Source organism: Abramis brama (genome assembly GCF_963993115.1).
Source record: "Abramis brama genome assembly, chromosome: 8".
NCBI lineage: Eukaryota > Metazoa > Chordata > Actinopteri > Cypriniformes > Leuciscidae > Abramis > Abramis brama.
In genome coordinates, this window is record NC_139970.1 from 24,351,654 (window position 1) to 24,637,984 (window position 286,331).

The 286,331-nt window shown below is 38.6% G+C and overlaps 7 protein-coding genes and 2 long non-coding RNA genes across 24 annotated transcripts; 5 read left to right on the top strand and 4 right to left on the bottom strand.

Moving 5' to 3' along the window:
• Positions 1 to 7,276: 7,276 nt before the first annotated feature.
• On the top strand, positions 7,277 to 10,503 carry LOC311088637 (gap junction beta-2 protein-like). The gene is made up of 2 exons (XM_084122884.1): positions 7,277 to 7,390; positions 8,334 to 10,503. The coding sequence occupies exon 2, from the start codon at positions 8,358 to 8,360 to the stop codon at positions 9,147 to 9,149; it is 792 nt and encodes a 263-aa protein (XP_083979010.1). The 5' UTR covers positions 7,277 to 7,390; positions 8,334 to 8,357; the 3' UTR covers positions 9,150 to 10,503.
• Positions 10,504 to 14,053: 3,550 nt separating this feature from the next.
• gja3 (gap junction protein, alpha 3) lies at positions 14,054 to 19,763 on the top strand. 4 transcript variants are annotated; one of them, XM_084121947.1, is made up of 3 exons: positions 14,054 to 14,244; positions 15,063 to 15,126; positions 16,214 to 19,763. In XM_084121947.1, the coding sequence occupies exon 3, from the start codon at positions 16,249 to 16,251 to the stop codon at positions 17,560 to 17,562; it is 1,314 nt and encodes a 437-aa protein (XP_083978073.1). In that variant the 5' UTR covers positions 14,054 to 14,244; positions 15,063 to 15,126; positions 16,214 to 16,248; the 3' UTR covers positions 17,563 to 19,763. The 4 variants fall into 4 exon arrangements, with proteins under 4 accessions (XP_083978073.1, XP_083978074.1, XP_083978075.1 ...); XM_084121948.1 differs by having other exon boundaries at positions 14,054 to 14,116; XM_084121946.1 differs by having other exon boundaries at positions 14,064 to 14,398.
• Positions 19,764 to 40,409: 20,646 nt separating this feature from the next.
• Positions 40,410 to 63,186, bottom strand: zmym2 (zinc finger, MYM-type 2). Of its 4 annotated transcripts, none has more exons than XM_084123436.1 (23): positions 63,028 to 63,186; positions 59,909 to 60,749; positions 58,836 to 59,124; positions 58,502 to 58,667; positions 56,606 to 56,818; positions 55,139 to 55,286; positions 53,011 to 53,126; positions 52,724 to 52,846; positions 51,092 to 51,242; positions 50,700 to 50,872; positions 50,217 to 50,382; positions 50,099 to 50,130; positions 49,843 to 49,972; positions 49,625 to 49,752; positions 47,867 to 48,032; positions 45,922 to 46,062; positions 45,601 to 45,710; positions 45,236 to 45,416; positions 44,765 to 44,907; positions 43,560 to 43,674; positions 43,043 to 43,285; positions 42,681 to 42,816; positions 40,410 to 41,613 (listed from the first exon to the last, which is right to left on the bottom strand). In XM_084123436.1, the coding sequence occupies exons 2-23, from the start codon at positions 60,732 to 60,734 to the stop codon at positions 41,427 to 41,429; spliced, it is 4,083 nt and encodes a 1,360-aa protein (XP_083979562.1). In that variant the 5' UTR covers positions 60,735 to 60,749; positions 63,028 to 63,186; the 3' UTR covers positions 40,410 to 41,426. The 4 variants fall into 4 exon arrangements, with proteins under 4 accessions (XP_083979562.1, XP_083979559.1, XP_083979560.1 ...); XM_084123433.1 differs by having other exon boundaries at positions 49,843 to 49,984; XM_084123434.1 differs by having other exon boundaries at positions 49,843 to 49,984; positions 62,905 to 63,033.
• Positions 63,187 to 65,675: 2,489 nt separating this feature from the next.
• mphosph8 (M-phase phosphoprotein 8) lies at positions 65,676 to 80,328 on the bottom strand. 2 transcript variants are annotated; one of them, XM_084122790.1, is made up of 14 exons: positions 79,937 to 80,328; positions 75,158 to 75,307; positions 74,008 to 75,042; positions 73,629 to 73,719; positions 73,065 to 73,535; positions 72,588 to 72,710; positions 72,378 to 72,466; positions 71,891 to 72,031; positions 71,649 to 71,735; positions 69,614 to 69,768; positions 69,369 to 69,526; positions 69,155 to 69,279; positions 67,959 to 68,042; positions 65,676 to 66,892 (listed from the first exon to the last, which is right to left on the bottom strand). In XM_084122790.1, the coding sequence occupies exons 1-14, from the start codon at positions 80,033 to 80,035 to the stop codon at positions 66,851 to 66,853; spliced, it is 2,850 nt and encodes a 949-aa protein (XP_083978916.1). In that variant the 5' UTR covers positions 80,036 to 80,328; the 3' UTR covers positions 65,676 to 66,850. The 2 variants fall into 2 exon arrangements, with proteins under 2 accessions (XP_083978916.1, XP_083978917.1); XM_084122791.1 differs by having other exon boundaries at positions 74,008 to 75,039; positions 79,937 to 80,199.
• Positions 80,329 to 82,949: 2,621 nt separating this feature from the next.
• On the bottom strand, positions 82,950 to 103,087 carry aff3 (AF4/FMR2 family, member 3). 2 transcript variants are annotated; one of them, XM_084123093.1, is made up of 19 exons: positions 103,042 to 103,087; positions 102,385 to 102,682; positions 95,231 to 95,308; positions 94,704 to 94,737; positions 93,557 to 93,614; positions 92,937 to 92,988; positions 91,502 to 91,539; positions 90,947 to 91,139; positions 87,007 to 89,037; positions 86,764 to 86,879; positions 86,237 to 86,393; positions 85,815 to 85,948; positions 85,640 to 85,703; positions 85,124 to 85,260; positions 84,728 to 84,799; positions 84,533 to 84,626; positions 84,386 to 84,432; positions 84,084 to 84,277; positions 82,950 to 83,931 (listed from the first exon to the last, which is right to left on the bottom strand). In XM_084123093.1, the coding sequence occupies exons 2-19, from the start codon at positions 102,451 to 102,453 to the stop codon at positions 83,810 to 83,812; spliced, it is 3,690 nt and encodes a 1,229-aa protein (XP_083979219.1). In that variant the 5' UTR covers positions 102,454 to 102,682; positions 103,042 to 103,087; the 3' UTR covers positions 82,950 to 83,809. The 2 variants fall into 2 exon arrangements, with proteins under 2 accessions (XP_083979219.1, XP_083979220.1); XM_084123094.1 differs by lacking the exons at positions 102,385 to 102,682; positions 103,042 to 103,087 and adding an exon at positions 101,365 to 101,608.
• Positions 103,088 to 106,677: 3,590 nt separating this feature from the next.
• On the top strand, positions 106,678 to 145,597 carry arhgef7a (Rho guanine nucleotide exchange factor (GEF) 7a). 6 transcript variants are annotated; one of them, XM_084123411.1, is made up of 22 exons: positions 106,748 to 107,155; positions 114,651 to 114,734; positions 120,998 to 121,082; positions 121,568 to 121,701; positions 123,519 to 123,720; positions 123,821 to 123,909; positions 124,090 to 124,184; positions 124,859 to 124,954; positions 137,032 to 137,154; positions 137,250 to 137,388; positions 137,471 to 137,530; positions 137,633 to 137,779; positions 139,039 to 139,125; positions 139,286 to 139,364; positions 139,471 to 139,610; positions 140,950 to 141,171; positions 141,371 to 141,464; positions 141,548 to 141,637; positions 142,086 to 142,256; positions 143,907 to 144,006; positions 144,162 to 144,216; positions 144,333 to 145,597. In XM_084123411.1, exons 1-22 carry the CDS (start codon positions 106,991 to 106,993, stop codon positions 144,453 to 144,455), a joined length of 2,580 nt encoding a protein of 859 aa, XP_083979537.1. In that variant the 5' UTR covers positions 106,748 to 106,990; the 3' UTR covers positions 144,456 to 145,597. The 6 variants fall into 6 exon arrangements, with proteins under 6 accessions (XP_083979534.1, XP_083979537.1, XP_083979533.1 ...); XM_084123410.1 differs by having other exon boundaries at positions 106,865 to 107,155; positions 121,568 to 121,716; XM_084123407.1 differs by lacking the exon at positions 142,086 to 142,256.
• Positions 145,598 to 182,796: 37,199 nt separating this feature from the next.
• Positions 182,797 to 185,735, top strand: LOC311087949. 3 transcript variants are annotated; one of them, XR_014607394.1, is made up of 6 exons: positions 182,797 to 182,850; positions 182,941 to 183,066; positions 183,397 to 183,429; positions 183,773 to 183,846; positions 184,187 to 184,285; positions 185,308 to 185,735. It is a non-coding gene; the product is annotated as an uncharacterized lncRNA (long non-coding RNA). The 3 variants fall into 3 exon arrangements; XR_014607396.1 differs by having other exon boundaries at positions 182,799 to 183,066; XR_014607395.1 differs by having other exon boundaries at positions 182,799 to 184,285.
• Positions 185,736 to 227,558: 41,823 nt separating this feature from the next.
• Positions 227,559 to 236,974, top strand: sox1a (SRY-box transcription factor 1a). The gene is given in 3 exon segments (XM_084122676.1): positions 227,559 to 228,953; positions 232,863 to 232,940; positions 232,943 to 236,974. Coding segments are annotated over 3 exon segments (1,092 nt in total). The 5' UTR covers positions 227,559 to 228,101; the 3' UTR covers positions 233,105 to 236,974.
• Positions 236,975 to 256,355: 19,381 nt separating this feature from the next.
• On the bottom strand, positions 256,356 to 267,386 carry LOC311088638. The gene is made up of 5 exons (XR_014607541.1): positions 267,285 to 267,386; positions 267,123 to 267,193; positions 264,238 to 264,338; positions 264,074 to 264,156; positions 256,356 to 258,085 (listed from the first exon to the last, which is right to left on the bottom strand). It is a non-coding gene; the product is annotated as an uncharacterized lncRNA (long non-coding RNA).
• Between the last annotated feature and the right edge of the window lie 18,945 nt (positions 267,387 to 286,331).

Consider the following 286,331-nt stretch of genomic DNA (forward strand, 5'->3'; position numbering starts at 1 on the left):
GGGTGTCCCTATTTTTGTTGCAGGCAGGGGGGGTTCGGGTGGTTCGAACGAACCCCCCCCCCCCCCCCCCCCCCCCCCCCCCCTCACTGCCAAAGGTCCAGAATTTAAGTCGGGTTTTTTTTTTTTTTTTTTTTTTTTTTATGTGATTATTTTCATCATTGTTTTAATCAATGCTTGTGACAAATATTCTGGGTTGCTATTTCAAATTAATATGATTATTGTAGCTGGACGTGTGTGTGTGCCGCGTGTGCAGTTCAGAGAGAGTTCTCGCAATGCACTTTTCAAACGGTGAAGAAGCATCGCCTCTGAATGAGGGGGGGTAATTCTCGCTAATTGGGCTTAAGCCCCGAATGTTTTGTCAAAAGCCCCGAATATTTTGTTTCATTGTAACTTTGTTTCATTTCCTCTCAGTCTTTCTGACTGGAGCGGCAAAAAATTAAACACAAGCTCCATTACCGTGCGTGGTGGCGGACGGTAATGCATCGCGCATCACTCAGCTTGTTTGCCAACTGCCATTCCTAAACTAACGAACGTCGTTGTCATCAGGGGCTGGCGGGCTGTTGTATGTTTCACCGGTGTCGTAGCGAGCTTACTGGCTAACCGGCTTAAGTTAATATGGACATATCAAAGTTTTTTATACGGAACACTAACAGTAAACCTCACCGGCCGGAGATTCAGAAGCAGCGTCAGACGAACCGCGGACAATGTAATGATATGATGTAATGATGTTTACATTAAATTCCAATTTTACCTATTTAGGCTAACTTAAAAATAGTCAGATAATGGTTGCCTCTTTTTAGTTGCCAGGGGTGAAAATGAGTCATCCTTAACATTTTTGGTGTTTTGGATTCACTACAGCTGGAGAACAATTAAATACAAAATAGGTTGTAGGCTCTACTGGGTGATTTTTTTTTTTTTTTTTTTTTTTTTTACTGAGTAACTGTCATCATTTTCCCAGATAGTGTATAGATTTTTAGGCATTCTATTATCTAAAACAGCCTGAAAAATAGTGCATTTAGCTGACGTAAATGGGAAAAAAAATGTTTACATCGTCTGGCTCCGCCCCTGGGGTTATATATATATATATATATATATATATATATATATATATATATATATATATATATATATTTATTTTTTTAATTAAAAGGATTTCTATATTTTATCCACTCAATAGTATACAATATAATAGCCATATAAATGTAGCCTAATTATAATAATAAAACATAGTGGGATATTCAGTGATATTGGCTGTGCAATATGATTGGAACTGACCAGTGTACTAAATCCATAAGTGTCAAGACAAATACAGCAACAAGCAAAGAGGCATTGACAGAGAGTCAAGAAATGATGATGAGAAGAATTATTATTAATATTTCAGTAAAGTTCATTAAATCTATTCTGTTGTTAGTGTGGTCTTTAAACTTATGAACTGTGTATGGACTGACAAAGGTGTTACATGAGGAAGCAATTTGACAACAATGCAGTAAATATTTTAGATGCATCAAAAAGCGTGCTCGTTAAGATACCAGCAGACAAGCTAATCCAGCACAAATTAGTGCATAAAAGGTCACCAAAATGAAGTATTTGAACCTCATAATTAAATACAAAAGGAGGAGAAAAACTGCAAAAAGGTCCACTTTTTGAAAAAAAGAACCCCCCCTTTCAATAGGCTGGCTACGGACCTGTGTTGTGTCTCTTTTGAGCCAAATGCCCAGACTTCCCTCTCCCTAGACACTTCCTCCAGCTCTTCCGGGGGGACACCGAGGCGTTCCCAGGCCAGCCGGGAGATATAGTCTCTCCAGCGTGTCCTAGGTCTTCCCCGGGGTCTCCTCCCGGTGGGACATGCCCGGAACACCTTCCCGGGAAGGCGTCCAGAAGGCATCCGGAAAAGATGCCCGAGCCACCTCAACTGACCCCTCTCGATGTGGAGGAGCAGCGGCTCTACTCTGAGCTCCTCCCGAGTGACCGAGCTTCTCACCCTATCTCTAAGGGATCGCCCAGCCACCCTGCGGAGAAAGCTCATTTCGGCCGCTTGTATCAGGGATCTTGTCCTTTCGGTCATGACCCACAGCTCATGACCATAGGTGAGAGTAGGAACGTAGATTGACTGGTAAATCGAGAGCTTCGCCTTGCGGCTCAGCTCCTTCTTCACCACGACAGACCGGTACAGGGACCGCATTACTGCAGAAGCTGCACCGATCCGCCTGTCAATCTCCCGTTCCATCCTTCCCTCACTCGTGAACAAGACCCCAAGATACTTGAACTCCTCCACTTGAGGCAGGAGCTCTCCACCAACCTGAAGCGGGCAAACCACCCTTTTCCGACTGAGAACCATGGCCTCGGATTTGGAGGTGCTGATTTTCATCCCAGCCGCTTCACACTCAGCTGCAAACCGTCCCAGTGCATGCTGGAGGTCCTGGTTTGATGAGGCCAACACGACAACATCATCCGCAAAGAGCAGAGATGAAATCGTGTGGTCCCCAAACCTGACCCCCTCCGGCCCCTGGCTGCGCCTAGAAATTCTGTCCATAAAAATTATGAACAGAACCGGCGACAAAGGGCAGCCCTGCCGGAGTCCAACACGCACCGGGAACAAGTCTGACTTACTGCTGGCAATACGAACCAAGCTCCTGCTCCGGTCGTACAGGGACCGGATAGCCCTTAGCAAAGGGCCCCGGACCCCATACTCCCGGAGCACCTCCACAGGCCGCCGCGAGGGACACAGTCGAATGCCTTCTCCAAATCCACAAAGCACATGTGGATTGGTTGGGCAAACTCCCATGAGCCCTCCAGCACCCTGTAGAGGGTATAGAGCTGGTCCAGTGTTCCACGACCGGGACGAAAACCACACTGTTCCTCCTGAATCCGAGGTTCTACTATCGGCCGGATTCTCCTCTCCTATACCCTGGCATAGACTTTCCCAGGGAGGCTGAGAAGTGTGATCCCCCTATAGTTGGAGCACACCCTCCGATCCCCCTTCTTGAAAAGAGGGACCACCACCCCGGTCTGCCAGTCCAAAGGTACTGTCCCCGACCGCCACGCGATGTTGCAGAGACGTGTCAGCCAAGACAGCCCCACAACATCCAGAGACTTGAGGTACTCAGGGCGGATCTCATCCACCCCCGGTGCCTTGCCACTTTTAACTTCCGTCCATATTAATTTGACTTTTGGTTCGATTTTTTTTACCGTTTTCAGTGGTTATGAGGAGCAATATGAGAGAGAAATTTGGTAATCATTGTCTGACCCAACAAAAAAACATTATAATATTCATTTTATTTTATTTTTCGTGTTCGCATTTATGAGGGAAAAAACAACGTGTCAGTTCTCCTTTACGGACGTGAGCGCTCTGAAAGCGGCACTAAAAGACTGCTTTAAAACTTTCACAGAGACCTCAAACAGAACAGCTGCCTTTCTTTAAATTGAATTTCGTTTTGTATTAATTATATCTTAATTGTAATCAATGTTTCATGCACCAATTGCCTGGTTTAAATAAATAAGAAGTAAATATAGCAGAATCATGACATGGAGGCGCTGGCGAGTGAACTGGAGTTCGTCTCATAAATGAACCGAAACTCAGCGTATAGGCCTAATGCACATTCACATTCACAGCGTATTTAGACACATTTAGACGCATTCATAATCATTACTTTTACCGGTTCTTTGTGGCAAGCTTTATGTGTGCGGTCATGCCTTGAGTGCGGCTATGCTATTACATAAACGCTCATTATACTGTAGGGTAGGCTATATAAGTAATTCAATTAATATAAAGGGGCGATTTGTCCACGAATGACTTTAATGAACAACTAGCCTACTAGTCGACTAGAAAAAAACTTAGTCGGAAGCAGCCCTTATTCCACATATTTTCGAACCAGGCAACAGGACATCTGGGTTGAGCGAGCGACCCTGCGGAATGAACGAGCGGAGCGGAATATTCAGAAATGCGCTCTCCACTCACGAGCTCTGATCGGAACAAACCCGAACCTCACTGTCTGCTGAACTTGCGCAGAAACATCAAAATATAACCAGCTTTTTAAAATGTTTTTTTAAAACTAAACACTATTTTAGCACAAATTATGAGCTTATTGGCGATTTTTTATAAGTATTGACAAAATTAGAATATAGTAAAAGTTTGTTTGTTTTTTGAAAGTTTTGGGTGGGCCTGTTGAAAAGTGGGGCCGTGCCTGAGCTACAGGACATCGTCTTTCAAAACATAACCTGCGCGAAAGAGAGAGAAAAAAAATGAATGAATGCGTCATTGTACCCAGCACTTCTGAAAATGCACTTCCGAATGCGTCTCTGTCCCCAGCACATTTCAAACCAAACTGACGCCCATGGTACTTTTGGCGTAGAATATTTATTTCACCATGTGTAGCCTAGGCTACTCCATTAACTGGAACAGATTTTCACTGGAACTGAATATTACATCCAAATATTGTTATGTAATCAATCAGCATGTGTAACTTCACCTATTGGAACAGTATTTCACAATTTTTCACAGGAACTGAATGTTACAAACAACTAGGCTATTGCGAAAGAACGATTTACAAAACAACGATTGCGAAAGCGTGCACGGATTATGAATTTGTTCACATTACGTGAACAGTAGTTTTTTTTTTCTGTATAGTTCTATTTTGTTCATACATTTTGCATTCTATTTTGGCTTTCTCGGGTGTCCCTATTTTTGTTGTGTCTCTTTAGAGCCACGGGGCGAAACGGGTACGGATTGAAAAACCAAAGCAACTGTAGGCTACGGTTTACAAATCTGAGCACAGCTGAGACTTTTTCTCTGGTACTTTTGGCGTAGGGTATTTATTTCCGTCAAGGTCAGGCTGCGATCTCAAATGTATTCCCAGGAATAAGTGATGCGCTTTCCGCTTTTAAAGTTTTATAAAATAAGTAAGATATGGCATGAATGGTTTAAAAGCATTAGCAAGAATAAAAGCGCATCATATAATGTAACGCCATACGGCCAAATGATGACAGAAAAAAAACGGATGCTGCGTTAATTGCGTTAAATATTTACTTACCACTGAGTCTTTTCCCATTTCTACCAGTAACGCTTATTCAACTTCCCGCGTCTACTACCTGCGCATACAGTGAGGAAAATAAGTATTTGAACACCCTGCTATTTTGCAAGTTCTCCCACTTAGAAATCATGGAGGGGTCTGAAATTGTCATCGTAGGTGCATGTCCACTGTGAGAGACATAATCTAAAAAAAAAATCCAGAAATCACAATGTATGATTTTTTAACTATTTATTTGTATGATACAGCTGTAAATAAGTATTTGAACACCTGAGAAAATCAATGTTAATATTTCGTACAGTAGCCTTTGTTTGCAATTACAGAGGTCAAACGTTTCCTGTAGTTTTTCACCAGGTTTGCACACACTGCAGGAGGGATTTTGGCCCACTCCTCCACACAGATCTTCTCTAGATCAGTCAGGTTTCTGGGCTGTCGCTGAGAAACACAGAGTTTGAGCTCCCTCCAAAGATTCTCTATTGGGTTTAGGTCTGGAGACTGGCTAGGCCACGCCAGAACCTTGATATGCTTCTTACAGAGCCACTCCCCACATAGCAATTTTTTTCTGGCCCAGCTCCGGGCCACACTATCACATTTCCCTCGGCCCAAGTACCGCAAAGAATGACGGCCCTGAAGTGGCCCAGAACTGGATTAAAGACAAGGGTCACACATGGGCCATAACTGGCCCGAATCTCAGCCAGTTAGTCACCCTTAACTGGCCCTGAACTGGGCCAAAACAGGTTTTATTATTGGTACCAATTCTCAGCCATAAGTTAACCATATCAACGCCACCCTTTAACCAGAAACCCCAAAACTGAGCCATAACACAGCCTAATCTTACCCAAACCATGTGAACAAATAAGGCACAAGAAAATTCAACTCTCAAAAATAGTTTATTTAACAATAGGCACAAGCCAATAATAATAAATTAAGGCGGGTCTTGACATGTGCTGGTTTAAGCAGGGGAACCTTCCGTGCCATGCATGATTTCAAACCATGACGTCTTAGTGTATTACCAACAGTAACCTTGGAAATGGTGGTCCCAGCTCTTTTCAGGTCATTGACCAGCTCCTCCCGTGTAGTTCTGGGCTGATTTCTCACCTTTCTTAGGATCATTGAGACCCCACGAGGTGAGATCTTGCATGGAGCCCCAGTCTGAGGGAGATTGACAGTCATGTTTAGCTTCTTCCATTTTCTAATGATTGCTCCAACAGTGGACCTTTTTTCACCAAGCTGCTTGGCAATTTCCCCGTAGCCCTTTCCAGCCTTGTGGAGGTGTACAATTTTGTCTCTAGTGTCTTTGGACAGCTCTTTGGTCTTGGCCATGTTAGTAGTTGGATTCTTACTGATTGTATGGGGTGGACAGGTGTCTTTATGCAGCTAACGACCTCAAACAGGTACATCTAATTTAGGATAATAAATGGAGTGGAGGTGGACATTTTAAAGGCAGACTAACAGGTCTTTGAGGGTCAGAATTCTAGCTGATAGACAGGTGTTCAAATACTTATTTGCAGCTGTATCATACAAATAAATAGTTAAAAAATCATACATTGTGATTTCTGGATTTTTTTTTTAGATTATGTCTCTCACAGTGGACATGCACCTACGATGACAATTTCAGACCCCTCCATGATTTCTAAGTGGGAGAACTTGCAAAATAGCAGGGTGTTCAAATACTTATTTTCCTCACTGTATATCGACGGTACAACTGGGTTGTAGGTTGCCAGGTTGAGCTCACAAATGGGTTGAAATTGATTGCGCGAGTAGGATGGGTTTCATACAAGATCTGGCAACTGGACAACCTTGGAATAATATATTGATGTGATTATTCATATAACGACGTTTGGGCCATACAAATAACGGGAGTTTCACGGGAGAAATAACAAAACGGGAGGAGGGCGGGAGATGGGTGTGAAATACGGGAGACTTCCGGGAAAAACGGGAGTGTTGACAGGTATGTTTCTATACGATTATAGGTTGTTTACACATGGCCTGAAAAATGTATAAACATTTACCGTGTGAAAGTTTCTAAACTGGCCGCAGAAGATAATCGCACATCTGCACGCTCTTGAGCTGTGCAAGCGCGCGACGCATTCCGTAGAGATGGAGAATTCTAGTTTTGTCTCTTGCGAGCTCAAGAAGCATCCAATGAATGCGGTGGCTCCGCCCGACGTCAGGTGTACTAAAGAGAGAGAGAGAGAGTAAATATGCGCTCACTGTCCTCAGTCAATCACTTCATCTCACTCTCAAGACTACAAAGACACTCCGCAAGTGAATTTACTCCGCAAGTGAATTGACTCATTTTTACTCACCTGGACGGATATATATCATATGGATTTGGTCTGAATCATCTTGTATGCTAACAGGTAAACTTTTGAGAAACTGCCATAATCCTCACTGATATATTTAGGTGATCATTTTATGTGATAATTTTGACGTGTCAAAGGGATAGTTCACCCAAAAATGAAAATCCTGTCATCATTTACTCACCCTCAAGTTGGTCCAAATATGTATGAGTTTTTTTTTCTTTTCTTTTTTTTCTTCTTCTACTGAACACAAAAGAAGATATTTTGAAGAAAATAGGTAACTCAACAGTTGATGGGCCCCATTGACTTCCGACATATGGAGGGGAAAATGCTATGGAAGTCAATGGTGCCCTACAAGTTGCACAACTGTTTGGTTACCAACATTCTTCAAAATATCTTCTGTTGTGACCAGCAGAACAAAGGCATTTATATGGGTTTGGAACAACTTGAGGGTGAGTAAATGATGATAGAATTTTCATTTTTGTGTGAACTATCCCTTTAAGCTCGACCAAATATAACCAAAGTTATATGCCAAATGTGTGAAAACTTTGATTTTGAACGGAATGTAGTATGTGTTAGGCTAATTAATAAAGTATTGTATTAATGTTATTAAATAAATAAGCATATGTTAATAAAAATAGGCGAGTCTGAGTCTTTTTGAAGACGTGGAATTATAGTTAATATACAGCATAAAAAAAAAAAAAAAGTGGTTAACAAATTATTACAAAACAGTGTGTCCTAGATTCTCAGTGTATTTTATTTGTCTGTGAGTATTATCATCCAAAATGTAATTTTGAACTCAAAAGTTAACAGAAAAGTTGTCAATAAAACTGTGTAAACAATATGTAAAGTTAATACACCTCCAAATATTTAAAAGTGTGTTTTTTATTATTTATTTTAAAGCTAAAACAGCTCCAGTTTGCGTGCCTAAACAAATGGTGAAAGGATTTAAAGTTGGTCTTTTTATAGTTGTTAATTCAAATTCCTCTTTCTTTTTATTTAGGATCTGAGAGCAACAGTAGACAGGATGAGTTGGGAAACACTTTATGCCCAGCTGGGAGGGGTGAATAAACACTCCACCAGCTTGGGAAAGATCTGGCTGTCTGTCCTCTTCATCTTCCGCATTAGCATCCTTGTAATAGCCGCCGAGACGGTCTGGGGAGATGAGCAGTCCGACTTCACCTGTAACACAGAGCAGCCCGGCTGCAAAAACGTCTGCTACGACCACTTCTTTCCAGTCTCACATATCCGTTTCTGGTGCCTGCAGCTCATCTTTGTGTCTACACCGGCTTTGCTGGTGGCTATGCATGTGGCGTACCGCAAACGCAACGTAAAGAAAGGCCTTTTGGCCAACAGTGCCAAAGGGGATGACCTGGAGAGCCTGAAGAAGAGGCGCCTTCCCATCACTGGGCCGCTGTGGTGGACCTACACCTCCAGCCTGTTCTTCCGGCTCCTTTTCGAGGCCGGATTCATGTACGCATTGTATTATGTCTACGATGGGTTTCAGATGGCACGTCTTGTGAAGTGTGAGCAGTGGCCCTGTCCCAATAAAGTTGACTGCTTTATCTCACGGCCAACAGAGAAGACAGTCTTCACCATTTTCATGGTGGGATCTTCTGCCATCTGCATTGTGCTCAATGTGGCTGAACTGAGCTACTTGATCGTCAAGGCATTGCTGAGGTGCTCGGCCAGAACCAAGAGGCGGCGCGCCTTTGTACACCAAGATAAAATGTCCACAGAAAAGGCGCTCTTACAGAACGAAAAGAACACAAGGTTGCCGTCATCCGCTTCGGACTCCTCGACCAATAAGACTCTTTAAGATTATCCCTACATCCAGTGACTCAATTCTACCATCATGGATGATAATAGGCACGTAGATTACAGTGTTTTATCAGTATGTGATTTGTAGCTGGTTTTTGACAAGTTGCCCTGAGAACAGAACATCCCAGCAAGCAACTTTGCTAATTTTGGGCTGTCAGTGAAAATCTAATAGACGTCTAAACATAGCCCAAGAATAGACAGCTATTGAATGACTACACATATACGTCTAATAGACGTCTAACCATAGCCCAAGAATAGACAATTAGACAGCTATTGAATGACTATATTTATACGTCTAATAGACGTCTAACCATAGCCCAAAAATAGACCAGTCATCAATTAAACAGCTATTAAACGACTACATATATACGTCTAATAGACAGGCAATATGGGTCTAGGCTAAAACAAGGCTGATTTTGGGCTGTCAGTGAAAATTTAATAGACGTCTAACCATAGCCCAAGAATAGACATCAATTACACTACATATACATGTAATAGACAACAAAATGAGGCATAAGGATTATTTTCACTCAAATATAACAGGTTCTCATAAATGAAAATCCATCCAAACTAATTGATTATAAAGGGATTTATTTAGAACAATTATATTAACAACTTAGACAACATTCAAACATAAAAATTAACAAATAAAATATTGGAAAATATACAAAAAAAATTAAGAATTAATTGTTAGCTTTATGGTGCTCTCCCTGGTGCTTGTTTAAAATGACCAGAAATTGCATTTTTTATTTCCCATTCAGTCGCCGAAGGAAAGTTGGTCATCACTGCGTCTGCCAAATGAGAAAAAGAAAAAAATTATTGCTCAAGAAAAGCATTGTTGACAATCATTGTGCAAGCACACAATTTTTTGCCTGCATAATGGTATTCTGTACGAGGCTTTCGGTTCGATTTCAGTACGGATTTTTAAACAGAACTGTTCGTTAGACAATTTTTCCTGCTGACCAAACTTTTTTAATTACAAATGTAGGCATGTCAAAAAGGGCGCTCATAATGTAAGAGAAATCATAACAAATCATGCTCTTTCAGGTAGTGACCATATAGACCTGCATTATATGACTGACTGACAAGAACAGTTTGACCTAAAAATATCAAAATTGAAACTACTTCAGAAACAAAGACGCCTACATCTTGGATGCCCTTGAGGTAAGCTAAAACATACCAAAATTTTATTTCAAAGTGAACTATCCCTATAAATCATTCTTTATCACTTACTCTAAAAACTCTAATGAACATAAAAATATATTATACTTAATAGGGGTAGTTCACTTAAAAAATGTAAGCATTTACTCACTTTCACTTGGTTCAAAAACTGTATGGCTTTCTTCTGTTGAACAAACACAAAAATATATATATTTTGAAGAATGTTGGTAACAAGACATTTAATGGTAGTCATTGACAAGTGTCCTGTATATTCAATTGCTGTACTTTGTTGACTGATTGCTGGATAATTTGCAATAAACAGTGTCTTTAAATCAAATAAAGTGGATTACATCACTCCATTTCTGAGGTTTTTACACTGGCTATCTGTCTGTCAAAGAATTCATATCAAAATACTACAGCTGGTTATTAAATTAATTAACATTTTAAGGCCAAAGTAAATTTCTAATCTTCTGATGCATTATGAACCATCCAGAGCAGACCTCTCAGGTCATCTGGGACAGTAGCCAGCTACTTTTATATCCCCAAAGTCAAAACAAAGCATGGAGAAGCAGCATTCAGTTTTTATGCACCATATCTGAAACAAATTCACTGAAAACTGAATGTATGCTGCATATTTTAATTCTTTTAAATCAAATTTAAAGACTTTACTGTTTGCCATTACCTTTTATTAATTTGAAAGGAATTTTTTTTTTTTTTTTTTTATAATTTGTTGCTGTTAAGTTTTATGTAAAGTACTTTGAAAATTTGCATTAAATCAAAAACTATTATTTCTTACTCTAATGTAATAACAAAAATATATTGGTATCTTTAATAATATTAAAAAAATAGTAATGATAAGTTTCATAGTTTCATGCTTACCACCTTGTACCACCTTGAATTTAGATACATTTTAGATTAAGGGCACACAGTTGAAATAACACGTGCAGGTAACGTTAACTTGTTGGAGAAAAAAATAGTACTCTGCAAATGGTAATGTTAAAATGTCACGGTTTCTACACGTTATAACAACTAACTAATTTAAACAATGAACATAACTAAAATAACACGCATACTTACAAGATCGAAGTAGAAATTTTAAGGTTTTCAGAGTGTCGCTCGCCCGTTGCTCTCCGACAGCTGCCTCGTGCAAAATAAAACTGAAAATGGCAGAAATGTTTATCGCGAGATCTGGCTAAAGTGATCTAGTCGCACAATGCCCTGTCTATGACAATGCCAGTAGTCCCAGTAGTCATGTCTCAGTAGTGTTTCGATTGTGCCATCTAGCGGTTGAGAAATGCAATTGCCATTTGATTTAATTTGAAATGATAAGACAGTCATATCGTAGATTGTGTATGAATGTTATGTTTATGTGTGACAGCAAACATTAAGCTGTGTGAGCGAAAACATTTAAGACTAATATTCTTATACTATCGCTGGTCTGAATCAGGGCTATAGCCAAGCCGTCCGTAGACCAGATTGCTTTGATTTCGCCATGGTGGGCTAAAGCAGACCGCATATAGCCCGTCCAATTCGAAGCTAAATCGTGACTACAGATCGACCATGTCGTGAAATGACACATTGAACCTTGTAGATATCATTACCAATGCGAACATGATGGAATATCAACCATTTCATGCACTGCCTGGCAAAAAACTACAATTAATCAGTTTTGACTACAAGTGGGCTACAATAGCCGGGTCTGAATACGAGCTAAATCGTGGCTACGCACAGCCTACACATATAACATGTAAAATAAAGCAAACCAAACAACTTGTAATCACAGTTGACTTTGCTTACATGATGGAATATCATACATCTCACAAGTTATTTTGGAAAAAAATACATTTATCCAGATTAAATGTTATTTGGGCTAAAAGTGGGTTACACATAGCCGGACTATATCGGGTCTATATTTAACCCAGACGTTGAAATGACGGCTATTGCTTGCTGGGATAGCTGCAAACCTGAGAGAGGTTTTCAAGCATGCTTCATTTAAAATCCGACATTCCTCCCCAAAAGACGATTAGGGAGTATTACACTGCATTGAATTTTATTTTCCACGTTGCTCGGTAGCCTCACCTACTCTCTAATGGCATTAGAAAAGCCCAAGAGGGACTCCTAGTGGTCAAACAACATAAATGAAGTTCAGAGACCTTTGCACAAAATTGAGTGTCCTTTTTTTTGAGGGATCATTTACTTTGTATTGCACATGCTTCTCTTTAGTTGGACTTTTACATGATTGAATTTTGCTTTGTTTAATTATTTTTAATTATTTTTTAATAAAACCTACCCATCAGCAGTTTTAGACTAGCGCTATAATGTAGAGAGCTGAGGGGGGCTTATGGTTTTATTTGTGATTGTTTTGGTAGGCTTGATTTAAATGTCTTCACAACAATGACACGTCTGTTTAGTTTTAAGGCGTTTCACAATATCGTTGCATTTAAATCTCCGGTAGGAGTCATAACAGCTTACAGCAGTGACTTATTATTTAAGTTGAGACCAAATAAACTGTAGTCGCATGCATGAGAATGTTTACTGGTGGCGCGCCGCGTAGCCTACTCTATGACACCATGTCAGTCAGTCTACCCGTTGACAGGTGACAGCGCGCACGTGGATTCGCGCTTCGTCAACTGTCATGTTATCTTCCATTTAGTTTTTCTCCTCTGAGTAGGACTGAGTAAGTCAGCGGTGAACAGTTTTGTTTTTAATGCTGTAATTTATCCGATGGAATAGTTTCCACATGGTAGCTAGGCCTATTGATGGAATCTTCTGCTGTTTACGCAAGCTGAGACGATCATTTTTTATCGTAAACTGGTTATCAAATAAATACGTTTCTTTGTCATTTTGGCTAACAACTTAACTTTTATATGAATATCTTAATAAAACACTTCTTTTTAAATGTTTGATGTGTTTGTCAGTTTTGTGATTTTCACTGGTGGATTCTCTCAGGAAAACCAATGGAGGGCGGTGCATTTCCATTCTATTTTAGGCTAAGCCTGCTGCATGACTGGATCTTTCCCATAGCCTACAAGAATTCCGGAATGTTTGACTGGAGACAAATTTTTATTATGTTTTTATGAATTTTTACTTCCACAAACCAGCTTTTAGTGATTGCTTTCATTACTAATGTAATAGCCTAATTAAGTTTCAAAATTCCACACTCTACTATCACCCGGCGGCTATCACATCTTCAGTGGAGAATAATCAAGCACTAGCCTAGGCTATTACACGAGCAAGAATACAGTTGTAGGCTACTGAGCATTAGCACTGCTTTGATTCGGCCGCAGGTGATTTTATTGGATATTATTTTTTTCTTAAGTGGGCTACTTAATTGTACATTTAAGATAATTGATAATTTTTCTCCGCCAACGAAAATAGTTCCACAGAATCAACGTTCGAATATTACCAATCAACGCATTGAATGCGGAGTGATACAAAAATTAAAACGTCCCATTTTTGTTCTCAACACTCTTGCTCAATGATATTATTATTATTAAGTGTAGGTTATTAATAATCTTTTTATAATAATTAGTATTATATTTCGATTCATCATTTTTATTATCATTATTTTATGACAATATTCTGTGGTAGCCTATAAAGTAAAATAAAGCATCTGTCTTCATCGTATAGACCTGAATAAAATCGTGTGTTCGAGTATAGTTAAGTTGGGGCGATGAGTTTACCCCAGTTGACAGGGGCGTGGCGTGCGCGCTGACTGGCCGATGACTTTCTGAACGCAGCACTCTTGCATGACCACTCAAAGTGACAGTAGCGATGGCTGGGAACGGGAGACAGCTGCGCTTGGTGAGACCCCGTCTCCACACTCGATTTGCCATGAAAAACTAGGTGTTCTACGAGAGTTTGGCCGCGGGTCTATGTGTGAAGAACTTTTGTGAATGAATAAGTTGGCCGGCCACTATCAAAAGAGTTTGGTAAGCTGGCAGTGCTGCCAGGATTTGGGAACGGGGGGAGCGGGGAGGGCTCCTGCTGCCTTTGGGAGGTCTGTATGCTTTCAACGCACTCAAACTGTGGCACCAGTGGCCGCTGGATATTTCTTTCTTTAGATAAGTTTGCCTACTTGTCAAGGTATGCTTTAAGTTAGATGTACGGAATATTTTATCCTTTTACACCCCATATTAATGTGACTTTTCGCTAGCTGGTAGGCCATCAACTTTGACTCCAATCTAACAGCTAAAATCATTTAGACACATTTCAAGAAACCATCTGTTGAATGAGATGACCGGTATGAGCGCATAATCAGTGCAAAGAATAGAAAATCTGCCTCTCTAACTGACAGTTTGACCTGAATGTACAGTGAGAACAGTGGATAATTACTATCATCCGTTAATTATATAACAGCAGCAGTTTGGAATTAAATGCTTAGCAGATAGATCAAAGACGATAAATATTAGAGATCATTATAAAATAACCACTTTAATATCTGTAATGAAAATGATAGCTCCCTTAGGAACCAAAAGATTTTTGGGGTGTATTTGATCAAAATTATTAGCCATATCATACCATCAATTTCTGGACTTAAAAAGGCCTAAAATTATTATTATCTATGGAACTAATATAAGGATTTAAAAAGATTTTTAAATAATCTTGTATGTATTTTCTTCTTCATTTTTTAACAAAAATTATATTTGCAGTTATATAAAGTTATCTACAAAGATAGATGTCAAATAAATTAATAAACAAATGTTTATTATTATTATTATTATTATGTAACTTGCACCTTCTCTTTCAGGGTCATAGAATTGGTTTAGAACCTTAGTCGATGGATTTGCCGCCCTCAATACAACATAATTTTAGTAAGTAAAATTATTTTTTTTCTGCCTGTTGTATGTCTTTTGCTATTTCGGGGGTCTTTGTTTACAAGTGGCAATACTATCTCACCCTGGTTCTGTTCAATCTTGCTGTTTATTTGTGCTTATTATGATAAAGATAAATCTGTGTTGATCAAAATCCTGAAGTTATATCACGACACTCATTTCTGGATTCATCCATTTTTCAAAGCAGTTACAGCAACTACAGGGTGAAATCATGAATTGTACTGTTTAAGCTGACAATTATAATCATGTAAACATGATGAGTGTAGATTCACACTTAAAAAAGTGGCCTGGTATTGTCTCCATATTTCACTGCATTTTCCCCCTTGATGTCCTGAAATTGGCTCTATCAGGGCTCTTCACACATCACTGTCCAGTCAACGCTTTCAACTGTTTTTGAACATTATAATGTCGATCTCAGCACATGCCTGCTGGGCAGTGAAGCGAACAGGTGAGAGAGAAAGAGACTGTGTGTTTGAGTGTGTTCAAAAAGTGTGTATGAGTGTATGTGTGTGTGTCAGTGGCTGGAGAGAAAGCGAGCCATAGAGAGTTTGCTTACACTGTGCATGCCAGGTTCATAGCAGCCAGTTAGAGAGTTAAATAGCGAGGGGTCACGAAATCCATAAGTTTATGTCAAACTTTTTTGTCGATGTGATATTTGACAAGGCTGATTTGCTCGATTTTCCCAAACATCATTTCGTCAATTCGTGCGAGGGACTGGCGAGTGCTTCATCAGGGCTTACAGTTCGGATCTTATGCAGAACCGTGAAATGCTGTGTGAGTTCATGAGAGCTGAGCATGTTTTTTTATAGGTTTATGTACTTTTAGCTGTGACTGTGTGAACATACCTTCACAGCACAGGCCTAGACAGAACCATATCCAAACCATATCATGTAAAGTGTAACATGTTATTTTGTTAACAGTTTAACTAGTTCTGATGAATCCTTTCTGTTCCCCTCTGTTTCCTTTTGCTCACCTGACTCCACTCTCTCTCTCTCTCTCTCTCTCTCTCTCTCTCTCTCTCTTCTCTCTCTCTCTCTCTGTCTCTCGCTCTCGCTCTCGGCTGCAGACTGTACTTTCTCTCTAGGCTAGAAATCGTAAAGCATGGGTGACTGGAGCTTTCTTGGGCGGCTCTTGGAGAATGCACAGGAACACTCGACCGTGATCGGCAAAGTCTGGCTGACGGTACTCTTCATTTTTAGGATTCTAGTGTTGGGAGCGGCAGCCGAGGAGGTCTGGGGCGATGAGCAGTCGGACTTCACCTGCAACACGCAGCAGCCCGGCTGCGAGAACGTCTGCTACGACGAGGCCTTCCCCATCTCCCACATCCGCTTCTGGGTTCTCCAAATCATCTTCGTGTCCACGCCGACGCTCATCTACCTGGGCCATGTCCTGCACATTGTTCGTATGGAGGAGAAGCGGAAAGAGCGTGAGGAGGAGCTGCGAAAGGCCAGCCGGCTCCAGGAGGAGAAAGAACTCCTGTATAGAAACGGAGGGGGAGGGGAGGCTGGTGGACGGGGTGGGGGCGGCGGCGGCGGCAAAAAGGAGAAGCCGCCAATCAGAGACGAGCACGGCAAAATCCGCATTAGAGGTGCCTTGTTGCGCACCTATGTGTTCAACATAATTTTCAAGACCCTGTTTGAAGTGGGGTTTATTTTAGGTCAGTATTTCCTCTATGGTTTCCAGTTGCGGCCCCTGTATAAGTGTGCGCGGTGGCCCTGCCCCAACACGGTGGACTGCTTCATTTCCCGGCCCACGGAAAAGACCATCTTCATCATATTTATGCTTGTGGTGGCTTGCGTGTCCCTTTTGCTGAATCTGTTAGAAATATATCACCTCGGATGGAAGAAGGTCAAACAGGGCATGACCAACGAGTTCGCGCCCGAGCGCGAGTCGCTGCCCGACGCGAACGAAGCGGAGCCCGAGTCTCCCAGAACTTCGCCTCCAACCCTCAGGTACCCGCCAGACTACACGGAGATGGCCGTGTGTGGCGGCGTGTTCCTCCAGCCCGTGTCGGCACCCTCCACGGCTGAGTTCAAGATGGACCCTCTGCGCGAGGAGCTCGAGGAGTCCTCACCTTTTTACATCAGCAACAACAACAACCACAGGCTGGCTGCCGAGCAGAACTGGGCCAACCTGGCCACCGAGCAGCAGACTCGGGAGATGAACGCCGCCTCCCCCTCCCCTTCCTCCTCGTCTCGCTCTTCCGATAACGGGCGGCAAGCCAAAGACGCCGCTCAGCTTGCTGACACCCCCACCTCCGCCGGCGGCGGTTTGAGCGCTGGGCCGGAGGAGGGGCACGTCACCACCACGGTGGAGATGCACGAGCCGCCCGTCATTTTCACTGACGCTCGACGACTGAGCAGGGCTAGTAAAGCCAGCAGCGCAAGAGCGAGGCCCGATGATCTGGCGGTGTAGTGGCTCTCCACCCCAAAGCGCAGGGTTTTGTGGACAAAACACAAAGAAATACACCAAAAAAACAAGAGGAAGTGAGAGGCAGATTGCTGGAATGGAAAAGTTAATTCCATTCATTAAGTGAGCGATGTAAAATCAAATCGCAAAGAGTTCAATCATCTCTTATGGGATTATGAAAGATGGCTGCTGAATGCTGGTTAGTGTAATGCAGCAGTTGAATGGAACAGCCAACCTGATGCAGGTTATGTTATACCAGAATCTGGAGCGATTCACTGAAAAATGCCACTTAAATTAGTCTGACAAGGCCTTAAAGTAAGAATTAAAAGATTGCCATTTAATCAGTTCAATTTAGTAAGTACATTGTATCCAAGTCTCATGATAAAAACAAAGGCACCAAACATAAAATGTTTGCAGTGCAATAAATACCATCTATGGTTTAAATGAGTAGACAATTATCATGTACTATATTTTATTTATTTTTGAAGCCTGGAATAGAACATGCTAGAAATTAGAAAAAAAATCAGTTGATGTTGTCAAATTCATAAACACTCATCTTGAAACATTTTAAAAATGTTCTCTTTGTTTTTCCAGCATCTGTCTCTACATTTCCTCACTCTAAAGAGAAATCAAAGTGTTGGGGAAGAAAAAAAGCACATTGCCTGATGAAAGTGGCATACTTTAATGCATAACAGAAAAAAAGGTCATCCATACATGAAAAAATGAACATAATACTGAGGCAAGTGACATATATAGATAACTGTTGTACTACTGAATGGTGCAGTTTTAATTCATATAGCTTGTTTATTCTCTGGACCACGTTTCTTTTTTCTTTTTTTCAATCCCATGATCTGAAGTTCACATCCTGCTCCTCTTTTGGATTTGAGAGTTTTGATATATGACCATCTTGCCATCAGGAATACATGATCACTTTTGAAGTAGTTAATCTGAGGAGGGGAGTACTAACTCTCATTACATGTGACATTTAAAATCCTATATATCGAAAAGTTTGAGCATTTTTATTTCTAAAAATGTAAGCAATTGGTTGAGAATGAGTACAAAAATCGTCATCAAAAGCATTGCTTTTCTGTAGTCAGTTCGTGGTTGCCAAAAAGTAGTTACTTCAAAATGGACATAAAAAGATTCTGCAAGTGTCTTATGCTGATATGAAGTTCACCACCACCCCCTTTTTTTTTTTCCTCCTCTTTGTTGGTCCAGTTTCAGGTTACTGTGAGGCCCTCATGTTCACTGACTACTACTGCTGTTGCATATAGAACATGCCTTCGGTACACATACTGTAACAACATGACAGCGCAACATGATTTATTTTTTTCTTGAGACCCATTTAAAAACAATGTACAATGCTTTTATTATCAGGTATATACTTCGGCAATCCATTTAAAGAGACAGACAGCCCTGAAATAGAAAGAGGTGCATTGCTTCATCACACAGAGACTGTGCAGGTTTGTCCTTAGGACAGAATTACCTTTTGCTTTTATCAGATCACAGTATTTACAGATGTATGTTATTTATTTTCTGCTGTTTTAATGTATCCAAAAACCAAAGTGTGTTATTTTGTCATTTTTTGGTTCTTAAAGTTTACATTTTAGTAAATAGTTGAAGATTTGCACATTTAGGCAAAAAACACTGTTCAATAATTCTTACATTGATAGAAAGGAGGAAATATTTTTTTGATCCTTAAAGGAAAATGTCTTAATGGTAAAAGTCGTTGTGTTGATGGCAGTATTATTCCACTTAAATAACATCAAATGTAATTTATAAAACAGCACTTGTAGAGTTTAAGAAATATGCACGTTTCCCATGTTTTATTTTAGGACTGTTGTGGTGGCCTGAAAGGACCGCAGGAAATTTGAACATTGTGAATTATAGCATTTCATCGATTCTGAATTTGAATTGGCCAGCCAGCCAGCTCTTTCCTATCTCGATCCGTTTGTAGTGTACTTAGTTGCAGCCCATTATTCTCAGATAATGCTCATTTCTTGAACTGATTTTCTCAAGCAGAGCTGATTATTCTGACCAATCAGGGAAATGAACCACCTACATATGCTCAGAACAGCAGCCTGTTTCGATGCTGTCTTAAGAGAAGTGCCTTGTGTATTCAATTTTATAAGAACAAGTTGATGTAAATGTTCATTTACCTCAAATGTTTACAAAGCTGTTACTAAATAAACTTTTTGTACCATAAATGTAGGCTACTCTGACCTTTTCATTTGTAAACGGCAGGCTTCAAATGTTACTGATGTTGAGTGCTCTCAAGTGCAGGCCTGCTCACTAAAAAGGCTTTGTCAGTGCAGCTGACAAATCCTCATCACTGCATTTATGCAATTTAATGCAGTTCAGGCCAAAATCATAAAGAGCAACACCATACTGAGAAACTAATCTGCAGCAAGTCTGAGCACATCTCAACCAAAAAACTTGCACTTGTTGACCTCTGACCTTTATGCTTATCAGTCCTCCACTCCAGATTCCTAGAGGGGAAGTGAGAATGAGACTGAATGATGAGGGACACTAATGACACATCACCCCCATGATCCACACAGTCCAAAACCATGCAGGCCATATTTGATTATTACTCAGAGTGGTTCCCACATGCAATTTTCATGTTGCAAAATAAATGTTTACTCAAATTGACCCTTTGCAAAGACCCGCGGGGGGCTAAGGGGGTTAGTTACTGTAGCTACGTCCGACAAGTCACGGCGCTCTTATGCAGTGAAAAATACATCGGGAGGAAAGCAAAGAAGACACTGACAATGTGCCGACAGACAAGATAGAGCAGATTACTTTTGATGTGATGCAACAAATCAGCTTTCAAATTTTGTAATTTTTTTAAGAAATTCAAACAATAAATAGTTATAGCAAGAAATAAACATAAGTGAACATCAGAAGGTATGTTGTTTTAACTGCAGAAAGACATCAATACACACCATTTTTTTCAAGTTCAAGTCCACTGACGTTAATCTACTAACTCACCTGTCTTATGTTTGCCGTTATGATTGGTTAGACTGCCCGTCAATCAAACTCCCAGTGAAGGGTGAATTGTATTTGTGTTCCCATTTGATCCTGTCGCCCCACTTGAGATCCTTGTTCTGTGTGTGTCAGATAAATGCTGCTCTGTTTTGTTCTCAATCTGAAAGTAAAAAAGTACAAATGTTGCCCCTTTAAGTAGCTTTAATATATTCAGCTGTTTGTTGGCAATGTAGCTATAAGGTAATACCTAGATTGAACTGTCCGTTAGCATTCCCATTCATCTCAGTTGTTTGGAGCTTACACATATCCAACCTGGATGGCGCCATCTTCATAACTTTTTAGTATTATTTAGCTGGTCATGTGATCTCAAAAACTCAATGAAGGGACCCCCTTTTAAATAATTCCCAACACTACACATAAACAACAATAACATGCAGAAAATACGAATCCTAATTGAGACACTAAAATAATTATTTGCCTGTTTGGCGTTTTACTTTAGTCGGAATTGAAATAATTATGAGCTATAAGCTCTAACTTTGACAGGCTGCTGCATCATTACACATTACAGCCTATAAAAAAATGACAGGAATGCTCAAAAAGAGGGGTTTGGCTTGGAATGAAGGGAATACTGGATCAGAGGAACCTTGTCCATGAGAAGAAGCCGGAAGACTGAGGAAAATGTATAAAGAACAAGGAAACCAGACTTGATCCATCCTCTTTAAAAAAAAAAAAAAAAAATCTATGGCCAGTCAAACTTGACAACAATTAATTGACATTAATTTATAAACTACGAATATCAAATTAAATATTTAAAAAAAAAAATCTTTTAAAATATAATAGTTTTCACTCTGTCAGCCATAAATCAGCACTGTAAAAAATATTAAAGCATGAAACGGAAGTTGTGATGTCTTTTATTCCTTATTGTAATGGAAATCCAAGTGAAACTTGATCAGGAATTGATTGGATGGTTGTGTTTTGCTATTGCTGTGATGTCATTTGAGTGACAGGTTGATCCCGCCCTCACGCCAGTAAACCCGTAATCAGAGAAGAGAAGAGAATACTGCAATATTCCATATAAAAAAGAATTGTCAATTTTGATTTCATGGTGATTTTAAATGGAGCCCTGAATCCATTTCATGGTAGGCTACAATGAAAGCCTAAGAGATAAGCCTAAGGCGGATCTCAACACTGCCAGCTTAAAAACGTCAGCTCTGACATTGGAGTTCAAGTTCAGAGAACTTTAATTCTCACCGCACTGGTCCATTTGAACTGACACTTATTGCATTTAGTCAGCACATGCTGTGTGTTGTGGGAACGGCCTCTCTCTCTCTCTCTCACACACACACACACACACACAGCAGTCGAAGCTCGACTGGCTGTTTCATGTGCTCTGTGTCTAGATATCTATGAGAGGACAAGTGTGTTGGGTTATTTTAGGGCCAAAGGATTAGAGAGACAATGCAAATTTGAAACTGGCAAACTTCCTAAGGTTACAGCACAGAATACAACATTGAACTAACTTGGAGCATCAGTGTTATGATAAGAATAAGGACGGTGATCAATGACAATGAAGTAGAGCACAACAATGACATCAAAGGGATAGTTTTGGTACAGGCTTGTGGGAAGAAGAGCATGGAGCCAGGCATTGAAGAGGAGGTGATAGGCAGTAGGTGTTAAGTCCAGTGTTTGAGGGGTGTCATTCGATTGGTTGTCTGCGGGTTGAAGGTTGCAGTGCTATCTATGAAGGGCAGGGTCTATGTGTAGCACTTGGCTTCACCATCCCAGAACTAAAAACACACAGGCAGTTATTTATAGCCTTTAATCACCTTGGAAATTCATGCAGCCTCTCTGCCTGAATACCATCGTGCCGTGTTGTTTATATCAGGAAAGACACTCAATATGTTTGGGGCCCAGTCAGGACAAAGGTGTGCATGTGCAGTTAATGATGGTCAGTGTTTTGATGTTAGATTTGAACATTACAACAGATTCTTTCAACAGTAAAAATCATATTCCTGTCAATCAAATTGCTGTCTTTTGAAGGGCATTTCCATCTGACAGATGACCAGTCCGTCCTACATTAAAGGGGTGGTTGTTTATGATTTCACTTTTCTAACTTTAGTTAGTGTGTAATGTTGCTGTCTGAGCATAAACAACATCTGCAAAGTTACAACGCTAAAGTTCAAAGCAAAGGGAGACAACAGTACATTCCTCCCGGGTTAGTGACATCACAAACCCTAAAATTTACATAAACCCAACCCCTGGAACATGATCATTATCATGAAAGAATATGCTAATCAATGACTAGAAGATAACTACACATAAGCTACATAAATTCATCAACTAAACATTCAGAAATGTCCTGTTGCATTCTACATGTTGTCACTTCTTCTTGAGTCTCTCCATCATTGTCTGACTCTGGTTTAAACATAAAAGGCTAAAAGTATTTTGAAATGTTCAGTGCATGTCTGTGTGAGGTAAAAGGACACAAGCTCTTGAAGCTCCGCCCTCTGTGCCGGGAGCAGCAGCTCGTTTGCATTTAAAGGAACAGACACAAAAACGGTGCGTTTTGCTCACACTCAAAAAGTGACAATTTTGACATGATATATAAACATATCTGTGGGGTATTTTGAGCTAAAGCTTCATATACACACTATGGGGACATCAGAGACTTATTTAACATCTTGTGAAAAAGGTATTATACCACCCCTTTAAACAATGGCCTTATTTTCATCATCTTCATTTTATTTAAGGTCACACTAAATAATTGTAACTAAAAATAATATATAATTTCAAAATAATTTTCATTGGCTGCCATGCTGTTTTGTCCTTTGCTATTTTGTTGTTACTTCTAATTAACTGTAATCAGAAGCAGTAACACCACCGACAAATCTCATGGTTAAAGAGAAAATGAAAATTATGTCATCACTCACCCTCACGTCGTTCCAAACCTGTATGACATACTTTCTTCTGTGAAACAAACATAAATGTACAGTATATGGGGCAAAAGTATAGGCTTTATGCCGAATGTCATGTACATTTTTATTTCTCAAAAAATATTTGAGAACTTAAGAATATTTCAAGAATTGCCCTTGGGAACATTCTTTTGGAATTTCCTTATCTTCTTTCTTAAGAAAATGTTTGTGAATCTGGCCCCTCTGTGCGGGCCAGTCAAGTTCTTCCACACCAAAATTATCCAACCATGTTTTTATGGACCTTGCTTTGTGCTCTGGGGCACAGTCATGCTGGAATAGAAAAGGGCCTTTCCCAAACTGTTCCCACAAAGTTAGAAGCATAGCATTGTCCAAAATGTCTTGCCGAAGCATGAAGATTTCCCTTCACTGTAAGTAAGAGCCTGGCCCAGCCTATCCCCTGAAAAACAGCCCCACCCTTACAAAATGCTATTAGTACTTTTAAACTAAAAATAAGAAAGTATACTTTCAGACTACTTTTTATGTACTTCTCAGAAATAAACTTAAAAGTACAATTAAGAATAGTACTTAAATACTGATTTTGGTCTATACTTGTATTCAATCTTTTGATTGAGTAGCCTATTAAATACTTTTTTCCCCATAGTTTTACATACTGTCTAATAAACTTATAAACCCGTTTTGGCATCCAATACAATAGATTTGTTTGAAAATATTGATTATAAGAAAACTATAATTATTAAAACTATAAGTATGACATTATACGTTCACTTAAAGAAAGTCATGCGATAAGTAGTACTCAAAGTTTACTACTGTTTACTACTGTGTGTAAGTATACTTTTATACACTAAAAAGTGGGCCCATTTAGTCCCTAGAACTGATATAGTACACTTATATGTAACACTACTAGTACATTGTTATTAGTATGCTTACTACATACAGTGAGGAAAATAAGTATTTGAACACCCTGCTATTTTGCAAGTTCTCCCACTTGGAAATCATGGAGGGGTCTGAAATTGTCATCGTAGGTGCATGTCCACTGTGAGAGACATAATCTAAAAAAAAAATCCAGAAATCACAATATATGATTTTTTAACTATTTATTTGTATGATACAGCTGCAAATAAGTATTTGAACACCTGTCTATCAGCTAGAATTCTGACCCTCAAAGACCTGTTAGTCTGCCTTTAAAATGTCCACCTCCACTCCAATTATTATCCTAAATTAGATGCACCTGTTTGAGGTTGTTAGCTGCATAAAGACACCTGTCCACCCCATACAATCAGTAAGAATCCAACTACTAACATGGCCAAGACCAAAGAGCTGTCCAAAGACCTCCACAAGGCTGGAAAGGGCTACGGGGAAATTGCCAAGCAGCTTGGTGAAAAAAGGTCCACTGTTGGAGCAATCATTAGAAAATGGAAGAAGCTAAACATGACTGTCAATCTCCCTCGGACTGGGGCTCCATGCAAGATCTCACCTCGTGGGGTCTCAATGATCCTAAGAAAGGTGAGAAATCAGCCCAGAACTACACGGGAGGAGCTGGTCAATGACCTGAAAAGAGCTGGGACCACCGTTTCCAAGGTTACTGTTGGTAATACACTAAGACGTCATGGTTTGAAATCATGCATGGCACGGAAGGTTCCCCTGCTTAAACCAGCACATGTCAAGGCCCGTCTTAAGTTTGCCAATGACCATTTGGATGATCCAGAGGAGTCATGGGAGAAAGTCATGTGGTCAGATGAGACCAAAATAGAACTTTTTGGTCATAATTCCACTAACCGTGTTTGGAGGAAGAAGAATGATGAGTACCATCCCAAGAACACCATCCCTACTGTGAAGCATGGGGGTGGTAGCATCATGCTTTGGGGGTGTTTTTCTGCACATGGGACAGGGCGACTGCACTGTATTAAGGAGAGGATGACCGGGGCCATGTATTGCGAGATTTTGGGGAACAACCTCCTTCCCTCAGTTAGAGCATTGAAGATGGGTCGAGGCTGGGTCTTCCAACATGACAATGACCCGAAGCACACAGCCAGGATAACCAAGGAGTGGCTCTGTAAGAAGCAAATCAAGGTTCTGGCGTGGCCTAGCCAGTCTCCAGACCTAAACCCAATAGAGAATCTTTGGAGGGAGCTCAAACTCCGTGTTTCTCAGCGACAGCCCAGAAATCTGACTGATCTAGAGAAGATCTGTGTGGAGGAGTGGGCCAAAATCCCTCCTGCAGTGTGTGCAAACCTGGTGAAAAACTACAGGAAACGTTTGACCTCTGTAATTGCAAACAAAGGCTACTGTACCAAATATTAACATTGATTTTCTCAGGTGTTCAAATACTTATTTGCAGCTGTATCATACAAATAAATAGTTAAAAAATCATACATTGTGATTTCTGGATTTTTTTTTTTAGATTATGTCTCTCACAGTGGACATGCACCTACGATGACAATTTCAGACCCCTCCATGATTTCTAAGTGGGAGAACTTGCAAAATAGCAGGGTGTTCAAATACTTATTTTCCTCACTGTAAAGTATACTTAAAATATACTTGAACTTCACTTAAGTATACTTAATAGAATGAACTTGAAGTTTTCTTGTTTTTTTTGGAAGGGCATACCATTATCCCTCTTCTACCAAACTTTACAGTTGGCACAATGTAGTTAGGCAGGTAATGTTCTCCTGGAATCCACCAAATCCAGACTCACACATCAGATTGCCAAACAGAGAAGCATGATATGTCATTTTACAGAACATGTTTCCACTGCTCCAGCGGAGGTGTGCTTTACACCACTCCATCTGACGTATGGCATTGTACGTGGTGATGTGAGGCTTACATGCAGCTGCTTGGCCATGGAAACCCATTCCATGAAGCTCCCGCCGCACAGTTTTTGTGCTGATATTAATGCCATGGAAGTTTGGAACTCTTCATATGTGGAATCAGCTTACCCCACTCAGTTACCCCACTCTGTGACTTTACCTATAGTCTTCCGCTTCGTAGCTTCAAATTGCTGTTGTTCTTAAATGCTTCCACTTCCCAATAATACCACTTACATGCAGTTAACATAGAATATCTAGCAATGATGAAATTTTACGAACTGACTTATTGCAAATATGGCATCCTATTCCACAAATGTTGTAAATGCAGACTGCATGGCTAGGTGCTTGATTTTATAAACCTATGGCAATGGGTCTTGAAACACCAAAATTCAGTAATTAAGGGATGTGTCCCAATACCTTTGTCCATATAGACTGTGACCGAAATCTTAAAAATGCTGTCTTCGGAGGACGCATTCCAGGGTCGGAAGGCATCAAGGCATGTCCGAATCCAATGTTAGCTTCAATTCCTGTCTCCTGAGATACTTTCGTCTGATCGATTTTTGAAGGCAGCATATGTATCCTTTGCTGCCTTTGATATCCCACAATCCTGTGCTTTCCATTCCATGACAGTTAAGCTAAAAAAGAAAGATGCCATCTGAAAGTTGCGGTTGGTGGTCAGTTTGTGAGTAAATGTACGATTTTGACGAGCAGTCTCCCCTTTTGATGTCATTTCTAGCGAGAAATTACTATTGTAGTAATTAAACATTCACTTAGTTTTCACCAAAACTCTCTCTATTTTGCTCAAACACTGCCTGCAGTCATTGCCTGATAGGGCAGCAAGGCAACAAGTCAGCTGCTTAAGTTTTCAGATGCGACCATAGTGTATGTATCCCCTTAAGTTGATTTTCTTTTGAAAAAAAGTAATCATTATGAATTATTAACAATGTAATAGAGCGGGTTAACACAAAACTGACTTCTAAATTGTCATAAAAGTCCCTTTGGTGTTTTTATATTGTAGTAATACTAGTAACAATTGTTTTAAAAAATCCTTTAAACATTAAATACAATTTTTTTTTTAATTAATTAAATATGAAAAATAAACGTTTCAATTTATATCAAAAACATATATACTATAGTTCACCAATGCGATTACTTTTTTCATTAAAAGTTTTCAGTTTTTCTGTTTTTTTTTTTTCAGTCAACTGTTGGCTGAGCTACAGTATATGATCACGCTATCATTCATTCAAGTGCTATTAACAAATTCAAGCGCGATAAGAACTCAAATCTGTACTGGTGTGCTTGTCTGTGAAGCAACTCTCTGTGGACAAACACCTGAGTCGCGCACACAGAATGCCGCTTCAGACAGCATGGCAGCTATGCATTTAGTTCTGTTTCGTGGACAAAAACTATGAATTATGTCAAAACAAAAGAATTATGCCAAAATTCTCGTTTTGTTGAGTAACTTTGTAAGCACAGTCCTAAATGAATTAAAAAGTGTTAAATGAACGCAAAAAGTTGTAAGAATTGTTTTTTTTTATTTTATAATTAATTATTCTGTAAGAATTTTTTTATTAATTACAGAAAAATGTGCGATTAATTTATCGATTGACAGCACTAATATATATATATATATATATATATATATATATATAGTATCTCACAAAAGTGAGTACACCCCTCACATTTTTGTATGTATATATGTACATACATATATATATATATACATACATATTATCATGCCCTACGAAAAGACTTAAAAAAATAAAACAATTGTAAATATTGATTATAAGAATGTAAATAAATATACTGTAAGTTAAAGTTCAAACATACATGGTATTGTATAGGATTGGTGTGCATTGCAGTTTGACCTTTTGCCAGCTGAAAGTGAGTAACAGCATCTGTCACAGCAATTGTAGAATGAACCAGAAGACAATGGCAGGGCACACAGATCTCTCTGTGAACACACTCTCGCACCATTCTAGTTCAGTACAGAGAATGTCTGGACTCGTGCTTATATACTAAACAAGGGTCTGTATCTAAAAGCAAAATGGCAGTGACAGTGACTCCGAATGAACTTACACAGGTCATGTTCATTCACAATGTGTGTCTGTTGTTCTGTTTAAAATGAGCTGTATCACTTCTTTCTAAACCCATATAGACCATCCTAAATGTAATGACATTACAAATAAGTCCTTCAAAATGAGCTGTTTGGGATAACAACTGTCCAAGAGTGTAATTCTGGCCGACATCTTACATGAGCAGAGAAGTTTTAACAATTTTAAAAAATGTTAGAACTGTGGTGGTCATCCATGCTGGTGCTTCTCACTTTAGTACAGCTGGTCGCTGTGTTCCCAAACCAACATAAACTCCTCCTCCCTCAGCTCACTCTCTGTTGTTTTATAATTAAATGGTGACATTAGTTCATATCATGTGATTGTAAAAGGATTCATCACACATTAGAGGGCCTAATCGCCACCTATAGTCTGCCTCTCGCCTCTGCCGGGGCTCTATCCCACATGACCCTGCTGAGGGCAGCACTTTCTTTATGTCCCCTGAAAGGACTGGGGATTGAGCCCAAACAAAAAAACCCACGAGGGTGAAAAAATGTTTTTACATCCGCCTGCCCTCTCGCCCGGCAGGCTGTGTGTGCGCTCAGGGTCGTTTTCGCTTTAGATCAATGGGACAAGTTATTGGAGTCTGGCCAACTCTAACTGATGGAAAAGAAAGAAAAAAGCTGCCTCTTCAAAAAAAGAGGGTTTGTCATACCTGCACGTGCCTTCACAAAACAGCCTGTTCTTCTTGTTCTAGCCGCTGATTTATCTCTCTTGTACATAATTTGGATTTTTGAACTGAAATGTTAAGCAGGTTTGTGCCCTGTGCAGTACAAAGAAAACATCCACACACATAACACTCACAAACGCAGGGAGGTGCCAAAGTTCACAAGCACACTCAAATAGGTGGGGTAACCTCAGCGTGCTTTGCGTCACTCAAACAGAAAGAAAAAAAGAGAGAGACCACATTCCAGTGTTCCTGAAGCAGGGATCAGAGTCATGTCTGCATGGAGAGCGATGGCCAGTTATCTGGAAACAAAACTCACGCCCAAATGTGAAAGAATTTAATGTCTCCATTCTGCCCTGGCCCGTCCTGGTTTAATTTTGGCTCCAACACGCCCAATGTAGGACGCCCCCAACTGGATGCACTGGATCACTGATAAAACATTATTACGCTATGAATTCACACTATGACATTTCTCCACCCTGTTGATCCCCAAATGAACACTAGCTGTGGTTTCAAAAGGGCTCAAACATTTTTACCCAACATTTCCAAAAAAAAAGTCTCAAACTCTAAATTAAACCTGAAAACAACACTGTTAAAAAAGTTGCTGCCTTGAAATTTTAAGTACACTCAACTTGTTTATCTCTTTTCAACTTAAATGACATTAAACTGACTAAAAAAAGTTGAAAATTGCATAACTTATTTTGATGAGTTAAAGCAATGTAAAAACATGTAGGCCTAGTCATAAATTATTGATCATATAATTTTTTACAGTGAAACTAGAATTTTGGAAACTTTAAATCAATGAAATGTTATGAAGTAAAAGGAATAAGCAGTATTTCTGGGTCAAACATCAAATATTGTGACATTAATCATTTGAACTTATTTACAAAAGGGCAGAGTTTCTTCCACTGAATCAAATTGTGTAGGAGAGTTTCAAAATAACTCATTATTATTTATTAATTATTTTTCCCCTCAAATTATTATGCTGATAATTTGAAACGAAACTTCTGTAATGATGTCTATTTAATCACTGATAAAACATTATTACGCTATGAATTCACACTATGACATTTCTCCACCCTGTTCATCCCCAAATGAATCAAATGCTGCAAATAAACTGTGAATCAACAGTACAGTACTTCTCAACTGATTTGCTTCCTCATTGATCAAACTGTGTCTGTTTAAAATCATTCCATAGTGTTATCAGACAACCACGCTGAACATTCATCGTTTATGAAAAATAATCCCTGATGGAAGAGTGCTGTCAGCTCAAGATGAACAAACAAATGTCAAGAGTTGGTGGCTAACCTAAAATATCTAGAACTTTTGCCCAAAATAACAGCTTATTTAAGATTTCAGCTACAGGTTAGGAAATGATTTCCCGCAGAAAAGGGTGTTTCTGATGAGTTGTGAGTAGCAGCATGTTACCACACAGTTGTTAGGATGTTCTAACTGTTTTTTTTTTTTATCACATTGTTATGTGGTTGCTAAATTGCTCAAATTTTTTGTTTTTTTGCATGTTACTATGCAGTTGCTAAGGTGTTCTGATTGGTTGATTACTGGTCCATTTCAAAAGAGCCCACTGCGAAATAAATATTCTGGTCTTTAAATCAGGCCTTCCTAGTTTAGGTCTGATATAGATATGATTTTTTTTCACCCATTTTATTATTTACCAGATGAAAAGTAATAGTATCTCAACAAACCGCACGATTTCATGGCATTCATGTCTACATTGCAGCATGAGTTAAGTGTAATTTAATATTGATTTGTTTACATTCCTGAACCTAATTATGAGTAACGTTTTCCATTGTTCTGCAAATTTTTGCAGGTGAATTCAATTCAAAACGAATCCACAGGATTGGGCAAAATATTTCCCATTTAAATTTCACAACAGGTTCAAGCTGATCACACATACTGTCCGTGTTTAGAAACAGAAAGCTGATTGTTTTGAAAGTTACTAGTGGAACTCTTGGTGCAGCACAATGGATCTGTATCGTCGCCAGCCACCATGCTCTCGTTTCATTGCAAGCGACGACCCGCGCTGATTCTCTTGTGGAATTACACCACAATTATTTATGCCCCAGTCTAGAGGCATGCGATGCCGTTTCCTTTGGAATGGAAGATGTTTTATTCACCTTTGGGCATTCTGCCGACACTCTCCCGCCTAGCGGCCAGGAAGCACTGCCTTCTACGGCCTACACTGAGTTTGTGGACGTGCTAAAAGGTTTACTGAGAAGCTCAACATTGAGTGGCCCGACGAACCTTGCGATTCTCAGTCCTCCAAGCTTGACGAGCGGCCAATCTAATTCGCGCCCCATTAAAAGGAAGCTACCATTTTTCAGCCACCTTCATTGTGAGATCTTAAGACCCCGGAAGCAGCCTTTTTCCGCTAGTTTGACTAATGGGGTGGCTTTTGGCTCTGACTTCACCAACCTGGTTGGTTCTGTGGATTAGGGCTATATGTATAAATAAGTATACATTTTCTCAGAAAACAGAAAACTGTTTGTGATCTTGTGATCAGTGACTTTTAAAGTGTGAAGTTGTCACCGGGAACAAGTCTGACTTACTGCCGGCAATGCGAAACAAGCTCCTGCTCCGGTCGTACAGGGACCGGACAGCCCTCAGCAAAGGGCCCTGGACCCCATACTCCCAGAGCGCCCTCCACAGGAGGCCACGAGGGACACAGTCGAATGCCTTCTCCAAATCCACAAAGCACATGTGGACTAGTTGGGCAAACTCCCATGAACCCTCCAGCACCCTGGACAGGGTATAGAGCTGGCCAGTGTTCCACGACTGGGACGAAAACCACATTGTTCCTCCTGAATCCGAGGTTCTACTATCGGACGAATTCTCCTCTCCAGTACCCTGGCATAGACTTTCCCAGGGAGGCTGAGAAGTGTGATCCCCCTGTAGTTGGAACACTCCCTCCGGTCCCCCTTCTTAAAAAGAGGGACCACTATCCCGGTCTGCCAGCCCAAAGGTACTGTCCCTGACCGCCACGCGATGTTGCAGAGGTGTGTCAGCCAAGACAGCCCCACAACATCCAGAGACTTGAGGTACTCAGGGCGGATCTCATCCATCCTGGTGCCTTGCCACCGAGGAACTTCTTGACTACCTCGGTGACTTCATCTTGGGTGATGGACGAGTCCACCTCCGAGCCCTCGGTCTCAGCTTCCTCAATGTGTCAGTGGGATTGAGAAGATCCTCGAAGTATTCCTTCCACCGTCCGACGATATCCCCAGTTGAGGTCAACAGCTGCCCACCTCCACTGTAAACAGTGTTGGTAGGGCACTGCTTCCCTCTCTTGAGGCGCCGGACGGTTTGCCAGAATCTCTTCGAGGCCAACCGGTAGTCCTTCTCCATGGCCTCACCGAACTCCTCTCAGGCCTGATTTTTTGCCTCCACAACCACCCGGGCTGCAGTCCGCTTGGCCTGCCAGTACCCGTCAGCTGCCTCAGGAGTCCCACAAGCCAGCCAAGCCTGATAGGACTCCTTCTTCAGCTTGACGGCATCTCTTTCTCCACAATGGAGGTGGAGAACATGGTCCACTCGGACTCAATATCTCCAGACTCCCTTGGGATCCGTTCTGTAAGAATTGATAAATTAGGAAATTCCAGACAGTCTGTTTTGGGGGTGGCCAGGCCCTGAGAGGACAAAAGGACCTCTCTGGAGATTATCATTTGAACTGGCCCTCATACACCATTGAGACGAAAGTCTCACCAGTCCGAGTCATCCTAATCTACATCTCTTTCCCTCTCCCCTCACCCCCTCTCTCTCATGCTCACATGATCACCTGGTTTCTCCTAAGAAAATGTATAGTTTAATGTAAATGATTATCACAGAGTATTTTCATGTTTGGTATCATTTAAAATGTCACAGTGCGACTGGTACAAATGTCCTATTTCCAGAATAAGTGAAACACAAGGTAATAAGGTTTTTGAAGGTTTATGGATAACTAGCATACAAGGAGGGGTTGGTCTCTCAAGCAAATGGTCACGCACTCCCAAGAGGTGCTACAGTGTTTCTCTGAATGCAAATTTCTATTGTTAGCACATGGTTCCAGGTGAAAAGGTTTGTCTATTTAAGGAAGTGCAGCAGGGAGATCGGGGCCTTTTCTGTATTTCAGATTGGTCCGTGAGGTTGAGAGTGAAAGCTCTCAGCCTTATGTATTGCTTAATGTTGGGTATGCATCTCTTTTCTTTATTCCAGAGAATTTGATGTTTTGTATCCATTATCTTTGAATTGATTATGAAATTGGCATGATACATTTACCTGACATAATAAATTGTTACATGTGATTATTCTAACTGATCTTGACATTGTTCATTTAATGGTTAAAAAGAATAGTCGAACATTCACTCACTTTTAGTGAGGCACAGATATTATTAAACCTTTCATTTATGGAGTCAGATGAATTAACGAGAGAATACATAACTAAATGTATTGTAAATTTAACCAACCAATACTTTGCACGAGTAAGGACAGAACACGTGATAACCTTCCCTGTGTATTGGCGGACCGGCATATTGGGCCAATTTCACGGGCCTTACAGTTCAAAGCTCCGCCGGAGGTGGGAGTTGAAGATCTCTCTGACAGGGGACTCGGCCAAACGTTCCCAACAGACCCTCACAGTACTTATGCTTGAACATGGTGTTCGTTATGGACAAGCTGTAACTAACACAGAAGTCTAATAACAGAACACCACTCGGGTTCAGATCAGGGGGGCCGTTCCTCCCAATCATGCCCCTCCAGGTTTCACTGTCACTGCCCACGTGGGCGTTGAAGTCCCCCAGTAGACGGAGTCCACAGTCAGAGCACTTTCCTGCACCCCTCCCAGAGACTCCAAGAGGGCCGGGTACTCTGCACTGCCGTTTGGCCCATAGGCACACACGACAGTGAGAGACCTATCCCCGACCCGAAGGCGCAGGGAAGCGACCCTCTCGTTCACCGGGGTGAACTCCAACACATGGTGGCTGAGCTGGGGGGCTATAAGCAAACCCACTCCAGCCCGCCGCCTCTCACTATCGGCAACTCCAGAGTGGTAGAGAGTCCATCCTCTCTCAAGGAGTGTGGTTCCAGAGCCCAAACCGTGCGTGGAGGTGATCCCGACTATCTCTAGTCGGTACCTTTTGCATCACAGAGTTAGCAAAATGTAATGCAAATTAACAAATGGGGAAAAACGATTGGAGTTCATAAAAACTCCATGATACACATGTGATTTTGGTTAACCATAATATGCAAGTCTGAAACATTAATCCAAAAGAGTTTAACAGAGAGAATTAACACATAGGCCATTGGATTGGATATGTTTATACATTTCTCAAGTGGTTATATATAGAATATATAGGATTAAAAGGGTTTATTTGTCCTTCTCAAAAAAAAAAAAAAATTAAGTCACAAATCGCAAATTCCTTCTGGTCATAAACCTTATCAGTCTTCATGTGTCCTGTAACCAGAGACCTGGTTCTGCCTACGTGTTAGCTTCATTTGGGATGATAGTTTCAGTTTTCGGGGGATGGGCCACAGACCTTTGTTGGGAGAGTGAGTTTGCTGGATTATTCGTTAAATATAATTAATCATTTGTGTGTCTGGCTGGTCCAGACGCTACATGGCATATGACACAGTGCTGCACACAAGGCTATTGATCCTACATAACAGTTTATTTTTATCTGTTCTTTTGTCTTTGGGTCCTAATATTTCTCAAAGATTTCAGCTCGTTCTAAATCAGATACAGATAAAGTAGCATCGTAAAGATGACATTTTTATGAATGCATTAGTGAGAGAGCGATTGCGTGTGAATTAGTTCTTCCTGGCAGCTCCTCTCTACTAATAGTGAAGCTTTAGGTTTTAGTATTAGTATTTCTAAATAGAAATAGGTTTTAGAAATATATGCTAGAACTTTTCAGTTTCTAAGCTATTTTACTGATAAATCACAGAACAGTGTTGACAATACATTTATGCGCTACTGAATGATTCTGTGTGCGTGCGAACTGTGCGTGATGTGCAAGCTATGTGTGTGCATTACAATGCAGCACGCATTAGTTTAGAACGCTGATTAACTTGTGTTCAATAAGCTGTTTATAATGTGCATTCAACCAATTTTGAGCATCCAGATGGTATAATTAAACTTGTCATGTGGAGCGCTCTCGGAGTATGCATTTATTTGTCACTTTAACTGTTTGGAAACGGAATGTAAAAGATTTCTTATCCTGTTGCGCCCTCTATAGGCCATGACCAGCGACTAGCCGATGTCAAGCTTAAAGCGCCGTGGCAGAGCATTAAAGCTGACTAGTCTGTGCAAGAAAGTCTCCCTACTGGACGCCCCTACCTCCCAGTCAGGTTTATTTGGAGAAGCGGTCAGCTCAGTGGTCGATAAATTCCGCACTGCTGAGACGCAATCTGCTGCCCTTAAGCAGTTCATGCCTAGGAGGGCTTGTGAACCTCCCACTCCTGCCTTCACGTCCAGGGACTGCCTCGGACTCAGGAAGGAGATCTCTTGGAGGAGTGATGAGCTGCTTCACCCGCGACGGGAGACACATCTGGCTTTCTCCCCGCGTCGGATGCTCTAGCCTCTACACCAGACCCCAAAATGAGAAAAACCTCATTAGTCTTCATGGGCCAGTCTTTCCTTTCCAAAGACGCCTCAGGCCCTCCTCTAGTAACTTTAGCTTTTATGCCCACCACCTCTTGCTGGCAGCCACACAGAAAGTCCTGCGGCTGAGCTCCTACCAGAGCCCATTCCTATGCAACCCTTGGCTTACAACCTGGCAGCGTGGAGGCTTCTGCCAGGTGTTTTATGCAGGGTTCTCCAATCCAGTTCAGAAACACCCTCCATTTCCATCGCAATCCTCCTTGCTTCAACAGGGTTCATCCCACTGTTACGAACAGCACCCTAGAGGCTTCTGTTCTACAGCAGGAAGTGACGTCGATCCTCCTACTTCCTCGTTCTGAAGAAGGATGGGGGTCTGCGCCCCATATCGGACCTACGTCATCTGAATTCTTCCCTCTACAAAGGAAAATTCAAGATGCTGACATTAAAAACTCTCCTGGTGCAGATTCAAACAGGGAACTGTTTTGTTACAGTGGACCTGAAGGTGTACCAACTTCGGGTCCTTCCATTTGATCTGGCTTTGGCTCCGCGGACATCCGTGTACTAAATTACCTAGACGACTGCCTCATTCGGCTCAATCCAGAGAGTTATTATGTTGTCACAGGGACGTCCCTCACCACTTCCGGTCTCTTGGTCTCAGGCTGAATGTTCAGAAGAGCACCTTACCACCTTCTGAGTGGAACATATTCTTGGGTGTCCAGCTTGATTTTCTCTCGATGCAGGCCCGCTTGGCCCCTGCTTGAGTTTCCAGTCTCCGTGCGTGCTTGGCCCACTTCAGGCTCAGCTATGTGCAGCATCCTGTGGTGGATGAAAGCTTTCCGTCTGCTGAGTGTATCGCGCAGTTGCCTTCATGCTCTCTTTTTGCTTAAAGGAGTCAAGATGGGCGTCATCTTTACTCTGTCATGTTATTGTCAGGATGGACAACAAGGCAGTGATGTCCCACATAAATTGCCAGGGAGGATTGCGGTCACGTACCCTGAACAGGCATGTGTGCTGCCTCATCCTATGGGCTCAAAACAGGTTCCTTTCGCTGAGAGCAGTTCATGTTCTAGGGGCCTTGAACTTCGCAGCGGACTTCCTGTCGTGACAGAAACTCAGGTCAGGGGAATGGATGCTGTTCCGCCAAATGTTGTCTCAGAATAAAAAGCCTTTTTGGCGAGGCGGAGGTGGACCTCTTTCCATCACAAGACTTGACTCAGTGGCCCCTTGACTCTCATTAGCAGCCTCTGGGGATAGATGCCTTTGCTCATCCATGGCCGGATTTGAGGCTTTATGCATTCCCTCCAGTCAAGTTAATCCCTGCAGTCCTTTGTAGAGTGAGGAAATTCGCGTCCTTTTGGTAGCCCTGTTCTGGCTATCCCAGATGTGGTTTTCGGAGCTGAGCTCCTTGGTGGAAGGGTCCCCGTAGGGAGTTCCAATCAGGAGAGATCTGTTGTCTCAGCTCCAGGGTAGGATCTGGCATCCTCAGAGTAGGATCTGACTTCTGGTCTTCCAGCTAATGTTCGTGAGACCATTGATAACGATTGTGCGCCTTCTACTAGATGGCTGTATTTTTCTAAGTGGAAGGTCATTGAGTCTTGGTGTACAGTGGATTCATTCAGCTGCATGGTTGGTTCAGTGCTGGAATTCCTGCAGGATAAGTATGCCGATGCGACTGCGAATACTTTGAGGGTTTACTCCTGTCGGGAGTCAGTCCCTTAGGTAGACACTGTCTGGTCTCTTCGTTTATGCATGGAGTTAGACGCTTGAGACCTGCATGTCCTGTTAGTGTCCCCACCTGGGATTTATCAGTTGTTTTAGATGGATTATTAGAACCTCCTTTTGAACCTTTGGAGTCAGCTTCTGACCTGGTTCTGACTCTCACGGTGACGCTTTTGTTAGCATTAGCCTCTCTCAAGCGTGTGGGGGATCTACAGGCTCTTTCTGTGAGTGGGCCTTGCATGGAGTTTGCCCCTGGGTCTTGTGAAGGTGTTTCTGCAACCCAGGCCTGGTTATGTCCCCAAAGTTTTGTCCACTTAATTTCACTATCAAGTGGTCGTGCTTCCTTCTTTCTGTCCTCCTTTTCCTCCACGGGGGAGGAGAGGCTTCATTTGCTTTGCCCTGTTTGGGCTTTAAAGGTGTATGTGGACCGCTCTGGCCCAAGTCATCTCAGTTCTTTGTATGCTTTGGGCCAGCCGCAGAGGGCTTGCTGCCTTCTAAGCAAAGGATCTCTTATTGGGTGAGAGATGCAATATCTTTGGCTTATGAGGTGTGGAAGCTCCCTTCACCTCTTTTGTGTTGATATTTGTGTTGTGGCAAGTTTGTCCACCCTGCACACTTTTATCAAGTTTTATAACCTGGATTTGGATGCGGCCCCTGGTTCCCAGATTCCTCCGCATGAAGTGGTCGCCTTGGTCCTGGTTAACTTTGTTCTGGTTCCGAAAAAAAAAAAAATTCTTATGGCCAGATCTGGCAGCGCTTAGCTTGGCATGTGTGGTATATCGTTCCCATTGCGTCATTGCTATGCAGCACTGAGTGAACCTATGAAAGAGAATGTCTAGGGTTACTTACGTAACCCATGTTCTCTGAATAGGGAACAAGACGCTGCATTCGCTGCCAAGGTACTCTTGCTGCCGAGGAGGGCTTCCTCGGTAGAAAATCTGAGGAGCAGATGGCGCGTTCACTGCATTAAGATTGAATGACGTAGCGCCACTGAGGAGGCGCCCGCACTATCAGCCACGATCTATATGGGTTCAGACAATCGGCACTGCCCCAAGGGCATTCCCATCCATTGCGTCATCGCTACACAGCGTCTCGTTCCCTATTCAGAGAACATAGTAACCCAAGACATTTTCCTTGAATATTTTACAGGTAAGGTGTTTATTATTTTATTAAATTAACTTTGAAAAGTTAATTGAACACATCATGTCACAAAAGCTCTCATTCCTGCAGATCTCCTCCTTCCACTTGCACCTCAATAGCTCCACTGCCCTATAAATAGATCAGCATGCAGAATAAATCCTATTTATACTGAAGAGGTTAGTGCATACTGCCTATGATAACAGAACTGCCTGTCAATCATAACTCAGGCAACCTTGGCCTGGCAGCCATTTCCTGTCACCTGAGCATCCACTGCAATGACCTTGTGCATCCAAGTGTAGTTGTTGACATAGGACACCTGCTGGAATAAAGTCCACCAAGGGGCTTGGTCTGGGATCCATGTGTTTGTTTGGGAGGAGATGATACCAACCATTGGTGCCAAGTGAGCTCATGTCACTTGTCTGACAAAAAGATCTTATGCAGCACAACCCAGATAAATATAGCCCAAATACATCATATATTTACATCAAAACAGCAGGCCAGGCTCAACTCTGGAAAAATATGGTATTAAAACACATGTTGGCCATGTGACTTCATTAGAGAGGACTACGATCAGCACTACAATAGGTGCACCCACATTTGCAGTCTTGAACACGAGTTTGCTCAGTATATATTTTCCCATTCATGAATAGGTGAAGTCAAAATAAATAATGAATAATAATAATAATAAATAAATAAATATATATAGAGAGAGAGAGAGAGAGAGAGAGAGAGAGTGAGAGAGAGAGTGAGAGTGTGTTAAGACCCTTTCACAGGCCAAAAAGTTAATCATTCTAATTCCTTGAGAATCAGGAAGTCCACAGCTTAACTATAACGATAAAGAACAATATCATTGGAATCATGGTGCGTTCCAAGTCCTCCTGGGAAGTTTGTATTTATGAGTTGGGAAATGGTGTTTACGACGTGAGGAGCGTTCAAGTCACTTATGCCAATTAAAATTTTCTTAATTACCGACAAGAAAATGAAGAACAAAGAATGTGCATCAGGTGTGTTTTGCTTTGTTTTTAATCAATGAAGTTACTATAAACTTTATCCTTACGTAATATTTTGTTATATTACAATGCTATTATATTTTGCGCAGGCAATTATAATTTTGTTGCAAATAAAAAAGCCTGACAATGTCAAGCTGTTAAATACCTATTCTATACTGTGGTATTCCACCATGTTTCTCACTGACACGGCCCCAACTCGTAAAGATAGGGAGTTTCCCACTCATATTTACAACTTTGTGGTAGCATTCATGTACCTACAATTCATAAATATGATATTTCCAATCCAACATGACTTGGCACTATCACTTTCAGAATTATGTAATTTAAAGTGGCTCTTTTGAAAATAAATAAATAAAAAGAATAACTTCTAGTTTAGATTTTAAGTATATTCCTATAGAAAGAGAGCGTAATTTACCTCATTTTCTTTTGGCCACTACTGACTTACTATTATATTACCATTATATTAAAAGTGAAAAAAAAATAATAGTAATAAAGACTAAGCAAGCATGTACAAACTTGAATGATAGTGCAAAGGTTCTATGTATTAATCAAGCAGATTATTTCACATCTCCAATCACTTCAAGTAGAACACATTTCCTCAAGCTGAATGATTTGAGGTATCATTCATGTCCACTGCAAAAACGGTGCAGGATGAGAGTTAAGTGTCAAAGTTTAATATTTTCCAAAACCCTATAACCCAAAACCCCTTGGCTTAGCAAGCACAAAACAAACACCTTTACTCCATCACAGAGGGCTACTCACTTCTACCCCTTCCAAGCCAACAGAAGAAAAAGGCTGAAAACAAAACGACAAAACTGAAAATTCACATTTCACAGTCTTAACAGTCTTAAGGGTCTAAAAGGTAAACCATTATGAGACCAAGAAATGAGCTTGTAATTTATTGGTAGAAAAGGTCAAGGAAAATAATCGTAAAAGCCATGAAAACAAACTCCACTGACTTTCACCGTATAAATAAATCACTTTTAATCTTGCATAAGCTAAGTGTTTTGTACGTAACTTTTAATTACTTTTGTGCACACGCACATCCTTCAAATTACTCAAGACTCCAGGAAGGGTACAGAGCAAACAACATGTCTCTGCTTATCTGTGTAATCAGCATATGCAGCAGATGAAATTCAAAGTCAAATTTCATACACTTGATTGTTCAGAGGAATAGTTTCACACTTAAAGGTTCAATGCCAGTAACGTATTGGCTGTGCAGAACCAACTCCTATCCAATCCACTCCAAAACAACACGAGAAAGGGGAGGGAAAGAGGCACATTCACAAACACACTCATTCCACTCGCACAAAGAAGAGGTCCAGGGCTGCAGCAGGTTTTAATGCTATTATGGAAGGCCAGAGAATTTGCACACATGGCACAGCGTCCAACACACACACCCTGCCCTGCTATTACAAAATCTTGGACTCTCTTTGACAGATGTCAATCAACAGTAATAAATAAATTTAATCTTTAGAAGGCTTTGTTGGGCAGCAAGAAAAAAAAAAAAAAAAAAAACTCCATTACTTTCCTTAGAGGACCAAAGTTCTTGAGTCTGTTGTCTGCTAACAGACTACATTTAGAAATATTTTTAGACCACAGTGGCCACACAAGTAATGCTACATGAACACAAGTTTCCAACAAATTGAAAAGAAGGGGGAAAAAATAAAGAAGAAAGCAGCATCCTGTAAGTCTCGTTTCTGGAGAAAACTCCTCAGGGTCTTTGGGAAGACTGATGTGAATCAGCATTATCCCACCAAAATCCATCCTGACATCATCTCTTAGCTGTATCGGGATCAGTGTGTTTAAAGGGAGAGTGAGAGGGTGTGACATGGTAAGCAGCTCGTTGGTGATGCACAGGGTGTCACGACAGCATAGTAAGAAATCTTCAGTGCATCGGCCTCTAGACTCCCTCCTCCTCGTGCTGGTTGTCTCTATAGATATCTCTGACCAGCAGCACTCGAGTCAGGAGCCTAGCCAGCACGCTATTCTCTAGAGGTGTCGAGCTGAACCACAGCGGACTGTCCGAGGAAGCAGAGACCTCTGGCTTCATGTAAAAAAAATCTGTCCTCTGTCTCACAGACTCTGGGCTGAGGGGAAAGAGAGGAGACCAGTTAAACAACAACAACAACAACAACAACAAAAACAGCAGTCAGATCCCACACAGAACTAGAGATACAGCGATATTACAAATCTGGCTGATATAAAAATACTAAATATTTTCATGTTATGGGAGATAAACTGATATACATTTAAATAAAACCCTAATATCAATAGTTTTAAATGCTACAAGTATTTGTTAGGAATCACAGTAAGAACAAAGAATAATCATTTTGAGATTTGCTTAAGATAACAGTGTAAAATTGAACAAAAATTATTAAATATAATCTCTTCTGCATATTTATATCTACACTACGGATCAAAGTTTTGGGGTTGGTAAGATTTATTTAAATGTTTTTGAAAAAAAGTCTCTTATTCACACCAAAGTTGTATTTATTTTATCACAAATATAGAATTTTGAAATATTACAATTTAAAATATTTTTTTTTATTATTCCTGTGATGGCAAAGCTGAATTTTCAGCATCATTATACAAGTTTCAATGTCACATGATCCTTCAGAAATCACTCTAATATGCTGATTTGCAGCTCAAGAAACATTTCTTTTAAGTGTTGAAAACAGTTTTGCTGCTTAATTTATTTTTAAAACGTTTTTTTTTTTTTCAAGATTCTTAAACAAATACAACGAAGTTCAAAGCAACAACATTTATTTGAAATAGAAAATGGTCACTTTTGATCCTTGCTGAATAAAAGTCTTAATTCAGTTTTTGTTTTGTCTGGCCTATACATTTTTTCAAACAGTTTTACATTAATACCACACCAACACAGGAATTCTGACTGCACAGCTGAATCACCGCAGGGTCTCTTTACAGACTATGATGTGTCCTCATATTACAAGTGTCAACACCGTATTTCAGAATGTGAACAGCAAATGTTATAATCACTGGACACTGCTTAGTTCAAGTTGTTTAGCTAATCATGGTATTGGGTTGCCCTTTCCCACCGAAATAGAGCTGGTGCTCGGCCAAAGGATCTGCACACCTCTTTTAGATGAAGTTCTTCAATTGTATAACAAATAAACAGTTATGTGAGACTCACCACTTCGAAAGGTAAAGCTCATAGAGTCGGCACTCATGTTTCTTAACAGGACAGTGAGCAGATCCTCCTGAACCACTGTCCGCCTCAAAGTTTGAGTCACAGTCATCTTTACGCCTCCTCTTACTTCCTGATTGCTCTATGGAAAAAAATACATGTTTCATCATCAGTTACAAAACTTCTAAAAACTAAATTTTGAAACAAAATTTCTGCAAACAGCTCAAACCAAAAAGAGTGAAAATAAAAATCTGTTGCAGAATAACAGCAATAGTAATGATGAAGTGTAATATATATATATATATATATATATTTTTTTTTTAAATGCATTTAATTTCGCTATGGTATAGTGCTTCAGAGGAACACACCGTGCTGCTCCTGTGAGATGGAGGGGATGCGTATACAGACGGTGGTCTCATGGCTGTGTGGTTTGGAACTGCTAGGGCCGTAGACGTTTCCAAACGAGAGGCGTAAGTGCTGTTCAGTGGTGCGAAGACCAAAGTATTTGGTATTGAGATAGAGGAGGGATCTCAGTAGGACGGAGGGTGTCTGCTCCCCGAGCTGACCGCTGCTCCACAGATACTGCTCTTCCACACGACCCCACCGAGAACCTCAATACAAAACCACTCACACTTAACACTGGAACAACACTGATCATAACAGCTAATGCAAACTATGTTATTGTATTTCTAATCAGCAATAATATTACACAACATTTAAAATCAGGTTAAAGGAAAGACTCCATTTACTGAGCGCTTCTTGTGTGCGAAATGTCCTCATAGTTGGATTGAGTCAACAGCATTTTTCAGAATGTGAACAGCAATAGTTATAATCATTGGACATTTCAAAATGACAGCCATATTAGAATGATATCTTCACACTTACCATCAGGAAGGACACTGGGTTGCCAGTCTTTGAGGAGCTTGTTTAGTTCTTCCCCAAACATGTGGTACTGTGGGTCACTAAAAAGGTCATCTGTCCTTCCCTTGTCCTGCAAATACTACAAAACACCCACAAAATGTGATAACAGAAACATGACAGCACATTGCAAGACAAATGCCTTTAATAAAAAGTGATTAGGTCAGTTTCCAATGAGCAGTGTCATGTGTCCTCATAGCAAAAGCATCAACATCATGTTTCTGGATGTGAACAGCAAATGATTATAATCACTGGACACCACTTAACCCAGGAGTGCTCAAGCCTAGACCTAGTTTCCTGCAGAGTTTAAATTCAAACTTAACATAACTTAACTACTAACTTGATCACGGTCTCTTTATTTCTCCTTTTCAATTGATGGGAACTTTTGATTTTGAACTAGGAGTAGGACTTGTAATTTTATACAGGATTGTCTCATCACAAGATGGCTTTGAAGTTTGGGGGTCTCCACAGAAATTAACTTTAAAAAAATGTCCACTTTTGTGTGTGTTTGTGACATAACCATGGATGCGTTATGTCACCCCTTCATTTTTGTTTGCTTTATGCATAGTAAATGACCTTTTATTGACAAATGATTTCACAAAGCAATTTTGATAGTCTTCCACTGATTTCTATGGGTGATTTTTGGAGAGCTTATCAATATCAGACAATTTTAATATCGGGGAATCCTTCTTTGATCTAAAGACAAGAAGGTGTGAAACAAAAATTCATAAAAGTATAACCAAATTCAAGCATAATGACACTTGTATATCTGCAAATAAAAATGGCAAAGGCTACAGTTGGAATTTTTATTTATTTAATTTATTGATTATTTATTTAATCTATTTATTTAATTGTACACCCCTACTCTGGAGAAAAACCTGCATCTATATATTTTTATTTATGTATATTATTTATTTCCATAAGCACATTGTAACGTTCATTTATAACAAATGTACAGGTTTACTGACAATTTGATCCACTGCCCTTTTTAACAAGAGGCTCTGTGGTCTAATGCATCTAACACCACACCTGATTCAACTCACTCATACTCAACTCATTAGTAGAGACTGCGAGACTTGAATTGGGTGTTTGAGAAGCACTGGTCTAATGATCCTCTTTTACAGCTTTAATGCAACTAGCATGTGCAAGACTCAGGATGTGAACAGTCTCACCTTCTGGATGCTGAGACAGAGGTAAAGGAGGCTGTCTGGAGTATAGCGCTCCCCGTTGGGACGACACACCTCTTTGACGAAGCAAGATAAAGACTGATTCAGCTCTGCTGGGCTCAGGGACAGGAGACTGCCTTTTAAACTAACTGCCCATGAGAAACAAAAAAAAAAAAAAAAATTACCTTGAGAAACATCAGTACAGCATAAAGAGACATTTTAAGATCATCTTGAGGACTTTGTAAGACACTTGTTTACACAAACATGGCAAGAGTGTGATTCTACAATTAATTCATATATATCGAAAAAAGTGCCCTCATAACTCAAAGTGATCAACAAAATGGTTTCAGAATGTGAACAGCAGTGAAGTTATAATCATTGAGCACATTTAAACCAAACAAAAGTTTATGAAAATTTCCCTGGGACCAACTTGCATCAAACTGAATTAACGAAGTACAGATCAATTATGACGAATACCTTCTTTCTGGCTCTCCTTTCCTTTGGATTGACTGGACGGTGAGGCTTCAGATGTTGCCCATCTCCTCCATGCGTTTAAGCCGTATCTGGAGCTCAAGGGGAAAGAGGTTTCTGCTGCTGAGGACTCTACTGTTGGTGACGAGGATAAAGACTCTTCCTCTACTGCCCGCCTCTTCTGACCCTGTAGCAAAAGTAGGTCAGAAACATTAGCATACACACAGTTATTGTTCACAATCGGCCCCTGTGACTATGAGCCTCATATAAAACTTCAGCAATCACGACACATCAGCATGTGAACAGCAAATGGTTTTCTAATCACAGGACAGCACTGGATGTGATGTTATTGGGCTGGGTGCGTTCATTACCCTCCTCCTGGTTCTGGGCCGAGGCGTCTTCTCTTTCTCCTCAGCCAGGACTGGAGGCAACGAGAAGAGCATGTCTGTATCTAGACGCTCAACCAGGACGGGTTCTGTCGCTGGAACAGACCAGAGCAACAAGTCTTTACTACATACAATTTTGCCATTTGGAAACAGTGAAAACATATTCAGAGAGATTAACAGAAGAAAATACTTCAAGGTAGACATCACGATGGGTAATGTAAAGGGAAATGTTGACCCTCCAAACATTAAAAATATAATATGCAAATCTTTTGCAATAACAATCGTGTTCATTTGGTGGTACAGTACCAAGGGGCAGGTCCTTCTCCAGGTCCAAATCTGGTTCATACTTGTCATCTTCCTCCTCCTCTTCTGAGCTACCACTGCCATTTTCATGTTTTACACTTTCCATCTTCACTTCACTTCTACTGCTCTTTTCACATTTGATGCCTACAAAAAAAAGAGTTTTTTTTTGGCTGATTCTACACAATTGGTTCAAGAAGACACAATAGACATGCAGTGTCATTTTAACAAAAAACACAGGTGCAGTGTGAATGGAGAGAAAGAGAGAGAGGTTTATAAAGAAGTAGGGATGCACCGAAATTTCAGCCAGCGAAAACTATTGGGCGAAAATGACATTTTCGTTTTTTAGCCAGAAGGCAGAAAACATGAGCCAAAAATATATGCCGCCCCGCCAATCAGTGTTCATTGTTCAGGTTTCACTCTCGCACAGCATTTTTTGTAACTTTGCGAGTGGCACCACTTCCAAAGATGCACAACTTCGAAGCGACTCTGTCAAGCAGGCAAGTCTGTAATGGCACCCAGTTTGCTCCGCTCTGTGTGCGCTCACATGCTCTGATAATAATAGCTTTGTAGGACTATACTTTATTTTGATAATTGGTCAAAAAATAAATCTGTTAAATCTGATTCTGTTCCATAGAACTAAATGAAGAATATATTGTTATTTAATATTGTTTTAATTAGGGATGTCAATTTTCACAAATTCCCATGTTCGATTGTCATTTAAATTAACGATCAATTAATTGATTAATCGTTAGTCTTAATACTGCAATGTGTGTTTACTGCAGTGGCATATGTCAAACAGCACGACAGGGTCTGCAAATGCTGCTCAAAACGCCATGTTCCTCACCAAACGAATGAGAAGGGTTTTTAATCTAAATAAAGGGCATGCGTGCTTGTCAGAATGTGTATGCTCTTCCTGGAACAACGAGCTGAAAACGGCAACTAAACCCAATGAATTATAATAAAATAGTGTTCACATGTTATTTAATATGACAGTCCCAATCATAGTTATTAGTCGTGCATTGCTGTTTGAGCTGCGCGCGCTGAATGAACACCAGTAAACTGGGGCGTTATTTAACTCAAAGAAATGCATCCTAAATGAGATAAATCAGATATATACTAAATAAACATAATATTACAAATTATATCTGCACAAAATGACGCGAATGCACAAGTGAACTTGAACTAAGTTACGTGCCATTTAGATTTCAGAATGACTCATGTTGTGGACGCGCTCTTCCTGGAGCATCGCGATGAAACATGGCAACTAAACTCAAATAATTCACAGTTTTTTTTTTTACAATAATGTTCTCTTTATAATGTTATGTAATATGACAGTAATACCAGTATTACAATCATAGTCAGTATTAGTTGTGCATGGCCGTTTGAGCTGCGCGCACTGAAGCTGATCACCACACGCTACAGCATTAATTCGTAACCAAATGCATCATAAAGGCCTACACAAAATAAACAATAGTACAACTTACATTTGCAAAAAACAAAAGGCTGCGAATACAAATGCAAACTTATAGTAATGATGAAGGTGTAAAACGGTCCCAAACATAACTCCAGCGTGCTCGCTTTACATGTTTCACGGTTGAGCAGCACGTATGAACCTGCTTAATCAACGATCGATACGTTTTATCGATTAAATGTATTATCGACAATTAATCGAACATTGATTAATCGTTAACATCCCTAGTTTTAATATATTTTTTGTCCAATTTTGGTGTGTTACTTGTATTGGTGTATTGACTAAATGTATTTATTCGGCCCAGAATTATGATTTCGGTACATCCCTATAAAGAAGGGATTGTGGGATTGCTACTGGAGCAGAAGAGGTGAGGGTGTCAAAAAGCTGAGAAATGAGAATCTGTGTGAGGTAAAAGCAGTGACTTGCAGAATCTTGCTTCCATCTGTCAAAGGTGGATGGCTCCTAACAGGTACATACTTGAGCATTTTGGTTTCTCATCTTCTTCATGTGCAATCACTTCAGCCATCGCTATTAGATCAGCTTCAAGGGGGTCAGAGGGAACTTTGGCTTTGAGCTCATTGATGGTCTTCACAATCTGCTCAGCGTTCTGCAGTGTGGTTGGTAGAAACACTGGCACAGGCACCTGAAAGCACCAGAACGAGCCAGAGATCAATAAGGGTCATCTCCATGTAGTAAGGAATGTTGATAAGATATCTTTTAGACCATTCTTACGTTTTAATAAAATAGATAAAAAAAAAAAAATAAAAAATATATATATACAATTTTATATACTATAATAAATCATTTCTGTTTTATTAATTTAAATAAAATGAATAAATAAAAGAATATAAGCAGAACAAAGCATTTTCACAAATGGACTTTGTCATCACACCTCAATTGACATTGTTCAGATGTTTTATTTCAAGACATCTGCCAGGTTTTTGTCCTTAAAATGCTCTTGTGTGTAGAACTAATTTCTAACACATCTCATTGGTATGCAGACTAATGTAGTTATTAGAGATAGAGATTCATTGATTAAGGCAGAAGCGTCTCTACCAATAGCAAAGCTGTAAGTTTAACTGCTTCAAGAACAGCAACATTACCACCTTGCTACCGAGAAACGTGTGTGCGAGTATTTGTCTACTGTATGTGTATGTATGGGAGAGAGAGCATTTCCCATAGGTAATATGTAATTTCATGGAAATGGTTGTCATTTCTATTAGAGATGCACCGATCGACTGGCCAGGGACAGATCGACTGGCCAGGAACAGGCCGATTTTCCACATGCTTGGCCCGTACCGGTCTCACGTCTTTCCGATTTAGATCCGGCCCATTTTGTTACCAACGGCGCAGGCAATAACGTCACAGCCACATATAAACACGTCATTGGCTTGGAAGTTCTTCACTGTGAGTGAAGACGACACCAAGTTCGCAATTTGTAATACTTTTAAGACCAAAATAAGCCATGCTGCTGCTGTCATGTTATTCAAAAAACAAAAAGAAAATCACTCTTTGCTCTTGACTGAATAACTTTTGTAACTTTACTTGTAAGCATTAATCTGTTTTTAATTTTTATAATGAAGACTATCCAGTGTTATTTTACATTTGATTACTTCAATTTCTGTCGTTTTTCTTACCTGAATATAGGCTACTGCTCGACACACCTGAAAAACTTAAAGCCGTGTTTATTTCACATCTGTCTTTATTCTATTGCATTTATTTGTGCCGTCTATTTGCAATTTGTTTATTACTGACTTTTTGTGTGTTTTTTTTAATGAAAACATTTTTTATTGAAGAAAAGTAGATTTTTGTTTGTATATGCTGGCAATTATTGTTCTCAGAAAGAAATCTGCAAAAATCAGTATTGGCAGGTTACACACACAAACAAAATAATAATAATAACCTGATATATAGATAATATATATATATATATATATATATGATAATAGTTTTAGATTTATTGTAAATAGACTTATTTTGATCAATGTCTTCGTGGGTTTTGGTTCTTTTGCTGTTGTAATTGAAATAATTTGGCAAAGGATAGGGATCTGTAATGCGAACAAAAACTGCCGGAAACGTTTTACTTTAGCTGTACTTTACTGGAAAATAATTGCTTAAAATGTTAATCAACCGATCAAAGAATTAAGCATTTAACAGCCCATAGTATAAATATTATTATATACGTACTGCAATTGAAAACAATATGCTGCTTTCATTCTGTGAGGAAACACTTACCGGTACAGGTATTGCAATAGGAGTGGGCGTGGCCTGAGCATAGAGGTTCATGGGTATTGGGATGTAAACGGGAACAGGGATTGGAACAGGAACATACTCCTTTCCTGAGCCCTCCAGGCCTGCCTCATCTGAGGGGAAGCAGAGACAGAAGCTCATAACCCTCGTTCTTTTCCAAAAAGTTTATGCATTTGTACCATCACAGAACAGAAGTTGCTCACCTGTCTGCAGCGGTTTGCTCTGCATGTGGGGTTTGCAGTAGGTGGCCTTGGTCATGGTGAGGGGCTTACAGAGCACAGCTTTATTCTTCACATCCTTCAGGACCCCTCCCCCCGCATACGATACAGGCCCCTGAGTAAACGACTGCAAGAGTCACAATCAGAATGGACTACAGTGAATCGAAACGACTACTCTATGTGCCAATCTGTAGTTTCTTGTGTTTAAGAATGATTCAGTCAAAACTGACAGCACCCTCACCATCTTAGACGCTTGGGTTGGTCCTCCAAACCCTGTAAATGGACCAAAGGATTTCTTTTTTAACACGACAGCATGATTTAAATGTGCATATTTCCAGATGTGGGGTTTTATATTGTACCTAAAGCTGTGTTTTCCGGGCCTTTCTGTGTGGCCATGTCGGGCTCGTTCTGCTGGCAGTAGAAGCGCAGGAGACACTGCTGGTCACAGAAATGCTTCATCTCTGCACGCCACTGCACAGACTCCGTCAGGTTCCCCTGTACCTTACAGCAGTCGCAGCGCGCCGCCTAGTGGACACAACACAGAAATACATATTTCAAATTACTACAGCACAGATTTGGGTCAAAGATTCTAACCTGTAATTTCCAACAGAAATTATTTAAAGTATGAAAGATCTCTGATATCAACAGTTTCCATAAATATGTAATACCTCATAATAGTCCTACATTTACTGAGTGCATTTTAATCTGGAAGCCTTTTTTTTTTTTTTACATCAGTTCAATGCAATATGTCAGTCCTGTACAAACCCGTGTTCAGTGAACAAGCAGAATTATCAGGGCTTGGTCACATGATCTTAAAGCCAGGAATGATCAAACCAGTGTACCTTGTAGTACCAGTCGTCAAAATTTTTAGCACACGTCTCGCTGCAGAAGTCCCTGCTGACTCCATCTATCTGTTTGGTGACAGATTTCTTACACATCTGGGTGCAATGGTTGCAAGTGACACACTTCAGACCCAGACGCCTGGTGAAATCCTGCTTAAACAGTAACTTACAGCCTGCAGAAGGAATAAAAATACAGCCTGATATATCACACCTGTCATTATGAATACATTTAGTAAATAGTTTAAAATAATACATCAAATGCATTAGAACACTGTCCTCATATCCTAAAGATAAAATCACAGCATGTCATGATGTGAACAGCAGTAGATTTAATCACAGGACAATGTGCTGTTAAACGCGCCCAGATGTTTGACTGTAAACAGAATAATGACCTTCACTACAGAAGGGCCTCTTCACCCCCGAGAACTTCACAGTCTCATGCAGAGTCTTCTCTTCCTGACAGTACTCGCAGAACGTCACTATGCAGTGGAGCTTCTTGTAGTCATCACAACAGGCCTTACTGCAAAACTGATGGACTTTATCCTGCAAAGATCAGATATTCAGGCAAATAGTTTGGCCAAAAATCTAAATTATGCCATTATTTTCTTGCCCTCATGTCATTCCAAACTTGTATGTTCAACAACAAAATAAAAATTGTATGTTATTGGTTTTGATTTGGTGCATTTACTGTGTGCTTTTTTGTCATTTCAGATATCATTCACAACCCTCTACAGACACTGAGCTCGAGTCGCCATTGGATAGTACATTTTTTCAAATGGAATGCAAGAACAATGCAAATGACAAAATTCAACAAATATATAAAAATATAAATTTCAAACACTATTAAAAGTCAAGTAAACAGTCTAATAAAATAACAAAACAAAATAAATCAAACTACAAGCAATAGCACAAATAAACAACAGAACAAAGATGCAAATTAAATAAGCAGTGCTATTCAGATTTTACAGGTAGATCTAACAGTAGTTAAATACATATTAGTTAGATTAGTTACAGAAATGTAATAAAGTAGCCTAATCAAATGTAAAATAACACCACATAGTCATTAAATAAAGGTGAATCCTTATTAAAGTTATTCAGTCGAGAGCATCGAGTGATTTTTTGCAGTGAGTGAGTTTGATTAACATTAAAAACAGACAGCAGGAATATTAGGCTGCTGTCACTTTAAGACCAATGCACAGATCCAATAAATTGATACTGTACACATGCTTTTTCTCTCAACTGTTTACGTTCACTGAAGACATAACCAACAATGTTTACTAGGATACTCGACAAAATGGACATTCTGACATAATTTTGTGTGAAATTGTCAGTTCAAGAGCAAGAATACGTGAAAGAGAGCTTAATTCAGCATTCACATACTGTCAGACGTGGCTTTCTCTCTTACATCTTCTTGCGCTTGCATTTTTAAGCCTTGCCAATTTAAACATTCATGCAAATAATAAACATTCATGACAACGCTGCACTGGTCCAATTGGGACAGTGACAGTTCTGTCAACGAGCTCGCTCTTTCTCTTATGTTATGTGCACGTGTGAGAGAAAGTGACAGAGGGCACTCTCAGCCAAGCGACGGTGCATATAGCTCAGTGATATTATATCTGCACTAAACTTATTATTATTTTTTTTTCATTCACTCAATTCCAGGTGACTGTAATTGTACCATTTTCTAGCCATAGGCTAAAGATATTTTTAGTTGCCTTGAGTGAAATTTGGTCGCATGTGCAAGTGATTTACTCGCATTGTAGAGGGTTGCATCACTAGACTGTGGTTTGTAACTTAGAAATAAAATAAACAAAATAAAATATAAATATCAACAATAATAAAATAAATAATAAAAACAGAAAGTAAATAACAGCAGTAAGAAAAAGAACTCTGCTCCATAAAAAAATACCTGCATATGGGTTTGGAACAATGTGAATAATGGCAGAATATTAATTTTGAGGAGAAGAATTCCTTTAAAAGATTTAAATCTAACAAAATAATAGGCTAATTGAAAATGTTCTCACCTCCCACTCCAGAATCTCTGGCTTCAGGTTGAAGGAACCACGACAGTAATTGCATTTCAGCTGAATGTTCTCTGAAGCTGAAGCAGGAAGTTGCCCATTGGCTGATGTTTGGATGGTGGCATTCTGCAGGGGCATTTGGATAACAAAGTCACCAGTAGAACATCACTATTGTGTACTTAGAAATTGACATTCATAACATTTAATGAGGCATGTTCTAGCTTGAGTTCTTCTACTCAGTGTTCTACAGAAATGCTAGATATAAAAAGCTAAAATGGCATCTGAAGTACCTGGAACTTGGTGACACATTGTGAACTGCAGAAGCTCAAAACCTTCCCTTCAGGCAGAGTTGCCTGATAGTGAGGTAATGCATTTCTCTTACAGAAGTGGCATGAGGGCTCAGAATCTACAAATACAAACAAGATCAAACATGAGCTGACATTTATAACAGATACTCAGGGCTCGACATTAATGCTTGTCCGCTTGTCCGGGACAAGTGGATTTTTTGAAGGGACAAATAAAAGAGAATTTTACTTGCCCGACCGGACAAGTAGCCTGATTAAACGTCAATAACAAAAAAATAACTAGGGAATCACTAAAATGAGAGAACGATTCTGATTGTATTATATTTATTGTAAGTTGCGATCGATAGTGGATAATAAATGTATTACTGACGGTAACAAGGTCGCGCTGTTGAGGCTCACGCAGCCTCTCGAGGAGAAATCCAAACAAATGTAAACTCAGTTTAAACTCAGTTAACAACATACTGCCAGTGCCAAAATTCAAAATGTGTTTTAATATTTTTAACATATGATACAGCTTAGCAACCTCACACGACGAGTGCTGTTTTCTTGAGTACCATCACGACTGAAAATGTGACACTTACATTTTAGACACAATATTGACTGTTTTCGTTCTGTTTCAGCAGCAAAAATAGTTCTAAAAGATCACAGCAGAACCATAACGCATCTCACAGCAACACTTAACCGTGTTTTCATTACTGATTCAGCGTTGTGTACGAATTGGCTGAGTCAAAGATTCAATGACCCATTCATAAACATCTGTCTCGTTCTTGAATGAATCAGTTGTTTGAACGAATCGTTTGAATGAATGACTCAATGACTCGCTCATTAAGATGGTCGCCTGCCGCCTCCTACTGGCGGTTTACTTTCATGTTTAAAGGTATCATTCTTTCCAACGTTTCTTATTTGTATATTCAAAAATATTTAAAACGATCTCATATGCATAACATTATTTAATGCAGTTGTAAATTTTCAGTGTAAATGATTTAATTTGATCAGCCCTTCCTAGGGTAACAACAGCCCTATATTATCTTATTAGGCTATTCCAATTTAATCTATTGATAAAATTTAAAACTAAAGATGAAGCATACACTTAAGATTTGGGGGAGGATATATTTAAATCTGACAATATGCAGATTTAAATATATCAGAGCTGACTGAACACAGATGAGGATATTTCTTCAGAATAAATTATATTTACAGCACACACACACCAAAAACATTCCGGACAAGCAACTTTTTTACTCGGACAAGTGAATGACAGATTTGGGGGCCGATCACACCTGACGCGTTTTTTGCAGTGAGAGGCGCCTATTTTCAATTGGTTTCCTATGGCAGCGAGCGTTCTGCACGCTGTTTATGCGCCTGCTGCGCCTCGCGTTTTACCACCCGCTGCGCCTCGCGTTTTTGAAGTTGAAAAAAAAAGCAACTCCGAGCGGAAAAAGCGCTTGACGTCATCGCGTTTTTTTCCACTGTCCAATCGAATGAAGTGAGAGGCGGGCCTTCCGTTTAAGTAATGAAAGCGACAGTTGCTTGAACGCCAGTAGAGTGCGATGATAGAGGATAAACTTGTGGTGCTCTCGCGGGTTACCAGGAGCTTAACGACTTCACGAACCGTAACTACCACAATGTTAACAGAAAGTAAATAAAGGTAATAAAAGGCTGATTTTGACGTTTACTTGACTGACAGGACAGCTGTATCATTAGTTGCCTAGCAACATAAAAAACGTAGCGCACTGCTCGTTCTGTGTAATGTAAAGTGCTGTGCACCTCGCGTTTTCGAACCAGAAAAACGCGTCAGGTGTGATCGGCCCCTTACTTGTCCAAAGGACAAGCACATGAAAAGGCTTAATGTCGAGCCCTGTGAGTTCTTCCGACCTCAAATCTCTGACTCCGAATTTGTAGAAATCAAATTGCCTGGTGAGCATAAATGTGGTAAAAAAAATATGGCCATTATATGTACTTCAGAACAAAAAATGAGGACAACATTTCGCAAATTCGGCACATGCTATGAAATCCACATCAAACTTAGGCATTAGGGGAACACAAATGTAGGCCGTTGAACACTCATTGAGTGAGTTGCAATATCAGCTCTAGGTTTTGATTATCTACTCACTCTGTGCAGCAGCTGTGAATTTACTCTTGGTCATACAGGCTGTGGTGCAGTAAGACTCCATGGCTCCATTTGACCCGATACACTGAGTGGCATCAAATGATCTGCACATCACCTTACAGCCACTACACTGCACTATCTTCCCATGAGTCTGTGGAAAGAGAATAATTGAGAGTAATCACTAAAAACATCAGACGTAGGGCTGCACAATTAATCAAAACAAAGCCTAAATAGCAAAATGGCTTGGTGTGAATATCAAATTACAAAGGCTCAGATTTATTTAAATATTAGGGCTGGGAGAAAAATCGATTCACCTAGCTATCGCAATTTTTTTTTTTACGATCCTAAAATATTTTTTTTATTCCAGAATCGATATTAATTCAAATTCAATTGCTTTATTTTTGTCCTTGCTTGTAGATGAGGTTGACAGAAGTTAGCCACTTTCATTCCAACAGAGGATGAAATGTGTCGTTATCTATGAGTATTGAGTGACGTAATATCCCAAGTGGACGCGTTGAAGAGACGTGAGACAAAGCACTGAAAAGCCCTCGCGCTACTCATATGCTGAGAGAGAGATAAGACAATAGATCTGCACGATTCATCTTTAAAAGACTGATCTCGATTCAAACACCCACGCGATCTTTCAATTCGTCTGTCTATTAAACTTTGACAAAATCATATCGCAACATTCAAAGCTGTGTTGGCGCTGCCGATATCGAATTGCAATACTTGTAGAATCACAATTCAAAAAATAAATAAATAAACGCAATACATATTGTAGTGCAGGGATAGGCAACTCCGGTCCTGGAGGGCCACTGTCCTGCAGAGTTTAGCTCCAACCCTAATTAAACACACCTGAACAAGGCAATCAGTGTTTTCAGGATTACTAGATAGATACAGGCAGGTGAGTTTTTATCAGGGCTGAAGCTAAACTCTGCAGGACAGTGGCCCTCCAGGACCGGAGTTGCCTATCCCTGTTGTAGTGTGTTAGAGTGGCTCGGTTCACAGCACATGCTGCTCCACACAAATTCATCTCTGCATCTGCTGAGTTTGAGTCACTTATATCATGCATTTGAGAATAAATTAGATAATGAAGACTTCTGGACAGCCATAAATGTTAGTATTGTAATTTTACAGTTGCACTGTAAAATAAATTATAGTTATATTGTTATTTTTCTTAAATAATTGATTTTATTTTACAGTGAAATATTATAATAGTAATATTTCGTATTTTTATATTTTTGTTTAGTAATACTAATACTAATTATCTAATGCTAATAAAAGCATAGCAAAGCTTTTTTTTTTTAAATCACAATTTTAAATCAGAAACAAGATTTTCACAGAACTGTGGGATGTGGACCTTACAGTTTGACTTTGTAGTGTTTCTTGATTTGAATGTCAATCAAAGACTGAGCTGAAAGGAATGAGTGAATTTTTCAGGACTTTAAAACATCAAACTAAAACACTGACCTGTTTATAGTCCCTGATGCAATTTTGACAGCAAAAGCGTTTCTGCTGACCATCGATGAGTAAAAAGTGGTTAGCTGTGGTACGACTTGGCAGGTAGTTCCCACACTGTTCGCAGCAGTTCATAATGAGCCCGTTAGCCATTCGGTAGCGATTAAAGCACGCGTCACTGCAGATCTTGTGGGTCACGTTCTTGAAGCTCACCTCATGTCGAATCTGGAGAAGATACAAAAACATACATCAAAATGATGCATTGTATTTAATGATCATTCAACAGTTAGATTAATGTTATAAATCAACCAATAGACTACTGAATTGGTGTAATGGTCTTTTCTTGTCCCCAAGGTGATCGCTATGGATACACCACAAAATACAGTCAAGGATAGCAGTAACCATGGCTACAAGGCTGGAGGGCTTGATAGTGCTCTAAAATTATATTCTACAATGCACAACAGTAAAAGGTGGGTGAAAATTACAGTACTTGGGTTTTCCATCCAGTTGCAATGAACCTGTATTATACACACAATGAAAACATGAGATGATTCTGACCATCCTTCCAAATTGGCAGCACTTTCAAAGGCAGTATTCCAGCGCTCTATTGCGAATGAAAATTATTTGGCCGCACAAGTTTAAATAGTCAAAATTCAAAAATTTCTGTACATAATACCATCAGAATAAAAACTCCCTAAAGCACATTGCATCACTTGCAGTGTATACAACCTTGCTGAATGTAATGGGAATAATCTAGCTCTAATGCGTCACACTATTCATCATTAATTAATAAATCTATGCCGATATCTATTATCTAAGCCGTTACCATAATATGATTCATTAATTCACCATCATCACCCAGTTCACGATGGCTGCCTTTCAGCCATCATCACTGCTGCTTTTATTGAAGGCCTACTGAGTGAACATCATGTAACAAAAACTTATTAACGAACAAAGCTTTTTTAACTAGGATAAGGATTTGTAAATGACAGAATAGAGACATATTTATGACAAACTCTTTACGATTGTGGCTATGAAATGGAAGTAGCGTCAGACCTTTTCATCTGCTTTGTGACGTACATCCGAGAGTAAAAAATGCAGGGCAGGATTCTAGTCAGTTGTTGATTGGATTTAGAGATGTGGGCATTGCACTCGAAAAAGAGGCAGATGAACGGTTAAAGCAAGACTCAATGATTGGAGTCATGTGAAGTCATATGTCACCGGAAGGCCCAGTTATGACATTTTAATTAAACACGGTCAAAACAATTATAAAAACTGAAACATATGTACGGACGAATTGTTCACAATAAAATCTATAACATGCGTTTAGAAAATCGTTAGAATGAATTTATTTCATGCAACTTTCATGACCATTATTTCAGAAGACTTAACATACATTCAAACAGTTTGATTCATACATTTCGCTTGAAAAATTTGGGGGTCAGTACCATTTTATGTTTTTGAAAGAAGACTGAAGATTTTAAATTCATAAAATGAATTTATTTGATTATCAATGCTGAAAATGGTCATGCTGCTTAACATTTTTGTGAAAGCATTTTTTTTCAGGATTCTTGAATGATTCAAGGACAGCATTTATTTACATTGAAAAGGTCAAATGCCCTTTGTTATGCATCAAGTATAATAACTGATCTTCGCCCTGTGCATCGTAAACAGAAACGCAAGCACAGAGCCCCGATCCCAGAATTCACATTCTGAGTAACACCATATCATAACCAGGCACAACAAAATTCTTGATAGAAGCAATTTGTCCGTACACACTGAACATGAAACAAACGGTCACAGACAATAATATGCAGACATAGTCATGGCTGCAGCTGGTTATGGGTATGACAAGGTGTGAGAGATTCAATCCAAATCAAATGTATAGCAGAATGTAAATGGTCTGACCTCAGTGAGCTTTCCACAAACGGTGCACTTCGTTTTGAGCTGGTTCTTCTGAGGATTCTGTTTGTTTTCATAAGCTGCCAGGCAGCCTGTGCTACAGAACTCCTGAAATGATTCACTGGAGTCCACCTGGGCCACTATGGTGCCTCCTTTCATATTGGTAATGTCTCTGATTTGGAGAAAAAGAAGCACAAAAGAGAGAATGACACGCTAAACAAAAAACAATCAAACCAATGTACTTCTATAAAAAGCAAGAGTGGTTAAGTGTCGTTTTAATCTACGGTTAACACTTTCAGAAATAAGTTCACTCTCTGAAACTCATTTTAAAAAGTCGTACTTCTTGCACATGGTGCAGCTCTTCTTGGGAGTGGGCTTATGGGAGAAGGCAGACAGGCAGGTTGTCGAGCAGAACAGGTGGGACGATCCTTTGCGCTGGTACGCAGTCTGGCCTTTCTTCAAAGGCTTCTTACAGTTGGCGCATGTGACTTTCATGGTGCGCTGCGGCTGCTGGGATCCTGAGGAGGACTGGCAGGGAGGTTTGGGCAGAGGAGCTGCAGGAGACGGCGAGTCCACTCCAGGCTGCTTCTGGTTACGGGGAAAAGAGGCCGACTGGGAGATCCATGAATCTGAAGGAGAACAAAAAAAGATTCAGCCTCATATACATCATGACAGTCCCTATTAAGAAATCTGCAAACCTTCTGGTTTTTGAATACTGGTAACAAACAAAACAAAAAATACTACCTTAAACTACTGTAAAATATGCACATGAATGGATCAAGTGATCATCAAAGTTTATTAAGATCAATAGAGCATCTCTTAAAGTCCTTATTCACCTTATATTTTCTAAATTCATGTTACAAATTATCTGTGCAAGCATTTAAATTTTTTTTTTTACATGTTCTGACCTCGTAATATTTAATCAAATCATTACTCGACCATCTGGTGAAAACAACAGACTTCTTTCTGGTGACATATGCCAGACTTCTACAATCATATAGTCCTCTTAAACTCCACCCCTGCAAGCTCAGGTTCATCTACATAAACTTTTGAGATCAACGCTCACATCTCAAAATCCAATCAATAATCAATGCATTGAACCACCCAACATTTTTTGTTTTTTGACAATTCAATTCCTCAAATAAAGAAGAAATGATCTGTCGCTACTTCCATTTCATTGCAACAAATATTAGCCTATATATAAATATCTGTCAGTGTGCCATCTTTCCTAATGGTATAAACATCTTTGCACAACATGCATTACGGATAATGGCGCATTGCCTTTGGAAATTAAAACCTCTAATACAGATATGGTATTGTTTTGTTAGTACTAGAGAAACAAGTCAATGCAAGCCTAATGTACATCATGTTCTGTGTAAAGGATGACACAGCAGTTACATGTGGATGATTTACCAGATCTCTGGTGTGTCCCCGTTTCTCCATTCTGCACAGGTTGGCTTGCAGCGCTAATGCGTCCTGGGTTGAATGTGGGTGACGGTCTGCCGGCTGTACCCTGGTTCTGCTGGGCCTCTGGGTTCAAGCTGAATGCACTGCTGATCTGCAGCCCATTCTCGGCCCCCTCCAAATCCCCCAACCGGCCTGCCACTGGACCGCCCTCGCCTTTCAGCGACGTCACATTCGTGATCATGAGGTTTATATCCTCTATGTCCGTTGCTGTTGACGTTGCCATTGCAACCGCAGAAGAGTCCATTCCCAGTGTGGTAACGCTAGCGATTTTGATTTCAGAGTCAGGCTCTGTGCTGCTCAGGGCATCCTTAGCCTCAGAGGGTGGCGAGGAGGAAGAGGCGGCACCCTTGAGCTCAGAATCCTCCTCATCGTCGATAACGATTGGCTCACTCTGGCTTTTGGCCGTGGTTGATGCGGTTGTGCCGGCGGTAGCTGCAGAGGAGGGAGGATTGGGCGCCTTGGATGAAGCTGTTGCCGTGGTAGCCGACTCTGCACAGTCATTGGCAGCAGCAAGGGTCTCTACAGGTGTGGGGCTGGGGGGCTGTACTCTCCCCTGAGACTGAGCAGGAGGCCCCTCTACCAATACTACATCATCATCATTGTCTTCTGAGGCCTTGGGCAGGTCTGGTGCTGTCTGTGACTCTACTGCAGATGGAGTCTGCTCTGTTCTGGGAGTTTTCACATGACCCTCCTCTTCCTCCTCCTCCTCCTCCTCCCCTGTGACTGTACATGCCTCCTCAACATCTGCCCTGGCTTCCAAATCTCCATCCATTGCTTAGGCAACCACCTGTAGACACAAACACAATGAGCTGAACAATTACCTGAGGAAGCAAAAAAGCCACGTGAATATTATGAGTATAAAATCAGCTTGTTGATCAATAATCCTTGAATTGCCGAAAGATAAATTGACTAACAAAATGAGACCAATCTGACTACAACCTGTCAAAATTGAACAAATTAGATCAGTATAAATGTTAATAATAACAGATGTCAATGTGATTAAGAATTTACCAAGGGATTTAAAAAAAATCTAATTACAACAAGGGGGTTTTTGGAAGAAAAACAAAACTGTGTTACAAACTTAAATTATGAAATGCAAGAAATTTAAAATGATTTGTATCCATGATATCATTATCAAGAAACAGTCATCACTAAGCAACCACATTTATTCACTCAAGCAAAAGGCTAATAAATGTGGAGAAACTCTTGCATCATCAACATGTGACCCATTTAGACTTATTACAGGGGCTCAACACACGCCATTTACCTATAATGTGTTTTCTGTGTTATGTGTTAAAGTACAGTTAAAAAAATAAAAACAACAATGACATCAAATCTTTTTGCTCTCTCTGTAAAATCTGTTAATAATTTTTTTTGACTGCAACAGTTTAGCCTCAAAACCATGTGCAACAAAAAGCAGTGTAATACAACTTTACAATGGATGGATTGTCATAGCAGACACAGATTTCCAAAAGGCAAAGACTTTGGTTGAACTTCAATACATCTGGACTGCAATGCAGAGCTTGGAGACAGTCTGTCTTGGTCCATTCCTAGGCTTTGACACCGAATGCCCCATTTCAGCTGAGATCTTATGTTGATGCAATACCGGCACAGACTCCGTGTGAAGGCAACGCCAAACAGCAAATACAAAAACACTGCTCAAATAGATGTGACACAAACATGTTAACATTTTGAATCTGTGGGCTTTCCTTGCAGGGTGATGATGCCATGATCAGGATGCTGGAGAGAGGAAAGTACACGCAGCGTTACTGATCCACCTCTCAGACATGATATAATCACATGCATATGCGCCACGCGCGTGCCAAGTCTGCATTCTGAGCAACAACGCAAATGTTTTCCGAAGGTCCCCACTAAAATGCATCGCAGTTTCATGGCCCCATAAAGCTGCACTTCTCGAGCACCACTAGTGTCAATTAGCAACATAATGAAGTCATTTGGGGGCAATTCCTACCATTCACCCCTGGGCCGTGCCCTTGACTCCGGACCCTTCGTATCCACACACGCACACACCCGACCGCGATCCGCGCGCTGTCAAGGCAACCGGATGACGACGTCAACACGCGGTGCTTCAAAGGCTTACATTATTTTCTGGAAACTCAAGGGCCAACTGGTCTGCAAACTTGCTACGCGAGACCCCCAAGGCGGGAGGAGCCTCCCAATCTACCCCAACTGCCCCTCTTCACACAAAATCCCCGGCCCATGTGTCGACTCCCACCCCTGGCCTCTCTGGCGCAGGCAGCCATTGGATTAGCGGCGAACTGGAGGGAGGAGAGCCTCCGAGACTGCGCCATTGTTATTGTAGCGAAACAAATTACTCAGAAGTAGTTATCGGAGAATAATACCCGCGACAAAATTGGAGGGAAACTGAATGCAAACATCATGTGTCCGAATATAAGCATAACGGCACTCTAAAAGGTTTAATGCTATGACTCTTGCTATGAACACACTTCCAACACATCAATTTAGAAAATACGTCTGCTTTTGGCTATACTTATAATCCCCTTTGGGAGTTCTACGAGGATTAATATTTCTTGCCGATATTAGACTTGAGTGAAGGTTTAATTGAAGTTACCCGTTTACCCCTGGCAATCAAAAGGCAATATATGTGGTGCCGTGTGGGGGCGCTGCAAGTTAAGAAACATCAACTATAACGCCAATAGGTGACAAGCCACAAATATATTACTCAATATTCCAAGATTGCAATTTAACTAGGGTCTAAAAGCACATCTACCAATTAGCTACTAAAACAAGAGCTATTTACAAATTGGCGAATCATCTTGCCCCCTTCAGTCCGCGGGTAGCACTGCTTCATGTCCGCCATTAGAGAGCGAGCGAAACAATGCGCGAGAGCATAGGCAATAGCACCCTGCCACGGCGGAGGGGGGAAATCTCAGGCGGGGTAAAATTGCACGTTAAATTACCCTCGCGTACAAACACAGGTGACCCCGATAGTTTCCTTGGCTCGAGCTCCGCGGCGGACATAGTTGTAAAAACTTTGGCCAATTACGCACAGTTCAGCATCAAAACGCCAGAGAAATTCTTACCGGAGTAGAGCTGGAGATGATAGAGCGCCACTTTTGTGCCTTGACATAAATCCTGGCGCGCATGCGTGAAAACGTAGCGACGTTCCAGGCGCGTGGGAGGAGAATACTGCCAGCGCGAGCTCTTCGCGCTACTCTCACTGGATCGTGCGCGCGCTGGTTATGGGAAGTCCGATTTTTTATGGGAATCGGTTCTTTTGAACAGCTCCTTTCTAAAAACACAATTCCGTGATTCTTTTACGCCATGACGTAATAACGCCACCACGTGGTCCTTGACGTCCTAGCGACAGCGTAGCACATTAAATGTTCCTAAAGGTTCCATTTGTATGCACCTTATGCTATTGCTAATCTCTCGAAATGCTATAATCATCTCACTCAATTTTTCTTGGCTCAGTATGAATCAGACATTTTCAGAAGAGACGGTTCTCGGTTCAATGAGTCAGTGAGTTGTTGACTCGAAAACATCTCTGACCGAATCATGAACGAACCTTTCAGAGCTCTTGTGTACAATGGTTCAACTGATTCATTGAGCAGAATCGACTCAAAAGGATTATTCGTTTACGAACCAGACACGTGTGGTCGTTTGAGATTAGCAGGAACACACAATGACAACTCTTTACATATAGTTCGTCATGTTGAAGTTTTAAATTGGATAATCCAGTGAAGTCATGCAAGATTTGTAAATCATTGTTTCGGTCGATTTCATTAGAATGGGATTTAAATGAACGCTTTAACTTATATGTATAGTCTAATATCTATTGTGTAATTGAAAAAAAAAATATGCAGCAACAGTTAAGGAAAATGCCACTTAATTTCTTCAGTTTATTAAGTGTTAGTTTCTTGCAACACTTCTCAAAGCAGAACAATAAAAAGTCAATAGCTGTAATTATAAACACTGGAGCGTTAACTGGGTAAGCAAGTACACTTGGGTGAAAATATGGCGACGGAACTGCATTACGCAAGAGTCAAAGTTACATGTTAGGAATCCTTTCTGTAATAAACACATCCTTTCACGAAACATATGACAATATATGAAGCATATGACAACTTTTCTGACTTAAATTACTTAATAAAACAAGTGACCACTTTAAAGACCTCCTTGCCCAACACATGTGGACACTAATGGCATCGAAAGAGGAAGCGAATCGAGTGACCCAGTTTTTCGTTGTGAACTTGTGAAACAATTGACTGTGTGACTCAGTACTATTTGTCAAAATGCAAAACATATAGAAATACCTATGTGCTTTGCTGCCGACACTATACTAGGGCTAGGGTGCAGACATTTATTTTGACAAAACAGTAGCCTACAGAGAGACCTAATATTTTACAGTAATGTCTGTAAGGGATGATAGGCAGTTAAACATTAACACACATTTGTATGACAGACAAATGTTTTTGCTGCAAACATTTTGTTTACCAATTCTGTTGATTTGGTCACAGCAGTCGCCAATGTTACGTTTTGGCTTTTTAAAGACTCACTTTTAAGTCTCTTCTAGGCCAATGAAAATATACCCAGGTTGCTACAACAAAAATAGTGTTAAAGGCTTTCATATGATTCTGCATGTGACAAAGATAGATAGTACACCAATGCATGTATACAAAATTATACGTTTAAACCAGTGGTTCTCAATTCCAGTCCTCGGGACCGCTGCTCTGCACATTTTGTATGTCTCCCTTATTTAACACACCTGAACCAGATCATCAGCTCATTAGGAGAGACTCCATGAACTGAACTGAGTGTGTCAGATAAGAGAGACATACAAAATGTGCAGAGCAAGGGGTCCCGAGGACTGGAATTGAGAACCACTGGTTTAAACAGAATAACCCTGCTTGTCTTAGTGTTATAAGAGATGTTTGTTATATTTTCCATAATATTGTCATACATGGACCTTTTTACCTGTTGACTGTTAATCCAATGTTTGATGTCATTAGATATCTAATGAACCAAGGGACTGTACCATAAAGTAGTGGTCAAGAGAGAAGTGTATCATGTTGATTCTCTCGCAGAGTGAATTGCAGTTTCTATAGGTGTGTTCGACTAGAAGTGGCATCAGTCTGATCAGTGTATGACATCAAAGTACCGTGAGAGACATTCGAAAGCATATGGAGCCATCAGCTCTCTAATCGCTCTCGTTGTACTTACTACTCAATGTCATACACGGATCGGTCTGCACAGCGCCGCTTCAAGTCGAACACACCTAATATGTTTCAAGGCATATGATTGGCTGTTAGCAAGTGATGTCACACTTTCATGTGCACACATTCCATAGTTAGCTGACAGGTAAAGTTTAAGGTACCAACAAAGCCTGATTGGATTTGTTTGGTATTGTCAACTCAAAACTAATCCTGTGACCCTGAGTTTGTCTACCAGCATGGCACAGACCTCTGGACTTATTCCCATGTGTCTTTTTCTTGCTGCTCTTATAGACTATAGTAAAGACATTTCTGTCACAACCATCTCTAGTGTGTATGTTGGCAAAGGGCCACCTTTTCCATCTGAACACGTTCTAACTCATTTGTTCTGAAATAGTCTTCCTTGTTAAAATTAAAATTATATTAAAATAAACTACAGGGATGAAAATCTAATGCTGTACCAGTTAAGAGAACTGTTAAGGTTGCTATATTGAAGAGGAGTGAAGACAAAATATTGATTGTTATGGAAATATTATGTACAGTTTATTTATTGTAGTCAAAAGAGGAAGTGAATCAATGAGCAGTCTTTCACTTACTAATAGTACAATGACAGGACAAAGAGAGGTAGGCCATTAACAACAGAATTAAAGAACTCTTCACTGCACATCTAAAACTCTTCAGGATGAGCCCAGCTGTAAATTCCCAATCTGACTCTTAGTTCAGTCATAAACGATTTGATGAAAACTACACTCACATGACTTTTATGATCAGTATGAAAAGATGACCTGAGCTCCTGTGCTGCCATTTTAACAGTTATATAACTAAAGTCAAATGCAAAATCTAATAAGAAATTAAACTGAGCTGATGAGCAACTGGCCTGACAACACATAGGTGCACACATAAAAAGGGTCACGTTCCCTACTAATCAGCATTAAAAGAACCTTTTCCACTAATTACTCCTACTTGGATGATTACAACCTGTGTGGATCCTCCTCTCAATACAAACACAAATTAGCCCTTAAAATACCTCACAAACCAAACGTATACATTCATACATTTCTTCAACTATAATGGCTTCATTTTTGTCCAATTTAGGATGCACACCATTAGTTCATGCTTTTTAAAAACTGTCACATTCTCAGGAAACAAAAAGCACCCACTCTGATGTTCAAAGTCACACTTGGGTCCAGTCTTTTCTCAGTCCCATGAGCACAAAGAAACGAGAAACTTGTTCATTCCTTCATACACTCAGCAAAAGCAATGCAGACAGGAACACATCAGACGAGTGCGTGGTCGGGTTAAACACACAGAACGTAAAACAGTGGGTGGATCTGGAGTGATAAATTATTCTATTTAAAATAAAAAATAATAAAAGGAACACTTTACAAACAAGATTTACAAATGACAAGATACAGGCCCAATGTGTCACACTTCATGCTGACCTCAGTTGCTATTCAAAAAACAGATCTCCGGAAACTCGTTAAAACACTTAATCAAGCGTGAATTTAAGGTCACACTGAGATTTGTGGCTGTTGTTATTGACCTGTTAGTACTTCAGTCTTTCCCCAAAATAAAACAAAACCATTTCTAAACTGTGTCCTGCTCAGCATGTGTCAAGTGTAGGAAAAGTCTCAGTTATTGGAGAGGCCGAGCTCCTGAAGTGACATTTGACCTGGAAGGGAGGACTGTGGCATCACTGTAGCTGGACTCTGTATGCACAAATGAGGAGTTTAACCTGTGGAAAGAGAGAAACACATTCCCTGATTAATACATTTAAATAAATTATCATATAATCAAATTATCGCTCAGAATTCCCACTTTTCCATGATAAGGATTTTTAAAAATCAAGTGAACAAATCATTCAGAGTGATTTGTGCATTGATTCGAATGAATTAGAAACAATACAAAATAATTACATAGAATTATTCTATGAAATCCAGAAACTATTATTATTAATATATCACCAACACAACATTAAAAGTTGCAATGTTGCAGAAGTAGAGAAAGACCTTTTCTTCCATGTTGTGATTGTGGAGAAAATTTGATGAAGAATGAAAGGTTCTTTAAAAGAGTGGTAATGGAAGTGTTTTAGTAGTTTTGCTTAATTGTTATTTTATGGTCTCAAAATAATATGCTTCTCACACGCTCACATATAAATGCTACACACATTATTTAAAAAGCCTAGACTTAAGAAATGAATATGAAAATACTGTCAGCAGCAAGTCAGGCCAGTATGAGTGTAATCAATAAGAATGTAGAATGCTGTTGAGCACATGCATGTCTCAACTTGAGTATTTTGAACATAATCTGCAAGGTATGATTGCATGTGTATTTTTCTGGTCGTTGAGTTGCTCTGCTGTGTCTGAAGTGACTCTCGGCCGGCCGCTAATGAACCTTTTTACTGCAAAGAGTAACTTGGGAGTGGTGTCTTAATGCTGAGCAGATAAGGAAGCACTAATGTATCTAGCACACACTTTGGAAGTGGTAATGCAGTGATAGTGGCTTCTTGGACGGGGCACCGTCCTCCAGGTGGTTATGGTCCACCATAGGCAAGAATTACAAGGCAAAAGTGTGCACAGAGGAATCGTTTGCAATAATATTATTACTATGCATTTAAAAAAAAAACAGATAGGATCGACTTAAACATTCCCTGATATTTCCAAAGAACCATGGAAACCAAGTTAGCTACAAGTTTGATTATTTTACAGATGCCATATCCCAAATATTCACTTGCTTTCGGGCAATAATATAGCAGTATCTAAACTCTCATATAAATACTAATGTGTAACAGTCGCAATTACCTTAGCTGTTGGGGACTCTGCCAGACGAATGAACAGTTTGTTGGCTCCTTGAACAGGACTGAAAGAGTATATGAAATGGCTGTCCTGCAGGGGGATCAGCACGCAGATTGTGAGAGACAGCAGACATTCAACAGAACAAAGACATGATACTAGTGATGCACCGAAATGAAAATTCTGGGCCGAAACCGAAACCGAAAATTTAGGATGCTCTTGGCCGAAAACCGAAACCGAAAATGGCTTTAAATCTTTAAAGACGTATATATACTGCTTGAATTTAATGGATCTGAAATGAAAAATCACAATATAATAATCAAATTTTATTAACAGTTACATAACAAAACATAATATTTTTAACAAATATAAATAATAATACCAAATAATATTATTCTTCAAGTTTTATGTTCCATCAAATAAAATAGTTTTTTAAAAGTTGTGCAAAAAAAATCCACAATTTTGGAGATTTTTGCAGAACAAATGTTACATATTGCAACTTTGGTGTCCTCTCGTATAGGGCTGTCACGTTTGTGAAAAATAAATCCTGTTCGATTTTTGAGACATAGGCTAAGTGTTCATTGAATCGTTAGTAAATTGCCTATATTTGGCGTTGATCCGTTTTCAACGCCAAATATAGGCAAATCCACGGACAACTAAACAGGCATTAGGACGACCGTAAAGAGGGCGCACAAGTCAGCAATGTGGACTGCCATAACATCAATGAAAAGCATTACTGAAGGCTACATATTATGCACTATATTATGCAGAAATAGGCTATGTGTGTGTGTGTGTGTCAGAACCTGCAGTTGCTGTGTGACGCGCGTTCGCTGCGAGCGTATACTGTAGTGACGAGCTGGACGCGCTCCGAGAGAAGGCCGTTAAAATCGATTCCCTATTTTCGTTTTCGAAACTTGTGTTGGTCCGATCGATTGTGCAATAAGTGACAGCCCTTTGACATGCTTAATCTTCGATAGGCAGATGCGTGATAACAGCTCGACCATGAGTGAAACCTAAGCGCTTGCGCACGGATGGGAAGGGCGGGTGACATTCATTTTCGGTTAAACGTTTTCGGCTGTTTTTTTTTTTATTTCGGCCCTAAACCGATAATGCCATTTCGGCCGAAAATTTTCAGCGGCCGAAATTTCGGTGCACCCCTACATGATACATTTGCACAAGGATCATTCGCGACATCAGTGTCTTACCAAGAAGATGGGTAGCTGAAACTTGTCATTCAGGACGACAGCATGGACACTACAAGGCCCGCAAAGTCTAGCTGTGATCTCATTAAGGAAGTTTGCGTGAAAGATGAAAAGCAGTATGCCAGATCCTGAGACAGAAAACACAATAACAACACACTTATTTGGTAAATAAAATGGCAATTACTGAGACCAGAAGAATTTGAAGCAAGCATCTCACCTTCTCCGGGTGTGTGTTGAAGGGGTTTGTAGTTGAACTCCAGTGAAAAGTCTGGTCCCTCACACAATCTGTGGCAAGCCAGAGGAAATACAGGTTCCAGCAGGGCCAGCCGCGTTTCAAAATAAGCTCTGATTGTCTCCTCCGCCACTGTTGATAACCTGTGAGATACATTTCACACATGCGTCTTTAAATTCAAATATACACACACGGCAGTGTTTGAAATAATGCAGATATAAAACACTCACGTTTGCATGTGGTCTTTGATGAGATCATGTACCATCTCATTTTTGCTAACTTTGGCACAGTACAAGGCAGTGGTCTTATGTTTAGACAGGATGTTGCAGTCAGCCCCATATTCCAGCAGGAGGCGAACCACATCTGCATTGCCCCTCTTACAAGCCTTAGAAGGAAAAAGACAACAATCAGGACTTAATACATAACAAAAGTTATTACTTAAGTGCAAAATATCTAATAGTTAAAGCAAAACTTAAATAGTAAACTTAAAATAAAAAAAAAACAGTACAAGTGTATGATTTTTTATTTATTTAAGAAATTAATACTTATATTATGGATAGGATACATTAAATTGATCAAAATGGTCAGTAATTGCATTTACATTGTTAAAAAAAACACAAAAAAAAAACAGTTCTGTTGAACTTTCTATTCATTATAAAAAAGGGCAGTTATGGGTGCCTAACCTTACACAATGATTATAAAATTTGTCTAATTTTAAAAACATTTTTATTTCTGGGATTAAAGAGTAGATAAAAAAAAAATCTAAATAGGCATTATTTATTAAATAAATGACTGTAGTATGACTCTCACACACAGACACAATCACTGTGTGTGAAACTACCTAATGATACCTTCGGAGGGGACTGAAGGGTTAATCAATCAACAGATTTTTAAAAAATGAAATGAGTTCCAAATGACAATTATTTTTGAGCTACACACTTGAGGGCTTCAAAGCTCTAACAGTGGATGGTAAATGAATGAATGAATGAATGAATGAGGCATTTATATAGCATTTTTATATGTACTACTGCACACCCAAAGCGCTTTACAATCATATCAGGGGATCTCTCCTCAACCACCACCAGTGTGCAACATCCACTTGGATGATGCGACGACAGCCACAGTACAACGGTGCCAGTGCGCTGAGCTGCACTCAGATATAGGCGGAGAGGAGAGAGAGTGATAGAGCCAATTCAGTGGATGGGGATTATTAGGAGGCCATGATTGGTAAGGGCCAATGGGTGGAGTTTGGCCAGGACACCGGGGTTACACCCCTACTGTTTACGAGAAGTGCCATGGGATTTTTAATGACCACAGAGAGTCAGGACCTCGGGTTTCCGTCTTATCCGAAGGACGGTGCTTGTTACAGTATAGTGTCCCCGTCACTATACTGGGGCGTTAGGACCCACACAGACCACAGGGTGAGCACCCCCTGCTGGCCTCACTAACACCTCTTCCAGCAGCAACCTAGTTTTCCCAGGAGGTCTCCCATCCAGGTACTAACCAGGCTCAACCCCGCTTAGCTTCAGTGAGCAACCAGTCTTAGGCTACAGGGTGATATGGCTGCTGGCTAAAGGGTAAAGATGAAAAGAATAGGATGATCATTTCTAAAAGGAACTCTCTGTCCTCCTCCTATGTTTCTGAACATTTCCCTCTCTCTCTTTTCTCAGAATTGTCTCTCATCCCTAACAGTCACACGTACAAAGCACACATCCTTTCTATTCGAAATAACTTAACGTCTTTGTTAGCTGTGGCTTGAATGGTTTCTGTGCAGATTTAAACAGTGTCATTGGATGTTTTTAAAAAAAATACATAAACACGCACATTTAGCCAACATAATGAATGAGTGAATTATCACCTCAGTGATTACATGCACTTTCAATAATTCAATGCAAATTTGTCAACGATCCCTTACTGAATCAACACACATTAACTGTTCATTATTTTTTCAAATGTTATGTCAGGGTTTTGTTATGTCATACCCTTAAACACTAAAGACCAATATCATACCTTCCAATTACTTCTTTATAAAGAACGTCCAAAGATACGCTTGAACCGTTCTCCTGGCCATTTTGAACAAGGGGCGAAAAATGACGAAAACTTGCTTCACTGCACAGCATGTTACAATATTGAGTTCTGATTAGTCAATCGCTGTTTTATTTGCATAAGTTTTACACAATACACTAATTTAATGGGAATGGAAATGGTGAGGGGGGAGGGGGAGGGGGAGGGATATCACAACCCTGAATATCACAACCTTCTCACCTTCATGAGAGCCGTTTCTCCACCTAGAGTTTGGGCATTTACAGATGCTCCTGCCTCCAGAAGAATGGCCACTGTCGTCAAGAAGTTCTGCACCAAACAGGATGAGTTATAAAAGAGACAGTTGAGGGCTTCTAATCTAATGCTTAAATATACTAAAACAAATATAACAATACAATTCAAAATATGCTAATACTCTTGTATTTAGTGGTTGAAGTGAAACAGCCATTGTGAGTGATCTTCACCTTTTCAGCAGCATGCATCAGGGCAGTGGTGCCATTCTTCTGTCTGGCGTTGACCTTCACTCCTTTCTTAATAAGCAGCCTGAGGACATCATCCTGACCACCTGCAGCAGCCAGCAGTGTTAAGGACATGCCGCTAGAATCCTGCAGGTGGCAGCACATAAAAAAACAAAAAAAACAAAACAAAAAAATGTTCACATGATATCATCTCAAATACTTTTCTGGACCCAAAAAGCATCTTTCTTCACTCATTCAATTTCAATTACATTACGTTCTAACAGATGAACGTGAATGTTAACAAAACTCCCTGCAGGTATTATAGACAAGTATGTTAATTTGAGTGAAAACGCCTGTTCCTGCTCAGTGATGTCAACCCAGGGATTGAATGATGAACTGTTACATGACCCAGTTTCTCTGACGAGTCATTATAACAGATTTCAAGACAGACAGAGTCAGAGATGGAAGAGAGAAAGAGAAACAAGTAGCATACCTCCTGATCCAGATTGTAGTCCTCTTTGGAACTAAGTGCACGTTTTACTGCCAGGTAATTCCCATTTTTCACTGCTTCTCGCAGCTCAGCTGAGAGTTAGACAGTAAATAAAGAGCAAAAAAGAAAAATAGAGGAAAAACTTGTGACTCAAAACTGAATGTTACAATAAATGAAAGATAGTGCTATTGTTTTTTTGTGTACATCACTCACCGGGAGTTAAGGCTAGCGGAGAGAGATTCTCATCCTCTCCATTCAAGTGTTTCTGAAAGTCCTCCAGTGTCATCCAGTCCAGCTTGAGCTCCAGCCCAAGATTAAGAGATGGCAGTCCCCTGTCTGTTACACAGAGACACATGGTTACTAGTGTCCACTAGGGTGATCTGGGACTCAAAAACAGCTTGGGATCCCCACTATCTTAGCAATCACATGCATAGCCTATAATACATACATAATCGGCAAGTGGGTATGGATCACACAATGTGTTGTTCTGCTCAAAAATAGCTAAATGAAGTCCAAATTAGGGCTGCACGATTTGGGGAATTGTTCCCCAAACTTCGAAACACAGGATTTGATAATCGCACATATTGCGATTTTGATTTTAATCATGCAGCCCTAGTGCAAATGAACAGAATCTCAAGACATGTTTTTAAAAGTTGAACCTCTTTTAACTTTACATTGACAAGTACAAACCAGGAGTTTTGTCCGAGCGCTCCATGGTCTCCTGAGAGTCCTGATTGTCATCGCAGGCGGTGAAGACCCGTGATTCACTTCTCCTCCTCTTGTCCTTCCATCTGGCGTCTTCTGTAGAGTCAGGAGATGCTATCGACTCTGTCATGGACTTCCTTTCCAGCCGCTCTTGCCGGGCTTCTTCTGCCAGTCTCTGTGCCTCCTCCATGCGTGCTTTTCTCTCCCGTTGGGCTTCCTCGATTCTTTCTTTCTTCTTTCTCTCCTCTTCTTCAATCCTTTCTTTCCTCCTTCTCTCCTCTTCTTCCATCTTTTCTTTCCTCTTCCTTTGCTCTTCCTCTCTCTGCTCTCTTTGTAATTCCTCCTTAGACTTTGGAGCCGGCTCATCTGATTTATCACTTTTCTCCATCTCGGATGCTCCCTTCTCCTGTTTCTCGTCTACTTCCATGGAGACGGGACTCTGACCTGGTCGTGGCGCTGATAGGACAATAATGCATTCGTTAATATCAGGTGATCAAATAAAAAGCACAAGACCATTTAAAATTAAAGTCAGCTACAATTGTATTTTACCATCTTTTGCCTTCTCTGTCTTATCTGAGTCAGGTTTCCGTGCAGGAGACTGCTTTGACAATTTTGTTTTCTTTTCATTTTTCCCTGTACCCTGTAGAACAAGTAAAAAAACACAAAAAAAAAACAGTCAAATCACAAACATAACACCAGATTCTTAACATTTTCTGAAAACTTTTCCAAGCATTCTTGGAGGTTTCCAGTAAGTAAAAGAAAAAATAATTAATAATTACACTACCGCTGAAAAGTTGAGAGTCAGGAAGATTTTTTAACAAGTAATTAATATTTCTTGTTTTCTAGAAAATGTTTGCCTTATGACAAAACTGCCAAATTAAGGAAAAAGGAAGAAAATGGGCTCCAGTAGAGCTTTATAGACATGTACCTTTGGAGTTGCATTCTTGTTCTGGTCCGCTTGTCTCCTTGGTACACGATCTTTTGCCTCACAGTTCAGCAGGAACTTCTCAAACAGGTTAGAGGCACCACCCTTCTCACCACCTTCTTCTTTCGGCTCTTCCTCTTTGGGTTTGACTGGGGCTGTTGATGCTGTGGAGGATGAGGAGGAGGAAGATGCAGATGAGAGCCGCTGAGAAGGAAGGGCTGCTTCCTGCCCTTTGCTTTTGACCTTTGACTTGGGTGCAGACGTGGCTGCCCCCGTGTCACTGGAATCGTGCTCCTCCTCACTGCGAGAAGACTTGCTGGTGCTTTTGCTACTAGTAAGGTTCTTGAGTTTGTTTAGACCACTTTCTTTGAGCACAGCCGTTGAAACCTCTGGTTTTCTAGGCTTCTTCTCTTGAATCAGGTCTTTGAAACCTTGCAGTTTCGGGCCATACTTGGTCTTCTTCTGCTTAGCCTGTTTGAGGTCGCCTCCACTCTCACTTCGCACAGATTTGTCTGTGGATTTTGCTGTCGTGGTTTTGGAGGAATCATTTGTTTCTGTGTTTGTCGTATCATCCGTGTGGGACTCAGAGGGCACGTCGCTCTTATCATCCTCTTCGTCAGAGGAATCAATCTCTTTTTTTGACTTGATTTTCTTTTTCTTGTGGTCGTCTCCGCTTTCTTTCTTTTGTTTTCCTTCATCTCTAGGTTTATTAAGCTTCTTTTGTTTCTTAGGAGTAATTGGGGCATCATCATCATCTGATTCAATGAGCCTCTTCTTTGTCTCTTTTTTAGGAAGTGCAGGGGAAGGATCCCTGCTCTCTTCCTCCTCCTCATCAGACTCAGGCGCAGGCAGAGGCTTGTCCTCCCGCCATTTATCCTTCTTTTTCTTCTTCTTTTCCTTCACAGGCATCTCATCGTCTGATACTTCCACTTTCTTCTTTTTCTTCTTCTTCTTCTTTATAGGTGATTCTTTAGGTTTTTCTTTATCGCTTTCACTCTCTGAGTCGGCATCGAACAGATCACTCTTTGTGGGCAGCTTCTAGGTACAAAAAAACACAAATCAGTATTCACAAAGCAAGGAAAGCAGATATTGCATTGTCCATACAAGTTCTTAGAAAAACTACAATAATGTGAACACATCTTAAGAGTCTCACCATGCCAGTTTCTATCTTTGGCTTAATCTCGGCCAGGGCCTTCTTGTAGGCCAGCAGCACCTCCCTGCAGTCGTCCAAATGCGCCTCAGGCTCCCAGGTGTCATCGTCCGATGAATAGTTCTTCCATCGCACCCGATACAGCACCACTCCCTACAAAAATGTTAGAGGTCAAAGATCATGGCCTGTCATTACGTTATCTACAAACTCCAAACAACAATATCAGTAATATTAATAAAAACATACAGGTTTATACACTCATTTAAGGGTAATGAAACCCGCTATTTCAGCACCGGTTAGTTCAGAAAGCTCTCGGATTTCATCAAAAATATCTTCATTTGTGTTCCGAAGATGAACGAAGGTCTTACGGGTTTGGAACGACAAGTGGGTGAGGAACTAACCCTTTAAGGCAGTAATTAATGTTCAGCAGACACATCACAAGTGCCACAGGTTAGTTTCAAAGGGAAGTTCATTATCTGCCATGTTGCTAAGTAACAAACACAGCTGATTCCCTGCTCCTCTTATTTCCTGTGACTCTAGCTGGAGGATTAATAATAGCTGAAGATCAAAGCCAAATAATATGTTTTAATCCCAATCAACTGGTGGCCCAAAGTGGATGGGCTCTCTCTCTCTCTCTCTCCATCAACTGGTTTCACAACACTGACAAAGCAACTCAACATACTTTTGTGGCTGTTGTATGTAAACCCACATCTATTTGTGTCTTAAAGCAAGTAGTAGGTTCACACATATTTAAGAGCCTTGGCTTAGATTAGAGTCCTAATTTCCTGCACAACTGCCTTTGTGCAGGAACAAGCAGCAATGAGAAACGGTTAATAACTGTATTTATGTAAACAAGCAAGTTAAAGCCATGATTGTCTGTGTGTCTGCCAAAGCGCAGTGGTCTGCGAAGCACAGGCTGTCAGTTGAGAGTGGTTATTATTGGCTGACGGCCATTACTGACTGACTCGTGTTGCAGGCAGTATGAATGGACACCACTTGAATAAAAGACCAACACACAGAGAAACAGAAATACTTACTCAAAAAGCCTCATTATTATTACATAGCTTTAAGGGCTCTACGCTAACTTTTTTCCCAAGGAGTACATGTGCTCCTAAATGAAAAAATTTAGGAGCACACAAAGAAATATAGGAGCACAGTGAAAAAAGTTGATTAAACTGCTCAATTCATATGGATTAGTTTTATGATCTTTTTATGAACGTTTTTCAAAGCATCAAAGTGGTAGTTGTGTAGGCTGTCAATGGAGGGAAAGAAATCTCTCAATTTCATCAAAAAGTTCTTCATTTGTGTTCCGAAGATGAGTGAAAGTCTTACGGGTTTGGAACGACATGATGGAGAGTAATAAATGACAGAATTTTCTATTTTGGGTGAACTAACGTTACCTGTTTAATAATTATGCAATTATTATTTTAACCTACTTCAAAATATATAAAAAGAATGAACACCTCAATAAAGTATAAAGTGCTAAAAACAAAACAAATGCCTGCTTGCTCTTTTCCTTTGCAGTAGCCTATATTAAGTTACATCAAAAATGAGTTTTTGTCGTCTTCCTGTCCTCAGTGTGGACTGTTTTGGTCGTAACTTCAGTTTATGCACTTGGTCTTTTGGTGGGACATAATTAAAATAAAATTTGGTGGGTTGCTAATAAAATTTTGATACTCATTTGCAAGTAGGCCTATTGATAGTGTGTGGGAGTTCATTATTTTGTTTTTTTTGCACTTGGTCTTTTGAGATAATGACTATAGGCTTCATACTGTGTTGCGTATCTAGCTCACTAAGTGTTTACTTTACTTTTTTTTATGGTGTAACGTAGCGGCCTGTTTACACCTGGTCACTGCATACGTTTTTACTGATCAAAACGATTTCATGCGTTTTTACTGATCAAAACGATTTCATGCGTTTTTACTGATCAAAACGATTCCATTTACACCTAGTCACATTGTGTGTTTTCGCAAAACTAAATCGGATCTTCTATTCCCGCGTTATATGCAGATTTAATGTAGGCCTAGTTCACGTCACCAAAAGCAACAGATATGACCAGCATTTTATTGATCATCATAAGCTCATTTCAAAATCAGCGATAGGAGAGAGCGACAGCAGCACTGGTAACCGTTAGCCTAATATCATTTCGTTTCTTTACTATTAATGAATATGATTGTGTGATGAGCGTCTACGATTTACTTTCACTTTAATTCGCGGCAGTTTGCGCGTTAGCTTGATGAATGGATCGCTCATCTGTCGTGATGCGTGTTGCAGTAGCGTCATCATATCTGGCTATAACATGACATATAGCGAATAACACGCTCTCACACGTTTATTTTTTAGCACTGTTGGGAGGACTCTCTCACTTAAAATCCAGCAGTTCCCGCACATTCCCACACTATTTCAGTGATTGGCTCAATGGTTGCGAATCGTCGCTCCCATTTGAATAAAGTTAAGCGCGTCATCAAATGTTCACATCACGCAGTTGCGACCCCGTCCTCTTGCTTGCTTTCCATGTGAAATCAATGGTATGCTTCGCTTCATCGGGCTGTTGTCTTCAGTGTATTGAGAACAGCCCGTCACTCGTGCACCGTGCTCGTAAATTATTTTTCAAGTTCGCACATAACTATTTTTAGGCGCAAATGCGAGTGAATTACTCGCACTGTAGAGCCCGCAGAGTAAGAAATGAACAAGGTCTCAAAACAAAAATGCCACAGGAAGTGACTAAACTTTGTTCTATGTAATGGGATATTTGATATCAATCTATCTGTGCCCTATCTAGTTATGGGTTTAATTTTCTTCAGTGTCACATGATCCTTCAGAAATCATTCTAATATGCTGACTAGGGTTGGGAATCGAAAATCGATTCCATTTCTGGAATCGGATAATTAAGATCAGAAATAGGATACGATTCTTCTTATAAATTCCTTTATGTGCATTTTAATATGGCTTTAAACCATTCAAGTGAGGATAGTCAATGATAGCCTTTGAGTTATGACATCTTACGCATTATTTACAGATAGTTTTGAATTTAAATGTTGATTAGATTTGATATGCAAGTCAGTGCACAAGGAAAAAAACGACCAAAGAAGTCAAAGCGGTACAGACAGAAAACCTGTTATAATTTTACGTCATCTTACCTGAGCATTCAAATGCACGAATATGATCATCATAACATGAGCCTCTCACATACACTCACTTCACACATCAGTAGAAGTGACTCCAGGTCAAAGGGCACTGAGCGGTACAAAATTGGATTTTACATGCTGTGTTATCTGTCCTCTAATCACTGACGTCCTGAAACTTTACCAAGGCTTTATTGATCTTAACCAACAGGGTTTCATCTGCAACAGTGTTTTTCTGTCACTATCCCTTTTCAAGTACACTTTTTTTCTGCTCACTCCACTCCATTATCTGTCTTTTTCTCTTCAAGTTATTTAAAACAAACCCCCTTAACCCTTGTCCTTTTAATACTAATGATATACAGTTCCACACACACACTTGTGATATATCTAGATTAGGCACTGTTGAATGTAGCCTCATCAATAATAAACAAAACATAAACCAACCCCCCCCCAATCATTCAGTCAGCATTTCACACATGATGAGGCAACCTAGCATCTTCAGACATGAAGGTGATGAAAGTATGTAATGTGATATTTCTAATTCTCTCTCTCTCTATGAGAACCCAAGGGAACGGGGAAATACAGACTCCAACAGATCCCAACCACACCTTACATCTCCAAAACACCTTCGGGGCAAATCGATGTCTAAAACGGCTTCCCACAGTACAGTAACACTATTCAGTGTCTGTTGCTACATCTTAAAATAATCTAAACAACCGAATAAATACTACATTCTAATAAAATACACGACTTCTAAAGAAAATGCTTAATCATTGTTATGCATTCCCGTAAGCTCATGCATCAAGGTCTACCAGGACACACGCGATTAATCTTTCACGCATTAAGAGTTTATAAGAGATTTATTTGTTATTTATGCGTTTACACAGTGAATGTGGACATGCATCATTTATTTTGTCTGATCTTGAGGATGTACACAAAACTTAGTCCCTCTCTTTTCTATGCATTCCTACAAAGAACAAAACGACTTCTAATGTGCCGTTTCAGATATAATAGGATTCTGTAGACAACCGGTGCATAATAAACCCTTGGGTGATTGTCACTGCTGTCAGCATTGTTTTCCTCCGCATGAAACACCACTGGTCGTGTTCGGCATTTATTTTGGGCGTAGGTAGGTTCAGTCTGAGGTTTAAAGTAGTAATTTAGCTAGATTTTAAGCGGTTGTGATGTAAACAACAGCACAACGCCGTTGGAAGTCAATTTGTCTCGCGCCTCTGCTTATGGCTCAAAGCGGGCGGCGAGCTGAACTAACCGTTAGAAAGTTACAACGAGTGTATAACAGCCTCTCTGCGCTGCGGGAAGTTTGTGTTTTAAGGCGAACAGGCCGTAAAATGTCCCACTTGACTATTTATTTGGCGTTGTCCTACTAATTATACACATATCTGCAGTATTTAAGGACAGTAATAGCTACATGCTAAGTTGCTAGCAACATGTCATCCGACGCGCTGCTGCACACTTTCTCTCTGCGCTGCGGGAAGTTTGTGTTTTAAGGCGACCAGGCCATAAATTGTCCTTTTTGATTATTTCTTTGACATTATCCTACTTATTATACACGTATCTGTACTATTAAGGACAGTAAAGGCTACATGCTAAGTCGCTAGCAAGATGGCATCAGAAGCGCTGCCACACACTCTCTCACCTCCTCCACTCGCGTGTCAATAATCCTCTCCACTTCGTATACATCTTCTTCATCCTGTTCGCTGTCTCCAGGCTCCGCTCTCTCGGCTCCGGAGGCCATTTATGCTTTAATCAAGCAAAATATTGACGCTACGTGTCGTATATAACGTTAGATGTGCTAAATGCATAAACGCCGCACGGCCGCCGAACTAGTGCATATACAGAGCAGCGGAGTAGCGCTAGCGCACCGTCGCTGATTGTAATCGTTGTTGCCAGATCGCGCGCAAAAAAAAACACGCAATCTATCATGAAAAAAACGCGTATATTACGCGGACATGGCAACACGGGCAGTACTACAACAGAAGGAGGATCCGTGTGTGTATGTGTTTAAACGGTGACAGATGATTTATGACTGAGGTTATCTTTTCCCATTGCTAAATATATCACAGGCGACAAAAGACAAATAGAAAAATTAGGTGAAGGGACTGTCGCTAAAATAGCTGATTTTTTGTTTCACTCAACAAGATTGAAATAAGATTTTACAAATTTAAAATAAATATTTCATTTATATTATAAATAATTTTATAATTATATTTCAATAATATGAAATTACATATTTATAAATAAAATAGCTATTTTAGTATCACTTTCAGTAGCATTAAATTGTTAAATGTTAAAATGTGTCAGCACAATAATAGTTAGATAACTTGAACTAACAATGAACAGTAGGCTACTTTTACAACATTAACACATTTGACTTTTAATATTAAAAATGCATTTTAAAATGTTTTTTTTTTTTTTTTTTTTTGAAGGTGGGAAGGTTAAATATGTAAGGTTACTAATAGGGCTGCTCGATTATGGCAAAAACCATAATCACGATTATTTTGGTCAATATTGAAATCACAATTATTTAACACGATTATTGGTGGGTGATATGATCAAAGTCTTATTTCATGATATGAGTAATTTTAAATGCCAGTGAAATTTCACAATTATTATACTTCAGCAAAAACTAATACTAGGTTAATGTAAGGGGGGAAAAAACTCATCAAAACAGTTACAAAAGACAATTAAACAGTCAGCAATAAAATAAGAACAAAGAAACTAATTACAAACAAAACCGACAAAAAAATACAACAGAAAAAAAAAAAAATACAAATTAAACAAACAGTGCTTTAGGTTTTTCAGGAAGATAGTGGTATTCAGATAAGTAGCCTACAGCAGAAATTGAATAATGTAATCAAATGTAAAATAACACTGCTGTATACATTAAATATAGACTAATCCTTATTAAAAACAACAAAAGTTACTCATTCAAGAGCAGTGAGGGCTTTTATCTTTGTGTTTTAATGTTGGCTGCTGTCACTTTAAGCACGGATTCAATTTACTGTTATGCACGCATTTCAAACACGCTTTCTTGAATGTTCACATTCATTTAAGAAATAACCGACTGTGTTTACGAGGATACATACCAAAACGGCATTTCGACATATTTGTGTGTAGGCTATTTGACCGTTTAGGCGCGTATCTGAAGCCCACAGTGTACTTCGCTTATGTATACTTGAGGCCACCGGAACCGCGTCTCTTTCGCGCCTTAATGCGCTTTTAATAACACTTTTTAATATCAAGCACGTCCCGCAGTTTAGCAACAGTAGGCTGTATTTTACATCACTCACTTATTCGGCTGATTTGGATGTTAAGTTTGGCTTAGGGAGGAGCGAAAGCACACCGCTGTGAAGGTATGAAAGTGCGCTGGGTGGAATGCGGCAGCTGCACATAATCGTTTTATCTCGATTATCTTGTTTTCATAATCGTTGTAAGACGAAATCGAAATTGAAATCGAAATACGATTAATCGCACAGCCCTAGTTACTAAGGAAAGTCATGCATTTATTTCCTTGGGTTTTCATAAAATAATATATCTTAATGTGAAGGGGGGGGGGGGGTATTTTGTATTTTGTAAAATACACCATGTATTTTACAAAAAAAATATTTGTTTTTTTTGTAAAAACAAATATTGCATCACAATAAGTGTAATTGTGATTGTCAAAACATTTGGTAACTAAATAGAATTTTATGAAGTTTAGTGACAACGTTACAATGTTTATTGTACAATGACTGGTATAGGATACAGTTTTTATTATTGCTTGACAAAAATTTCAAGATTTCAATTCCATTCTTGTGATTTGATTCCGATTTTGATTCAATATTGACTAATTTGGATACATGTTTATTTAAAATTTTATTTAAAAAAATAATCTCACCTAATGCTGTAAAAATAGAGGGCCCAATCTGCTGGTATTATTAAAGGTTAAAAATAACATTAAATTAAATATAATGCAGTTTTTGTTATAATAACAATTATTTAATGACATAAGTAAAAATATAATAAATATGTAATATAGTGCTCAGAAAAATCTCCTCTCTAGCTATTTTTTCTATTCAATTAACATGCTATGGTCGTTAAATGGCTTTCCTGAGGTAAATGTAACGTTATGTGACATAATTGTTCTCCTGCTGTTATATTGACCTCTTTCCGTGGTTGAAAAACACCAATTGGTCGATATTATGTATACTTTCGGTAAGTTGTACTGCATCTTTAAATAAAAAAGTAACAGATGATCGGTTCACGTGCACTTGAACTGAGGCGCTCAGCGATCTGTCACGTCACATTTACAAGCGCCAAACGTATTTTTGTCTGAATTTCGTAATAAAATTGACGGAATCAAAGAGCTGAGAATTAGTTTAATATTAAAAGTACCTCTTTGCTCCACAATTTTTCTGTGCGTGAGAAAATGGATGTGTGGCGTGAGAAAAGTGTCAATTGTGTGAGTCGCACGCTCAATGCGTGAGAGTTGGCAGCCCTGTGTGCGAAGTCTCTGTTCATTTGTGGGCATGTTCTTTCAAAATAGAATCTTGATTTTCATTAGAGATCTTATGCTAAGGTCTGCTAAATTACACAATATCACTAATGGATTGCTGTGGTGTGCAATTCATCATCATCATCATTTACATATGACCAACACTACTACAATCTACAGTAAAAAAACACTTTAATTACAAAAGTCCTGATTATGTTTTTCATTCTTACAGTTTAAACTTTACAAGAATTTCACATTGCCATGAATAGTCTGGCATAGACCGACATGACTTTATGCTGGCTATTGAAAAACAGCACCAAAAGTTTACATGACACATGTAAAAAATTCTGACTTATTGCACAAAGAACTTCATAAAAAAACAAGAATCACATCCACAGATCTTAAAGACTTTGTGCATGCACTGATTTTGACATAAGAAGTTATGGAAGGCTCATGTAAAAACAAAAAAACAAACAAACAGGGTTTAATGAACATTGGATGGATGTAATTTTAATCCAGTAAAGAGTTTTCGTCATAATTGCATAATATAGAAAATAAAAAAGATTTTTAATTATTTCTGATATAAAAATGTGGCACATTTTGGAAAAGCAGCATTTGATGAATTAGCCGACAATGGTTCCTTCTCAAAACTTTCAGTAAGATTAGCATTTTTAAAGAAGTGCTAAGAATTGAATGACCAAGGTTATTTCAATTGGACCTTCAAGTCTTGATTGCATAAAATAAAACATTATTACATAACATGACATGACACTGTCTCCTTGTATATTATGACATTTAATGCTCAGTAGAATGAAGTAACATAGGTATGTTTGCTTCTAAATACCATTATGATAACATGATGCCACATGACAACCTATGGCAGACAATTTTTGGTCTGGGCCTAACAATAGTCCTGGCCCAAAATAAAAAAAACCTCGGTCACAGAGTGCAGGAACTGTAAAATCGTTTGCTAATTTGGCTTCATAACATTGTTTCCACATGTGATTTGTGGAGCTTGAGAATGTCTACATGATATTATGATAGATTAGCACTGATCCGGATCCACTGCAGCCCTTGCCTGGTGTACTGGACGATATGAGCCATACTGCTATGCAGAGTCAAGGGTCCAGTCAGTGTGTTCAGATAGTTGAAAAATTCTGGTGTGTGCATGAGAAAGAATAATTGAATTGCCAGTAGTTAAATTCTCATTTATCAACAATAAATCAAATAAATGTTTTGTTCTAAGCAATTAAAATGGGCCCCTATGAGAAGCGCACAGTTTTTCTAAAAAAACTGCACCAAAACTCACCCTTATTTTCCTTGGCCAGGGTGTCAGCCACCTCCCAGTACTCATAACTGTACAGGACACAGTTGGTGATGTTGAGGTGATTTGCTGCCATCTGGTGGATACGATGGGGAATGCTGATGACACTGCTGGGTGAGCTGCCTGTGTGAGATCCCATTATATTGACAGAACAAATAGAGGCAGGAGGTACAGTTCCCCTGTAGAAGCACAAATACAGATGTACTGACACTCAAACACAACAAAAAGGTTTCTCACAGTGGCTGAGTATATGAATTACAGGCCCAGCTATAATTATTAACCCTTACTTTCCAGCATCGTTCCAAGGGGGTTTGTGAGGTCCTTTTGGAGAACTCTAATAAAAGCATAAACAGTAACAAGTATTGTTAAATCTTTCAACAGGACAACTTAGTTGTTTTAACAAACTAGATGCATGATAATTGATAACGGCCTACCTTGAAGTAGTCCAGCAGGACTTTAGAGTATTTCAGAGCGTGGTCCTTTTTAAGTCTGAACATTTGCCAATAAAGAAGAGCAAGACAGCGGAAACTACAACCCAGACACAAAATGTGTGATTTGTCAACAGACTTAAGCGTGATCAAGATTCAGTCAATACAGATAGTTGCAGATCTTTGTAGTGTTGTATTTACCACAGTACAGCTAGCTGTTTGTCTTCCTGGCTGGCTCCAGGGCCTGCATGACTCTTAAGTCTCATAGCGTATCTAATCAACACAGAGAACATGTCAAATCAATACAGAGCTTCTGACATACATAGGGCCTTTTCTTGCCCTTTCTATTTTGGCATCAATCTTATTAATGTCCATTGACATTAACAAATATGTTTGCATTTTTTGTGGCTTGTTGATCTGTCACAGCACCCACATCTGATGTAGGTTAAATACAGTCCAGTCACAAGGAGCTACTCCAGTTTTCCATTTATAGATAAAGTCATGTGATATTTGGCCTAGTCAAAATGCTTTCCATGCTTAATTAATGCAGAAGACAAAAATAACAATAGAGAGGGTGAAAGAGAAACACTTAAATACCTTATGAGCTCCACAGTTTCAGCATACATGGTGTAGGGGGACTTGGACTCCAGCGGCCCCTCTTCCATGGCTTTACCACACTCCATGAAAGACAAAGCAGCATCCACATAATTCACAGCTTTTCCTAACTTATCCACCTGCAAACAAGGATAGAGAGCCAGGGATTCTCAACCTTGTTGTGGTCTGTGACTGATTTTTATGTTTGAGACCCCTGCTATTTAGAAAAACACTTCCTAGACCCTGGGTTAACATCCTTATTTGCATATTTGCGATATCAGTGTCATCGAGAACATTTCACACTGTACACGTTTGGCACCGAAATGCAGGGTTAACACCGCAAAAGAAGAGCAAAAGAGTTTCGTAACCCCACTTCTAAATTAGAAATGTGTGAAATGTTTCTTTACTGAGGGTCAAAAGAGGGGTTTAAAACAACGATAACCAGGGGTTATGTGCAGTGTGAAACGCCCATAAGAGTATTGTTTAGTGGCAATATGCATGTTCACAATGCTGTCATACCATTGCATCTGCTCGATGTTTCAACCTCTTGGCCTCATGCATGTAGTACTCAGCATGATGAGAGCTAACATGAGGGGAAGAAAAGAAAGATTAGGGGAGAACTATGGGAAGCTTTTCACCTCATACGCTGCAGAATTGTTAAATGAAACAGAAGCATAAACAGACATGAACTCACACATCACTGATAGGTACGGTTCCTCTGTAGTGAAGAGGAAGGTTTGGGGGAGGAACCCGAGATCCAGAGAGAGGCTGTAGGCGTCCTGACACCCCTACGCACTCCACCTCTACCTTGGGCTGCGTCTTCTGGACCTGTTGAGACAAAGGTCCTGTTTCATTAGTGTATAATACATTTTCAGATTAGAGTCCTTGATTCTAGGTTCTTTAAAACAATAGTTCTTCTAAAGAACTAAATAATGAAAAGTTAATTTGAAATCAAGCTGTGAGATTCTTTGTGGAAAGAATAAAAGAAAGAAAGAAAAATTATGAAAGAAAGAAAGAAATTATGAAAGAAAGAAAGAAATTATGAAAGAAAGAAAGAAAGAAAGAAAGAGAAAGAAAGAAAGCTTTTGTCTTTTGTGTGAGTGTTATTTTAAGAACCTGTGTTTTCTGTGCTGTTGAATCATTTTTTTCTGGAGGTGTGTGGTACTTCTCTGCATGCTGAGCTTTCACAGAGGGCTTTGAGAGCTCTGGTATGTCAGATGGAGGAGACAATGGGGACACTGGCCTCTTGGAGTAAAAGTAATCGTCCTGACATCTGCATACACAGTAATAAAAAGGACGTCATCAAAAAAGCATGAGCCATACAGTAAAGATCAGATTACACAAACATGTCCCAGTTGGCAAGAATAACAGCAATGAATTGAACTTTTCCATATGTTTGTATTTTGTTACAGGGGCTTTCCATGATGTCCTTCAATGTGTAATTGTTTGCTGATATCCCAGTATACTATTAATATGCAATAGCATATACAGGTATGTTCTAAATTTCTGAATCAACAAAACAACACTGGAAAAAAATAACACTTTCAGCTCATTAAATTTTTACCTAAACTGTATCTGCAAGGACAAAGCACTGATGTATAAAAGGAAAAAAGTTCAAATAAAATTATTAGGTCTAAATATACCCGTTTTGTTTGTTGTCAGCGCAGGTTTCCTCAGTCTCATTATGGACTGACGTTGGAAGTCTATCTGCACGAGAGTGATTTCTCTTATTTTCTCTTTGAGCATCTCCATTCTCAGCCTAAGGCATACGGCAAAACATGCACAATCTTACATGTATGCGAGAAGACACCTCCCATATTCAACAGAACATGAATTTAAAAATTGTTTGAATTATTAAAATGTAAATATGTTTTTTTCTTCCTCACTTTTCTTTTGCTTCTGCCATCTCCAGGCAGTTGGTCGGAGTGGTGCAGTTGCTTCATCGATGTCTTTTCTTTTGCCTTTCCCGATGACAAAGATACAGATGAGGACTGTCTCTCAGTAATCTCATCTGCACTAGGGACTCTACCCAGAAGCGAGAGGTCTATCCTCACAACAAGTTTTCTCAGGCCTCGATGTGGGACGGTGGGGGACTTCTCCGATCGCCCGAAAGGAACCAGTGTGTAGAGTTTGTGCCTGCCCCGGACTTGTGTATCTGTCTCAGGGGTGCTTAAGCTCGAGCCGTGGGGGTGAGCACCAGTGCCTGAACCCTGTTTGTCATGCCGCCTCTTTGAAACTGTTTTTTGGTTTGATGTTGAATCTGCAGGGACTTTGGTAACGTTCCGGGGTGGACTGGACTCAGAGTCTGATTCAGAGGAAGATGATGAGGACGATGAGGAGGATGAGGACGAGGAAGATGATGGACGAGTGGGCTTGACGACAGGAGTAGGCGAAGGTGGAGAGAGTGGAGGAGAAGGGCTAGAGTCTATCACATGAGGATGTGAGGAAATGTCCTCGTTGCTCCACCTTCTCTTCTTCCTCCTCTGCTCCTCAAGGTTGAGTCCGTTGCATCCCTGTTGAGCGTGATGCTGGCTGTTGGTGTGAGGTCTTTGCTTGGGCTGCACCGCCTTCCATTCAGCTTCCTGCTCCCTCCTCTTTCTCCGTTTCCTTTCTCTTTCCCCTTCCTCAGTTCTCCTATCTTCCTCGTCTTCCTCTTCCTCAGAACTCCGAACCCAGCGACGCCTTATTACCTGCTCTTCCGCCAGTATTCTTTGTCTCTGCTCCTTGCCAGTCGGCACCAGGGTCACTCCATGGGCCTTACCTCGGCTGTCCACTTCCCTCTCTCTCTCTCTAGGCTTTGGCTCTTTTTGGGAGTGCCCGGTTCTGGGCACCGGGGTGTCTCCTAGTTTGACCCTGGGCTTTGGGCTGGAACGCGGTTGGGTAGTCTGTTTAGATCTGGATTGCTTGGTATCTGGGAAAGATTTAGTCTTAGAGCTGTGACTAGATTGATTGTTGACTTCGATTTGGGCCGAGTCCCTGGACTTTGAAGGACCACGGTCTGAGTTCTTTAAAGTATTGAAATAAGATGAATGGCCCGATTTGGAGGTTGAACTGTGGTTTGACGCTCCTGTAGGTTCATTGTTTCTGTGATTATGTTCAATACTATGGTCAGTTGTAGATGAGTGCCTGGCTTGTGGTTTTGGGCTAACACGTAGTCTTTGCTTCAATGAATGCTTTGTAATTGGGTTTGAAGGTGAGTTAAACCTTTGCTTGCTTGTGGATTCAGAGTTTTTGGATTCAGGCTTGTGTGTGAGATCTTTGTGTGACTTTTCTGTTAAGCTGTGTTTGGAATGATGGGGTTGTTGGAGAGGACCAGGTCTAGAGTCTTTGGATCGAGAGTCTTTGGATCTAAATTCCTTTCTCTGGTTGGAGCTATGGTCCGGTGGCACCCATGGCCTGACTTTGGGACGATGTGCTGGATTGGAGGCTGTTGGATGTGCAATATACCTGGGACTTTCCTGTTGAGGTGACTGTACCTGAGGATATGTACCTTGGATAGGTACTGCGGTGGATGAGAAATTTGGACTGGGGCTTCTGGGAGGGTGCGGAAATAAAGGGCTTGGACTTCGACTCCCTCGGAAGCTGTCTCCTGGACTTGGGCACACACTTGGCACTGGGCTTGGCACAAGGCTAATTCCTGGACTGGGACATGGACTGTATTCTGGGCTGGGACGAGGACTGTTTCTGGGGCTGTAGTCAAATTTTGGACTTGGGACCGGACTTTCACAAGGACTATAATCCCGTCTTGACTCAGAGTCTCTACCCCAGTATCTTCCAGGTGATGGTCCTCGGCCACTGTCAGATTTTGCACTCCGTCGCTGTCCTCCTCCTGGGTCGTGGTCAGTTGACTGATGCTTTTTAGGAACTTTCTCAAGCCACCTGTCCAGTTGCCACTGTGTGGATGGTGGACTCTCCGTCTGGACAGAGAAAGGACATGAGTTCAAGAAATAAATATCACGACATGCTAAAAAATATTTTGTATTGTAAATATTACTCTAAATATGAATTTGATCAAATAATGTGACAATATAAGTAGAGTGACCTAGATTACAAAACATGCTTGACAAGATTATGATTATTAGTGAATCCACTCTTTACCATAAACTCTTGACCACTGAGGTTGACAACAGTATAAACGGAAATATATTCCAGAACCTCTTTAACAATGAGAAATTGATATATGTGGCTGACAATTATAACAGTGAACATTTCATTCATATTAATAGTGGTGATGCATAGTCAATTTTAGCAATTATAGACTAATCTAAAGGATATTACAAAACTTCTAGCTAATGAACATCTCCACTGCTGACTATACTGGTGTAAAGTAAACACGATATGTGTGCAGAAGATTGCATAAACCCATATCTGAAACCCATTCCTATTTAATCAACAATGTGATTGTGAGAGCATGTTGGAGAGAAAATAAAAAATGGCAATCGGAAATGATTAGCCTAAATGAATAAGAAACATGAGTATTTATGTAAACAAGCCAGTGTGTCAGTGGGAGAGAGAGAAAAAGAAAAACAGGGGGTGAGAGGGTGAGTGAGAGAGAGAAAGAGGGCGAGCGAGCGAGAGAGAGAGAGAGAAAGAGGGCAGAAACACTGTGGAGATCCCTAAAACACTAACAAACCCTTTCTTTCAATTTCACACCATATTCACACCATAACAATGCCTGTTCAGTTCACTGCATTAAATTATTACAATCCAGAAGGCTGAAGAAAAAAGCTGCTTTAAAATATAAATACTGTATGACAACAGAATCACACTATAGAGTAATAAAGTGAGTTAACTATTGACTTTACAAAACATTTGAACTAATGCCACAAAACTAAGCAAATACTCACTTGATAGCACACTTAAGCTCCAGGGCAGACTGTGCTTTCCCTGCTTGCCTCCAGTAGCTGACCAGAGTTAATTTAAACTTTTACTCCTCCACTCAAACATTCCCCCTTCCCCTCTCTCTCTCTTTCCAGCAAAGACACTGCATCTCTTGTGCCCTTTTCCCACTGCCCCTCCCCTCAACCCCCCTCTACCTGGAACCGTGTGGCGTTTCCAAGCCGTCCTCCTCAGAGACACTACATGACTACACGTAGATGAAAAACACATGGTGTTCCCTCCTCCCTTCTCCACAGGTTCCAAATAGATGGCATGTTCAGTAATAGAGCCAGCTGTGTCACACAGACACCTTCATTCATATGGTGGTGTAGCCCTATGCTACTGGAGTTTTTAATCCCTCTTTCTGACGGACAAAATTAAGACCACAGAATAAAAATTTTCAAATGTAGCTGTTATAAGCTTAGGATTTTTCCCCGTGCTGTTTTAAAGGGAAAGTTCACCCAAAAATAAATATTCTGACATTAATTACTCACCCTCATGTTGTTGCAAACTTTATTTCTTCTGTGGAACAGAAAAGAAGATTTTTTTTGTTTTTTTGTTTGTTTTCCCACACAATGAAAGTCAGTGGGGTCCATTGTTGTTTTGTACAGTCATACAGGTTTGGAATGCCATGAGGGTGTGTAAATCATGACAGAATATTCTTTTCTTTTTTGGGGTAAACTATCCCTTTAAGTTCTGCTTTATGTGATTAAATCAAGGGTGACATGTAAAACTTCATATCTAGTTAGTCATCTGGGGCGCCACATGTTGACATGACACCCAGATTCTAAAGTCTCAGTGGCCGCCCCTCTACATTCCTCTCTCCAACCCCCACCCTCCCTTTCTACCTCATCTGCTAAAAACAACTACTGGAAAACTGAGAGAGTGAGGCAATGAAAAATAGTAGATTGTATGGCAAAAAATTTGTTCCTAATAAAAAATGTGTACCTCTGTGCTGCAGTTTAGGGTCCGCTGTTGGGTCGGTGTCCCGCACCGGGCGTGCGTTCCTGGGCTCGGGCTACGTGATCGCTGGCTGCTGCTTTCCCACTCGCTGGAGGGGTTTGATCCTGAAGACCCTGAGCTAGAATGTCTCACCCTTCCAACATGTGTGTGTGTGTGGTGCTGCTGCTGGCCTGACAAGCTGTCAGTCAAATACATGCACACAATGGATGGGGATTGAGAAGTGCACACACACTCATTTACATGTACAACAAGCTTGAAAATCAAGTTCAGCGAAATTCCAAAATCCCAACAAGTATGCAGACTAAACCCTGACAAAATGCTTGGCCTACAAGTGGTGTGTGTATTTGGGGGTTGAACATATTGAAAGGCCAAAAGAAACAGAGGCTGGTCTATCATCCAGCTGTCACATTCCACATATTCTGACCTCTTCAATATGTAATACACACATACTGACACATACAGAGACAAACACTGGCACATAATGAGACTTGGTACAGCTACAAACATAAAGCAGACAAAACATCACAAGCACACACTTACCGGTCATTATCGGCCCAGGAAGTTGTTTGCTCACTTCCCTGTTTAACAGTTAAGAATAAATGAGAGAGCTTTTTAGCTTGGAATCTTCAAATTCATGGTCACTACTAGCATCTTGACCAAAGCAAAAGCCACAGTCCTGCAGTAATGCCAGAAAGGTCAAGAGTCTGGTGTATTTTATGACTCAGACTGTTATGACTCATAAACCTGTAGTCCTGGGTAGAGATGGAGCTGGTGTTGTAGGGTAAATGACTGAGTCAACTAATGAACTCGCTACATGTTCAGTTCCGGCGAACCATGTCAAGTTCAGTAGCACAGATATGGAGGCAAGAAGGCATTGCTTCCTAACAATTTGTGTAGCATGAGGTCATAATTTGTTTAAAATAACTCCTATGGGGGTTATGCGCAACAAACAAATTCCGTATTCTGTAAGCATTGCTTCCGGTTCAAGTGCTTTGTATGTGCTCAGTTAAATATAAAGCTGTTTTACTGAAGATGCCTTCAAAGGAGCTACCAAAGATGAGCATAACCAATGTCAATTGCATATGCAGACAGACATCTAAAAGCTTTTTATTTTTCTTCTTCTCACTAGCATTCGGATATTAAAATTGAATAAAGTGCCAACAATTAAAATAACTAGCGAGGTTAGCTGATTTCCTTAAAAGTCCATATATATATAGCTGTTCGTTCATACTGCTGTTAACACTTTCTCCAACAAGCGGATGTGATGATCCCTGTTTTCCTGTTGTTCATGTGACATTCGACATAAAGCCTATTGGAGTGAATGTGAGGGAGGAGCAGCTGTATAGTGTAGCACTGCATTCAACATTGATAATAAGAAATGTTTCTTGAGCAGCAAATCAGCATATTAGAATGACTTCTGAAGGATCATGTGACACTGAAGACTGGAGTAATGATGCAGACAATTCAGCATGGCCATCACAGGAATATTTTACATTTTAAAATGTATTAAAATAGAAAAGAGTTTTAAATTGTAATAATATTTCACAATATTACTGTTTTCTATTGTTTTCGTTTTTTTGATCAAACAAATGTAGCTTTACTGAGAAAACATGAGAGTTCTTTCAAAATCATTAAGAAAATCAATAAGAAATCTTTTATAATAAATAGTAGTATGTTAATATAAACATAAAAACATATTATAGAATTAGTCATATACGTTTAACTTGGAGACATAAAAGAGGACTTTGCCTCAATGAGCACTCCACAGACGGAGTGAATGGCAATGTTAGTATTAATGAGAGAGCAGTGCAAACACAGGTGACTGTGTGTGAATGCATTTCATAATGAATGAACAAATGAGCTAGACTGTGTTCAAAGCTAACAGTTACCACAAGCAGTGTAAGAATTATTGCTAATAATAGATGCTATCTGCTTTTTAAGCCGATTCCTTGAACAATCTTAATAGGCGCCCTACCTCGTCCTTGTCATCTTCGTCACTGCTGAGCTTCAGGTCATCAGCGAGCATGCTGGGACGGCAAAGGGAGAGTCGAACATGAGAGAATGTCACACTCACTTGACAGAGAGACTTATTCATTCTGCCAATCTGTAGAGCATCTGTGTGTGCACTAAATGTGTGAGTTTGCCTTGAACAGTTTAACCATATGAGATTGTATCACATTACAAGTTTTAAAGAAAGTAGTCATAAAAACTGCACTCTAATGTTGAACAGTGATATTATTTGATGGAAGTTTGCTTCAGGGCTCTCTCCGACTGTGTTAACCTGCTCTGTAATTAGATACTAACTCAGTAAAGTTTATGAGGTCAGTGAAGTTGGTATGGTGGTTAAAGACAGCAGAGATATAACACTGGCCTAACACTCCACATGAGGCTGGTTTTAAACAGCAGTTGGTCCAAAGTAGTTAAATTCCAGGAAGCCCAAAACATTTCTTACACGCTAATATGTACAGACATTCAACACTGAATTTGGTAAAGTCAATGGTTTATTATGTAATAAAGTTCAAAGGCAGAAGCAGTTCAGGCACAACCTGGTGCTTGGTTACCTAGGACAAATCGGGTGCTGTGCGCTGCACTTACGATTTATGAGGGGCCACGAGTGGACGTGAGGGCATCCTCATAGAGACACCATCCCTCACTGAGAGAGCCACAGGGAGAGAAATACATCAGCGTTACGGAGCAGAACGTAAAAACACTACTATATTAGTACATGTACAGCTCTGAACCATGTATATATGAAGCATGTATGAACATGAAGCAAACGTCTTATTGCACACATTCACATTAGGAATGCACAATATATTGGTACCATATCGGTTTGGTATTAATCGATATTGAATAAATATTTGTCAATATTGGACATTTAACTTTGAATGTACATTATTATTTAAAATTTTGGGTAAGTAAGATTTTAAAAAAATATGAAGTTAATGCTTTTATTCAGCAAGGACACATTAAATTGATCAAAAGTGACATTTATAAAGTTACAAATGATTTGTATTTCAAATAAATGCTGTTCTCTTCGAACTTTATACTTATCAAACAATCCTGACATTTTTTTATCATGGTTTTATCATGCACAACTGTTTTCAACATTGATAATAATAAGAAATGTTTCTTGAGCAGCAAATCAGCATAATAGAATGATTTCTGTAGGATCATGTAAAACACTGAAGACTGGAGTAATGATGCTGAAAATTCAGCTTTGCCATCACAGGAATCAATTACATTTTAAAATGTATTAAAATAGAAAAGAGTCGTTTTAAATTGTAATAATATTTTCCAATATTACTGTTTTTTTCTTCATCAAACAAATGTAGCCTTGGTGAGCATAAGAGACTTCTTTCAAAATTATTTTAAAAACATAAAAAATCCTACCGACCCCAAATATATAAATATAAAATTTCCCCTATATTTACATCGTCTAATGCTCAGAAAAAGTTAATCTTCAAAACACTAATAATTTACCATTGTTAAATGTAATCTTTAGTAAATCTCAAAATAAACATCAATTTTTCATATTGTACTTTAGTTTTTAGGATTTTTTTCTTTTTTCTACACAAAATAGTAAATAACATTTAACAGTTATCGGTTAGCTGTTAACATGAAAACAGCTTATCTGTATAAATCCAAATTTTAATATTAATATTTAAGTGCATCCCTAATACCAATAAAAAAGACACATATCTAAGACAGAGCATTTTGCACATCAGTGTAGCATGTTTACCATGTCTGTGTCGTGAATTGGGCAGTTTTCCCTCCTGAGACAGATAAACAGAAAAAATAAATCAGTCAAATCAACACATACAAACAGCATCTTGTCAAAAAACAGAGGGGTGAATTCACTAAACAGTTCCTAAACTCAAACAAACATTCGCCAAACCCTGTACCTTATTCAATATTCGAATTCCAGTTTAACCAGGTGTTGTTATGTTCAGGTGCACTTTTGGCATTTTAAACAAGTCGACTCTGGGTTGTAGTGGTGAAGAGAAGCTGTACAGTCCCTAGAACTGGCATGCATTGTGTTTGGAGCATTGTTAGCTGATTTGCATAATTTCTTTAGTGACTCTGGTGCTAAAACAACACGGATTTATGAGTTTATGAGTGTGTGCAAATAAACAATGGAAGTGTAATACCCTGCAGGGAGAGAAAGGAGGAGAGAAAAAGAGATAAACCTACAGAGACAGAGCAGAGGTTGTGCCTTTGGTGAATTGATCACACTTGCCTGCAGTCTGTAATAAACCCTGTGCGTACCTTTGAGTGCGAGTACAGAAAATGCTGGTTGCTCCCTTCCCCTGCGGGCTGCTGGTAAGGCCAGGACTGGGTCATGTCCTACGGAGAGATGAGAGGACAGAGGCTAAAAGTCAAAATGACTTAAAAGTTTGGAAAATTAGCATTTAAAGTGAGGTTCAGGATTATTATATATAACTGCCTGAAATGTCCTCAGATATAAGGTGCATCCTTTATTGGCCTCCCGAAATGTGTCTATATCTACTGACTAAGAAGTTTTTGGCCAATAAAGGCCATTACCGGTATATCAAAGGAGATTTCCAGTGGCTGTGATGGTGTTGATGCATTTTGCATCTTTAGGAACTCTTAAAAATTCAGCCACTTACTTCCAAATCGATATGACTTTCTCTCTTCTGTGGAACACAAAAGAAGATATTGTCCATACAATGAAAGTCAATGATCACCAAAACTGATTGGTTACCAACATTCTTCAAAATATCTTCTTTTCTGTTCCACAGATGAAAGAAAGTCATACAGGGTTGGAACAAAATTAGGGAGAGTAAATGATGACAGAATTTCCATAGATATAATGTTATCATAAAATACCTTCTATTTTTTCCCCAGAATGCATGAAATAATAAAAAAATAAAATAGATACATTAAAAAAATAAAATATATTAAAATACATAAATAAAAAAAAACAAATCAAAAAGTGAAACTAATCGAACATCACTCATTAAGATTTCTGCTGAAGCTCTTCACTTTTTCCAGAAACAGGCCTAAGGTTTCATTTCGATCCTTTCTTACTAAAGAGTCATTGTTAATTCAGTGAATGACTTAACACTGGAGAGAGTTGATGACCTTCTGATGAAGAACCTGTGGGTTTCTGGAAATTTCTGGCAATTCTCATAATGTGTGTGTTTAAATCAATTACTCAGTAAAAAGTTTATTGTGTAATCTGTGCCTGTGGTTGTTTTGGTTAGAGTGGGTGGGGGTGTGTGTGTGGGTGTGTGTGTGTGGGGGGGGGTACAGAACAGGAAGCAGTCTGTGAAAAAGGCCACGAGTTTTCTACTCTGTACAGCATCTGATTGGTTACAAGCTCAAATGTAATGCTCATGGACTGATGTTCATTTATCTGAGTGTAAAACATTCAGTCAGAACTGTGTCATTAAAGTTGCACAATCTTTTTATTTTTTCTGGTTTTGAATAAATTATACATGGCTGACTGCTAATAGAAAATTAATAAATTATTGTTTTTTGCAAGGTTCTGCATAGATCCAACATGACTGCCATTTTAGCCAGTGCAACATACACACAAATAATACGCGCATAAATAATAATAAGAAAACAAAATACTGTATACACACTCCCTATTTAGTCATACATATGGTCATTGGATGAACCAATGTTACTGTTTCAAGATTGTGAGGATGCTCAAATAGCAATATTTTGATAAGTGTCTCAGAGACAGCGTTTACACTTTTTGGGGAAAATCAACCTAATAATGGCATACTTAAAGCTAGGGTGTGCAGTTTTGTAGTGGCATAAGATTCCAAATCCAAATCCACACCTCCTTCAAAACACATGAACGCACACAACCAGAGTCTGCAAAGCGAGAGACGACGTTAAATTACCTCATGTCTCAAAGCACAGAATATTACAATAATAATGAACATAAACAACTTATTTACGGTCACTGATAGAACTCAAAGCGGTTTTGTAAAAGTGTATTCACGCCATGTTAAAATTAACTTAATTACGAGACTCTGACTTGTAAAAAGTGTTCACGTCCATGTGGAATTCGTAATTACCTTATTGCCGCAGATTCATTTCGGCATTAATTATGTTGCCATAGAAATGCATTAATCAGAGTTTGAGGACGTGACCAGCTCTGGGTAGAAAAGCAGACGGGCCCCACTGACTTCCATATGGTCCATCAACTGTTTGGTTACCAACATTTTTCAAAATATCTTCTTTTGTATTCAGCAGAAGAAAGAAACTCATACAGGTTTGGAACTTGAGGGTGAGTAAATGATTTATGGGTGATGTGTCCATTTAAGAATTAATAAATGGGTCAAGTGCAGCACATTTCAAGTCACAACAAACAACAGTGGCCTTTCACTTTCAAACTATTAGGATAAACTCCACCAGGTCTTCAACACAGACTGCTAAACTACTTTTAGTAGAACTGTAGAATATCATCATATGTGACCCTGGATCACAAAACCAGTCACAAGTCGCACGGGTATATTTGTGGCAATTACCAACAATACATTGTATGGGTCAAAATTATCGATTTTTCTTTCCTGCCAAAAATCATTAGGATATTAAAGATTATGTTCCATGAAGATATTTTGTAAATTTCCTACCGTAAATATATAAAACATTTATTTTTGTGAGTGGATGCAGCACAATTGCGAACATAAATGGACAACTTTAAAGGTGATGTTCTCAATGTTTCCATTTTTTTTGCACCCTCAGATTCAAATAGTTGTATCTCGGCCAAATATTGTCCTATCCTAACAAACCATACATCAACGGAAAGCTTATTTATTCAAAAAATCTCAAAAAAAAAAAAAAAAAAGACCCATGTGACTGTTTTTTTGGTCCAGGGTCACATATTGAAAATCTTCTACTGAACAAGAGGATATTTTTAGAAAACATACATTATACACATCAATAGTTCTTCCTAGCCTGTAGCAATATTTCAAAACACACTCCTCCCTCCAGAGCATAACTCTTCCACCTTTCCACTCTTTCACCTGCTTCATTATCTCTCTCGCCACCATCAGTCACTAAGGACTAATCTCTCTCCTCCAACAACAAGGCTTCCCAGGTGAACCTAAAACTGCTTCTCTCTCTCTCTCCGCATGTCTATTTAGATGCTTTAAAACAACCAGAACCAGTATAGGCTACAACACATTGTAATAAAACAACTTACTTTTCACATTGATTTTTTCCTTCATTAAAAATATTACGCATAAATGAATAGCCTAGCCCTTTTTAGAGATATTTAAAAGAATAAAATTAATTGGATTAAAGTTTGATTAGAAATCAGTAGCTTAATAAAAGTTGTTTTTACATGGAGCTGGGATGCCTCATGGGTGCAACCACATTAAGACCATGTATTATTTACATTATTTCAGGAACTCCCATGTTATTGGCCATTTTCTGTTGTGGAATATTTAATCACAGCAGACTGTGAATTTGACATTTTTACAGCAGAAACAGTAAGATAAAACCGGCAACAGGCTTAGGCACATACACACTCATGCTTGCAAAGACAACTGTTGTGCTGTTTCTAAAAATACCCATGACCACAACACCAGCCCTGGGAAGACTTGCACATCTATACATGTGCTCGTTCACCTACACATAATTCAGACTAATGGTAACAGAACGACATGAGAAATGCAGCACTGCACTGCACTGTACTGACTACTGAGATAATTCCACACATAAAGTTCAGCACAATGCACATACACGGCTACTGCTTATCAAAACATTGATACTAAATGCCCTCATTTACATTTACTAAAATTTCAACCCATGCAAAACTGAGGGAAAGGGTGAAGTGGACACACAAACAGCATAGACTTAATAAATGATCATGAGACATCAATAAGAAAACATGCATGTAGTACATATGCCCTTAGATTTCAAAGTGCGTTCTCTTTCTCTCAATGGAAACGTGGTAAACAAACAAATATAAATACATGATATATAAGGAACATAAGATTACTTTAATATAATTTGATCTTATTGTGATTTATTGATCTTAATATACAGAACTGTATTTTTTTCATCACAATCAGAACCACTGACTTGAACCACAGATTTTAATCTGTACGATCTGATTCTGCACAAGTATTTTCCCTCCAAAAAACAAAACAAATAACAACTGCTACATTTCATAGCTGTCATTTTAAGGTAAGTTGTCTGTTCTCAGCAGATGCATGAATTATTGTTCAGTTGGATAGCACCTAAATTACTTGTACCTAGAAATATTATAGTAATTCAGTACTCTTACTAATTCAGTAAATGATCAAGCAGTGTCATTTAGTATGCCAACCAAGAGCTAAATTGCAAAAAAAAACTGTAGACGGACAATTCAACTGAATTACACTCAACTTAATGCTTACCAAGAGAAATACTAAATGCCACCACCAATCCTTTTTTGTAGATCTCTCACCATATGATCTTCCCATGCTAATGTACAGTTTAAGTGTCAGGGTGAGTGTGTCTCTTGTAGTATTTTTGCAGAGAAGAGACACTATGGTGCTTTTAACCAAATACTTAAGTGCAGTTATGCATAAGAATATTGTGATTCCAAGGACAATTTGTCCCCAGTCTGGATTAGAGCTGCTGGGATTATTTTATTTGTATTTTGAATGGAAGTCACACTGGGATTTGCAGTAGAACCGATGTGTTGGAAGAAAAACCAGTAGCTCAAATAAAATAAAAACAAGTTAGGCATAATGTGAAAGCTGATGTATGTATCTGAAGGGTTTTACCCTGGAGGGGTTTATTTTGTGTAAATGACTATCGAAATGACTATGGAAATGTTATCATAGGCTACTTATTACATGAAATATTAATTTGAAATTATGCGTTACAGATTTTACCGGCTGTTATATAGGCTACAAAACATTTTAATAAGGATTTTTGTGATTGACCAATCAGAATCAAGCGTTCCAGAGAGATTTGTAATAAGTAGGCTAATGAATTATTGACAACGGGCCGTTGAAATATTAGAAAAATAATGCACACCCGAGGTGGTAATGCCGTTACACCTTATATTTCAATAATTCAACAGCCCAGAGTCAATTATTCCGCTTATACTACGATTACCACACCTAAAAAAATTGTTCAGATGTTGTATTTTAAGACATTTGTCAGGTTTTTGTCCTTAAAATGCTCTTGGGTGTAGGATTTAAGCATATAATCCCAAGCCTCCGCTAATTCCAAAACGTCATTTTAGAGGAGACTTGAGCCACTGATAGCAGTCTAATGCAGTTATTAAAGCAGTTACTGAGAGAGAGAGAGAGAGAGAGAGAGAGAGAAAGAGAGAGAGAGAGAGAGAGAGAGAGAGAGAGAGAGAGTATCAAGCGTGTATGAATTACCTGAGTCTGTGTCTCTCAACAGTGTTCAGCAGCAGCGTCTCTACTAATAGTGAAACTGTAAGTTTGTCTGCTCCAAGAACAGAGCCGTTATAACATCGCTAGTGAGAAATGTCATGTCTTTTAAGTTGTTAAACTACTGATAAAATCATCAGAGCAGCGCTGACAACACGTTTCTGTGCGAGTTTGTATCCGTACTGTATGTGCGTGTGTTTAAGTGCGAGAGAGCGGGATAGAGTATGTGCTGTCCATACATAATAAAATGTAATTTTCTGACTCAAAACATAGAAATAATTTCTATCCTATTGTTTACTATATTTATTTGCTTGGTAAGTGTCATTGTGGGTTTTGGCTATTTTGCTGTTATAGGCTGTAAAGACCTTTGAAATAACTGAAATCATTTGAGGAAGTGATATGGAACTGCCTGGAACTACTTTAGCGTGTGTTTCCCTGAAAATAATTGCACACCTTAGAACGTTCATCAACCAATCAGATTCAAGCATTCAACAGCCCTGTAATATGAATTATTTTGAATGGTGTACACTTTATGACATTCCAATATAGTTCATGTGCAAGAATTCAATTAAAAGCATTTTATACTGTTGCTTATATTTATAGAAAGATGTCCCAGATATCTATAAGAAAACAATGCTCCATATCTGTGATTAATATAATTAATATAATATAATTAATCTGAATAAATGCTGCACAGTTGACATCTGCATATATATCTGCAGGCGACCTGCACACATGCACTTGTCTGAACTGAAGTGTCCTCAAAAGCTCTCAGTGTGCTGACTCACACACAGCTGTAGGAAAGTATTATGTATATTTTGATGATCCCTTACTTTTTTGCTTTATTTTACAAGCCTCCTCCACAGCACCTGTTTCATTACTCTCAGAATGACTGAGAATGAGTCATCTGTGAAGCCTGTGTGTTTGCATGAGTGCAGCAGTGAATGAGTGTCGGCTACGTGTGTGTGAGAGAGAAATTCCCAAAGTTTAGCAGCTTAACTGAGTGTATTTAACCTTACTCACTTAGGCTACTGGTCTTCGTTGCGCCCTCGGCTGCTCAGACTGATCTTCGACTCTCTTCTCCCAGGCTGTTTGTTTTTTAATTACTATTATTCTCACATTTGCGTCAATAAATATTAGTACAAGCGAGTTCTAGTCAGAGAGAAGACAAAATCCCCTTGATGCCACCGGGTCTCTGTGGAGAAGTCCAAACTGAGATGCTAAGGCGAAGAGATAAACATGATGTAACAACAGGAGAGGCAGGTGATGATTGCCTTGATAGAGTGAAGAAGCTCTTCAGAGTAACAGAAGAGGAAGTAGTTTTTTAAAATTTTGAATTTGAATGTTTCGTACCACATAATCAACGCTGAGCTCGCCACACAGCAAAACCGAAAACACCAAGATGCGCTCAAAGGTATTCACACCGGAAAACAGTTCAACTGACAAAACCATAGAGCATCACATCTCAGAAGTTCTGTCTGTAGTGTAGGCTGCTAGACTATACACAGAGACATGACAGCGCATGATTCTTCTAACTAAGTTACGGATTTTTCAAATGTTTATTGTCCCTTATTGAGCACTACACCTACATATATTAAAACATTTCGACGACCATAAAAGTTCGTCAGGTCGCCTATTTTACAAAAAGCAGCTCGCGATGAGAAATCGTGTCCACCTGAGGAGGTAACCATAGTAACAGTACGCGGCTCGTGTACATACTTTTCGCAAGGAGCATCGGGCGAAACATTGACAAACATAAACACAGCCATTATTCACCACTTACCTAGGCTATATATTCACATATCACAGATACAATACAACAAGCTGCGCTTTGTTTAAAAAGTTAGTTAAGATTTTTGACATTTGGCGAAGAAAAAAAAGGTTGCGCGAGACTGCATCATATGTTCTACATATTAATAATAATAATAAACCACATTAAATATATAGCCTAAGATAACACCACCAAAAAGTCTTGGCTAGTCATGTTTTTGTTTCTACCTGAAAAACAAAAGAACTAAAAGCATAGTTTAATTTGACACTAACCTGGGATGCGTGCTGAAGCATGAAACAAACACTTGCAAGTTTTCCCTTACTTCCATAAATGGTAGGCATGTTGAGGTCGATTGTTTAATTGTCCATTTTGGCAGCTCCAGAAGCGCAGCACTGCGCACCGCACGAGCGTCAACAGGTCACGCATCAGAGGCACGGTCGGTTGTGTGGAAGCACGCGATGGGCGGAGGCTGATGTAGGCTACAGACGTTGAACTCGGCGTTCTCACCTAAACATCGCGTCAGAGCGCTATGACGGCGATCCACGAAGGAAGATGCTCGTTCAGACACTCCTGCGTAAGCAAGAAGGGAGGAGGGAAACAGTCACCGAGAAGCTGAAGCATAAAATTCCTCTGGGAAAAAAAAAAAAAAAAAAAATCTATCTATCTATCTATCTATCTATCTATCTATCTATCTATCTATCTATCTATCTATGACAACAAAAGCTATCTAATGCTGCATGTAATTGTAAGGGAGTAGGGAGACTGATGATTTTCACAATGCAAACACTTAAAATTAGCTTATATCTCTTAAGATGATGGAGGTTGGATCGTGATACATACCCACATAACAGGATTAGGCATGAAATGATTTCCCCTGAAACTCAGATGTGTGTGTGCTGATATAGATATAATAACCTTGTGTTACTCACCATACTCTGCACACTCCCCAGTTGTACATCTCAACCCCCCACATTGCTTCATACCTTTCACTAAAATAAAAGAATAATAATAAATTTAAAAAATGCAAACACACCCGAACAGAATATGAATGCATTAAGCATATAAATGCATCAGGAGACAATTTATGGTGATGCTTAGGTAGACACACTTTCCCTGTATTATGTGAAACAGGAGACTAAGAATCCCCAAATTACCCTTACACCTTTTGTAAGATTTGTTGTATTCCAAAAAAAATTATGTATTCATTTTTTTATTTTTGTCAGACATCTTATATAATTATTTTTTTTTTTTAATTGGCTGCTATAATTAAACCTATAATAAATGAAAACAAATTATAAGAAAATATGAGTGGTGCTTGTCTGTGCAAAAATCACCGGCACCGCCACAATGCCATGGCTGCCTTACTGCAATATATTGTTTATGTATGAGATAAAGATAGCTTCATTGTACGTTTATGGAATAAATTCCATTCATCCATGTTATCATCCATTAGATAAATAGGTAGATTGCTAAAAGTATAACTTGCCAATCAAGCTGCATGATTTGAGTTGGTTTGCAACTTTTCTTGCATAAAACAGTGTTTGTCTTTGGCATGGTTGTGACAGGAATGCCCCAGATGTGCTGCGGATCCTTCTTTCTCACAGTCGTGGTTTCATTACTCAAACAGAGTGCTCTTCTTATGACCTCTCAGTCATTAGACCAAATCACCCTCATGAAGAGAGAGAGAGCCACACCTGGAGGAAGAAAATAATCAAAAATAGATTGAAACTGAGAAAAAGCAAGCAGTGTGTGAGAGAGAGGCAGTCTAGAGAAATAAACCAATAAATCTGAGTATTATATTAAAAACACAAATCACACATAGCATGCAAAATTGAACTAAAATGAATCAAAGCACTTCAGAAACATATGACAAAAGCTTGTGTTTGAGAGTTTAAAGAATCAATGTGTGTTTTTTGAATTAGTTATTACAAAAGTAATAACACAAAAGAGAGCAGTTGAGCGAGACATGTTATGTTAAATTGTAGCAATACACAATCACAGCCTTCTCTTTGTGTCTTTTATACACTGAACTGTATTAAATGTACCATTGAGATGGGTAATAACATATAGACTGCTCTCATTAGCTTATTACTTTACAAGGCTATTAGCGCAGATGGTGTAAGATGGTGACATTAAGGTATTTTACAAACACACACACTGATTTTTATTTTTACTTTAAATAGGCAAAGGAAAATAAAAAGGACAAGAAAACCAGAGTGAGTAACTACTTCAATGTAAAATTGAATCAAAATGTTTAAAGAAATTAGAAAGTGGAGAGGGTCCACCTAGAGCGTGCTCTGGGAGGAAATCATAGCTGGGGCATCCTTGGTTACTGCTACTTGAGATGGTGGGTCTGGGGGATTGTGGGTAGTCCCATGGCAGGCCTGTTAAGACATGATGTTTTGCCCTTCCAGCCACAGAGGGGTTTCTTCTCTTCTCCTCCGACTCTCGAGATGAGCACTAAACCTCTACCGGTATCCATGGTGACCCACTGGGAACTCAGATTCCTCAAGGTAGCTCGCCAGATGATTCAGGAGGGAGCAGGAGTGAGTGGTAAACTGGAAAGGAAAAGTGATGGTTTATGCTGTCAATCCAATATAACTAGTGAACTTTTTGCAGAGATGTGATGTTTCGGTTCCACCCAAATGCTGATAGATTATACTTTGTTACTCTGACTGCACCAGTTTACTGTTACGCATTACTCAGAGCTTGTTCATTAATAATTTGGAACTAAAGGTCGCATCCAGCAGACGCACTGAGCCTCTCAAGCTCTTTATTGTCATTCGCGCAGGGTTACACTGAACAATGAAATTCCCTTGACGCTTAGTACGAATTGCATAGAGAAGAGAGAAATAAATACTGAGAGTTAGAAAATAAAAATGAATTTATAGCAGGAATTATTCATAACTAAATATTTGTACTCGAGATTTTTTTGTTTTATAAAATAAGTATGCAGTGTGTGGCAGTGCAAATATTTTTCTGAACGTTCCAATATTATGAGATGTATGTGTAATATATTTCAGTACTTGTAGTGCTGTACAGTTGTTGTAGTTGTGCAAGGTCTATGTTGTCCAACAGGAGGATGGCCTTTGGATGGGAAGCTATCACAGTGTTTAGTAGAGGAGAAAGTCACACATGGAAATATATAAGCTACACTACTGTTTCAAAGTTTGTGGTCAGAAATTTATTTTTTAAGGAAATAATATTTTAATTCATGCATTAACATGAATGCTTTTATGCATTGATTAAAGTTTGTAAATTGATTAAAATTAAGGTACAAAGCCATCATTGCAGTGCCCCAAGGTAAAAGGCGAAGAAGTAGGCCTATACATCTTTGTACCTTATTTACCCCTAAATGATACATAATAGTATTAGTACTTCAAAACTACAAATTAGTACCTTACGTGTACATATAGTACTTTAGGTGTCTTTTAGCTTTTGTACCTTAGGGTACTGCCCCAGTGACAGCTTTGTAACTTTTTCTGAGACACTTATAAATGATGTCAAATGCTGTTCTGATAAACTTTATATTCATTTGAGAATCATGAAAGCAATGTATCATGATTTGTACAAAAGTATTAGTCAGCACAACTGTTTCAACATTGATAATATTAGGAAATGTTTCATGAGCAGCAAATATTAAAATGATTTCATAAAAATCATGTGACACTGAAAACTGGAGAAATGGTGCTGAAAATTCAGCCTTGCCATTAAAGGATTTATATATATATATATATATATATATATATATATATATATATATATATATATACATATATATATACATATATATATATATATAGGCTATATATAATTTTTATTTTTTTTTAAATGGCAATACTATTTCACACTATTACTGTTTTAACTGTAGCCTATTTTTAATCAAATAAATGCAGCCTCTAAACATAAGACTTTTTTCAAAAACAATAAAAAAAATCTTAACAAACCCAAACATTATTCTGAAAGTGATAAAGAGATAACTAATAATAAACAACACATTTCTAACTTCCTGCCTACCCTGCTTTAAAAAAAAAAAAAGACTGGTCTCCCAGTCTGATCAGGCTAGTCTGTTGCTGTTTAAATAGTTTTGGGCACTTTTCAGCTGGTTAGGCTGGGAGAACAGCTAGGTCTAAACCAGCTGAGATCGTAAAACCATTTTAGGCTGGTTTATGATGTTTTTCAGCGGGCCATAGAAACCAGTGTTTCAAATGTTCAAAGGACGCCACCCTGCGGATCACGTAAGAAATGCACTAGTCTGATAAAACATTAACAACAGCAGCAGTAACCTGTCTAATAATGGGAGGGCAGCAGATTGCATATTTAACATATCATATATTTATAATATATATATATATATATATATATATATATATATATATATATATGCTGGGCTACATGGTCATGCTTTTACCCTCCCACAGTGTTAGAACTATTTTACAATATGTTTAAACGCTCATTTAAACGCTCCCTCTTTCTAATCTCTCATAATAGGTCTCCTAACAAATGCCCACAAGATCTCTCTGTTATGACACATTTGTCATGCAAAGAGCAGGTGAATGCAGTCCACATGCAAAGCAGGATGCGAAGCAGACTGGTCACAAACGGCTGTCTGTGCTGTGATGTCATCTGCCGGAAGATGCAGGTTTTGTGCGCTGACTGTATTCCAGTGAAAGGCGTTTGACAGCTTGTCGTAATAAAGGAAATGGGAGCGAAGCGATAGCATTACTCATCTCCATGGAGCGCCATAATGCGCCATCCCACAAATAAAACGTTTTAGAGAAAATGGTTCCCAGTTCAACGACTGGTTGATAATAGACAGCCTATTTTTTCCCCCATTACAATCATAATACTAAGAGCATCGACCTTGCTGGCGTGGCCATGAATCCGGCGGAACAAACGGTTACTTGGCTCATTACGCTCGGGGTTTTGGAATCACCAAAAAAGACAATTTCGGACCCCGATGGATTTCTGCAGTCTTCGCTAAAGGATGGGGTTGTCCTGTGCAGGCTGCTGGAGCGGCTGCGTCCAGGCACTACTGATAAAGTAAGCGCGCATCCTCCCTTTGGCGCACCGTGTTTCAGTGTTCATTTTACCCGTAATCTTCACTCTACACACGCGTGGATATGTGTTATCGCACAAGTGGCCAATATAGTGTATATTTTGTTGGTCAAAACAGATGTTTAATCCTCAATATGAATGTAAACGCATACAGCAGGTCGGTTGTGGCGTTCAGCGCACGCTAGTGCTGCTGTTGCTCCAGGCAACAACATTGGCAGTCGTCGATTTTATTGTGAGATATAATAAACTAAACGTTTGCTTTTGACTGTCATATTTCACAGGAAACCAGTAAAACATACATTTTAACCGACTGTGTGTAAGAGCACAGTTTGTATAGGCTACGTTATGGAAACCTGAGGATAAGCGCGTGCAAATCGCATTACATGGCTGTGTATGAACAGCATTAATCTATTAGGTATTATTATCAAGGTTAGCTATGAATCCCTGTTTATATTGCTTACATGGGAAATTGGCCTCCATAGACATTGACAAAAAGCAGTACATTTAAAGAAACAGTGTTTTTTTTTTTTTTTTTATTCCCATAAGCATCTGCTTCTTTCCAATGCAATTCGGAAAATCACACCAAATGGCCTTCATTCAACTATAGTTCAACACACGTTTTTTTTCTTATCTCAACTAATTTGCACAAAAGTAAAAATAATGCAATAACATTAAATCACACAATAAATTAAAAACAATTCATAGTATCAGAGTGAAAACAAAATATTCCACTGAATAAACTGCCTGAGGGCAAATGCAAATCTATAGTGATTTAATATGCCAGTAGGGCCTCTCAGCAGGTACAGAATTCAAATGTATTCTTTTTTTATAATTAAAGTCAGGTAGTCAGCACATAAGCACTCAAGTATAATGATATCCAGCGTGTTTTGTAAAGCAGTTCATCATAAATAATGCATGGAGTCTGTCCTTCTTGGTTTGGTATACAGAGGGGGGTGCGTTTTAAGAATTCAGTCATATTCAGGGTCAGCTCTGACAATGACTAACAGTCTGTGACAGCAATAACCTCTTTTGAAGCTCCATCTGGTTTGCTTACCAAATTTCACATTCTGACTGTGAGCATAACAATAGGATGTTTATAGCAGGTGTATTTCCCGGCAAGAGGGCTATGTGGAAATGAAAAAAAAAAAAAAAATCTAAAGTTTGCATATTTAAAGTGGAAAAAGAAATATTAGTGCACTTGACCCTTTTCTAGATGGTGTGGGCAGCAGCTTCATGTTTGTGTCGGGACTGTCCATGTGACCAGTCAGAGTGCAACAGAACTAACCTGTTAAATGCAACATGCAAAAAATAAATAATATATATATATATATATATATATATATATATATATATTTAAATATTACTTGTGTTATTCATGTCACTGCCTTAATTATCATCAGTACATAATGATCCAAATATCTATCGCAGTATTTGTGACAATCAAAATATGAAACTGATCAATAATTAAAATTATCCTAGACACTCGGTTCTTCTGGTCAATTCTCTGTGCAATAATGAGAACAAGACAAAACTCTTTCAGGGCAGATTTGTCTCAAAATCAGACTCGGACTGCAATGATCAGTTACTGCCATTTCTAGATTTGTTACCCCATTTTGTAGCTCTAAAAGAACAGAAACCATTTTAAAGAACACTTGAAGGTATTCAAACATAAGGCATCCCGACAATTCACTATAAACTGTAAATATATCCTAGCTTCAGCTGTTAGGCTCCCTGACTGAAGGAAGTATCCATTTCTTATAGTACCGTCTTAGGTATCCTTTGCAGCTCTTAATAGGATGACACTGCAAAGAAGGAAAGATTTATTGACATTGCAATTTGATTTGCTGATACGAACATTTGTGAACATCTTTCAGCAAATCAACTTGTAATCTTGACAGTTTCCTTAACAATAACTTAAAGCTCTTACTGTTGCTCCTTGCTGTCTAAGGCCCTGTGAACACCTGGTATTAAGATGCGTTTTGGTCGATCGGTTTACAAGTAGATGAGGGACACATACCCGTTTACACCTAGTGTTGTATCTTTTGTCCACTTTCAACCACTTCTGTCCTGATTTCTTCGATGGGAGGGTCTATGGGCTGGTAAATGTATGGGTTTTTTCACTATAACTTATGATGTGCCGAAGGATTGCATCATGTTCTACTGACAATGTTGCGGAACATGTCGCCATATGTTGTGGCACCTCCAGTAGTGACTGACAGATGAGTTGAGCAGTTATACTGTCGTAATTGTGGCACAAAATCTTAAATAAATAGCCTAATTAAGCATTTAAAAAAATAAAAATAAACTAAACATATTTAGAAATCGGTAATATTTTTCAAACATGCAGTCTGTTTGTGGCACACCTGTATTTGAGTACAAGATAAACCAAAACTTACGACAGTTGAGGAAGATCCACAGGTGGCGTATTTAGTAGGCTATCTGTTTGTGATTTATACTGTAGCAAAAATCTGACACTGATCTAAATAAATATAGATAGGCCTATAATTTAATATGTGCTTAGTGGTTATATGATCTATGGCTTTAAAATTCCACAATGAATTTTATGGAATTATGTAATAAGAAATAATGTTGAATGTTTGCTGTAGGCACATTATAATAGACATCCAGTTTAATATAGTATCTGCAGACCTACATTACTCTGCATTGTGAATGTGAAGAGCCAGTGTCAAGGTCCAGCAAACTTCTGAATGGTTGATGCCAGTTTTCATAATACATTTTGGAATGGTGTCACTTTATAATGGTTTGAGGCATTTTCTCTAAAGCTAGTTTACAATTACATGAAATAGGCCTAACTGATTGGTAAGTGTCAGGTTGTGGTGGCACATACCCCTGCTGGTTTGGTACCACTTTAATTAGAACTAAATTTAATTTTAACATTTTTTTTTAAATATAGTTTATAAATCCAAATGACACAACTTAACTGTCAATCATATGCAAATAGAACAATTATTGTTATTTTGTGTTATTATGTGAGTTATCAAAACAACTGTGTATTTACAGTGCAATATGTATTTAAATACATTGTACATATTATAAAAAAAAGAAGAAATGTCAGTGGCTATCCACTGGCACATGCCAATGATAACTGAATATGCCATCGGATGTGCCAATGGCTTCTGTGCGTAAGATGCCATGCCATGCCAATGTTAATACCGCCTCTATTGGCCTGAACAAAAGTAGTACAGGCTTAGAACGACATGAGGGTGAGTAAAGGATCATTTTTATTTTTGGGAGAGCTAACTATTTTCAAATTATTTGATGAAATGTGTTTAACTGTAAGTCTTAACTGTAAATTCACATGTAATTGTTAAAAAACTACAATTTGTTATAAAGAAATACATTTGTTATTTGCATTCTAATCGATTTAGGGAAACTAAATAAAACAGAAAGAAAGGGCCCTAAAAGAGGGTTGAGAGACACTACAGGCTTAAACTAAAGATATTGCACAGCATTCTTTTGTAAATACTGTTATTCATATCATTATTATTTCACTTAAGGATGGGTGGGTTGGCAGACGCTTCCCATGAAAACAATGAACAAGGATTGCTTCCACTCCCTGTGTCCCAATCTGATCATTTTGCACTGTAAAAATGAAAAGAAACAGATTGCCACACTGGTGAAACCCTCTGGAGAACCTCTGGGCATAAGGTCTCCAGGGAACTTACAAAATGGAGCCTACTGTAGAAAGAACTCGAAAAACAGCTACTCTATTAGGGAGAAATGTTTTGAGGTACACAATAGCCTATATTCAAGCTATTTTCAAAAGGGTCCCTAACTGTTCTCAAGGAGGTTTCAACAACATAGTGTCAATCAGTGCAAAAATGGTACTTCTAGTATTTTATTTATTTAAACATTTTTACATTTACAGAACATATTGACTTCATTCCTCCTGGTTCCAGCCCAGACATATTTCAGTGGCAACCCACCACGTGTTTTCCCTTTTGCAGCTACAACACTTTGACAACATGTGCTTTCTTGCTGCAGTATACAACAAATCCCATGACTGACATTAATTCTGGGGTTTCGTCGATTTTGAATTTGACTAAGAGCCCTTTTCCCTCAAAGAAAACACTTAGCAGCGAATACTACGCCAGAACCAACCATTTGATGTTTTAAATGTTGTAATAATGTTTTGATTTACATTATTCTCCTTTACCTCTCAAAATACCTGATCTGAATGACGGATCGGTTTTGATTTCCCCCGCCAGATCAGGGGCCTGTACCATGAAGCCGGATTAGGTGGCTAGCCAGCTATGTTTCAGCTTAGTTTCCGCCAACCCTGGGTTTTAGGTACTATGAAAGTAGCTCGGCTTTAATCGGTGTTCGTTGCCATGGTATCTTACGCTGCACGGCTAACCTGCTCCGGGGCAGGTTATGTTCTGGATTCAAGATCTCAGACCGAAGTTTGACCAATCAGCTGAGAGCAAAGAAACATAGGTGACGTAACTTATTCCCAGTGTCTGCTGTTGCAATGACTTCACCTTTTCTTCCAAATCCGGTGGACATCTCAGCGCAAATTGTTTGACGAGCACTTCGTAGAGAAAGAGTTTTTAGCCAGACAAAATCCCCTTGCCTTAACTGATAGTTACTTGTTTGAAAGATACAGATTTTCCGCGGAAGGAATGTCTTATCTTTGCGAACTTCTTGAGCCGCACATAAAGAATTTAACACGTCGAATTCATGCACTTACTGTACCGCAAATATTGCGTTGCGGGTTTTTTGTTTGTTTGTTTTTTGTTTTTTTTTGCAAGTGGTACATTCTTGCACGGTGGGTGACGCACAGAAGCTAGGGGAAAACACGGTTAGTCAAACCAAGGTGGTCCTCGCTCTGCAGGAGTACATGAAAAGTTTCATTAGTGTTCCCCGGACATTTATCGACCATGTCCATAAAAGAGGGCTTTTATAAAATTGCCAGTAAGATATATTGATAGGGTGACATCACATGAACACTTTTTTTTTAAAGCAAATTTCACAAGTGTACTATACAATATATAATAGCCTACATGTTAAGAATTATTTTGAATCTTCTTTTTATTATTCTTCTGTTAATCTTATGATAGGATTCCCTAGAGTCATTGCAACATGTATGCAGTCTATTGCTCCAATCTCCACTGCTCTAGGGAACATGAGGCAGATTATGTTAATAGGAAGTCCTATCACAGCCATAATGTTCAGGTAGAGATGATGTGAATATGTGAGATGATTATTTTCTGTGAGATGAATCTTTAAATTAATAGTAACATTAACAGATATAACAATGATTTACTAAACATTTCATCTGCAGACGACTTGTGGTCATGAACATATATGATCAAGTTTGGATGCCAAATGGCCTGGCTCCAGTGCTTGTCTCACGAATTTTCTGTGAGTCGGTGTTGTGTCAGCGCTTTGAGGAAAGCAAGTTAAATTTGGTACAGTACAAAACACTGTTCATTTAAACTGAGATAGAAAAACCTACACAATAACCCCCTATCATGACCCTCAGACAGGGCCACAGCACCACTTCAGTGTGGCCCTCAGTAAAACCAGAGTGAAGATAGAGATGACCTTTGGCATCCTAAAGGCACATTTCAACTGTGTTCGGCCCTTAAGAGTCACCAGAGCGGGCATCACAGATAGTGGCTGCATGTGCCATTCTGCACAATATAGCCACCAGTAGAAAGAGCGAGAAACAACACAAAACCAGCTTCTCCCCGATGAAACTGACCCGATCACACTTGACCACCCAGCTGGTGCAGATATATATTACATATATATATTACAATTACAATATTACAATATTACACTTAATAAAAGCACATTGACTGCAGATATGTCTCAAACTGTTTTATTGGTTTTGTGGGATGGGAGGGAGAAAGAGAGCAAGAGAAAGTTGCATTAATAAATATTCATACTAAAGTGTTACTTGGTTAAATAAGTTATACTAATATATATATATATATATATATATATATATATATATACTATATAACTATATACATACTGAGATCAGTTTTATCCCATTGAGATACTTTAATAAGCACTGAAGCCCATTGAGGTAGAGGCCTCAGTTTCTGGGGCAGGTTGTGAAAAAATCCTACAATAAAAGAGATGTGTAAGGGCCAGTCCCTTTTTTATGCCACACATTCAAATGTTTGCCATAATAAAAAGCCCAGTGCATTCACATCAGCAACTGTCTGAGAACACACAGAGTGTCTTCATTTCCTCCACCCTAATAAATAAAAATATGCCAATGTAAAGCATAACTGTTGTAAAGCAGGTTATGTTTGGTGTTCTGTTTGCTGCATACTGACCTCTGTGTGGGAGACTGTGTGTGTATGTGTGCTGGCTTCAACAGGGACACTGTATTTCCCTCTACTGCAGAACATAGTCAGCCATATTTAAAACTTAAAAGTAGTAATGTATTGCACACGTACCCAGTGTTACTTGCTTAGAGGAGCCAGCACCAGGGTCAGATTGTACAGCACCTGTAATCCCATCCATAATCGGCCGTCCCTTATTGCCTACTCAGAGCCAACTCCTCCACCAGTGTATTCTGGTTTTCTGAATTTAATTCTTTATTTCTGTTTTCTGCAAACAAGTGTTTGTGATAAAATGTTCACAAAAGTAATAAAAGGTTGTGGTAAATACTCACCACTTTGAATTATATTTTTATATTTTGTCTTTATCTGCTGCCAAGAACATTTGGAGTTGGGGTTGCATCTAAAAATCAATGAATATTAATTTTTCTTAGTACCGGTACATGCACATTTTTATATATTATAAAAATAGACTATAGGCTAATAGGCTATATTACACGTAAAGGCTACACATACATACATAATTTTACATAAATATAGAACGTATTTGTTTAACTTACACATTAACAATCAGCAATCTTTCTCCAACAGTCTTCTCTTGCTTTGGCCGCAGAGACCGTATTGTTTCGAGCTTGAAATACATATTTAAATTCATCGTAATTATGAATGATTATCTCTTGCTCCTCCGCGGAAAAATCGCGACCCGCGATTGGTTGTTCAGTGTCGACGTCACTCTTTTATGTGCACGCGCGCGTGGAGTAATCATAGCTTGAGGATCAAAGCCTGAGTTGACAGAGAAAGTTGATGAGCTGCATCATGGTACCAATAAAGCCTGATTGCATCGGTTTGGTTTTGTCAACTCAAAACTTATCCTGTAACCCCGAGTTTGTTCAGCTACCTTCATGGTACAGGCCCCAGGGGACAGGGGTGTGTGTTGTTCACGTCCCGTTGGTCCCATTGTGTTCGTTCGGCGTCCATCTGAAAACGTCACTTCCTCCTCCTGCTGTCCACTTCCACGGTGCTGTTTAACTCGCGGTGTATATGTAATTGTAGTCAGTCAGTCAGTCAGTTAGCCCGTGGACTCTCGTGCAGGATACCTGAGCCAGACCTTCACTCCCAAAGCGTTCACACTTTGCAACCGCTCTTCCCGTTTTCCTTAGATCTTTCAAGATCCCAAGAACGACAGCGAGTGCTTGAGCAACATCACGGAGTTTCTGAAGGGCTGCGCGGTGTTTCGCGTCGAGGTAAGTTGGTGTATTTATGGTATTTTGAGTCTTGACTGTACTGTATGTTGCTGCATTGGCGCCACAATGAAAACAATCAACAAAAGAGACGTGCAGTATACAGAGGAGACGCAACTCTGGACCGGTGTGAATGAGATCATGCCCCCCTGCACATCGATTCATTGCCGTAGTCTGATGGGACAAAAGCTTTGTAATGTTCTGAAAATGTCTCTAGGGTTTATTTGGGGGTTATTGTACGCATTGTCAACAAAATATCTAGATTTTGCGGGTGATGTTGTGCACTACAGCATCGATATTGTGCGCTGTGTCAGATATGAATGGCGTTGCTTTGTCCATTCATGTACAGTTTGTCTGTTTCAATTGAGTCTGCATGGATTTTAGTTATTGGTATAGATTCTTTGATTGAAGCTTTGTTTTCTGCTTGGTTAAGTTTAACAGAAGTGCCTTTCACAATGTGTTTAATAAACTTTAACGCCAAGTACCCCCAATATGACAAAAATGAATGTATACAGACATTTTTTGGATATTCAATTAATTTAAATTATTTGGTTTTATTTGTTAATGCTATTGTAGTCTAAAACTAACTATAATATTTAGTATTGATTGTATTATAATGTAAATTAAAATATATTATCTGAAATAGTCTTTTTTTCTACAAAAGTTTTTTCTTCTGTCCACTATTAGACCTAGACCAGCTTGATTAGTTAAAAATAGTTATTAACATGCCAGTTTTGGCACAAATATGCACAGAAAGACATACAAAGGGCTAGTAGGACTAGGATTTTGATCTATGCGCATTTATTAAGGAACAGATGGTTCAGGGCAACGCTAATGTATTGTCAAGTGTATCTAGATGTGGTGAGGTTGAGGCCCACGTCACATATGGAGCTCTTGGTAGACGCATAATGTCAAAAGCATTATCTAAACATGTACTGACAATATCTTATAACCCTTTCTCAAGTTCAGTGGGTATCATTGCTCCATCTTTGTGATTAATGTTGTTTCTGGTGTGGTACTGTGATTGTAAATCTAAGATTGCTTCTGCACCATGATCTAGGTATGAAAATGTTCTGCCAGTGATTGTGTTAATGAATTCATCTCAAGGTTTGTTTGCATACATAGGCTATACTTTCAGTTCTGGCTTTGCTATACACTCTTAAAAATAACGGTTCTTTATTGGCATCCATTGTTTTATGAAGAACCTTTAACATCCATGGAATCTTTCCATTTCACAAAAGGTTCTTTATAGTGGAAAAGGGTTCTTTAGATTCATAAAATGTTCTTCATACAATAACATGGTTCTTTTAAGAACTTTTAAGTTTAGCTCCAAATGTAAAAACTCACCTGCTTGTAGCTTTCTAATCCTGAAGACACTGAATGTACATTATGTGGCTTTAGGTCAATCTTTATTTTTAATCACCTTGTGCCTTTATTTTTCTCATATTGAGTGTTCTTGCTTTTGTGTTTGCTGTTACACCTCTGTCAAAGTAATTTGCTCCTCTCTGACCTGTTAAAAGGTGTCCGGTTGACCTTGCAATGCCCAAGGCTCTATTGGGGATCAACCCTGTCATCACAGCAAGCACATTTTGGAACAGAAATAAGCTGTTATAGTAAACACTTATTTTTAGGATTTTGTGTGAAACATTACAGCTGTGAGCACTTGTCACAGAAATTGCAAGGACATGTTATTGTCATTATGCCTCAGGAGTGTCTGCCACTCCAGCCCATGATTTGTATGCACATTCCCGGATGACGACCCTCATCCCATGATTTACATCACATACGTTATATGATACAACTATAGGGCTGACTGAAAGAAGGCTTTTTTAATCTTCTGAGAGTTTGATTTGCGCTTTTTTGTATTAATTTAGGACTATTTTGACCTCACGGGATGAAAGCTTATACCCTTGCTCTAAATGTGTTGTTTAGGGGATTTTCACTAATCTACTCAGTGTCCAGTTTACTCTGAACAGCCTCTTCTGAAGCTGCTTCACCATGAAGCATTGCATGAGCCCATTCAGCTGTGATGATGTGATCTCAAGCTTAACTACATGATGACATTTTCAGATCTGCGGTCTGGCTATAATTTATTTTCTTAGGACTCCACCACGCAATTCCCATTGTTTTTTTAATATTTGATTTCACTCTATATGGAATCACACCACATTAGGGCCAAATCGTATTGTTTTCGCTGGAATTATATTTACTAGTGCAAAATGCCCGTGCAAAATCAGTTTTTTTGGTTTGTAATTTGTAGTAATTGTTGGTTTGGTGTGTTTGAGTGCACATTGTTACACAGCAAAAGTTCAGTGACATTTTTATTTGTGCATGGTAGAAAGCACACAGTGAACTCAGAGAAAACGCTATGCTTAAGCAAACATTTTGTGAATAGGCTACTACAAATGATGCCCGTGAAAGAGATATAATATTCAGAAGTAAACAGCATAGCTGATTTATAGATTCAGTTTACATCCACAAATGAATAAGCGCGTCGATTCAGGGAGCAGTGCAAAGTGGCCGTGCAAAATCAGTTTTTGTGAGCTGATCGCTGAACAAAAAAGTTCAGGAGATATTTCTTAGCGATGGCTGATTTCAACAGTTTCAATATGATAAAAAATAACTTTTATATTGATTCAATGGATTAATTGCATTTTGGAAAAAAAAGTGTCATGAATTTATTGCATTTTTGGGGGGAAATAATCCGTTTTTATAATAAGTCTTTGAAAATCAAAATCTGGATTTGAATTTTTTATGTTATTATAACCTAAAGATGCTGTGAAAGTTTGAAACAGAAAATAGTGGTTTTCATCTTGCCACTTTCTTGGTAAAGAAAACACATTTTTACTCAAATTAATCAAAATAGATTTATCACATTCTGGAACCAAACTATAATATTCAGAAGTAAACAGTGTAGCTGACAGAGTGTTTATGTCAGAATGTTTATTTTTAAACCACAACCTTCTTGGGGCTTCTTTGACCGATACAACCCTCTAATGTCAGAATGTTTATTTTTAAACCACAACCTTCTAAAAATGATATATTTAACGATATCTTTAGCATTTCTCATCCAAACAACGTCAAACTTGGCACTGCACTTACTCGTGCCCGTAGCGAGACACCTGTCGAATTTGAAATCCATCGGACTAACGGTTCGAGAGATATGCGGTTAACAGACACACACACACACACACACACACACAGACACACAGACAGACACACAGACAGACAGACGTTTCTGTAATTTATAGATAGATGTATAGCCAAAACCAAATACATCATTCTAATCTAGTTACTTAAGTACTTTAAATATGAAAGATTTTAATTAATTTGATTTATTAATTTGTATTTGTTTGTTTTGCAATATGATCGAAGCAAACCAAAAGATATGATAAAGTATGACAAAGTCAGGCATCACCTTATGAAACTCTTGAAACACTTATATTTTCAATATGACAGAGTAAGTCATGTTTTAAAGTGTTGAGTAATGTCTTATTGTGGTACTACTTTTCAAAAGTTTGGGGTCTGTAAGTTTTTTTTTAATGTTTTTGAAAGTCTTTTAAGCTCACCAAGGCTGTAGATGTATTCAAAATATGTTCTATTTGAATAGGCTATATTTTAAAATGTATTTTATTTCTGAGATGGCAAAGCTGAATTTTCAGCATCATTACTCCAGTCTTCAGTGTCACATGATCCTTCAGAAATCATTCTAATATGCTGATTTGCTGCTAAAGAAAGCGTTTTTTGGAAACCGTGCTACATTTATTTCAGGATTTCAAAAGAACAGCGTTTATTTGAAATATAAATCTTTTGTAACATTATAAATGTCACTTTTGATCAATTTATTGCATCCTTGTTCAATAAAATTATTAGTTTCTCTTTTCTTTTTTCTTTTTTTCTTTTTCTTTTTCATTTTACTGTCCCCAAACTTGCATCGTAAACTTGTTTCTGAAACTGCTTTTTAAGTGTGGTTCAGGTGTGATTTGCTTTTTGATGTAATTCTGAAATTACATTTTCCATGGAATTATAGGAGAACATAAAATAATTTCCATAAAACCGATTGTGGATATTCTTATATGTTAGCTAGAAGCTCAAGATGATGCATTGTACACACACACACACACACACACACACACACACACACACACACACACACACACACACACACACACACACACACACACACACACACTTGTTTTTTCTTCTCTCAGTTAACTGTATTAGAGCGGAAAGTAAAGCGGAAGCTGATATTTTGCTCCCACTGAAGTTCACATGCACACAGCCACTGTCCATTCACAGAAGTACACATAACTGTCAATCAAACAGTTCTAATACTGCAAAAGAGCAACACAGGACAGACCATCTAGAGCTGAACAAATCAGATTTCTCACTTCATAAGCAAAGAGACATCAGTGACCCCTAGCTAACCACACCGCCTGCTCAGAGGAATGAATGCCACACATAACAAATGACTGATGAATGTCTGCATAGATGCTGAATGTGGACTATTTGATTGTACGTCTATCTGATACTATATTTGATTGTACACACAAAAGCCCTTTATGCTAAAAATGAAGAAATTCATAAAAATAAAAATATTTAAGTTAGGCTACATCTAATGGGAATCTGTATATTCAGGAAACGAATACATTTTTAAAAAAAATAAAATAAAAGCAATTATTTTAAATGCATGATCTATACTTCGTAGCAAAAAAGTAGCTAAATCTTAAATTAATTTTTTCCATTAAAAAATGCCTATCAAAGTTGTGTCTTCTTCACTTTGCATCAACTCTGAATAAATCAGGCAATGTCAGCAGCATCTTTAACTCTGAGCAACCCTTTCCTATTTCCTACTCATAGTGGATCCCTCAGTAGGACACATAGTCCTGGAAGTTTTATATATTTTTTTTGTTGATATTTCATAAAAAAAACAATGTTGAAGTCTCTGTGGTCTCCGTCTGACGTAGTTAACTTGTAAGCTGGAGTTGACAAGAGCTCACAAAACTCTTTAGTGATATGATATATTTTTTTGCATATTATTCAAAATTATTCTAATGTTGTTTCATGATTTTATTTACATATAGCCTATATTTGACCTGATTCAGCCTTTATATACATAACATGTTTACATCTACTGTCACCATGAAGTTAAGATTCTTACTTTTTTAATGGAATATTGCAGTTTTTATTATGAATAGTTTATTCATGCACAATATATATATATATTTTTATTTTTACAACCTGTCACTCCCATAAGATCACAGCAAAAGCAAACCCTGATGTAATGGACTATAGCGAACATGCCACTGTTGCAGGTCGGCACAAATAAAATGTATGTAATTGATGTGATTTAAAGACAGGCTACAGATCCTTTGGATTCAAATTGGGAACCTTTCTGTTGCTGCTACAGTGTAGCACATAATAATGCTTACCATTACACTGACTCAACCTAACATACGCATTGTGAGCTACTGGAGATCAAGAATGAGACACAAGGGAAGGTTCACCTAAAAATGAAAATTGTCATCATTTACTCACTCTCTCATGTTGTTCCAAACCCATAAGACTTTCGTTCATCTTTCAAAAACAAATGAAGATATTTAAATGAATCTGAGAGATTCCTGTCTCTTCATTGACAGTTCATGCAACTACTTTTTTTATGATCAATCGCTTCAAATGTAAAGAGATCATAAAGAGATCGTAAATCTAATCTATGTGAATTGAGCCGTTTAGTCCAAACATTCATCAACGCACACATCAGTTGTGGTAAACAGAAGCTCAAGCATGCATGCTTGACATGCGACAACCAATGAGGTTCATTCTCGTGTGTTATGAAGCATGTTTGAGTTTCCGTAAGAACCAATGAGGTTTGTAAAAGCCTAAATTCAATCTGTTCATCATATAAAGCAATCCAGTCTCTTCAGAAAATTTGGACTAAACCACTCTAATCATACGGATTAGTTTTGAAATCTCTTTATGAACTTTTTAAAACAACAAAAGTGGTAGTTGCGTGACTGTCAATGGAGGGACAAAAATCTCTCAGATTTAATTTAAAATATCTTCATTTGTGTTTTGAAGATGAACGAATGTCTTACGGGTTTGGAATGACATGAGGGTGAGTAAATGATGACAGAATTTACATTTTTAGGTGAACTATCCCTTTAATGTGCTTGAAATAGGCTAGAGTCCTATATGGTTCTTTCACTGTTTTAACTGATTTGTAGGTGGTGTAGATTAATGGTGTTATATAATGTTTTTCTCTATAGCCATTTGAGGCTGGTGACCTGCTTCAGGGCCACAACTTCAGCAGAGTCCTCACTACACTGGTTGCCCTCAATAAAGTGACTGCAGGTAAGTCTAGTATCTAGAACTGTCCCATTTAGATTTTCACAATATGAATTCATTAATTTTTTAAAACATTATTCTTTTAAAGGAACACTATTTAACTTTAGGCCCACTAGTGGTTAAAAAATAAAACCGCATGCATTTTGCAGAAGAACATTGTTTGGTTGTGCTTTGGCTCTGCATGACTGTGCGGATGAATATGGTTATCCTACTGCTCATAAAACATTCACTACTAGGCTTAAGAGATATAACCAGTTTAGATGGAAAGGATCTCAAGCTGACTAGCTGAAGACGTTACTGTGGCTATACACGGTACTTCCTGGAAAATAAATTCCAGCACAGTGCTACAACAACAAATCCCAAAAGTACAGAGTTATTAACAGTTTAAAATGTGTTCAAAGTTCCAAATGTGCTCCTCTAATAATGTGTGACACTGTTACAGATGTTCCCAGTGGTTGTTATTCTCTTCTGTGTTCTCTGTGTTGGTGTAGATATTGGCATTGGCAGCGACTCTGTATGTACGCGTCACTCTTCCGCCCACCGGATCAAATCCTTCGAATCGCTGGCCTCCCAGTCTTCACTGGGACGATCTTCTAAATTGCTCCATAACCAGTTCCGCAGCCTTGTGAGTAACTTTGGGGTGAGACCTCTCAACCAACCTCACCAGATCACAATGGAAATATGTGCAAAACATCTGCACAACTGTTCCAAAGTTTGGGGTCAGTGATTTTTTTTTTAATGCTTTTTTAAAGAAGTCTCTTAAGGCCCATTCACACTGAGCACGATGCGATAAAGCTATGCTAATCACAGACAAACGGAGCTTTCATACTGAACGCGAAACATTTTTCCTCATGTATGTATTTTGTAGGTTTTCCCATTTGGCTTTAACCTCATCTGCTGCACAACATACAACAGTAAATTAAGATAAATAAAGTTTGGTACTACACAGAAACCATCATCGAGTGCGTGTAATAACTTCAGACTGCGATTTAAAGTGTATTTTGGTTAAGTAATAAGCAGATGTGCATTATTTGTAGTGTTTTATAATAAACTGAACTGCTTAGCATTTCTCATGTAAGCATTTCTCATTCTTTATTGTTACAAAATACCCCGAGCCTCATGAAAAACACATACAGAACATATATTGTTCTAATCATATATTTATTTGGCTTCATGTCTCATCTGTAAAAACATTTCTCTCAGTTGTTTATGTGTGGAACCGTGCAGAACTCAGAACGAGGAAATGAACATGACGTGGCCGTTCGGTAGGGCAGGAGTTATGATCAGATAATATGATTGATATGACAGCATAATATATGCTCTCTGACACACAACAGACACGCACGGAAGAAAACAGCGCTCTGTACGCTGTTTCAAGCTCTTCAGATCACATAATTCAGTGGAAAATTAATAGAAATAATATTCTGTATAAAGAACATGTAATAATAAATCTGTTCTCAGACACCAGTGATAACACTCAACATCCATTCTCTTCTCTCTTCCGGAATACTTTTCTTCTGGGTTTACACAGGTTTTCAAAACAGCGCCACCAATCTCACACTTTTGTGTAACAGCAGCGGCTCTGTTAAGCTCAAAACTAATTAGGCGGCTTGTTCCATCGCGGGGGGATGGGGAAAAAAATCGATACACTGGTGGAAAAAAGAAACTGTCGCGCTGCGATTGATCGCACCCAGTGTGAATAGCTCCATAGGGATCTATTGTTTCGATATAAGAGTGTCATTGCGACGTACATTCGCGTCGCTTAATCACGCTCAGTGTGAAAGGCCCTTTAAGCGCACAAAGGCTGCGTTTATTTGATAAAAAAATACAGTAAAACAGTAATATTGTGAAATATTATTACAATTTAAGATAACTGTTTTCTATTGTAATATATATTTTAAAATGTAATTTATTCCTGTGATGGCAAAGCTGAACCAATTACTCCAGTCTTTGGTGTTTCATGATCCTTCAGAAATCATTCAATGCTCAAACATTTCTTCTTATTATCAATGTTGAAAACAATTGTGCTGCAATATATTTTTGTGAAAACTCTGATACATTTTTTCAGAGTTCTTTGATAAATGGAAAGTTCAAAAGGACAGCTTATTTGAAATAGAAATCTTTCACTTTTGATCAATTTAATGCATTCTCGCTGAATAAAAGTATTAATTTCTTTAAAAAAAATTTTTTACTGACACCAAACTTTTGATCAGTAGTGTATAAAACTTCTGTCCATGTGAAGAGCTGTTATGTTGGCATATTTTTTGATAAGTTACAAAGGCAAAGATGTCTTTCTTTTGATGTTTGTAACTTAACTTATTGGTTTTAGAAGCAGTGTCCTGAAACTCTGTCTTGTGCAAACATTAATTAATGTAAATGGGTCAGTTTTGATTTTCAGACTCGTGAGGCTGTATGTAAACACAAGTACTCTCTCTCTTATAGGACATGACGGAGAACAGTAATGCTCAGTTAGTGGTTAAAGCTCGCTTCAATTTCCAGCAGACCAATGAGGATGAGCTTTCTTTCAGCAAGGGTGACATCATCAATGTTACTCGCACAGAAGAAGGGGGCTGGTGGGAAGGATCCTTCAACGGCAAGACAGGCTGGTTTCCAAGCAATTACGTCAGAGAGATCAAAGGGTCAGGTATGTGTCAGTTTGCTATAGACCCATTATAAATATATAAACACGGTCTTTTCTTTATCCACAGTGCACATTTATTAAAACAATCTATGTGGCCTTACAGACAAACCAGTGTCCCCTAAATCTGGAACTCTTAAAAGCCCCCCCAAAGGTTTTGATACCACAGCCATTAGTAAAACCTACTACAACCTGGTAAGCGCATTTTAATGAAATATCCTTTTGAAGTGTCACCAGGTTGATTCGCTTAATTTTGAAGGTTTTGTGCATAAACGGTAATCAGACTCAGTTGATTTGTGAATGAGCGCCGGTGATTTGTAATCATTGTGTTAGAAATATCTTGTCTAAAAATAGCTGCTGTTTGTTTGTCTTCAGGTGCTACAGAACATTTTAGAAACCGAAACAGAGTATTCAAAGGAGCTCCAGAACCTTTTGACCAACTACCTGAGACCTCTACAGATGACAGAAAAGTAAAACGCTTGCTATCCTCCAAAAAACACACAAACACAAGAATATAATACTCAATTTAGCTTTAAAATTAACATTATTCTATTTACTATGACTAGGGCAGCCAATGTTATGCCTGGTTTCACAGATGAGTCTTAGATTAAGCCATACGTAGCACATAGTTAAATTAGGACATTCGAGTAGGTTTTATAAACATGCCTTAGAAAAAAAAACATTACTGATGTGCATTTTGAGTTAAAACAATGGTGCTGATGTCGACACCTATAGCCTCGTGGGCAAATGCGCCGACATGTAGCGCCGTTGTGCTTTGGGCGACCCGAGTTCGAGTCCCGATTCCGTCCCCCCTCTCTCTCCCACCTCACTTCCTGTCTAGCTACTATCCTATCCTAATAAAAAAAATGGCAAAAATGCCACACAAAAAAAAAAAATGGTACTGACATATTTTAAGATATGTCAGTGCAAGTTGCTTTCAGTTAAAACATCTCAAACATGCATTTTAATCTGGGACTAGGCTTAAGCCTTGTCTGTGAAACCGGACATTAGTGTGTTAATTAAGTGTGATTAAAAAAATATTTATGATTTTTTTTTTTTTTTTTTTTATGTAACCAATCACTATTATTCGAGTGAAGTACAGCCTTAATGTTTAAGCATTGACTTTTCTCATCGTTTCTCATAGACTGAGCACCTCAGATGTAAGTGTCATTCTTGGGAACCTGGAGGAAATCAGCACTTTCCAGCAGACTCTGGTCCAGTCATTGGAGGACCGCACCAAGTGAGTTTCATTCTAACCATGAGCAGCCGTGTGATTCCTGGACTGTCTCTTAATAGCACTGAGTAATTTACGACAGGAGGGACTAAGCACTTAGTGAAACTGAGACTCAATCAAATGGATCGAGTTTCGACTTCTAGATGGTGAAAATAGACCTGGGCGGTAACGTAAACCTGAGGTCCATTAAAGGGAAGGTTCACCCAAAAATTAATTTTTGTCATCATTTACTCACCCTCAAGTTGTTCCAAATCCGTGTGGGTTGCTTTCTTCTGTAGAACACAAAACAGAATATTTTAAAGAATGCTGGTAACCTGTCAATTGACAGCAGCCATTGACTTCCATAGTATTTTTTTTCCTACTATGGAAGTCAATGGGTTCCGTAAACTGCTGGTTACCAACATGGAACAACATAAGGGCAAGTAAATGATGACAAAATTTTTATTTTTAGGTAAACTATCCCTTATAGAGGATTAGAGTATCACTAGAGTTTTCTAATGTTTACACCTCTAGTGGTAAATATTTGAACAAGATTGGAAAATGCAAAATGAGTTTTTATCTGTCAAAGAAAGTAAGAGCACATTGATTTTTTTTTTTTTTTTGTAAAGAAAACCTTAGAAAATTATAAACAGAGAATAAAAGCATATTGCTACATAATAAATGTTTAATAAAATTGTGACAAATTCAAATATAAAGTTTGCAAAAAATCCAAAATAACATAGTAGTGAAGACTGAAATTACACTACTGTTCAAAAATATGCAGTGGTAGGATTTAAAAAAAATTTTTTTGAAAGAAGTCTTTTTTTTTCCTTTTTTTTTTAATGTTTTTGAAAGAAGTCTTTTTTTTTTTTTTTTTTTAATGTAATTTATTCCTGTTGTGGTAAAGTTGAATCTTTAGCATTATTACTCCAGTCTTAAGTGTCAGATGATCCTTTAGAAATCATTCTATGTTGATTTGGTGATCAGTAACTATTTTTTATTATCATTATATACATTATTAATATTTTATGAAAACCCTGATACATTTTTTTCAGGATCCTTTAATGAATAGAAAGTTCGAAAGAACAGCATTTATTTGAAACAAAAATCTTTTGTAACATTATAAATGTCTTTATTCTCTTCTTTTGATCACTAAGTCAAGTCACCTTTATTTATATATTGCTTTATACGATACAGATTGTTTCAAAGCAGCTTTACAGTGATAACAGGAAAATTATTCAATGATGCAAACAGATTTCTTTATGGCTGTACAGCAACTCTAAAAAAAAATAATGTCATTGTTCAGCTGAGGTCAGTTCAGTGTTGATTCAGTTCCGTAGTAAAGATGATCAATTATTAAACAAGTTTATTTAATCTAATAAAGCAGTTCTGCAAAAAACAATGATGTCATCGTCCAGCTCAGTTCATTTCTCATCCAATAATGTCAGAGCAGTCAAATCAGTAATAGTGTTGAATATGAAGTGTCCCCAACTAAGCAAGCCCGAGGCGACAGTGCCAAGGAACCCAAACGCCATCAAGTGACAGAAGGGAGAAAAAAAAAAACTTAGGATAAACCAGTGCTCAGTTGGGGGGCCAATTCTCCTCTGGCCAACGAACGAACATGGTGGATTGTGGATCGATAGTATTCAAATATTTCCTTTCGGTTCCTTTTGCTTGATGATCGGATTCATCACGCCAGTATGGAGAAGCTTGTCATAGATCTATGCAGAGGATTTGTCTGTTTACTGTGGCCTTTGCTGAGGATATGTGCCGATTAGTGGTGTTCTGAAATGAAGAGGCAAAATATATATATACAGTGAGGAAAATAAGTATTTGAACACCCTGCTATTTTGCAAGTTCTCCCACTTGGAAATCATGGAGGGGTCTGAAATTGTCATCGTAGGTGCATGTCCACTGTGAGAGACATAATCTAAAAAAAAAAATCCATAAATCACAATATATGATTTTTTAACTATTTATTTGTATGATACAGCTGCAAATAAGTATTTGAACACCTGTCTATCAGCTAGAATTCTGACCCTCAAAGACCTGTTAGTCTGCCTTTAAAATGTCCACCTCCACTCCATTTATTATCCTAAATTAGATGCACCTGTTTGAGGTCGTTAGCTGCATAAAGACACCTGTCCACCCCATACAATCAGTAAGAATCCAACTACTAACATGGTGTTGTAAAGTTTTCTTTCATCGACGCAAGACCAGGAGACAGTTGGGATCGCGTTCAACAGAAGTTATTCTTTATTGAGAACTCCGCTGTACGTTGCTGCAGTACTTCCAACATTATCTGACTGAGGGAACTTTACATGGTATCTTATAGGCAATTCAGTGGGCTGTCCTTAAAGGTGCTGAACTTACACACAGCCTTAGAGATGACTACTGAATCTAATCATCTAAAGACAATAGAGGCAATTACCCCCAACTGAGATAATGGTACCCCCCAAATTGTATAAACAACACATGGTCACGAGAACTAAGACTAGGTAAACATTCACACATAGTTCAACTCTTAGTAGAAAGATCAAAGACTAACAAAACCCCTTCAAAGGAAACTGTTAAATCTAATCGGTAAATGGATGCCCTCATGTTCACCTTGAATGCCCAATACAGTATAGTTCACCTTAGTTTTTTATGTGATGTTATGTAAGGAAATAGGATAAGCAGATCTAAAACATATTTGAAATAGATTCTTAAATTTGTAACCCTTCAGTCCCCCGTTTGAGAGTTCTTAAAAACTCTCACAAAAATACAAATTTAGACACTTAAAAGTTAATTCTTGTAACTTGAAAAAGTTACAGGCACAAGCATGATCTGTGTTGTTCATCTGTAATTGCATGCTGACACAGAAACAAAACATGCAATTTAGGGTCCGTGAATTTTCTGCGTTGTGTATTTTTCATTTTCTTTTGTGATAGTTCGTTCAGCAGTGGGTCTGGTTGTCTTCTTGAGGTTGGGGCTTCATACGCAGATGAGAGGGTCGTTGCATATGGATCTCGGAAAAGCCATGAAGTTTTATCTGCACACTGTAAGACAGAAAACAGAAAAACAGAGAGCAGTATTTCTTCAAACACTAGAGTTGTATGTTTTTTTTTTTTTTTTTTTTAGTCTGCTGTTGTTGTTTCATTCTTTCCCTATTTCTTAATTGATTTGACACCTATGGACCAGTGAGGTGGGGATAAGAGGGGGGATGAGGAAATCTTCACCACATGGCTGACCCCCGAGGCCTGTTGCACTTCGGTTCTTCCATGGGTCTGTGTGTCCTATTCTGTCCGTGTTGTGTGCACACTGTACAGTGTGTGAGAAAATTGGCACCTTTCCATTCTCCAGTGAAACATCAGTCTTAATAGACATCATATAGAGCATGGGGGTCTGACTGGAATATTTCTGTGGTATAACATTTAAGGCTGTGAGTATACTGAATGTCCCCCAAACAAAGGCTGTGACAGTCAATAAGTCTTTCATCTTTGTTGTTAGTTACTGGGGACTCACAGTTAGGCACTCACAGCCTAAATGGTTAACACTATCAAGTTGCCCCACGAGTTTAACGAGGAGGGGAGGGGCTGCTTCAGAATATCAAGCAGGCTAAGCAGAAGCTGAGTAACCTTGTTAACTTCTTTAAAGTTCTTTTTGTTTTTCCTACATTCTTTTCCAAAATGTCCGTGCTTGCCACAGTAAGAACAACTGGCTTCTCTAGGACTTTTGCGTTTCTTTGGCTTCTCTGAGTTGACCTTAACAGAAACTGCTGCAATTCTTACTCTCTCTTTGACATCAGAATCTCTTTCCCAAATAACTAAACTGTCCAAGTTGTCTTGCAGGGTTCTTGTACACCATGTGATGTTTAAGTAAGGCAACGCCTTTCTGTGTTCTGGCAAAAGACAATGAAACCATGTGCGAACCAAAGGGCCATTATCACCTAACACCTTCTCTGGCGTGTCTGCAATTCCACTGTACACTGCAGCTGACTCACAGAATCGTTCTGTGTACTCACAAACAGTTTCACCCTTCTTTTGTACACAATTAGTAATTTTCGACCAATCGATTTTGGGTCCTAAGATATTCTTTAGTATTTTCAAAACACCTTCTCTCAAATCGCCTTTACTGACATGTTGCAGTTCGGAAGTAACAGCAGACTCAAAACTGTTGAATTCAGATTCCGTTAGAATTTGTGATATCAGCTGTGTAACTTCTGCCAACGACATGTCATAAAGACGCATTTTACTGATCAATGCTTTCCTAAATTCAGAAAAATTTGTGCGTGCTGAGGGTAAACTCTGGGAGAGTCTATCTATATCCTTAGGACCTAAAGATGTTTTGGCAACAGTTTGTATTTGGACAACAGAAGAGTTGGGAGTAACACTTTCAGTTCCCTGAGATCTTCTCCTAGCCCCACAAAACTGCACTGAATCTACAGGCTCATCAGTTACTGATTGGACGGCTACATCTGTTTCAAAGAAAGCTTTTAAGTCAGGATAATTGTTATCAGGCTGACTAACTTCTTCCACATCAGTTTTTTTCTGCATCTTTGTTGCGGTTTACTTTCTTAGTCACAGAAGATAATCTAGTACGGAGCTCTTTGATCTGTTTCTCTAGCTCTGAGTTGCGCTTAGACTGTTCTGTAGCTAGTGTTAAACCAAATTCTCTGTGGCAACAGATAATACCTTTCACATTGTTCTTGCGAATACTTTCTCCTAGTACCTTCTTACAATCTTCAATTGACCATACTTTGTCTGGATCAATGCCAAATTTCTTTGTTAAATTCAATCTGACTGGCTCAGTCACGATGGAGTCCATGTGATCTGATAACAAAGACTTGAATTCACTATCTGTCCAAAAAGGTGTAATCTGTCTAGTACTTTTCCTAAACATTTTGTGAATTTGTTACCACAAACACTAAAAAAAAACCTTCTCTCTACTGTCTTACAAACAGAGGGAACAATCTTATTAGCACATGATGCTAAATTTCTCTAGCTTACAGATAGGTCTTCTCTAGCAAGAGCATACACACAATATTAACATGTAACTGTTAATCTTCCCTGCCAACAACAGGGGAAAAATTTCATCTCTAAAAGAAAAACTTTTTTAGAGGCTTATCTTTAGTTAACCAAACTCTACAGCTGTTTGTTAACTTCTTCTCTGAACGGCGCAGAGGAAAAACAAATTTGTACTGGTCTGCATTGGTTCTTTGAATGGAGTGAAACTCACCGAATCGTTGGTTGTACAGAAAAATTTCGTCTGGAACTCAGTCAGCTTTGTTGAGATATTTTTGGAGCTTGAAGTTTTCAATCTGGAGGAAGCTGGAAAGATTCAGTCTGGCAATCTTTGTCAGATCTTTTGTTGAGCTTGAAGTTTCAAGATTCAGTTCTTTGAGCTTAAAGTTCTTTTGAGTTTCCTTTTTCTCCATCCGGGTCACAAGGCACCATCTGTTGTAAAGTTTTCTTTCATCGACGCAAGACCAGGAGACAGTTGGGATCGCGTTCAACAGAAGTTATTCTTTATTGAGAACTCCGCTGTACGTTGCTGCAGTACTTCCAACATTATCTGACTGAGGGAACTTTACATGGTATCTTATAGGCAATTCAGTGGGCTGTCCTTAAAGGTGCTGAACTTACACACAGCCTTAGAGATGACTACTGAATCTAATCATCTAAAGACAATAGAGGCAATTACCCCCAACTGAGATAATGGTACCCCCCAAATTGTATAAACAACACATGGTCATGAGAACTAAGACTAGGTAAACATTCACACATAGTTCAACTCTTAGTAGAAAGATCAAAGACTAACAAAACCCCTTCAAAGGAAACTGTTAAATCTAATCGGTAAATGGATGCCCTCATGTTCACCTTGAATGCCCAATACAGTATAGTTCACCTTAGTTTTTTATGTGATGTTATGTAAGGAAATAGGATAAGCAGATCTAAAACATATTTGAAATAGATTCTTAAATTTGTAACCCTTCAATGGCCAAGACCAAAGAGCTGTCCAAAGACACTAGAGACAAAATTGTACACCTCCACAAGGCTGGAAAGGGCTACGGGGAAATTGCCAAGCAGCAAATAAATAGTTAAAAAATCATACATTGTGATTTCTGGATTTTTTTTTTTTAGATTATGTCTCTCACAGTGGACATGCACCTACGATGACAATATCAGACCCCTCCATGATTTCTAAGTGGGAGAACTTGCAAAATAGCAGGGTGTTTAAATACTTATTTTCCTCACTGTATATATATATATATATATAAGAAATCACAATGTATGATTTTTTAACTATTTATTTGTATGATACAGCTGCAAATAAGTATTTGAACACCTGAGAAAATCAATGTTAATATTTGGTACAGTAATTACAGAGGTCAAACGTTTCCTGTAGTTTTTCACCAGGTTTGCACACACTGCAGGAGGGATTTTGGCCCACTCCTCCACACAGATCTTCTCTAGATCAGTCAGGTTTCTGGGCTGTCGCTGAGAAACACGGAGTTTGAGCTCCCTCCAAAGATTCTCTATTGGGTTTAGGTCTGGAGACTGGCTAGGCCACGCTAGAACCTTGATATGCTTCTTACAGAGCCACTGCTTGGTTATCCTGGCTGTGTGCTTCGGGTCATTGTCATGTTGGAAGACCCAGCCTCGACCCATCTTCAATGCTCTAACTGAGGGAAGGAGGTTGTTCCCCAAAATCTCGCAATACATGGCCCCGGTCATCCTCTCCTTAATACAGTGCAGTCGCCCTGTCCCATGTGCAGAAAAACACCCCCAAAGCATGATGCTACCACCCCCATGCTTCACAGTAGGGATGGTGTTCTTGGGATGGTACTCATCATTCTTCTTCCTCCAAACACGTTTAGTGGAATTATGACCAAAAAGTTCTATTTTGGTCTCATCTGACCACATGACTTTCTCCCATGACTCCTCTGGATCATCCAAATGGTCATTGGCAAACTTAAGACGGGCCTTGGCATGTGCTGGTTTAAGCAGGGGAACCTTCCGTGCCATGCATGATTTCAAACCATGACGTCTTAGTGTATTACCAACAGTAACCTTGGAAACGGTGGTCCCAGCTCTTTTCAGGTCATTGACCAGCTCCTCCCGTGTAGTTCTGGGCTGATTTCTCACCTTTCTTAGGATCATTGAGACCCCACGAGGTGAGATCTTGCATGGAGCCCCAGTCCGAGGGAGATTGACAGTCATGTTTGGCTTCTTCCATTTTCTAATGATTGCTCCAACAGTGGACCTTTTTTCACCAAGCTGCTTGGCAATTTCCCCGTAGCCCTTTCCAGCCTTGTGGAGGTGTACAATTTTGTCTCTAGTGTCTTTGGACAGCTCTTTGGTCTTGGCCATGTTAGTAGTTGGATTCTTACTGATTGTATGGGGTGGACAGGTGTCTTTATGCAGCTAACGACCTCAAACAGGTGCATCTAATTTAGGAGTGGAGGTCAGTGTTAATTTCGTTAACGAAAACTATGACGAAAAATGTTCGTTGACGACCTTTTTTCCCCTGACTAAGACAAGACGATGAGAGACGACACCCACGTCATTAAACGATAACTGTGACTATATCAACACATGCAATATCGTTGACGAAAAACATTTTTTAAACTTAACCAAAACCACTTGTTTGTGTCAAATAAAGGAGACGACAACACATTGACTGTTTTTTACGAGCGTTCATGCTTACGGTTGCCAGATTTTAATAATTAAATCCCCAGACAGAGCTTTTCTGTTAAAAGAACACGTTTCCTACCCGGCCTTTTCAATAGTATCTGGCAACCATGCGCGCGCGCTCTCGACACTGCTGAAGAAGCGCGGATGATCTGAAAACAACACAAGTAAGCTGGAGTTTAGCGATCTTCATTTGAGATGTTCTACTTAAATTAAAGTGTCTTTCAGTCGGTCTGTGTTCTGCCACGAGCCGAACACAGACTACTACTGAATCTTTGTGCTACTAAATCTGCGATCAAAATATAGGCTGAAATCTAGTGTTTTTAATGTCGATCATATTATACGAGCAAGAATGCAATGTTTCCTGAATATCCACACGATTTCAAATGAGACATTGATTTTATACAACAGTGCAACAAACAGAAGGGTAACATTAAATGATTTACTACATTTAAAACAGTATTGTCATAGGCGTATTGCTCTATTTTGCAACGAAAGCCACAGCAGAACTGCAGCACACAGCGGTGATTCGTGAACGATTCTGTGGCTTAGAATGATTCGTGAGATTCAATGACCCGTTCATAAAAATAGCAGCTTGCTTCCTTACTGAATGAATGAATGACTCCATGACTCACTCATTAAGACAGTGACTTACTACTGACTTTAATTTAATATTTTAAAAGTACCGGTATTACTAAGTTTTTACCATCATTGCATATTTATTGAACATTGTTTAATTTAAAAATATATATATAAAAAATTTTTTGTCCCTTAGTGGAAAAAATGTGAATGCAGTCTAAGTGGAAGAGGGGGTACCAGGGGGTAGGGCACTCTAAAAACCACTGAACTAAGGAAAAGGGGTATGTAGAATTGCACAAGTGCTACTGCTAAAGAGTGCAATGTCAATACAGCCTGTTACATAAATTTACATTTCTCATAAGCTTAATTGAATTGGCCTAGAGATAAAAAATGTAGGACATTTTTTGTCTAAGGACTACATATAAATAGCTACCTAAATGAATGTCGGTAACTGCAGTTTGACTAAAAGTTGACAAAAAACGCAATGACTTTTCGTCAACTAAAACTAGACTAAAACTATGAAAGACAAAATGACTAAAATGTGACTAAGACCAATAAGTATTTTCGTCTCAAGATGAAAACTAAGACTAAATCAAAAATGGCTGCCAAAATTAACACTGGTGGAGGTGGACATTTTAAAGGCAGACTAACAGGTCTTTGAGGGTCAGAATTCTAGCTGATAGACAGGTGTTCAAATACTTATTTGCAGCTGTATCATACAAATAAATAGTTAAAAAATCATATATTGTGATTTCTGGATTTTTTTTTTTTTAGATTATGTCTCTCACAGTGGACATGCACCTACAATGACAATTTCAGACCCCTCCATGATTTCCAAGTGGGAGAACTTGCAAAATAGCAGGGTGTTCAAATACTTACTTTCCTCACTATATATATATATATATATATATATATATATATATATATATATATATATATATATATATATATATATATATATATATATAAACATTAAAAACTGTGGACTTTGCCTCCTCATTTACAGTTTTTTAATGTTTGTGAACTAATGTTCAGCTATTCTTTTTAATAGTCAACTTATTTTCATCGGTTATCACGCTCGGTAAACACTGATCACAGACAAAGATGTACCTTTAATTTCACCAAGCTGATTGCTCACTAAAAAAATCCCTACATCATGTTTTCAGTCCATTTTAATTTTGATTTTGATGTGACATAAAATGGTGATATCTAAGTGGTTGAGTTGTTTACTTGCTTTTTAATTAATCTTTGCCATTAAACGGCATCATTTCGCGGTCATTCAGACCGATTCACAAACACGCTCGAAAACAAGAGGCGGGATTTATCGCATCATCCATAACCAATCATAGCGCAATGGAGGCATTGCCTCCTCTCACGTGACTTTCCCCCATTCATTCTCAATTACCCCCATCAAACCCACCACACGCTTTAAGGGGGCTGTTAAAACTCAATGGGCTCAGAGGAGGCACAAGAGACGCGGACTTCCGCTGTAACTTTACCTGCCATTGTCGCTGTTGGACAGTGTTACTTAAGAAAAATGAGCGATTTATATGATTTTTTTTATGTCACATTTTGTAATATTTACGTTGTCTTATTTTTATAATATGGATTATTAGGATTTCTCCTCCAATTTTTTGAGGAGGCTCTGCCTCCCTTGCCTCCTTGGAGGAAACGCCCCTAGTGCCGATGGCTGTCGTGTCGACGATGTCTTCACAGGGGATTGTCTAGTTGACAGGATCTCTGCTGACAATCAGGGCTGCGTTGTGGTCGTGACTAGGTGCAGGTCCACCATCTTATCTGGATATCGACAGGATACGTCTGACTACGGTAACCTTGGGATAAACAGAGAGATTAATATTAGCATAGATGCCAATCTGCTTACGATGTAGTAGTGATGGGCGATTTCAAAACACTGCTTCGTGAAGCCTAAAAAATCTTTTTGAATCTTTTCTTTCGAATCAGTGGTTCGGAGCGTGTATGAAACTGCCAAAGTCACGTGATTTCAGTAAACGAGGCTTCGTTATGTCATAACTGTTTCGAAACGTTTCGAAATTGAGGCGCTTCGTTTCTAAGGCGATGATCTGTGAACCCATGAATCATGCAGATTTCCTGAGATCGCCCCCCAGCGGTTGAACCATTGAACATGAGTCTATGGGGTTTTCCTGATCTCTGATCAATTTTATACATTTGTAGATTTTTTAATGAGACATTAGTATAATTAAATGGAATAATAATAATAATAATTTGTTACATTTTATATAGCATTTTTCTGTGTACTCAAAGTGCTTTACATATGGAAGGGGGAATCTCCTCAACTATCACCAATGTGCAGCATCCACTTGGATGATGCGACGGCAGCCATATTGTGCCAGAACGCCCACTACACACCAGCTTATTGGTGGAGAGGAGACAGAGTGATGAAGCCAATCGGTATTAAGGGGATGATTAGGAGGCCATGATGGACAGAGGCAAATGTGGCCAGAATGCTGGGATTAAACCCCTACTTTAATAGAACTACTAATAGTAGTTAATAGTCTCTTATTGGCCTGTTTAGCTGAGCCATCCATGGAACACAAAACAAACCATGAAAATAACCATGTAAAAGCTTTTTTTATGCACGTTTGGCCTGAGATTGCATTTACACTGTTCTGACCAGCAGGGGTCACCAGCGTGTGGCGTTTCGAACGCTTCGAAATTGTGAATCATTTTGCAATTGGTTAGTTTCTCCCATCACTAGTAACAAGTACAATTATAGGAAGTGTTCTAAGTTCTGTTTGCCCTAATTTATGCAGCCTAACAATCCTTTAATGGATGTGAATTATAGAAATGTGATAATGTGTTTGTGTATGCCAGGTTAAAGAGATGTGTTTTTAGATTTGAACTGACAGAGTGTGTCTGCTTCCTAAACAAGGCTAGGAAGACTATTCCAGAGTTTGGGTGCTAAATAGGAAAAGGATCTACCGACCACAGTCGATTTTGATATTCTAGGTATTATCAACTGGCCAGAAATTTGAGATCGCAATAGACGTGAAGGACTATAATGCATTAAGAGCTCGCTCAAGTACTGAGCTCAAGTACTCAAGTACTGCTTTGTAAGTAATTTGCAAAATTTAAAAAATGTTTTATAGGGAGCCAATACAGTGTTGACAGAACCGGGCTAATATGGTCATACTTAGTTCTAGTAAGAACTCTAGCTGCTGCAGTTTGGACCAGCTGGAGTTTGTTTATTAAGCATGCAGGGCAACCACCCTGTAGAGCATTACAGTAATCTAGCCTTGAGGTCATGAACGCATTAACCAACTTTCTGCATTTTTCATTGAGAGCATATATCATAATTTAGTTATTAATGCGGTTTTACAGATGCTAGAAACATGGCTTTCAAATGAAAGATTGGTATCAAAGAAGCACACCCAGGTTCCTAACTGACGACGAAGACTTGACAGAGCAGCCATCAAGTGTTAGACAGTATTCTAGGTTATTACATGATGAGGTTTTTGGTCCAGTAATTAAAACCTTTGTTTTTTCAGAATTAAGTAGTAAGAATCCAATTCCTGCATTCTTTTAATGTGTCCTTGCGGAATAAAGTTTTAATTTCTTTCTTTAAAAAAAAAACACAAATCTTACTGTATCCAAACGTTTGAACGGTAGTGTATCTGCTAAATAAGGTTTAAATTAAGTCTGTGAATTTAAATGTTTTGGGCTGAATTACTTGCAGAATGTGTTGTTAATATTGGAAATATAGATTTATGTCCTAGATTTAGGATTATAGGTTCAGAAAAAACCCTAAGAAGAATATTTGAGGAACATCAGTACAGTGTTTGTAATAATTCTCCTCAATGTTCTGTGATTAAGGCTTCCAGAGCTTCAGCAGAAGGTTGGGGGGTTCTTCCTGAATCTCATGCCCCAGATGAGGTCTCTTTATGTGTCTTACTGCTCCAACCACCCGTCGGCAGTCAGTATTCTCACTGATCACAGGTACGCCACCATACTGCGTACTGATTTCACAGAGAACCCCTTCACTGGTTTGATAGGTGATAACTGGTGATAACTTCTCATTTCTGTGCCTGCAGTGAGGAACTTGGAGAGTTCATGGAGGGAAGGGGTGCGTCCATACCAGGTATTCTTACACTGACCTCTGGCCTCAGCAAACCCTTCATGAGACTGGACAAATATCCCACATTACTGAAGGAGCTGGAGAGACACATGGAGGTAGAAGAGAGAGTGTTTGTTTGGTTTCTGTTGAGTTTTTTTTTATCATTGTCAATGTGACACTGTCTTCTTTCCCTTTCAGGAGGGTCATCCAGACAGGACAGAAATTCAGAAATGTATGACGGCTTTCAAGAATCTCTCTGTGAGTGTTAACTGGTGTCCCGTGGTTTTGCCACTGCAGTTAGGTGTGGATCATTCCCATGACAACCAGCCTTCTTAATGTATTGTGTTTCCATGGTTACAGGCACAGTGTCAGGAGGTGCGGAAGCGTAAGGAGCTTGAGCTTCAGATCCTGACTGAGGCAATTCGTCTCTGGGAGGGGGAGGACATCAAGACCCTGGGGTCAGTGCTGTATATGAGCCAGGCCATGGTCCAGAACCATGGCTGTGAGGTGAGACAGCACAAAGATCTCAATAGCTGACAGACCTGACAAATATATTCTCCCCTAATAGTGTGAATTTGGGATGGGACTATCTGTTTATTAGACCAATGTCAGACATTAAAGTCAGCATGAAATGAAAATTCACGCTATCTATTTTCTAAAAGAATGTTATTGATCATATTGTGAATGATTTACCCCATACATCCATTTTTTGACCTTCTAATCAAAGAGTCAACCTCCATCCATTTAGCAAGTCTCCGACTACTTTTTTTCTTTTTCTACAATGTTTCACCTGGATCTATGTCACAATATGGAAGAAACGATCTGTTGCTACTTCCGTATCAAGTAATATTCCGTGTAATATATTGAATATTACATATGTTTGTTAGCAATCACACCAGATGCTGTATGTCTTGGGAAAAAATATGTTCTGATTGGGGAAAGAAAGATCCACTTCAGGTTTTTAAAGAAATAGTTCACCCAAAAATTTTAATTATCCCATAATTTACTCACCCTCAAGCCATCCTAGGTGTATATGACTTTCTTCTTTCAGCCGAATACAATTTGAGTTATCGTAAATAATTTCGGATTTCGATATAAGAGAAGAGGAGCTACATCATATGTCGGGTCAGATGTCACCCTTTCCGGTCGTTGCCGGAACCCAGTGATTATAGTTTATAAAGTTTTAAATATGGATATTTTTCTTACTAAAACCCATCGCTTCACTTCAGAAGGCATTTTTTTAACCCACTGAAGTTCAATGGATTACTTTTATAATGGATGCGCTTTTTGGACACTATTCAATGTCATTACAAAGTTGGGAACTCCGATTGTATTTGGCTGAAAGAAGAAAGTCATATACACCTAGGATGGCTTGAGCGTTTTAACAATTTGTGATAAAATTAAATTAAAAATATTGTTGATGCAAACACAACTATTGGTAGTGTTCAGGAAACCTTTTATTATTATGGTTATTAACAAGATTACAGTAAGTAGTGATGTGTTTATCCAGTGGGTTTAACCCTTTGAATTGTCTTTATACTTCAGAATACTAAAAAAAAGAAAGAAAAAATGTAGAAGTTGAAACCGTTGTCAGTTGTGGACACCATGCAAGAAAAAGCTAAATAACAGCATGAAAGAATTATAAATAATGTTTTAAAAAGACCTGTTGCTAATTCATATTGATGATAATATCAATAGTTTTTCCACTGTGATTTTTCAGTTCTGCAGTTACAATGGCTGTGTTATATATATTTTCTTTTTTTTAGGAGAAGCATGAGCGTTACCTTCTGCTTTTTCCTCATATTTTGCTCATCCTATCTGCCAGTCCAAGGATGAGTGGCTTCATCTACCAGGTCAGAAACCAGCTGCTGTCAGAGCTGATTAATGCACAGTCTCATTGTTTCTCTCCACCACCCCCTAAAATACCATCAAACCACAGCTTTTCAACATGCACATTAAAATAGAACATGCGGCTCTAGCACAAAGAGAAAACGTCTGCTTGGTTTCTCTTAGGGCAAACTACCTTTGAGTGGGATGACGGTGACCCCATTAGAAGACTCTGAAAGTCATAAAAATGCTTTTGAGCTTTCGGGTAAGGACAAACTGACTCACATTTCTTTGAGTTCAAGACACAATCAAGTGTTTTTATCATTCTTAGTCATTCATTGACTGTGCTGGTGTGTGTGTCCATCCAATAGGAAGCATGTTTGAGAGGCTTCAGGTGATCTGCTATAACAAACAGGATCTGCAGGACTGGCTCGAGCATCTGAACCGACAGACCAAGCACACCACCATGGCGGCTCCCAGCATGAAACCCCTCACTGTTCCCTGCCACACAGTGAGTCACCTGTTCACCTGTTCAAGCTCCTACTACTGGCTGTAGTCTCTAGCCTCTGGCCAAAAAAGCCTCCGATGATGCAAAATGACGATTTTTGCGTCATCTGAGGTTTTTTTCCAGACACACAATACAGAAATCTCTCGTCTCAGGGGGACATGAGGGATGGAAGCACGGTCATTCGAAAATACTACCGGGTTTCTACTGATACAAAGCTTAATGCTAATCAGTGAAGTATCCCTTTAAATATTCATAAATATAAATATGAAAGTTTTTAAATATCTAAAAGTATACAGTTTACGTTATTTATTTATTTATGAAACACTTTTATAGCCACTATGCACAAAAAGCTTTACAAAAACTTAAAAACACAGACATAAACAGCTTTACACAATATAGTCAAGCACAATATAACACTGTATTTTGTACAGTGTATTTTATTTACATGTATACATTTATTTGTTTTTTTTTATTAAGTATTTATTTAGCTAAATACTTAATTTATTTAGCACTTTCTTAGCTGCTATGCAGAAGAGTTTTGCAAAAAAGTAAAAACCACAACAGACATTTGTGAAACAGACTTTAAAGGGTTAGTTCACCCAAAAATGAAAATTCTGTCATCATTTATTCAACCACATGTTGTTCAAAACATCTAAGACTTACGTTTATCTTTGGAACACAAATAAAGATATTTTTATAATCAAATTTAGTTTAATTTAGATTAATTTTTTTAATAATTTGAAAACTAATCCATATGAATTGAGTTTTGTGAGAAAGAACCTTGTTGGTTCTTGTTTGGTAAAAAGTTCTTCGTAATACAGGAGAATGAACTTCATTGGTTCTCACACGTCAAGTGAATATACTTGAGCTTCCGTTGACCACAACTGATGTGTGAGTTGGTGAATGTTTATTTGTGAATAAAAGCCTAAATTAAATCTGTTCATCATATAAAGTGATCGTGTCTCTTCATAAAAATCTTGACTAAACCGCTCAATTCACATGGATTAGTTTTACAATCTCTTTTTTAACTTTTTGAAGTGTCAAAGTGGTGGTTGCGAAGTTGTCTATGGAGGGACAGAAAGCTCTTAGATTTCATTAAAAATATCTTAATTTGTGTTCCGAAGATGAACAAAAGTCTTACGGGTTTGGAAAGAAATCAGGGTGAGTAAATAATGAAAAATTAATTTTCTTAATTTCATTTTTGCTTCTCCTTCAACTATCCCTTTACACAATATAAAGTCAAGCGTAATGTAACACAAACATTTATTTATTTATTTTGGGTTGAAATGTGATCTGTCAGTTATCTTCAACTTAAATGTCAGCTTAAATTTTACCCCTCTAGCTCCCGTCTCACCCTCTGACGCCATCCAGACATGCAGAAAGCCGTGGCCTGACAGTTGCTCCTGCCTACCACACCCTACCACATCCCTCCTCCCATGGGGCCCCACACAGCACCATGATGTGGGGCCCCCTGGAGCCCCCCAAAACCCAGAAGCCCTGGAGCCTGAGCTGCTTGCGTCCAGCACCCCCACTCAGGCCCTCAGCTGCTCTCTGCTATAAGGAGGTATGTAGCATACTGGACTTCCTGTTACAAATATTGTGGAAATATAATATTAAATGCAATATAATATAAAACAGAAATCATAATTGTTGATGATTTCCCTTGATATTGTAGTCACTATTATTTTGTGTAGTCTCTTATGGCTCTGTAAATCTCCTCTTCACCTCCTTTCCTATTCTTCCCATTCCTCCTCCTCTTTCAGGACCTCAGTAAAAGCCCCAAGACAATGAAAAAGCTGCTGCCCAAGAGAAAGCCGGAGAGGAAGCCATCCGATGAAGAGTTTGCACTGAGGAAGAGTAAGTCAGCAGGTTTGATGTGGTTATTGAAATCGAGAGATTCTGAAAGATCACGTGTCTGATGTAACCTCTGACCTGTGCAGGTACTGTAGCTCTGGAGGAAGACGCTCAGATTCTGAAAGTGATTGAGGCCTACTGCACGAGCGCCAAAACCAGGCAGACTCTGAACTCAAGTAAGTCTCGTATGCGGCCCCGTCCACCTCCGTCTCTTTTCTTCTAAAACATTTCTCATTCATATCTACTTCTCGTGTGTAACATAGAACAGCAGTCCTTTATAAACTAAAGTCTGTTGATCTTAACAAGCTTATTCTTGGATCTCTTATAACAATATCCTCTCTCTTTTTTCCTCATCATACTTAATGTTCATTTATTTATCCCCCCCCCCACACTTTCATTTTTACACATTACTTTTTCATTTAATCATTTTATAAAACTCATTTACTATGTCGGTGTTATTGGTTCTCCCATCTATGTGGTTGCACCACCCATGTCCATTCTTTGGTTGGCCCCCTTGTTTTATTCTCTACCCCTTCCATTTGCGATTCTCCCTGCCTCCCCCCTTCCCTTCATTCATATGATTTGATCCCCTTCTCATCATCTGCGACCGGACGGCCTCTTCAGCATGGCAAGGCACTGATCTCATGCATAACCACGTCTTGGATCAATCCAGTGTGGACTCTCTGGGCCGCCGTAGCAGTATCTCAAGGCCCGAGGCCACCTCAGACCTCTCAGAGGACTCTGACTATGACAGTATATGGACGGCCCACAGTTATAGGATGGGCTCTGTTTCCCGTAAGAGCTCCTACATCTCCCACCAAAATTAATCTCCCCCTCACTCCTCTTATTTTAAATGACTTTATATTTATTTGAAACTATTTATGTATTTAATGATGTCACTCTAATGCATATTTATTTTATTCATTTTTATTTATTTATTTCTCAGTGTTGTATTAATCACACCTCATCGTTTTCTGCATATATATGCACTTTCCCAAAGCAGTTCCCTGTTGCCTTGACATTTAAACTTCCCCTGAAACCACCAACCTCACTTAACTCAGTTTTTTTTTTTTACTTTGTTTGCCTCGCATTCAAAATTGATTTAAGTGTCCTTTAAAAAATGATGTTCTTATTCCCTCATTCCCAGATGTATTTAATTATTAACGCTGTTGAAGGTACAATGCACTCCAAAGGCAACAAGGACAGGTTCTGCTGTAAAAGAAAAAAGATGGTAAAATCTCTTAACGTGTCTGTAAATAGAGTATTGTCATTCATCTGAAATGTGTGGTATTACCTTGGACTTTGTTTACTGAATGTGAACATTAGATTTCCGCTCTGTTGACATGAGGAGTTGGGTCTTTATCAGAGAACTTCATGAACAAGTGTTCATGAAATTCATAAGTATGATTCTCAGATGGCACCACGGACAGTATTGGGGACGTTTTGTTCATACTTATGTGATATAAATGTATTTATTTTCAATTTGTAAATGTATTTTGAATGATTTTGGACTTTTTGTATGCTTGTATCTAACATGTAAGTTTATAGTGGTGTCTATAGTGAAAAGTATGGAAGTTTACAGAAAAAAAAGTTGAATTTAATGTTGGTTGCAATTCTATTAGAATCCATTTAAATCAGGTGTGTGGATGGTAGTAGTCAAGAGTTCTTCACCATTCATTCGAGACTGTCAAAGCCTCAGTGTTTGATGCTTTTCCTCTTTTATGTATGATGTGTTTGAGACAAACAAGAAAACCAACTTGCCAATTATTTCAATAATGACAGAGAGTATAATTCCTCATGTTATGTGATTTCTTGTGACCAAGTTCTATTCTGTGGTTAAAAAATGAACGAAAAGAAAATATGTATATTTACTACCTTTTTGTCGGTCGTTTACTGCAGATATTCTTAAAACTGTTCAACAGAGATACTTCAGTGCCGTTTCCGTGATTTGAAACCAAGACATTATTAATGTGATTGTTATATATATGCAGAGTCAAATATATGACAAAATACCACAAACCTTGTAATATAAATTTTGAATAAATCTTGGGTTGTTTTGTACAGTATGCTTATCCTTTCAGGAATTGATCTCTCACAACAAAATATTTGTTTGTGCAAGTTTGTTTCTTATTTTTGTTTAATGGGTTTTGTTTTGATGATGTTTACAGGTTTTTTGTATGCGTGTGGTTTAATTTCAGTTTTACCATCCTTCAGGAAACCCTTGGTGCTCTTTTTGTTTTGTTTTTTGAATGCGTTAATTTTTTTTGGATGATCCGATCCCTCTCTGCATGACTAACTCCTGTCTCACTCTCGCACAGTCCTGTGTAAGTTTGATCCAGTCCAAACCATTCTTTGAGGCACAGTGGTCCTGTCCTGAGCTAATCAATAAATCCAACTGAACTAAACCTCCTGAAATCAATATGCGGGGCTTCTCTTTTGAAACAGGACAGTGGAAAGATGCCAGTCCAGCACTGATAGTTCCTGGGGAGGAGAAGTTCAGTGTAGACGAGTTGAAGAGTAATGGTCAGACTCTTCCGGAGGAGAAGTAAGACTGCATATTTGGCCATTCTTATGAACAGCGTTTATAACAAGTGTTAAAAAAGGTTGTTTGTCAAGAGAACATGAATTGAATAGAGCTTCAGCATTATGATATTATTATTGAAGTATGCACTGACATATTCAATATCCAATGTTTCCTAGGAGCCTTGTGGATGTTGTTTATGGTCTCAAAGATGAGGTACAAGAACTTAAACAGGTGAGTGTCTGTGAGGGTATGAGGAAGCTTTTCTTAATATTTAAATTAATCTCGTATAAAATAATAATATTTAGTAGTTTACATTGCCTGGTTACGTGATTTTACCATTCCAACAGGACTATAAAAAAATGAAGAAATCCTTGGAGGAAGAACAGAGAGCCCGGAAAGATATGGAGAGGATAGTTAGAAAAATGCTAAAGAATATGAACGATCTTTCTTGGGATGAGACCAATTTATGAAATGCCCCCTTACTATGGAGTCCCTAAAGTGGCATGGTGGTGGAAAAATTATGTGATGGGAGGTAAACGTAATAAATTTTTCTTCCCATCTCATATTTTTTTCTATCACCAGGTCCCTTTAGGGTCCCTTTTTTCTATTCACCTTACTAGTTTTGTTACACTAGTGGTTAAGGTGACCTTGAAGTTCAAGTTCAACACTGAAATTTCAGATTGCTTGAAAGCACCATGGACATCCAGGAAGTCTGTAATAACATAATGATACATATTTGGCCTAAAATGGCTCATTCCAAGACTTTAGGTGCATCTACACCAAGCAGTTTTTTTTTATTTTGTTTGAAAACCACAACTTTTATAGCTGAACAATCATGATGTGACTTGTTTGCTTGAAGTCGTACCTAATCAGGCGCATCTTCAGCATCTCTTCGGATGGCATGAATGTCCCTGACAAGTTCGTCTTTCACCTAATGTTATGGTGTTTAGACAGACAGTACCTCCACTGATGTCTGGGGTTGTGAGCATCCTGTTTTTCTACAAATCACTTTTGTGATTACAAAGGTTCAAGAGATCATCGGATTTTAGTTACATTTAATTTTTTAAATAACTTTTATTCAGATGCACTCTGATTTAAAATGCTGAATCTGTGAATATTTCCATTATGTGGTGCCATGAACCTTTTCATTCCATTTAATTATTGTTTACAAATGATTTAGATGTTTATACTTAAACATTAATTCAACACTGTACAGACAAAAAGGTATGCTGTTTAATGAGGAACATGAAGCTAATGCTTATATATGTCGTTATGTTTAATACTTGTTTTAGGTGCCATTGTAACTCAAGCTGTGACAGGACTTCATTATTTTAATAGCTTCTTTATCACAATATGATACACATCATGACTTATGACTATTCATTTCAATGTCACTTACTTAGTGTGACCAAAGCGAAAGCCAAAATCTTATTTATGGACTTCACTATCTGTGACTAGTTACTGTACTTGACATTTATTCCTCTAGCTCTTACACAACACTATAATAATCTCATTTGAATTCATGTAGGATATTTATTTAGTGTTCTTTATCTCAGATCCATGTTACTGTAAATTAGTTCTGTAAATAAAGAAATTTGTTTATTTGCTTTAATTCAATGGCATCAGTTGGGTTTAAATAAAATTACTAGAAAATAATACTCTATTATACACTTTTTTTTTAAAGAATCTTATATATTGTGATATACACAGCCTGGCTTAAAAAAAGGCACTGTTTGGATTTAAATATGCCTATTTAAATCCAAATAGAGACTTTTTTTCCCAGGCAGATTATATATTATTTTGATTATATAAACTACCATTCAGAAGTTTTGGGTTGGTATGATTTTTTTATGTTTTTGAAAGAAACCCTTTTATGCTCACAGGGATGCATTTATTTAGGCAGTAAAAAAATGGTAATATTGTGAATTATTATTACAAATTAAAACAACTTTCTATTTTATTATATATTTTAAAATGTAATTTATTCCTGTAATTGCAAAGCTGAATTTTCAGTATATCATTACTCAGTCTTCAGTGTCACATGATCCTTCAGAGATCATTCTACCGTAATATGCTGATTTGCTGCTCAAAACAGTTGCTTAATATTTTTGTTTTCAGGATTCTTTGATAAATAGAAAGTTCAAAAGAACAGCAATTATTTAAAATGTAACATTTTAATTGTCTTTACTGTCAGTTTTGATCTATCCTTGTTGAATAAAAAAAATTATATAAAAAATAAAATTAAAAAAACTGACCCCAAACCTTTGAAAAGTAGTGTGTGTATGTATGTATGCATGCATATAATTATAAAAAAAATATATTTTTTCCATTATAATTATAAATTTATAGGCCATTTTCCCACTGTAAAAACCATGAACCCACAACTCTTAAACTTTAAACTCTTCATGTTTATTTACCACATGGAACAATATGATAACGCATCTTAAGTGTGTGTGAACAGCCATGTGGGGTGCTCAACTCAGGAGTTTAAGCTTTAAGTTTCTGTACTCTGTCAAAGGGAAGGGCATGACAAGGATGACTTTGTGCCCTTGTCTTTCGTTTGCACACAACAGTTCTGGTGAAGGTTGTGCATGCGCCAGGCCCAGGCTCTATTACAGTGACAAGGCAATCGAGTCCCTTTGTGGGCGATGATTCTACTTCATTGATTTACAATGGAAAGGATATAATTTTGCTGGTGTTGGCAAAAAGCTCAAATGTCAGGCTTTTCAGAATGCCAGCATTGCCTTGTTCGCAGATGAATAAGGAGAAAGTCACCTTTTGTCTCCTGTTAAATATTCCTGCATAAATACAAAGGAGCATAATGCCCTCCTGATAAAAGAAGCCCTGATTTATCCTGATTTATCCTTTAGTGTATAGATAAAACCTGCAGATAAATGCCAGGTTGGCCTTTTCATTTTTGTTCTCATGCGGTTCGCTTCTCTTTTTACAGCATATTGAGTTTGGAAGACGGGTGTCGCTTTCAGCGTCGCTTTGGTTTTGTGAAAAAGGACACAACTTGCACTGCCTTGCCATTATCAGTAAAATATATAAGTTTATCACCAAAGATGCTTCAAACCTGCACTAATGGTGTTTACATTGGTTTGAAGTCTGAGTTTAGGACATAATGGTATGCAGTTTAACAATCTGTTATTGTTGACAAAAAGTTTGACTCCCCGTCTCTTCATGGTAACGTGCAGTTAAAGTGCACTACCTGTCGTTGAAATGCAAAAGGGGCGGCAGGACTCTGTGGACATGGAATCAATTAGCTTTTGACCAGACTACACACACACACACACACACACACTCGCTTGTCTAAGAACCTGTCTTTCCCTTTCTTTCTCTCCTTTTTTCTATTCAGTAGCCTGTGATCATTTAGATTTGACATGCATTGTGGCTGAGCTGGTCTCTCTCTTTTGCGCTCTCTCTCTCTCTCCCTCTTTTGCTACTGTCTGTCATTAATTTCCAGGCTTTACAATTTGCCAAAAAAGAAAGAGAAAAGAGTGAGTGAGTGGTGGAAGGATAAGAGCTCAGTGTCCTTTTGAAGGGGTTTGTTATTGCACAAAAACAGCCGCCCAATAATTTTTCGTCAATGTTTAACTCTAAAAGCTTTTCCCCGTCAGCTTTTGAAAAGAAGAGCAATAAAGCCCTATTCATACGGACTGAATAAAAACAGTCCTCTGGGGGCTATGACCGAAGGGCTTCTTTTCTTCTGCCTCTAATCAAATAGGAACTGAAATGAATTAGAGTTTTCTTATGAAAATAGCCTTTGTTGTCAGGCAGGCCAGTAATTCATAAACAATAAGCAACGTCATTGTGTGGCTAGTAATATATTCATGCTGTGGAAAGGCTAGAAGGCAGTGCAGGACTATGGCTCTGTGAATGAGGGGAGGGAAGGATTGGTCCAGGACTCTTCATTTGCAGTCTGCACAGTGGGTGGTTCTGGTAACCACCAGTTTCTCTCCGTCTCTCTCTATTTCACTCATGCTCCTGACTTGGTCTCCTCATTTTCCTCATGCTCTTCCTTTAATAATGCTTTCTTTTCCATCTGGCTTCTTCCAACAATTCCTGGGTGAGTTCGACCTTATTCGAAGGCCTCCGCTCTTCCCTTGTGTTTTGACCTGTCAGGTTTTTCATTTGCTTTCACATTCCCCTCCCCTCTTCTTTCCTCTGAGCAAAGCTATATATTCTTGAGAACTTCGGGACGCCGTTGGATTCTGCTCCCAAACTCGTCCGTCTTGGAAAAAGTAGAGGATTATCTGATGTAGGACGGTATGCGTATGAAGGTATGCGGTCTGAGGGCAAGTTGGATCTTGAACCTCAGGACAGGATTGTCACTGAACACAAGTGTCTACTAGATCATTAAGGATTAGCGTTACTCTTTTAGTGGACCTGGAGGTCTGTCGTGTTCGTTTTCCAACTTAATATGTGAACATTTGCTGTCATCACTGTTTAGAGTCCATCACTTCTTTCTTGCTGTTCTACTTCGGAACTAACAATGGAGATTAATGTCTATGACAGATTTGTCAAGCTTGTTTCCATCTTATGTTACTTGGAGCTTTTTCAAATAATCAAGGACTTAGAATTAAACAAGATATCCTTTTGGCATGAAGTTTTCAACTGTCATGATCGAAAATTAGAGGAGCTCCTGCAACTGGTGCTATGAAGACTTGTATCATTTTCATCAGTGGATTTTTCATAGCCTATAAGAACTTGAAACCTGCTTGATGACACTCAAATAAATCACCAGCTATCAACAGTACGTGAGTCTTTCTGCCTGTTGTGATAATATTGAGTTTTGTCGCGAGTATAGCCTACTTGGAAAAACTAATTTATTTGAGTTTTCTAAAGAGTTTGACAACTTCTTGAGAGATTTAGAGGTTAATGATGGAAGGAAACCTAAGTTCTCTTTATTTCTAATGAAAAGCGCTATTCAATTTACGCTATTAAATATTATAATGGCGCTGAGGCATTGAAATAAGCGCCAGCTCAACTCCTTTGACAACAGCGCTTCAAGCGAAGGATAATTTCTCCGCCCACTCGTCTAGTTTTCATATATTTCACAACCTAGCAGACACATTAGAAACACATTCAACCGCTTGAAAACTTAAGATATTTTAACATTCAAATAGATCCGAATGCGCGTAACCTTTAAGGACGGATAGCTACCACTGAAAAGTCTCGAACGTAATCTTCCTGTCATAGCTTAACCCATATGTCAGACGACCACAAGTTTATATCTCCTGAACCTCCCGCTTTATAATATCTTAGAATAGATTGTTAGATAGCTGCTGTTGATCAAGCTGTCCATCAGTTGTGTTCTCGTTAAATCTGTAAGTTGGAGTGTGTGTCCACGGTGAAATCACTTGTTCTACAGTGTCGAAAAGTCACAAGCTGAGTCAGTACTGGAGCTCAACAGCAGGTGGCAGCGTTGCTCCATGAGAAATTCGAGGACGTAAAGCCAAGCCCAGCAGGTTGGAAAATGACAGGTGTCATAAATACAACTTGATACGTTTTTACACAGGCAAGTTAATGCTGTTCAGCAGGCCTTTTACCCTCTCCAAGTTTGGTGTGCAGGCGCAATTTCATTAATCATTTCATATTTTATATAATCATTCATTTCTGCAGTTTCTGTGTAAATGCACGTGTTAGAACTATAGCAGTGGTTGTCGGCCATTAAACCCAACCTCACGAAAATTAACCATGCTTTTATTATAGTAAAAAGTTTGTAACCATGTTTTTTTTTTTTTTTTTTTTTGGTGGCAGATTTATTACCATTTGTATAACCACAGTTTTACTACAAATACCACGGTTAAACTATTGTTAGTGTAGCAAAACCATGGTTAATTTGTGGTTACTACAACAACCATGTTTTTTTTAAGTACTAAAACCACGGTTAATTTTCATAAGGGCAGATTTTAACATGCACACAAATGGTCATCACTAACAGCTATTAAACAGCAGTCCCAAACTAGTTTTTCATAATACAGTAAAGTTAAGTTGGTATGAGCCACCACAATCATCAAAAATATGGAAAATAGCACAAAGAGGAAATAAAGTTGTATTTTGGGTTAAGATTATGTAACAGTTACCATGGTAAATACACAATACTAATGACCTGTCTGTTAATAAAGCATATAACTGATCCTAATAAATAGAATCATACCTTAATGCTAATCCTTCCCAGCTAATGTACCAGCTATGTAATTCATTGGTACTTTTTGTTAATTTCATGATTTACCAATTGAAAGTGACGTGACAACCCCTACTTGGAATTTGTCCTTTCCTCTGCATGTAACAGTATGCCGCACAAGTCCTGAAAAGTGAAGCCAAAAACGTTGTGTTTTGCTCATAAATCCAGCCCTCTCCATGTAATCTAATTGGACATAAGACAAACAATCAAATATGAGAGTGTGTCATGATTGACAGATGAGATTGACAGCTTCTCTGTGAGTAGTGACTGAAGCACCAACAGACTTTTTTTCGGGAGGAGATTGGAGCTTTAACTTAAATTGCTACATTTTCATAACTGTTTATTTCATGCTGAAATAATGAGTTGTTCTTCAGTAAAATGTACTAACCGATTCTGCTGGAGTATGGGCGGGACTTTGATAGCGGCTCCACTTCATGCTCACTACTGTGCAGACTCGAGTCCCGAATCAGCGCAAGATGTCAGCGCCATATTGGGATTTGGGACACACTTTTCTACAATGGAAGATAGTGAAGGTGCGTTGTCCATCTTTTTTTACAGTCTGATTTAACCCATCAGTTAGTGCACATACATTAGGATCAGTCAGTAGTGGACACACACACCTGGTCCCGTAGCAGTGGGCTAATGGTTCAGGTGTCTTGCTGGTCACCTCAGTCGTTTCCTGCTGGAAATTGATAATCGAACTTGCGACCTTCGGGTTACAAGTTCGACGTGAACCATTAGGCACAACTAATTGAAAACATAACAAAAAACAATGCATGCTTGTAATTTCATTTGCCCTTTATATATAATGAAGTGATATAGCCTACAGCACACGGCTATGTATTTGCATGTGCAATCGAAGAGTGCGCGCTACGAGAACAGTGCTATAATGTCTGACAGGAAAGTTTGTTTTTCTGAGGTGAATTTTTTTTTTTCCAATTTACGAAAATAATTAGAATAATGACACTGAGATATAGCCTGACGACATTTTATTTGACAGCAGCACGCTTTACTTAGGCTACTTCTGTTAGACACAGTTTGTCAACAGCTTTTACGCACGTCTTTCAAAATAAAAGTCTCGCATTAGAAAAATATTTAGAATTACGTTTGTTTCTTTCGACTACACTGCTTGTTACACACTCAAAACGAACTTGCAGCCCACTTTTGGGTCGCTCCCCACCAGTGATAGATAGATTGATAGATAGATTGATTTTAGCCTAACTGTCCTGATAATATAGACTACTACTCTTTTAATAGCATTAATATTTTATTTACCTGTTGCTCAGCTTACTACTAATAGTACAGTTAAATGGTGTATTTTAAAGAACTATTGTAAATTTTGAATGAACAATGTATAGTTATTGTAGTCTGGCTATTACCAGACCAAACTCAATCTTTTAAAGGCATACTATGCAGTTTCCGTTTTTGTCAAACAGCGACCCCTAGAGTCGCTGTGGAGTACTTGTATTTAACATTACTGTCGTAAATACCACTCATGCAGAGCCGTCTCTGCACTCACGGCCTGATCCCCTCCCCCCTGTATAAGCGCTTTCTTCGTTTTCTTCGTCGACTCTGCCATGATTCACGTCTGAAATGCGTGCTAGTGTCTTCCATAGAGGCTGCCCCCCCCCCCCCCCCCCCCCCCCCCTTTTTTTACTACGAGTTCGTTTACCATCTAAATGACTTCGAAGCTGTTATATTAAGGTACAAATCTTGCATAGTGTGCCTTTAAGATTGAACATTGGTCTGGGGAGTCTGCTCTGTATTTTCTACTGCACAAGAGGCGTGATCAACGGGCATTGTTCAAATGACTCTGTATGCAATTAGATAGTCCTTCAACCAATCAGACCAACCATCCAGGTGACGTACTTTGCAGAGCGACACGAAAACTCCAGGCAGGAAATGGGGGGGAGGGGGTTGCTATAGAATGCTAAGATTTATGTACAATATATGTGTAGCCTACATTACAATAACAATTTTCAGAAAAAATAACATTACGATGTCCAGAAATCCATTTAAATAGTAGGCTACATTGGGTTTAATTTGCCATTTAATGAGATCTACTGTACTAATATATATTGTTAGTGCCAAGAATTTTCACGTGAATAGAGAATAGAGAAACGAATAGAGAGTCTCAGCAGCGTCCGAGTGAAGACTGTGCGCGAGCCACAAGAGACACTGTATCCATGCCAGTGGATGTATTTGGAATTTTGATTTCAAAATTCAATTTCCTTTAAGCTCTGTGTTTCTTTTAAAGGAAAAGTTTACACAGAAAGGATCATTCTGTCATCATTTACTCATGCTCATGTAGTTCACACAAGCAATCTTATGCTGCACTGGCAGCCTCAGTCATCATTTATTTTCATTGCATCTATTTTCCATACAATGGAAGTGAATGGTGAAGAAAGTCCATTTTTGGAACAACATGGTAGTGAGTGAGTATCGTAAATGGACAGAATAGTCGTTTTTGTGTGAACTATGCCTTTAACAGGTAATGTGCAGTAGCTGGCTTGATCCCGAAGAGGGCGCGCAAGACTGTTATAAGAGACTGTTTACATGATCTAACTGCGCTGATGAGACTCGCTTTATAAAGGTTGAACAGTTGCCTATTTGTTTTGCAAAGGCCGATTTGTAATTGGACTACATGCGGAATACACTTTAAAGACAGTAACTAATTAACTCAGATTTAATTTAAAAAAAAATAGGAAAAAAAAAAAAAAATTATACATGATTATGTTGCCCAATAATTAATAAACACAGTGGCTTTCTTTCCCTTTGTTTATCCAGCAAAAATAACTCACCATACATTACCAAAAGTGCAAATGTCATTATTGTGGTTAAATAAGATTAGATTTATTTTACAATTAAACATCAAAAGCTGAATCAATAACCCCCAAAAGTATAATTAAAGTATAGTGACAGGAAATTCTCTCACCATTATATGTGCAATTGTTCACTGCTACCTCCCCTTCAAAGAGACATGGCTTCACACACACACACACACACACACACACACACACACACACACACATATATATATATATATATATATATATATATATATATATATATATATATATATATATATATAAAACAAGATGTGACATTCAGACATGGGTGAAAGGAAAGACTCATCTTGTTTCTTACTACATTCATAAATAGATGGGCGTTGGCATGGGAACACACCCTTGGCTGCTACCTGAATGAGGACGCAGGGCCTCTGCAAACTGCACATTTTTACCTACAGCCGTATCCATGACAACAAAGATCCGTGCCCACTATCGGGCTCTACTATTGAATATTTGATTGACAGATGTCCAAATGTCAACCACTCCCTCTCAGGTAAACAGTCCAGGCGGTTTTCATTTTTTTTATTTTTATATTGCAGATATCCTTTCCTTTGCTTGCACACACTATATGCACCTTGGCAGGGTCACAGGTCATGCACACTTATTTTTGGTAATATTGTCTTGACGCTAACTTTTCTCAGAAGTTGAAAAATTTAGGAGCGCAGTAAGATCTTTAGGGGTGCAATGAAAAAAAAATTTGTTTTTCCTTAATAAAGGGATACAAGGAGACATTTATAAGCAAAATTATTTAATTTATTTGAATGCAAAAAGTACATTCAGGTTTTTTTTTCTGCCATAAAGCAGTATTTAAAGGGATAGTTCACCCAAAAATGAAAATTCTGTCATTGAATACTCACCCTCATGTTGTTCAAAACTGTAAGACTTTCATTCATCTTCGGAACACAAATGAAGATATTTTTAATGAAATCTGAGAGCTTTCTGTCCCTCCATTGACAGCTACGCAACTACCACTTTGATGCTTCAAAAAGTTCATAAAGAGATCATAAAACTAATCTATATCAATTGAGTGGTTTAGTCCAAATGTTCTGAAGAGACACAATCACTTTATTTGATGAACAGATTTAATTTAGACTTTTATTCACATATAAACATTCATCAACTCATATCAGTTATGGTAAACGGAAGCTCAAGTATGAGGTTCATTCTAGTGTTACGCAGCACGTTTGAGCTTCCCCAAGAGGTTTGTTCTCTGTCAAGCAGGTTCGTTGAGCTTTTGTTTATGTTCGCTGATTAATGTTTATGTTAATAAAAGCCTGAATTCAATCTGTTCATTATATAAAGCGATCGTGTCTCTTTAGAAAATTTGGACTAAACTGCTCAATTCATATGGATTTATTTTACGATTTCTTTAGGAACTTTTTGAAGCATCAAAGTGGTAGTTGCGTAGCTGTCAATGGAGGGACAAAAATCTCTCAGATTTCATTAAAATATCTTCATTTGTGTTCCGAAGATGAATGAAAGTCTTACGAGTTTGGAACAACATAAGGGTGAGTAATCAATGACAGAATTTTAATTTTTGGGTGAACTATCCCTTTAATTATGTAATTATTTTTACTTCAATTTTTATTAAAGGACTTGGGGAAAAAATAAAAACTTGAAAAAAGAAATGGCTGAATCGTGGTGACTGGTCAGTAGACGAGGTGCAGACGTTCTTCTCGTTAGTAGCCGAGGAGCGGATCCAGCGAGAGATACAGTTTTTCAGCAACTTTAACGAGCAATAAACCCACCCACTTTGAAGCGGTCGCCTACTAAACTGCAGTGGAAAAGCAAAGCGAGCCGAGCCGTACCGCGCCGAGTCGTACCTTGCAGTGGAAAAGCGCCATAAGGGGCCGTTCAAATCACATATCGCGTCTTTTGCGCGTTCAAGTTCGTTATTTCAAATGTAGGCGCGCTCATTTTTCCAGGCGCGCCTATGCCGCAGCGAGATGAAAACATCTGAACTTTTCAGAATCTAACAACATCGAAAGCTCGGCCGAACAGCTGATCATAGCTGTACAAGGCGGGTTTTTATTTCTCATCTCCATAAATAACTATATCTAGTAATGCTAATGCAAGGCTTGTAGAAATCAATTCATCATTTGCTGATACTTCCTCATCATCATGGAGAGCGCAGTTCATGGTTGCATAGCAACGACAGACGCTACGGGAGCGCGCATGCGCTTGTGGAAAGGAGACAGCAGCGCGGGCGCGCTTTCCACGCGTTAGCATAGGGACGCGATATGATGCGCTGCGCTATGAACCCCATTTATTTAAGGCGCGTTTGTGTGGATCACGTGATTATTTTTTTCAACAGACAACATTGGTTCATTGGTCTTTATTCAAAAAACTTTTTTGTTAGCTTTATTCGCATACGTGCACCTAAATGCATTTTACAGTTCGCACACATCTAATTTTAGTCGCAAATGCGAGTGTCGAGACCTGTGTTTGTATGTGCTTTTACTTCTTTTTAAATTGACATCAGCTCTGACTGCCAGTTCGCTGCTTTACTTAGCGAGTGTATTTTTATATGTGATGCGCATTAGCGGAGACAGATCCGCTATACAGAGCTGGGCCATCTTTCATAGCAAGGAGACGGTATTAATCCATCTCCTCGGCCTAAAATAGGCGCTGTACTTAAAGTACCACAGTCTCTTCCATATTAGAGCGTCAAAGTGGAGATTCAATCACAGTAATGGTCAGCGTCTCACGGCGCATCTCCATCGATCCGGGGGACAGTGTATTGGCTGCATTAGTGAAAAGGAAATTGAGTGCTATTTTCTAGTCGTCACAATCTATTTGTCATTCAGAATTGAGACATGCGGGTCTATGGTTTGAATATGAATGTCAAAGCTGGCCTGAGGTCTCTCTCTGTCTGTGTGTGTCTCTGTCTCTCTCTAAGTGAGATAATTCCTTGTAAAGTATCCAGTTTTTTTTATAGTATTATGTACTGCTATACTATATATGAATATGCTATATAAACAAATAAGGTCAGTTAATAATATATATTTGAAAATAGTTATTAATCTTTATAATATATTTAAAAACAACTTGAATATTATAGTATTTTATAAATTATATACAGCCTATATAAATACATAATACTTTATATATTATATAATCTGTGTGTGTATTTTATATACACTGCCTTTGTGTGATCCTTCATGTGCCGCACAGCCATATGGACCATTAATCCTCTCACAGTTTTATCTAACACCAGTGATATATATGTAATACACACACACACACCCACCAGATGGTTATATGCGGTAAAATGCGATTTGAATGAATACGGTCAAATTTGTAACTAACTGTTATGTAATGTTGCTTTACGGTGTTTGAAAGCGTATTATGCATGATTTAACTTTGGACAGGTTATTTGTTTTCTTAATAAAGGCACAGGCAGCACACAGCGTGCGCAAACCCTTTTGTTGTGAATCATTACGAGCACTGTAAATTCTCTTATCTCTAGCTCTGATAACCCATTCACAATCTGGCCATAAAGAATTTGATAGGCTAATTGAATAGGGCTTCGATGCACACTTTTGTAATAGAGCATTATAAATCTGGAACGAAGGTGACAGGGGTACAAAAGGGTGCGCTTTAGGGCGAGACTCCCTCCCTTTCAGCCGCTGACTTTACAATAAGTTTTGCAGCTTTGAATGTTGGGCTGTAAGAGAGTGCTCTCTGCTTGAATCGATTGCCCCCACCTAACAAGTCCTCTGCCCTCCAACATTGAGAGAGCGAGAGATGGATTTGTTGAGGGCAGTGATACAGAGGCCTGGCTGCTATCTTGATCCTTCATGTGCTGCATAGCCACATGGACCATTAACCCTCACAGTTTTATCTAACACCAGTGATTAGCGTCAAGACCTTGCAGTCCTATTGACGGCATGTGTATGCAAGGGAGATGATGCACGACTATTACATCTCTAACATTTATCTCCTTTTGTCTGTCTTTTCACATTTAGGGAGAGAATTAGTGGAGGTCTGCTGACTTTCTGATGTGATGTTGATAGCATTATTTGCCAGTTTGTGTGAATTGCTTCCCTAATTTGTCTCTTCTCTTGTGGTTGTGTCAGTATTGGATGAGGTGGTCTTGTTCTTTTTCTTCTGTCTTGTAGCACAATAGGTTACAGGTTTATCTGTTTTAAGCACACGTTCCATATTCCCTTTTTTCCTCTTAGTGTTTTAAGAATTGTTCCAGTGTGCTGTGTAATTTTTCTATGTAAGTCAGTGATTAGTGTGGCCATACAGTAATATATTAATTATCATGGCATAATCTTAGATGTAATATTGACTTGTTGATTTCTATCTTTTAAACCATACTTTGTGCATTCACATTCATTTCATTTTCCCTCTTATGAAATTAGATAAATATATGTTTTTAATAGAAATGTTGTTTTGTAAATATTAAAAGTTATTTATTTTTTTCTCAGCGTGCCTGTTGGGTATGTGAGAAAAAAGACAGAAAGCCTGGATTAGGTGCCAGTGGCAGAAGTTTGAAAACGGCCACATCAAATAGCTGAAAAGAAGAAATCGATGGAAAATTGTCTATATTATACTATATAGTAAATATTATAATTAACAAGTGGATAGTTCTCGGGATATTTATATTTGTCTTGCTTATATTTTGGCTACAAAAAGAAACTATTAAATATTTCCACTGTCATTGAAAGCAGATTTATCGGATGCATGTTGATATAGCAGGGGCATGTTGTCACACGGTATATACGGAGTGAACAGGATTATAGGATTTTCAGCAATTAATACATTACAGCAGTTATAAAGCACAAAACTAATTATGAAATGACAAAATGTAAAAGATAACAGAAATTTTAAAACATTGTTTTGGACAAAAAGTTTGGTTACACTTTTTATATATTTTATATATTTACTATTTTAAGGTGTCCTCCTTACATTGTAATTATAGATTTAAGTACTGAGTAATAATAAACCACATGTACTTACTATAGGGTTAGGTTTAGGATTAGGGTTAGCTGCATGTAATTATGCATAATTCACTGTTACTATAGTAAGTGTGTGTGTGTGTGATTATATATATATATATATATATATATATATATATATATATATATATATATATATATATATATATATATATATATATATATAAGGTGAGAGATCAGAGAGTCCATTCATATGTTTTTTGACATGAAAGAGTGAGAACAAGAGTGGTACATTTCTAGTTTTAAATGGCACTTGCCTTTGCAAGAGTTTTAAAATTATTTATTTTTCAAGGACAGACATTTTATTAAGAGCTCACACAAAGGTGTTAATATTAATCATGTTTTCCCCACTGTCATTCATGCTATTTCTGGTTAATACCTGCTCTGCTTTGTTATTCATGTTAGAAAATATTACAGCAGTCTGACACCAGTGTAAGCGTTTTCCTTACTAAAATCAGTCTTCTGTTCATCCACATTAACATTGAATCCAGAATTCAAAGTACAGTCAATTAACCATTTTGAAGTCAGACTGGAGTTCACAATCAGATCATTAGGCAAGTTTTATGGTACAGATGGTCAGCCTAGATGTCCTTAGTTTTTTTTTCTGAACATGCTTGTAATAATTTTCCCTCTCATGAAATTTGATATCTCTCAGCAAATTTGAAAAGATATATTTTTAATACAAATACAAAATTATTAAATTTTTTTCTTAGCTGGCCTTTTTGGGTATGTGAGAAAAAAGAAAGACAGCCTGGATTAGGTGGCAGAAATTCAACTAAGCCCATATCAAATAGCTGAAAAAAAATCAAAAATGAAAATCAATGTAAAATAGTCTGAAATTGTTCATGAAATGTTTAGCTAAAGCTATCTTATTGTTTGGAATAATACTGCGTCTGCCTGCTTTGTTGACCATTGGTGCGCTGCACCCACGACACCCACTGAAGCTCTGCTATAGAGTTTGACCCTGACCTGCTTAATGAAACTAAGCTCAGTACGACATTTAAGTGAGGCGTTTTACTCGTGTGGACCTCACAGTATGCCTGTGTTTTGTTTCAGGGCGCTGGGCACACACATACACTCACACTCACTGCACTAATATTTACGTATGTTTTATCTGTAATGGTGTTTAGTGTGCTCTTGAATGCTGAGGGTTGTTGACAGTGAGAGGGTAGGTGTGCGCTGCCATCACTTTACCTGTCAGAGCGAACACAGACACACACACACACACACACACACACAAACCTGTCAGAGAGTACGTTTTGAGTCAATGGTGCTACATGGAAAGGACTGTAATGGCGTCTGTTTCGACACAAGTGCTGTTCTCTTAAATTGAGTGACACTTACATTTCTGTCACTGCAGCACAGACAGTGCAATTTACAGGATTTGGTGACTCGCTCCATTTATTAGTTTATCTCAAAACTGGTTAATCAATTCAACATGGAGTTTAATTGATAGTGGATATTTCGCTCACATGAAGCTAAATTGCTTTATTTGGTTGAAGAGGTTGGAGAACTTGCGAGTCTTAAACCTAATTGTGGTCAAAGGGTTAATGACACATACTGTAAGAGTGTTCACGAAAGAAAAAGAAAATTGAAATAGTTCTTTGAACTGTACTTTTCTGTATTCATGTTGGTGTCATATGGTTTTGAAAAACCTTTATACTATTTTCAAAAAAAGTTACAATTTCATGACTAAAACTGGTATATGGTCTAACCATCAAGTGATAAATAATGTATTTTCTTTATACCATGATGCATACAAGTGTACTCATCTTAATCACTACTTTCAAAAACTGTAAATATATTTTTTACGATAGTTTTTTTCTTTTTACAAATATCATGAATAATTATTATGATGATGATATTTTACTACCTGACCTAACCACAAAGGTCTTCAGGTATCCTCTCTATTATATAATTTCCTGTTTTATGTTTCTTCTTGTTGTTGCTTGCACCACATGTATTTGGTTTGGTAGACAGTTAAAGAAAATTAAAAGAAAGTAGAAGTTAAAAAAAAAGATAAAAGTTGCATCACCCTGATTTTTAATATAGAAATTAAAAACATGCTCATTATAGAATAGATGTATTCCGGTCATTATGTGTGAATTGCATTTTAATGTTTTTTTAAATATATTAATCGATCAGGATCAAGTATGTGAGGTATTGGTCAGTGATTGGAAGAAACTTCAAGTGCACTAGTTGGAACATACAGAGTGGTTGAAGAAGTAGCAAGAGAAAGATGTGAAGACTCGAGTGCAGTTGTGCAGTTCTCCTTTCTGTTTGTAGGTGGTGCTTTAGCTGTGCGTTTGACCTGGAAGACAATTTGACTCCATAATGAAAATCTAAACCTTGGCAAACTGAAATCAAATTTCAAGGAGGCCTTAATTTCAGTTCATTTTGTCCTTACCTCAGATCACATTTTCTTCCTATTGTTTGTGCAGTCGTTGCCATATCCAGGGGTCCTCAGTTTTTGAACGCTAATCAAGTTCAATTTGACCTCCAAAGAAAACATACACTCTATTTTAGTATACACTCTCACATTATCTCCCCGCCCCTCTCTATGAAGGTGTATGTACAGTATATCCTCCCGGACCATGCAGATCCAGTCGACGCTTGTTTGGATGTTTGGATGTGTGCGCATGGGGTGTTGTGTGTATGTGAGACAGGGATGTGAGTGATTTTGGCAATTGCTGAAGTGGGATGCGAACTCATCTTATTTACCAGAGAATAGGCCAATTAAGGGCGAGTTGGGAATGAGCTGTGGTGCAGGAAACCAAGTGAATGTTCCATTGATTAGCAGTGTTCGCTTAATCACAGTCTCTCATAAGCTCATGTGCCGCTGTCAGCTGGGGCTTGCTCTTCACTCCTTTTCGAGGAGCAAAGGTTCGGGTGTCAGCGTGGAGGTGACACAGGCCAGTGATTACGTTTCCGTCTCCTCAAAGACATCAGGATGTCATCCAGAAAAATGAGGCGCGATTAGCTCCAGCAACTTTTCCTGCCGCATGAAAAATAAGAATTCCCAATTTGCAGGAAATGGGAAGTTTTCATTGAGGGAAGACTCTGAATGAGCGCTAATGCTGGCGTTGTGTGTGTGTTTGTGGAGCGTAATGGATGGTGTAAAACATCAGCGCGTATTGACGCTTTTTCTCCTAAAGCCCTGCTTCCCCTTTTTTCTAGCCTTGCCTAAATTTGCGCAAATTGAAAAGCGATAAAGAAGCAGACTCGTCTAATAAGCATTACTTATCATATTAATTAAAAGAGGATGACACAATATGGCTGACAGCTGTGGGTTTTGATTTGTTGTGTTGCTAATGTGACACTCATTATACAGGTCATGGTGAGACAAAGCCGCAGGGGTAGCCGTGGTAACATGCAGATGCAGAGACTGAGGCCTGCTACACAAACACTGAGGTCTCGACTAAACAGCCCATAATTACCTCAACGCGCAGACAAACAGTAACCATGGAGAGGTGAGAGGCAGTTATGACCTCAGAGCGGGACGTGGATTCAATTCTGTAATTGTTTTTTTAATGGAATTAGTTTTCGCCAGATTTTTCGAGAGGATCCGTCTTTCTGCGCAAAAGCTCGTATTCAAAGGCGCCGGCCTTAATGACGGGATGAATGCTGAACTGGCTGTGCTCGGCTCTTTATCTTCCATCTCTCTTTCATTTTATGAGGTTTGTTGAATATGTAGAGTAGCACAGAAAACATATTAGCGCTCTGACCCGTGAGGTGACTATCTTCCCGTATTGCACCTATCCTGTTTTATTACCAGCCTACCATTCATTTGGATTATTAAAGGCGAGTCTGAGTACAGAGGGAGATTTTAGAGTTGCTCTGAAGGGGTCCACGGTGGGACTCAGATGTGACTTCTCTTCTGAAGTTTTGAATATGGCGTTTCAAGTTATACTTATTGATTACCACATTGATGTTGATTAAATGAATTTCATTTCAACAAAATCTGTTACAGTGAGGCAGTTAAAATGGAAGTGACTGGTGTTTCAACAAAACATGAACAATATGCCTGATTTACATGATTTTAGTAAGAAAACAATTCTTACTAAAAATGTTCTGTGTTAAGTTGTATTCAATTTTACAACTTCAATGACAACCTAATGCCTAAAACCTTAAAACAACCATAAAAATGAGCTTGCATCTCAAGTAATACACAAGTTTTAACAGGAGAATGAATGTAAGCACTTATAGAAAATTATAGCCTATGTGTCACGCTTCAAAAATTCACTTTCAATGTAAGTGCCTCACCGTAAATATTTCGCGGTAATCAGCATAATGCGATTGATTGAGCTTAGTATTGAATGTTCCTTTAACATAGTCACTAATAATCTGAAGATTTTAAGTTAATAAATAAAACATTGGAATCCATTTCCCTGCCCATGAAAATGTTGAAATGAAACGCCATTATGCAAATCTAATCGTACTATATGCTAAATGGTAAACCTTTCTTAAAGCATTTTGAATATTCATACCTCCAAATGTGTGTGTGTGTGGTCTGTTATGTTTGAAACGGTATCTGAAATGACTGACAAAACATTTCTGCTTAATACAGTGAAGGACGACAGGACTTCAAGAAGTATTAACCAGCGTGCTGATCATGAAGTCCTCTCATGCACATTGACTGTTGCATTGGCATGCAGATGAAAATGATGTTGTTATGGCTGCATACTAAGAGGAGGTGTGTGTGTGTGTGTGTGTGTGTGTGTGAGCGAGCATGTGTTTAGATGAAAGACAATATAACTACGCGTAATGACTTTTCTGTGTGTGGCCCTAGAGACGGGACGTTTTCTGCCTATTTGAACATTTAGGAAACCGCTAGAGATGGTTCATCAGAGCTGTGGTGTATTAGATGTGATCTGACAGGATCTTATGGAGATTCGAGCACAGACCAGACAGGGGAAAGAGCGAGGTGACGACGAGGGGTCAGGATTGGATGCCCTGAAACGCCAGAGGGCACACAGAGCTGGAGGTCACCGTGGTTGGGTCAGCTCAAAGGTGATCCAATTCCCCTCTAGTTCCAGCATTTCTAGATTGTGCGAGATTGTGTGCGGGTCCTTTTGAACTCACTCCGCTCAGAGGTCAGCAGAAAGAGATGAAGAACCATAACGTATCATAACAACACTGTGTGTTTGTATGCTGTTGTGTGTTTGTGTAGCTGTGGTCGTTTTTAAATTGATTTCCCGCGAGTTGAGTGACAAGGCTCTGATTTCAGTGCACATATAGAGTATATACGTTTATAAGTTTTAATGTATGTGTGAATGGCACATTAATGTTGGCGCTTGTGAATCTAAGTGACATTGACTGGGCCAGACTGTAATTAGGGATCGGGTTGTATGGTCTGTGAAAGCAATGCATAATGGGATGTTTCCTCTGACACTGAGCATTTCCCAACAGCTGCCTGTCAGTCTGATCTCAGCTCCTTTAAAAGAGGACACTTTAATTAGTCACAATCCCTAGAGGAGCCTCTCATTTACAGTCATGCCCATCTTGATGTAAATCAGCTTTCTACCCATCACTCTTTTCTCCTTTCACTCCTTTTTTATCTAGTTTCCCTCCATCATTCCGTGGCTCCATCATTATGTCATTTTATTCCCCGCAGCACACCTGTCTCTCTTTCACTCCATATTTGAAGTTTATTTTATCTGCCCTCACCGTCCCACCTATTCATCTACACCATTTCTCATTTCCTTCATCTCCATTTCCTTCAGCTCTGCCAAGATGACTTCTCTAACTTGACCACCCAGACTTACTTTGGTCAACCATTATTTTTTTAGTCCTGGGTCAGTGACATCACGCTAATATTTTGTCTGCATCTATTAATTTATTTTAAATATTTTTTTTTTGTTGTAAAAATGCAACTATTAAACTGTAATTACATTTCACTTTCATAATTTAGGAGGCCCAGAATCATAAATGTCAGGGTGATCTGACTGTCCTGTTATGATAATGAAGAAAAACAGCCTCATTAAAGGAGGTGGATAAGAAAAAAAACGTAGTAATTTGAGTAATGTATTGATTAAAATAATTTGGCATAATATTTTATTATTAATAATTAGAAAATAATGATATTTAAAAAAATGCTTTCAGTGCTTATTGATATTTGGGGGAAGGCATCATGGCAAGGTTAGTTCAGTTCAGGTTTTGAAATGTCACGTCTCCCCAAAAATGTAATAATTAATACAACTTAATTAACAATTCATATGATTATTTTAATTAATATATTAATATAAATATTATATAATTTTTTTTTTTTTGGTCATTAAATGTGAACTTTTCTTGAAAACTGTATTTTTTAAAAAAAATTGAAACCAACATGAATACAGTAATTTTCTCATTAGAGTAATGTTTTAAGCTTCATTTTCCAAAAAATGTTCCTTATCTTTTTTTTATTGTTGATCCATAAACCAACATGGACCAGTATAGAAATTCACGTTTTGTGTAATCTGTTGCTTTCATACTCCACATGATGCTTTGCTCATCTCTGTCCATGTATGTTCTCAACTTCCACTGACTTTCTCCCCTCCTCTTGTATTTTCAGTCAGACAACATGTTGGCCAGCCTGGTGTATTTTCTGCTGACCCCAGGAGTGTTTTTGTGTGGGAGGTGACATTGTTTCCTGACCCTGGGGAGATCCTGTCACGATGCACACTCATCTGGTCTCTGATTGCTTTCTCTTTCTCCTTGTTTTTCAATAGCACACTATATCTCTCCCTTCATCTCAACACGCTTTGCCTCATGAGGAACAGTTTCACCTTGAGCGGCTCAGAGTTTGATCCGAGCACCGCTTTGCCCCATCCTTAGAAATACAGGTTGTTCACGGGTCAGCAGACTACTAATGACTGTTATTTAAGGTTCTGCTTTTCCACGCATCTGCAAGCGAAAACATCTTCTTTATGTATAATAAACATTCAGCGGTAACCTTGTTGCAACGTTTAGTTACTGTCTTGTCTTTTACCTTGGATTATATTGTACATTCGAGTTGTTTTCTGGCAATTTTGTCCTCTTTCTTTTCTTTTGGTTTCTTTCCATTGTTCATGCTCTATTGTGAGCTCAGTGAATGGAACAACATTGCTGCATGTTTCCTGTCAGTCATGTTGGTTTTAAAGGAGAGTGTGAACTCATCGACTGTTGACTGTTGTGGTGCCGTCAGAGCTGTCCATCTCTCAGTGTCAGCCAGTGAAGTTGTCATTTCCAATGTCATTCTGACATGGAAATAATCAAGCGGAGTCAAAAATGTTTCACCCTCCTCCTCCAGCACCCACTTCGAAAAATGTTTGTGCTCCTACTTATGCACCTCATGTGGCTTTCAGCTTGTTGATCCTCTTTATGAGGCTTTGCGACTTTGACATTGGATCTTTTTTTGAAGCGTCCTCTGCTATTTTGAAGTTATGGCATATGATTAAACGTTTTAGCGTGTTAGCAAAAAAAGTCAATTTGCTCATCCCATGGCTTCTGACTCCAGTATGCCATGGTTCAAGGCTAGAAAACACTACATGACTTCAAAATCTGAACAGATCTTAAAACACTAGGCATCATACACTTGTTGACTTTGTAAATGGTTACAGAGAAAAACTGGGCATCACACACTATATGACTGGGTATCACACACTACCAGTCATTCCGAACACAGTAAACTTATACAGAAATGAATGCCTTGTTGCTAGGAGACGGCGACGCATGACAAATGAAAACAATGTGTGTTCAAAAATAGTTTGCTGTCCTCCGGCTGGATGGAATCATAGTCTCTGCCCATCATACACTACATGATTTTCTGCTAAATCTATCAACTTTCTCAAATCTGAAGACTTTATGCAACCTGCTGAGACTTTTCCAGTCTGCAAATGGAGACACAAATCTGGGCAAAAATCTGTTGTGTATTTAAACGTTTAAAATGAATATTTCTACTCTACTCTTCCCAGCAGCATACAGAGTTAGCAGACTTATATATAGACCGATATAAAGATCTCTTGATGTTTTCATGTCTGGCAATAATGCACCAATCGTGATATGATCAAGAATGGAAAGCAATTCTTACAGGTTTGTATAATACACTCTGATGTGTACAAGGAAAACGGCCTCTTTAGTGTGGTGCCAGAGCTCGCAGCCTCTGGTTTGACAGTGTGTGTCCATTAGACTGGGGTCAGTTTCACTTAGAGAAGGCTGAGACGGAGCCCTTGAGGCCTTGGAGTCAGAGGTTGAAGGTAACATAGAGAGGCTTTTTAGATCTAATCCTACTGAGGTACTGTAGACTCTTCATCTTCAGACAGATTAGGGTTGATCCAATATAGCTGCCAGAGGGATTACTGGCGGCTCTGTTTTTGTCATGCCCCCTTGATCTCTTTTTTGTTAGGAAGTGTCCCCCTGAGTCTCGCGTCAGATGTCTGGGTTATGTTCACATTACAGGTCTTAATGCTGCGTTCCAATTTTATGCTCAGATCTGATCCTTGTGCTGCCGCTCACATATTTATCTGTGTAAGAGAACCGTGTTTATCACCTGCCCTGCTCTCTCGTAGCATCTCTTCACTGACTACCCACACACAGGTTCTCCTCCTATTGTTTTAAAACGCTGCTATCACTGTCAGAGTGGCGTAGTGGTTAGCTTATTTGCTTAGACACATTTGAATTGTCGTGCTTATATGGGTGTCTTTGGCTATTACTAAAAGTATTAAAGGTCCCGTTCTTCGTGATCCCATGTTTCAAACTTTAGTTAGTGTGTAATGTTGCTGTTAGAGCATAAATAATATCTGTAAAATTATAAAGCTCAAAGTTCAATGCCAAGCGAGATATTTTATTTAACAGAAGTCGCCTACATCGAACGGCCCGTTTGGACTACATCCCTCTACTTCCTTCTTTAATGACGTCACTAGAACCGTTTTTTGACTAACCTCCGCCCACAGGAATGCTCCCTCAACTCTACCGAAATTCGTTTATGTAGGCTACTTGCGCACTTCTTATAACTTACTGTGTTTACTCAGCTCTTAACGTGATTTTCTGAAGTAAAACTGACACTTCATCTTTTGTGTGATGTACAATAAACTTTATTAAACTCATCAGTATATGTTTGATCATCATTCAGACAGCAGACTTGTAGGCTATTCATAAATAATGGATACATACAAGCAGATGACAAATACGTTATAATAACCGTAATTAAACTACTAAACTATACCTGTTTCATCTCTATACAGCACTCTGACTCTGTAGGCATTATTGTCCGACTCGAAATGAACACCGTTACTGAGAGTTTCTGATATTATCATCATTCCGTGAGATGAAATTGTCCTGAGAGACTGAGCGCGAGCTCATGAAGCTCCGCCCCCTGGGTCGTCCAGCAGCAGCTTATTTGCATTTAAAGGGCACACACTAAAACAGCGCGTTTTTCTGAGCCCCAAAAAATGACAATTTAAACATGCTGTAAAAAATGATCTGTTGGGTATTTTGAGCTGAAACTTCACATACACACTCTGGGGACATCAGAGACTTACTTTACATCTTGTGAAAAGGGGCATAATACGGGACCTTTAAAGTGATAATGTTTGTAACAACAACAATAAATGATTATAATTAATATGGTCGCACATTAGTTTAGGGTCCAATTCTCAGTATTAACTACAACTTTTGCCCAATGTAGTTGTTAAGTTTAGGTATTGGGTAGGATTAAGGACATGCAGAATAAGGCATTAATATGTGCTCTATAAGTACTAATAAACAGACAATAATATGTAGGATAATAAGCAACTTTTAAATAGTGGGAATTGGACCCTAAACTAAAGTGTTACCATTTATTATTATTATTATTATTATTATTATTGGTCTCTCATATGGGTGTCTTTGTGTATTGTTATTATATATATATATATATATATATATATATATATATATATATATATATATATATATATATATATATATATATATATATATATATATAATTTATTTTTTTAAATATTAAAATAATCATTTAGGATTATTGCTGCTGTTGTAATAATTTTTATAAAGATGCTTTTGCTTTTTTGTTTGAAAGTTATACTACAGTGTTTGTTTTTAATGGGGTGTCTTTGCTCTTATGTTGGGTGTTGATGAATGTTAGGGGAGATCCACCATCTGTTAGTGATGGACTGAAGGACTTCAGTGACATCATGTTTGTCCTGTCATCCCCAGCTGCATGGCTCCACCTGTTTACGCCATCTCAGGCTGACACACTTGTCACAAAGCCATAACATTCAATTTCAACATTTATTTATGGATGGCACGTTTTTCATCCATTTTTCAGGTGTTAGTTGAATAAGAATGAAAGAACCACACTGCATTAAAAGGGATAGTTGAAAATTCTGTCATTTACTCATTGACTCGTTTCCAAACCCATATGACTTTTTTCTTCTTCTGTAGGACATAAAAGAAGATATTTTGAGAAATATCTACCAGCATCTTCTTTTGTGTTCTGCAGAAGAAACAAAGTCATACAGGTTTGGAACAGCATTAAGGTTAAAGGACAATTCACCTTAAAGTTACAGCGTCTAGAGCAAGGAAAGGAAGAGAAAGTGTAACCACAGACTACTGACAGGAGCATGTATGTCTAATCATCTCTTATGAGCCATATGTGCTGGATTCTAATATAGCACTGTGTTATTCAGGGCTGATGTCCCATGAGTCTCCGCAGAACCGTCAAGCTGATGAGACAGCTTTATTTTTTCTCTTCTATTAAGTGATTTTTAATCAACCCAATGTTTGCATGAGGATGGCCCAGGGGACCTGACCAGAGAGGATGGGTTTTGGAAGGGCGGACCCTGGGGAGATCGGCTTTAACTGCAGGAGGTCTGGAGATGCTCAAGATGAGGATGTCCTATCGGAGACGCCATAATTAAAAGGTTAAATCTCTTGCATTAAACCTCATTGGTGAGAATTACATCAAATCTAGATTACTTCTCCTTAGTTTTCTCGATTCAGATCGGCTCATGTGTGTCGTGAAGCTCTTTTGGATGGATGTTGCCATCACACAACGGTGGACATCAGCTCTTTTTCAGAAAGAAGGTTGCTGTTTTTCATTTCAGTTGATTTAATCTTGCACTTTGCAAACAGACCTGCGGCCACTGCTCTCCATCTCACTTTATTGTGTTACAGCTTCAATACACTCAGCCAATTCCTGGTGTCCCTGCTTAGAGGAAAACACACACGGGCTGCCATGGCCCCTTTGGCATGTTCAGCAGTGAATTGATGTTGTGCTGACGCTTTTTGAGGGACATTCATTGAGCATGAGGACACTTCTATTTCCCTCTGTGCTGTAAACCAATTATTGTGTCAGCCCTGGAGAGCACAGCAAGGTAAATATCAATAAGTTTTGTGATGCATACCTGAATTTCTCCATCTATCCACATCAGCCAAAGTTGCACGCACGCATCCTTCCACAGTGCGCGGGCGCGTGCACGCGGTCCAACAGACAGCGGTGGGGAGATAACTCCTAACTTTGTTTTGACACTTTTGATTAAGGACCATTGAAGGGACACCTGTACTGCGGAGATGAACAATAGCCGGGCCCCAGGAGAGATTGATTTTCTGCATGAGAAGAGGAGTCTTTGTCTAAAGCCACACGCTCCTTTCTTATGCTAACGAGCCATGGAAGATTTCCAATTCAATTTCACCTGAGCGCTGGTCAGCTCTCCGCTCTTTTGTGCGGCGTCCCTCGAGCCCCCCAACACACTCGCACACGCACGCCCAGCTGCAATTTGGCTTTGGTGGGTGGGGAGTCCGCAGGGAGGTGGATGGAAGATTGACAGGTGGCTTGGAGCTGTGATATCTCTCGGTCCTGTTGCATCACAGAAGAAGTGGTGTCAGCGTCCCAGGCCTTTAGCTTAAAAGGCGGATCAGGGGCATGCTGGGATTGATCTGAAATACCCTGATGCTTACAGTGTGTGCATGTTTTTACAAAGCTATTAGTGTCAATTCTAATTTATCCGCTCTGGCATGATTTATACCCCTGCACAGGCTTATCCCGGACAGCACAGAGATATTAAGACGAAATGATGACAAGAAGATCACTTATTTTCATTTTTATTCATGCTGTTAGTGTTACTGTAACTGGCAAGCATTGTTGGTGATGCAACAATTATACCCAAACAATAACAATGTTGTAATCCTCCATGATGACTGTGCCTTAATATTTACAATCACAGGACTCTGGAGCTCAGCTCACTCTCTTCCAGTAGTTATGCATTGTGCCTTTAACTCCTTAACTCCTTATTTAAAGGGGTCCTATCATGCTTTTTCATGCTTTTGTGTGTAATGCTGTTTGAGCATAAAAAAAGATCTGCAAGGTTACAAAGCTCAAAGTCCACTCCAAAGAGAGAGATTTTATTTAACAGTATTCACTTTTCAAGAACTACAATGAACGGCTCGTTTGGACTACAACGTGTTTTTTCCGGATCTTGTGAATTCACAATGTTACTCATTTAAATAATCCGCGCCCACGGAATACGCAAAAAAGGGGGGCGAGGCCTGGTTGAGCTGCTGCTTTGTCAAAGAGACGCTGGTTTTCTATCCCTTTTCCAAAACTTTTTTGTTTGACCTTCCTAAGGCTGACTAACTTTGAGAGGTTCAAATTTATTTTAAACACTGTTCCTGAACATTATAACCCCAATGTTTATCTGTGTGCTGTGATTTTACCATTTTACCTAGAACAGCTTCTGGAACAAAAGAGAGTTCAATGCAGGCTACGCACAAAAGCTTCTCCTTAAATGGAGCAGTTCCCACTTTGTCGGGACAATCTGTTGTTTGTGGATCACAACTTAAGTATGTCTTATTAGTTCTAGTTGCGTTTTCTATCAACAGTTCCAATTATAAGTTTTATGTTGTTGTCATGATGTAAACAAAGGGCAAAGCTGTTTGGCATCATTAGTGTTGATATAGTGTTAACTGTAGCTTTTGTAAGCTCTCGCTTTTGTAAGACTGTTCACCGCCCCTAGAGGAAAATAACCATGGTTTTGTGATCAATTACTGTTTGTATTACCATAGTTTTCCGACAAATATCATGATTAAATGGTGTATAAAATCGTATCTAAAATGTATAAGAAAATTACTCACACAAAAAAAACATACCACTCAGAAATGCCCTGTGAAATCCGTGCTTGCAAAGTCCGTGCATGAAATCCATTATGGACGATCCTCTTGTTTGTTAACATTCTTAAGTCTGAATCAGGCTTGAATTGGTTTGAAACTGACGGCATCCTTAACATTTACACCTGAGCAGATGAAACTCGCGGTTATGGTAACAGGCGTGACTTTTTCCGAACACGCGCTAACCGGTGCCAATCACACACTGGGCTAGCTTACTAATCACAGCACATTTCGTATTTTGGAAGGAGGGGCTTCATCAAAACATGAACTACATGGTGCGCTCAGGCCAGACTGGGGAGAGAGGTGCTATAATAATGTAAAATATGTGAAAAATAATGTTTTTTTAACTATTAAGCATGAAAGCATATTCTAGTACACTCCAAACACAAAATCAAGACTTCATAAAAGGGCATAATAGGACCCCTTTAATATTTACCTTATGAATCTGTTTTTATTTTTTATTTTGATATAGTAGTCTATACATCACAAATGAGATCACTGTAATATTTTACTAGTTTCTACAAGACTCCTGGACAGTTTTGTCAGAATTTACCTACCCTCATATTATTCCAAACCTGTATGACGTTCTTTCTTCTGCGGATAGAAGAAGATATTTTGAAGAATGTTTTTGCCCATACAATCAAAGTCAATATGGTCCAAAACAACACTGCCATACATACATTGGCTTTCATTGTATGGACAATGTTTGCATTTCCAGGAAAAATGCATTCAAATGCCACAGTAATTTCACATTCTGTAAAATTAAAAAAATTCTCAACAGTGTCTCAAACAGTGCAGATTTGTCAAAATACCAAAATACACAGTCAGAGTTTTCAATATCTCTCATCAAAATCTTTGTCTGAGTTTTTCTGATAGCTCTGTACTATCACCGTATATGCCAGAAATTGAAATTTTTGTCCATCTTTTCTTTCTCCTACAAAATTTTAATGTCGGAGACAACTGATATGTTAATTTTTTGTAAAAACAAACGAGAGATACTAAATATTTCTATTTTCTAGTACTTTATTTATTAGTGTGTAGATAAGAAATAAATTATCTGCAAACTTAATTGAAAATTTCCCCTCTTAAAGATGACCTTAATTAAAGCATAGACGGATTATGGGGGTAAATGGCACAACGACTGATTAAGATTTTGTAGTGACTGAATTGAGGCAAATGATAAAAAGAAATGCTCTTATTAATACAATGCTCACCCTAAAGCTGAAAATTAAAATGTGAAATCTAATACTTGAATAGAGTTTTTCAGCTATTTTTCTGTTTTAATGCTGCAATAGAAATTAATTAGAGATTTGCGCTGAGTTAGTCAGAATAGCAAGTGCTCTTTAATTAATTTTTTTCTCAGTTGATAGAAAAGCACACATGGATGAAACTGATCCAAATAGTGCTTTGTTTTGGGTTAACGAGCACAGAGCTCTGCGAAACCTGATGACCAAGTCACTCAGATAATAATTCGTCTTGTTCCAGATGTTGAGTTTGTGTTGAGGGGAATTATTAAGGTTTCGCACATTGTTTTTCTTCTGGATTTTGTTTACACGATTTAGTGTAACTATTTTAAACATTTTACTGATGTGTATTTTTACTGAAGTGTTGCCAAGACTTCATGGTAGCACCTCAAATGGCTTATATAAAACAAGAAATTTATGATGCAATAATCTGCAATTATGTTGTGCTATCATGCAAGAGTGACTCAGCCATTAACGATTTCCCCCCATCGCATAGCGAACTCTTAATTAATTTGTTGCTTATTTGAGCGTATGAGTAGCTGGTTTTCCTTCTGTATCGCACGTCTTTATTAGGTAATTCGATACCTCAGCTAAAGCAACATGTAATCTTTGCCCAAGGAAATGATATATTTAGTGGCAGGGGTATTGTTGGGCCTGTTACTGTGAATATGAAAAATAATTAAGGCTGTTTGATCCTGAATAGACGCATGACTGTTCTTTGAGACGTGCTTTCTTTGGACTCAGACTGTAAAATCGTTTGAGTGCTGTTTCCTGTGGCTCTTTGCACCATCCTCTGAGCGCAGTCTGAAACATGCTCACCTCCGTAGCACACATGGGGCCCTACAGGCCCCTCTCAGAGAAAAAGGGAAATGACTAAAAAGAATAAAGGAAAAATTGAACAAACACCGTTCCTCCTGGGTTTAGTGTCTTGGTAAAATCCCAAATCCCCTCTTTTTTTATTTTTTTAGACTCCAATGCCGATTCTACGCCTGCCAATCTTAAGAACAGGATTTCCTTGGTCTGCTTCCCATATTCCTGTCTTTCAGTCTCCCTCCTCCTCTCTGCAGTGCTGGAGGCATGATTAGGGGTGTTCAGCTCCTGCCCCCGCATGTTGGTTACAAGATGCCCCCTTCTCCACTTCAACTCCCTCGAACGCACAACCGACATTTCTTACCTTTAGAAGCAGTGGGTCGCTCACACGAGCACTTGTTTTATTAATTCGGTCTGATTCACGTCTTCATCACCTTCAGTCATTGATTGCTAAATTCAGATCTCAGGCTTTTTTGGCGTTTTTAGGATGAGAGTTGATTCAAGGCTGGCGAATCACAGGACTGTCATCATCAGAGCTGAGAGGAGAAACATGAACTGAATAATCAATCAGCTCATATGAACGTCCAGTATACCGTACACATTTGTTTTGCATTTTTCTTGGCGTGCGGCAAGACATAATGTAAAATAAGTTTATAATAAGTCAGTATAAAAATCAGACATTGCTGCATGTGAGAATGACACCTAGAAACAAGTTTTTAGTCTTTTTATTTATGATCCCATATTTTTATCTCATTTATCTTCATTATATAATGTTATTGTTATTAAATCTAAGAAATGTTTGCTTTGTGAAAATATGATATTCAGTTTATTTCTCTACAACTTTTAACAAAATGTACGCCCAAAGTGCTGTACAGTTAAAAAATAAGATAAAGTAAAAACTTTACGAGCAAAACCTCTTATACAAAGGAGAAACAGGTGAAATTAAAGTAACAACAAATAATTTAAACAATGCAACAGCAATATTTTATCTCGCAGCATATTTTTACAAAATTATCTGAATGATTTCATTTTGCTGTTTAATATGAAGCAGCATTTTTCATAACTGATCTTTAACAGTTTTGGGACTGAAGAGGTTAACTGTGCAATGTGCTGGTTTTGCCCCTAGTTCTTGTCCACTATGAACTGGAAATAAGTATGTGGATCAGACACATGACCTGTCCTTTGCTTTTCTTGAGTTTTAGTCCCCTAATGACCATTGGAGCTGTCATTCAGTCACTCCGGCTCATACATCAAAGTCAGACACCATTACCAGCCACTGTCCTTTCATCTATGGAAGATGAATGTAAAGCTGTTATGCGATGCCGATCAAGTTCACGTGTAAGGTCAACAGTCACCCAAGGGTCCATTTGAGACAGGTAGAGGAGATGAGGTAAAGTTACACCTGTTAGAGGAGACAGGTGCTGCATTAATTAGGTTTAATGACTCCTCCTCCCTCTCCTCCCCTCCACCCACATTTCAGTCATCTCTGTCCTTCTAAAAACCTACATCCTCATTTTCAATTCCTGTTTCATTAACAGTACTGTAAATGATTAGATTTGTGTAGCCAGCGCTTCATATTATTTGTGTGAGGGCTTGTAGTAAATAAATCCGAATGGGGCATGTTTGTGTGATGGTTAAATGGTTTATTTCAGAAGCGTCATGCACATGCCCCCCTCAGATGTCTGAGCCAAGTGGATTTTGATTGGTTTGACTGATTAACAATAATACAAATAATGTGAAGATCAAAATGAATCTGCATGATTATTGTAGTTTGAAAAGTGTTTGTCTAAAAACCTGTGGCAGAAATATCCCATATTCGTGTACATTTGGTCTGCGTAATCAACTGTTAAGACAAGACACTACAGGTGAATAGGGTAACATTTTTAATGAATAGATATCACCATACTTTCTCCAGCTGATTAATCACAGTAAATTAAGACAATTGTTTTGTATTACAAGTTTTCTGAAATGTTGCTTAAATATGCAAATTATGCATTATCTAATTAAATATGCACTAATTTGCATACATTTCTAGACGAGAAATCTGCCTGGTTAAAAATTCTTGTTTCATTTTGTTGACATATTAGAGCTAAAGTTTTTTTTTTTTTTTATTAAAACAATTAAACACTTGAAATATGTATTTTGGATGTTTTCTTTCCACTAATTTGACAGAAGTGGAAAACATAATAGCCTAAAATGTGCCTGACAAAACAATAGTTTTGCTTGTAGTGTCTTACCTTAAATAGAAAACCTAACATCATGTTACTTGAAACTCACTAAATTTAACATCTCAAAAAGAGTTGTTATAAAAATTAATTTTACATACATTTTTTGTTGTTGTTCAAGAATTGTTTAAAAGCTTTGTTAACACTTTATTTTACAGAATCCTTGTTACACGTGTTACATATAGTTACAATAGAAATAACTATAAATGATGGATAATTGCATGCAACTAACCCTAACCCTATAGGAAGCACATTACTCAGTACGTATAATTACACTGTAACACAGACACCTTAAAATAAAGTGTAACCAAAGTTTTTTTGTTAAATCTCGAATTGGACGAAGTGACCCAAGAATGCCACTGTTGGCAGTCGCATGACTCGTCTGGTTTATATAGTTGTCAAGTGGCTCTATTTCAGTGCCATATAATGCAGTGGAGAAAAGTAAAAATTAAAAATATTTAAGGCGGTTTAATCCCTAATAGGTGCATGATGTCTTTTTGAGATGAGCTTTCTTTCTGCAAAATAGTTTGAGTGCTGTTGCGTGAACTCTGTGTCCTGACGTGACTAGAAGACCCCTCGTACTGTAAGGGTATTACTTGACCTTTGGTGTATACTTCATAAGCATGCTGTAATTGTTGACCGGAGGGGTTGTTTATTGGATAATGGGTTAGTCCAGCAGTATTTATTGGCATAGAGTGGCGGGGTATTGGCGTGTAGTGTGCTGTAATTGTGTAATGTGGTTGCTGTGGTTGTGTATTGGTCGGACTGTTCATTGGCGTGTAATGGGATCATCCCTCTGTGCTGCTGGATATCATAAAACCCCATCAGTGGAGGGAGTGGATGATGCACCGGGAGATGAGAGGCCTAATCCTCTCCCTCTGCTTTCTGCTGGAGGGGGAACTCTCTCCCTCTCTCTCTCTCTCCCTGCTTCTCTCCATCACTCTCTCTCTCCCTGTATTATTATCCCATGCTTGGCGTCCTTCCCCTGCTTCTCCCAGTGCCAGCCAGTGGGTAGAAGAGGCAGCAGGGGAATTTAGAGTCTAAATATACTCACCATGGGTAAATATGTCCGCTCACACTGAGAGAGAGCAGAATAATCCTACAGGCCTGAGAGAGATTAGAGATTTCCATGTTTAATCCACTCTCCCCCTCCCTCAGGTTGGCTGTTAGCAAGTGGGTCCTCTCTGCTTGTCATGTTTTTCGTTTTCCTGGCATATGATCAGGTCTTTTTAAAAGTTGGCCTCAACGTTCAATGTTTTCCATATACAGCAAGAGCGAGAGGACAGGAGAAAAATTGAAACTGTTGTTGTCATGACTCGCTCTACTTCAGCCAACACATTGTTTACCTCAAATGGGAAGATTTTAACCGTGAACAAAGGTTGTGAAAGTCAAATGTCAAGTCAGTAAAGTGATTATATTATATTAGGAGTTTATATTTAAAAATATATTTAAAAGAAAAAAGTGGCAAAACGGTTCCATTTGTTAACATGAGTTAACAATGAGAAATAATTCTAAAGCATTTATTAGTCTTTCATAATGATAATTTCTACATTCACTGATACATTATTGTAATCAAAAGTTGTTTATATTATTTAATGCTAACATGAACATTAACAAAAGTTACTAAATACTGTAACAAATGTACTGATCATTGTTAACACATTAACATCACATAATAACATTAACTAATGGTACCTTATTATAAAGTGTTACCAAAAAGATTAATAATAAGCTAATAACTATAAAAAGAGAATTAAATTAAGCTAAGAAAGTAAAAGAAAAATAAGCTAAGAGCAGTAAAATAGAAAAGTACTCGATTTTATCATAAGTTTATCATAAAACTTGATGTGATCTTTAAGTTACAGCACAAGCATGGTCTGCTCAGACTAATGACACACAATGTTCAACAGCGTGCCTTTATTGAACACAGTGTGTAAACATACAACATTTCCTGCAACTGGAAATATGTAAAGTATAAAATGCATAAAAGTGAAAATTGTGCATCAGTCCGTCCAAAAACAAATATGCAATGGCAGGTAAACAAATGTTCTGAGCAGGGTGACATACTTTTTAAAAGCATATTTATTAAGTAATTTGGATTTAATTGCAGAGATTTATTATTTATTCCATTTGTCTATTTTTTGTTGTTGTTGTTGTAAAAGGACACTATTGTTTTTATGTAGATTTCAATTATTTTGCATTATTTGATATTTCAGGTTTAGTACATTTCACATTGTTGCTAGATTGCAGATTTTGCATTTACATTTTTAGCAGATTTAATTACTAATCTGGAATTTGAGATCCAGCAGCCATTAAATCCTCAGTCCTGGAGTCGTGAATGTGTCTCGTATGATACGGATGCTGCGGTGCTCAGTATGCAGTCAGAGTCAAGACTCTGCGGTGGCTCCTCAGTCAAAAACAGCCGCCCCTGTTTTTATGCAGACCTTGATTAGTTTACTGTCGCCTGATTAGAAATTAATTAAAATGATGAAACAGACTCCAGAGGGGAGGTGGAGGGACGCTTTAAGGGGGGGAGGGGGCTGATGACTTTCATACAGCCATTGTGCCTCAGTCCGAAGGGATGCTCTATGTGTGTGTGTGTATTTGTGAGCACAATAATCAGAATACCACTTATGGTTGTTAGAGTAAGGAAGAAGGCCGGTTATGCCGTGTGCGGTCCCTTCCCCCATCGCTTTGTGTTCTCTCTTTCTTTTCCCCACTCGTTTTTGACATTTCCTCACAGATTCTTTGCTTTTGTCTCCCTATTTCTTCTCATTTTTCTATAAAGCCTCTTTCAGTTTTTCCAATACACCATTTCAGTAGCTGTGGTTGTGTGCAACATGTTTGCAGTCTAATAAACTTGAAGCTGAACTCCTGAAGCACCAAAACATTGGCAGAGATACAGCTAGACCTGGAGTTAATTATCAAAATTGCTGTAGACAAGCCCACTAACATTATGTAATGATAAATACCGTGCCATATTAGGGCCTGATAACATCAATGTTGTGGATAGCAAGCAAATTGCTGCTCCATAAGCGGTTTATACAGCTGTTGCATTTCTGCATTTCACAGATGAATGAACCTGTAATTGGAGACTAATGAAGCCCGGAGGGGCTGTGTGGCACGGAGCGCTCACTTCGCTATTTATTTAACTGTGGACTCTTCAGATCAAAAGGCTCCTGTGTTTACCCCATGGCTCTGTGGATCATCTTTTCAATTTAGCCTGACAACCGCTGAACAGCAATCCCTCAGAGACAGACTCAATCTCAAATAGGTGAAGAGAGAGAGTGGTTAGAAGCGAGTGTGTGTGTGTAGGAGAGAGAAAGGGAAAGGTGGAGGAGACAGCTGTAGTGGGTGGAGGGAGACACGGAGAGTATTGTTTTATGACAGGAATTTATTTGATAGAAAAACACAGGATTTGTCTTGAATTGTCTTGAATATTGACATGCCTGTCATGGTGTCAGATTCTTTAGTGGTACACTCGAGTGCTGCTGGGATTGACAATTCTCTCATCTGTTGCATGAAGTGCCACTGACGCAGAAACCACTGGTTGCATACAACTCTCAGATATTGTTTGTAGGAGCATCAACTTAATGTGTATGGTTCTTTAAAAGGATTGTTCACTGAAATATGTAAGTTCTGTCATCATTTACTCACTGTCATGTCATGCCAAATTATTATGATCTCTTTCTTCTTGCAGAAAACAAAAGAAGATTATTTTAAAGAATGTTTCAGCTGTTTATGTCAATTAAAGCCAGAAATTCACTGTAAAAAATTTAAAAATAAATTATTTCCAGTATTATGGGGTGGCATATGCCTGTATTTTTTAAAAATATACTGTAACTGTATTTCATACGTGATATAATGTTAATATGTACCAATCATGAACAACAAAAATATGCTTTTTTACCTCAAAATATACTGATAATCGCCATAATATTATGGGTGGTATGACAGAAAGCAAAAAGAAAAATCTGTTTTTATTGTACTGTGGCATTTCAATTTTTTTCTGTACAAATTTTTTTTGTGTGTGTAAATGAACACAGTACAATGTAAGTTATGTTATGTAAAGTTATTCACTAATGTGCACAGAGCCCAAATTATATCAGACGCCACATCGATAACATCCAACCTCTATGGTTTTTGAGTGTCACATGACTTGGCGTCATGACACAAGCATCAGTAACATCAAGGATGCATCCCAAATTGTGTATTTGTGCACTATTCTACGCCATTTTGTAGTATAAATAGTGCGAGTAGTGCGCTCACACTGAAAATTCTAAAAAGAAAAAGTGCACTTAAGTACCCGGATTATGCACTTATTTAACCGAAAAACGAAGTGTGGAACGTTGGACACTTCATGCACTCAACTGTCTCAGCTTTAATAACATAGAGGAGGGGCTATCAGACTCCGATGTTGACAGACAAAATAAACGTATAAAGTTCATACACTACACGGTTGAGTACATGGTGTATAAGTGCATAGTGTAGGCTATAGTGCGTTATTTGGGACACAGCTCAAGTTTTATGTTATTGACGTGTCACCATTTGATTTGGGCTCTGAATACATGAAGTGGATCAGTGATTTAATTTGATCTGAGAGTGAATAACAGTTAAATGTTGGATTATTATTATTCGACCTTTATGTCCTTTTGGAAGCTAGAAATGTTTGGACCCCATTAACTTTCATTGTACTGACAAAAATAGATGAAACATTCTTCAAAATGTTGTGTAATGATGACCAAATAATGTTTATTTTTTTGTCTCTCTCTAATTTATTTCTTTAATGAGGTCACATGTTATGACATCAGTTAAGATGGTGTTTTCCCCTTTTTGGGATGGATTTGGGGATGAGGAAGGGTTAAAGTGTTTGGGAAATGGCCAGTGGAAGTGTACAGATACATTCACAGCTACACACACTTGTGTACACGCGTCCCTCTATGAGCTGTTCCTGACGCATGGTGGTCTTTTTTAATGAGTGTGTAAAGCCTAATTGGAAAATGCTTTAAATAATTTCTAATTAGATGGAGTGTGGTTGTAATTGGTTTGGTAATCTCTGGATTAATTAGCAGTGCTGTGTAACGTGTGTATATGTGTGTCTGTGCATGTATTTGTGTTTGTGTGTGAATGGACAAATGAAGGTTTCTTGTAGACCTCCAGCCACTCAAGGGCTTCTGTGGGAGCAGGAGGCCCCAACAGAGGCATCTTTGTTTGGGTTGTTGTTCTGTGGGTGGCCCTGCTGCACTGAGAGAGACACATTTATTAACCAGCATTAAACTGAGCCTATCAAAATGTCCCAAACCCAATCCTCTTGCCTCTTCTTCCTCCATACCTCACTTTTGCTTCACAAAAGTCCATCTGAAATCCGCTTCAATATGAGATAGGAAATGGAGCATTTTAAAACCGATCCTCTCAACATCTTCGATTTGTCTTCCTTTTTTTCACCACTTCCCTGCACTACTCTCATCTCTGATTCTCATTGCCTCTCTCTCTTTCTCTCTCTCGTTCTCCATCCCTTCTCCTCCTCCAAACTTGGTATCCTTGTACACAGTGCTAAGTGGCCACTCGTGCTATGGATGGAGGAAATGAGGTGAGCTCTGGATCTCTAAATCTCCCCCCTCCTCTCATTACTCCATTCTTACCTCACTAAGAAATTCAGGAGGAGAAGAAAAGGAGTGAGAGGCCTCTGGACACTTGTTGCCACAAAGCTCTTATTTGAAATATTGCTTCACGAATTGATTCAAGGTTATTCTGAAGCAGAGCATCTAGAACATTTCAGGAATTAATCTCTGCTGTTTTTAACCTGATTTTCATTTAAATTCAAGCGAACTACAAGTGGACTTTATTGTATATCTACATTCTCAGGAAAAAGTTCACAAGGGTGGTACCATATTTGTACCTTTTGAAAGGGTACCACCCCAGAAAAGGCTTTTGTACCTTTTTTTTGTTGCATTTCTTAATATTTTTAACATTTTAAAGGGGATCTTTTCAGATTGTTTTCTGTTTCTCTGTAATGTAATTCTCAAGGAGTGTAACCGTTACTCACGGTTTGTTTTTATAGTCGCTGTTTCGGTACAGTTTGGTATGTGCTATGTTCAGGGGAAAAAGGACTACTGTCAAGTAAAAATGAAGAAAATAATAACACATAATGAAACTACAAGCAACAGCAAAAACTAATACAAGAGAGCAAAGATACAAATAAAATAAATAGTGCTTTTCAGGTTTTTCAGAGTAGTTTTCAGGTATACAGATTTGAATAAAGTAATCCAATTTAAAATAGCATTGCAAATAATCTTCACTGTATAAATTAAATAAAAGTTACAAAAGCTATTGAATCAAGAGCAGTGAGTGATTTCCTTATCTTTTGTTGTTTGATTAACATTACAGCAGGAATATTAGGCTGCGATTCTGATATACATGCTTTGTCTTTCTCGACTGTTTACGTTCCCTTAACACACACTAATCTTCTCCCAGCGTGCACGAGTTCTGATTAGCGTCTTCTCTTCTTGCTCTTTAATGTTTAAATTGGCAAGGCTTAAATGAGTTAAGTTTAAACACAGATAATGTATGTCTCTGTCGTATCTATTGACAGAAACATACATTAGCCGAACTTTGTCTGTCTGTTTTATGTTTTGTTATTTTCAACAAACCATATTATAGATGTGTCGTCAGATTTAAGATGAACCGTGTTGCAAGTGCGTGCCGAACCGTGGGTGGAGAACGGTACAGTTAGATTTTTTTTTTGCTGAGAACCGTTACACCCCAATAATTCTCTCGTTCATAAATTTTCAACTCCACAAACACATACACTCCCACACTGATCCTGTAATTTTTTCCATTTATACTCAGTTTCTACTATATGTAACCATAAATTAATTATAGAGTACTTAATTACACATCTTCTGAAGTGACATAGAGACTATGTATAAGTATCTCAGTTAACCTAAAGTCTCATTTTTGCAGATGCTTCCAATTCTGTAGGTAAATAACTAGAAGAATAACAAAGTGCAGTAAACTGTAAAATGATGTACTATAATCATGATAATAAATGTAAATAATATGATAACAAATAGGCTACTAGGTTGCAACATCAAGCAGCATAATGGGCTGTTTTTATACAGCTATAATAACTGGAAGTGGATGACACCATGAAGCCTTCCATTTTAGAAAATGGCACCTGCTTTTACATTAAAAATAAGGTGAATAACTTGAATACAATGCGTGTTGCTTTAGATAAGTGTCTGCCAAATGCATTAATGTAATATGAAGTTGTCCTAAAACAACTGCCATGTTTTTAACCTCTATTCTTTGAAGCTAAAGTATGTCTTAAGGCATGTTTTGTCTCTCGCTCGGCCCACCTTATTCCTGACCTGTGTGCTTTATTCTAGATCCTAATGCATATACACTGTAAAATATTTCCAGGATTTCACAATATATAACTGTAATATTTCACAGGTAATTACATTATTACCACTTCACAGGCTTTAACTGTGATATTTCACAATATAATACCGTATTTAGACTTTTACTGTGAAAATAATGCAGGCGCGGGGCTTTTACAAGAAACTACTGTGAATTCTGTCATTTTCGCGCTGCAACTGCGTCATCTGAGCTCCCCCGGAGCTCCCTGGCCTGATCTCCTCCATGGTCTCACTCGACGGATTCAGTGCGGTAAGTGTTTAATTTCAAACTTTGTCAATTTGATGACTGTTTTTAATATGAAACTGCATGTTATTTAAAAGTATGAACCAAATTAGCGTTAGTTAAGTTCTGTTTCATGTTTTTGTAACTTAGCTGGAGCAGATTCGCGTCTAGGTTTGAGCGCGCAAATTTGAATGATCAGACGTTGGTTGTGTTAATAAGTGTATTAGTAGTACCGTATTAAGTTATTAACTGTGAGGCTTCACGTTAGCTACACCGTCAAAATTGAACTTTAGCTTTGCTTAATGCTTTTCTTAGTTAACGTTCGTTACTCTAACAGCGTTCTCTCTTTTCCCACAGCATTTTTCTACCACCGGGAAATAAAGTTATAAGGTAAGCTGTGGCCTTAATGTGTGTATTATGACAGTTATGATCAACTAGATACATTATAGTGTTGTGGATTTGTGCAAAGGTGGAATAAATTAATCTCAAATTAGTAACGTTAGCTAGCTGGGCGTCGTCCATATTTTTCTGCCGTGTGTGAAACGGAGCAGCCGTTGTCTGTCTCGTCAACAGAAAAAATAAAGTGCATTTTATTATAAAAAAGATATAGGAAAATAAATGTGTTTATCATTGAATTAGTGGAGCTTCGTTAGCTGTGCTATTCTAAAGTAAAACAGGTCGACATCTGGAGATATTAGGAGCCATTTTGTCTGTGAATGGGTTATAATTCTAGGAGGAAGAGTGCAAGCAGAAACAGCCACATGGAGATGGACTGGCAACAGGCTCTTCCTCCATCCTCTGCAAACAGTACGTGTAAATGATGTAAATTGTTGTGTGCAAATGCATTGCCTGGGTAAATCACACACATCTAACTTACTTTGTTGCAGGACTATTCTTGACTGTGTGTTTGTGATGTAAATGTTTTTCAGTTGCTGTTAAGTTATTTAAATGGTTGCTGTTTAATTGAATCCAAGTAATGTCACCTTGTTAAAACTGAGCTAACTTTAGTTTTGCTCAGTACTGCAACAGCAGTGACCCACTGAAGGTGATGACTGGGAACTGAAACCTTTTTAATCCCACTTGAATTAAACTAACATCTTTCTTCTCTGTCTTTTTGTTTATATGTGCTTCTTGGGCATCAACCCAGAGACAGGTACAAAATCAAAGAGGCAGAGAGGACACATAAACCAGCAAGTCTGTACACTGATCAGGAAGCTCATTGACTTTGAATGGATGTCAGTCTAATGTAAGTTGTGTTCCAACTTCAGAACAGACTAACGAAACACTGTCTCTGTTTTAAACTAGAATTAGTTATGCAGTAAGATGTTTACTTAAGCTATTAAAGGGTTAGTTCACTCAAAAATGTAAAGTCTCTCATTAATTACACTCCCTCATGATGTTCCAAACACATAAGAATTTTGTTCAACACAAATTAAGATAATTTTAAGAAGTCCGAGAGCTTTCTGATCCCGCTTATAGACTGCAATGTTATAACCGCTTTCAAGCCCCAGAAAGGTAGTAAAAACATTGTTAAAATAGTCCACGTGACTACAGTGGTTCAACCTTATTGCTATGATGCGACGAGAATACTTTTTGTGCGTTCCGCACTATTAAGTATTTTTGCATCGCTTCATAACATTTAGGTTGAACCACTGTAGTCACATGGACTATTTTAACAATCTTCACTACCTTTCCGGGCCTTGAAAGTGGTAATAAAATTGCTGTCCATGGAGGAGTCAGAAAATATCTTAATTTGTGTTCCAAAGATGAACGAAGGGCTAACGTGTTTGGAATGAGGGTGGGGTTTTGGGTAAACTATCCCTTTAATCTGTTCTACGAGTTTAGACAGGCTGCAAAATGTCTAAAATTCATTGTTCTTACGTTTATTTGAATTAAACATGCCTTTTCAATGTTATAGGTTATTGATAGGTTAGAATAAAAACGTCAAATTTACAGAGTACTTTACAATAGTTTTAAGTGTAAATTTACATCACATTACTGGCTTACTGAGTTGCATTACTATGTACGCATGTCATGTAATTTTTGCTTAACCTCAATCATGTTACTTTCAGAGTCCTCTGGTTTGTTGATTTAATATTAATTGATATAGTACTATTCACATGATTTATCTGATTTATCATGAGTTTTACAATTGTAATTTCTTAAACTCTACACATTTTAGGATTAGTTTTACAATGCGAGTACCATACTTGCAGGTACTTTCACCACAGAGTAACTTAAACTTTTTGTCTTTCTTATCTTTTGTAGATGGTGGACAGAACCCATACTATGCAGGTGCCAGCTGCAAGGGAAGGAGCGAGACACCTGCAACCCTCTCTTTTCCCACCTTTTTGTCTTTTCTTCCCTCTCTCACTCTCCTCTCTCTCCTTCTTTCTCTTTTCAGCTCCTACGTTGTGAAGTACCATTATCACATAGTAAACACATGCACAGTGCACACACATAGACACACATTCCTGTTACCCAGTGTTCATTCCTGTTACCCAGTGTTTATTCCTGTTATTAAATTGTATTTTTCAAGTACCATTATCACATAATGGTAAACACAGTAAACACATTCACACACATATTGACAGACATTCATGTTACCCAGTGTTCATTCATGTTACACAGTGTTTATTCCTGTTATTAAAATGTATTTTTCTTCTAAAAAAATAAAAGTTAAACCATTGTTTTTATCAGTTTTGTTTGGTCCATCATTTATGCTAAATCACAGTATAGACATGGTTAAATACAGTAATTCTACAGCAGCTTACTGTTAAATTACAGTAATATGATAGACTAACTGTAATTGCACAGTAAAATACAGTAATTATACAGCAGCTTACTGCTAAATCACAGTAATATGACGGCATAGTTATTGTGAAGTCACAGTAAACAGCTGTCATTTCACAATTATTTACTGTAAAAATGATACGGTAACTTACTGTGAAAGTCATGCAATTATTAACCTGCAATTTATTGTAAATTTACAGTGAAATAATTAACAGTGTAGGGTATGGCTGCTCCCCTGGCCTTTTCCCTGACATTTATTGGGCCTGTGCAAGGACATGCCCTTTTCTCCATCTCCCCGGTTCCTCCCTGTTAATCGGGAGGGTGGATGGGGGGGTATTGGGGGGTGGCGAAAAGCAGGCAGATAAGCCCATTGTTTGGCCTGACAATGTCCTGATGATACGGCCAGAGAGGATCGCTAGCCTGCGCCTCCCCTTTCAGAGCCCGCCTGCCACCAGAGAGAACTCATTACTACAGAGCAACCAGGTTAATTAGCTCACAGAGAAAAAAAAAGCGACAGAGAGAGTGAGAGAAGACAGACAGAAAGAAGGGGAGAGAGAGAGAGACCTCAGGGTATCTTAAAGAAAAATAGACTGACATCTGTATTTACTCCAGAAATAAGTTTTTATAAACGGATTTTCTTCTGGCTGAAGGCTACTGACGTGAACGGTCACCTGCTCCATTACAGGAAGCTGTGAATTATGGGTAATATCTAAACCTTACTGTCTGTCTGTCATAGGCTGTTAACTTAGTGGCCATCCATATTAAAAATGTTTCAGTTCCAAAGTTATGTCAGCAAATTTCATGAAACTGGTGTAGTTTAAAAACTGATCAACAGGGGGAGCTCTGCAACCCCACAACTCACAGCCCTAAGCAATAAATAACCTGCAATCAGAGGTCATCCACATGCACTTTATTTTATACTCACTATTATATACGGATGGGCCCTGTCTTTTTGTGTCTGTACGTTTACAGCTTTATGTGTGTTCATCAGGTGTATTTGAGAAGACCTGAACTAGAGCTCCTGTAGCTCAATAACACTAAACACACCAATGTCCAATTCAGGCAACTTTCAGACTGAAAGAATAAATGCCTTAAAGGGTTAGTTCACCCAAAAATAAAACTTCTGTCATTAATTACTCACCCTCATGCCGTTCCAAACCCGTAAGACATTTGTTCATCTTCGGAACACAAATGAAGATCTTTTTGATGAAATCCGAGAGCTTTCTGATAGACCCCCATAGACTGCAATGTTACTGACACTTTCCAGGCCCAGAAAGGTAGTAAAGACATCGTTAAAATAGTCCATGTGACTACAGTAGTTCAACCTTAATGTTATGAAGCGACAAGAATACTTTTTTGTGTGCAAAAAACAACAAAAATAACGACTTTATTCAACAATTTCTTTTCTTACATGTCGGTCTCTGACGCCGTTCACGTTGTAAACACAGTGCAGCCCTTCCGGGTTCTACGTCACACAACGCCGGCTCAGTATTGGCAGGATCCTGCGTCAGCATCACACGCATGCGTCACGGTGCTCACGTGAACAGAGTCCAGGGTTCCCACGGGTCCTTTAAATCCTTGAAAGTTTGTGAATCCGGGGAACAAAAAAGCAAGGCCCTGGAAAGTTTTTGAAAATGAACATGCATAGATACAGGTCCTTGAAAGTGCTTGAATTTGGATTATAGTGTTTCCCGTGTGAGGTACTTTGTGTTGTACGTTGCCATGACGTTCACGCGCGCACAGAACTACTACGATGGAAGCTCAATGTTTGGTGTTTGACAACATCTGTGTCCCCACATTAAGTCCTTGAATTTGAGGGTATTGGACCTGGAAAGTTCTTGAAAGGTCCTTGAATTTGAAGTTAACCAAGATGTGGGAACCCTGAGAGTCAGAGACGGACACGGAAGAGAAGAAATTGTTGAATAAAAAAGTTGTTATTTTGGGTTTTTTTTGCGTATTCTTGGAACAACATGAGGGTGAGTAATTAATGACATTTTTGGGTGAACGAACCCTTTTAAATGCACTGAATGTCTACTGTTGAATAACTGGACAGGTTCATTCCTAACATCCATGACTTTCTTTCTTCCGTGGAGCACAAAGAGGATTTTTTAAAAATAATATCCTGGCCACTCTTGAAGTGAATGAGTCTGGGGCTGTCAAGGTCTGAAAAAGACAAAAAAGAAGCCGCGAACACTGAAATGTAAGTCGTTAGCAAAGTCAGGGTTGTGAATCTTTTGATTTAGTATACAAAACCAGTGTGAATGATTTGTTCATGAATCGGTTCAACTCACTGACTCATTGATCTGGCCACCGCTGTTAACATCTCACTGGAAGAATGAATAAAAACTTAAATTTGAGTCTGTTCATCATCATCACACAAAGTTATGAACTATTTCTATGATGAGTCTGTTTGAAAGCTTTAGTCCCCATTAATTGTATTTTAGAGGCCGAACATTAATTACAAAATACATAAAAATGTATTAATTACATTTATTTAGCAGACACTTTTATCCAAAGCAACTTACCAATTAGGAGTGCAAGTGGACTGTACCTTAATGAGGCAATAATTCAAGAAGTTCTAGCAATACAAAATACTGAAAGCATAGAACACTTTAAAAAAAAATATTATTATTGTTGAAGTCAGCATGATGCAGTTAAGTGCTTACGGAAGAGGTGAGTTTTTTTTAAATTTGTCCATATAGGGTTAGGTCAGATTTATATGTATTTATTTATTTATTTTCTTTTTAATGTACTTTTGTGTTCCATAGAAGAAAGAAAGTCATACAGGTTTGGTTTGACATGAGGGTGAGTAAATGATGACAGAATTTTAATTTTGGGGTGAACTATCCCTGGTCTGGGCAGCCTGTCTTCAACAAATGTTCAGCTGCATAAAGGGTAAAGATGCTTGGATGAAATTTGTGGCTCGTCTTTACTGTATGCAGGTATCTATATGTATCCAAGTCTACATCAGTTATAAAAACTGAAAAGGTGAAATAGAAATCCATGTGTGTGCATCTGTGTCCACTTTTTGAAATTTCTGAAATTTCTTGATATCAGCTCAACTAAATATCTGTGTTTCTGCAGCACAGCCGTATTAGTTAGACTCTTGCCTTCATCAGTGCGCTCCGTAATTTGGATCACAGGGGGTGAGACACCTTTCAGCCCAAACACTTTGGAGCCTACATTACAGTACATTACTGAAATAGGGCACGACAACAGGCACCTGTTCAAGTCCTCTATAATCTTCGTCAGATTGACTCTTACCTCCCTCTCTCCTATACAATGCCATGAAGATGAGAGAGATCTAGAGGCGTTTTCCCCCCTTTCTATATCATTATCCAATCATTTCCCATGTGTCTGTGATCCTCCTGATGCAAACACATGCACTCTGCAGTTGGAGAAATGATAGAGTCGGAGACGCCGCTAAACTGCGCTCAGATGTGAGGTGTTCTGTCCATTTGCTAGAAGTGCTTGGTCAAAATGTTTTTAATATGATTTAAAATCTGTGAGAAATTAGACCTGACAGGCAGAGGTTCTGCCTGAAGCACATAACCAGAAATCCAATGTATTTTTGAATGTACACTTTTATATACACTCTTAAAAAATAAAAGGTTCTTAACTGGCATCTATGGTTCCAAGAAGAACCTTTCACATTAACAATATTTAAAAATAAAGGTTCTTTATTTGCATCGATGGTTCCATGAAGAACCTTTAAAATCCATGGAACCTTTCCACTGCACAAAAGGTTCTTAATAGTGGAAAAAGGTTCTTTAGATTATTAAAACGTTCTTTACATTTAAGAAAAAAACAATTGTTCTTTGAAAGGTCCTTTGAGGAGCCCAAAATGGTTCTTCTATGAAACACTCCAAAACCTCCTTTTTGGAATGCATGGAACTGTTACAATGTTCTTTATAGTGTAAAAAAGGTTCTTCCGATTATTTAAATAAGAAAAAATTGCTATTTTAAGAACATTTCACCAAAAGGGTTTTTGGGAACCCAAAATGGTTCTTTAATGTCATGGCTGTAAAAACCTCCTTTTGGAACCTTTATTTTTAAGATGTACATTGGGGTAATTTTATCTGAAAGCAATACGATGAACTGTTTGAGAATATCCTGCTAAATGTAGAAAGGTTTCCCAGTGTGTTTCGGCCGTGTTTTTGTTCTGTTACAGTATCAGACAGGCAGCATGTGTGTCAAACTGTGAACATTATCTGCCTACCACAGTATCAGAGCACAATCCCATCAGTAGGCTGGTGTAAGGGCCTGTTTAAACAGCTGATGGGAAATAATCCTCTCAAATCCTGCCCTTTGCAGTGTTTACGGCCGTGTTTGTTGGTGCACGTGCCTGTAAATGAGGCAGTGTTTACCGGCTGCATCGCTTCTTTACCCCGGTTAAGTTACAGGTTTGATGGACTGATTTCACTTCTCCTTCCCCTCCCTACAGCCCTCCATCCATCCCACACCCCCCTCCTTCTCCTCCTCCTCCTCCTCCTCCTCCTCCTCCCCCTCCCCACCTTCCCTCCTGTCTCTTCATTCTCTCTTTTCTTTAGAAAGAGCGAGAGGAGATGAGTGGAGCAGAGCGAGAGAATCCACGGCCATTGTGTGTCAATCACAGTGTGTGTCATGGTCTCTCCCCTTTCTGGTGATTAGCTCTCTTAGAGCAGCTCCTCCGTATCTTCCTCAACAAATGCATCCAGTCTGCAGCCAGCCAGCGAGGCCTTGAGCATGAGCAGTACACACACACACACAATCCAATTACTCACCCTTTTTGTCACACCCAGCTAACACCACACAACACACTAACCGTACTATAAATTACTATGTTACTGTGCAGTTCTCCCACCGTGACCACAGAATGGGTGAGACGTTACTGCAAGGAATATCATGCAGTGTTACAGCTGATAATGTGCACTTTAACACACCCAGGGTCATACAGAACTTGGTTCACCAAATGTCCATAGTAGCGCAATCCAATATGAGAATATTTCCAGTTCGGCTGATGTTTGAGTAATTAGACGACTGTTTTAATGTGAGGTAAGTCTAGTACTCGTAAAGCCGCTTGATGATCAAGGAGGTCTGACTCCAGCAGATACTCACTGGAACAGGTTATGGGGGTGTGATGGAGATGGTGAAATCGGTCTGTTCCTTCCGCCTTTGTGTGGTCTGTCAGTGAAACTTTATGGTCGTGAGCAGCTGGAACATATCCTGGTCCACAGCAGGAAATCTGGAAACAGAGGAGTTATCAAAAGTGCTCTGTTGTTTGGGTGTCATTCCTGAGGATGTGGCGAAAAAAATCTTGTCGCTTTTTGTTTCGGAGTTGTGGTGCATTGAGATGCAGAGGAGTGTGAAAAATGGGAGGGATTCTTCCAAAAGAACAACGGGCTTGAAAGTGATATTGTCCTGCAATCAGATCCATAAACTGGCACTAATTCAAATCATAATACTTGTAGACACCCAATCAGATTTGATGCGGTTAAGTTTCGAGTCCACTAAATAGTACTTTGCAAATAAAAGTATAAAAAAAGGTTTATTTTAGCATTTGATGATACAGCTCATCTTTCCTCCATCGCCGAGGGCTGTTTGAATGAAAGCAACTGAAACAGAGTTCAACTCAAGAAAGAAGTCAAGAACAGCGATTTTCTGTCTGTTCACAACATCTCTTTGTTCTTGAACATATTAACCTTCCTCTGCATTACATTAATCATGGAGGAAAGTACAAATTTACAGTGAGAAAAGTGAAAATTTCTTTAATATTTTTGGAGTACCACCTTTTAAAATTATTTTTATTTAGAAATAAAGAAAGACTGTTGTTTTCTTGGTAGAAAGATTTTCTATTTTTTCAATAACAAGAGTTTCAGGCTGTTGCAGAACTTTTCATTGTTGAACGCAATTAAGCACTGATGATCCATTCCTGTTTTCAGCTTTAGTGAGCATCAGCTTGGCTGAAGTTTTCATTTTTTTTAGGTTAGAGCTGAAATCTATCCTGTAATCATGACCCGGGGCTGGAATTCCCATGCCAGCCGTGGTGCCATCTTACCAATAACAGAACAGCAGAAAATCTTCTTTTGTTTCCAGATGATCTATATCTTAGATGCAGCAATGGGAGAAGATTATGAGGAGTAGAACACAACATGGCACATGAATTCCCATGAAAATTAGCATTTTTACTGCGGTTCAGAAAGAAAAGAAATATGCCTTTGATTTGGCCTTTTGAAGTTGAAGTTGCCATTACACTAATTGTTTTGAGCACACCAAGAGTAAAAACACATTTATCTATTATCTATAAGCATCCTATAATTAAAAAAATTTATAACAAGATTAGTAGTACTTTGATGTTTGCTTGTTTATACTTTTTCCAATAAAAAATAAAATAAATTATAAACATTTAATGCAATAATCATGTTTAAATCAGTTCATCTGTTATATTATTATTATTTTATTTTATTTTTTTAGTTCCAATTAATGCATGTAGGCTAAATAAACTAGTTTTAATAGTAATTAAAAAAGAAAGCCTTATTTTATGCCGCCTGTCCTGTATTTAAATTGTTTTGCTCTCCTATAATTATTTCTAAATCAGATAAAAAGGAGCAAGTGTTAAAATACTGAGTTTGAGCATTTCATTTTTTTTTATTTAATGCCCGATTCATTTCTGTCTCCTGTATCTAATAAATTGTACCCCATAATTTGTGTTAAATGGGTTAATGATTTAAATATTTTTGAGAAATGAAGTGTGAGCACCTCATACTCTCATGAGTGACTGAGCACCTGGTAAAAGTGATCGCGCGCTCGCGGTACTGACAGGCACGCGGATAAGCGGGATCACGGGGCTCGCGCTTGCGGCGGGACGCTCGCGCTGCTGCTGATACGGGAAGATTAGCGGTGAGCAGCACTTTCACTACACGCCGGTAATTTGGGTAATTTTATTGCAGGGTTTGTCTATCCTGAAATTACGGCGCCAATGTCTTTGTGTGCGCTGTAATTTCCCTGTTTCCCTCGCCGTGATTGAAGTGAAATGGAGGCTACCGGCGCCCGTGTTTTCTCTCTCAGAGAATAGCTGCTGCCTCTCACAGTTTCCCCTTTTCCTCTTCTGCCTCTCCACCTCAATTCATTCACCTCTCATCTCTTTTCAAGTGAGAAATAGAGAGTGAGTGCAAGGCAAGCCGTTTACTTCGGAGGAAACTGAGACCGAAAAGTGAAGGCGAGAAAAATAAACGTTACTTTTAAAATAACAGGTTGTAAAAAAACAAACAAACAAAAAAACATTAATTGCTGACTATTCATCTCATAATTTATTATCTAATTGGTTATCTAAAATAGTTGTCGTTGTCGCTAGTTTTGAGCTGAATCAGTGAAACACCCTAACGTTATATCTTTTTATTTAGCAATCAACAAAATGGCAGTTTCAAGGCCATTGGCTTTTACCTTCATTTACTGCTTTTTGGAGAACAGAGAGCAGTCTATGAAACGAGATCCACTTATGCGAGGCCTTAATTGAAATATGGCTATTACATTAAAATCACAACCAATTAGCAATGCTGATTGCAGCAGAGTCAGACAAACATATTTTACAAACAGCTGCCCTATGGGGAGTGGCTAAAATATGTCACATGTCTAACTTTTCGGCAGTGTAAAAAAAATAATATATATTGTTGGTTTTACTTAAGCTACCTGGTTGCCTTACAATTTTGAGTTCATTGAAATTAAAAATTTGAGTTAATACAATTAAGGAGATTGGTTTAATAAATAGAAACTCAAAACATTTTGTTATCTGAACCACATTAATTATCGAAAAGTTAATTTGATATTTAATTTAAAAAATAATTTCTAGACTATAGAAAAAAAGAGAATCTTGCCACACACTGCAGTAATATTCCATATTCAGAGTGATATAAAAAACAACAACATGAATCTAAATCTATACCTCAGGTTTAGAACATACAACTGGTTCTAAAACAAAAATAAATAGCCTAATTTAATATGCAGTTTTTAATTTTTTTTTAGGTTTGTGCTAATTGATTTGTGTCATTGTCTAATCTAGTTAAATATCACATGCCCAGCGGCTGAATACTGTCGATTTGGCCATGATGTGAAGTCTGGGACCATGAATAGTGAAAGCATATGGCAGGTTCTCCTATAACAAATAATGGTATAGGCCTACATTTTGTCCTGATTGTGGCCAAACTGTTAAAGCCTGTTCAGGGTTTGAAAAGAGGTCTGTGACAAAATGCTCTGTTCTTTACCATGGAGACCCGGGTAGCACACTCTCGGTTTCTCTGGTAACCGAGGCCTTTCTCCGTGGTGACGGCAGTTGAGCTCCCAGGGAGAGACAAAGGAGCGACCAGCACTGGTAATTTCTTATCTGGAAAAAAACCCATTAGTGCCTGAGTTTAACTGGAGCCCACTCAAATGTAAGGAGAAATTATTGGCATGCAGCCCTGCTGATGGGTAGGAGGAGGGATGAAGGGGCTTGTTAGGCCTGTGTGTGTGTGTGCGTGCATGCATGGGAGGGGTGTCCTTGTCTTTTCCTTAACTATATCAAAAACACACACATTCAAGTTGCTACTCTATAACAAACATACAGAGAGTTTTTTTTTTTTAAATAAAAAATAGTTTGCACACATTTTATTCTGTGTTATATGAGAAGGATAGTTTTTGTTATCATCTGTTTTTAGCCGGATTCCAATTAGATTCTAAGTATATTTCAGATGTGGATATTAGCAAATTGCTTGAAGTGTTTCAAGTGTAAGGTTTTAAAATTCAAAACCTTCAGAAGTTATTTTCTTCATTTCTCAAGATCACCTGAATCTGTGTTTTCCCCCACAAATAATCTAGATTATGAAGAAATGAATCTTAATTTATTTGTGAACTTTTCCAACAGGCTTCCCATAAAGCTGTGATTAAGGAATTAGAGAATCAGAAAGAGGGATGAAGACAGGTCAAGTGACCTTAGAAAAGAGTGATATTAACTTCTCTCCATATCCCCCAGAAATCCAGTGACCCCTCTTGTTGAAATGGCACAGCCAGCCCCTCTCCCATAGCTCTGCACTGATGTGACATTTGACAGAATCGTTTGGAGAATATCTCTTTCTCGATCCGGCTGCCATTCTCTCGTCTTTTTCTCCCCCTCTCTCTTCATCCATCTTGCAGAATACACATATTCAGAGGCAGAGTTGTTCGAGCAGAGCATTTAGGATCAAGTAGCCATTAGTTGTTTTGAAAGGATAGAAGGGAAACAGGCCTAGGTTGACTGAAAACATTTTTACACTCTTATTGTTATTTTACTCTCACTTATTATTATAGCTTTCTGGAGAGAGCAAAATCCTTTAAGAATGCTCACTTGAATTCCTCACTGTTTTGAAATATAACACATGTGTAAGCTTGTTCAGTTATAAAGGAGTAAATACATTAAAATGCATTTTGTTTAGGTAAAATAGGCTACGGACGAGGCACACAGCATGGGACTAAGGGAAAGTGTGTATTTTAGGTGTTTTTTTCTTTCTTTATTTTTATTATAATAATTTATTTTGCAACATTATTACTATTATTTGTCCTGTGCGACAGCATTTTGGGCCAGTTTGACAGAACTGTTGCTTATGATTTACATTTATAAATATATAAGATGCTATTTGTCACCAACATAATGTCATTCTTGCTAACATAGATGAGGTCTTATTGAAATTGCAAAATGGTGTGATAGTTTTCAAAGCATCAGTTTTGCATATGCCATCATTTTTCCAGCAGAAGTGCGTTTATGAAATTATCATTATAGCTGTATAATTTGCAGCCTCTCTCTTTGTTAAGGAAAATAGTGAACAAAATATTTTGTAAATAAAACTTTAGATTAAATGAAAAATATAAGAATGTATTATTCTTATGTGGAAATGAGATGAGTATATTTGACATCGTATTAAATGTCAATTACTCTTTTTCAGATGAGAAAGTTGGTATGTACTGCAAAACATTTACGCTACAATGCAGTATATTTAGTTATTGCTGGGGGTAATGGCTAAATGGTGCTGAAAACATCATACCGTCACCCCTCTTCACCTCCCTCCCCATTTCCTCCACCTCCTCACTGCCACCCCCAAATGTCCCAAAGTGTATCATTGCCCAGTCTTATCAAAGTCTCACAACCCCTCTCATTAATATGTAGTCCAGACTGCTGACTCCAATGCATCATTGTCTAGCTGTAGAAGGCGGGCTAATCACTCAGCTCCTATCAGCAGGCGGACAGAAGGCAAGCAATCATGTCTGTCAGCCAGCAGGGAATCATGGGAGATCAGGAGAGGTTAAACAAGGCTGACAGACATGATAATGACGACTCGGTTATAAATTAAGATGTGACGACGATAAAGAGAAGAACTGGCCAGAAAAGAAAAAGAACCACCTTGCGCCATCTCAAAGCCTAAGAGCTCTGTTTTGCTTTGTGTACGAGTTTGTTGCACCATCATCATTTTTGCTGGGGAACTGAATGAGGCCGTCCTGAATCAGGACAGACATCTGATGATATGTCCAGCAAGTTTGCGCTATCTGACACGAGTCTCCTCTCTGACAAGAGACGGAATTGGAATTAGCGAAGGAAGGCGGAGAAATAGACAGAGGGGTTAAGGAAAGAAAGGGTGCAGTAATATGCTGTAATGAGTCGGGGACCATTTTGATTGCCAGTAGTCCAGTCGAGCCGCTATCTTCCTCTTAGATATAGAGGCAGGCAGCTGCGACTACTTCTTCCATATGGAGGAGATGGACTCTTATCTGATGGGAAGTTTTTCCAGTATATCTGTGTAATTCCAGATAAAGCGGATACAGAACTGACATTTTCCTTCTGTAGCGTGAGAGATTAGCATTGCAGGACCTTTAGTGAAAGCTGACAGGGAATTAGGAAAAGCCGGGGAAAAGTAATCCATCCTTTATTTTCTTTTGTTGCGTGATAGTCTGTTTGATCATAGCTGTGAGTACATGTGAGCTATATGAGATGCCTCTCTGTAATTGATAAGCTTCCTGAGGTGCAGCGGATTTTGCTGAGGATGATTACATCACTCAAAGCGCTGTAGCTCTCTGATCTCTCTCTCTCTCTTTATTTATGAAATCTCCATTGTGTTTGTGTCTCCGTTTGTCTTAGTGTGTCCGTTTATTTGTGCGTGTCAGAGGTTATTCCCATTTCCTGTACTTCAAACTCTGTCTCAACTGGGGTCAAAGGTTAAAGGGACAGCGCGGTGTTTCACGCCCCTCTCATCCTCCATTTGACAGTAAGTACTCTCAGCTCGCTCTTCCGCACCACCACACCTCTCTCTCATATACACTACAACTGACATGAGCGCTCGGGCACTCAAATGCACACACAAACAAACACACACACATTGTTTGACCTATTGAAGAGGCCTTCTCAGGCTGAAATCAAAATAATTTGGCAGTTTTCAGTCGTTCCCCCCTCTGGTGGAGATCTGTTTCACTTCAATATTTTCTTCTCTCTTTTCTCATCAGTATTGTTTGAAGTATTTTTTCGCCCCAGTGAAAGTTATGCTGCTGTTTGAGCAGATTACATGATCTCTGGAATGCTATTTTTTTTCACCAGAGAGTGAGTCGAAAAGGCATCTCGGAAAATGAAAATTGGTCAAACTCGATGTCCTTCTTCTAGTTATGGGATTAATGATTTTTTTATTCTATTATGGCAATTGTGAGTGAGAGAGAGAGAGAGAGAGCGCTTATGGAGGCAGAGATATGCTGCTGTCGTTCATTTTTAAATTCCTGGTTAAGGCAGCAAATGTGGTCAAGATACTTAATTGCATTATTATGCAGGGCAAAAACTGCATAATGTTAAAAACATCTAGATAGATTCAGCAGGAAATTACAAATGGAAAGAGTCCAGAAGCCTCCCACAACAAAGGCTTTCCTTCATTTAAAAGAAACAGCAAGAGCTCTCAATAAAAATCATATACACAAATGTAAATTCATTGCGCACCGACTCCTCTGTCGATCTTATTCTTGCGAGTGTATACATTTTGTAATAACATTACCGTGTTTTTTCCCTCCATTGATGCAAATGACTAGGAAATATTAAATGCTTTTGGCTTGTAATGTGGGACAAGTGCCTCCAATCTATTCACAACCACTATACTGAAGGTTAAAGAGGACAGTACAAGGCTTTGCCAACTTTGATTCAACAAATTCCTCAAATTCTTTAATCTGAAATGTCAAAGATTTTAGAAATGTTGTTTATTTACATTTATTTTAGCAGGAATGCATATGTCCTTAACCTTAAAACTTTGTGCTTACCCAGAATATTGTATAGACTAATCTGATTCCACTTTTTATTTGGTGTGCCTGTTCATTATGCATTTATTATAATAACTGTCAATGCAACACCGAAACACTGGCTTTTACATTATTCTTGTTAAAGAGCATGAATTTATTTTAAATGGAACTGCTTCACATTTGATTAATTTATGTGAATGCAGTTTATTTTAAATAATATTTATCTTAATTTAAATACTTGATACTTGAAAAATTGATCATGAAGTAAATTCTTTAATTAAAACCACATTAAGTAACTAGTACTCTCATAGCCGTTGCAACCTTTTTGTTCAAACAGTGAAATTAATTAGCAGTTTTAGAAACTCAAAATGTATTTTCTGGTTCACTGCGTCGATCAGCCCAGGCCTTGCTTAATGGAAGAGTTATCTATGAATTAGAATGTCAACTAAGCATCATTAATGCAGTAATGATTTTAGCACAATATAGATTATTAATTGAATATAATTGAGTGCATAGCTTAAATATTAAATAAGAAGTGTATATTGGTATATAAAGCTGCATGTTTCAGATCTTTCAACAATGTGAAGCTGATTTCTCCTGCCATGCAAATCTGCCCCTACTTTTTGGTAAGGATTATTGATACTGAGTTGGCGAATGGCACTTGTGCTCTTTTTGTAAGCTTTGGCAGAGGCTACATCTGAACCCGATTTGAGCTAGATGTACAGTAAATATATAGTGTGACAGGTCAGAGTCCATGGTAGATTTAGATCTAAACTGAAATTAAAAAGTTCCATTTTGGAGGCTACTGTACTCTTTTTGTTAAGTAACGGGTGACTGTTTAGCGAATCTTTTAATTTAAGGTGGATTTTCAGATTGTGTTAGCAGTTTCTCAACCCCGTTTGCAGACAACAGCTGGGAAGACTGATATGTGATTTTGATTGAGGTTAAACCTAGATCTAGTAGCCGTCCGCTAAGGTGAAGCCCACCAGGCATATTGGTGTGTGGAATCTGAATGCTAAATGAGCGCATTTTGATGTTAAGTTTTTTTCAGAAAATGCTTTACAAATGTCTCAGGCAGATTCATAACCCAACTTCACATCTCTGGTTTGAAATCTAAATTGTTTTGGAGACAGTTAAATGATTTCCTTGGAATATAGAGGAGGTTTGAGCTTATGCAGCAGCCTTAGCAGCGACATGCTGGTTTTTTACAGTTGGAGATTGGGAAGGGCCATTAAAAGGTGGATTTTGTCATTGTCAGCAATAGTTGAGGATCTCATTGGTCTAAGTGTAGCATTGGCAGATTTGCATACTGTAAAATCTGTACTCTACTTTAAAAGCATCTTCCCACATATCTGAGTGCAATACAGTTAGCACGTCAAGTTATCTTTACAAAGCCAGCAGACCTTGAAATTCACACCATACCTCCTATTGATCTAAAACCAATAATTCATTCCGAAATTAATAGCAAATGGCAAAAAGAGTGGAATATGTATACCATGAATAAACTCAATGAAATCAGCCCCAATATTGGGAGAAGAAGCTTCTATAAATTTTAAAACCGATGGGACCAGATTGTTTTTTCCCGGTCCCGAATAGGCCATTCCAAGATAACGCACACACGTTTTTAATATTAGGAGAAGATCCACCAACATGTTCTTTCTGTCAAAACCCTTTATCCTTGAAGCATGTTTTTTACTCCGTTAACACTCATGAAGAGAAATTTTAACAAAGTTAAACCAATTACAGTTTTTCTGTAACAATAGATTGTAAAAAACTGAAAAAGTTTTAGCAGAAATTGTCTCACCATGAAAATAGCCACAGAAGCTGGCAGGGTTAAACAAACAAACAAACATCTTTACTAAGCCTATCCATAAACATTGACCAAATTAGCTGATACTAACCTCCCCTCCTGCTCCTCATGATATTCTTCGTTCTCTGAACCTGTTTAATTGAATATCAATAAACCCTGAACCTGTTAGTAACTGTTACCAGAATCATATCTGACATTGAAACGTTAGAAAGATAAGCTTGTTTACACCGCATAACTTGTGCTGGAATTTTGGTTTGACTTCGTCACGCAATGTTATTAACACACTCAACGAATGACATTTTCCAATACTTTCCAGAGCGTTGCTTTAGACATTCAATCTGATATGTCCTTAAAGGATGAAAGCAGTGAGAGTACAGATGAATCGGGTTAATTAAGTCTCTTGCTATCTCAGAGCGCAGTACAGTTAACCCTTGTGGCGATATTGATGTGCACCGTCTATTATTGACTATTGACTGGATTTTATTCCAATCAGGGGGTAATTACGACCCTAAATCCTGCGTGGGGGGGATCAATGATCTGGGTTTCAATGCATCAAACATCACTGTCTGTGCTGGTGTAAGTCGCATCAGTAGGGGTGACAGATGTCCTGTCCGCTCTAAGACTCCCTTAATCAAATTGATTGTTTCGGTTACATACGGAGAAACAACAAGAGGCAAAGGTGAATGTATCCAGTCTCAGTGAGCAGACAGAATAAGCTGTCAGACCTAATCCTATAAACCTGCTCTCAAGACACAGTGTATCAGAGCCGGCACCTGGGGAGCAGGCCAATAGACTGCCAGTCAATAAGTACGCTTGAGTTTAATCACAATTTGGATGCATGAGAAGGTCTTGAAAATCTGAGGAGTAAAAAGCAGAAATGTGTTTACAACACAGTGGCTCTGAAACACTAGAGAAATAAGAACTTGACACAGTAAATGCTGTATATCTGGAACAATTTCCTGCGACCTTACCATTATGCACTTTTTTTATGCTCATATGTACTTGTCATGTGTTTTGTGGTTTGTGCAGAAAGAGGTAGATGTTGAACAGCTGCTAGAAAAATGTAAATGATGAAGGTCAAAGAAAGATAAAGATAGAGGGCTGAAAATGGTGTAATGGATTGAATATGGTACATACAGTAGGCCTATGTTCATGTGAGAGAGGGAGGGTAAAAGAGGGAATGAGGAGGGGTGCAAATTTGAAAGAGGTCTGACAGAGGCGCCCCATCAGCAGCCCCAGGTGTCAGTTGGTGAAAAGGCGGAGATTCAAATTAGAAAAATTAATAACAGTGTGCTAGATGGGGAAGGAAAAAAACACATATTTTGGAATACAGCTGTGACAAGACCAGAGGAATTAGTCCAATTTAAAGTGGTAATTGCTCTGCTAATTTCTTCTTCAATTTAACTAAGGATGATAGCATAAAAGCTGGAGACTCAAGTTTAACCCTTTCAGAGGACCTCTCTTTCTCTCCTTCACACACATACACACACTTTAACAAATTCCTGGTCTGTGTAAACCTTAATCCTCCTTATTATTATTATTCTTCCTTTTAACCCACATTTTGCTTGTTCAATCTGAAGCAAATTTAATATGTAACGTGATGATGAAACCCATACACAGAGAAAACAAAAAAAACGAAGCAGAAACTGTTTCTGTCTGTGAGGGACAACAATCTTTTGTTATCCTTCAACTCTCAATGCTTCTTTTCTGAATATCTCAATTTTCTATTCTGCATTGAATATCCCAATAACTGCTTGAACAGTATAATCTTGAATTTGAAATATGTAAAGACGTGTAAGTTTTAAATGCATTTTCTCCATGACCTTTTGATAAAGTACAGAATTTTCCATTTTTGGTGGTAATTGATTTTTTTATTGTTATTATGATTCATTGCTGGATATTGATGTTTGAAAAATGGCTATTTGTTAGTATTTTTAATCGGTTTTCTTTTGTGGAAAAACCTTACCTTTTGCTTTTATTCAGAACTCTAAACCTAGATGTAGTTTGTGATTTGTTTGACCTTGTTGTGAAGTTTTAATCCTGTGACTGATGGCTTTCTGATCGCTCTTACAAAACTATGGGTCTGAAAGGCTGTGTATTGAATTTGTTTCTCATCAAGTACTAGAATTGCTGGGATTTGACAAGGAAACAATCAGTAATACTACAATGGGATACAATGGCTTGTCTTTGAGGAAACTCTAAATTTGATTAAGGGTAAGCATCGTCAGTTTGATTTCACATTCATCTCCATTTTCTTCTGACCATATCAAATTTATAGTTTTTAAATTGAATCTTTGAATGATTATTTAATGATAAAATCCATTCATGTTTTCTGCACAAAATAAACTAAAGGAGAGAATAAAACAAATGTAGCACTTTTCTATATGTCAGTCCCATTTATCCTATTGCTGTCAGAGATTGAGATAAGTGTTTGCGAGACCAGAGGAAACGACTCATGACATGGTTCTGTGTGAGTTCAGTCAGTCACTTTAATTCCCATCTGTCATGGTTAGTTTCACAGTTGTCATCTGTTTTTCTGCTGCCCGGCAGTCTCACTGTAACCTTTAACCTGAATGCATTCTAGCTAAATCACATTAGCAGCCCCAGTGTTCTTTAGCTTCCCTTTGAACCAGCTGAGTAAGACATCTGTCCTGTTGTGTTCTAGCTCGACGCCCTCACTTGTTTCCTCATGCTCCCTGTCTCATCTGATTTTATGCTTATTAGGTGTCAGCGCGAGGGGCCGGGAGCTAACGGCCAAAGTTCAGCTCTGTCTGAAAAAAACGGCGAGCGAAGTAAGATTTCGGTTGTCGCATTTCAAATGAGAGCGATTTGTTCATCCCCATCAGCGTGACACGGCCTTTCTCTTCGACTTTATCAGTTACAAATGTCAGCGAGGAAACAACGGACCCGATTCCTGCATGGCTAATTGTTGGGCCTTAATTAGCCTTGCAGAACAAGGTGTGCAACTGAAGAGCTTCCATTCAGGGAGCTTTCAGAGACCGTGATGCAGCGAGTGCCTAACAGCAGATGCAAATCTAAAGAACATGCGATTCCTATTCAGGTGCATCTCTCAGAGGAGCAAGGGGGGTTGTTGGTAATGGGACAAGAGTGTGCATAAGTGTTATAGGGGGAAAAATAATAATATGTCCTTAAACATTTTTGTCGCATTGTGTTCCTGTCTTAAATCAAGGTTGTTGAGGACCTATTTAAAGCCCTTGTGCTCATAGTTCCATTGCTTTTATGGTTTATATTATATATAATGTCATTATAATGTTTTTTTTTTTGCGTTTTTTTGGATACGTGTACCATTTGCCGCATAGGATTAAGTGCTCACCTCCTCGGTGGGTTGATTTACAAGCTCCGTCTTCAGTGCAATAGAAATTAGGTCTCTATTTTATATGGCCACAATCAGAAATGACCACTTTTATTCATTTAACTCTGTTCTATATTATGTTAGACCTCCTTTATGTAGCTGCAGTAGAATTCAGTAGAAAGCCTCATCTTTTGCTCACCTAAGTCATTTATGAAAACAACCCTATTGAGAAACCATTTAATTAAATGTATATCTGGTTTACATTTGTAAGTGTATATACTAATATACTGCGAAATGTAGTTACCTTTTCATGTGTCACCGCAGATCTGTTTTCAGCCAGAAAATAAGGCAGCACAAACATACTGTACACATACACACACACACACACACACACACAATGGTGCGTGAATGCACAGTCTCTGCTCTTCTGCATAGCTGGATGGCAGCTCTATTTGGTGTGGCCTGTGGTGCATGGCAATTTTGTTCTGCGTTACAGTCAATACTCATGTCTCCATCTGAAATAAACATTGTCATTATCGGTATTCACAATGGATTAAATTACCTCAAGCTTCTCTATAGCAGAGCTCAGCACAGCGTCTTATTGTGTAGGTAACAATGGCTGAGAGATGTGCGCGCCCAGCGTTTATCACTCCACCGCTGACCTGTAGATTAACGCCGGGTCTCCATTCTAACGAATGGCAGAGTTCGTGCTACTACGCGATTATGTGCTTGCCGTAAGCAAGTTTGCTCCTCAGGCCCTGAGAAGACAAAGGAGCTGCTCGTGTATACTCTTCTAGATTCATTATACGCAACGGTACGCCATACATTGGTGTGCGCGAGCAGATGCAGGCCTCACCTGTTCGGGCACATGTATTTTAGTAGATCATGAGAACATAATTCCTCTCTTTGGACTCTGAATGGACCTGTAGCAGAATGAAGCTGTGGCATTCTCAGCCCATCCGAGACTATATTCCCTTGAACAATGGTGCAGTAGTGCATATTCCACTCAAGGCCGGGGCACCGAACTCATTATGGGGTCACAGCGCTGTATAATGGAAATTTAGTCAAGGCCACATGACTGAGAGAGTGTGTGGGTTGAAACCGTCAACCTGAGGACACGCACAGACGCAACCCTTCGTTTACTCTTCATGAGACTGAACCCAAGGACAGGCGCCATTCAAACACCGCTCTCAGAATTCACATTCAAACCGCCACAGCTCTCAATTAGTGTTTAGCTCATGAGAGCCACCTTGAGCTAGCATGAGAGGAGAGGTGGGTTTCAATATGGCCCGACCGCACAATAAACGGGTAAAAAGTGGGGGGTGATGGTGTTGAGGCACAGCAGAGGTGGGCTTACGTCATGTCACGTTCACATTTTCTTTTTCTTTGTTTACTTCTCAGTTCACTCTTGTTCGTTATTGGCATCTAGCAAGTCCCAAGAAAGCTCATAAAACCAAAGAAATGTATTTTTAATGGCATTTTCATAGAAATTGCGGTTCATCAAAGCATTATACAAATATGCTCAAAATCTGATACTACTACTACTTTATTTTTTGTCAGTGTATTCCAGTGATTCCCAACCATTTTTGTTACAGACCAACCAGGCAGGCTCATTAGGGGCATCTCAAAACAAAATGTCTCCATATATTGATACTCTTATTTTATACTATTATGGATCTATATAAATTGTCCTTATCTGCAGTAAAGAGTCTATCACAAGCTTCACAAGCAATAAAAAGCTTCTTAGGCATTTGCAAGTTTTGTTTCCGAAGAATTGTAGGAAATATCCACATGATCTAGCACTTTTTTTCTGACTACATTTCCCATTACTATTTCAGTGAGAGAAACTGCTGCAAATGCTTCAGTGCATAAATGAACAGTCTGAATGAATCAAACTGAACTGTGAACATTTCAAATTTCAGACCTTTTTGCCAACCTGTTTGATCAAAAGAGTGATTGGCTGATAGAAACATGACTTGATTACTGAAATATTAAATGATTCTCAGGTCAGTGTACGATAATTTCCATTTATAAGAATTTGTTAAAAAGGGTCCAAGCCTTTTCATAAACACTAAATTAGAATTAGGATAAACAGAAATGTGAATTCATATTATTCTGGATATCATACTTCATTATCATTAATTTATATTAAAGTGGTCATTATTACAGCTATTACAATTGCAATAATTTACAATTAAAAACTATTGTGAGTTGCCTAGAATCATAAATTATGGGAAAATCATAAAGGAATTTTCTTTGAGACCTAACAGTGAATGTTTTTTTAACTATTAAAAACGCTATTTTAATTATTTATTACAAATGAAATTCAATTATTTCATAATTTCTTTTTTATCCACTTAATTTTTTAGGCAAGAGTAATTTTGCCATTTGTAATTTTGAATATGTGTCTGGCTTTCGGTGTCATTCGCTTGCAGTTATTATAGCTGTACAAAACGGCTTGTTATGCTGCTTATTGCAAACTGGTATTTCTTACCATATTATTTTAATGTAGTGTCTTAATCATAAACACTCTGGTTTGGAGCGCAAACAGTTTGACAGTTTACTGCACTTTGATATATCCTTCTTGTTATTTCCCTATAACGGCTAATAAATTGGAAGTCTCGCACATTCACAGAAAACTCCTTCCGTGTTGAAAAATAAGATTGATTCAACTAAAAGGTACCTCTGGTTGGGAATGAGTGATCGAGCTACAGTCTTTATCTGTCTGTTTGCATAAATATAAATGACACAATGCAAAATCTAATATTTGAAGCATTAAATACACGTGACGCATCTTTCAGAGCCAGTGCAGAATGCCAAGCCCAAATGTAGTCCCAATAACGTTTTTTAAAAAGCTGGACGAAGCCAAGCAACAATTCACCTTATCTTGGTCTGTTAGTCTGAAAAACCAGACTGGTACAATTTCAGTCACACTAAAGTGTTTACATGACATTATTGTTTTAGTCCAACTGAAATCAAACTTTTAAAGTGCATGTAAATGCACTGACTGGTGCATCATTTATTGTCAGAAACTAGTAGGGCTGCTAATAATAATGAAGAGAGATACAATGAAAAATGTCAAATCTCTTTAAAGATGCAATTAATGCAATTGTGTAAGTGTGTAGAGATCCTTCATGTGGCTTCTTCCATTTTTATACATGTACTGTAACTCACCAGCTCCCTGCACCCTCCCTTTTTAAACTCTAAATTAAAGGTTTAGGGAAAAGCCAGGCCTTTCATCTTTCATCTTGCTTGTGTGTGTGTACCTGTGAGCATGTTTGTGTGATTGTGTAACAGAGTGTGCATGCATTCATTTTGTGTGTGTGTGTGTCAAGGAACCAATAAACGGCGACTAATAAGCAGGCCTCTTGCTCCCTCCACCTCAAGCAAAAGGACCTTAGACAGCTCTTCCCTTGCTCTCTCTCTATCTCTCTCTCTCTGTCTCTCACTCACTCGCTCTCTCTCTCTAACACCTGGCAAATATTATTCATGGCTACAAGGGCAGCATTTTTGAAAGGACCAGTTCAAAGGCTTTGCCGCTGAGAGCAAAGTGAAGGTGTTTTTGAAAGACTGGAGTGCACTTTTACGCGTGCTGCAGAGCGCAGGGCCATTTCCGCAGATGAAATGGTGGAGGGGGAAGGGCGCGTGCGCGCGGGTGTGCGTTTGCACCCGCACGTTTGAGTGTCGCGGTATGGATGATGGCCATATAATAATAATATGGAGCTAAGGAGACAAAAGGACGTTATAATTTGTTTTCAGGAGCTCGAGCAGTGTAACTGTAACTGCTTGGATACGCTGCGGGCAGCCCAGCTCAGCAAGAAAAAAGAAAAAGTGTATTGTTCCCCTCGCCGTTCGGGATTTTGACCAGGCCGGCTTGGAAGTGAAACCAATCCTGCGCAGGGTTAACGAGCCAACAGCCCGCTGCTCATCAGGCCAGCTAATGAGTTCTCTCATGCAGCCCTATCACATGACCTCTAGGGTCACATGACCCATCAAGCCCTGTCTGCCTTTCCCTGAATCAACTGAATATTTCATTTAGCTGCAGATTAACACCAATCAATTAGTCATCAGAGCACAGGCCAGAATCAGTCGCCTAGAATACCACATTCATAAAGAAGTTCAGGGGAGTCAACCTGGAGCTCAACCTGGAGTCTGCCCTACAGCGTGACTGTCACTGCCCTCGGTGTGATATTAGCCACAATGATTAACAGGGTAGTGTTGCACCAGCACCAGGGTAAGGTCTTACACTGAGATGAGCTTGCACTACGGGCTTAGTGGCTAGGTAGTTTGTAACTCTGTAGGTTTCACCATAAGTTTGTAAGGCAAGACTCGGCTGTAGGGCTGCACGATATTGAGGAAAAATGCGATATCTTGTTAAATAGTGCGATATGCGATACAATAATGATTTAAGTGTGTCAAATCAATTTAAATTATATTTATATTTAAAAACTGAAAATGATATAACCAATGTATATGTATGACATTCTTTATTGGGAAAAGAAAGCATCACTACAACGTCTGAAAGTGAACAGCAGTGTTTTAGCATTACATAATGTCACAAATCTGACAATGTCATTTTAAAATAAATGTAAACAAAACAAACTAAAAACTATTTAAATACCAACAACTCTACTTTACATCAAGAACATCCAGGTAAACAAAAACACCTGAAACTAGGGGTGACTGTTTAGTTATTTTAATTAATTTTTGTTATTAAAAATAAGAACAAAGAGGCAAATTACAAACAATATAGGACAAATACAATAAAACAAAGATACAAATGAAATAAACAGTGCATTAGATATATTTAACAGTAGCATCCAAGTAAGAAACAATACATAAACTGAATAATCAAATGTAAAACTAAAACACTGTATAGTCTTCACATGAAATGAATTAAACTGATTTACATTAAAGCTGCAAAAGTTATTCAGTCAAGAGCAGTGAGTGATTTTCTCTTTTTCTTTTGTTGTTTGACAGACAGCAGCAGGTTTACTGTATTGGGCTGCTGTCACTTTCAGACCTAATGTACGAATCCTATTGACACACATCAGATATCTTTCCCAACTGTTTACGTTTACTGAAGACATAAGCGACTGCGTTTACAAGAATACTCGCCAAGACAGACATTTTGGCATAAATGTGTGTGTATTTGACACGCTTTCTGTGCGCGAGATTCGGGTGCGTGTCAGACAACACGAGTACAGCAGCGAGTTGTTTTCCGCAGGTTATTGCGCTTACTTGCTCTTTTTAACGTCAAGCAAGTCACACGTAAGGGTGAGGCGTGACCAGTCTATTCTCTGCTATATGCGTCAACCTAGAACTTTGCGATATTTCGTGATTTTGATATTTCGTGCAGCCCAGCTGGTAAGTCATACGTTTCCCAGAAGGAAATGTGTTGTCATAATGAACGTCATATCGATACAATAAGCAGCCTTCAAGTTTGTAAACTGTTGCTGAATAGCAATGCATTTAAGTTTATTATGGTTGTAGTTTTGCTATATTTAACTGTCAATGGTAATCATTTCCATTATATTTTAATGTATGAATAATGATGGAATTTACTATAGCTATATATAAATTTGGTAACACTTTACAATAAATAATTTGTTAAAATGAGTCAACTGCGTTAGATAACACGAACTAACAATTAACATTACTTCTACAATATTTAATAATCTTAAAGTTGTATCTTTTAACATTACTTACTTAATGCACTGTGAACTACATGAACAATGAACAGTTGTATTTTATTATCTTTAACAAACATTAACAAATGCTTTAATAATACATTCCTAATTGTTAGTTCATGTTGGCTAATCCATTAACTAATGTTAACAAATGAGACCTTATTGTAAAGTCTTACCATACATTTTAAATAGTGCAAATAGATATTTGAAAAAATAAATATTCGGGAAATGTATCTAAAATTAGGCAATACTAATGTAACAAACTGAAAATGTTTACATATATTTATTTGAATTCATATTTGTTGTTTATATTTGTTGTTATTACCCTGGTGTGAACCAATAGCACACAGTTTCACATGGGCCACTACAAAGTTATTTATATAACATTCTCTCTCTTAAAATAGTGTATAAAATAGCCATTCTGTTCCAGTTGTTACTCCTTATATCAGACTTCCATAAAGATGTATAGTTCATTCATAGATTTGAAGTTTATATGTAATGTTACGCAAGTAAACAAGTTGTCTGCAACTAAATATTTAAACGTTGCAAGTTGGTAACTTAGGCAAGCTGGTGAATTAGTAAACCGGTCCAACAAGTTGATATTAGTGGTATCAGTGGTTAAAACACCCGAGAAGTGGAGCTTTGGGCGAATGCATGGACAAACACAAGAGCGATGGTGGAAAAAATTGCCTCTCATTTCCAGTAGTTTGCTCTTGAGTGGTTCTCTCCACTTATTTGTCAAGTTTGGTTACATAAGATGTGTGTATGCAGGGCCGTCATTAACTATTTATGTTGAATTAGTGAGGTGACTGCTAAGGGTCAACAGCCTGACGTCAGGATTAAGTGTCACCTTTTTGCTGCTGGGCCGATCAGGTATCAGGACTGTTTTGTTTTTTTCACCGTTGCCCACGCATTCACAAATCTGCTGCGTCTACTGCACGTCTGTGGATAAATAAGAGAATGAAAGGACAAAGGCAGAATTAGGAGGAAAACAAATGTTTCTTCACCTCTCAGAGTGTAGTGGGGGTGTGAATATGTGATTTGATGGGATTATGTGGATTTTTAAGATGAGGGGGTGGACTCAAGCATTCCCACAATCTCCTGTGTGTATGTGTGCATGTTTTCTAACCTTGTCTTGTGTCACATATATATCCTGTGTTTTAACAAAGAATATGACATGTCTTAAACCCAGAAATAAGAGAATGTCGGAATCACAGAAATCCCCAGAGACGGATTCTCCTCAGTAGGATCCGGAGAAATGCCTTTTCAAATGAAAGACCCTGCCAGCTATATTGATTTGTGAGTCTGTTTTCCCCAAAGCACTTTTGTGAGATTTTTGCACTACAGGAAGTCATTTTGCCCACAGGAATATCACAGATACAAACAGTTTAAAGGGTTAGTTCTCCCAAAATAAAAACTGTCATCATTTCCTCACCCTCATGTTGTTCCAAACCTGTATGAGTTTCTTTCTTCTGCTGAACGCAAAAGAAGATATTTCAAAGAATGTTGGTAACCAACATGGTTCCACTACTATGGAAGTCGATGGCTTCCGTCAACTGTCTGGTTACCAACATTCTTCAAAATATCTTTGCACATCCATTCTGTTTTTACTTGTACTCAGTTGAGCTTGAGTAAAACTGTTAACATTTTATTGAACCCGGAAACACTATGAACACTTTATTGCTCCTGATTAATAGAATATCCTCTGTATATATTTATACAGCCAATATGAATATGGATATTGATGCGTTGTGGCTGATACCAACACGATTATAACTGATAAATGGCAGATGATATTGATCTATACATCTATATTGAAATTCTAGTATTTTGCCTCCCAAAATGCTATAAATGGAATACTAAAATCCATAGTTTTAAATGCTACATGTGAATTTAGACATCACAACATTTTAATGTAAACTGTCAGTATGAAACATTTATATTCATTTTGAGATTGGATAAAGATCATTTAACAGTGGTATTAAATTAATGTTTTTAAATATCAACTTTAAATGAGTGTTAAAGGTAGTCCAGATGAAATGAGCACCACAATTACAATATTGAGTTAACCGATAAATTAGAAAAATCTGCTGATGACTGAAATGATACTAATATATTGTGCATCCCTAAATATAGATGTACATAATAAGGACCAGTGGAACTGATACAGACAGAAATAAACTCCTGTGTGTGTTTCTCAGTGAAAGGCTGTTTGTATCTGTGATTCAGGCTGATTTATTGTGCCGAGTTTCTCAACATTTTCTCATGGATGATAGAAGTGGTGTTGAGTATCCCATTCCCAGGCTGTTCTAGGGTGGTTACTGTCTATCTGAACAATAACGTGGGAACTGACTCTGAAATCTATCAGATAATGACCCATCTCTGTCAGAGGAGAAATTGCCAAGGAGTTTGCCTGCTTTTTGTGTGCGGCTTTCTAATTTCATGCCTTCTCCTTCTCCCTCTCTCTTCTCTTCCCTTTCTTATCACTGTAAGAAAGTTTACCAAAAGTTATATGCAAATAAATCATAAAATGACCCTGCACCATCACCAACATGAATTTTACCTGTGCGGGTGTGCCACAGCATATCCCCAAATAGTCCCTCTCCTCCACTGAGCTCGAAGCTCCCAGGGGAGGTGATCAGGTTATTAAATATGAATGGGAGAAGGGAAGGGGCGGTATATATTCCCTTTAATTTTTGTGTATTATTAAGCAGGTGGCTGAATATGATAGTGCTGGCTGTCATGTCTTTAATTAGGGGCTATTTTCCGTCAGCTCGACTTACAGTGGAGCTCTGCTGTTCATCTGGAGTTCACACGGCCGCTGGCCACCACTTACTCATTTCATCCAGTCACTCCCACCTGTAAAACAATGTACGTTTAAGTCAACTTGCATTATTTTATAGATTGGTGTTCCAAGAAACCAAGAAAATATTGTAATGAATTTATATTTATGCTTGTTTTATTTATACGTACCTGTCATGTTTTTATTTATTTATTTACTTACTTAAATGGACGGACAGTCATTTGCCTGATTCACCCCATCTTTCATAGGACTGCTGGTGTCAAGATTAATTAATCGATCATTACATTGTGATATTTTGGATGCCCACCTGTTATCTTTTAATCTTAGCAATGGTAGATATCACGGGGCTGATTTTCCCACAGTGCCATGGGGCTGTCTGTTCAACACTTGCTCACAGGTTGTCACAACAGTTGAGAGTGATGGTGTTATTTTGTGGGTCTTGCTGTTGTTTATTGCTCAGTTTGGGTTATTTCTAATCATTGTTGTTATTCAGCTAAATGAGGCAGCAATAATTAGCGTGCGGCTGATAATTAGGCTCCACGGGCTGTAAAAGAGAGAAGGATGTGTAAGGATAGAGAAATACAGGTGGACTATCTGGCGAAACCAATATTATTTGGTCTATTTATGTTTATTAAGCAAATGATAGTGATAGTATAGTATGCATAATATATTGATATATGCATAGCATGTCTCTGTTATTGTCATTTAGTATTGTATTGTATTCATTTTTATTGGTCGATATTGGAAATGTACTAGTGCATGCTAATTACTGTGTACAATTTACATTTACATTACCTGTGTGGTCAATTAACGCTAACCTATTAATCTTTAAAAAGGCACTAGCAATTTAATAACTAATTTAGTAATTTATGAGCACCCATTAAATGTAATTATCTCCACTTGTAGCATTTAAAACGACCGATTTTATTTATATTTTTTAACACAAAATAGTATTGAATTTTAAAATTGGCTATTTATTGTTACTCATTTTCAAGTTATGACCAATAACTAACTACCATTTATCAGTTATTGACCATAACACGAAAATAATTATTGACAGAATTTTAATATAATAAAAAACCCTAATAATAAAGTATTGGTCAATTCATCTGTATTTGATGTCAATTTTATATTAAGACTGGGCAGTCATCCATTACATATTGCTGGTGAGTTTACAGTAAACGGTCGCTAGCTATAAGCAGCAAAGTACAGATATATTGTTGTAATGTAACATTAATGATGACATAGTGCTTGTCACAGCAGAAAAAAAAAAAAACTGTGCTAAAGTCCAAATCACAAGTGTAACATTCCCTGACACTTAAAAAACTGCTGGTGAGTCTCCAGCGCTCTCAGTCCTTTGGTGTCAAAGAGAGTTGCTTATGGCTTCAATAGCACATTAGAAGGGTTCAAATCTCTGTCACACAGCGAAACACACAGGCTCACTTTTAATAAAATTATTTGAAGAAGTCTCTCCTCTCCTCTCCTCTCCTCTCCTCTCCTCTCCTCTCCTCTCCTCTCCTCTCCTCTCCTCTCCTCTCCTCTCCTCTCCACATTGTGTTGGTCTATCTGATCCTGGGCTCTTTTGTTGCTCTTTGAAAAGCCCGACCCGACACTCATTATTTTCTCCTTTATCTTCCTCTCTGACGCTCTGATTAGGGTGGTCGGGTTTGACAGTCGCCTCCACAGAGATCCTATCCATTACGCTGTCACCAGGGGCAGCGTGTGTGTGTGTGTGTGTCGGTGTGTATATGCATGGGTTTGTGAGTGATAGTATCTGTTTGTGTATGTGTGTTTATGTGTGAAGTCAATGAAAGCACATGGACAGAATTAAAGAGGAGGGATAGTATATATTTATGTTCATCTACAGGTGTATTTGCTAGCAAAGCATCTGTGAAGTCAAAAATATATTAAATGAAGGATTTTATATGCAGTTGTATATGTATTCATCTGTGCCATTAATATGGCATTTACCAATAAATGAACCTATGAAGGCAGAAACGGAGAGAGGGAATGATAGCGTGTGTAAATACAAGTCTAATGCATATGTGTGTGTATATGAGAGGGAGTGTTTTGGAGGCTAAGTGTTCAGTGTCAACAAAAAGTGTTGTGCGAGCATCAGGAGCCCATCTCCAGCTAATTACGCCAACCTCCTTGTTAATTAAATCCTTGTTAGAGGTGGTGGCAGAGAAGCTAATTAAACTGCTCTCTCCTTTCATAATTGCAGGATGATATAGAATCCGTGTGCAGGACTGGGGGAAGCACCGTGATTCTCCAGTGTTGTTTTGGATGGAGTGAACGTGTTTGCTCTGCTAATATTCTGGAGTGGAGGAGAGCAGACTGTGTGTTTTTGTTCAGTCTCTCTCACTCACTCTGCATCTCTCTATTGCTCTGTCTCTCTCTGGAGGGTTCTGCCCGCTCCATTGTGTCAGGAGGTGGAAGGGGAACAGGCAATATGAGCGCACGGCGGTTTGCTGATGCAGCCAAACTATTTTGGGCTATCCTCTTGGCTGTCATTTGTTGTCAAATGACCTAGTCCTGGATCTTTTGTGTGGCTGTAATAATTGTGTGTGTGTGTGTGTGGGTGTGGGTGTTGAGGCAGAGGCGGGAGTGAGAGAAGAAATAGAAGTTGATATATTCATTCATTAGTTATATATATATATATATTCATTAGTTCATTATATATATATATATATATATATATATATATATATATATATATGAATATATATATATATATATATATATATGAGTAACAGTCTATTCTCTCAAAAATAAAATGCTACAAATAAAACAAGCAAAACATTCACACTTATGTATTTAAAAAAAAAATATGTATGTGTGTGTATGTATTTGTTTGTTTGTTTGTATACTACCATTCAAAGGTTAATTTTCTATCATGTTTTTGACACTCTTTCAAATGATAAAACAGAAGATATCGAATCTATTATTCAGGATTACAGCGACTGACTTAGATCAAAACAACAAAAGCAGCATTCTCTAAAAGCTTTCTTCCGTATCCCATAATCTAACACATTAACCCTATAAATGCTGAAGCAAAGGAAGAACAGCGAATCAACTATGACAACTATTCAGTTTGACTGTGGCGCTACAATATAAATACTCAGTACATATCAAACGTTCTGTAACAGACAAAGCAATATTGACCCATGATAAAAACAGTTACTCAAACTTGTGTGTTGCGACATTACTGTTGGATCCAATGTAGTTGGCACTGCATCATCTATTGTCTCCCTGAAAATCTTGCGTAGAACTGTCGTTTAAAAACGAATCCGCAGTAAAATGAAGCGAACAAACTAACAGTGTCTTACTGACGCGATCTGACTGGAACTTAAAACGTTAAATAAAGTTCATCTACGCTTTCTTAATGTTAGGATCGCAAGGAAGGCAATGCGAAGACTGTGTTTTTCCACAACTTGGCACTTCAAAACGTCTTGTAATCCTCAGATGCATCTCTATTGTTTTGTTGCTGGAGTGATCCTGTGTTTGTGTCTGTCGGTGGGCGGGGCTAAAGATGCAGTGATGCAGAAGTAAGTGTTAATCTTCTTCTGCAGAGGCGGTCTTTCGTCGCACTATGACGTAATAATCTAACAATCTAAAACGAGTCGTTTCTGAGCTTGGTTTCAATAAAAGCTGTTTTTGGACTAACAGGAAATTTTTGAGTTCTGAAACTTACAGGATAATTTTTTATTGTACAAAACCTCTTATCTGAAGATCAAGGGAAATTTTCTTTCTCAATTCATGACCCCTTTAAGTTCAACTATGTCATTTTTTTAATGTATGCTCAAAAATGGGGATGACAGGTAACTTGTAGGGGGCTTTTAGGGGGCTTTATCTAAAATCTTCCAACAGAGCCTGGGCCGGCCCAGCAGTAACGTCTCTACCCATGTTAAAAGCAAACCTATACCAGTCACTTTGATGAATGATTGCACAGAGAGAGACATCACTTCACACAACCGCTCCTTTTTAATAGCATATGAACTAACATCATTAAATAAAAGCTGTCCATCTTCAACCATTTCTTTCAAACAAACCTCAGTCGGTTAGAGCCATTTTTGTGTGGGTTGTTTTCAACAGTAAGTCAATTAGAAGACTCTTCCTCATTTAATATTGGCCTTATAGATGTATTGGTTGTGAAAGCCGTCTAAAGGATTGGCTGCTTTGTGCTAGCATGCTGTGCTACAATACAGGATTTTTATAGTGGACACTGTAATGGGAGAATAATTTCATCCTAAGCTTCAAGTTAAAGAAAAGATTACCAGGGTGTCACAAGAAATATTATGAGGCTTAAGAAACTGAATGACAAAAGCAAGTATTTTACAAAGCTATGCACTCACATTATAGCTGAACTTAAATTTACATTTACCCAAAAATGTTTCAATATTTATTTTCTCATCAAGTGTAATGGTCTGACTGTCATTCACTCTTAAATTGCATTATCATAACCCAACAAAACAAAATATAATAAACAATGTTCACCTGACTTAATGGAATATGCATTTTGTGGCAAAGTAATTATCTGGGTTTGCAGGAAATAAATGTGTTCTTTTACTGGATGGGACTGAAATAAATTTAAACATTAATGGGTCCCTTGATTTGCATCAAAATAGTGTGTTATTGTCCCTCAGTGTGGGCTGATATTGGATGTGCATTTCTGTCGTTCCAAACCCTCACAATTTTAAAACGCACAGCAAAGTTAAATATGCTGATTAGAGGTCTTATCTGCGACATGGCCCATCTCATCACTTCCATCAATGCCTGCTTCATTTAAAAAAAGAAAAATGACATTTTTAAAAACCCAGAGTGGGTAATCGAATAAAAGTGAATTAGTGGGTGGCTTTTTTTTTTTCTCCCACAATTTTAACCTCAGCCAGTTGGCAGAAAAAATAGCTGTAAGCAAAATTTAGTGAGGGCTTTTTAGAGGACCAGGCATCTCGGGGCATCAGGGGGCTTCTTAGAAGCTACTAGTCAATAGGAAACTTCAAGACATAAATGAGAAGCGAGAGAAAAGAGAGAGAGCAAGGAGGGAAGAAAAGGGCAGGTGTAGGTAGGGGGCTTTGATCCACTCAGACCTCCTTTACAATGATGACCTCATTTCAAACGCTGGGAGCCAGGAGAGGGAAAAGGAGGCGCTCGGCGCTCACCCGCCGGACTGTTACGCACACACGCGAGCACACATTTGCGCACTCAAAAAGTGGTGGGGTACCACATTGACCCTTTCTCATGAAAAAGGGGGAGAAGGGACCAAAGAGCTTTAATTTGGCTCTGGGGAGGCCCCTGCTAAGGGACGGGTTGCTCCCTGCTATCCTTAGGCTAAATTTGTGCCTCCTCCCCAGGGAGGGCAGGGGTTTGGGGCAGAGCGAGGGAAAGCATGCTGGGTCATTGGCTGGTGTTGACTTTTTTGCTGAGAGGCTTTTCGGTGTGTGTTGTTAGCGTGTCAGCTCTAATTAGTGTTGTGTAGTGAGGGTTAAATGAGATTACACAGTCTTCAGACCCCGCTGCTCAGCTCATGGGCATGTTAAATAGCCATTTCACACAAACACACACACACACACACTCTCACACAGTGTCACAATTCCAGCCACTAACAGTTTGGATGCTCAGAGTTCGATTGTGATTAATTAAGTGCTCTTTGAGAGACTGTACGGTTTTTATTGCTATTGTTAATGGATAAGATATTTGTTTAGACATTATTCTAACTTTTTAGCCACAGTGTTTGACTAGATTTTTTAAAACTGCAGTTCATTTTACCCATATATTAGGTTGTGGGCCAATTTGACCCATTTCGACTATGATTTATTTTATTTTTTTCTCAAAATGTTGTGACTTTCTCTAATTTAGGGCCATGAACATTCCTGCAAAGTTTCGACATTCTTATGTATTTTGGAATATGTGTACACAGTTTCTATTACGATTGTGAAGTTTGTGGGTCAATTTGACCCACATATTTCATTGTATAAAAAAAAAAACAGCTACACAGAACTAAAATAAAAATAAATGTAAAAAATAATTAATGTTTTATGTTAGTTTCTAAACTACCCTCTGAGGATATTTACTTTTACAATTATGCATTTGGCAGATGGTTTTATCCGAACAAACCACATTACATTACAAACTACACTACATGTAGTTCATGTAGTTTTTGTTAGTTCATGCATGTTCATTTAGCTGGGAATCGAACCCCTGATCTTGGCGGTACGCCATGCTCTGCTGTTTGACCTCAAGGTATGATTTAAGTTGCTTTTACAAGATGCCGTTTAGGAAATTCGAGATTCATACATGGTTATTTATTAAAATGTAAAGAACCACCATCATGCCTTCTTTGTCAAACTCCAATGACTGTTAAACACATTTTACTGGATGGCACTGTTTATAAATAGACAACGTTTTTATTTCAGAGAAACGTTTAACTGATGTATTTACAAATGTGTCACCTGAATTTATTTTAGAATTATTTATTTTATCTGTCTAATTGTATTAATCTTAAATGTCTTAAATAGCTTTTTGTTAACTGTGTGATATTTTTTGTTATTCACTTTGTTCTTGCAATGAAGATAGCCTTGTTGCTAACATGGCGTTATTTTTAAGGACACTGAAGTGAAGTAGTTTAGAGCAAATAATTAATATTTAATATTATTTAATGCTTAAATGGTTATTCAAGTTAATGAATATCTATTGACAAAGGTCAGAGTCGGTTATGAGTTCGCTGAGGCTGTCTCACTGTTATTTTTCATTTAGCAGGGCGCAGTAATTAATGTATTGTAAGCCGCATTAGTCTCATACTGAAAATCCTCAGATATTGAAGGATAACTTTTTCTGCCTGTATGTATAATAAGATTAAGGTTATTAGGAGAGGTGTGAGCCATGACCCCATGAGGAGATGAGATGAGGGATTATGCCCCCTCCCATTTTTGAAAATGAACTTTATTTCAGTACTTGCACAGGCCAGTCTGATCACACTTTCAAAAACTACAAATGCACTTGTGGCTGATGATACAACTCTGTATGATGATCTCATTTCCAGTGGCGTGTTTCATAACACTAATCTTTGGTCTGTTACAAAATAACCGGATAATGTAATAAAAATGTCACATAAAAGTGATGACATTTGTCTGATGGCTAAGAATGATGGCTCAAAGACTTGATGGACTCACATTCTTTTGTTGCAGAGCCTGAATGCTGCGGAATTCGCCATTAACAGCAAATGCAATTAGCTGATACAAAATTATTCTCACCAAGCAGAACGAATAAAATTCAAATTACTCACCTTAGTATCTTACATAACTTTCAATGCTCTCTAAAGTGAGTCTTCGGACAGCCTGCAGAATTCCCTGACCTTAACAATAATTAAGATAACTTCACTTAACTGCATGTTTTTTTTTTTTTTATTGACACTTTTAAATATTATTTTTGTTAAAGCGAATGAAAATTCTGTCATTTACTCACCTTCATGCCAAAACTGTATGCCTTGCATTCTTCTATGAACCAAAAAAGAAAATTTTGAGAAATGAATGATAACTGAAACAGTTTGGTTACCAACATTCTTCAAAATATCTTATGTATTTCACAGAAGAAAAAGTCACACAGGTTTGGAACGACATGAAGGGTGAGCAAATGATGACAGGACTGAGCTATCCTTTTAAGTTTAAAATTGTATTAAGAAAGAAATAGTTTGACCTGAGTATAAATGCAGACTATACTCTTGACTAAACATATAGCATAAAATGTTACTGTCTCCAAACTGAAGTACAGTCATGTCAATGTTTTTTTAATGATGTGGACCATCACATCATCTCTCATACACGACTCTCATACAGTAGGAGTTATTTCTTCAGAGCAGTGAAGGCTGCAGTGGCTTTATCTGCCAGACCGGCGTGCGTCTGTGTAATTCTCAAAAAGTCAAGCATAGCATCCGTCACCAATAATAGGTACAGCTGAGAGCTCTGGTGCTAACAAGGCCTAAGTGGGAAAGTGGTTAACAAGGAAACCATCGCTCCTTCTCTCTAATGCCAGCCCCATCTATTCCTTCCTCCCCCAATCAACACTCTCCCCCTCCAACAGCCCTCCATCCACTGCATAGCAACCATTGTGCCTTTACCTCGTACTGAAAATGACATGTTTACTCTTGACCAATAGGACTGGTGTACTATATTAAAAGGCACAGCATTGAAATGCATTAGCGCTGTAAGATCCGTTCATCTTGCACTCTTTTCTCCATCATGAAAATTCTCTCACGATTTCTCTTTGCTTACATTTTCTTGTCTCTCTCTCTCTCTCTCTCTCTCTCTCTCACCCCTTTGCCTGTTAACATCCCCCTCATCTTCTTTCCTGTCCTCTCTCCCGCCTCTCTCTGCCTTTCTCTAGTGTTTGGGGGTCTTGCCTGATACCCATTAGCGTTAGGGCTTATTACCTGGGTAATGAGCGACACAGTGTCTAATTAGCCAGGGCTTGGAGAAACTGACATCACTCCAGGCCTGGAGCTGCCACTGCCATTAGCAGAGCTCCTCTAAGTGATCTGTCTGTGGTCTGTTAAAACCATTACATTCATTATGGATCAATCAAAGGAAAAGGTGTTGCGGCTAATTGAGGAGTGGAACAATGCTTAAAATCTTGCCATAATTGATGGGTAAAAAAATGAAAATAAGAAAAACACCCCATCGATGTCTGGATAATGGGTATATACAGTCACTGTGTGATGGATAGATTTTCTTGCATAATGGATGATTGGTTTCTGAGTGAACATCCTGTGTCTTTTAATGAAATTATCTTGAGCAATACCTTAACATGTCCGGTGAGAAGAGCTGTGGCATTATTTGAAGGTTAGCCAAGTTAACTTTTCTTTGGAAATATTCCTATCCTGGGTTTTTTGTTAAATGCAGGTATAAACCATAATCTTGTCACACTTTCCCTGTATGTTTTGTAGTACATTACACATTATTTGCTTCTTGACTCATTCTGAAAAATATCTTAATAATAATAATAATAGTAATGATAATTAAATATTATAAAACACCATATATCTGAAGAGTTCAGATGCAAAAGCCTCTAAGTGCCATCTGAAATTTTCTTCTAGAATGACCATTTTTATCAAGCTCGTATATTTAAGTTCAGTAATTTCACTTAAATGACAATTCATAGGTAATCTTCATTGCCATTTAAGTGAAATTACTGAACTTAAATATACGAGCTTGATAAAAATTACCATTCTAGAAGAAAATTTCAGATGGCGCTTAGAGGCTTTTGCATCTGAACTCTTCATTTACTTATTTATTTTTTAGAATAACAAGCAAGAATTCAAAAGGTTTATAATAAACATTTGCACTGACCATTTACTGTGGTGCATTTAAAAATTTGAATATTGAAAGATTTCTCTGACACAGTCTCCAAATTTTGTCTTTAATTTGAGAGATTTGGTAAGTTAGCACAACCAAGTCTGGTGGAGTTGATGCATTTTGGAGAGGAAAGGAGGACCTCTTCGGACTTAAAAGCCCCAACACTCCTTTAGATTTGACCCCACAATTTTTCTTCCTTTTTGGTCTCATGGCCTCATCTCGCTCTCTTTTTATTTGTGTGTGTCTTAAAACATACAAGGCAGCAGACAGCTCTGGACAGAGATATGAGGAGCCTTCAAAGCGGTGTTGTGACTGCTGTTTCATCTCAGTACAAAGGGTTATGCCGAAATGTGTTCCGCCTTTCAGTATATTTAGCATTTTTGCTAATGATGCATAAATCAACAGGGCGCTTTTCTCTGCACCACCATATGAATCTGTAAACAGACCGAGGAAGTTATGCCATCAAATGTGATTTCACTTTTACCATTAGCTGCGTCCCTGAATCTTTTTGACACCCAGACATTTTGATAAGTTCAAAGATTTTATTTCATTTTTTCCATTTTTTAATTTCAAACTGTTTTTTTTTCCCCCAGTAAATGAATGGCTTCAGCATAACCTTGTAAAATATTTCAAGCAGATCAAGCTTGCCCTGGGAGTTCATTTAACACTGATAGAACTTGATGAATTGAGTTACTATTTGATTAAACACAATGATCGGCAAACATACATGACTTCGCTCAAACTAATCCTCGTAATGAGGGCGTAATTGTCTAAAACAAGCAAATAATTCCACCCAGCAGAGCGATATCGACAAATACTAATGAGGCCTGCAGCTAGTAAAGGGTTACAGTATTTGTTTACACAGGAGAGCGAGAGAGCACGGGAAGAGCTGTGGCAGAGGGGGAAAAAAGGCAGGATTATTTGTAATTACGTGTGCCAAGTGTTTAATGCAACAGATTGGACACAATAGCAGTGGCAGAATCAGCTGCATATGAGTCCTCCATTATCCCGCGGTGGTGAAGTTGGGAGACAGATTGCCGCCGTAAGCAACACAGACAGGCTTGACACCTGCTCGCGGCTCTCCTGCTCATACCACCACTGGGGAGAGGAAACCTGATTAACTGCGCTGTGCTAATAGAGAGAGGAAATTAACACAGCGGTATCCTGGTGAAGGAGAGCTATACTCAGAGAGGGGTGTTTAACCACTGGCAGCCAGAAAAGCCATGGTGAGAGATTAATGAACTGTGCAGTGATGGAGCTCAGAGTCGTGCTGTTGATGGGGCTCAACAAGTCTCTGTTTGGGGCTAATGATTCTGCGAAGACACTGCACACACTATGGCACCGGATAGCGCCGAGCTCTGATGCACATTTCGGCATAAAATTAAGGGCAGTTAGACATGGATAAACCTAATCGCTGCTGTTGCCATGTAATTACTTTTCATAACACTGTTCATTATATGCTAGAGCGTAACGCTACCCAGTGTATTCATTCTCTTTTGTTTTGGTGGTTTGGTTAAATCTGTGTAAATATACATAGTTTCTGTCTACATGTTGAAGTTCTTCCCATGTTTAATATGTATGAGGGAGGGAGAAATGAATTGGATTGAGTGTGCAGAATCAAACTGACTTGCGAACTGACTCCGTGCCTGAGTGTGTGGTTTGGCTCTCCTGCAGTGGTTGCCTTTAGGTATTAACAAGTGACAGGCTTTCTTTTCATTGGGTATCATGAGGCATCTGATGAAGTCTAGACTGTCTGGAGTATATTCCCTTCAATCATTGATAATATCCCTAAAGAGGTCATTATGGCATTTAACTTGGAGCTGAGGGGAGCGCCTACTTGGGGAAAAATGCTATTATTTGCAGCTGATGGAAAAACCCTCAAGACTTCATGTTTTTGGAGTAGTGAGTTGATGTTTGCTGTCAGGTTAAGTGAGTTTGTGGAATATCAATTTAAATGTTATCTTGCACACGCAGCATGCACATATGTGTTATGTGTTAGCCTTAGGCTACTCTTTCCCTAAACTTTATCCTACCTGAACGAGCATCGCAGTGGCATTGAAATGTTTTGAATTTTGATGATCATAGAAGAAGAGAAAAGATGCCCAGAGTTTTGAGAGAGCACAGGGCATCGAGACCGAAGGCAAGGTAAGTGTTTGCCATCAGATGGCAATGATGTGTCTCTCTGTGAGTTCTTCTGAATGACGACACAACAGTTTTCCACTATAAAAGCCTGTCAGAACCATGTGATGGCAAGCTGCTGCTGCATGCCCAAAAACCTTGAATGGATTCAGAAGAAACATGTTTGTGGCTTATATCATAGAGTTATTTAATATGTACCCTATTTTGACATAAACTGTAAAAAAAATTATATGATTAATAAGTTATGACAAGATATGTTTTTACATTGCTTTAACTCATAAAAAATAAGCTTTTTTAAAAATGTTAAAAAAGTTATACAATATTCAACTGTTTTTTTTAAAGTCAATTTAAGTTTTTTTTTTTTTTTTTGTTTTTTTTTACAGTGTAGCCTTACTGAACAACTGTCTGATGGAATAATTATTTATCATTTTTATATTTTTATTAGGTATTATTTTACTACAGTTTAACTACAATAACAGAGGTCTTCAACAGAGCTAAATGTCTAAATGCCATTTGATTCAAATAATGAAAATATACATTAAAAAAATATGATTTTAAGTTAACGTCTATTAAGCTTATTGCAAGAAAACTTTGTGTACAGAAGTGTACATTGTAAAATAAGCCTGTGAATGCACTAATATGCACATTAGGGATGTTATCATATAGGCTCACCAATTCACCAAGGGGCCCGAACAAGTTTACAGATAGGGACAGCAACTTTTTCAGGACAAGATTGTGAAACACAGCCCTGGAGGTAATATATATATATCTATATATATATATATATATATATATATATATATATATATATATATATATATATATATATATATATATATATATATATAATATATATATATATAAACATATTTATTCATTATAGCTAACAGTATAGTCTGCAGATATGATTTTTGTGCATGAAATGAGCTTGTTTTTTTTGTTTTTGTTTTTACTGCCAGGCTAGCTAGATGAAGTGCTCTTATACGATTCATCAGGATTTAAGGTAATTGGTAAGTTTAGGAAGAGTGAGAATGACTGGGTTAGTTATTGAGCGTATAATGCTCTTCAGAGTCATGCAGCGGGGGAGATGGGGACAGACTTTAGTCGTAGTGAAGGCTGCAGACCGTTGTTTCGGTGATGCTGCCGCCGGGTCCATTCTTCAAGTTCGTTTCCAAGGAGGAGAGACGCCTCGCGCCAGGGCTCCGCCCCCTTCTCCTGAATGCGCGAGCAGCTGCTTTCAAACCCAACTGCTCAATTCCATTCATCCTCGAGAGGGAACAAAAAAGTGGCTATTTATTAGAATACTTGTTTTGTATTGTTCCGCGTCACACAAAAGGGGCTTTATTATGTAAGAAGGAACCCTTTCGCCGGGAGAAACAATAACTTGAAATTGTCTTTAGAGTCTATAATAAATTTCATTTTCTTGTCTCTCTCCTCAGTGTGTAGTGAGTGGTGGGACTGGGAGCTGGGTATGGCTGGCCTTGGCACACTAAGGGTAGATTTTTAGCAAGGATGGCGGTCTGGCGAGTGGCTTTGACTGGGTTAGGACAGCGATAGCACCGGTAAGGACGATTTTACATCACTGCAAATGAGGGACAGTGCAACGTATGTTTATGTAGCTTTAAAACCAAATTTAGATTGATATGTATTATTTTCTGGCAAAAATCTTAGTCTACATATGGATATATTAACTGATTGTAAATGAATGTTCTCATCTAGAAACTTGATATTTTTAGACAATTATGTCGCCTGTTAACTGATTATATGAAGTTCGTAAGCACGTCATAAAGCCTGTAAACGGAAAGCTGTGATTGTCGTCAGTTATAGGCTAACGTTAACTTACTGAGCTAACGTTACATGATCGCATGATATAGGCTACTGTGTCGGATAAGAGATATTAACGCGATTTCCCCCCTTGTGAACAGACCGGATACTTTTTTCAGACTACCGGTCGGTCCAGTGTCGGTAAAGTCGCGTTTTATCGGAAGACTTGTCGAATACGCGTTCGTATTTACAGCATTAAGCGGGAACAATTATTGAGGGAAGTCAGACAGTTCTGCTCGCTACGTGTTTTTTCCCCCTTTTCTTTTCTTTTCTTTTTCTTTTTCTTTTTGCATTTGCAGCTTTAAAAGACAACCTGCTATGCTCTGGTGTAGGCTACGTGAATTTACATTTAAGTAGGCTAATATTTAAATAAAGTTTAAATGTAAAGGCTTACACTTAGTATTAAATTAAATTAATTACATATTTATTTTAAAATATGTAAGCCAGTGTATTTATGCTGATTAAACGACTTGTCTTTTTTCCCCTGTAAAATAAAATAAAAAATAACGTTGATCTTGTGACTATTGTATGAAATGAACTTTTAGAGTATTGATCAACAGATTGTCACTATCATCTGTTTATCAGGATGTCATTTGCAAGCGTCTAAGCCTCGTCTTACCACAGCCCTTGTTAAGTCAACCTGTTCACAAGAAGAGCCACACAAAGGACTTAAACAACCAAATTAGGTTAAACAAGTCTACAACAACAAACAAGTTTAGGACGCTTTAATTTTGCAGTGAAATACTTTCATGTTAATGAACAGCTCAACACACATTGGGCTATAAATATTTAAATTATTTTATTTATATTTTTATTAAACTGATTGATTTAAATAATCAATTCTTATTTCGCTTATTTATATTTTGGCATCATAAATTATATAGAGTATATCCCAGTCCCCTCGTTCTATCCCCATCCCCTGCTTCTGTCACAAAATGTTTTATGAACTGTAGCCTACGATCGCAAACACACTTCAGTTTTGCTTTTCAGTCTTTCGTTGTTGTTGTTGTTTTTTTAATTACCAAGGACATCTCTCTAATATTTTTACTACAATAGTGTGTGTTTTGGACAACTGCTGTAACCCCAGCTCTCACACGTGCGCTAACAGTGCCCTATTGGCCCCAGCGCGCGCAAAACAAAGACTCTGTGAAGAGCGCGACACTGAAGCAAAATGAGAACTGACAGTGCACGTTGTTTCAGGAGGGTCACAGTGTGGTTTAGCGCTCTAATCCCCGAAGGTCAATTAAATAAAATGAAATAAAAATGTGTTATTTAATATGCCTAATCGTTGCCATAACTAACACAATTACAAAAAATAAATAAAGTAAATTCAAATTGGCTTTTTTTTTTTTGAGCTTGTATGGCACATTTTTATGTTTTTAGTTAAAAAAATAATAACATAGCCTACCTAATATAATTTCTACTAATGTAGGATTATATTATATAATTAGCCTATTTGTAATATTATTGTTCATAGTGCAGCTGATGGGCTTGCTTTGGTGTTGGAATATTTTAAACACAACAAATATAAATAAAAAAACAATTACAATTAATTTGTAAAACCTTTCATATTTATTAGTGTGTAGTACAATTATTTAATAAAATGATTGCATTTCTCAAAATATATATATTTTTTTTAAACCAAAATCATTGGAAAAAAAGAAGAAACGTAATTTTATCAACATAAAATGAGTGGCTAGACACTGGAGACAATCACTAAATGAAAGAAAAAACATCTAAACTATTGTTTTTTGGGCAATGAAAAGCCCTGACTCTCTTTTGTCAAAACATGTTTTCGTTCTTGTTATAGCTGCGTCACATAGCCTATTCAAAAATATAGACTAGGCTACCAACATCTCTAAAGAATATATATTGACATGATATTTCTTGTGTGTCTTCGAATTTGATGGCGGAATAATAGGCTACTTTTGCTGTCCAGCGCAGGTATATTTGCCTTTCATCAACATTTTTCTCAATCAAAAGAATTGCACATTCTGTACAATTATCCTTGCATTATAGGCTTAATAAAATTTGCAGTCTGATTTTCATTCAGACAACGCCTTCATGTTTGCCTTGCATCCACTATATTTTTATTTTGAGATAACTTAAGTTTTCCGTATTAATTTTAAGCGCAACTAAATCTTAGCAGTGCACCACCAGACGGCAGTATCCTCGATTTAAGAAACTCGATTTAAAATTAGGCTATGTTGTTTACCTCTTAAAATAATATGGTGTTTTATTTTGTTTCAGTCAAACATTTTCTAGGTATTAAGTGAATTGGTTGTGTTGATTATCTTTGGCAAAAAAATATGTTGGCTAATTGAATGCAAAGTGAAATGAGGGTCTCATTCGATGTTTTTAAGCATACGTGAGCATTTAAGCATTTATAAGTGATAAATTAATTTCGACCGATTTTTTTCCTTCAACAGTTTTATAATCACAGATATTCAGCAACATATAGCTGACAAGTGGCTGTCTACTTTTTACACACAAAGATTTGGCAAAGCGTCACGAGGGAGCATAGCAGCTATTACAGTTATTATAAAGAATTAGATCGTATCTTGTAATGTCATCTAAATGGATAAAATCTACCATTTGTCCTCTTGTTCATTTATTGCAACCATTGAAGAGGCTCAAACTGCTACCTCAGTATTACTCTACTTTAGAGGGGGCGGTGCTGACCCTTCGCGCACCCCGCCTACTAGTTCTTTCCTCTCTGTCTACGTCACTCCACCGAACTCCATGCAAATCGCTCCTCACTGGAACGCCATTGGCCGCTCGCTCATTTTAATCGCTGTCAAAACGCATCATATGGCCGCCGCTTTAACTTACTCTTCAACTCCACTAGGAAAAGTAACTCAAATGCACGTTCAATTAATGTGGATGTGAAACGGCAGTCGGAGACGACACAAACAGGCTACAGGAGCAAAAAGAGACCCTGAAACTAACAGCAAACGGTTGGGAATAAGCTGAATTCCACATTTCACCGGAGCTCCACTGGCTCGTGAAGCACCTGCTTCAAGCGGACTACAGAGCGCCGAAAGTTCATGCTTTTTCTCTGCTAGCTGAAAACTTTTAAGCCACTTGAATGTATAGCATGATGATGGAGACGGACCTTCATTCCCCTGGACCCCAAACCAACACGAATCCGGGGCAAACGGGTCCAAATTCGGGGAGCAAAGCCAACCAAGACCGCGTAAAAAGACCCATGAACGCTTTCATGGTCTGGTCCCGGGGCCAGCGCCGAAAAATGGCTCAGGAGAACCCCAAAATGCACAACTCTGAAATTAGCAAAAGACTCGGTGCTGAGTGGAAAGTGATGTCAGAGGCTGAAAAGCGGCCCTTTATTGATGAGGCGAAGCGGTTGCGAGCCATGCACATGAAAGAGCATCCGGATTACAAATACAGACCGAGGCGCAAAACCAAGACCCTGCTTAAAAAGGACAAGTACTCGTTGGCTGGCGGCTTGCTCGGCGGTGCAGGTGGCGGGGTCGGAATGAGTCCTGCAGGGGTCGGCCAGAGGTTGGAGAGTCCTGGCGGTCACGGAGGCTCAGCCAGCGCCGGCTACGCACATATGAACGGCTGGGCGAACGGCACTTACTCCGGACAGGTGGCCGCCGCGGCAGCAGCGGCTGCGATGATGCAGGAGGCTCAGCTCGCTTACAGCCAGCACCCAGGTAGTGGGTCTCACCATCACCACGCTCATCACCATCACCCGCACAATCCTCAGCCCATGCACCGCTACGACATGACTGCTCTTCAGTACAGCCCCATCTCGAACTCCCAGAGCTACATGAGCGCTTCTCCGTCCGGCTACGGTGGGATATCATACGCGCAGCATCAAAACTCCAGCGTCGCTACTTCTGCGGGCATCGGCACGCTGAGCTCGCTCGTGAAGTCCGAACCCAATATAAGCCCTCCGGTTACCACACACTCCCGAGTACCCTGCACCGGAGACTTGAGAGAGATGATAAGCATGTATTTACCGACTGGGGAGTCCGGGGATCCGTCTGTGCAGAGCAGACTGCATGCCTTACCGCAGCACTATCAGAGCACAACTGCCGGAGTAAACGGAACTGTCCCATTGACGCATATTTGAAACAGCTGATGGAAAGTGATGGGTAACACTCCACCAAAAATATTTACCTCTTCTTCTTCTTCTTTTTTTTTCTTTTTTTTTTTAGATTGTCATTAAACTACTTTTGTACAGATTGTTTTATGATGTTATTGTAAATTAAAGGTAAATATTGTTTCGATTGCAGTTCGGAGAGAAACTGAGATCTAATGAGATGTATCACATTCAGTGAAACATTGTTTAAATATGACGTCTTTAAAAATGATTCTGACAGCGTTTCTGGCCACGCCAAGAAATATGCGACACACTGTTATTCTTTAAATATTTAAGTTTCTGTGCAAATTGACTTTTGAGTTGATAATAACAAAAGTCTAGCGTGAATAACACAATGAAATGTTTTTGAGAGCCCATAAAGAGTTTTCTGCTTATTACATTTACCAAAACGTTTGTATACGTGAATTAATGTACCAGATTTATGTTGTAATATTTCTTGTAAATTGTGAATAAGTTTTAATATTTCAAAAGACTGGCACGTTACTGCTGCTGTACATAATTTATGACATGCATTCCTGCCAGTTCAAATCTTAACCTTGCGTTGATTCATGGTCTAAATAAAATTGGAGAAAAAGTTACTCTGCCCTAAATTGGTGTTAGTTTTGTTACCTATCAGACTTTGTCATTTAACATGTGTTTGATTTACTACACTTACACTTTCTCTTCGTGGATTGAAGACAAAATATGAATCGGCAGGTATTAATACTTTATTTTGCTTTAAGACCTTTTATTTTTAATGTGTATTTTACAAGCTTCAACGTGCTACTAATGAGATCTCTGAAAGTATCAAAACTGGGAAATCGTATTTTCTAAATAGGTCACACTTGGTCTTACCCGTCATAGGAACTAGAATATATATTACAATAAATATGCATTAGAACCTTTGGTGGGAAAATAATTGTATATAGGCCTGTAGACCTTTAATGATTATTTTAAATGTGTGTCGTACTTTTGTCATTAATTTATAATTTGAGTCATTTTATTTAAGTGTAATTGCCTTTATAATAAACCGTCTACTTAACTAAATTAATAATAAATGGATAATATTTTTCAAAAACTAGAGAAAACTAGATAATAAAATAATAAATATTGCATTGCATGAATACAAATATTGTGATAAGATAACTTCAATGTTGTTAAAGTCGCCTTGCAAAATTTTAATTATCACTCGTTTAAAGGTATTTCAAATCTATGTTTATTCATAATTTAAATTGTTTGTTTACTTATATAATTAGACTGTGGCTGTGTACTAAGTTCACAATTGCTTCTCCAATTGTAGACTTTGATTGGTACCTATAAGGTGTATCATTTCGTTGTACTTGAAAATAAATAATTATTATACGTGTATCATGTAGGTTAGGGTTGGTTTGAAATTGCCTTGAAATTGCATTAACTAACTTTGTCATTTCGTCTATCACAATAATATTTGCAGTTCAAAAGTTTTATTGTTTAACTGACACGTTTACCTCAGCAAACCTGATTTATTTTAACCATAGGATTTGGCTAATAATGAATCAATTGTAGGTAGATTTTGTTGGGTAAGAACCCTTAATTTTGAAAATGAATTCGCCTATGTTAGTACATCTGCGTGTTTAAAAACATTATGTAAAAATGTTTTCACACGAGATGTTTATAATATTTTTGACAATGAATAATAGCTCATGTTTCACTTTTTAAAGTAGATTTCAATTCATACATGAAACGTGTTTGAGTAGGCCCACATATTGATCAAAACACGTGTTTGTAACTGCAGCAACTTTGTAGTCTCTTATATGAAAAGTGTGCGAACGTTTTCATTTCCTAGTTTTGTTTCTTATTTATTCTCGAGTCCCTGCGTGTGAAGAATTGTGGCTGAACATAATGTGATCTGAAGCAGGGGCAGAAGGATGTTTAACAGTGACCTGGATCAGCCAGCAGACACGCTGACCTCTGGGACAGAAAGTCAAAGGTTATTACAATTACCTGCTGTCATGGGGCTAGTTTAGCAACAAGTGTCAGAAGCGCAAAGCCGCAACACACTATGGCACCAGACGTCCCTTTTCTCGTTGGGATGCGCATGTGAGGCCTTCAAATCTGTGAGTGCCACTTCACGCACTTGAAATAAATATGAAGCAGAACTGAGTCAGGAGTGCTAAAACTGTTATATACATCATAAATTGCACAATCTCGATAGCATTTATTTTTCAACAGAGCACTGAATAGTTGTTCTTGCACTCTAAAAATGCTGGGTTGTTTTAGCCCAAATTTGGGTCAACTATGGACAAACCCAGCCATTGGGTTAAATCTGTAAATTACATTTATAACCACATGTTTGCATTTGTTCATATTTGACCCAAAATTGGGTTAAAACAACCCAGCATTTTTTAGAGTGTGTCTGTTTTATTTCAGCCACGTTTCTTTAATGAAAACACTTACATTAAACGGTCAATTATTCTAAACACACTTTCCTTTCCCCTCCACTACTAGCCTATATGAGAATGTCCACTCAGGGGCCATTTGTATTTATCTCCAGATGAAAAACTACGGATTAAGCGCCGAAAATAGAGAGGCGGAGAATCAAGTCACGGCACTTGCCAGGTTAAAGAGAAGCGTTCTGGTAAATTTAACCAAAATAATTTACCACCCCGCCAAAAGAGGGGAAGGCACGCGGGGTGGGATGGGTGAAAAGGATGGGATGGAGTTCGAGGTGGGAGGGGTGGCGGTGGACTCGAACCAATAAATCGTCTCAACGTGCGATACCCTTATCTTGTAGCCACCGATATATTCTGTGCTGGGAAACCATCAACACTGCTGGCTCGTATGAAAACTCCCGATCTCTTGCACTCGCTGTCCTAAATGGGGATAATTAGCATCACTTTATCACGCCTCTGCATATTTTCTCCCTTCTCCAAAAAACCCGGTACGCTGCTATTGGTCGCTGCTCTGTCACAGAAGATTACGGAGACAGATTGCACGGAACGAATGTGCTGAACGAGATTAGGGAGGAATAGAAATAGCAACTGGGCCAATAAATTCCTCGCGAGGGCCTTATCGTGCAATTACACGTTGACATGTTTAACAATCTTGCTGCCTCTTAATCCTGCGCCCTTCCAAGAGGCGAGATGCTGCGCCGTAATTTCTGCAGTCTGCGATTCCGGAGCAGTAATTTAAGCATATGCACAACGCCACGAAAAAGCAACTTTGTTCAAACTTTTATTTAGCAAAATGTTGCTGTCTTTCTGCTAATTATAAATTATTTGTTCCTCACCGTGACCAACAGTCTCTTTTAGCCGCGGCAGACACAGACCAGGGGCCCGAGCATTGTCGCATGTAAATCAGCCCCTTAAGTTTCAGTACGATTTTTGTCTGAATTGCGTCATTATTGCTCGGAAGAGCAAACAGTAGGCTAATTCAGTGGACTAATTTAGTGATGCACCCATGGGATTGCTTTTCACAGATTTTCTCATGTTGTTGTGCATCACTGAGAATCCAATTACCATTATAAAACGACTGCTGTTCAAAAAGTCTAGACTGCTTTATCTAAAAAAACAAAAAAAAAAAATGCTAGATGACCAATGCAAGGCTATGAATTTTTCAAGGCTCTTATGAAGCAAACTGCTTGTTTAATAAACTACTCTTTTGTACCTTAACTGTCTGTTTTCTCTCTCTCTCTCTCTCTCTCTCTCTCTCTCTCTCTCTCTCTCTCTCTCTCTCTCTCTCTCTCGCCCTCGTGTTCGGCAGAGAGGTCTGTGTAAGGATGATTGTGAGAGACTCTGCTGGAATTTGGCAGGCCCGCTGCTTGGAGAGGCGCCCCACGCTGTGACTCCCATTCAGCGGTCCAGCGCGCTGTGAGGTTGGGAAGTTTCACTGAGCCGTGCACTCAATGGCTCCACAAAGCTGATTACAAGCCCCAGCGAATTCCTGAAGGGACCGGGCAGCCACGCAGGTGTGCGGGAAACCGGGGCAACCCTTCAGAGTTATAGTGACAGAGCAAGACAAGCCATGAGACCACACAAAAAGCAAAGCGTCCCAGGAAGCGGCCAGGGATTTGGTGGGAAAAGAACACCTTAAAAATGTCTCCCTTGTGAGCAAAAAGGGAAAGACAGGAGAAACTTTCCGAAGGCCTAATAAAATGATGCGCAGCCTTCTCAGGACAGTGAACTAAAATGGATGAGCACCGGAAACATATTTTTGTGTTCGTTTTTCCATAAGCATTCTGAATAGTCGATTGTATCACTATTGGGGTTCAGGGTTAACAACGATTCATAAAACGTAAAGGCCTGCTCTCTCTCACTGCCCAATTCATTCTCCCTGGTGCGAAAAAATCTACATCAATGAAACAGACAGCGTATTTAATTAGAGCGGAGTCTAACTATCAATTACTCAGGAAAAACACAGGATCCCCAAGGACCGGTAATCAGCGCGCCAACAGTCGGCCGCGCGCTCGTTACAGCAAAGCGACAGGCGGGAATAATAATCAGGGCGCAGCGACGCATATTTCCACCGCATCCTGGTGCCTCTCAGAACTTTAATAACTCGTCGTTTTTACTCAGCTTCACTTGACCCAGTGGTAGGACGACATGACCCTTGTTAATGTTGTTGATGTATTAATTTTGGCCTAATGTAATTTCTCTTTTGGACTTTTGGCCTATAGTCCATGCATGATCAGTTTACTTTAAACAGTTCACTAAGGCCTAATTTACATTTTGTAACAACTTTAATTTTATTTCATCCACTTAAAATCGTAAAATATAGATTTACTCAAACCATTTGTGTTCATTTTTTTTGTTTTTTTTGTTTCTATGCTTTTCATTGGCATGAATGGAAAGAGTAGCCTAAATGTTGAAATTAATAATTTGACTGTTGTTTGTTTTATGTGTTTGTTTGTTGTTGTTGTTTTTTTTGGGGGGGACAAAATGAAAAAAATAAACTTAGCCTAGTACTACTAGCCTATTGCTCTCTTGTGATTTAAGAAAAGATTGTATCATGCTGACGTTTTAGTGTTGCGGCGGGCTAGGTGAGGAGCTTGGGTTTAGGTTTAGGAGAAGTGAATTTGCCACAAGTTATTTTACACAAAGAGAAATTGCTATATACAAATGTCAGTTCTTCAGTCAGTGTTTGTCCCGAGCTTCCTGACACCATTTAGCATGCTAACGTGCGTGGTTGCTAGCTAGTAGTATAAAGAGATTCGTCTAATGACTAAGTTCTTAATTTTATTGGGTTTTCTCATTCCAATTAGGTTGCGGCTCCAATTCGAGTTGACTGCGCATGGACATTATATGAAAAAAAAAAAAAAAAAAAACTTTTCACAAATTAACTTTAGCCAAATAATGATGTATCTATTAAATGTGAAATATTTTTTAGTTCAGCAACTTTCATTCAATACCATGGAAAAGTCTGTGTTCTTCCAACATTTCCTCAGTTTGAGTGAGGGCTCAGTCTTACTTTATGCGGCTAATTTAATCCTCCACAGAGTCAACAAGGGCTAATTGAGATCAGCGGGGCTCAAACACCCATTCACAATCAGATTGTCCCGTTAAGTCGTTTTGCGTGGGGTTTAGGATTCGGAAGTAACCATATTGTGGTAGTCTATAGATCAAGCTGGCTTTGATTCCTGAATTATACAAATGGCAAAGGTCTCTGAGACTTAGGCATGTTTCAGTTCCCATGCTTAGCTTTATAAATATGCTATAAATCTATTCCAGTCTTGGCCTCACCTGTGTCCTGTCACCCCTGCTGTCCTCATGTGATTAGAGGACAAAAGCACTTACCCTGCCCGGCTATGGTAGTCAATCAACCACAACGGACTATGCTAATTGAGGGGAAAGGCGAGAGGAAGACGAACAGTGATCCCAATTGTTTGGCGAATTTCACAGCTCAGCGCAGCTGCAATGCTACTGTTCTCTCCCAATACACTCTTCCATCACTTCTAACACAACGCTACTGTAAGCCGAAGTCTGTGCGAACATGAATTTGCAATACTCGCTAATGTCACGATTTTCTCACAGAAGTCCATATATTAGATCAGAAACAATAGCCATGTGGCATAGTGTACAGCTGAAGAGATAAATGAGACGCACTCTAAAGTTGTTGAGGAGCTGTCCAGGTCCTGAAATAAACGCGGACAACATCCGCATATGTTCTGTTGGGTTATATCACAAATAAGTCATATAAAAAATCATTTTAAAAGTAGGCTACGTTTTCTAATTATCGCTCTTCGTTCATTTCTCTCCGATTTTTTTTATAGGCTACTAGATTAGATTAGCCTCGCCTCTGCATACGACTCTCGTGTGACTTGATCGAATTTAAAATTGATGGTCAAAGTTAGTGCTTCAGGTTTTTGGACAGATGCAATAAAGCCAAGGTTATATTAACAAGGCTTGCTAAGGAAGAAATTTTGAATAATGTTTGTAACCAAACAGTTGTGGTGGGGCACCATTGACTTCCATAGTAGAAAAAAAAAATACTACTATGAAAGTCACACATCTGTTTAGTTACAAACATTATTCAGAATATCTTCTTTTGTGTTCAACAGAAGAAAGAAATTCATACAGGTTTGGAACAACTTGAGGGTGAGTCAATTATTACAGAATGTTCCCTTTTGGGTGAACTCCCTTTTAAAAAGCATTACATTTGGTTTATAATAGACAATTTAGCACAAACACATCTATTCGTTTATGCAGACATAACGATTTTGAGTATTTAAAAAAAATAAAAAAAATAGGTTTTTGTTTTTGTTTGTCTTTCTCCCATTTTTCAGTCTGAGATCAAATATGTACCTAGAAAACTACTTATAGCACATATACAAAAAGAATGACAACTTTAACTGCAAATGACTTTTTCCTGGCATCTAGTTTGACCCACCTCACAAGGTGCCCTTCCTCTCAGCAGGTGTCAGAAAATAGGCCTCAGAATTGTTTGTGTTATTCCGCTGCTGGAGTCCCACTGTGCTTCTGTATTTTGTGATGGGATAAACTTTGACTGTGTCTGATTGTGTTGCTTTTACATCTGAAAGAGGGAGGGAGAGACCGAAAGAAACAACAATAAAAGAAGTTGATGTTTATGGATTGGTCATTGATTTTGTTGCTCTTGGCTGTATGGGCCCCTTTTTTTAATAAAGACAGGCAAGGATATGGAAGCATGTACAGCAGCGCAGGCTAAAGCTGTAGAAGTGGATGGAGTCTGCGTGGACAGTCGCTGACAGTTGAAGTACCTGCCCTGAGGACTGCGTGACGGATTGGGGGCAGCGGGGTTATTGGTGATAATGACACACCCCACTGAGTGTTATTACTTAAAGACTGTGCTGGGCTGAAATGACATTGTAATGGGATGGGACTTTTGCCACGTTTTCATGGCACTGGGTGCTCTTGCTCAGCAACTTACTTCCAGCTTCTGTGTCCTCTTTTGTCTGCCATATAACTGCTTTTTTTCCGCCCCCTGTCTGTTTCCCTGTCCCTCTTTCTCTCACTCTTCCCTATTCTTTCTAGTGTCTGCTTACATGCATTACAGAGACTCGCTGTTATGCATGCATAGGTTCCTGGCAGAATACGCAGAAATTTGGAGCATAACTTTTTTTGTTCTTCCTCTAACACTGAAAAAGCTTATGTGTGTCTGTACTAGCTTCAGTGCACCTTCCACGCTTACTACTGAACACATGGCCTGTCTGGCTCAGATCATGACTGGAGCTCTACAACAATGAGATCCCATTCAGTTCGACTCAGGCACAAGTGCTCATGTTTTGTGTAAGTTATCGTAAACATTACTCAGATACATTTTCTACTCGAAGCATTTATGCCAAAACATCTGTCTTTTTGTTTTGCAGTGCATTGTAAAAATATAAATCAAATAAAAAGCTTGCGTCAATACATAGTGTCCTTCTAAATGAAAGGATACAGAGCATATAGATTTTATTGTTTTTAAATGTGTGTTTGTGGTCTGCAGTGACAAGCCCCTGGTGTGACTAAGGTGGCACTCCTATTGTGAATAATAAGCAGCTCTGCCTCTAATTCTTTCAGTTCTTACATATAGATGGACTCCCTGTGTTCTTATACAAAGGGGTTTTTTTTAGCCCTAGTGGTTACTTTCCTCTAGTGCTTTTAGCATTTAGAGTGAGCGTAACCCTTGGGTAAATAAGAATTACACATTACAATTAATAGGTAATTTTCATTGCCATTTAAGTGAATTTACTGAACTTAAATATACGAGCTTGATAAAAATGATCATTCTATATATATATATATATATATATATATAGATCTATATATATATATATATATATATATATGGTAACACTTTATTTTGTGGGTTCAATTCTCACTATAAACTAGTTGCTTATTAGCATGCATATTACTAGGATATTGGCTGTTTATTAGTACTTATAAAGCACAAATTAATGCCTTATTCTGCGTAACCTTATTCTACATCCCTTATTCTTACCCAATCCCTAAACTTAAACGCTACAAAAACTACCTTACTAACTATTAATAAGCAGTAAATTAGGAGTTTATTGAGGCAAAAGTTGTAGTTAATAGTGAATATGTGTTCCCCATACTAAAGTGTTACCATGTATGTATGTATGTATTATACTGTATATCATATGTTCTTAATGCATAAAAAAAAAATCAAGGTCAGTCTGCTCAGGATTTAAAAATCTCTGGAGTATAAACTGCCCATATTATAATGGCAATAAAGGACAATTTCGATTTGAATCATCTGCCTATAATAATAAAAATTAAATTCAGTCTGCATTAACTGTTTTCAGATTGAGTAACTCAAAACAGCTGAGATGTTTTACAAATCATTTTTAAATAGACATTTTAGTTAAAGTTCTTGCTCATGTAGTTTTTCTTTCCTTGCATGCCTTCTTAATTAAGTACTTAATATTTATAATATTAATAATAATAATAAAGGGTAATTAATCTTAATGACATAATTTGCCAATACTCTCTCCACACCACACACACATTGTGGCTAAACTCTTAGTGAGCGTGAGAGCTGCATAGTATGGGCTATTAGTGCAGTGATTCATGCACATGCTGGTCTCGATTTCAGTGAGCTCCTTGTGAGGATGTGTATTACTCTGACCCTGCATATCTAATGTGTTTAGAGGGGAAAAAGAGAGTAATGCAGTTTCTGTGAAGAGTAACCTTAAATACAATGATGACTTTATGGCTGATGGACTTAATAAGCTGAGGAGTAGAGCTGTTTTAAACTGCTGTGGTTCCTCTGTTTCTAACGTGGCAGTATTTCTTTGCAGGGCTGAGGAAAAGCTGTTATTTCTCTCGGAGGCGCAGAGCCAATACCCGAGACCTCTGCCAAAAAAAGCCAATCCTTTTACACTGTAGAAATGTTTTAGTGTACGCAATACGCGGATGCAAACAAAAATGCACAAAAATCCATAGGAAATTTGTCTTTCTCAATCAGAAATTCAGGCAAACACACACACACACACACACACACACACACACACACACACACACACACACACACACACACAGTTTGTTGATAGTTTTAAGTAGAGGAGATTAGGTTAATGAGGGGTCAGGGGGTGACCATAAGAAACAACGACTTGGTTTCCTCTGGATGTCACTGATAGCTCTTACTGCAGCTGACCTTTGACACCCCTTACAGTGAGTGATCAACAGTCTCTGCCATTTAGATGGACTAGATTACAATATCAATGTTACGGACACAGGATCCTTTTTACAAGGGTCACTGAAATATATCTTTCAATGAAATCCAAAATCGCAGCTAAAGAGGGCCCATTTGTAACAATGACCTTAGATATTGACACATTTGGTGGCCTTTGAAACTGCTGTCAATTTGAATCAAAACAATTTCTCACCTTTTGACATAAATACTGATCAAAAGTTTGTGGTCGGTAAGAATTTTTTTTTTTTTTTTTTTTTTTTTCCAGAAATACAGTAAAAGCTGTAATATTGTGAAATATGTTTGCAATTTCAAATAACTGTTTTCTATTTTACTATATTGTTTAAAATGTAATTTATTCCTGTGATGTCAAAGCTGAATTTTCAGCATCATTACTCCAGTCTTCAGTGTCACATGATCCTTCATAAATCACTCTAATATGAGGATTTGATGCTCAAGAAACATTTCTTATTATTATCAATGTTGAAAACAGTTGTGCAGCTCATTTTGTGTGTGTGTGTGTGTGTGTGTGTGTGTGTGGAAACTGGTCTTAAATATCACTTTTACTGTCAATTGAATGCATCCTTGCTGAATAAATCTTTTTTAATGAAACAAACTCACCATAAATAAATAAAAAAGTTTAGATAGTTTGGGAAAGTTTCCTTCCTGTGTGAGAAGGCCTGTTTTTCACCCTCTCTTTTTTCCCCCCTACCGGCACAGATGAAGTCATGGATTCTTTTATATGTCTCTTTTTAATGAAAAAAAGTTTTAATGATTAGAGCTGATCAAATATCTTAAGGCACAGGTAAAACTTTTCCATGAGATAACCTTAGATTAACATTACTTTAGAATATCTATCAATACCGTACAGCTCCAGTAATGGGACATAAATGCCAAAGCACACAAAAATAAACCTCAATTTGCCAGACAACACGCTACAGCAGCAAAATCAATCAGTTCATACATTAACATAATTAACTGCATACATGTTATATGACTTTTCACATCTCGGTACTCTGACCCACCGTTCTAAAGGTGACTCTTCAAACTGTGAGCGTGAATGCGGCCGTGATCGTGTCATGTCCGTACAAGTTTTCGAAGTCTTCTGGCTCTTGTGTGAGTTGGAAAGAGTAGATCAATTTCTAATAAACTTCTTCAATAGGCCAATTTTGCCTTTCACTGGCTGCTTTGAAAGGCTTCAGTTAGCATTTAGAGAAAGAGATGGAGAGTGAAGGATGATTACAGAGGAGTACAGTATGCCACTGAAGGTCATCACTCAAGGATAATGAGTGCTGTATTGAAACTACTCCTGTTTCCACCTTCTCTTTTTCCAAACCAGTCTACGCGAGTGAGAGTTCACTAAATCATATTGATCTCAAAACAACACAACTGATTGACGGTTGCATTTCAGGGTGTGAAAAAGTCCCATGTCCTTTCAAAGCAAAGAAATAATAATCTGGGTGTAGAAAAATGAGAAATTTAGACTGATAAAAGGGTGAGGCTGTTAAGGTGCATTTGATCAGATTAAAATCCCTCATTTTATTATCAGGAGAGCATTTGTACATTCATTCATTTTTGTTACCAGCAACAGCAGTACTAACAACAAAGATATTTAAAAATATATATTAGAGAATTGTTTAGTTAACAGCTTTTTTTTTTGTAGCTAGCTTCTTGAGCAAACATACAAATATTTACAAATTATACAAAGTGTCAAGCACTGAGTCGTCACCTTACAAAATAACCGTTTTATATATATATATTTTTTAATGTAATTATTATTACAGAATTTTTAGTCTTCATCATTACTCCAGTCTTCAGTGTCACGTGATCTTTAAGAAATCATTCTAATATGCTGATTTGCTGCTCAAGAAACATTTCTTATTGTCAATGTTGAAAACAGTTTTGCAGCTTAATTTATTATAAATTAAATATTATAAATCACGATTCTTTGATGAATAGAAAGAGAGAACAAGCTAAAGGACTTAAGAGAACAAGCTAAAGGACAGCAATTATTAGAAATAAAAGTATTTTGCAATATTTATAAATGTAATTACTGTCACTTTTGATAAATAAAAGAAATCAAATAAATAAATGAATAAAAAAATATCATAGTATGTTTTTACACGACATATATAACTGTCTTAAAATACATGAATGTTTGACGGTCATCAATGCTTGCCACTTTTGGTCAACTAATGCAGAGAAACATCTTATTTCCTCCTTGCATATTTCCTGATTTATTTTATGTAATCTGAGGTGAACGGCCATAATGGGATTAGAGGCGGTGCTGCTGAACCCAGCGCGGCCCTGCTACCAGCTCACTCAAGAGAAACACACAGTTATCACACAACAGCAGATTGTTTTGAACTACTTATGAAAAAACGGAGCATCTGAAGACAGAGGCACTCTTGCCAGCGTGAGCTGGTGTTAAGTGCATGGTTGTTCCCGTTGTTTTATTTAGCATCTGCAGAATTCCCAGCATAGTTAAGGTGCTTTGGAAAAGGATTAACTGTTGCTGGCACTGGTGAGCAAGCCTCGCAGATTTTCCCCTAGCAAGAAAGTACAAAGAAGAGAAGGAAAAGGGAGATGGAAAAGAGGGAGAAAAGGAAGAGAAACCACAATAACAAGTTGTATAAACATAACCTGAGAGTGAGACATGGGTAAAAGTATATCTAAACAACAATTATCCCTGAAGGAGGAAAGGAGGAGGCTTTCACTTGCCTACTTACAGTGTCCTATTACATCAGATGCTTAATTTCCGTCTCTCTTCTCTGTCTCAGTGCCTTGTTTTTCTCTCATCATTTACTAGTCCTTTTTTGTCCTGTAATGTCTTTAAATAGGTCTATTTAAAAAAGGGAAAGCCCAAATCAAAAGATGGTGCTGATGCTTCTAAAGATCAAATTAGAGTTGTCTCAATTACATCATATAAATCACTCAGTATTTTTGACTTTAGAATATAAGCGAATAAAACACATTCACGTCTGAGTGACTTTATTAAGTATTTTCTTTTCACATCTACAAATATGAGAAGTGGTCTTGCTAATAGCTTCAAAGGTATTTTCCTTCCCTCAGGAATGACTGCAGATGATAAGGTAATTTAATTATTTAAAGTCGCTTTGAATTCAATATGACCGTGAAGCATTCCTGACATTATTGTGTCCATGACATTGTGTTCACGTCCTGATTTTGATGAAAACTAGCCCATAGTGTTTCTAAAAAACAAAGCTTACTCGAATTGAGATTGTGGATATTTGCCAGAACACTGTGATATCCTGCCTCCATCCTTCATTGTCATTGAAAAAAAATGTTTTAAATGGTGTAAGGCAATAAAGAAGACACTGACCTTGATGCATTCAAAATAAATAGTGACTTTTTTTTTTATCATTCAAGTTTCCAGAGTGGGTCTGTTCTGTAGTGACAAATGATTAGTCTGGGAAATTTGCAGTTTGTATTCAGATGCTCTTCTGCTGTTCCTCTGGTTAGGTTCCTTGTTTCTGGAGCAGAGAAACCAGATCCGGCCTGTTCGTAGAACTGCAAACAAAAGCACTTGACTGACGGCCAGATTTCTTCTCGTGGCTGCACTCGGGTTTCCACGCTCCCAGTATGACGCTTGAGAGACGGCAGGTAACGCAATCTCAGGTGTGCTCGGGGGCGTGGCCGACCCTTTTCTCCTTATTCACCTCGATCACCCGCAGCGCAGCGACAAACACGGCTCCGTTTCAACCACTTATCCTGCTCGGCTGAAATAATCATCTGATCAGCTCTCGCTCTCACACTCCCTTCTCTGTTTCTCTCACTTGTTTCCACTCTTTATTGCACGAAGTACAGTCCGTTTTTTCACCCTCTGTCTGCAGTTATTCTGAATAAGGCCTTAAATGTTAGTGGCTCTGGTTTCTTCTTTTACCTTTTTAACTCTATGTGGAAAGGAAATTGTGTGATAGTGAAAGGACACTCACGGATGGCGTATTCTCTCTTATTAGTATGCGGCGCTTTTGAAAGGTTACAGTAATCCAATAGTATTGTGGATATGCGGCATGACTTCCTGGGACTTGTTGAAATAATAATTTTGTTTGTTCAAGTGTTTTTGCTAACGGCACAGTAAGCATTCCTGAACCCTAACACAAGTGTTGACAAACAAGCACATATGATAGAAGTGAAAATTAGGGCATAAGGAGCGCTATTACGCATAATGTATAAATGTCATTTTTGTGATTAAATATGAAAGCTTCAAATCTATCCTTTCTGCTTGCTAGGTATACTGTATATTTTTGAGAGGGCCAACTCCCTGGCGTGCAGTATTTTAGAGTGCCCATTTAGCCAGGCCCCCTGCTCTCCTGACAGCTGATGGAAAAGGCAGTGTAACAATGAGCCCCCACCGTGCCTCTCTGCCTGCCCCCAACCACCAGGGGAAGAGGAAGCAGCGGCAGCCGTGTGACACATTATTCTGTCCCCCCGGAACCTGCAGCCAGGCCAAGCCCCCCCTCCGGGTTCCCTTGGACCTCTAAGTGCCGAGCCAGGGACTGAGTGACATTTCCAGAGTCCTGACCTTTGTTTTTCCATTGACTGGGAAGACGTTTGAAGGAGGTACAGTGCACGCTGGTCGACTCTCTGCAAACTGCACACACTGGCAATTACACACACAGTTTTAGCACGTCTCGCACAAAAGGAAAACCGAGCGCTATGCTGTCACAGAGCTTATTTTCTCATAAACTGCGAGAGAAACGCACTATATATGGTTTACGTTTTACTATGCCGAATCTGTCCGAAAAGCCACGACAAACTTAACTAGACCAATGAAAGGTAACCTAAGGGCACTTTGACTAAACTTTAAGAGCAGAGTTGAATTTTCTCGAAAATGACCACTGGAGACCAAATCATGGCACATTTTATGTTTCTTAAAAGGTCCCCTCAAAATAAAGTCAGATTATTGAACCATTTAGCATTACATCGAAAAGTCTACTGCAAAATTAATTCAGGAGCCATGTTGGTTTGAAGTATGGGTTCTCGTAGGACTACATTTAAAAGCTAAACAGGAGAAAGGAAAGCCTCATGTGGAGAAAATGGCATAAAACGGAATGTACTGCAGTGTTGATAGGTTGAGTCTTGGGCTTTATTAATGATATGAGCTGCTGGCCAGTGCTTTGGTCAAATCAGACACCCGCTATGGCTGCCACACTCCAAGAACGATGACATCACAGGGAGCAGGGCAAGTCAGATCCGCCGTTAATCGCTCGCCTTAATTGAGTGCTCTGCTGAGTTCCAAATTGCTCAGTACAATCAAGACTCGCTTAAGAGTCCCACCATGTGTTCTTAGGCCATGATGAGATATTGCCTTCATTGCCTGTTGTTTCTGAATATTAGCCTGCCTTTCAATATGCCCCCTACATATTCACCTTTTTTTACTCGTACCCTTCAGGTTGCTTTTTTTATAGGCTATTTTTCACTAATTTCTCTGAATTCCATGTGGTGGAGGAAGCTATTGTTATCGAACATCCTGGTCCTACTCATTATTTGTGCACTAATTCCAGATCGGCAGTAAGTATGGACCAGTAATGAAACAAAGTGATTATTTCTTTTTTCTTCCTGAACACAGACAAGAATTCCTTCGTAATGTGTAAAGGATTATCAGTCAGCCGTCCATTTTCACAAAACAGATCTTGTATCACCTTGAATGGGTTTATTTTGCAGTATGAACTGTACTTTATCCAGCTTACAATCAAATAAATGAATATATGTCATTTTGATTTGAGTTGAAATTATTGGAGAATTTGTCCTCTGTACACCTTAGCCACCGCTAAGAAATAAAATAGTCCATTAGAATGTAGAAAACAGTCGGCGTAGCAACAAGACAAACACTGCAACAATATTACAATGATATTAATAGAGTGCATTAGCGCCCACCCCCTTTTTCAGTGGAGCTTTTTTCCATTCATTTTTCCCATAGGGATTTAAAAAAAAGTCCTTGTTAAAGATCTATAAGCCATGAACCAAGACAATCAGCTAAAATTCAGATTTAAACAATCAGATTTAAAGCAAAAAAACATTTTAAAATCGGACAAAAATACAAACAAGACTGTGTACTTATCAGCTTTAGTTTAACTACAATCCCATAAAGCATTGCGAATAGCATAATCGAATAGAGTGGTGCAGTTTGTTTAACTTAAGCGTTTGTGAAAGGAGAGCGTGAGTTTGCGGTGTGATATGAGAGACATGAAAGTAGCATTTTGAGTGGCCTGATAAATACAATGTTACCAGGGTCGACAGTGAATATTAGGAAATGTCAGATCACTTCATGGTGCAATTGACCAGCCAGAATCAAATATTCCAGAGAGCTGTGTAAAAATTATTTACCAGACGGCTTGCTACTAATAGCACTGCGACACCCTGCGCTCATTTCACACATAGACATTCTGCCTAAGCCATTTTTAAAAAACGCTGTTGAAAAGTGGATTGGACTGAGAACCAAAACACACTTGTAGCCAAACAGCAGTAAGGGGCGTATACACTCATTATGGGGGAGGAGCACAAGACAGACATTAGCAGAACTATAGAAAGAGAGAGATGGCAGAGAAAATTCAAAAGAGGAAAATGCCAGGGCAATATTAGTAATAAAAGTAATTTTGAATAAAATCAGGCCAAAACCAAGTTAATTTAGAGTTTGTTTCAGGAGTTCAAAACAACTTGCCAAAGTGAACTTTCTGGAAAAGTTTACCTCGGCTGGTAAACACCTTCGATCTACCGGTGGCGTCGGTGGCGATTATATTATATGGAAATTTCTTTGTTTCTTCTGTTCAGTCCATCGAGTTCAGTGTGTAAAGGCATTAACACATTAAAGAGCTGCTTTATAGTAGAAATTGAAGTTGTAATTCTAATAGAAAGCGATACACTGTTTTTCATGTTTAATACTGTAAAGCTGCTTGCTTTAAAGCTATTTATTTTATAAAGTTCCGTATAAATAAACGTGACATGACTTGACGGCCGAAATGCAATGCCGCTGTAATCAAATGCTTTCTTAACTGCTTTTTTCTCATTGTCTTTTTTTTTTTTTTTGTGCCATTTTTCTGTTGAGAGGAAAGTTCACAGCAAATATCTAAATGCTGCTCTCAGCTGTGTAGATGCCGTGGGGTTATTCGCTAATATCACTGAAAAGCTTCAAACTTCAAACTTCTTTTTACCCCTAAGCGAAGAATGCAAAAGGTCTTTGCCGTGAATATACTGCATATGGGCCTTTAAGGCATCTTTACACAGCTAAGTTAGGGCTGCTCTGTGCCTGCTCAAAATTCTGTTTAAACTCAAATGATGCAAATACTTTATACTAAAAGACTCAGCCCTCAACAGCAGTGTTGGGTAATTACTAGCAACTAATTACATATTCAACAGTGTAATTAGATTACTGTACTAATTACTCTCTAAAAAGTATTGCATTACTTTCTAAATCCCGCATACCAACCTCGATCAGTTGGATAGATATCCAATACAAGGATAGATATGAAACTGCTCTTTTAATTCATCCAAATAATTAATATAAAATTCCATAAATTATTCTTGAACTGACCAAAGTATTTTACTGGAGAAGGTTACATCAAAAGCATAATTTAACGTCTAATGTTACAATGTTTGATGTTAAATCCACTATTGTTTTATATAGAATTGTTCTTTAGTTTTTACAGTATTTAATGCAATTACATCAGAAGTAACTGTATTTAAATTATAGAAAAATTAAGAGTAATCCCTTACATTACTTTTCAGGGGAAAAGTAATTAAATTACAGTAATTAATTAATTGGTAGTGCATTACACTTAACATTGTATAGCAGTATACAGTTAAAATTGCTGTGTAAATGCATTTATGTCACCTCTGAGCAGCATTGAACTGTCTGTGTAAAGAAACCTAATTGCCACTTAAGAAGCGCTTGTGCCATCTTTGTAGTGTAAATTTGCAGTGTTAATATGGTAAGATATATAGGCAAAGGAGAAGCATCAGCATGTCAGCTGAAGATTTTATGAACGGTAAGTATGGCGTGTAGTAGACGTGGAAAAAAAAAACACGAAAAAAAAAAAACCTCTAGCGGTGTAATCTGACACACCAGCCGTGAAGTTATCATGCTGACTGAAGTTTATTTCTCGTTTCTGAGTGCTGTGCCTTTGGCATCTGGGAAAACAAGCACCACAGGTGCTCACATTGCATATGGAGGCATATAAAATATAGCTGTAAAGTTTTACAAATTAGTTCCACCAAATCAAAAAGCATTTTAAGGATAATTTCAAGACAAATATTTCTGTGCCCCCTAGGCCAGTCGTTGTCAATTTCGAATTTCAAATTCCTGTTTGGTGTCACAATAAATGTGAGGTGGTGAGATGTCATCAATACCATCTGTATGACTCACCAGATACAAATTTATCTCAGAAATACAGAACGACTGTAGTGAGAGGGAAGGAGAGTAGAGGAAGAAGAGTCTTGTTTTGAAAGAGGACTCCTGTGCGTTTCACGATGCCTGGCTATCACAGTGTCACCTAGTTAATCTTGTGTTCAACACAGCATGTCACAGATCACGCGAAGCCACACACACACACACACACACACACACACACACACACACGCACACACACACACACACACACACACACACACACACACACACACACACACACAAACACACACACACACACACACAAACAGGCGCACACATCTTTGTGGGGACTCTCCATAGACTTAATGGTCTTTATACTGTACAAACTGTATATTCTATCTCCTTACACTAACCCTACCCCTAAACCTACCCATCACAGAAAACTTTCTGCATTTTTACATTTTCAAAAAAATATAATTTAGTATGTTTATTAACCCATTTCCCTCATGGGGACCGCTGGCTGGTCCCCACAATGGAGGTGATCTCAGGTTTTACCATCCTTGTGGGGACATTTGGTTCCCACAATGTAATATAAACCAAAACACACACACACACACACACACACACACACACATACACAGTGTATTAAATGTGACCACTCCCAACACAGTGAAACTGTTCAGGCAATCCACACCACTGAAGAGCGAATGTCTTACTCGTGTAATTTATTACTGTCTGACCACACAGTCGCATCGTTTTATACGACTGTTCGGCCAAGAGTTATTCAAGAGCTTCACCTGAGACGACCACAAGCTGAATGGAACATACTGTGTCTTGCCTCATTGTGATGTTCCACATTTTATTAAATGAAAGACAGTTACAGTACTGGTCAGAATTATTTGTCCCCTTGGTAAATATGATCAAAGATGGGTGTAAAAATCTGCATTGTTTATCCTTTTGATTACTACTCTACAAGTATGAAATAAATGTTTTTCTCCAATACACATTGGGAACAGTTATTTGCTCCCTTTTATTAAATACTTTTTGCAACCTCCTTTTTCCATGATAACAGCTCTGAGTCTTCTCATAATGCCTGATGAGTTTGGAGAACACCTGACAAGAGATCAGAGACCATTCCTCTCTTTAGAATCTGAAGGATCTTGAGAGGAATGATTCTAGGTTAAATGTGAGTTAAACTCACATTTGTGTTCAAAATGTGAGTTAAAAGCATTTGTCAAATAATGTTGATTACCACACACACAAAAAAATATTTATTCTCATCTCTTGTTCTCTCTCCAATTTTTTAAAGAGATTTAAAATTAGAAAAGTGAAACTTGCATGAATTCTTCTGTTAAAGGGGTCATATAATGCCATTTTTGTACAAGCTAATATGATTCTTTAGTGTCTAAATTAAAAGTTTGTAATATACTTTAATTAAAAATTCTCATTAGTATTGTAAGAAAACACTAATTTTACCTGGTCAAAAACAGCTCTGTTTTCAGCACGCTGTTTAAGTGCATGTGTCTTTAAATGATAATGAGCTTTGCTCACCCCGCCCCTCTGTTCTGTGCATACACCGTAACACAATAACACAATAACCATAACGCGTTGTTCATTATAAACGTGGGATTATGAATTATATTGAGAAAGTCGTACATAGAAAACATGCCGTAATGTACCTGAGTGTAAACAGCAGCATTCATCGTGAAGCGTGCAGCAAGCGATTTGCAAAGATTAATATAAAGATTAATATAAAGGTTAATAAAATGTTACACTCATTTCTTCTTCTGGAGGTGCAGCAGGAACATGAATAGTTGGTACCGATCCTTTTTTCAGGAGCAGCTTCTTAGCAAAACCAGCTTTATACTGACCTCGTTTGTAAAGCAGTCTGGTGTGTGAAATGATTCGCGCAAACATGAAAGCATTGACGTTGATCGTGGGGAATATTCCCTTCGAAAACAAAACTCAGCCACTGCGTCTTCAACGGTTCGGATTTAGGAACACAAAATGACTGCTGTGTTCGTTATTACACCCAAGAACAGAACACCACAATCGCTTAGATGCCACTCTGCTCCAGCGTATCAACAATGCGGACTATGATGACAGCTCGCTCACGAGCGAGGGCGGGTCTGTGTTGAAACGCTGCTGTCAATCAACAATCGTGGGAGGGGCGTCTGACCGTGTGACGTCACAAAATCGAACGGCTTGATTTGAGACAGGGGAAAACATATAAGGAGATAAATAAAAAAAACACTGGATGGATTTTTATCATTTTATGATGGTTGTGTACAGGCACTGCCAACACACATTTCAGTACAACCAACTTGTAAAAGTGCATGTGCCATTATATGACCCCTTTAAAACATTAATTGATTGTTAATTGAGCTTTACAGTGGTTTTAGTGTACACAAAACAGGTTAGTAAGCGGTTTGTACACTAAAATCATGTTAGCATGTATTGTTTATGCCTTGTACCTAAAGCCTACTGTTGAAACAGTGAGTAATTTAACATTGACGGATTGGCCCCATTCACTTCCATTGTAAGTGCCTCACTGTAACCCAGAATATTGCTTTCTTTAAAAAAAAAAAAAAAAAAAAAAAAAAAATTGGAGGTATTTATGCTACAATTGCTGTCGATCGAGCTTAAATTGTACTGAACCTAGAATATTCCTACACTTAAAAATGTTGATTTCAGTCGGGCTATACCAATGATTATTCTTTTGTTAAAGGTGCAGTTTCATTAGCGAAATTTCAACAAACGTTAGCAAGCAAAAAAGGTCATTATCTATTGTCAATAGTGTAGCAATGTATGAAGCACAGCTCACACAAGTCACTTTAAAAAACAGCTTTCTGTTGGTTAATCTCCAACTTGGGGAAATCTTTCACCATCACACAAAATTCAATTGATTTCGCCGAACACTAAATGTGACCTTAACAGAATGTGATTGTAGCATCTTCCAGCATGTATACTTTAATTGGACTACAATTAGCCTCTGTGTTGTGTGCTTCCTCAAGAGAGAGGTGTTGCAGTATTTATTTCAAATATCAAATATTCGATTAGATCAGACAGATAACGACTACATAAAAACTCGCTTTAGTTTGATTATAACCAAACATGTAAATGTACTCACTGAACTGTCTGAGGCCACACGGGCATTAATAGCCTATTAGGACGGGTCGCTCAGGGTGAACAGTCATGTAGGTACAACGTTGATCACAGCCATTGTGTGTTGTCATGGTGGGACGGCAGGAGTGGAAACCTAGTACCAGAGACCTCACCTGATCTGAGCTGGTCTGATCCGTTCCCTGCTTGCTGAGGCCGTGACTGTGCTATTGAGAGAGTGCTGAACACTGACCTTAATTGCTTGACGGACAGCTCAGATAAACTCATATCAAACATGCCCGCTGAAACCGTAGACGCTGTGTAATTAGTGAACTCCAGGGAAACAGATAAGGCTGCAAATCAAAAAGGGAAGGGGCCTGTGCATGCTAGTTATTCATTTATAAGGGCGTTGAAAAGAATTACACGTACTTCAGCGCGCTCGACTTGATATTCAAACGTGCGACTTCGCAGACTAATCAAAGTGTGTTTGTTTTTCTTTATCCTATACCCACACATCTAGAGGTACACAAGTATGTCACATGCTTTTCCTGTCCAGTTATTCTGGTGGTGCAACTACCCGGGGAGCGGGCCAACCCTGTCATTTAGCAGTAAGTTTATCCTGTGGTGGGATAGAGAAACTGTGGGGATAAAGGCAGCAGACCTATCCCATGACTAGGCTGGCGGAGGGGGGTGGAAAGCCTACCCCACAGCTGGGACAGGCCAGGTAAGGATCACTTACAGGCTGCAGGGTTGGGAGCATCATTGTGGCACCGAACTGCCCACAGTATTTACAGCCCCCCATACACACTTCAACAGTCTCAGGTTCAGCCTGCTGTGATGGAGCAGATAATATGCCTCCAGAGGAACCATCTGGAAAACCGAGCCACCACTCTGCTGTTGCCGCCCCAACGTAAATTCTCATGCACCTGTCTGTGCGCCAGACGCCATTCCCGCTTTCTTTCGATGTTTTTTTATTTATTCGTTTATTGTCAATAATGGGGCATGTTGTCACCTTTTATGGGGTAACCTTCCATTAAAACGCCTATTAGAGGCTTCTTTTCAGCAAAGAAATTAACACAAAATGTAACAAATGACAAAAATATGAAGCCATTATTTTGTCCAATAAACATTTTAATTACTAAACTGAACTGAGATGTATAATATAAACACACATCCCAGTGTCAGGTTTTTTTTTTCATTTAAGAGAGTTCTGAACATACATAAAACACTTTTACTGTAAGGTTTTTGACTCAAACCTTACATTAATTCAGATATAGCCCTTTTAGTCTCTCCTAAATAGTGACACATTTGTGCTGACAAAACAGTATAGATATAATATATACACTGTGCAAAATAATCTCTCTCTTTTTGTCATTCTCCACAGGTGAATGCTCACGCGCTTAAAAAAAAAAGCACTGTTGATACCCAAACATACAAAAAAAAAGTGTGTGTTATAGGTATTTGCTGATCATACCTCAGCAGACCATCTTCTTGGTCCGTGTAGAAATGTCAACCTATCATCATCACGCTATATGGACACAGCAGGTGTCAGTGATGATAGTTTCACCGTGACAGCTCTGTCGAAAGGATCCAGAGCTTAGACATCGTAATTATAGGCATTGAGACACACACAGAGTCAGCCTATACCTTTCAGGCTCATGTCCCAATACAGAAATTACCTAATTATCTGATTTCTGCATTGATGTGTGATTGTAATAATGAGACGCATAGCAGATCAAGGTTCATGGTTTTCTTTTAACGTCTGTTATGATGGGATGAACTACTCAACCGATGAAGCATTGTGAACGATGTAATTGTATCAACAACAACAGTACAATATAAAAGTAGGGACTGTATGTAATTGATAATATAAGTATGAAATACAATATATTTAACGTTTACTGCTAAATATTTAAATATTGTGACCCTGGATCACAAAACCAGTCACATGTCGCACGGGTATATTTGTGGCAATAGCCAATAATACATTGTATTGGTCAAAATTATCGATTTTTCTTTTATGCCAAAAATCATTAGGATATTAAGTAAAGATCATGTTCCATGAAGATATTTTGTAAATTTCCTACTGTAAATTTATAAAACATTTATTTTTGTGAGTGAATGCAGCACAATTGCGAACATAAATGGACAACTTTAAAGGAGATTTTCTCAATGTTTCAATTTTTTTGCACCTTCAGAGAATTCCAAATAGTTGTATCTCGGCCAAATATTGTCCTATCCTAACAAACCATACACCAATGGAAAGCTAATTTATACAGCTTTCAGATAATATATAAATCTCAATTTCAAAAAATTGACCCATGTGACTGGTTTTGTGGTCCAGGGTCACATATGTACAAATATACAATTCAAAAGTTTGGGGTTGAAAGTGGTTTTGAAAGAAGTCTCTTATGCTCACCAAGGCTGCATTTATTTGATCAAAAAATATAGTGAAAACAGTAATATTACAACATATTAATACAATTTGAAATAACAGTTTTCCATTTTAATATATATTAAATGTAATCCTGTGATGCATAATTTCTCCAGTCTTCGGTGTGAATGAAATCATTCTAATATGCTGATTTGCTGCTCAAGAAACATTTTTTTTTATTATTATTAGCAATGTTGAAAATAGTTGTGTGATGCTTGCGCTATTTTGTCAAAACCGTCATACAAATTTTTTTTTCAGGATTCTTTGATGAACAGAAAGCTTAAAAGAACAGCATTTACGATATTTGAAATATTTTTTTTTAACTATGTAAAATTCTTTACACTACTTTTGATTTTGATTTAATGCATCCTTGCGGAGAAAAAGTAAAAGTATTAATTCCTTTCAAAACTTTTGAACCGTAGCGTATAACTTATTTAATTACGTCATTTTCAATGCTTTATGTGTGCAGCGGCAGGAGCCACTGTATACTCCACTTTTGCCACAAAACAGCGACTTCTCTGTGTGGTAGTGTCCACTTTAGAATCATGGGTTGTGTCATTCACTTCAGAAGTTCAGAAAACATATTTTTTTAAAGAGTTGAAATCACTTTGCCTTGTAGCTTCTACAGACACCTTTATCTTCACTTCACCTCAGAGCTTATGTTAGGTTTGAAAAGTTTACACATTATCGCTAAAAATACATTTCTCCTTGGAGAAAATAAATGGGATTTTTACTTCCTGGAACCACACTACTCTATTGTTGATTTTTGAGGAACTGAAGTCTTAAGGTATGGAATATGAAAGCAAGACTTTCCTCTTTGTGTACAAGACTCCATGTGAGCACGTCCGTGTCAGTCAGCACGTGTGACACAGGGAGGGTACGGTTTTACCTTGTAAATGAGAGTGTGTGTGTCATTCTTGCAGTATCTTTGTGGGTGTGGGCGGTTTGTAACTTAACCTCTTGCTCCTCCTAATCACTAGCTGTCCATCACACCGGCCTAGAAGTGCTTTCCTTCCTCGTGCTCATCGGAGTCCTCGAGCACACTTTCATCCCGGATCAGGTGACCTCAGAGGTTTATGGAGAGTGGAGCCAACAGGATGGATGCGGTTTATCCAGGTACGGGACATGAATGTCCTAGTGATGTCGACGCACGTCTCACCTCTCCCCCCATGGCGACTGTCCTTCCTGCTACAGACACAAGCTTCCTTTTCTATTGGTTTGAACCTTTTGTTCAGGATTTGCAGCATTTGTCACCTCTGACAAGTATAATGTTATGCCAACGTCTGAACGAATTTGGGAGAGAGAACACCAGATACACTTTCTTTCTTAGTGTCACATCTTTTTCATCACCTGCTGTCCGCGAGTGATACCCGATAAGTCCGCAAACACACATATGCTTAGTGGAATAGTTCACCCCAAAATGAAAATTCTGTCATTATTTACTCCCCCTCGTGTCGTTCCAAACCTGTATGACTTTCTTTCTTCTGCGGAACACAAAAGAAAATATTTTATATACACCCCATTTACTTTCATTTTAATGAAATTTTGTTTGGTAAAGAGTCAATGAGTGAAAGATGACAGAATTTAGTTTTGTATTTAACTAAAACTAAAATTTCAAAGTTTGTCAACCACTTTGTGCCAAGCTTTGTCCACTGTGTCCAATCATAATATCTGCTGTGAGATTATAAAAGGGACACAATTTCATGGCTTTAGAAATTGTAATTAAATGCATTTAAAATGTATTGTGGTCTCACACCAACTCGTTTGAGGGGATGAAATCAATGTAAAAAGAAATCTTTGTTTTTCTCATTAGAAGTTGATTGCGGAGTTAATTGATTTCGAAACTGTGAAAAGATGCTGCTTTAACAGCCTTCCTTGTTGATCCTGATAACAGTGTGGCCCGATACCTAACGAGGTGCTGCATTAATTGTCACCTTCTGTTGACGTATTCATTTGGTGTTTAACTGGGAGATTAATGTATTGATTGAATGAGTGGAGCAGCCTGGGAATGGAGCAGAGCTGGTGTTCTCAGTCTCGGCTCTGATGGGCTTCAACGATGAGAGCGTCCCCAGTGCTGACACTGAGGCTGCTGGGACTGTCAACTTGCACGAGGGAGGTCTGTTCCGAATCTGACTGCTAATAAAGCTCTCTCATTCAAGAAGTCATCGGCTGTCGCTGGAATTCTTGGCTGCTTTTCTTGTGTGGAAGGCTGTGCTTCTCTTTTCATCCAGGGTTGGTTGGGGGGGCGTTGGACGAGGTGGGGGAGAGTTGTAAACCGTGAGCAATAGGGGGTCGATCTCCCCAATAGATGTCACAGATTTTAACGAGCAGTTTCAGCCCATCTCAAAAGACACGGAGCACAGCGGGGTGAACAAAGATGGTCTTTGTCTGGGTGTATGGATGGATGGGTGGGTGGGTGAGATGTGTGTGTGTGTGTATGTGTATGTGCACACTTAAGGGAAATTGGAGGGGTGTGTGTTCCACGATAGGTGCCTTCTAGGGGCTCTTAACAGTGGGGTACCTTGGATTTTGGGATCAAGAAGGGTCACGACAACACAGAGTTCAAGATTTGTGCTGAAATGATTACTTTGCACCCTGTATGTTTACTAGGCCATATCTGGATGCCTGCAGGCCTGCATGTTCTCAGCCAATCAGCTGCATCGTGTCATGGGTGCTGCTGCTGATGCTTACCCATTGTGTGGGTATTACAGAACAATTCTCATAAGGTCATCATGCAAAAACAAGCAAACAAACAAGTGAATGAGCATATAAACAAATTAAACAAAATGTTGAACATGTTGACATTTCATTGCTTATCACCATCAGTTTATATTCAGGTTAAAGGAGACCAATTAAAAAAAAAAAATCAAAAATAACCTCTATAGTGCACTTTAGCTTGTTGAAAATGTTTTTTTTACTAATTTGAAAATTTGTATTAAAGAAGTGTCATGATATAAAGTAAAGTGTTAGTGTCACAATTTCTTATATTTAGTATTTTACATCTAATATTGAATAAATGTACACTACCTTTCAAAAGTTTATACAAAAAGTTTAATTTACAAAAATACAGTAATATTGTAAAATATTATAACAAGTTTCTATTTTATTATATTTTAAAATGTAATGTATTCCTGTAATGGTAAAGCTGAGTTTTCAGCATCATTGCTGCAGTCTTCAGTGTCGCATGATCCTTCAGAAATCATTCTAATATGCTCAACATTTCTCTGTTATCATTGTTGAACATTTTTGCTGAAATTGTGATACTTTGTGATAATTGTGTTTTTTTCCAGGATACTTTGATGGATAGAACTTTCAAAACAACAGCATTTATTTTTTTTGTTAAAATGTAAAAGTCTTGTTGAGTTCATGCCGCTTCAGTGATGCTGTCATTAAAGCAAGAGAGCGACATACTATATTTTGTAATTCATATTTCAATTCAATTTTTACTCTAAATGATATCATTTGTAATGAAAAATAGAAAAATGCAAGAATTTTCACTAGTCTATTTGTGCCCTTTAAAATATCACTTAAGGCAGCCGATATTATTTTAACACTGACGTAGTGATAGCTGGCTTTGCCCAAGTCCGCTGAGTTCAGGATGGGAATGGACATGTTCATTTTTATTTTATTTCTTTGAATGACATATGCAAGCCTTTGCGGGAAATTCATGTTGGAAATTGGATTTTTTTTTTTTGCTTTTAAATACAGTTTAACATCTCTATAGAAGCTGGAATAATACAGACCTCTGGTCATTCTGTAGAAGAATTGAGTGGTTAATACTGAGGCTGAACAGAAGCATATGTGTATTTCATTCATATAAGAGCCCTATCAGACCAAAGACCTGAAACTCATAATCAATGAGTGGATACTGAACATATGGCCCAAGGTTTAGCCCGATCAATGGCTATGCATTTTCCTGCATTGAGGACAGTCGGAGAGACAGGGAAGCTTACAAGTGTGTGCATGTGTGTGTGGCTTTGAGACTTACAAGCAAAAACTCTTTCAAGTGCTCTGATTGGACCTTGGGCAAGCAATCTTTAGTTTTGGGAGAATGGGGAGCTTGGATTCAGTGCCCTCCTTTATCTAATGGCCCAGGTTGGGATAAAATGGCCTTTGCATAGAACAAAAGGTCCACTAATAAAAATTAAACAATGAAGGGAGACAAGCAAGGCCAGTGAGCAGAGCGGTAGAGGGCTGAGTATTTTCTACTCTTCTGTCTATTTATCAAATATAATATCAACATGATTCGTTTTACACTGCCATAAGTGGGGAAAAAAGAAGGAATATACACTACTTTGTAGGACACCTTAGAGAGATATATTCAGGGTTACCAGGGTTGTAATGATAACAGTTTGCAAACTTTTCACTGAGACTTTCCATAGGTTTACAGAAAGGGCTCTAATATACTGTAGTATTTTTCGTTTACCAGGAAATGTTGTCTTTCATGTTTAGGCACATATCTTTGCAAATCTATAAATATTTGTATCATAATGGTGCGCGATACTAACACTTCCTTCAATCCTGGTTCAATATGTAAATATGTATGGTTTTTGAAAGTCTAGACAGCAACAAAACTAAAAACATTTGGAGGTGGGTTGAAATGTGATTCCAATCGGATTTTTACAGCTGTATCTCAGTCTGGATGTTCAGGCTGTTCAAATTGCATTTCAAACTGTCTTTTGCATCACTCTTAAAGTGACACAAAAGGATAACGTCAAAACCCGGTGACGGAAATGCCAGAAGTATTTATACATTCATACATATACATACAATACCAGAGTTTTTCTTGTGCGACAGAGGAGTTCTGCATCGCAATTCGACAGGATGCTTATTTGGAGAGTGAGATGATGCACCTCCATTTAACCTGCATCTGTTTTGAAAGCCTTGTCACATACTTGTCACCTACGTTGTTACCAAAGCAACCCATGCAGATAGGCTGATTATGTCTGGACACACAAATCTCATTTGATCACTTGCAATTAATAGTGCAGACAGTCTGCCTGAAAAGATCTGATTTGAGAAAAAGTCTGATTTGCCTGCAGTCTGAACATAGCCTAAAGAGTGTTAATACTGTGGCTCTGTCTATGTCCGTTTGGTGACACTAGGGGGGCAGAAATTACACACTTCATCTTCAGAGGGCAATACTCACATGGTATATTCATCATTCCAGTTATGGTCGCACTTTCCGAATAGTTCTACCAGAAAGACTCAGAGGGCAGGTGAACGTTTACATGGTATTCATCCCATAATGATTCATGTCAAGTTGTATAGAAAAGTTTTTAGGCGTAGGCCCTATCCTTAGTCCAAATCCTGGGGGATGTAGACTGATCCTGCAGAAGATGAAGGCGGGGCAGAGCCTAACGTCGATGGATGGACAGGGACCAAACTGGTGGTGGTGGGGAAGATGGAGAGGAACGTCAGTGTCATCAACTGCGAACGTAAAACAGAGTGTTCGGTGTTATGTACTTCAGTGTCAAGCAGTAATTAGCCAGACCTATTAGTATGAATGACGTGGCATTAGAGTCTTCCTGGTAGAACTTTTCTAAAAGGGTTTTTTTAATCAATCAATCAATCAATCAATCAAACAATGGCACATTTAAAAACAACACAAGTTTTACACTCCCAAAATTACAAAACGTCAATACACATAAAACACAATACTCATCACTATTCAGTCTCCAAGCATCTAAGGGCAATTGTATGCAACAGAGTAGAGATGCATCTTCAACACTGACTTAAAACATTAAATCGAGTCACAGGAACTAATATGTAGAGGGAGACTATTCCAGAGTATATAGTCTTAAACCGAAATTTTGGGGCATTTACAAGGAAACTGAGACTATCTTAAAGGTCTAGCAGATGATGCTGTAACAGGCTGGAAGTATATTCTTGAGCAATTTTCAGATCAATGCTTGGTTAAGTCTAATATAAACATTTTTCCACCATTATGACGAGCAGAGCAGGTTAATCAATGATAGCATTTTCATTAGAAAATGGTTCCATAACCGTTAACCGTACTCAGCTGAAAAAACTATAGAGAGCCTAAGTCCCTCCCCTCCGCTTCCGGCTCATGGGACCTTATTTCGGAAAAAATATGTATGGTAGTCAATGGCGAGAGACAACTTATCTTTTTATTCCGTTTGAACTGTGCCCTGAATTACACATATGATGTTTGTCAATTTAAAAGATAATTATGAAAGTCAAGAAAGTCACAGTTTGTGATAAAACAGAAGAGTAACATTTAGTTTTATGTGAAAATCGCTCAATGAACTACATCTCTCGTCTCGCACTATGTACGTCACAAGATCCGTTGCTCGTATGTGTGCAGTCTGGTACAAAACACTCAGGCATGACGGCGTAACGTTACGATTATAACGTAAGACTATAGAAACAGACAGACGTTAGCTTCAGTAAAGTTAGCTTCATTCATTGAGAGAAAAGGTATGACGTCACATGTGCGCCTTTTGGGTTTGTAGTCTCTGTAATTACGTATTTTCACAGTCTTATACCTCAACAGTTTTACATCAAACTGTGACTTTCTTGACTTTAAAATGTATCTTTTAAATTGACAAACATCATATGTGTAATTCAGGGCACAATTCAAACGAGATCAAAATATTTGTTGTCTCGCGCCATTGACTACAATATTTTTCCGAAGTAAGGTCCCATGGTGGTCCACCGGAAGGGGAGGGACTTAGGCTCTCTATTCACTCAGAAATTGCCAGTAAATGTCAAAAATAATTACATCAAAAATGGCAAGTTACACATTGAATTAAATGTGAGATTAAAGACTTTTTTTCTTGTAAAACATATTCCAATAAACTTTTGTATTTAACTTATTTAAAATAATTTTTTTTCTGTGCAGGAAAACTAAGCTGGTGGAACAGCTTTAGTGATGTGGCGACTCGCTAAGGTAAATCCGGTGTGGCTAGGTAACTAACTCTAGCTAATATTTGGTTGAAGTTACAATATCAATCAGTCAATATATTAACTAACAGATGAAGTGAACAGGAGAAATGCCTGAAAATCACACTCCAATGTTTGTTTACCAATGAACACGTCATCACAGACATATTTGTTTGTACATTCTAATCCTGATTTCAAACCACACTGGGGAAAAAAAAGCCCTTAACTGTCAAAAACAGTAACTGTTCGACTAGATGGAATTATGTTTATATTTGTGTATGTGTGCATGAGAGAGAGAGAGCAGAGCAATAACAATAAACATTAATTGTGATGTGATCCCGTGTTTCTCTTGCATTGCACATCCATGGGAATGTGTTCTCCTCTCATGCTGTATGTTGAAGTGGTTGTACTGTCGTAGATATGCAGAAACTGTGAATGCAAATGAACCCCCTGCACCTGTACCTTCCAATTACCTCCCAAGAATTGCATTAAGCCTCTGGAGCCGAGGCTCACTGGAATAACAGAATAACAGATGAGATGGCAAAATTACTAACGTGCCTGGCAGGAAATTGGAAAATGGGAAATCTGTCTGGTGAAAGTATTCAATTACTGTGCTCCTTTTCCACACGTTCGGCCACGTTTCTGAAACATGGTAATTTCCGCTTTTCTCACCGCCTCTTGTGCTGAGAACAGAGCCTACACCAATCACAGATTATTATTACACAGATATGAATAATACACACTCAAGTTCATGGCTGCACCCTCAGCTCTTTTCCCGGCTCTGCTGTTATGCTTTAGAACGATGATGAGTTTAAGATAAAGAAGGGTGGAATTTGGCAGCATAAAGGACGACATCAGGCTCGCCCGCACCTTTAAAGTCAAATAAGAAATCTTTAATCTAATCGCACACTTAGGCTCAGTGCAGGCGCACATAAACAGACACCCTCCCTCTACCCTTCCAAGTCAGTTCTGCCGTACCCGATCCCCCGGTTCCTCTCTTTTCAGCTGGGAGATGCTATGTGTCTAATTCCACGTTGTTATTGATGCTGGCTGCTCCCCTCGATAAGAGCAGGCGGAAAAATCAATCACTCCCATTAGACGCTGAGAGAGTGACAAGAGGGCAAACCCTGGCAAGGGCCCCCACACACCCCCTCACTGCATTTGCTACTGTGCGCTTTGCTCTTTTACTGTATCTTTCATTTAATTGTCTCTTTTACATATCTGTTTGTCTACCTTTATCATGCCTTTCCCCATTTCACACTTTTAAAAGCTCAGCTTGTGTTGAATGTATCTTTTGTCATGTTGGTTTATGATTTTACACTTAAATAAATAAATAAAGTGAATACAAATATATCTAATAATAATAATAATAATAATAATAATAATAATAATCACAACAAATAAAATACCAACGATAAAAATAATAAAATAACAAAAATAAATAATAAACGCAAATAATAATCTGTACTTTCAAATTGTACATGTGCATTGTTTCATAAAGAGGTTATGAAACCTATATCTTTTCAGATGTCATTATATTTAATGATAAATCATGAAAAGAAGACATACACTCTCACCTGATGGAATTTCTGCACAATTTGCTCAATCAACACAAAGGTTAATAATGTTAAAGTTCTCCATTCACCCAAAACTCCAGCTTCTGTTCACAAGAGAGGGTCATGATCTGTGCCGTAATGGGAATGATCACCACCCACAGCTGCAAGTTTAGGGCAGATCAACTGTCTACCGAGTGCACTTATTTTCAATTCAGCCATCGTCGATAAACAGTTTGCAGGAAACAAAGGCACCTGGATCCATCATGTATTGTAATCATGCTGCACCACATGCACTAATAAGCATTTGGATGTTTGTTCTTTAAAGCAGACGCTGACTGTCCAATAAATGGGATTGTAAATCTAAGGTTTTATGATGATGCAGTTTAAAAGCGTAAAACAATTGATTTGCAAAATTCGAAAAGTTTTATCAGCACGCGCGCTATTTACAGCCTGAAGTCCAAGAGCAAAAAGTCTCTACAGAGGACGTAATGACATTCTAAAACCTCCAAGAAAATCGTGAACTGATCCGTAAAGACACACCTGAAGTCAATAATGAGCGAGGGAAACAGGACAAAAGAATAAAAGAACGAAACTGTGATTCATCAAAACAATTTTAGCAAATAAATAACGGAGCAATCTTCGAGCTAATGGAGCCCTTTCACAGTCGAATAACTCAGCACACACACTCCATTAACTAAACTCAATACCAAGATCATTACTATCTGATAGACATACAAAAGAAGCACCCCATAGCCAAGCCTCTCAGTCCACATGGCGATTAATTACTTTAATTCACCTAATGTTAAATAACAATATATGCGAGTGTATGTCCAGCAGAGCCAGACTCACAATAAAGCAGCATTTCTAAATTGTCTCTATGATGATCTCTGCTCAGATTGATTATCTTATCAGCATTCACTTGCTTCACAAGTTAAATTATTTTCCTATTAGGCCCAGTCTACATTTAAATCTTATTCTGTAAAGAGCAACATCTAAAGTTAATGTGCTTTTTCTTTCCTGAAAAAAAAAAAAAAAAAAAAAAAAAAAGGGGTCTGATTTCCTAGCAAGCCCCAATAAAGCATGTGTTTGTGCATGTATGATAAGTAACAGGATACCAGTGTTTGGGTCAGCATCACTTTCAATGACCCCCATTTTAGATATGCTCTACAGAGCTGCTTTATACCTGAATTGAACTCATTTTTTATTTAATGATCTTTAAATATTACTGAATAAACACTGAACTGACCTCATCTGAACAATGACACTATTTTCTTTTTAGAGCTGTTTTACAGCAGAATTGAACTCTGTTTGCATCATCGAATCATTATTTTCCTGTTTATCCCTGTAAAGCGGCTTTGAAACTATCTGTATTGTGTAAAGCGCTATGTAAATAAAGGTGACTTGACTAGGACTAGAGTGACACAGAAAGAGTTTAAACTCTTGGCAGCCATCCCTCTTCCTTATTCTCTTTCCATCTCTGTATTTCCCCCGTACTGATCCCCCTTCCGATCCTGAGCTTGAGGGTAAATCCTGCTTAGCATTGCCATTCAGTCCTGCACATGAAATCCATTTCTTGGCTCTCCACTCTCTTAAGGGTGAATCTGTTCTAAAAAAGCACTCAAGTATTGCTTTTCTCTCCTCTCATTCATTTACCTGCTGTCAGTGAAACTAAACCTTTAGTTCAGGGGTGTCGCTAGACCCTTTTTACCAAGGCACGAGCCCCTGTAAAATATTACAGATACATCCTTATCTGACAATCGAGGTTGCCATAGACCGACCTGCGAATAATTTCCCTTGATAATATTTCAGCAAGTCATGTGTGTTTTCTATCAGATGCTTAGAATCAGAACTAGCGATGCCAGAATCTGAATGAATCACTCTTCTGATCCAATCAGCAAAAATGACTAACTGTCCTCAACTCAGTTTGATTCATTCAAACAGTTCACTTATGCAGTGAATCGTTTGCAGCGGTTTCTCACACCAAAATATTAACGGGATATTTTATAAGATAGAAAAAAAATTGCGCTGGATGAGCGCTTCTATCTTTTATCATTTGTCGGAGGTGAAGCAGCTTTTTATTGCTCATGCATATTATGAACAACGCTGTACTGCAGGTAAAGATTTATTCCATATTTATATCCATATATCCACATTAATCAAACAAATAAAGAGTGTCAAAATATGTGGACACTTTTTTTTTAAAGTCTAGAAACACCCATGCTTTACTCTAATCACTCTGAAATTAAAACTAAAAGCAAGGCCTATAAACCACTTCTAATGTGTGAACTTTGAAAACACAAATGAAAAATAGACCACAATGATACGATCTTAGTTTTTTTTACTTAAATGTATTATCAATTAAATACATTCTGTTTATATATGTTCTATATTTTTATTGCTTTCATAAACACTGCATATATTTCGTTACATAAAAATATAAATGTCAAAATAATAAAAAGAGGAGGACCTCTGATATTAATCACATAATTCTCTTTCAATTGAGAATAGTTTTGCCTCCATAAGTCAGTTATAGAACAATACTGCCATCTTTTGGAAATCTGTCTGAAACGCCTCTATTCTAATACTGTACTTGAGCTAGGAGCAATATTTAAGTTACAGAATAATTGTTACAGTTAAGTTAAAAATATGTTAAACAAAATTACTGACTGAAAGCTCTCTCATTTTTTTTGGTAACTGTGACTGTCAAATATGACAAAAAGATATTTCCTTTGTGTGCATTGTGTGATTAATTAGACCATAAATTAGTATGTGGAATATAGCCTTAAACTTGGTTCCACCTTAAACCCTGGGTTATGAAAGCCGTAGTCCAGAACAGGGTTAGCACTGCTTTTGTGGGAATAACCTTGAACTGCAGTGCCAAAGGAATGACAATGCTGATACAGTATTACAGTGAGTTGTTTAGCAACAGACAACCAATCAAAAACTGAGTGCTTACCTCATTAAATATCCATGTGAGTTGCAGAGTATAGTTGCAGAAACATTCACATAGTTATCTTAGTTGTTGTTTGGATTCAGCATCTAAGGGAAAAAATTAAGAATGTACAATGATGACAAACTGTGTTTAAAAAGTGACCTGACTATCCAAAAATAATAACTAACCCATGGTGTAGTGGCTCGCAATCATGGTCCTGAAGTACCCCAACAAACTGCATTATGGATATCTCCATTATTAACTCATCAGATCCTTAGTAGAAACCTATCTGAAATGAAAGTTAAGGGAAACACAAAATGTGGCATGGTGGGATTACTCCAGAACTAGGGTTGGGAAACAATGTTAGCAGCAGTGAAATGTGGATTTATGTGGAAATGTCACGAATTATAGCCTGGTTTATGCGAACTTCAGTACTCTAGCTTTAGTTGAAACTAGATTTAAGGACATAATTTATTATTAAACAACTAAAAGCCCATTTTCATAATTTGGTAAATCACAATTTTCCTTCATGTCTTCCCCCCCCCCCATAATTGTGACTTTTTGTCTCATAATTTCTACTTATCAAAATTTCAACCTTTAATGTAATAATTTTGACTTTTTAGGTCACAATTATGACTTTTTATTTTGATAAGTAGAAATTATGAGACAAAAAGTCACAATTATGGCAAAAAAGAGATTTTTCCTTTATGTCTTTTTTTGCTATAATTGTGACTTTTTGTCTCATAATTTCTACTTATCAAAACAAAAAGTCATAATTATGACCTAAAGAGTCAAAATTATGACATTAAAGGTTGAAATTTGTTATTATTATTAGATAAAAAGACATAATTATGACATAAAAGATTAAATTATTTGATCAAAAAAAGTTAAAGAGTAAAGACATTTTATGTCATAATGATGCCTGTTTGTCACATTATTTCAACTTTTTTATATCATAAATATTATTTACCAAAGCAAGATTTTTCTTCTTATAGGGCTTCCATACAATTGTTTACCTAAACAGTGTGCATCATTTAGAAACAATCGGTCAATTTGCAAAAGCCGTTGAATACACTGTAAAATGTGATCAGTTGAATTAAAGTCCCATTGTATATTTATCCCTTAAAACTCATCTTTGATTTTTTCCTGTGAATTTTTTTTATTCATGCCTTAAAATAGCTTGAATGTAACTCTTCACCCTTGCTTTATTTACAGATAAATATGCAAATGAGCCCCGCCTCCACTCACTCATACAGGCTGGTCTACAAGTTGTTTCAAAATGGTATCACGTTTTGCCCTCTACACTGTCGTACACATAACTGTAATTAATGTAAGCCTTTGGCTAAAATACGTTTTCAAACAGCTAATAATGTGTTTCTAATGTTAAACATACCATATTCCCGTTCTCCATCTGAGTCAGGCAACTGCCTTCTAAAAATCAGCATCCTTAGAAACCCTTTGAACAACTTAGAACGTCAGTGGAGTAAGGCATATTGTTCTTCATAACATTGTAGTATAGGCTACATCATATAATTCACCAGCAATTTTGCTAAATGTTCCTGATTTTTCATATCAACAGAAAAATATACAGGGATAACCTGGCTTCTCTTGAGACTGAGAGAATAGTTAAAGGAGACATATCATGCTTTTAAATTGTTCCTTTTTACATATAAATCATACATTTGTAGTCTATATAAAGCGGAACTGCAATGCTTGGGTCTGAATTCCTCATTATTATAGCTCCACAGGCCCCTTTTCTGATGTGCGTCTGAGAGCAACTCGTTTTGGTGCGGTCTCTTTAAATACAATTGAGACACTTCATACCCCGCCCCCTCTCCATGTTACAGCGGTTCAACTCCACCCCGTTCGGCCATTTTTGTAGTTTGATAGCAGAGATACGATTATCTAACGGCACAGAAACTTTTTATTCACACGTTATTAACAAAATGTCAACAACGGAAGACTTGTCCAGCCAGCTTTACATGTTCGAGCCAGAGTCGGAGCGAGATGAAAATGAAGACGACGAAACTGTAGAACAACGTCTTCATATGGATGTATTGCAATGGTGTGTACTGTATTTACACATGAAACTTTGGTCTTCCGACCTTTTACCACCGTGTCGATTTATTTTGATTAATATGTGCGAGGGAGAGAGAGCAAGACAGCGTCTAGTTTGGAGACGGTGATGTCTTGTTTACACTTTCGCCTGGCTCTGAAGAGAGAGAGTGAGCGCGCGCGCGACCGGGTCTCTCTCTCTCTGCTCGTTCTTTCAGTTAAACATGCGCCCTGTCACGCGCGGCAGTTCATCTACATTAGACGGTGTAATGAAGCGTGTATGAGGTGTGATTTGTGCATTTACTTTGCAAACTAAGCAATCATCGTGTCAATCGTCGCGTACCTTGCCTTGACCAATGAAGTATGATATCGTGCGTGTGGATAAACGTGCGTGTGGATAAACGTGTGGATAAACGTCTGGATAACGTACGTGTGGATAAACGTGTGGATAAACTACTGGATAACTTACCTGTGGATAAACGTGTGGATTAATACTTAGGCTATATTCTATTATCTTTATGTTGCCAGTTAACAAAATAAATTAATTTACACTGAATCACATTTTAGATTGGCTTTATTATGCTCTATTAATTTAATCACTTGTTTAAATTTCCTTTAAAGCTTTTCAATGCTCTGAACTGAAGGGTTCAACAAATAACAGGTGATTGGTATCACTCAACCTCAAATACTAGATTACACTATTCAAGTGTAGAAACTCAAAATGAATAGTTAACGAAACAATATCTTTACAGAAATACCAGTAAAGCCTTATAAAGTGTCAATTTCTTGAAGTACAAATTATTACAAATGTTAGGGCACACTTTCGGGGTGAAACAATACACTTTGAAAGCAAACAAACAGGGTAGTGGCACCCTACAAAAACAAAACCACTGTCAGAATTTTCATCATGTGTATTAAAGCACCATTTCACAAAAAAAAAATCAAATATAACATACACACGACATTATGCACCTCATTCACATTTGTTTAGCACATACACATTACATTAACAACTTACCGAACTCTTTTATAAAGACTTCGTAATGCTGGTCACGTGCATCAATCAAACATCTCCAGCCATCTCGAACTCTAACCACCAAAATACACAGTATACATACACAGAATGAAACGAGCATAGCCTATTACACCAGATGAAGTGATGATTATTACATTTACTTACATAGAACATCGATTAAATCAAGGATGATAATCATCTTTGCACACGACTGAATGCGTCTCTCACGCACTGCTTTAGCCGTCTTTCTCTGTATCGCGCTGTAATGACGTCATCATAAGGGCTCGCTTTTCTTAAAGGGGAAGTACTCTCTAGCTTATAAATTCAGATACCACCCGGCTACATTTACTATTGTACCTTTTTAATTTTGGATATGATCATATGATCACACACACGTTTTCATGTTTTTGTGGGTTGGGCAACAGTGAAGACACCAGTATGACAATAATTAGTATAATTATATTTACGCAAGATTTAAGATTTTAATATAGTAGGACTGCAACAAGTTTTAGCTATATTACTTAAGGCTGCCAGTTAGAAAAAGGTAAATCAATAATTTAAATCTTGCAGTTGGTATTTGACAGATGTTACTGCCTACAGTAATTTTGTACATTTAAACATGTCTAAATGAAATGCCTAGTTTAAAAAAAATGTGTTAAAGGGGATGAGATCTGTATTGGGGTGTTGGATTTTTAACAACATCCCAATATAACCAGCCCAAACAAACAACACTCATTTACAGATTATCATACAAATGAATGAGGGCATAGTTATATGTGAACACTCAGAATTAGGGATGGGGCCGATCCGATCCAGTATCGGTATCGGGACCCGATACCAGCGTAATTCACGTATCGGATTTTCCCGATCCAACCTGCGGAGATGTCCGATATCCATGAGTCATGTCTGCGCTTAAGCTATCAATTGGTTAACTTTTTTTTAAATTTTTTTTTTTTAAATTGTTAATAGTATTACCACCAATATCACCGACTAAATACTAATAACATTATTTACAAAATATAACACGTCAACAACTATCGGTTAGATTGCATTCATTGTTTTTTTTACTGACTTGACTTATGTAACATAGTCTTTCAAATAAGCTGGAGAACGTCTCTCTCTTGCAGACCTTCTCAGATTTGTAGGTTGGTTAGTCTCTTTTTCTACAACAGTCAATTCTAGCGATTGTTCTTTCTCAAAGGCAGACATCTCCTTGTCTGCAGGTGCATTGACAACATCCGCACTAGGCAATGCAGAAGTGTCACCATCCTGTTCACTCTCTGTAGGTAGTACAATCTCAAGCATCTCATCTGTACTGCGATTTCTTATTTGGTCCACATGTCTTTTCACAGTTTGTCCATGCCCCAGAGCAGTCTTGTATGAAAGAGGTCCTGTACAACATTCCACTACTGCAGGAATCCATTTGGGTCCACCAGCATAGTTCCTCACGTACACTGAATCTCCAACTTCAAAACTTCTGAGTTTGCAACTTTTATCATGGCCTTCTTTTTGTTTCTGCTGTTTTTTCAAAACTTTGGACTTCACATCAGGAATGAGTAAGTCAAATGTGGATCTTAACTTCCGTGACATTAGCATTTGAGCAGGTGATAACCCAGTTGTTGCATGAGGAGTGATTCTATAATTAAATAAGAATCTTGCTACTCTTGTCTCAACGGTGTCATCTTTCATCTTTATCATCCCCTCCTTGAAAGTTTGAACAGCACGTTCAGCTAGGCCGTTTGAAGAAGGATGATAAGGAGCTGAGGTTACATGTTGAATGCCATTTCTCTCCATGAAAGTTTCAAACTCGTTACTGGTAAAACATGTTCCGTTGTCTGACACTAACATTTTAGGTAATCCATGTGTACTGAAACACATTCTCAGTTTCTCAATTGTAATTTGGGAAGTGGCCTGCGTGACAGGATAAACTTCCATCCACTTGGAATAAGAATCTACCAGAATTAGGAACATTCTTCCCAAGAAGGGCCCTGCGTAGTCTACATGAAGTCTTTCCCAGGGTGAGCCTGGCCACTCCCACGGGTGCAAAGGAGCTTGAGCAGGTGCCTTTCTGAAACTTTGACACACCTCACATTTCTGAACCACTCTACATATTCATAATCCATCACATGTATGATCGGGCCAGTCCTTTCATTCTGGACATGCCGGAATGAGTCTGATGTAACTGTTTCAATACAGCCACTCGACCTTGCGATGGTATGACGATTCTCGCTCCCCAAGTCACACATCCATCTTTGACACTCAAAGCATCTCTCCTGTGATGGTACGGTAACACATGTGGCTCTACTTTCTCAGGCCAACCCTTTAAGATGTACTCATGTACCATGGAGTGTGTTATGTCATGTGATGTCCACTTCCGAATTTGTGCTGCACTTAATCGTCCATTAAGTCCATCATCAGCACTTGATCATTAGTGTCATCAGGTTCTCCCTCACCTGGCACTGGAAGTCTACTCAGCGCATCAGCATTTTGATGGTACTTTCCTGGCTTGTAAACAATGTTGTACTGATATGCTTGTAACATCACAGCCCACCTTTGCACTCTGGGTGATCCCATTTGAGGAACTGCTTTTGTTTCATTAAACAAATGGATCAAGGGCTTATGATCAGTGCAAATTGTAAATGCACGACCATACAAATACTTGTGAAATCTATGGATGCCAAAAATCACAGCCAAGCCTTCTTTGTCCAGTTGTGAATAACGTTTCTCCGCAGGCATTAATGTCCTAGACATGAACCCAAGGGGTTTCTCCACACTCTCTCCTTTTATACGCTGCGAGAGCACTGCACCAACCCCGTAGGGTGAGGCGTCACAAGCCAAAATCAGTTCTGAATCTGATGAGTAATGCGCTAGCACCTCTGCCGATTTTAATAAAGCTTTAGATTTTTTAAAAGCTTCTTGCTGTGGCTTTTTCCACATCCACTGAACATCTTTTCTCAGCAGCAGATGTAGGGGGGCCAACAGCGTTGCCAGGTTTGGAAGGAACTTGTTATAATAGTTAAGCAGTCCCAGGTATGCTTTAAGCTCTGTGACATTCCTTGGTTCTGGTGCTTCTTCAATGGCTTTCACTTTAATTCCCAGAGGATGTAGACCCTGGGCATCTACTCTGTGGCCTAAATATTCCACCTCATCTGCCAGGAACACACATTTTACTCGTTTCAGTCGCAAACCAGCTTCTTTCAGTCTCGACAGCACTTCATCCAGTATCTTCAAGTGACTTTCTTGGTTTACGCCAGTCACCAATATATCATCCAGATAAACAACTACTCCAGGAATACCTTGCAACAATCCCTCCATTGTTCTCTGGAAGATAGCAGGAGCTGAAGCCACTCCGAAGGGTAGACGATTATATGTGAATAACCCTTTTTGTGTATTCACTGTCAAGTATTTCTTGGAGCTTTCATCCATGATGATTTGTTGGTATGCGTGACTCATGTCTAATTTTGTGAACTGCTTTCCTCCATCCAATAGAGCAAAAAGATCTTCCACCCTGGGTATTGGATACTGTTCCAATGTTGACACTCTATTGACTGTGAGTTTGTAGTCACCGCATAATCTTATACTGCCATCTGGTTTCAAGATAGGAACAACAGGAGCTGCCCACTCTGAATACTTAACAGGTGAGATGATCTTGTCCCGTAGCAGTCGATTAATCTCTTCCTCCACCTTTATTTTCAGGGCATATGGCACGGATCTAGGTCTGAAAAACCGTGGTGTGGCATCAGTCGGCACGTGAAGAGTAGCAGTAGTACCCCTTAATGTCCCAAGCTCCTCTTTGAATACTTCCTCATGCTTGGATAGCACCTGTTGCAATGTCATCACCTCCGACTGAACCAGCTTTATCTCACTCCATTGTAGTTGAATTTCTTCAAGCCAGGCTCTGCCTAGTAGGCATGGTCCTGTTCCTTTCACTATGACAAGTGGCATTTTCTTTTCCTGCTGCTGGTATTTTACTTGTACATCAGCCACACCCACTATCTCTACTGGCTCTCCTGTATAAGTTCTCAACTTGATTTTTGTAAGTCTCAATTTGGGAGCTTCTGAATCTTTCCAGATGTCCATGTACATTCCCTCATTCATAAGACTGACACTACATCCTGTATCAATCTCAAAGTTTACAAGTCTGCCATTAACATGCAACTCAACAGTGAGGGGTTTCACTTTCTTCAATGCCTCAGTTTTTACACATCCCAAAGTGAATGTTTCTTCAGATTCATCACTCTCATTATTTTCACTTACATTGAATGCTCGATGCGGACGCACTCCTTTTCCACCTTTTCCAGTTGTTGCGTGTCCACTCTGTTGGCTTTTGTTTCGACAGGCTTTGGCGATATGTCCGATTTTCCCGCACACATAACACTTATGAGAATAGCTCTTTGCTTACCCTCATCTTCGATTCCATTAGCCACGAAAAATTGCTCCACTATTTCCGAATACTCTTCCCATGTTTGAGCTTTTGCATCAAATGCTGCAAGTGAGCCAACAGTTCCTGTAGCCATGGTTAATCTTTTCTTTATCCTTCACAAACAGTTATCAGCACTCTGCTCCTTTTCACAATTTTAATCTGTTGTCAACCCAGGCTTTCCGCTTCATCCTCGTCGCCAAAAATGTGATATCGTCCATAATAATCACCACCACATGTATTGAGTTGAAGTCAATCCTTTACTTTCTGTTTGCAGCAGTTACAGCAAGAGGCATCAAAACACTCTATGCCCTCCATATGGCACATCTTCTTCCACCAACATCTTACCAAGATAAAACCCAACAACTCTAATATACAGATGACACCTAGTGGATACTCCAGGATACTACAATATGTCTGCTATATTTACATCCAGCCAATTGGTTGATGAAACATTTATTAAAATTAAGATACAATTAATACAAAACGAAATTAAATTTAAGCTTTGTGCTTTCTGTTTGAGGTCTCTGTGAAAGTTTTAAAGCAGTCTTTTAGTGCCGCTTTCAGAGCGCTCACGTCCATAACGGTCACATTGTTTTTTCCTCATAAATACAAACACGAAAAATAAAATGGAGAAATAAGACAGATATCCATCCAATTATAAGATGGATTTTATTGATAGGCTACTGATTTCATTGTATTAGTAACATACAGTGTCTTTGCATTCTGATTTAATTTATTGATTTAATTTAAGAAACCTGACATAAGATGACAGATATGACAAAAAAAATAAAAATCATATCATAGTCCGATTCATTTTTAGATTTGCCTTTTTTTATTCTGATGAATTTGTAAAGAAATCAGATATTCTCTTCTGACTCGCCATAGTTAGCTGAGTTTGTTTTCTCATTTGAATATTCTAATTTTAGCGCAGTCACGTCACGTCATTTGCCAGATCTACTTTTGAAATATATTTATTTCTCAAAATCACAAAACCACATTTGACAGCATATAAAAACGAAATTACATTGTGAATAATTTTATGAATAAAGGTGGAAAATTAAAAACCTGTTGAAAAACAAAAACTTTATTTTAAGTCATATTTTAAATTTGAAGGCCGTGATTTTAAAGGAAGCCAACTTTCAAACAAAACTGTTAGAAACAAATTCAACAACATTTATTTTCCTATATTAGCTTATAGAAACTCAATTTCACATTATTTCTCAAAAGATACCATTCACATACTTAGAACCAAATATTTAAAATTCCCTTTTCCTCCCAAAGTAAGAAGTTCATTTTAAAATTTTAAATGGGATATATCCATCGAGTGAATATTTACGACTTCGATTTGGATTTGACTCAAATAAATGTTTATTTTGTGATGATATTGAAACCACGGAGCATCTGTTTTTTCATTGTATGTATGCAAGGCCGTATTAACCATAGTGCTAGGCGGGGCTAAAGCCCCAGGGCCCGAGCAAGGAGGGGGCCCGTGATTGGCTGTGGAGCATATTGAATAGCCATCGGTAACGCTGATTGCCAAAGCCTTACCACGCCCCACACAAATCAGCCCTGTTACTTGGTGGCGCTTTGCCGTAAATTACATGCATTATCATGGTATCATTATCAATATTATTAATTGACCGTTTGCAATTGACCCTCCTTTAGTTACTCACGAGTCACACCACACATCTTACTCACGCAGTGTTTTCGGTGCTGATGCAGAAGTGACGCGTTCATGAACGGCACCTAAAAGCTGTCACAAAGAACCAGCAAGTAATGATTATGAATATGTAAAATTTTGCAATGAGACATTTTAATTGTTTATTGCAAAGATGAAGTTGACGATAGGCTCCTGACTCGCGATCTTCAGTAGGCTAGTGAATGCGCCGGGCCGGAGAGAAATGCACATTTCGATTACATAGTTTTATTTTGTTTTGAATGGTTCTTTTTAAAAGTAAATGTTTCTGTAGATAATAGATAATAGATATATTTCAATTTTGTTTTAGGTCTGTGAGGCGAGTAGGCTACCTTTTATACGCTGAGTTTCGGGATGATCTTAAACTCCAGTTCAGGCGCCGGCTTGATTATATAGGCTATATTTAGCCTACTTTTTATTTAGGCTATTAAATCCAGGAAATTGGTTAATGGAAAATGTATTAAAATTAAGATACAATTAATACAAAACGAAAGTCGATTTAAAGAAAGGCTTTGTGCTTTCTGTTTGAGGTCTCTGTGAAAGTTTTAAAGTCTTTTAGTAGCCTACCTCTTCTGTAATGGAGAACTGTCAGCCTAACATTGTTTTTTTCCTCATAAATGCGAAAACGAAAAATAAAAGACAAAAGACTTTTTTTAAAAGACAAACCATCAATTTTTGGGAAAAAAATATGGATTTATAGCATTTTGGAAAAAAATGGATGGATTTATAACGTTTTGGGGAAACAAATGGATGGATTTATATCGTTTTGAAATGAAAAAAAAAAAAATTTAAATTCATCATCAACAATATTGTTGTTTGATTTAATGATCACAGTTCAACATGTTCAGACTGAGCCAAACACACACACACACACACACACACACACACACACACACACAAAAACACATTTTAACAGGATAAATTGAATATTCACAAAATGTGTGGGTCTAGGTAAAAAATAAAATTTTCCTGAAAACTGATTCATTGAAATGGATTTATCGCGTTTTGGAAAAGAGTTCCTCATCATTATTGTAAGATAAAATTACTCTTATAATGACAACATTTTGCTCATTATCCACCCCTATATCCGCTATTAGCAAGTCATATTGACATAAAGAATTCTGTAGTTGGTGACCTAAAGTGATGGGGAGGGGGGCAGTAACTCGTAGCCCCGTAGTGAGGTCTTAATGCGGCCCTGTATGTATGTGGAGGCCTTATGGTCTGATATTTATGACGGGCTTTACCCAAAAATACCTCACCTCGAAGAATTCACTGCAAAGGACATTATCTATGGACTTATAATGAACAATAACAGATAACTTCCTGGTTAACAACATCTTCATGCTTGGAAAATTTTATGTTCACAAATCAAAATAGGCCTACCTAAAGATGAAACCAATGTTCTGTGCATTTCATGGTGAATTTGTTTCTTATACATAAGCCTTCAAAGTGATAAAAATGAAAAACGCAATTAGTTATTTTTCCACCAGAAGAATATGATTTAAAAGAAAAACCTTAGCCCCTTAATTTTTTTAAATTTTTTAATTTTTATTTTTTCTGTGTATTTGTGGTTATTTCATGAACCTGTTTTGTATGTTTTTTTTATGTAAAGATTTACTAATACTGCCATATTGTTTGTACATTAATAATTGTTCAATAAAAAAAGCTAAAAAAATCTCTGCTGTCAGAACACATTTTACATGTCTCTTCTGTAAAGTAGCCTACCTATTAATGAGTTGATCTTAATCAGATGGTTTTGATTGAGGAAACATGCAGCATATACAGAACAGACAGCAAAACCCATAAAACATTACGTTTAACAGGTCAATTAAATGACCAGTTAAAAAAATAATGAATAGGCTACCTTTCTTTTTTAACCTTTCTTCTGTTTTCGATTTACATAGGCAGCAATATTACCTTTAAACACACACATAAATACATATATAAATAAATAAATATATAATCATATATAAATGAGATATATTACTAGTGTCTACACTGTCTACCCACCAACCGACTATCCTGCGGAGGGCTAACAACCCACCCAGGAGAAACTCTTTTGTTACGAAACCGATCAGAGAAAGAAGCCGGACTTCCCAACACGGTAACGGACCCCAGCCTGCCCCCGACCAACGAGTACGGATCAACCTTCGTCGCAGAATCCGAGTCGCCACATGGAATGTCCAGACACTCCTTCGCCCCGGAGCTGCCACCCTGCTGTCCTGAGAGCTCTGCCGCTATAACATCTCCTTGGCAGGGCTCTGTGAAGTCCGATGGCATGGCAATGGCGAAATAACAGCAGGCGACCATTGCTACTTCTGGAGTGGCCCCGAGAGACGGACAGGCCTTTATGGTGTGGCACTTGCCATCCCAAAGGCCCTCCGCAAGTCCCTCATCAGCTGGACACCCCTGAGCGACAGATTACTGTCGGCCCGCTTTCTCCACCAACATGGCAAGATGACAGTAATCGTTGCTTATGCCCCCACCGATGTCGCTGATGAGGATGCGAAGGATGTCTTCTTTGACCAACTCCATCAGGCTGTTGGCCAAGCCCCACCACACGACATCACCATCATCCTCACTGATGCCAACGCCACTCTGTCCAGCAGTGATCGGTCCACAGGCTCACCTGTCAGCACAACCTTTGCTGACAGGTCCACAAACGACAACGGTAACCGCCTTCTCCTTCTCTGCCACCACAACAACCTCTGCGTTGCTGATACCTGGTTTCCCCGGAAGCTTATCCATCACTGGACATGGTACAGCCCAGATGGCAGAACCAGGAAAGCGCTGGACCATATCCTCATTTCTCGACACTGGAAGCCGTTTGTCACTAACTGCCGTGTGTACCGAGGAGCAGAGCTTGGCAACACAGACCATCGCCTGCTGGTGGCCCAGCTTAAGTTAAAGCTGCGAGCCAACCAGCACACCAAGACTAAGCCTCGCCTGGACTCCTCCTTACTCAGTGATCCAAACATCGCCACATACTTCAGTTGCGCCATCCGTCGCACCTTTGATAACCTGGCTACCGACAAGGTGAACGACTGGCAGACCTTCAAGGAAAGTGTCATCCAGTCAGCTCACAATGTCTTTGGATGCTTTCGACCTTCCCCGAAAAAGCCTTGGATATCGGAGAGGACACTCAACATCATTGACCAGCGGCGTGAGGCCCAGCTCCGAGGTGACCTGACGGAGTATCAGCGACTGAACCGCCAGCGCAATGTGGCTATAGCCGAGGATAGGGAGAAGTTCTGGCAAGCAGAAGCTTAACACCTAGAGTCCGCGGCCAATAACAACAACATGAGCCGTGTCTTCAGTCTGCTGCGCCAAGCCCGTAATGGCCCACGCATCAAGACAGCCCTGGTGAAAGATTCTGATGGCAACCTTATAGCAACTGAAGCAAACTCCCTCGAACGCTGGAAAGAGCACTTCAGCCTCCTTCTGCAGCACGGTACCTCCCCGGCCGATCCCGCCATCTCATCGGCCGCTAACGCTGCAGCCCCTAGTGTTGTCTGCAGTACAGATCCTGTCACACCTGAGGAAGTCAGAGCCGCTCTGGAAAAACTTAACAACAGGAAAGCCCCCGGCATCTGTGCAATAACCGCTGAGATGCTAAAATCAGGCGGTGAAAGCATCGTTGAGTGGCTTACCCACATATTCAATGAGGTGTGGGAGACAGAGAGGATTCCCAGCGACTGGACCAGAGGAGTCATCTTGCCCTTCTGGAAACGTAAGGGTGACAGGCTAGTCTGCGGCAACCACAGAGGCATTACCCTTCTCTCCATCCCCGGCAAGCTCTTTACCAGGATCTTGCTCATCCGTGCTCTCCCAGCCATCAGAAGCAGCCACCGTCCCCAGCAGGCTGGCTTCATGCCTAATCGCTCCACAACAGACCAAATCTCCGCCGTTCGCTTGCTGATAGAGAAGACCTATGAATTTCGTAAAGATCGCCATCTTTATATCGGGTTCATAGATCTTAAGGCTGCCTTTGACACCGTCTGCCATACTTCACTGTGGAGTATCCTACATGCCCTTGGAGCACCACCCAAGATCGTTGCCCTGTTCAAGTTGCTTTATAGCAACGCTCAGAGCTGTGTCCGTATCAACGGCAGAGACTCAGACTGGTTTCCCATCTCCAGTGGCGTTCGCCAGGGCTGCGTGGCTGCTCCTGACCTCTTCAACTGCATCATTGACCATCTGATGTCAAGGGTTTGTGAGCGGGTCCCCGGAGTGAACTTCGGCAGTTACCACCTGACTGACTTGGAGTACGCTGACGACACCATCCTGCTCAGCACATCCTACAGCCAGCTGAGAGACGCTCTGGGCATATACAGTGAAGAGGCTGAGAAGCTTGGCCTCCAGGTGAGCTGGACGAAAACCAAGTTCATGTATGTCGGTGACGGACCGCATCCACCTTCCCTGCGGCTTGGCAATAACATTGTAGAGCATGTCAAGAACTTTGTGTATTTGGGATCCATAGTGACAGACAACGGGGACCTAAAACCAGAGATTACCCGCAGAAGAGCCCTGGCTGCGTCAGCCCTGCAGTCTCTCTGGAAACCACTCTGGCGGCACCAGACCATCTCACGCAAGACGAAGATCCGGATTTACAACTCAGCAGTACTCTCCATCCTGCTTTATGGCTCGGAGACTTGGCCCTTACATAAGACACTGGCTGCAAGATTAGATGGCTTTGATAGCAGGGCTCTCAGAACCATCGAGAACATCAGGTGGCCCCAGCGGGTTTCCAATCAAGTGCTTAGAGCCCACACATGCCAGCCCAGAGCATCCTGCCTGGCTGCGCAACGTCGCACCCGCTGGTTTGGCCATGTTCTCCGCCATCCTCCCGACCATCCGACAAGAGCCATTCTCCAGTTTGATCCGAAGGCTGCAGGCTGGAGACGACCACGAGGTAGACCCCGCACCCGATGGCTTGACGTCCTTGCGGGCGACCTCCAACAACATGGAGTTGCTATGGAGGATGCAGAGCAGCTGGCACAAGACCGTCAGCACTGGAAACAACTGGTTCATCTGGTCGGCTCAACGCACAGGGATGGGACGCCCCCCTACCCATCGCAGGAGCCAAAATAAAAAAATAACACTGTTGAAAACAGTGTGTTATGATCATATCCCAAATTAAAAAGGTACAATAGGAAAGATAATAGAATTTATCCTAATTGTTAATATCCAGACGTTTATCCACAGGTATGTAATATTCAGACGTTTATCCAGACGTTTATCCACACGTACGTTATTCAGACGTTTATTCAGACGTTTATCCAGACGTTTATCCACACGTACGTTATTCAGACGTTTATTCAGACGTTTATCCAGACGTTTATCCACACGTACGTTATTCAGACATTTATTCAGACGTTTATCCAGACGTACGTTATTCAGACGTTGATCCAGACGTTTATCCACACGTACGTTATCCAGGCGCAAAGTAAAAAAAATCCTTTCTCAGCTCCGTCGCCGCCGCGTCACCGCGCACTTTGAGCGCAGCTCCAACACGTGACCGTGACGTCTAACGTCTCATATCTTACGTCTGACGCCTGATTACTATGGAATTTTGGCCAGACGATTGGCGAGCGTATACACGTTAGTTCACCTCTCAGTTTGCTTAGCGATCGCCAAAAAGTGCACAAATCACACCTCCTAAGCGTGTGGGTTACTACCATAGATATCATATATAAACGCTAGATGTCTTATGGCGCAGTCACTTCCGGCATCACCGTTCGGCCATCTTGTCACAGTGAAGCTGTGAATTAAGGTGAGTGATCAGCATGCACACAAATCCACTTATCTCGCTGAAATCTTGACGGATTTACAAACGGTTTGGTTTCTTACAAACGTTATTAACGTGGCTATAATTACGAATGCTTGAACATGTATGTTATAATTATTCATATGTATGCAGTGTATGTATGCAGTGTCATAACTACATCTCTGACGTTTATAACAAACCAAACCGTTTGAAAATCGGTAGAAAATTGAGCAAGTTATGGTTATTTTAAAAGTTCATGCACCATTAAACGAGTGAGCGAGCACACTGTGGCAAGATGGCCGCCACGTGCGGACGTCGACCTCCATTGGCCAGCAGCGCGCACGAGACATCTAGCCTTTATATATGATATCTATGGTTACTACATCCAACAACCGAACATTTTAACTTACCCTCTCGTAACTTCTGCATCCTTTAGCTTGGACTACAAAATTGCAGCGAGAAATAAAAATGGCGGATTGCTCGAAGTGTTGGGCCGGAAGTCAATGTCCTTATTTGGCAGTTCCGCTGCAAATACTGTGACGTAATAGTTCAAAAAACGTCATAGATAACAGAAAAATCGGAACAGGTTGAAAAATATGACCAAAACAGAATATAAAGATATCAACGAAGCACCTGAAGAGAATAATTTCATATTTTCTGTACTTCTAAACACTCCAAATATACAACAAAATGCATTTAAGGGCTAAAAAAGTGCATTTGGCATGATATGTCCCCTTTAGTGATATGCTAAAGCTCGCCAGCACATTGATGTGATTGGTTAAAAGGTAGTTTGCAATGTCAGAAACACCAGCAATTTCAAACCACGTTTTTGAGACTGTCTTTTTTTCACTGCAGTTTTAAGGACAAAATACTCAGCAACGGTGTTGACATGAATTTGCACATGATTTGTCTTAACCCAGACAGCAACATAGTGTCTGCCCAGATCCGGGCCACATCTGGTGCATGTGGATTCCATGCGTACCAGATGTGGGCCGGATCTGGGCCGACATTGTTGCTGTCTGGGAAAGCATATTAAAAACACCACATACTGTAGACATATAAACAACATTAAAAACTTTTAATGTCTTGTTTTCACCACAGGGGATCTTTAACTTAAAAAAAGTAAGGAAATAAGTAAATACACTTCGTGCGTAATTTAGAAAAAAACTTGACAATTCCCCATAACTTAATTTAACTTATTTTTTTCAATTACGCATTAAGTGTATTTATTCAAGTCTGTGCAGAGGGTACTGACCACTAGGCTATTGGGTTTAGCAATTAGCTATAATGTGATAAATATTAGAACCTCATTATGTAAGAAACATAGGGGGAACAGAATCCGACGGCAAAAAAACAGCTGTCGGAATCCGTTCCCCCACTCCCATTATGAGAGGTGTTGATGTAATGGCTTAAAAAAATGCTTATTTTATTTTTGTGTGTGGATGGAGCTTAACTTGCATCAGTTTAAAGAATATATTTTTTTGCCTTTTATTATGATAGGACAGTATAGTATCAAGAAAGTTTGACGAACCGGGACTTGAACTCGGGTCGTAATAAGCTGAAAAACAATGAATGTCTGTGCAGAGGGTACTGAACACTAGGCTATTGGGTTCTGTTATTATCTACAATGTGATAAATATTAAAACCTCATTGTTAGAAACATAGGGGGAACCGAATGTGACGGCAAATAGTTCAGCTGTCGAAATCCGTTCCCCCACTCCCATTATGAGAGATGTTGATGTAATGGCTTAAAAATGCTGATTTTATTGTTGTGTGTGGATGGAGCTTAACTTGCATCAGTTTAAAGAATATATTTTTTTGCCTTTTATTATGATAGGACAGTAGAGTATCAAGAAAGTTTGACGAACCGGGACTTGAACTCGGGTCGCCCATAGCTAAACAAAAAAATTTGTCAGGTAACTGACCACTAGGCTATTGAGGCTAGTAATTTGCTTTAATTTGATAAATAGTTGAACCTCAGTTTGTCAGAAATATGGGGGGAACAGAATCCGACGGCAAAAAAAACAGCTGTCGGAATCCGTTCCCCCACTCCCATTATGAGAGGTGTTGATGTAATGGCTTAAAAAAATGCTGATTTTATTTTTGTGTGTGGATGGAGCTTAACTTGCATCAGTTTAAAGAATATATTTTTTTTGCCTTTTATTATGATAGGACAGTATACTATCAAGAAAGTTTGACGAACCGGGACTTGAACTCGGGTCGTAATAAGCTGAAAAACAATGAATGTCTGTGCAGAGGGTACTGAACACTAGACTATTGGGTTCTGCAATTAGCTGCAATGTGATAAATGTTAGAACCTCATTATGTAAGAAACATAGGGGGAACAGATTCCGACGGCAAATAGTTCAGCTGTCGAAATCCGTTTCCCCATTCCAATGATGAGAGATGTTGATATATCGGCTTAAAATATGCTTATTCTATTCTGTGTGTGGATGGAGCTTAAACAGCATCAATTTGATAAATATTAGAACCTCAGTTTGTCAGAAATATGGGGGGAACAGAATCCGACGGCAAAAAAAACAGCTGTCGAAATCCGTTCCCCCACTCCCATTATGAGAGATGTTGATGTAATGGCTTAAAAATGCTGATTTTATTGTTGTGTGTGGATGGAGCTTAACTTGCATCAGTTTAAAGAATATATTTTTTTGCCTTTTATTATGATAGGACAGTAGAGTATCAAGAAAGTTTGACGAACCGGGACTTGAACTCGGGTCGCCCATAGCTAAACAAAAAAATTTGTCAGGTAACTGACCACTAGGCTATTGAGGCTAGTAATTTGCTTTAATTTGATAAATAGTTGAACCTCAGTTTGTCAGAAATATGGGGGGAACAGAATCCGACGGCAAAAAAAACAGCTGTCGGAATCCGTTCCCCCACTCCCATTATGAGAGGTGTTGATGTAATGGCTTAAAAAAATGCTGATTTTATTTTTGTGTGTGGATGGAGCTTAACTTGCATCAGTTTAAAGAATATATTTTTTTTGCCTTTTATTATGATAGGACAGTATACTATCAAGAAAGTTTGACGAACCGGGACTTGAACTCGGGTCGTAATAAGCTGAAAAACAATGAATGTCTGTGCAGAGGGTACTGAACACTAGACTATTGGGTTCTGCAATTAGCTGCAATGTGATAAATGTTAGAACCTCATTATGTAAGAAACATAGGGGGAACAGATTCCGACGGCAAATAGTTCAGCTGTCGAAATCCGTTTCCCCATTCCAATGATGAGAGATGTTGATATATCGGCTTAAAATATGCTTATTCTATTCTGTGTGTGGATGGAGCTTAAACAGCATCAATTTGATAAATATTAGAACCTCAGTTTGTCAGAAATATGGGGGGAACAGAATCCGACGGCAAAAAAAACAGCTGTCGGAATCCGTTCCCACACCCATTATGAGAGGTGTTGATGTAATGGCTTAAAAAAATGCTGATTTTATTTTTGTGTGTGGATGGAGCTTAACTTGCATCAGTTTAAAGAATATATATTTTTGCCTTTTATTATGATAGGACAGTATAGTATCAAGAAAGTTTGACGAACCGGGACTTGAACTCGGGTCGCCCATAGCTAAAAAAAAAAATTGTCAGGTAACTGACCACTAGGCTATTGAGGATACTAATTTGCTTTAATTTGATAAATAGTTGAACCTCTGTTTGTCAGAAATATGGGGGGAACAGAATCCGACAGCAAAAAAAACAGCTGTCGGAATCCGTTCCCCCACTCCCATTATGAGAGGTTTTGATGTAATGGCTTAAAAAATGCTGATTTTATTTTTGTGTGTGGATGGAGCTTAACTTGCATCAGTTTAAAGAATATATTTTTTTGCCTTTTATTATGATAGGACGGTAGAGTATCAAGAAAGTTTGACGAACCGGGACTTGAACTCGGGTAGTAATAAGCTGAAAAACAATGAATGTCTGTGCAGAGGGTACTGAACACTAGGCTATTGGGTTCAGCAATTAGCTGCAATGTGATAAATATTAGAACCTCATTATGTAAGAAACATAGGGGGAACAGAATCCGACGGCAAAAAAACAGCTGTCGGAATCCGTTCCCCCACTCCCATTATGAGAGGTGTTGATGTAATGGCTTAAAAAAATGCTGATTTTATTTTTGTGTGTGGATGGAGCTTAACTTGCATCAGTTTAAAGAATATATTTTTTTGCCTTTTATTATGATAGGACAGTATAGTATCAAGAAAGTTTGACGAACCAGGACTTGAACTCGGGTCGTAATAAGCTGAAAAACAATGAATGTCTGTGCAGAGGGTACTGAACACTAGGCTATTGGGTTCAGCAATTAGCTGCAATGTGAAAAATGTTAGAACCTCATTATGTAAGAAACATAGGGGGAACAGATTCCGACGGCAAATAGTTCAGCTGTCGAAATCCGTTCCCCCATTCCAATGATGAGAGATGTTGATATATCGGCTTAAAATATGCTTATTCTATTCTGTGTGTGGATGGAGCTTAAACAGCATCAATTTGATAAATATTAGAACCTCAGTTTGTCAGAAATATGGGGGGAACAAAATCCGACGGCAAAAAAAACAGCTGTCGGAATCCGTTCCCACACCCATTATGAGAGGTGTTGATGTAATGGCTTAAAAAAATGCTGATCTTATTTTTGTGTGTGGATGGAGCTTAACTTGCATCAGTTTAAAGAATATATTTTTTTGCCTTTTATTATGATAGGACAGTATAGTATCAAGAAAGTTTGACGAACCGGGACTTGAACTCGGGTCGCCCATAGCTAAAAAAAAAAAAAAATCAGGTAACTGACCACTAGGCTATTGAGGATAGTACTTTGTTTCAATTTGATAAATATTAGAACCTCAGTTTGTCAGAAATATGGGGGGAACAGAATCCGATGGCAAAAAAAACAGCTGTCGGAATCCGTTCCCCCACTCCCATTATTAGAGATGTTGATGTAATGGCTTAAAAAAATGCTGATTTTATTTTTGTGTGTGGATGGAGCTTACCTTGCATCAGTTTAAAGAATATATTTTTTTGCCTTTTATTATGATAGGACAGTAGAGTATCAAGAAAGTTTGACGAACCGGGACTTGAACTCGGGTCGCCCATAGCTAAAAAAAAAAAATTGTCAGGTAACTGATCACTAGGCTATTGAGGATACTAAATTGCTTTAATTTGATAAATAGTTGAACCTCAGTTTGTCAGAAATATGGGGGGAACAGAATCCGACAGCAAAAAAAACAGCTGTCGGAATCCGTTCCCCCACTCCCATTATGAGAGGTTTTGATGTAATGGCTTAAAAAATGCTGATTTTATTTTTGTGTGTGGATGGAGCTTAACTTGCATCAGTTTAAAGAATATATTTTTTTGCCTTTTATTATGATAGGACAGTATAGTATCAAGAAAGTTTGACGAACCGGGACTTGAACTCGGGTCGCCCATAGCTAAAAAAAAAAAATTGTCAGGTAACTGATCACTAGGCTATTGAGGATACTAAATTGCTTTAATTTGATAAATAGTTGAACCTCAGTTTGTCAGAAATATGGGGGGAACAGAATCCGACAGCAAAAAAAACAGCTGTCGGAATCCGTTCCCCCACTCCCATTATGAGAGGTTTTGATGTAATGGCTTAAAAAATGCTGATTTTATTTTTGTGTGTGGATGGAGCTTAACTTGCATCAGTTTAAAGAATATATTTTTTTGCCTTTTATTATGATAGGACAGTATAGTATCAAGAAAGTTTGACGAACCGGGACTTGAACTCGGGTCGTAATAAGCTGAAAAACAATGAATATCTGTGCAGAGGGTACTGAACACTAGGCTATTTGGTTCGGCAATTAGTTGCAATGTGATAAATATTAGAACCTCATTATGTAAGAAACATAGGGGGAACAGAATCCGACGGCAAAAAAACAGCTGTCGGAATCCGTTCCCCCACTCCCATTATGAGAGGTGTTGATGTAATGGCTTAAAAAAATGCTGATTTTATTTTTGTGTGTGGATGGAGCTTAACTTGCATCAGTTTAAAGAATATATTTTTTTGCCTTTTATTATGATAGGACAGTAGAGTATCAAGAAAGTTTGACGAACCAGGACTTGAACTCGGGTCGCCCAAAGCTAAAAAAAACATTTGTCAGGGAACTGACCACTAGGCTATTGAGGCTAGTACTTTGCTTCAATTTGATAAATATTAGAACCTCAGTTTGTCAGAAATATGGGGGGAACAGAATCCGATGGCAAAAAAAACAGCTGTCGGAATCCGTTCCCCCACTCCCATTATTAGAGATGTTGATGTAATGGCTTAAAAAAATGCTGATTTTATTTTTGTGTGTGGATGGAGCTTAACTTGCATCAGTTTAAAGAATATATTTTTTTGCCTTTTATTATGATAGGACAGTAGAGTATCAAGAAAGTTTGACGAACCGGGACTTGAACTCGTGTCGCCCAAAGCTAAAAAAAAAATTGTCAGGGAACTGACCACTAGGCTATTGAGGCTAGTTATTTGTTTCAATTTCATAAATATTAGAACCTTAGTTTGTCAGAAATATGGGGGGAACAGAATTCGACGGCAAAAAAAACAGCTGTCGGAATCCGTTCCCCCACTCCCATTATTAGAGATGTTGATGTAATGGCTTAAAAAAATGCTGATTTTATTTTTGTGTGTGGATGGAGCTTAACTTGCATCAGTTTAAAGAATATATTTGTTTGCCTTTTATTATGATAGGACAGTAGAGTATCAAGAAAGTTTGACGAACCGGGACTTGAACTCGGGTAGCCCAAAGCTAAAAAAAAAATTGTCAGGGAACTGACCACTAGGCTATTGAGGCTAGCTATTTGCTTCTATTTGATAAATATTAGAACCTCAGTTTGTCAGAAATATGGGGGTGAACAGAATCCGATGGCAAAAAAACAACAGCTGTCGGAATCCGTTCCCCCACTCCCATTATGAGAGGTTTTGATGTAATGGCTTAAAAAATGCTGATTTTATTTTTGTGTGTGGATGGAGCTTAACTTGCATCAGTTTAAAGAATATATTTTTTTGCCTTTTATTATGATAGGACAGTAGAGTATCAAGAAAGTTTGACGAACCGGGACTTGAACTCGGGTCGTAATAAGCTGAAAAACAATGAATGTCTGTGCAGAGGGTACTGAACACTAGGCTATTGGGTTCAGCAATTAGCTGCAATGTGAAAAATGTTAGAACCTCATTATGTAAGAAACATAGGGGGAACAGATTCCGACGGCAAATAGTTCAGCTGTCGAAATCCGTTCCCCCATTCCAATGATGAGAGATGTTGATATATCGGCTTAAAATATGCTTATTCTA

Excerpts from the sequence above, each read along its gene's own strand:
- mphosph8 (XM_084122790.1), bottom strand. The coding sequence starts at position 80,035 with ATGGCCTCCGGAGCCGAGAGAGCGGAGCCTGGAGACAGCGAACAGGAT. Across the intron at positions 73,536-73,628 it reads GACAGAGAAGGCAAAAGATG|CGCCACGACCAGGTCAGAGT; the intron begins GTAAAATACAAT and ends TTGTCCTATCAG. Across the intron at positions 72,032-72,377 it reads ACTACAATCTGGATCAGGAG|GATTCTAGCGGCATGTCCTT; the intron begins GTATGCTACTTG and ends TGCCACCTGCAG.
- arhgef7a (XM_084123410.1), top strand. The coding sequence starts at position 106,991 with ATGAATCCGGCGGAACAAACGGTTACTTGGCTCATTACGCTCGGGGTT. Across the intron at positions 107,156-114,650 it reads GTCCAGGCACTACTGATAAA|ATCTTTCAAGATCCCAAGAA; the intron begins GTAAGCGCGCAT and ends CGTTTTCCTTAG. Across the intron at positions 137,389-137,470 it reads AGCTGGAGAGACACATGGAG|GAGGGTCATCCAGACAGGAC; the intron begins GTAGAAGAGAGA and ends TTTCCCTTTCAG.
- aff3 (XM_084123093.1), bottom strand. The coding sequence starts at position 102,453 with ATGCCTACCATTTATGGAAGTAAGGGAAAACTTGCAAGTGTTTGTTTC. Across the intron at positions 93,615-94,703 it reads CAATTCACGACACAGACATG|TGAGGGATGGTGTCTCTATG; the intron begins GTAAACATGCTA and ends TGGCTCTCTCAG. Across the intron at positions 91,540-92,936 it reads ACGAAGATGACAAGGACGAG|GGAAGTGAGCAAACAACTTC; the intron begins GTAGGGCGCCTA and ends ACTGTTAAACAG.
- LOC311088637 (XM_084122884.1), top strand. The coding sequence starts at position 8,358 with ATGAGTTGGGAAACACTTTATGCCCAGCTGGGAGGGGTGAATAAACAC.
- gja3 (XM_084121947.1), top strand. The coding sequence starts at position 16,249 with ATGGGTGACTGGAGCTTTCTTGGGCGGCTCTTGGAGAATGCACAGGAA.
- zmym2 (XM_084123433.1), bottom strand. The coding sequence starts at position 60,734 with ATGGATGGAGATTTGGAAGCCAGGGCAGATGTTGAGGAGGCATGTACA. Across the intron at positions 50,383-50,699 it reads TTGACGACTGGTACTACAAG|GCGGCGCGCTGCGACTGCTG; the intron begins GTACACTGGTTT and ends TGTGTCCACTAG. Across the intron at positions 48,033-49,624 it reads CTATTGCAATACCTGTACCG|GTGCCTGTGCCAGTGTTTCT; the intron begins GTAAGTGTTTCC and ends TGGTGCTTTCAG.